The sequence below is a fragment of the Bos taurus genome, chromosome 26 (assembly GCF_002263795.3).
Source record: "Bos taurus isolate L1 Dominette 01449 registration number 42190680 breed Hereford chromosome 26, ARS-UCD2.0, whole genome shotgun sequence".
Taxonomy (NCBI): Eukaryota; Metazoa; Chordata; class Mammalia; order Artiodactyla; family Bovidae; genus Bos; species Bos taurus.
In genome coordinates this window covers 18648722-18930838 of record NC_037353.1, presented here as the reverse complement: position 1 = coordinate 18930838, position 282117 = coordinate 18648722, and the positions used below count along the sequence as shown (strand labels likewise).

At 48.2% G+C, this 282117-nt stretch overlaps 14 protein-coding genes and 1 non-coding gene across 49 annotated transcripts; 6 read left to right on the top strand and 9 right to left on the bottom strand.

Annotated features, from left to right (window-relative positions):
- Positions 1 to 11625: 11625 nt before the first annotated feature.
- SFRP5 (secreted frizzled related protein 5) lies at positions 11626 to 16467 on the top strand. The gene is given in 3 exon segments (NM_174461.3): positions 11626 to 12194; positions 13855 to 13932; positions 15396 to 16467. Coding segments are annotated over 3 exon segments (948 nt in total). The 5' UTR covers positions 11626 to 11671; the 3' UTR covers positions 15743 to 16467.
- Positions 16468 to 22868: 6401 nt separating this feature from the next.
- ZFYVE27 (zinc finger FYVE-type containing 27) lies at positions 22869 to 45438 on the bottom strand. 10 transcript variants are annotated; one of them, XM_010819889.4, is made up of 13 exons: positions 45248 to 45438; positions 43596 to 43793; positions 39217 to 39287; positions 37286 to 37472; positions 34412 to 34507; positions 33281 to 33393; positions 32470 to 32609; positions 31817 to 31888; positions 30618 to 30638; positions 30321 to 30465; positions 25868 to 25914; positions 25495 to 25576; positions 22871 to 24444 (listed from the first exon to the last, which is right to left on the bottom strand). In XM_010819889.4, the coding sequence occupies exons 2-13, from the start codon at positions 43790 to 43792 to the stop codon at positions 24380 to 24382; spliced, it is 1236 nt and encodes a 411-aa protein (XP_010818191.1). In that variant the 5' UTR covers position 43793; positions 45248 to 45438; the 3' UTR covers positions 22871 to 24379.
- Positions 45439 to 58503: 13065 nt separating this feature from the next.
- MARVELD1 (MARVEL domain containing 1) lies at positions 58504 to 62941 on the bottom strand. The gene is given in 2 exon segments (NM_001101262.1): positions 58504 to 59072; positions 60668 to 62941. A coding segment is annotated over 1 exon segment (522 nt). The 5' UTR covers positions 62803 to 62941; the 3' UTR covers positions 58504 to 59072; positions 60668 to 62280.
- Positions 62942 to 75767: 12826 nt separating this feature from the next.
- On the top strand, positions 75768 to 83969 carry AVPI1 (arginine vasopressin induced 1). 5 transcript variants are annotated; one of them, XM_005225617.4, is made up of 3 exons: positions 75768 to 75873; positions 82163 to 82457; positions 83407 to 83969. In XM_005225617.4, the coding sequence occupies exons 2-3, from the start codon at positions 82171 to 82173 to the stop codon at positions 83552 to 83554; spliced, it is 435 nt and encodes a 144-aa protein (XP_005225674.1). In that variant the 5' UTR covers positions 75768 to 75873; positions 82163 to 82170; the 3' UTR covers positions 83555 to 83969.
- Positions 83970 to 84889: 920 nt separating this feature from the next.
- PI4K2A (phosphatidylinositol 4-kinase type 2 alpha) lies at positions 84890 to 111595 on the bottom strand. Its single transcript, NM_001100316.1, has 9 exons — positions 111148 to 111595; positions 103532 to 103732; positions 98912 to 99043; positions 98387 to 98540; positions 94875 to 94936; positions 92847 to 92946; positions 91959 to 92092; positions 91416 to 91475; positions 84890 to 87310 (listed from the first exon to the last, which is right to left on the bottom strand). The coding sequence occupies exons 1-9, from the start codon at positions 111580 to 111582 to the stop codon at positions 87149 to 87151; spliced, it is 1440 nt and encodes a 479-aa protein (NP_001093786.1). The 5' UTR covers positions 111583 to 111595; the 3' UTR covers positions 84890 to 87148.
- An 11085-nt stretch (positions 111596 to 122680) lies between these two features.
- MORN4 (MORN repeat containing 4) lies at positions 122681 to 135742 on the top strand. 4 transcript variants are annotated; one of them, XM_005225620.5, is made up of 6 exons: positions 122681 to 122793; positions 125127 to 125258; positions 130453 to 130546; positions 133552 to 133666; positions 134087 to 134196; positions 134421 to 135742. In XM_005225620.5, exons 3-6 carry the CDS (start codon positions 130480 to 130482, stop codon positions 134567 to 134569), a joined length of 441 nt encoding a protein of 146 aa, XP_005225677.1. In that variant the 5' UTR covers positions 122681 to 122793; positions 125127 to 125258; positions 130453 to 130479; the 3' UTR covers positions 134570 to 135742.
- A 1839-nt stretch (positions 135743 to 137581) lies between these two features.
- HOGA1 (4-hydroxy-2-oxoglutarate aldolase 1) lies at positions 137582 to 159113 on the bottom strand. Of its 3 annotated transcripts, XM_024985530.2 has the most exons (8): positions 158531 to 158617; positions 150891 to 151000; positions 147934 to 148062; positions 147611 to 147742; positions 147008 to 147138; positions 146641 to 146737; positions 144868 to 145001; positions 137582 to 137983 (listed from the first exon to the last, which is right to left on the bottom strand). In XM_024985530.2, the coding sequence occupies exons 2-8, from the start codon at positions 150904 to 150906 to the stop codon at positions 137834 to 137836; spliced, it is 789 nt and encodes a 262-aa protein (XP_024841298.1). In that variant the 5' UTR covers positions 150907 to 151000; positions 158531 to 158617; the 3' UTR covers positions 137582 to 137833.
- Positions 153652 to 155730, bottom strand: C26H10orf62 (chromosome 26 C10orf62 homolog). The gene has a single exon (XM_010819976.4). It carries the CDS (start codon positions 154719 to 154721, stop codon positions 154011 to 154013), a length of 711 nt encoding a protein of 236 aa, XP_010818278.3. The 5' UTR covers positions 154722 to 155730; the 3' UTR covers positions 153652 to 154010.
- A 403-nt stretch (positions 159114 to 159516) lies between the features above and the next one.
- ANKRD2 (ankyrin repeat domain 2) lies at positions 159517 to 168584 on the bottom strand. The gene is given in 10 exon segments (XM_015460708.3): positions 159517 to 159819; positions 160858 to 160956; positions 161067 to 161165; positions 161966 to 162064; positions 162435 to 162533; positions 163023 to 163130; positions 163240 to 163398; positions 164646 to 164747; positions 168277 to 168382; positions 168384 to 168584. Coding segments are annotated over 10 exon segments (1074 nt in total). The 5' UTR covers positions 168437 to 168584; the 3' UTR covers positions 159517 to 159669.
- Positions 168585 to 170185: 1601 nt separating this feature from the next.
- Positions 170186 to 220803, bottom strand: UBTD1 (ubiquitin domain containing 1). 2 transcript variants are annotated; one of them, XM_010819840.4, is made up of 4 exons: positions 220589 to 220668; positions 215591 to 215629; positions 172582 to 172809; positions 170186 to 171273 (listed from the first exon to the last, which is right to left on the bottom strand). In XM_010819840.4, the coding sequence occupies exons 3-4, from the start codon at positions 172754 to 172756 to the stop codon at positions 170888 to 170890; spliced, it is 561 nt and encodes a 186-aa protein (XP_010818142.1). In that variant the 5' UTR covers positions 172757 to 172809; positions 215591 to 215629; positions 220589 to 220668; the 3' UTR covers positions 170186 to 170887.
- Positions 220804 to 221492: 689 nt separating this feature from the next.
- MMS19 (MMS19 homolog, cytosolic iron-sulfur assembly component) lies at positions 221493 to 257158 on the top strand. 7 transcript variants are annotated; one of them, NR_198918.1, is made up of 31 exons: positions 221493 to 221631; positions 235273 to 235321; positions 237643 to 237743; positions 238517 to 238602; positions 238989 to 239063; positions 239477 to 239546; positions 239928 to 240056; positions 240143 to 240204; positions 246321 to 246407; positions 246812 to 246886; positions 247297 to 247374; positions 248033 to 248171; positions 248415 to 248569; positions 248833 to 248911; positions 249318 to 249443; positions 249659 to 249740; positions 250054 to 250151; positions 250268 to 250417; positions 251666 to 251821; positions 252850 to 252949; positions 253447 to 253549; positions 253698 to 253766; positions 253982 to 254119; positions 254839 to 254939; positions 255063 to 255119; positions 255266 to 255452; positions 255782 to 255864; positions 255993 to 256157; positions 256240 to 256299; positions 256589 to 256689; positions 256770 to 257158. NR_198918.1 is itself a non-coding variant. In NM_001435315.1 (31 exons), exons 1-31 carry the CDS (start codon positions 221520 to 221522, stop codon positions 256795 to 256797), a joined length of 3090 nt encoding a protein of 1029 aa, NP_001422244.1. In that variant the 5' UTR covers positions 221493 to 221519; the 3' UTR covers positions 256798 to 257158. The 7 variants fall into 7 exon arrangements, 6 of the variants coding, with proteins under 6 accessions (NP_001422244.1, XP_005225615.1, XP_010818206.1 ...); NM_001435315.1 differs by having other exon boundaries at positions 253993 to 254119; XM_005225558.5 differs by having other exon boundaries at positions 250051 to 250151; positions 253993 to 254119.
- Positions 250742 to 250863, top strand: LOC112444558 (small nucleolar RNA SNORA28). Its single transcript, XR_003032909.1, has one exon. It is a non-coding gene; the product is annotated as a small nucleolar RNA SNORA28 (small nucleolar RNA).
- Positions 257159 to 257365: 207 nt separating the features above from the next.
- ZDHHC16 (zinc finger DHHC-type palmitoyltransferase 16) lies at positions 257366 to 266650 on the bottom strand. 7 transcript variants are annotated; one of them, XM_024985535.2, is made up of 13 exons: positions 266454 to 266650; positions 264921 to 265034; positions 264306 to 264385; positions 262572 to 262819; positions 262205 to 262399; positions 261965 to 262053; positions 261544 to 261572; positions 260801 to 260934; positions 260615 to 260662; positions 259696 to 259781; positions 258909 to 259032; positions 258652 to 258722; positions 257366 to 257955 (listed from the first exon to the last, which is right to left on the bottom strand). In XM_024985535.2, exons 3-13 carry the CDS (start codon positions 264355 to 264357, stop codon positions 257841 to 257843), a joined length of 1191 nt encoding a protein of 396 aa, XP_024841303.1. In that variant the 5' UTR covers positions 264358 to 264385; positions 264921 to 265034; positions 266454 to 266650; the 3' UTR covers positions 257366 to 257840.
- A 163-nt stretch (positions 266651 to 266813) lies between these two features.
- EXOSC1 (exosome component 1) lies at positions 266814 to 273463 on the top strand. Of its 4 annotated transcripts, NM_001015529.1 has the most exon segments (8): positions 266830 to 266866; positions 266974 to 267089; positions 269539 to 269613; positions 271065 to 271153; positions 271927 to 271960; positions 272473 to 272523; positions 272654 to 272738; positions 273065 to 273462. In NM_001015529.1, coding segments are annotated over 8 exon segments (588 nt in total). In that variant the 5' UTR covers positions 266830 to 266835; the 3' UTR covers positions 273172 to 273462.
- Positions 273464 to 275169: 1706 nt separating this feature from the next.
- PGAM1 (phosphoglycerate mutase 1) lies at positions 275170 to 281665 on the bottom strand. Its single transcript, NM_001034054.1, is given in 4 exon segments — positions 275170 to 276256; positions 277157 to 277337; positions 277839 to 278113; positions 281518 to 281665. Coding segments are annotated over 4 exon segments (765 nt in total). The 5' UTR covers positions 281657 to 281665; the 3' UTR covers positions 275170 to 276086.
- Positions 281666 to 282117: the final 452 nt, after the last annotated feature.

Here is a 282117-nt window from a genome sequence, read left to right as displayed (position 1 = left end):
TGGGGAGAAACTGCTTAATGTGGACCTAAGAGTTGCCTTTTGGGGTGACAAACATTTTTAGAACTAGATAGAAATGGTGGTGTCTAACATCATGAATGGACTCAATGCCACTGAAGTATTCACTTTGAAATGGTTAATTTCATGCTATGTGATTTCATCTCACTAAAAATAATAATGATGATTTAGAATTCAGTCCCTTAGTAGCAGGAGCCGCATTTTAAGTGCCCAGTAACCACATGTGGATTGTTGTCAGCCGCTAAGTCACGTCCAACTCCTTGGACTGCAGTACACCAGGCCTCCTGTTCTTCACCACCTCCCAGAGTTTGCTCAAACTCACGTCCATTGAGTCAGTGATGCCGCAGCTCCCAAATTAGAGGACCCAGATACAGAACGTGTCCATAACCGCAGAGAGTTTTTAAAACAAGCTTGACCTTCAGGTAATCAAATAAAATTAGTGGTAAAACCTCTTCCATACATTATCTCATCTGACTCTCACCAGGATGGCATTTTCGTTTACAACATGGGGAAGCTGAGACCCAGGAAAGAGGGAATTTGCTCAGGAGAGGCGGGCCAAGGACCTGTGCTGAGGTCTGTTAACCTCTGAGGTCCTTTCCGCCCTCCAGAGTCAGCCCCGGGAAGTGACAATCAGACTCCCTGGCCGTCTGGCTGTCCTGCTAACCTTCCTGCTTTCTGCTGAAGGGCCTTGGCACCTGTTTAAAGCAGGCAAGGGTGTGAAAGTGTACAATCTGGAAGCTGAAGGGTGTCTGGTTCCTGCTTGCAAAAGCTGTGGGGAAGAGGACATTGCCAAGTGATTTGGAATTCTAACAAAAATTCCAGGAAGCTAGAGGCTGGGTGAGCGGAGGGGAAAGAATGCACCTTCCCATGACCCCAGGTCGCCCGGCCACGTAACTAGGTCCAGAGGGCACTGACCACGTTGTCTCTAGTGGACCTTCAGCTGTCTTCAGAGCCCTTCAGGGTGGGCTGAAAAGGCCTGAAAGTTTTCCTGCCTTAATCTGGCATAATCCAGATTGTGTGTGTTAGTCGCTCAGTTGTGTCCAACTCTTTGCGACCCCATGGATTGTAGCCCGCCAGGCTCCTTTGTCCATGGGATTCTCCAGGCAAGAATACTGGAGTGGGTTGCCATTTCCTTCATCCAGATCGGGGCAGTGGAAAAGCATGGAAGGCTGGAGAGTCAGAACTTTGTTCAATTCTAGCTCTATCGCTTACTGCCTGGATGACCTTGAGTAAAATGCTTAACCTCTCAGAGCCTCAGTTTCTTTATCTGCAAAATGACTAACTGTTCTGAAGATGTGATTTGTTATCTCAAGATGACAGATGTGACTCCCAAACACCCTCTAAAGATGAATTATCTTCACCAGGACCCAAGCGGTTCTCAACCACTATCGTTTTAAGGATCTCACCTGAAGTATGAAGCTCAGGGAAGTCTTAAGATTAAAATCCTCATCAGTAATATTACTAATAATAGCAATGGTGCTGGCATGAGCCAGACTCACTGAAGGGTGATTATGAAATCGCAGACAGAGGGATGGGCTGGCTGCCCTGCCTGTACTCAAAATATGTGTTAGAGTCAGATCATCTGGAATCCTCCCAGCTGTGCGACCCTGGGCAAGTTCCTCAGTCATCTCTGACTTCTCATCTGTAAACCTGAATGATAATAACATCTACCTCTCAGCCTTATTGAGAGGTTTAAATGAGATGAGAAAGCACTTAGCAACATTCCTGGACATACAAAAGTCTGCAAACACCATTTATTAATCAGACCTGGGTGCTGCAGAAGGTAAGAAGGTATGCATACTTGGCGTTCTCTGTCATGTCTGACTCTCTGTGACTCTATGGACTGTAGCCCACCAGGCTCCTTTGTCCATGGGATTGCCATGCCCTCCTGAAGAGGATCTTCCTGACCCAGGGATCAAACCCATGTCTCCTGGATCTCTTTCATTGCAGGCAAATTCTTTACCACTGAGCCACCAGGGAAGCCCAAGAAGGACATGAACCCAACTAATTACATCCCCAAGCAGAGAAGGCAGATTGTGTGGAGCTTCCAGAAGGGAAGAGTTCTCATTTTAGCCTCAAGGAGGCCCATGAGCCTTGGAAAGTGGCTAGTCCATGAACAGGAAGAGGAATGGAAGTGATGAGCCGGCATGACCTCCTCCACGGCCAGTATTTCCCATCTGGGTCCCCACATCACTGCATCAGAACCACGTGGGAGTGACACGTGATGAACTAGAGTCTGCAGGTGGCCCAGCAATCTGAATAGGTATTTTAACCAGCTTCACACTGCAAATTTGGGAACCTCTCTCCCCTCCTGGCTGTGGGGTGTGCCCTGTGACAGCCCACGTCAGCCAGCCTAGTCAAGGTAGATCCAGGGGGCACCGACAATTCATAGGCATGGGAAGTTAACCCCAGACCTCATCTGCCCATCAAAATACTTCTAACAACTAAACAGAAACAAAAACCGTGGGACAAATGTAGGGGTGAGGAGTAATGTGTGGCACAGTGCAGACACTGACCGACGTCAGGAGATGAGCAATGGATCAGGGTAGTGAAAGTGTTAGTCACTCAGTCGTGTCTGACTCTTTGTGAGCCCATGGACAGTAGCCCACCAGGCTCCTCTGCCCATGAAATTCTCCAGGCAAGATTACTGGAATGCATTGCCATTTCCTTCTCCAGGGGATCTTCCTGACCCAGGGATCAAACCTGAGTCTCCTGTGTTGCAGGCAGATTCTTTACCATCTGAGCCACCAGAGATTCATTTTTGACCAATGATTCAGGGTAACCACTGACCAATCAGAACAGAAGTGTGAGCAATCAGAACACTCAGAACAGCCAAATAGGGCCCAACTGGCTGCACATGGCCCTGGAGAGAGTCCACACTGGTCAGGGGCCACTGTGGGAGACAGGAATGCTTGGGGCAGGGCTCTGGGCCCCACCACAGCCCTCCCCACACAAGCCCCCCTTCTCACCTGTCTTATCTGCTGAGTTCCCACAAGCCACATCATTCGAAAATAGGATCGCCTTACTTTAAAAACACCACTGGCGAAAAGCACTGATCTATGAGCGCTTCTTCACAGGGGCCCTGTTGGCCTTTGGGGCAGAACAAGTCCTGGTCCCACAGGGCTGGACTGGATGAGGCATGCTTGGTCCCTGCCCAGTAAACGCTAGCAGCAGCCCCCAGTGGTCCTGATGACCAAATGAGGTGCAGGGAGTGGGGGGCAGGGGCTGGCCTATCCATCCAACTGAGAAGCACTTCTCCAACAACTGAGAGTCAAGACGTGGAGCAACCAGCCTAAAGCCATGGCACAGCAGGTGAGGCCAAGCCACATCTCAGACAAACCTCATCAGGGCCTCAATTTCCCAGCAGTGGGCAGGAGGGAAGTAAGGGCCCTTTTCAGAGAGCCTTTTGTGGGGCACCCATGCCTTGAACCCCCGATAGCTGGAAGAACAAGCACCAGGTAGCCCCACTGTGGCCTGAACCCTCAGCGTCCGAGCACAGAAGACCCATTCTGGGGCCAGGCAAAGAAGCTGCGACCACCTCGGTGGCCCTCGGGGCAAGTGCCCAGCAGTTCCCAGGCCAGGGCCCCAGCTCCCTCCCAGCCAAGGACAATCACTCCATTGGCTAGGGTGGGGAGAGGAGATTCACTGGCCCTGCCCAGCTTCTCCCCACCCGAACCCTCTCCTTAATGAGGCCATTGTCTGCCCAGGATTCCCCCAACAGCTGGCTCCCACCCCGACCACTTCTGCCCTGGGTTTCCCCTCCGCGGCCTGCCCTCCAGGACCTTCTAAGGGCTTCCTGACTTCCTTCCCTGCACCGACAGCACAAAGGTCCCTGGGGCCTCTCTGACCCATAGTTCCCCTTACAGGGCCGCACTTCCCTCTCCCAGCCTCTGCTGTTTAAATAATCAAAGATGCATGGACTGCCAATTCTTCTGTTTGGCGTGAGAGAGGGAGTTCCATCCTGTGAGTGTGCGATTCCAGCCAAAAGCAAAGAAATCTGCTCTTATATTCACGGGCAAATGAACCATCCTATGTTGATTTGTGGAAACATGGAGAATAACTTACGGAGCTTTAATAGCACCTTCCCAGACCCTGGGTGGTCAGGAGCCAGCGGAATAGAGAATAGCTATCAGCTGAAACATTTTGTAAATCTAGGGTTCCCAGGGCCCCCTGCAGCCACAGCCGGGGCTGAGAGAGTAGGGGCCCTGCACTGACTGCCTCCTGTGATTGCACAAAACTCTTTCAGCACTTACACTAGAGCACTTTTAAGAATCTTCAGGTACTTCTCGTTTAATCTTACCAGCCAATCTGCAAAAGGAAAGTCCCCATTTTGCAGATGGGGAAACTGAGGCATGAGGAGTTGTATCTCACCCAAGTTCCCAAATAAGCAGTTGAGACAAAAGCCTAATTGTAGGTGCCTTTGATTCTGTGTCCACTGCTCATTTTCTCCCCCACAGAGCAGCTTTGGGGCACCTCTCCACCCTGCACCAAGAACCCACTCTAGCTGTGATTAGAGGCTATCAGCTGGCTGTCCCTCTAGACCTCACACTTCCTGAGGGCAGTGGCCCAGCCAACGGGGCCAAACCACTGAAGCCCCGTTACTTGAGTCCCACCGAAGTATCTGCTCCAGCTCCAGGGCCCCCCTCCCCTGTAAAGCTGTTTGGGTCAGGGCTGGACAGGGTAGACCTGCTCCCAGCCCTTCTCAGATGCAAGCCACAAGTCACAGAGGAAATTCCTGGGTTCAAGTCCTGGCTTTGCTCTTTGGCTATGTGACTCTGGGCAAGTTGCTGAACTTCTCTAGGTCTCAAATTTCTCGTATTATATGGGGAAGATAATGTCTCCCTCCCAGTGCGGGTGGAATAATTAAATGAGGCAATGGATGGGAAAGCACAGAATATAATGCCAGGGACCTAGGATGCACTAAACAAGTGTTCAAGAGAGTAGGGGGAAGGAGGAGGTCTGCACAAGCTTAAAGGACTTGTCCATCACCCCCAGTCCCGCAGCAAGCATCTGATACCTCTCAGCTTACTCACTCAGTCCTCTATGGCTCTCCCCACAGTCACCCTACAGCCCTCCTGATCATTGCTGGGCCTCCCAAGAATTCCAAAAGAGCCCAAGAAAGGTTAAAGGAAGGTGGCTCCCACCTGAACCCACTTGGCTCCAAAGACTCCTTTCTTCTACTTCCTTCCACCAAGTATTCATCCATCCAATCAGTCATTCATTCATGCAGCATGTATCGAGCATCTCTTACATGATTAGCAGTGGGCTGGGAGCCAGAGAAATGGAGATGGACAAGACAAGTCTTGCCCTTGTGGAACCCTCAGCCTGCTGGGAAGCCTGAAACTGAAAAAAAAAAAACCGACCTAGAGAGATGATGGCCAGGAGATGAGGATCGCATAAGGAGGTCTGGGGTTCTGTGAGTTCTCCCAGCCAAGAGGCCTGGACTACCTGGAGCCTTGGCAGGGATCCTATAAGGCACTAGAGTTGTCATCTTCATTGTATAGATGAGGAAACTGAAGCACAGACAGGTTAAATAACTTGCCCAAGGTCAAGGAGCATTGCTGAAATTAGAATCCAGTCCCGCTCCAGAGTTCATGGTCTTTTTTTATTATTATTTAATATTTGGCTGTGCCTCCCAGCATGCAGGATCTTAGTTCCCTGATCAGGGACCTAACCTGTGCCCCTTGCAGTGGAAGCATGGAGTCTTAACCATTGGACCACCAGGGACGTCCCCAGAGTTCGTGGTCTTAACCCAAACATGTGGGTGCCTCTCTGAGATGCTTCTAGCTGGGTTGCCCACTAGCCACAGCCTCAGGGCTCCCAGGTGTGCTGGGGACCCAGGGTGAAGAGGGGACTGTTACTTGTCCTTCTCTCCATCCCAGCCCTGTCCAAAGAATATCAGCCATGCCCACCTTCCACCTTACTTCCTGCTGTACCTCAGACAGGCATTCTTAGAGCTAGACCAAGACCCAGGCCCGGGACAAGTCTGGCCTCTCCTATTTTTGCAGAACCACATGAGATCCAGGACAAATGGAAAACCTGTTGGTGTCCAAGCTCCTGGCAGGGAAGACTAGGTCACCTCCCTGGCCTCTCTACTCAGTGGCAGTAAGCCCAGGCCCTCCAGGACAAGGCCCCCACTGCCCCGAGATCCTGAGCAGGCCTTCCTGAACTGCTGCCCAGAGACAGGTTGTGCAGCAGGAAGGGGGGCGCGGCTACGGGCCTGTGGGATACATGTTGACTTTGAAGTTGACAAAACTAAAATGCTGGAAAGAAAAACAGTGCTGTCAGTGTGATAGGAGAGCACTGGACTGGGAGTCAGGAAGGTCAAGTTCTAGTTTCCTCTTACAGAAAGTGGTGGGGGGTGGGAGGATGCTGGGGGACAGTAGTCATGGGTTCCCCCTGGCACTAACAGTTCTCTTCATTTCACAGACCACTCACCCTGGGCTTTTTGCTGAGCACTCAGCAGCAGTTGCTGTGAAGACAGGTATCCCAGCAGGGGAACGCTGAGACTGCAAAAGGCAGGTAATTCCAGGAGGCTCTGGAATAAAGACGAGATTCAGTCTCACATCCTCAGGCATCACATTCCCCCAGGGGGGAAGGCAAGCTTGTGCTGGCAAGACCTCCACACAGCCAGGGACAGGGACTTCCCTGGTGGTGTAGCAGCTAAGACGCTGCACTCCCAATACAGGGGGCCCGGGTTTTGTCCTAGGTCAGGGAACTAGATCCCATATGCCCCAACTAAGACCTAAGCAGCCAAATAAATAAATAAAAATAAATATTAAAAAAAAAAAAGCTGGGGACAGAAGAGGTCCCACCTTGGGCCAAGAACAAAGTCAGCCTCATCTCCATCATCATCCCAAAGCCCTTCGTTTTCATTATTCTCAAGATGGCCCCGTGGAGAATGCAGGACAGAGACTGCATTCCTCACTTCACAGATGAAGAAACTGAGATTCAGGGTGTGGGAGGACTTGCTATTAAGCTGAAAACACACAACTGAGATCTCCCAGCTCCACGCATGGCGCACTCCCCCACTGGGACACGCTGCCACCCCCAGAGCCCTTGTAGGGGCATGAACGTGGCAGATCTCTCGCTGTGGCTCTGTTCTAGGGCTCATCACACAACTACTATACGCCGGGCGCTCTGCTACGTGCTTCTCTCATCTGGTATCCAGTACATCTTCACCACCACCCAGTAAATAAATGTTACTAACCACATTTTGCAAATAAACAAATTCAGGTCCAAAGTCCAACAGACATATGTCCAAAGACACACAGCTAGGATGTGGCTGGAATTCACCACCAGTCAGTCTGACTCAAAGCCCTGACTCCTCCCACTACGCTTCACTGCTTTCACGAGTCCACATTCTCCACATGGGCCAGGATAGACACTCTTTCCATGTACACCTGGCCCACAGCAGGTGCTAGCTAAATGTTAGTTCATGAAATCATTTTTCCCATGACTAAAGATTAAAAGGAACAAAGGAGGCTATTTCAAACAGATAAAAATTACAGTCCAACCAGAACACATAATAATCACAAAACTTTATGCTGCTAACAATGCAGCTTCAAAGTGTAAAAAGCAAAACTGAATCAAATGAGACAAAAAAGAAAAATTAACAAACCCACAAAGTAGATTTTATACACCTCTATCAGAAATGACAGAGGAAATAAGCCAGTGGTTCTTAAATTTTTTGATCTCAGGACTTCTTTACACCCTTAAAAATTGAAATTTTAAATTAAAGAACTTTTGTTTATATAGATTTATACCTATTAGTATCTACCATGGTTAAAATGAAAACTGAAAAAAATAATTCATTTCAAACAACCATAATACACCCATTATGTTAACAGAAATAGCAAATTATGTGAAAAATAATTATATTTTACAAAACAAAAAAAATATGAAAAGACTGGCACTGTTTTGCACTTTCGCAGTCTCATTCATGTCTAGGTTAATAGAAGACAGTCATATATCACCTGTATTCAATCTGTTGTTACATGTTGTTTGGGTTGACATATATGGAGAAAATCTGGCTTTACATAGAAATGTAAAAAAGAGAGTATTTTAATAGCCTTTGAGATATTATGGCTATCAAATTGATACTGCCAAAATATTGACATGTGGCAATTCTTTCAACGTTGGTTGTAATGTAGAATCTGAATCCACATCAATAAACTTTTCTTACTCAACAAAATAAAATCCTTAAAATTCATTGGTCTGTCTTGCACTTTGAGTAGATCTTCAAATTACGTACAATTTTGGCCTTGTAGACTCCCTAAAAGGCACTTGGGGACCCTCAAGGGAACCCTGACCACAAGGAGAACCACTGAAGTAGGCACTGAAAAGGCAGGAAAATAGGGACTTCCCTGGTGGTCCAGTGGTTAAGAATCTATGATCCCAATCGCAGGGATCCTGGGTCCGGGGAATAAGCTCCTGAACAAGCTCCCACATGCTGCAACTAAGACCCCATGCAGCCAAAAAGAAAAGAAGAAAAAATGTAGGTTTTGATAACATTAACTAGCCAGGTGTTTGCTGGCCCCACAGCTTGAGGGATCTTAGCAAGGAGTCCTAACCACTGGACCACCAGAGAATTCCCCATAATTAGCAAGTCCAATCGAAGAGTTATCTGTGTAGAACTTTGCTCACAACAAACCATGAGTACACATTGTTTTGAACAAGCAGGTTCCTCCATCAGCTGGGGGAAACGTGTGCCTGGACAGACAGCAGACGCTCCCGGATGGACAGATGTCCAGCATGCCAAGTGTTTCGCCCAGCTGCCCTGGCCCTGGAGCAGGCTCATCAAGAAGGGAGACCCTGTCAGAGCACAGCCCCCTTCTTTCTCTGGCACCAGGGCCAAAGTAATCCGCCGGCCTGGCCACAGAGGGAGAGCTTCCCTGAATGGCTGCCCCAGGGTCAGCCCCCACCCGGGTTTGATTCTTATGAAGGGCTTCCCACCTCAGTTTCATCACGGGCCCCATATCCAGAAGCCTCAGGGGCCCTCAAGACAGAATTGTCAGGTAAAGCCTACCCATCTTCCTCTTCCAGGAGGTTTCCAGCCTCGCCCCTCTGCCCTTCAGAGGCCCTGGAGCTGCCAGGTACAGACGCCCCCGGCTCTCAGACCATGTGCAGTTCTTACATAAGCAGCCCAGAAACAATGCTTCACTCTGTCCAGGCCAGGCACTGGGATGCCAAAAAACAGCACAGGAGACCAGCTGCCCAGGGAGCCAGCACCTTGTTCAACCACCTGGGAGCCCCAACACTCTTGCCAGTGCCCAAAACCAGACTTCCCCCAGAGTAGAGAAGCTCTGCCAAGCCCAGAGCAGGGGGTGAGTGGTAAGCTGGAGTGCAGGGAGCAGAACTACTGCTCAGAATCCCAAGCCGGAGCCAGGGCCAAGGTGTCCGAGGGAGCTTTCAGAGCACACACCACATTTATATCCTAAAATCACACATCCCTTGGCGAGCTAACATTCCTGGATGCCTGTTATGTGCTGGCATTGTGCAGGAGGCTTTCTTTCCATGCACCACTTTGTTTGCCCCTCACAACATCTGCTGAAGAGGTTCTATTTCAAAACAAGGAAATGAAGGGTCAGAATAGCTAAGTATGTGCCCAAGGTCGTCACTCATAGAGTGTGCACTCAGATGGGAACCTGGCTCTTTCTGTCTGCAGAGTCCAAGACCTTGCACCACTACTCCACTACACTGTCTGACCCTGCAGGGAACGGCCCTTCACCTTCTAAGTGGTCATCCCAGAACCTCTCATGCCGGAGTTGGGAGAGGGAGAAATGGGAGGAAAGTGTGTTCCTGGACATCAAAACAACAGAGGGCTGTTCCACCCGAGGGCTGTTCCACCCGAGGGATCTGCCTAATTTTCCTTTGCCTCCTCGGCCATGTCTTGTGTCTTTTTCTCAAAACTAGATCAGATGAGGCAGGCCCGATGTCTTTTGTATCTCTGTATCCCCGTCTGTGGGATACACATCTCAAGCTTTGCACACAGTAAGTGGTGTGTGAGTGTCATCTGACTATTAAGAGAAGTGGTCCTTACTGCTCTCCACTAGCACCGCAAGGATAGATCCGTGGGAAGATGGGAGCCTTGGAGACATTCAGGAGAATGGCGTGGGGAGGATTTGAGGGCAAGAGTGTAGGGAGCAAGTGCCCCAGAACTTCTTCCCCTAGCTCAGAGCACCCCAAACCCTGCTACAAGACTCCTCCCCAGGGTACCCTCCCCAACAAAGGCTGGGGAGTCAGGTTTTCAGTTAGGTTCTCAGGAAGGAGCCTACCATCCCACCCCACCTCTGAGCCTCTTAACCAAAGCTCCTCCCACAGAAAGCCAATGGAAGGCAGGATCCAGATGGACCGTTAACATTGGGTCCCTGAAACCCTGCCCCTTCTCTGATGCCTCCCTGGATATCCTCCTCAATTCCTTCCTTCTCTAGGCTCCCAGAGGAGATACACTCTCCTCCCTCAGCATTTCCTACTCTAGGCTGAAATTTGTCTTAGAGCTGAATAGTTCCCTGGTCTTTGGAACCAAACATCTGGATTCAAATCATGGCTTCTTCATCTGTTAGCAAGGTGACCAAGGGCCAGTTACTTCACTTCTCTGAGTCTCCCTCCCCACCCCACTCCCACCCCTCTACAGACACACAGATTCACTAAGCCTACAGACTCAGAATCCAGAACCCCTGGTCATGACCTGGCTCTGACTCTTGGAATCAGACCTGGATTCAGGTCCTGGCTCCAATCCCTACTTAATCTTTTTAGGTCAGTGCCTTTATCTGTAAAGCACAGATAGTAGTAGTACCTACCCATCTTATGCCATTATTGTGAGAATTAAATGAGGTAGTTTATGTAATGTGGTCAGAAAGACTTGACACATGGGAAGCACCCAATAAGTATTAGCCATCATTGGAAATAGTTGATAAGGTTATGAAGTGCTGTGCAGTGTCTGAGGCACTAAGTAAGTGCTCACTAAACAGCAGGTATGATTATCTTGGCCCCAACTAAGCTGGGATGTCCAGGAGGTGGGCTCTGGATCACATCCATCTCTGATTCCCCAGCAGTCAGCACAGCTGCCCGGAACCAGGCAGGAACTCCACAAATGCGTGAGCACTGGGGGTGAAGCACTTGCCCGGCTGGACCAGGAGGGTGTGAGCAGCCAGAAGACTCCTGCCGGGAAAGGGGAGAACCCAGGTGTCAGGAAAGAGAAAACAGAGCAGAGGGGTACAGGCCGAGACGGAGAGATAACCAAGTGAAGTGAGTGAGAAAAGGAACAGGAGAGGCTGTGTCGGAGAGAGATAAGGAGACGGCTAGAGACGAGGAAAAAGCCTAGGGAGGTGAAGGAGTCCTGGCGAGAGGCGCAAGGCGAGGCTGGAGCACTGGCGGGGGAGCAGGCGAGCGGGAGAGGGGCGCACGAGCGGGCGGGACTCTGGGCGGGACGCGCGGGCCCCAGGGCAGGAGGGGCCGAGGGGGCGCCACCCTGCCTCCCCGCCTTGGGGCGGGGGCCGGGCGGCCGGAGATTGGCTGCGGCGCGCGGCGAGGCCGGGGTTGGAGCCCCAAGGTGGGAGGCGCCAGAATCACTCGGTGCGCCCGGGAGCGGAGCGAGGCTGCCGTCCACTTGGGCGACCTCAGCGGCGACGGAGTGTCGGGGGCCTGCGCAGCCATGCGGGCGGCGGCCGGGGGCGCGCGGGCGGCCGTGCTGGCCCTGCTGCTGGGGGCGCTGCACGGGGCGCCGGCGCGGGGCGAGGAGTACGACTACTACGGCTGGCAGACCGAGCCGCTGCACGGGCGCTCGTACTCCAAGCCGCCCCAGTGCCTCGACATCCCCGCCGACCTGCCGCTCTGCCACACGGTGGGCTACAAGCGCATGCGGCTGCCCAACCTGCTGGAGCACGAGAGCCTGGCCGAGGTGAAGCAGCAGGCGAGCAGCTGGCTGCCGCTGCTGGCCAAGCGCTGCCACTCGGACACGCAGGTCTTCCTCTGCTCGCTCTTCGCGCCCGTCTGCCTCGACCGGCCCATCTACCCTTGCCGCTCGCTGTGCGAGGCTGTGCGCGCCGGCTGCGCGCCGCTCATGGAGGCCTATGGCTTCCCCTGGCCCGAGATGCTGCACTGTCACAAGTTCCCCCTGGACAACGACCTCTGCATCGCTGTGCAGTTCGGGCACCTGCCCGCCACCGCGCCTCCAGGTAGCGCTCCCGCCCCCGCCCCCTGCGCTCCGACTGCCCCTGGGTACCCGTGAGCCGGACCCCAATGGATGCCACAGCCCTCTAGAGGTGCCACCTCCTCTAGACACACACACACTCAGAGTCTTTGCTCAGCCCTGCATGTCCCCCCGAAGCCTTCCAGCCTTCCCCTCCCGCCATGGCCTGCCAGAGTAGTGCCTCCTTGCGGCTCTGGACGTTCAAACTGGTTCTCTCCCATTCCAACTGCTCCTGAAACCTCTCCTGGCTTTCCCTCGCAGCTTCCACCTTCCTAAGCTTCTGGAATCCCAGGGGTGTGAGGGCAGTGCTGTCACTTCATCCTGAGGCCTCCAATAAATGCCTTATCACCCCTCTCAGCCCACAGATACCCAGGGTTGCTAAAGATGCCTTTGGCCTCAGCAGCCCTGGACCCCTACCTGTGTTGGGATTTGGGGAGGGGCGGAGGCTAGGGGAAATGATGTAGCCAAAGACTGGGGGCCAAACGCAACTCTGGGCTATGGTTTCCACCCTGCCCCTATTTTCTGCACCTGGGAACCCTAAATTCTCCCACTCTTTCCCCAGTGCCCCAGGCAGTCAGACCCCTGGGTAAGGCTCAGAGCAGAATGGTGAGCAGGGTGCCAGGCTCTGCCCCTAACAAGGAGCCCTTGGGCAAGTTGAGCCTCTGTCTCCTCATTGTTAAATAGGAAGCAATCTCAGGTTCCCCAAACTTCTAGACTCTTAAGTGCCACCTTCCTCCCCACCCCCATCCCATTACCCCTCATTCCTCTCTGGTCTCAGCCTCCCCTTCACTGTGCACCCCCCTTATTCTTCTCCCCACTGTCTGCTAACCTCCTTTCAGACAGAGTAAGCCCCTGTTGGACACCAGATAGGAGAATAAACAGTGGCACCTGGCAAGGAAGCTTCGCCTGGGTGGCTGATATGAGAATCCAGGAAGCCCCTGGCTCTGGGACTCTCCCAAGGGGCAGCACTGCCCCAGTTTTCACCTGACCCGGCCCCCCAAAAGCAACTGAACCCCACCACACCCCACCCACCGCTCAGAGCTAACCTCACCCATGCTATCCCAATCCTATGCACCCACATGGGACCTGAGAGTCGAGGTTGGGTGGGGGTCTTGTGACCAGAGAGTGGTGAGAGAAGGCAAACTCCCTATTCTTGGGTTAGAAATGGGACCAGGAAAGGAGAGACACCGCTCAAGAAGAAACAGCACAGTCCCCAGCAGGGATCCTGGCAGGGCTCTTTTATTCTGGTTTTCTTGGAGCTCAAACTTGGAAGGCAGGGAAATCCCATTCTTAGAGTCCCACCTGGCTCTGCCCTCCCACTCCCACCCTCTTTGAGCCCCTCGCCCTGCCATGATGGGGCGGCCTGCCAGGAGGCAGACACACAGAGACAGGCCGGGCGCACATGATGGCCGCAGCTGCCAGGGTCATGGGGCAGCCGTGCCTACCTGGTCAGTTTCGTCCCTTCACAACCTCGTCTCTGGAATCTCACAACCACTCAGTGAGCATGATCATTACCATCATCCTGATTCCTGATGGGGAAGTGGAGGCTTGGGAGGCGGAGGTGGCTGGTCAGTGGGGGAGCCTGAACCCTAAGTTTGGCTCTTTGGCCTCTGATCCCCTCACTCTATCCCTGCTTCTCTCTTCAGTGACCAAGATCTGTGCCCAGTGTGAGATGGAGCACAGTGCTGACGGACTCATGGAGCAGATGTGTTCCAGCGACTTCGGTGAGTGTAGAGCCCATGTGGCCACTGCCCTCTCCCCAGAGAAATACACTTTTTTTCTTTTTGGCATCCCAGGGACTTCAGAAGCCGCTCCCCAAGGCCATGGTCCATCCCTAGCCAGGGCTCTTGCAGCCTTTCCTTGACACTGCCTACAGAAGGGCCTCCAGGGCTGGATTCTCTTTGTGGGAGGCAGGCTTGGTCCAGAGATGGATGGGGGCAGCAGAGGGGAGAGATGGGCTCCAGGACGGAAGCGCAGCCCCCTGGCCCCCGGGCACCTCTGCCTAGTACCTGATGCATCTCTGGCTGGGGGTGCTGTGGTCCCCGGCCCCACAGCTTCATCCTGGAGCCTCCTCATTCCTGGGGCAGTCAGGACCTGGCTCCCATGCAGACCACACAGCCGGGCCTGTGGTCTTTGCCCGGTTGGTTCCCGTTTTGTGCCTTAACCTCATTGTCTCTAAAAAAGAGAAAGCAACGAAACCCTTCCTGTAGCAAGTCTTTTATGTTGTTAGTCTGTTTGGGAAGAGAACATTATTATTGCAAGGTGTGTGTATGTCCAAGAGAGAAAAAGAGCAGGTGGGAGAGAAAGAAGATTTTTATAACAATGTCTCTCCCTGGGTGGCCAAAGCTACTCTCTGGCTTCTCCCAGAGATGGGGATCCAGAGGCCCAAAGAAGGAGGATGCTACCCTACGTGACCACGCCCTGCTCTATTAGGCTCTTTAATCACCTCGCCCACTAGCCACACACTCCACAAACATCCTACAAACTCCTACACATACCGCAGACATCCTCTTATACACAAAAACGTGCAGCAGCACCACACTACACGGTCACACACACACACACATAGAGGTGACTGCAGTGCTTCCCGACCCTGCGTGTCACACTGGGGAAAGCAGCACGTACTGCAGAGCAGCCCCTCCCCGGAGCTGGCATTTACCAGCCCACCACTGCTCCAAACACCCTCCACACACATGCACACACACAGCCAGAAATCCTATTTGGAAGCATCCATCCCCAGAGATCACGAAGTCCAGCCTTCCTGCATCACAAGGACCCCCTCCACCAAACGCTCCCTCCAAGTGGTTATCTCCACCCCCAATATTTTCCCTTCCCTGGGGAGCCCACGCCCAAGTTCACTCCCCAAGGAGAGCTCTCCACCCTGCACCTGGTATCATGGAAAGGCACAGCCCAGATCTCAGTTCAAGCCAGGCTCTAGAATTCAGGCCCATCACCACCTCTCCAAACCTCATTTCCCCACCACACCCATTCATGTCAGGATGAAAGCCGATAATGTCTGCACAAGTCCAGCACCTGGTGGGAGCTTCGTAAGTATACATGCGGAAGCTCCATGTCTCCAAGGCCCAGGCCTGGAGCTTCAGGCAGAGCACCAAGCATGGGGTCACCAGCATCCTAAGCAAGCCTGATGGCTCTCATGGCTGACCCCCTGTCCACCCCCCACACACAGTGGTCAAAATGCGCATCAAGGAGATCAAGATAGAGAATGGGGACCGGAAGTTGATTGGAGCCCAGAAAAAGAAGAAGCTGCTCAAGTCGGGCCCCCTGAAGCGCAAGGACACCAAGAGGCTCGTGCTGCACATGAAGAACAGTGCTGGCTGCCCCTGCCCACAGCTGGACAGCCTGGCTGGCAGCTTCCTGGTCATGGGCCGCAAAGTAGACGGACAGCTGCTGCTCATGGCCGTCTACCGCTGGGACAAGAAGAACAAGGAGATGAAGTTCGCAGTCAAGTTCATGTTCTCCTACCCCTGCTCCCTTTACTACCCCTTCTTCTATGGGGCAGCAGAGCCCCACTGAAGGGCTCTTCTCTGCCCCACCCAGCCATGCCCTGTCCTCGGTCCCCATCCCTGGGGCACTCTCTCCTCTGCCCACCTGGCCTCCCCCTCCCCAGGCTGACCTAGCCCCTGCCACAGGGTGGTTCACGCAGAGCTGTGCAGGTACAGGCACTAAGGGATGGACACGGAGCCAGGCTGTCCTTGACTGAGGGGTTCTGGGGTTCTTGGAGGTTTGCTTCCAGAGAACCAGGCCTTTCTCAGTTCAGGGGAAGCCCCAGGCTCTCAGAAAGTAAGCAGAGAGAAGAAAGCAAGGGAATGGCGCAGGGGCTCGGAGCAGCCTGAGGTGGCGGCTTCCAGGGGAGCCGGTAGTGTCAGCCCGTCTGTTGCAGTGGGGCCTCACCCGGGAGAGGGAAGTCTTGACATTGGGCTGAGCTACTTGGGGGACAGTTCCCGGACCCCATGCCCCTTCATGTGTCCTCATCATAGCCCCCAGAGGAAAGGGTCATGGTGCCCTCCAGCCACACTTTCCCACCTCCCCCATCTCTGCCTGTCTCCTTCCCCACTGGACTGGGGAGAAGCCCAGCCCAGCCCCCTCCCAGAAGCTCGCTCCTCAGCCTCCGCGTGTCCCTATATCCTGATGACCATAAATTATTGCTTCTGCTGCGAGGCCATAGGTACTAGACTGATGCAGGTAGGATTTGATTTTCTATTTTTTTTTAAGTTTTTAATTAAATCAAAGAAAACAAACAGTTGATTTTGAGCAGGTGATTTCTTTGTCAGCCAGTTCCAGGAGGGAGGGCGAGGGGCCATTCAGAAGGGACTTTGAGAAAGAGGCCTTTTTGTAACCCACGGTCTGTCTACACAGACATACTTGGAATGCCTAAAAAGAGCAATTCCCATGATTTTGCAGGATCCACTGAGAACACACAGCAAGGGTCACCCTTCTTATCCCCACAATGAGCCTAAGCGAGCGATGGGGATGACTATCCTTTTGTCTCAGAGGAAGGACAGAGATGCCAAGTTCCCCAGCCTTCTCCCACACTCAGAAGGTTCCCGTGGTCCTGCAGCATCTCCCTGACATGGGCAGTGCCCGCTCCAAGGAGCCCCCAAGAGGCTGGGCCACAGGGAACTACTATGAAGGGCCAGAGGCCTAAACTTGTCACTCCCACCCCTTAAGAGCTCAGACACCCCTGGACACTGGACGTGTAGCAGATGGTGGCGTGAACAGGTGCTACTCCAAGCTGGTCCCTGGAGCATCAGTGTTGCCTGAGCTGGTGAGAACTGCAGCAGCTCAGGCCTTTAACACTTTGAAGCATTTGGGGAGCTTTTACAAAATACTAGGCCCTAAGCTAAAGCAATTAAACCTGAACCTCTGGAGGGTGCTCCAAAATCAGCATTTCCAGGTGCCCCCTGGGTGGTGTGCAGCCAGGGCTGAGAACTTCCATCCAGATAAGCCAACAGCTGAGGCTGGAGGAGGGCAAAGGGCTGAGCTTCTTCAGGCTGGAACAGTCCTGTTCCTGCTTGCAGGGAGAGGACCAGCTCTAACGCTTCCAGGGGCTTCTTCGGTGAGCTCAGGGCAAAGGGAGGCTGCTACCTTGAGCTGGATGAAGCAGCAAGGGGAGAAGCCTTGAAACGGAGGCGACAGGCTACTGTCACTCAAATGTCCAGAACATGGGAGGGATGATGCCAGGGAAGCGTCCTGGGGTACCATCAGCAGATGCTGAGGGACAGGGCAGATGTACCGAGCAGGGGGGCCGCAGACACCCCTAGACTGCTTTCCCCACCAACTGGGGTTCAGCTGGGATGCCAAGTCCAATCAAGACCTGCTGCTCCTCCGAAACAATGGAGCCACGTTCTCTCTCTCGATGAGGAAAAACCCTGGCTTGCTCCCACAGCTCTCAGAGAAGCGAGAAACGAAGAGGCCAGTGCCAGCTAACAGGTGGTCTGACAGCCGGCCATAAATCACCTCCCTGGCAGTCAGGTGGCCCCACCACAGGTCAGGAGCGGCAGAGGCCCGCTTGTTTCTCCTTCCTCTGAGGACACCGCTGCCACCCACCCTCGCCCAAAGCCTGCCCAGCCCACCTGGCTCCCTGAATCCACCCCTTGTCTCCCAGCCTCCTACCCCAACCAAATATTTATGGACACTTCTATGGTCAACCAGGACCAGGAATTATTTTTCCACTGAATACACAGGGCTTGGGCTGCCTCTGGCCGGAGCACAATACTGACCTCTGTCAGGTGCTGGCAGCCCGTGAGAAGGAGCGGGCAAGGAGGGGCTCCCTGAGCCCATCCTGGGAGGCCCCGGTAAGGCGCTCCTCACCCTACAAAGGCAGCAGGCTCCGCTCTACCTCACCTCTGTCCCCAACACCTGCTGTCAGAGCCCCCAGGACTCTCTTTCCTGGGACCAGACACCCAAGAGGCCCAGCAAGGCCTGAGCCCTTGCTCATTCTGTCCAGCCACAGAACACTCCCTCCTGGCCAGCCTGAGACAGGCGGCAGGGCCGCCCCGCGAGCGTCTGCACTGCGTGTCAGTGACTGGGGGGAGCAGAAACCCCCAGAGACAGCAGGGCTTCCCCAGGCAAGGGGGTCTGGAGCTGGGAGGTCCACATCCCAGGCTCGTTCTGTCTTCCTGCTCTGCCTGGGGTGGGGGGGATGGGAGGGGGTACCTCCTCCTCCCAACTTCTCAGCCACATTCCAGGGAGCAAGGCAGGGAAGGGCTAAGAGCAAAAGCTGCCCGTGAGCTGCCTCTGGCCCTTTTGATCAGGAAAACAGTAATTTCCCAACAAGTCCCACCTGGTAGATTTCCACTTCTTGCTCACCAGCCAACATTCAAGTCACATGGCCGGCCCCAGTTGCAAGGGAGCAAGGAAGTCAAGTGTTTCAGTTGAGGACAAAAGGAGCGTTCTGATAGTGAACAGAAGGGATTCAGGGAAGGCCTCCAGCACTCAGGATCGGGTGAGAGAGGCGGCAGAGCCCAGTCTGGGTTCCAATGCTGTGACCTAACGACCATGTGACACTGGGACCACCGCCCAGCCGGAAAATGGAGTCATCGTGTCTACTTCACAGGGTGGCTGAGCGTTAAGTGGAGAAATGCGTGAAAAAATACCTGGAAACAAGGCCCAGCTTTTAGAAAATGTTCATTAAATAGTCATTAGTATTTTTATTAACCAAAGGCTTTGACCTAGCACAGTGCTTACGCAAAATAAGTGCTTATTAAAGTTCTAATTGATTTGTTAACCAACTAAGAAATGCTTCTGGCAGGAAGGCAGGAAAGGCAGGAACATCTAAAGGCCATAACTGTTACTTCTAGAAGGGGGAGAGTCTACATTTGGGGTTTTGTATCAGAAAACACATACCCAGGTATGTAGGGCAGTAGAGGGGAGAGACATATAATACCACAGTAGCACTCAATATATCAAGCCCATTAATGTATAAATAACCAAGTACTTAGGCATTCTTACTTAAACGTCCCAGTGTAGGTACTATTATTATCCCTATTTGTTATTTTTTAATTAATTGTTTAATTTGGCTGCACTGAGCAGCATGCAGAATCTCTAGTTCCTTGACGAGGCACTGAACGTGTGCCCTCTGTGGTGGGCAAGTGCAGATCCTAACCACTGGACTGCCAGGGAATTCCCCGTCCCCACATTCATGATGAGGCTCGGTGGCAAAGGACCCACTTGCAACGCAGGAGACCTGGGTTCGATCACTGGGTCGGGAAGATCCCCTGGAGGAAGAAACGGCAACCCACTCCAGTATTCTTGTCTGGGAAATCCCATGGACAGAGGAGCCTGGTGGGCCACAGTCCACAGGGTCACAAAGGAGTCAGACGCGACTTAGCAACTAAACAACAACAATTTTAATGATGAGGAGGCTGAGGTTCAGTGAAGTTAATGAACTTACTGATGGACACACAGCTGTACTTAGCAGTGTGGTGAGGATTTGACCCCCACGCTCTAACCCTGGGAACTACTGCCTACAAGGGGCAAAGCTGAAGACAGGTGGGCAAGATCGGTGTGGAGGCAGCTGTGCTTCTGCCACCCTGCCTCACAGGAAGATTTCGGGGGGCCCCTGCTCAGATCCCACCCCAAGGGCCCTGCGAGCAGCAGAGAAGCCAGTCTTGAACACCCCCTTCACTCCTCCTCCCCTCTCAACCCCGTCAGCATCCAGCCTCTTGGGTCCCACAAAGGAAGCTCTCATCCCACAAGTGTTCAGTTGGCTGTAATCCTGGCTAAAGTTCACTCCTTGGGAAATCCAATGTGGGGGGTGGTTGTTGCTGGAATGTGTGTGGCTGGGACCCAGTGTCCCAGCCCAGACAGCAGGCTCTGCTGGGGCCAGGGGGATCCGGAGTCCCCAGCCCCCAGCTGTGCCCGAGAATGGAATGTGCTGCTCTGGGTGTTGAAAACGACTCAGCCAGGGAGGTGGGGCAGTGCTGGGAGCTGGGGGAGCTCCTGCCACAAGACTGCCTCTGTTCCCCTGGAGGCTGAGCCCACTTCGCTAGGGCTGGTGGTGGGCAGGCCCCTTCCATTAGCTCAGCGTCTCAGAAACTCCTGGAGTGTGTGGGGGCAAGGCAGAACAGAGGGTAGGTGACAGCCAGGACTGCTATGGTGACCCAGTTTTTCTCTGGTGCCTAGAAGCACCTGTGACACAGTTCACACCAGGGCTCCATGGTTCACTAGCTATGTGACCTTGGGCAGGTTATTTCACTCCACTTACTCACTGGTTAAGTTAATAACAGAACCTAGCTTTGGGGACTCTCATGAGGTTTAAATGAGATGACACACTCCACACACTGCCCACTACGAGTGCTCAATAAACACAGGTACTATGATCTTAGAGCCACCAGCTGCAGGAGAGATGCTGGAGCCAGGGCCCCTTGATGCCTCGAAGGTTCCATGGAGACAAAGGGATGATACTGGTGCTTCTCTTGGCTTCAGCTGTGAGGGCCAAGTGACCAACGACCACAAATCCGGAAGACCCCAGAAACCACGGCCAGTTCAAGGTCTGCCAAGGATCACTGGAGACTGCTCCCCACCATGAGCAGCCCACAAAAAATGATGGACAGAACCCTCAACCCAAGTCAGGCTGTGGGAGCTGGCTGTCCATCCAGGTCTGCCCAGCAGGCCCCAGGGCCGTCCTAGACCTGGCTCCCGTCCCCTCACTGGGTCCCCGAGAACAAACTGGAAGACATCTTTAAAGCCAGGCATCCAGGTCTACAACAGACAATCTGCCTTCTAGGCTATGCCGCCTTCGGTGCTGTCTACACTGCAGACCCCAGAGAGCTGGAAGGCGCCACCCACTCCTCGTAAAGCCCTCCACGGCTCCATCCCCCATTTCCCAGTGGCACCTGCACTCTAAAGCTGTCCACTGCTGGCCTGCTCTGAGGCCCTCACATGCACCTCAAGGGGACAAGAAGGTACCCTCCCTTCTTCACTGACCCCAGATGAAAACCTTGTTTCTCACGCCCCTGAATCCTACGTCCTGAGAGCTCCTCAAGCTATAGTCTGTACTCCACCAACATTAGACTTGTTTTCATTTTCCCAACATAAAATATTGACTCTGCTTTTTCAAACTACAGTCTAGCCTCATTCTTTCCTGAATAATAATCTATAATTATTCTCTGGTTTTAAAAAAATCGCTGTTCTAAGCCATGCGGGGCAGAGTTGTTTTGCTATTCCTGAAGACTGCCAGGAAGAGAGAAATAAGTTAGCGTTTATTGAGCATTTACTATGTGCCAGGCACCTAACTTCCCACCTAAAGTGGACTGTCTTATTTAATCCTCACAGCAACCATATGAGATAAGACCACTCTCCACCCACTTTACAGATGAGGAAAGCAGCACAGACAGGCTTGGGGCAAGCCCCTCCCTGTAGCAACTCACTCCAGCGTGGGTGCAGTCAATGTAGAATAGGCCAAGTGTGGAGCTGGCCCATCACAGCACCTGCCTTTACTGCCGCTGGGATGCTCCCTGGCTAGTGCACACTGCTCCGGCTCTGAGCAAAGCCCTCTGGCTTCATCCTCCAATGTGGTGGGAACCACATGCTCATGCGGATGCAGTGTGGCTCCCACAGTGAGGGGCTGGACTGGATTAACTCCGAGTATCCCTCCAAGTGACCAACCGGGCCACATGCCCTCCACGAGAAGAACTTCCTTCCTGGGCCTGTGCTACCACTCTGTGCTCTTTTGCTCAAAGACCCTATTTTCCACTCCTCCAGCATTTCCTCTGGACTACCAAGCTGCTGAAGACACTTTGGTACTAAGTACTGTGAACATGCTCTTCTGTAAAAACTGCCAGAGCAAGGTTCTGGCTGCTTCCCTGCCTCCTGGGGCTCCTTGGGAGCTGCTGGGGCTCTGCCATACCAGGGGGAGGGCCCAGACCGAGGCCTCAGTGCAAGGACTCCCCAGGCATCGCCATCCAAGGTGCACGTGCATGGGGTCGTGAGGATGTGGCTGCAACCTGACCTCGACCCCAAGGCAGAGTCCCTCTGCCCCCTCCTTTACTGCCTCAGGCCTACGGTCTGAAGACACCACTCTGCAAGATTCCACGCCAAACCTTTTGCAGCCACCACTTAACTTCCCTGGGCCTCAATTTCTTCCCCTGTAAAATGGGAAGAAAAACAGAACCTACCTCATAGGGCCATCTTAAGGATTAAATGAAATAATGTGTATGAAGTGCCTCTCGTGGTGCCTGGTGCCCAGCAAACAAACACCCCCCTACCAACCCCCTACCCCTAGAGCACTGCTCCCACTTCCCATCTCACAGCCAATCCTCTTTCTGGCTGGTTCTCAGCCTCCCCCAGAGCTGATCCTTTCCTGCTTTCTCAGAGGGATTAGCTAAAATCTTTCCATTCTAAAGCCTGTGTGGCTTAGTTAGCATTTACTGAGTCCTGGTCCTAACCCCAAGCCCTGGCCCTCACAATGTGGTCACAAGACGGCACCTCAAGTCAATCCGACAGGCATCTCGCTGAGCACCTCCTGCGCAAGGCACAGCTTTCCTCCAACCCCAGCTCACACACGACCTCAACCTCCGTGGCCCCTCCGCCCCGTCCTGAAGACACAGCCCAGGCCTGCAAACCTGGCCAGCACTGGGGGGCACCTGGCTCTCTAGCCTCAGGGAGAGGGGGCAGGCAAGGACCAGAACGAAAACATAGGAAGTTTGAGGCCTTTTTATTGACAATTCTCCATATACAAAGACATCCTTGTAGTTCCTCTCCAGTGTAAATAAAGCATGAGCACTTAACTCATATCTCAACAGGACCAAGGAGCTTGAGGAAGGGGGTCTACCAAGGCCTGCCTGGCTCCCCAGGGATTTGCCCCTCTGGGCGTGGGGCAGGCCCCTGGCTCCTAGACTGGCTGGCCGGGAAAGAAAGCTGGCCTAGGATGAGCCCTGACTCCCAGCTTGCCTCCTCACATCCCAGCTGAGAGTATAGAAACGTCTCCACCTCCCAGGCTCTGAGTCCCAGGCAGCCCATGAGTCCAGGGGAGAACCCTAGGGCAGGAGAGGGCCCCCATCTTCCTGATCCCATTCCCTGTGCCCCATGTTCCCGGGAATCATGCAATAAATAAATAAATACTTCAAAAAGGCAAGGAAGCTCCTGGGGAAGGAAGGGGTGCCTGAGCCCGCTCATGGCTTAGGGAGAGACACTGAGCCCTTAAGAGTCCAGGGTGAAGACAAAACTGTTGCAGACAGGATGGGCACTCCAGGTGGCCTTATCCTGTAACTGAGGCTGCCCTACTACAGATCAGCCCTGGAATCTGAGACCAGCCTAGCGAGACCCCACACTTCCCAGGCCCCCAGAGGTCAAGGGCTTCAGGACCTCTGCTGAGCTTACCTGGCCTCACACTCACTCCATGGGACGAGGGGCCAGTGAGGGAAGCGGTAGCTCTAGGCCAGAGGAGGGTGGCCAAGGCTCTGAAAATGGGGAGCAGGAGTGACTGAGTGCCCAGCATCTTCCCGGCAGAGCTGAAAAAACTAGGATAACATGTGGGCTGAGACTGTAAGCCAGGGTCTCTGCGAGGTGGGGCTGAGGCCTCTGAGCTGCTGCGGCTCCCCGTGTTTTGCTCTGCTTAACGCTGAAGGGTTCTGCCAGGCCCTCCTCTGAGAGAATCTGGGAACTCTGACCTTGCTTCTAGAAGTACTTTTGGTCTTGACAGCCCTGGCCATGCCCTCTGGCGGGGAAACGAAGAGCTCCTGAGGCCTGCAGGAACACTCCAACAGCAGAACTGGGACACGGTGCATGCCCTTCTGCAGGCTCTGGGCAGGCAAGGGCCTGGCCCAGCACCCAGCGGGGCAAGAAGCGCTTTTCCCAACCTCTGACCTCCAGCCTCAGAGAACTCCAGGCATGCAGGGATGCCAGAAGACCAGTCCAGATCAGGCCTGGCTCACTGCTGCCCTCTAACTTCTATTTCCCACCCAGCCCTGAGTTCCCTAACACCCAGAACAGAGCAGGGCAAACATGCCAGTCCTGGTGGAGGAGCAACCACTACTGGCCATGCGCAGGAGTGAAGGACTGCTCCAGAACCCGGACGCAGACAGCGGGGGCAGGGAGGCAAGGCCTACCTAGCATTCAGACCACATCTGCCCAAGGCTAAGGGTGGGGAGAGTGGGGTCTACCGCTGGCCCCGGGGACAGGTGGCCTCTTGGACCCTGGCCCCTCTTCTCACTTGCTCAAGGTCTGGTTACACGAGGCACACACAAACACAGTCTCTCTCTGGGCTTCAGGGGCTGAAAAGGAGGAAGAACTTGGTGAGATGCTTCCTCATGCCCTCTGGCTCATTGCCCCTCCAACTGGAACCACCTCCCCATCCCACTCCACCCCACCCCAAGCCCCACACAGACCACCCTCCCCCCGCCTACAAGCTCACTGTCCCAGCTCACGCACTCGCCCTCCGAAACTTCTCTTTCCACGGGACCTGGGGGTTCCGAGAGTGACCATGCCAACAGCAAGCCTCTCCCAGATATTCTATGCGTTAGACATTATTTTGGCACCAAAAGAATAACTTTTAAAATGCTTTTTAAAATAAAATACCAGGAGAAAATTTTCCAAAATGTTTTAACAGTGGTTATTATCTCTGGGTGGTAAGATTACAAGATTATTTTTCTCTTCCTTCTTCTTCTGTATAGTAATTTCCAAATCTTCTAGAATAAGCATATGTTACTAGCATGACCAGAAGAATGAAAAAATAAACACATTCAATTTAACATTGTAACATATTACAAAGCAGTCTGTAACACATGCTCCCTTTTTTTTTAAGCACATGCATATGAATTTATCCCATGTGTGATGGCATTAATGACCCAGATGGGTCCACACCTAACAATTCTTTCTGAAATAGATTAGGAATGTCTTCCTTTCTTTGGTTTTTTCTTTTGTTTACAATGAGTATGTATGGCTTTTATAGAAGGAAAAGAAATTAGTCTCTTTCTCATTGCCTTGGTAATGTTTTTAATAAAATAAAAAGCATGAGACTGAGGACTGTGGTCTCCCTGGGGAAGGCAGGCGTGGAGCTGGGGAGCCGGGTGAGGCTGCTCACGTTCTATCTTCTAACTGCAGTGAAGTGGTCACTGGTATTCACTACTGGACTTCATAATTCAGATACATTATATACATATGCTCTTGTCCATGCAGCAAATATTTCCATTTTTCCTTCCTTAATGGGAGATGGAGGAAACCCCGAGTTCCCTGGACCTCTCACTGACCCTGGCTCCTTCCCACATGCAGCACCCCTCTTAGAAGAGGGAGGCGGACCCCGACCCCCAGCCTGCACCACTCACCTGTGGCCCCCATGGAGGACCTGGGCACCTTGAAGGAGCAGCATCGAGAGCAGAAGATGTTTCCACAGTTACTGCAGTTCCGCTGTGGATGAGAGCCAAGGTCAGTCTCCGATCCCCACCCCCAGACACTGGGGACAACTCTACGAGTAGGGCAGTGCCTGAGCAGGGCAGGACTAAGACCAGAAGGGACATCCCACAGGAAGGCTGGTGAAGGCGTGGACACAAGGGAGGGAAAACCTGCTCCTTCGAGTAACCGTCCGACCAGACCCCAGGCCTCACGTGGCCCAACAAGTCAGACTTCATCTGTGACACGGCACTACTCCCCTACATCTCATCCCGAGTCCCCAACAAAAGCACCCTCGAGGAGACTTACCCTCTTCTTCAGCACTGAGAAGGTGGCCGAGCAGCCCGTACAGCTCCCTGAGAAACAGAGGCAGCAGCTCAGCTCTGACCCAGTCCAAACATCTCAACTCTCACCTGCTCCTGGGTCTTCTTCATGGCGACACTACGGGCACCAACCCAGCTCCTTGGCTGGCAGCAAAGAGCAAAGTCCACAGCCAGAGGAGAGGTTCAAACCACTCAGGAAAAACCAATGTCCCAGACTACACACAGCTGCCGCCCCTGCTCCCACCCGGGGTTTAGAGACCTCCACCCCCACCTGCAGGTCCAGCCCAAATAGAAGAGCATCCAGCAGAACCTCCCCCTGAAATGACACCAAGGTGGGAGGGACCTGACAACAGGCATCGCTCCGATGATCTCAGATGAAACCCGCCTGACACGATCCCTTCCAAAGTATCTTCTTACAAACACTCTGCCCACAGCTAGAGGGAGAAACACCTCCTGAACACCAGACTCCTGCTTCCTGTCATCTGAAGATTCTAGGACAGACGTTCATAACCAAGTGCCAACCAAGACTTGCAGGGCAAGAGGTGAAGTTCAGAACCAGGTGCCAACCAAGAAGACTCACAGGGCAAGAGGTGCAGGCACGTGTGTGGTGGGCAGGCCGGGGTGGATACCACCAGGGGAAGAGATCCTGCCTAAGCGACCAGATACAACAGGACCACAAGGTTTCAGATCAGGTTTTAAGCAGAAGCAGCAACAGCAACTTAGAAAACAGCTGGGAGGAGGCAACGGGGGTGCAAGAAGAGATGAAGATGGGGAAGAGAGGACTGCCCTTTCTTTTCCCCTTTCCTGGCCATATCGCACAGTATGCAGGATCCTAGCTCCCTGTTTAGGAACTGAACCCGTGTGCCGCAGTGGAAGTGTGGAGGCCTAACCACTGGACCGCCAGGGAACTCCCCCGATCATGCCTTCAGATACTACATCAGGGCAAAGGGACTTAACAGAAGCTGTGCTCGCTGCCCACCCATGCTTGCAGGAAAATTAAAGAAGGGAAAGGTGGGCTGCGACAATGACACAGTCTGATGAAGGGCATACACGCAGCCGAAAGAAAAAACCCAAAAGGATGGAGGGGAGGAAAGGCCACGCTGGGCCATCATGACTTCCAACAAGCTCCTGAAGCAGAAACTGATGAGAACAAGCTCCTGATGAGAACAAGGAAGTCCCAAGGGCGCCGCCAGAAATACTGACCACAATTCAGCACAGAAATCTCCATGCAGATGGGGGTCACTGAGCCAGGGGAGAAAAGGCTGGGGTCCAGATGAGGCAGGAGGGTGTTCACAACAGGGGACCAGAGAGCCCAGCCAAAGGCTGTGGGAGGGAAGGGAGCTGGGCTGGGTCCTGGAAAAACCCGGAAGGAGACAAGACTACTGAAGGACATTTCTACAACTTGGGGCCTGCAGGCCTCCGATGATCCGATCAAAGCAATTACTAGGTTCAGGGCACATGGCCAGGCCTCCAGGACCACCTGTCTGGCCAGGCACAGAGCACCAGGCCTCATCCTCACACAAAGGCCCAAAGAGATTCGGGCTGTCCAGCCAGAGTCCCCCATAGCTCTCACTAAATGGGGACACACTGCCTGCATTGGAGGACAGGGACCCAGCTCGAGCAGGGACAAAGCTGACACCAGTGGGTGTAAGGCAGATGCTGTTGCTGTCAGTCAGCTCACGACCCAGGCAGAGCAAAGGACACAGAAGAGCACGGCACACCGCCAGTGGGTGGCGCCACCCCAGCAAACAGGCTGCTCTGGGACTCTGCTCCCAACACCAAAAATCAGGGCAAGGCAGCCCGCCTCTGCCTCCCCTCAGCAAGCAGCGTGGGCTGGGAGGAAAGAGTTGGGTCACAGACTGGCACTCTGGCCCCTCTCAACTGTAAGGAGTACCAGGGCCAAGCACCCCAAGGCAGTCACGTGGGCTAACAAAACAGCCACGCACCACACAGGGCTGGGGCCAGGGCCTGTTCTGCATGCTGACACCGGCTCAGGCAGGCATGTGGAGAGCACCCCTATTCCTTGCCAAGACCTACCAATTCTTCCTGCCTGTTTTTAGCAGAGGTCCTGATTCATCATGTGAGATGCCCCAGGGGCAGAGAGAGCAGAGGAGCCTGAGACCATTGCCAGGGCGACGGGCACAGAGCCTCCAGGACAGAGTGGGCTCTTCCCAGTAGGACTCCCCCACTTGGAGGCCACGGAGAGGCTCATGAGCAGCCTGCCCTCCTCACTCCTCCCGTGGACCCCCCTCCCTCCACTGGCAGCCAAAACAGAACGGCCCCCAGAGCAGCTCACTCACCCAGCCCTTCAGGACGCAGACCCCAGAACAGAGCTGCTATACCTGCCCTCACAGCCAAGAGCCTGACGATGCCTCAAGGGAGGGACAGCAAGCAGTCCTAAGAGTGGAGGGCTAAGTGGGGCTTAGGAGAATAATTGTCTTCTGGCTTCACCATCCTCGTGGGAACCTGACAACACTTCACCCATCTCGGTAGGGATTATCTGAACCAAAAGCCAAATACAGAAATGGGATAGGCATAAAACTGGGGCACTTCAGACACCAGGGCAAAGGGAAGATGGTGAGCTAGAAAGAAGTGAGTGAGATCAGATAAGGTGGATCTGAGTTACAGCTCAACCGCGTGCTGGCTGAATACTGGCCAAGTCACTCTTTTCAACCTCAGGTTCCTCACCTGTAAAATGGGAGCATCTAAGGGGCTTTATTTAAAACTCACAGATATAAAAGTATGGTTTGCCAGAACAAGAGCATTAAGTCTGGTGTAATGTCATCTGGGACTTCTGAAGCCTGGCTGCTTCTAAGGACTAAGTGAGACGGCGTATGTGAAAGTGCACTGGACACAGAGCGATCGGCAGCAGTCAGCAACCATCACAAATGAAAGGAAGGGATCCTGAATGCCTGGAGGCATTCGAAGAGCAGAAAGAAACAGGGTGTCCCAGGATGTTTAACGCTCAGGAGTCAACTGCCCTGGTCGCTGCAGGAGCAGGAAGGCAGGCCCTGGAGCGCCCAGGTCAAATACCTCACGATAAACCCCACGGGCTTCCTCGGAACTCTCTCCCACCAGACCTCATGGCACAGCCAGCCCATCCTCCTCCCTGTCTGCTGACAACAGGCAGAAGCAAGGCTCTGCTTCAGGACCAGGGAGACCCCTGAGTCTCCAGTCGTCCAGGCTCCAGCTATAACTTCATCTGGCTTGGCTCACGCTCTTCTGATCAGAGCCAGGCTTCCAAGCTTGTTAGTCAGCTCAGTGTGTCTGACTCTTTGCAACTTCATGGACCAGAGCCCTCTGGGCTCCTCTGTCCATAGGATTTCCCAGGCAAGAATCTTGGAGTGGGTTGCCACTTCCTTCTCCAGGGGACTCTCCTGATCCAGGGATCAAATCTGGGTCTCCTGCATCGCAGGCAGATTCTTTACCATCTGAGCCATCAGAGAAGTCCCTCCAAGCTTCGAGGACAATCAAGTCTACCTTTCTCCAAGGTCACATTCTTGGATCCACCCCTCAGTCAGTATAATGAGGACTGGCCAATCTATGGACTTGGCTGGGGAGAAGGGAAGCCGGGGCTCTATCATCCCCAGAAGACAGTGTTTCCTTCCATTTGCTTCCAATCAGACTGGAAAGATCCAGACAAGTGCCTAGGCACCTGAGGGAAAGACCAGGGCCTCCCGTGATAAAAGCAGCCCTTATGAAGCACTCACTATGAACCAGCCAGCAATGTGCCAGCACTTCATAAGCATTCTCTCTCTTGAGACCCACAGCAACCCTGTGAGATAAGAACTTGTACTATTCCCTTTTGTCATTGTTTAGTCGTTCAGTCGCGTCTTCAGTCACGTCCGACTCTTTGCGACCCTATGGACTACAGCACGCCAGACTTCCCCATCCTTCACCATCTCCCAGAGTTTGCTAACATTCGTGTCCATTGAGTTGGTGATGCCATCCAACCATCTCACTCTCTGCCGCCCCCTTCTTTTGCCTTCAACCTTTTCCAGCATCAGGGTCTTTTCTAATAAGTCAGCTCTTTTCATCAGGTGGTCAAAGTATTGGAGCTTCAGCAACAGTCCCCTTTTACAGAAGGAAAACTGAGGCACGGGGAAGTGAAATAATTTGCTTAAGGTCACCTGGCAGCAATGGGGTTACCTAGACACTCAGACCCCTCACTCAGCCGCACGCTCCACCGCCTGCCATGGCTCCACCTGCCTCAGGACCACACTGCCCCGTGGTCCCAAAGGAGCGCTTCCAGAACTGAACTCATCTTCCCACAAGAAGTAATGAGGAGAGACCCCAGAAGGAACCCGTGCTCCCTCCCTCGCAGCCCCGCTGTGCCTGTGCTACCTCCCTAGGGTGCCATGGACACAGCTCTCCTCCTCAGAACGCCGCACCTCTGCCCCGTGGCCAGGACACCTCCAACCCGCCCTCCCCCGGCATACCATAGTTGTTGGTCGGGTACCGCTTGCGGAGCCGCTCAGTGAGCCGCGACACCTTGCTGCGCAGCACCTCGTTCTTGCTCAGGAAGCCGTTGTCCTGCAGGACCAGCTCGTCCTCTGCCGGGCACGGGGCCCCCTCGTCATCCTCCTGCGGGAACAGCTCCTTCCAGTCCTGTCCCCTCCTGACAGAGCTCTGGGACCTGCATGCGTGGCGAACCCCACGAGGCGTGGCGAGCTCGGCTCAGCCACCCTTCCTCAACCCCCTCAGCCCCTGCCCACCTCACCAAGGCTCCTACTTACCAGCACCACCAAGTGGGTCTCCTGCCTCCCAAGGTGCGGGGGAGAAGAAAAGAAAACAGAGAGAAGATAGCAAGAAGGAAGGTGCCGGGAGGGGTTCCCCAAGCAAAAGGAAGCACGGGAGTGCTACCACACTGACTCTGAGCACGTACTGAAGGGCGAGGTTAACAGAGACCCCGTTAAGGATCCCAACATCAATCAGCCGGGGAGAAGGTGTGTACTCAAAGAGTCACAACTTAAGAGTCCACAGTCGTACATTCAGGTTTTGGAGAAATCTCAGCAGTGGAAAATGGAAACGCCCATGCGGATGAGGCTACAGTAACAGCCAGCTGGGTGAAAACCATAGGCCTGGAGGAAACGTCCAAGACCTCCATTTCCTGCATCCCCCACTTCACAAGAGTTATAAAGAGTGAATTCCTCCTATTTAAAAAAAGCCATAGAGCAAACATGACAATAAATGGCGAATGCCACCAGGACTCCGTGACCAGGGATGACAGGAATCGGTGCGGATTATGTGACTTCTCTGAAGCAGACAGTCTCTCCTCAGCTACACTGACCACTGCAGACTCAGGGCTCCCAGAGCTGCTGAGTTTTTAGAAAAACTGAAAAATTCAGAGTTTTTACTATAGTCTCTCCAATTTTTAAATATCGGCTAAAAAATTAAAGCTTTGCGTGCCAAATAAAACACTTCTGCAAACTACCAGTGTGAACCATTGTCCTAAAACCAGGCAGACTGTTGAACTTTCTCCAACCCAGCACTTGGCCATGCAACTGCTTTCTTCAGCCTCCCATTCTCACCCCTCAAAGGGACATCTGATGGACCTCATCCTTCAGAAGAGCAGGCAGAGACCGGGGCAATGCCCTCCTCCAACTCTGCCTGCCCCACATCAAAGGCCCCAGGCCCACAGTCTCCAGCCAAGGCAGTAAACGGCCCACCTCCCCTAGCAGGGCGCTTCCCAGAGGCCTGCAGAGCCACCCCCGCCCTGGGCACCCAGGACAGACGCCAAGGTCAGCAAGAGGACGGGCAGAGGTTCGGTGGCAGCCTTTCAACCAGTGGGTCTGAGCACAGGGCACATTTCACCTTCTCACTTGGACATAAGAGAACTCTCAAAGCCCAGACTTGGAATGTGAGAAGCCACACGGCGCCAGGACCACCCAACTTCTGACCTGGCCAGCTGGGGGTGCCAGGGAAGGCCACCCACCTCAATCGCATCTTTAAACTCCTCGTCAGGCTCGGCCTCCTCCGCCTCCTCCACACTGCCCGGCGTGAGGTCCTGGGAAGAGAGACCCTTCAACAGTCAGAGCAGTGACAGCCCTGCCCCCAGGGAGAGGCCACCTCCCCAGAGCCAGCATCCAGGTTTCTCAAAACAGCGGTTCACGCCTCAGAAGAAATGGCACAGCTGCCGGCAAGAAGGAAGTCAGGGGAAAGAGAGCAGTCTCCAACCGAGCAGGACAGAGAGAGGGACCAAGGCCACGAAAGGACCGACAGTGGCTGCAGAACATGGTGCGTGAGAGCAGAGCTCTGGAACCATAGGGCGGGGTCTGGCTCCCGACCCCGCCGACTGCGGACAACCACTCTGTGCCTCAGCCTTCTCTTCTACAAGGAGAATAATCTCATTCTCAGAAATATCCTGCACCTCATGGGTCTATAAAGTACTTGAACAGCAGAGTAAACACTCAATAAAGCATAGCATAGCCCTTATTACCACAGTTATTACTATTAAGCACTTCAGAGGAGGCGGGCCTGGGAAGGAAGAGGCCAGCCCAGGAGCTATACAGTATGGACAGGCTGGTAATAGGGAGGCCAGGCAGCCTGCCCACACCAGACTCTGCCCGGGCAGTTAGGGGTGCTCACCTCTGTGGGCGTGGGTGCAGGAGTGCAGTCCACCAGAGCGCCCTTCCCCCCAGCATCTGATGGTGGCGGGCTCTCAAAGGCACTCTCTTCCTGCTTGGGGTTCATCCGCCGCTGCAGAGATGCCCTATATTCAGACACCACTGCCCAGGGTGAGGAGAATGGGGCGGAAGACAGAAACAGGATGGAATGAGTGTGTTCTGGGGATACCCACCACTGCACCTGGCTGCCTCCTCCAGCACCCACGCTCTGCTGCAGGAAACAGTCACCCTCCTAAGCCTGAACAAGTTACCTAACCTAAGCCTCATAAACAAGACAGATATACCAACACCTACCCCAGGAGATTGTTAAAGAGAGATTAAATGCAGTAAGTGCCCGATAAATCATGGCTTCTATAATTAATTTCCAACCACAGGGAAGAAAACAAGCATAGCAATCACCCAAACATATGTACAGGCCCAGGCATCTGCAACTCAAGGCCTCTCCAGACCACCTCACTGCTTCAGAAACCAGACGGCAGATGGGTACTCTGGGATTACACAGAGACGAGGCAGTGATTCCTGGGGGACTGCACCCTGGAGGTGGGTGGCAACACTGGGAAAACCTCCCTCCCTCGTCTCCCAGAAGCCACCGTATCACGTGGGCAGTGATTCATCTGCCTGGGGAAGGGAAAGGGACCCCTAGTAGCAGCCTCCCCTGGGTCCCACCTCCCTCTCCAAGGCAGGACTCTGGGGTGGTGCTGCCCCCTGGTGGCAGGCACAGCAAACACATGATCAGCCCGGACCCCATCTCTGCCCGGTTCTCCTGGGCTTACCTCGGAAGAACTCCACATTCCCCAGAAAGAGTGTGCTGTTTAAAAGGGCAAGGACCCAGCACAGAGGCAGCAGGTACAGCATGCAAACCGTGCCCAGGAGAGCCCCATAGAACCTGGACCGACAGAGAGGAACCACAGGATCAGAAATTCATAAGATCAGAAGCAAACTGGTTTAGGGCATACCCACAGGAGAGTCTGGGCAAGAAGTAGCTCTGGGAACAGTTAATATGCTGACAAGATCTGCTAATCAAACAAGGGGAACATAAAGTGGGGAGAAAGGGTTTACAACCACCAACAGGTCACAACTGACACCTAGAGGCCGCAGTGGTGGCTGAGGATAGGGCCACCTAAGTGGGTTTAACACACATCACTCCTCAGGATCTAGACTCTGAAGTCTGGAACAAGACAGATTTGGAGCCGGTACCATGGAGAGCACTGAGCACAGTGTCTGGCACCAGGAGAGGCTAAACAAGCACGAGTCGCTGTGAGTATCACACACGAATGTGAGTATCACACACGAAGAGCCTCAAAAACATTCATTTCACTTGATCCAATAGTTCCATCCTAGAATTTATTTTAAGGAAAAAAGTTTCAAAAGACTAAAGTTAAACCCATAAAATGTGCACTACAGGGTTAGTAATTAAAAGTAGAAACTGACTAAATACACAACAGGATGTATAATATATAATTTCATAAATTACAGTATAATCACTATCTATATTGGTGTGGTATTACAAGTAATTCCTAAAGCTATGTAGCAACATGGAAAACCAATTATATAGTACAATAAGTGTGAAAAAAAAAAAGGAGTCTCACCTACACTCTGAGCTATAGACACCACGTGCCTATGACAAACTCTAGCAGGCAATCCAAACATGAGATCGGCTGCTATACCAGGGTGGGAGATTACATGGTGAGTTATTTTTCTATTATTAAAATATTTTGAGCATAGTGCGCAAAGAAGGTGTTAAACCAAAGCAGGGCGTTAAAGCCCACAAGCCTACGTGCTGATCTGCACACAAGAGCCTAGAGGGCTCTTTTCCCCTGAGCTAGGGCGACAGGGGGCTCTTAGGCAGCTGTCTTTGCCTGGGGCCCTCAGGGCAGGGGCGGTGGGAACAGAGGGGCACTCACTGTGAGGACACAGCGGGGTTCTCCCAGTGCAGCACGCGGTAGGCGGCTTCGCAGGTGCCGCACAGGCGGCTCAGGAGGGCCTCCAGCTGGATCAAGCTGCAGACACAACACAGGGGCTTGTGCACGCTGTGTACCCTGCCTCACCCGCCTATGTGGCCTAACAGAGCTCCAGGGCAGCAGGGCCCAGGACTTCGCAGGCACAGCTACCTAGGTTCAGCCAGTCCCTTCAAACCCCTTGGAAGGGTCAGGGAATTCGGGGAAACTTCATACATCTCAGGCCCCTTCTTGGAAAACTTGCTGAGGTTCCGGCTTTGGTCTCTTCCTAGCTGTTGGTGTTGGGCCAGTTACTTAACTTTTTCAAGGATGCAGTTTTCCTCTATACCATGAGGAGCAGGGTGCCACCTCCCAGATGCACTGGAGCTGTGAAGACGGATGCCAGGATGCACAGCAATGTGTTTCCACCCAGGGTTTCAGGTAGACTGACCTGAAGAGTGTTTTGAAATGGATCCCCCACCCCATCAAAAGCAAAGAGAGCATGTTTGTGCAATGAGCACCCAGATCTTGGTTTCTGAAGGGCTCATTGGAGAAATGGCTGATTCTAGAGCAAGGCAGGGAATGTGGAAGATGAATTTGAACATTCTACTGTATCACAGGGTTTCCCTCATAGCTCAGTTGGTAAAAAATCTGCCTGCAACACAGGAAACCCAGGTTCGATCCCTGGGTCGGGAAGACCCTGTAGAAGGAAATGGCAACCCACTCCAGTATTCTTACCTGGAGAATCCTAGAGACAGAGGAGCCTGGCAGGCTACAGTTTATGGGGTCGCAAGAGTAGGACATTACTTAGCAACTAAACCACCACTGTATCATAAAATATAAAAAGTGAAAGTTGCTCAGTCATATCCAACTCTTATCAACCCCATAGACTATACAGTCCATGGAATTCTCCTGGATAGAATACTGGAATGGGTAGCCTTTCCCTTCTCCAGGGGATCTTCCCAACACAGGAATCGAACCCAGGTCTCCCTCATTGCAGGCAGATTCTTTACCAGCTGAGCCACAAGGGAAGCCCAAGAATACTGGAGTGGGTAGTCTATCCCTTCTCCAACAGATCTTCCCGACCCAGGAATCGAACCAGGGTCTCCTACATTACAGGTGGATTCTTTACCAATTGAGCTATCAGGAAAGCCCAAACTGAGGACAAAATGAGATCAAAATTAATAATCACAGTAATGGATTATAACCCATTGAATAAAATTTTAAAATCCTGCATTCATACAGATAATCAGAAGGAAAAGCTCTTTCTTACAGAATGTCAGGTAATAATGACACTTAGGAGATCACCTGTGCAGCCATCACAGTGATAAACTGATAAAAGCAAGACCCAACATGGGTTTCAATGCAGTGGGTGAGTGTCTGACGAGGAACAAGTTACCCAAAGAAGTCTCAAAGTACCCCACTCAGATTACTAACTCTAGAGGCTAAAATAAATAGTCACTTTACAGTGGAGAAACTTTCACCAAACTAATCAAAGTTAGTATCCCCCATAACAGTGACATCATGTACCTCTTGATATGATACAATGACAACGTCACATTTCTGCCAAAGATGCAAAACCTGAATCCAATCGTGAAGAACCAAACTACCCAAAGAGAAGGCAAGTTCTACAAAATAATAAACTTGTTCTATTTTAAAATGTCAAGGTCATGAGAAACAAAGACTAAGGAACTATTCCAGGTCACAGGAGACTAAAATCTAAATGTCACGTAAGAATCTGGACTGGAGCCCAGATCAGGAGAAATTTATATAAAAGACCTTATTAGTACAACTGGCAAAATTTGATCATGAACAGTTATTAGATAATGGCACTAATGCTAATGTTATCAATGTTAAATTCCCAAAATCTGATTACAGGACTGTGGAGATGAAAGAGAATGTCCTTGTTCTTAGAAAATATATACTGAAGTGTTTGGGGCAAACAGACAAGATGTCTGTGATTTACTTTCAAATGGTTCAGGAAGAAAAAAATTACGTCTTAGTGTAGGGAGACAGATGAAGCCAATGTGGCAGAACATTAATAAGTGTTCTATTGGGTAAAGGTCGATGAGAGCTCTTTGCACCATTCCTAGAACTCTTCCATAAGTTTAAAATCATTTCAAAGGAAAAAGGTTTTTTGAAAAACTGCAGATATGCAGCACCCCCGCCCCCACAGGTAACTGACTCAGAATTTCTTCAGAGGAGCCCAGCCCTCCACTTGTTTATAATTTTTTTTGAGCTCCACAGATGTCTCTGCTGCCCAGGAAGAGATGAGAACCCCTGCTGTGTGTCACGGGAGCCACTGAAGCTGCTACAGCTGTTGTCTGCCAACAGTCTGAAGGTGCTTCCTCAGGAGCTCCAGCTCTGTCACATTTAGGAAGTTCCTCCTAAATGTGTAAACCACAGTGCAGTGACGATGACTAATATTTAACTGAACACTTGCTGGGTACCAGACGCCCAGTTAGTCTTCACAACCACCTAGGACGTAGGCCTATACTTATCTCATTTAACAGACGACAAACCTGAGTGACCTGCCCAGAGTCACACTGGAGGAGCTGGGGTTTGAACCCGGGCAGTGACTCATGCGTGCGTGTGCTCAGGCAGGACCCTAAACTGTGGAATCAGCTAGATCTGGCTTCCCATCCCAGCTTGGTCACTTGCCTTTTTCCTCCTTCATCAATGGAGGTCAACCATAGTAGCCATCTCCCAGAACTCTGACAAAGACCAAAGGAAATAACATCCACGTTTTGCCTTAAACAATGTCCGGTGCCCAGCAAGCACTCAGTGTGGTGGGACTGGTACTGTCACCATCCCTTACCTCCCGGCCCCTTCCATACTCACAAGCTCTTCACCTCAGCTACGGCCTCGGGGCGAGACAGGCGAACTCTCTGCAGGTCCTCCTGCCTCACGCTGTGGTACTTCCTCCTCATCAGCTCAGACTCGGACAGCCGTGCCTGGCAGCCCTCCTGAAGGTAGCCCAGTAGGGCAGGCACTGAAATCATCAGGGCGCCCACTGAGTACCAGGCACCTGTGGGAGCAACAATACTGCAGATAAGCAAACAGCAGTGCCAGGAGCCGCCACCCACCCAGATGTCCACGTGCTCGCTCCCTCACCTCCTCCAGGCCTCTGCCCAAAAGAGCCCGCCCCAGATCACCTGGTATGAAACAGCATCTCCCCACTCACCCCCCAGCCTCTTAACCCAGCTTTAGTTTTCCTCACAGAACTAACCACCACAAGGCAGACTACAGGCATGGCTGTTGGCCTCTCCGTGAAGGTAGGCCCCAAGGGCTAGGACTTTCCCCATCTGGTCACTGCCGTAGCCCCGACCCTTTCAAAAATATTAAAAACCCCTCTACTAGTACACAGCACACAGCAGGTAGCTCGTGCCCGGGATCTGGCCATGGGGAGCTCCCGATGTCTGACATTCTGACCTTTGGGTCACAGGGGCTGACTGGAAGCCTTCCACTGGCATTTAGGACACCACTTACCACTTTGGATCGAGAAATGGTGAGGCAAAAATAAAATCCAAGGAAGGAACTTCTTCCATGTTAACATGGAAGCAAGCTAACAGAGCAGTGGGTACAAAGTAATTAAGTATCTGTCACCTGAACTAATTTTTCTGTGGAAATACATTCAGAAAAATCTAACAGCTTAAGAAGGATATCTGAGTTTCAGTGAGGCGGAAAAGCGTCCTACTAAGACGCTTAAGACACAGAAGATGAGGTCTTATGTGAAATGGGTTTATTCTTCAGCTCACTGAAACCACAGGAAGCAAAGGAGACACTTGAGAAATGGGAATTCAATAGAACAAAGGCATGAAGATAGGACCCAGCTCCTCAGAACATTCCATCCCAGGCCCTTTACTCACTTCCCTTGATGGGCTTGGCTTTTTCTGCAGCCATCTGCCAGTTCTAACCAAAAGGGCTGGGTCACAGCATGCCTTTTCATAAAAGGTCCCCAGGAGACATCACTACCCAGGACCCCTCCAGCTACCTACCTGTCCACACACCGACCTCAAAGGCTGCAGGCTACAAACCCCTCACTGCTGTTGGCTGCCTGGCAGACCCCACCAGGCTCACTTGCTGAGCCAGAGAAAATCAACAGGCAAAAATGCCTCATCAGTTCACCTTCCTAGTACCTTCACCCCAGGTCATGTCCTCAGCTGACCCCGGAAACCAAACTGAGAAAAGGTCAATGCATTTAGTCCAGAGGAAACAATAAAAATAGCTATAATGTACTGGCTGCTTATTTTAACTGTGTTAAGTGTTACACATAGATTATCTCGTACTTCACAACTACCCTCTGAGGAAAGCACTTCTATTATCCCCCTTCAGAGAAAATGACATTTCATCCCTCAGTCATGTCCGACTCTTTGTGACCCCATGGACTATAGCCTGCCAGGCTCCTCCGTTCATGAAATTCACCAGGCAAGAATAATACTGGAATGGGTTGCCATTTCCTTCTCCAGGGACTGAATCCAGGTCTCCTGCATTGCAGGCAGATTCTTTACTATTTGAGCCACAGGGAAACCCCATTCAGAGATGAGGATGATTAGGCCTTAAGAGACAGATTAAAGAACTTCTGATGTCACACCAGTGGCCCAGTCAGGATTCTAGCCCCAGGTGGGTCTCTCAGGAGCCTGTGTCCTGACACTGAGCAGACACGGAGAGAGGCTGATCCCACAGCGGAACAAGCAGCTCCCTCATACAGGGCCAATTCTCAGAATTCCTCTCCACCTTCATTCACAAAAAGCCCTGGAAGCAGTTCTTACCCTCGTTCAAGGTGAGGAACAAGACGTTGAGGCCCAGGCAGGTCAGCAAGGAACACAATGGCGTCTGCCACCTGCAACACAAGGCTGTATATTGTCACCCTGTTTATTTAACTTATGTGCAGAGTACATCATGCAAAATGCCAGGCTGGATGAAGCACAAGCTGGAATCAAGATTGCTCGGAGAAATATCAATAACCTCAGATACGCAGATGACACCACCCTTATGGCAAAAAGCGGAGAAGAACTAAAGAGCCTCTTGATGAAAGTGAAAGAAGAGAGTGAAAAAGCTGGCTTAAAACTCAACATTCAAAAAACTAAGATCAGGGCATCCGGTCCCATTACTTCATGGCAAATAGATAGGGAAACAATGAAAACAGTGACAGACTTTATTTTCTTGGGCTCCAAAATCACTGCAGATGGTGACTGCAGCCATGAAATTAAAAGACGCTTGCTCCTTGGAAGAAAAGCTATGACCAACCTAGACAGCATATTAATAAGCAGAGACATTACTTTGCTGACAAAGGACGGTCTACTCAAACCTATGGTTTTTTCCAGTAGTCATGTATGGATGTGAGAGTTGGACCATAAAGAAGGCTGAGTGCTGAAGAATTGATGCTTCTGAACCATGGTGTTGGAGAAGACTCTTGAGAGTTCCTTGGACTGCAAGATCAAACCAGTCCATCCTAAAGGAAATCAGTCCTGGATATTCATTGGAAGGACTGATGCTGAAGCTCCAATCCTTTGGTCACCTAATGCAAAGAACTGACTCCTTAGAAAAGACCCTGATGCTGGGAAAGATTGAAGGCAGGAGGAGAAGGGGATGATAGAAAATGAGATGGTTGGATGGCATCACCGACTCTATGGACATGAGCAAGCTCTGGGAGTTGGCGATGGACAGGGAAGCCTGGCGTGCTGCAGTCCATGGGGTTGCAAAGAGTCAGACACGACTGAACTGAACTGAACCTGCAATACAGAGAGTCCTGGTCACTGAAGGCAGCTGCCCCTCCAGCCAGGTCTTCCCAACCAGGAGCAAGAGGAGGCCCGGGAGCTCAGAGGTAACTCAGACAGTCAGGAAGAAATGAAAAGTGGGCCTCTCACTTGGACAGGCGACCGGGAGAGAGACCTGAGGTCACACCCCAGGCCCCAGGGTGAGAAAAGGTAGCCTCTGGAAACCACAAGAGGAGGAAGAATTTATAAAATTATCTCTTAATGTTATAACTCTGTTTAACTTGTGTTGTGTAAGGTTTTATTCTCTTTAAGAGGTGTCAATGACATTCTTCTTTAAAGGTTTCCTTTATTCTTTGTATTTACTGAGATAGAGTTGGTATGCAATATATTCTTTTTTTAATTTTAAAGGAACATACACCTCCTGCATAAGATTCATCTAACATGAAAATTGAGTGAACAAATGTGAAGGATTTCTTTGACCTTATCTGCCATTTTCTCTTCTTTCTGTGAGTTTTAAACATACATTAATTCCAAAGGAATGAAAATTATAAAGATTTCAATATATAAAAAATGAAGACAAACTAGGATTAGCATTCTCTCAGCAAACATGCCCGAAGTGAACTGGAACTCTCAGAACCAAACACAGACCCGGCTTCCACCACCACCAAACGGCAACACAGAAGCCCCCAAAGACAGAGGAAAGAAAATCAGAGTGAGGGTACTGAGTTCAAGCAAATGCCACTGGCTTAGTCCTTGATAAAGCACATTTAATAGGATAAAGGGAGCACAGATGTAATAACAAAGCCACTGACACCTACATTCTAAAGAGCAGTATCAGTGTATATAAGGTGAGCCCTCAGAGGAGAAAGGCAAATATAAAAATCAACAGCTAAGTTGCAATGTATTCAGAACTTCAATGCATGTTCTTTTGCTCTAATTGGGGTATTTCACAGTTACAAAATGAGGTTAACTAATTTATGAGCTGCTTTTATTTTTTAATGAGAGTTATGAGTAAGGGAGTGAAATAACCTTTCTCTTCATCTTAAAATTGCAAACACTCCAACTTACACCACCCTAATTAGACCTCAGACCCATCTACTTGCTCTACCAGAGCAAAAGCAAATTAAAAGTCAGGTCTAAGGCCAATCCCATCTCAGAAATAAAAACATTACACAGCCACTGAGGTCACTTTCATTTAAAGCCTTTTTTTTTTTTTAATTAAAAAACAAAAAAGATTTCTTTTGGCCACGCCCGAGCAACACGTGATTTCTTAATTCCTCCACCCCCAGGGATTGAACCCACGCCTTCTGCAGAAGTGCAGAGTCTTAACCACTGGACCATGAGGGAATTCCCCGATTCTTCCATTCTATCTGATGTCTTTATTGACACTCTGTTCATGGAGACCCACTTACTGGAGTAGCCGATCCCAGAAGAGAGAAGTCTTAAAAATCAACTGCGGCTCCAGGCTTCAGACCTCAAAGAAGCTCAAGATTAGGTCCTTCTTCAAAGTCAAATCCTCTTTACTGAGAAAGAACAACCAAACACACAAACGAACCTGACAGCCACTTTCACAGACCAGTGCTCCATCTCCCAGCGGCTCGGAGGCCACAGCTCCTGGGGGCTTTTTAGGCCCAGTGCTCCTCCCCCAGCCAACTTTTTCAATCCCACCACATCCTCAGATTTCTAACTTCATAAAATGGAAAAATCCTAACACATTAGTGCCAAGAAGTGCTGATAGACCTGTGCCAGAATAGGAAAAGGGCAGGAGATATATATATAGATATATAGATATTTTTTAAGGATATATTTAACTTTTGCACTTTGCCACAAAAAGGCAAAACACACATACACATATATGCAGGTATATACATACCCATGCTTATGTGCACAGGTGCACGCACATATACACAGTAGAAAACACAAGACAGCATAGCCCTGTGAAGCCCACACACTCCCCTAAGGAAGACCACAGTTCATCGCAGCTAGCTGGTCATGATGGAATTACAAAGCCAGCCCCTTCTGACACCACCTCCCTACCCCTTACGTTGACAGCACAGTCATCTAAAAGTAGAGAACGTTGCTCTGGAACCCTGACAGCTCATCTCTAGGGATAATGCCATAAATTAAAGGAGTTCTGGGGCAAACAAGAGAAACGGGGGGCCTTGGACAGAGTTAAAAATAAAGTTCCAATTATTTCCAGACTGAGGTTAAGAATGAATACTCTGTAGCACCTCGAGAAATTAACCCAACTCTACTCGCCCTGTCTCCAACCTGTCTCTCTCAGGCATCTGAGCTGGTTGAAGGTCTTTACTAGAATCTGATGACCTTCTCCCTAGAAATACACACATGTGCCTGCACAACTTTACAGGTAGGTTCAGGAGAGTCAATAACCCCTACAGCGCCACGCACAGGCTCTAGATGAAGAACGACTGCTCTTTAGGACAAGCTGGTTTTATGTGACTCCCATTACCATGCAATATTAAGAACACAAGACCTTTGCAAAAAAAAAAAAAACTTTATTTTTTTTTAACTTGAATCTAATCCAACTTTTAAATTTAACCTCCAGTCTGCACCAGGAAGAAACATCAACCAGACAAATCTAGGTAGGAAATTCTCCAGCACACTCAGCTGAGCCTCCAGCACATCAGTGTCATGAAGACCATTTCAACAAGAAAGATCTAAGGGACATAATAACTGCACAGAATGCATGGCCCTGGTTTGAAGCCTGATTGGGCCAAAACAATGGTAGATGACATTCTTGGGGCAACTGAGGAAATGTGAATATGAACTGGGTATAGGGTGATATCAAGGAATCACATTGTTAATTTTGTTCGGTATGATGTTATTTTTTTTTAAGCATTATTATTTAGAGACAAACAGAAGTGTTTTGGGAGCAGAATTGCATGTATTTGTAATTTTAAATACTTTAACAAAAGAAATAAAGTGAGCTGAAAGGAGAAAAAACTTACCGAGGATGAAAATCAAAGCAGAATAGGAACAAAAAATTTTGAGAGCCATAAGCCTAAAGGATTAGTGAAAATAGTACCTGTTTATTCATAGATACTTGTTTGCATCCTAATTTTAATATAAATTATGCTAATATTGGGAGAGAAGGAAAAAAGAAAAAAGCATGCTTCAGCTAGAAGGCCCAATGGTCAAGGCTAGGTAGCAGTCCTGGGATACGAGCTTATCCAGCCACAAAGAAGAAACTCTGGTGAAAGACCAGATGGTTCCCAGTGCCTGCCTCTCCTGGGTTGGGTCTGAGATAGGGGGTGGACCAAGAATAAGCCCAGAGGCCCAGTAGACCTCCCAGAACTGCTCCTCAGCAGGGCAGAAAGGACAGCCCAGCCACTGCCTAAGTGGCCAGTGCAACTAAAAGCAGGAAGGCAAAAGGCCCAGCAGGTTAGAGCAACTCTAAATAAAATCTGTACCTGAGCAAATACCGGACCCCATCGCCGGCGTCCTTCAGGGGTTCCAGGTAGACCTCAAGCCGCTTGTAGGACAGAACCAAGTTGAACAGATCAAATGCCGGCAACTTGGTAGGAACAGGTAGAGACTCCAGGGTAGCCTCGGGGACCGTGCTGGGGCTCACCTCCGGTCCACAGCCCTCTCGCTCTGAGGTCTGCATCCTGTAATCATAAGAATTCCTGACATTTGCACTGCACTTCCAATGCTCAACACATTTCTACCTGCATTATTTCATGTGGTGCCATAACAAACCTATAAGATAGGCAGGGCTACAGGGGGAAAGCCCATTTCACAGAGAAAGACATTCAGCAAGGCGAAGTGAGTTACCCAGAGACAGCTGACCCCTGAAAACATGGGTTTGAACTGCACGGATCCACTTATATACAGATTTTTTTTTAATAGTAAATACTACAGTTCTAAATGATCTGCAGTTGGTTGAATGGTGGATACGGAGGAATGGCAGGAGGGCCTACTGTAAGTCATACTCTGGTTTTTGACTTCGCAGTCAGCACCCAACCCCTGCATTGTTCACGGGTCAACTGTATAAAATCCTGCTCTTCTGACTCTCCATCTACTGTTCTTTTCCTCCACAGATCAATCAAGAGTATAAGCAATAAAGACCAAACACACATGGCTACCGGTGGGAGGCAGCCTGGGGTCTCAAGAGAAACGATGTCCTGAAATGTTCTTCCACTTTTTCCCTAGTTAATTCCTATTCATCCTTCAGGTATCAGCTTAAGCATCACTCTCTGGCTCTGAGAAGACTTTGCCAACATCCCCAGTCTGAACTGGGAGACCCTACCATGCTCACAAAAGATCATGTACTCACCCCTAACGGCACTTATCACACCAAAGCAAAACTCCGTGCTTTCTTGCCAGTCATCCCTCTTAACCTTGACTTCCACCAGGTTAGAGACTGTCTTCCACTGTTTATGCACACAGTGGACATGCAATAAATGCTCGCGGAATGAAGGAATCAACTGCTCATCCTCCAGGAACCCAGAGCTTTCTTCTGCCCGGGTTAACCTTTCCCCCGCTCCCTTCAGTTACCAACAACTTCCTGAACCAACCCTGCCCGTTACCCTCCTCCCCTTTTCCCCTCCTGAACCCCACGCGGCCGTCATTACCTTCCACAACACTCCATTCCCTTCCTTCTCGGATGCGGAGAGCCACAGGCGCTCTCATTCTCTTTCCTAATCTCAAGCTCTACCCAAACGCTAAGTTTAAGTAAACAAGGAGGCAGAGCCTTGGCGCACAGCAACAATAGGGAGTCCAAGGGTAGGGGCTTCGATCTGGGACGGCGGGGGAAGCGGGTGTTTGAAGGGGAGGGTAACAAAGGGGCCATCAGGAACCTGAAGTCCCTGCAGGCGGAGCTAGGACCCAGGGCGGGCGCGAGGTAGGAGCACAGGAGGAGGTGAAGCAAGTCTGCCCCGGCAGGGGCCGGGCCATCATCTCTGCAGGTCAGGGAGGCTGACGCGGCCCAGAGGACCAAACCAGAGAAGGCCACACCCAAGGTCCCTGGACCAGCAGGTGGTGGCCCCCGTGGCGTTCTGTCGCCCAACTCCGCACAGTTGGCAGACGCGCCAGGGTGGGGAGGGGGTGCCACCTCACCTACCCGGTCGCTGCGTTGGTGGGGAGGGGGCGGGGACGGCCAGGAGGCACTTGATAGGGCCACTGGACCCCGGAGCGTTTCCTCAGGCCCGCCCCACCCCGACGACGAACCTCTTCCCAGGGCCGCTCTGAAGTCGTAAGACTGAGACCCTCCTCCGCCTTCCCCTCCGCCGCCACTTCCGGGACGCGATTGCTCTCCGGCGCCGAGCCCTGACGTCATCGCGCCCGCCCGGCCTCAGGCTCCGCTCCCGGTTTAGCTCCGCCCACTCTGGGACAGGTGAGCCCCGGCAGCCGCACTGCGCCTGCGTAATTTTTCTTCTCCGCCGGGGGTCCTGGCTTAACTCTAGTCTTACCCGCGGTTCGCTAAACCCTGGGAGCTTCTGCGAGGGGATTCTGCCCCTCGTGGCCCCCGCGTCGCTTCTGGCAGGGAACAGTTGAAGTGAAGATAATCTGAAGAATTTATGTCTGCATCCTCTCCCCACCAACTCTGGTACTTACCTGAGTCCCTGTGGACCATGAGCTTACAAACGGCAGAAACCATACCCCTGCATGCCCGATGCCTAGCAGAGAATGCAATTCTGTTCAGTGTTTCCTGAGTAGCTACTGTGTACAGGGTCCTGGGCAAGTCCTTCCCAATTCAACCCACTTCTCACTGTGTTGCCCAGTTAATCGCCCTTAAAGCTGCCTTTGCATTAATAATAACATTAGCCTTTATTTACGGAGGACTAACCAGGCGCCGGGTACTGGACTAAGCTCTTTATGTACGTGCTTGCTAAGTCACTTCAGTCGTATCGGACTCTATGCGACCCTATGGTCTTTAGCACGCTAGGCTCCTCTGTTTATAGGATTCTCCAGGCAAGAATACTGGAGTGCCTTGCTGTTTCCTTCTGCAGGGGATCTTCCCAACCCAGGGACTGAACCCGCATCTCCTGCATTACTGCTGCTGCTGCTGCTAAATTGCTTCAGTTGTGTCTGACACTGTGAGACCCCATAGACAGCAGCCCACCAGGCTCCTCTGTCCCTGGAATTCTCCAGGCAAGAATATTGGAGCGGGTTGCCATTTCCTTCTCCAATGCATGCATGCATGCTAAGTCACTGTGAGACCCTATGCACAGCAGCCCACCAGGGGGTTGCCATTTCCTTCTCCACTCCTGCATTACAGGCGGATTCTTTACCACTGAAGCATCAGGGAAGGCCCAATCTTATCTAGTTCTCTTCCAACAACCCAGTTATTAGGGTTATTGCCATTTCATAGATGAGGAATCTGAGATTTGTCAAGGAACTTCAATGTCTCTCACCTAGTATGCTACTGTGAGCTGGAATTTTAACCTCACGGGTCATCTGATCCTGCCCACCCCCCAACTATACCATCACCTCCTTAGTCTGTATTCACTGGCCTTATCCCCTGCTACTCCCCTTCCCAGGCCTCTTCACTTCATCAGACTGAACTCCTCCACTGTTACCTTCAAGCACCCCTTGCACTCTGATCTTACATTGCTTGTGCTGTGAGCTCAGGGAGGAATGCCTTTCTCCCACTTGTACTTGGGTCCAAATCCAACCGCTTCATCTAAGTGAAAAGTGAAAGTGTTCATCACTAAGTCAGTGTCCGACTCTTCCTCATCCTGTGCATGGTAGCCCGCCAGGCTCCTCTGTCCATGGAATTCACCAGGCAAGAATACTGGAGTGGGTAGCCATTCACTTCTCCAGGGAGATCTTCCAGACCAAGGGACAGAACCTTCGTCTCCTGGATTGGCAGATGGATTCTTTACCATCTGAGACATCAGAGAAGCCCATTCATCTAAGCAGGAGTCAGATGCTGCACTCCTTCCCTGATTGCCCCAGTCGGAAGTAATCACTTCCCTCTCCAAACAGCCAGAAGGTAGACAGATCCAAATCCCCCACTGACCACTAAGCTGTATTTAGAAATCTCTCTGCTCCTGCTTCTTAGAGGAATGGGCCAGGCTTTGTGGCTGGGCCAGGCTTTTCTGCTGGACTCTGCTTGTCCTTCTTTAGAATGAGGCTAGGAAAAGCAGAGAAAAGAATATTTTTTATACAGTAACTGAAATTCCACCATCAGTAATTTACTCCAAAGGTAGATTTCAGTTTCTTTACCATCCCTTCTCCTTGGGTCTGTCTGGACCACTGGCCTGAAGCTGACTGTAGCTAGTAGTTTTATTGGTTTTCTCTCTTGGCAGCTATGAAATTGAGGGGTATCAACTCCCAGACATTATTTGAGGAAAACATTGGAGGATAAAAAAAGACTCTAGAGATCAAAAAGGGAAAACAGCCACAGCCAACGTCTGCGATCAAAGACTTCCCCTGGTCAACTGGATTCTGCTTTGGGAGCCTGATTCTCATTTTTCATAATCAAGTTCTCCAGGTTCCTTCTTTGCTTTCACCAGCATTCTGAGTCTTCACTTTTTGCCTCAAATCCTGGTGCCATTGGTGTTTTCCCCTGGATAGCTGATAGGTGGAAGAGACCAAAGGAGAAAATAAAATAGAAAAAGAGGTTAATCAATACCTTGTGTGCGTGCTAAGTTGCCTCAGTCATGTCCGACTCTTTGCAACCCTGTGGACCATAGCCCGCCAGGCTTCTCTGTCAGTGGGATTTCCCAGGCAAGCATACTGGAGTGGGTTGCCATGTCCTCCTCCAGGGAATCTTCCTGACCCAGGGATTGAACCCAGGGATTGTCTCTTACATCTCCTACATTGGCAACATTGGCAGGTGGGTTCTTTACCACTAACGCCACCTGGGAAGCCCAATTAATACTTAACATGACATTTTTTTAAAGGTTAGTCCTTTCCAGTTTGTTGTGATCCACACACACAAAAAAATAAATAAATAAAGGTTAGTCTTTGCATCTATAAGCAAAGGTGTATGTGACCCACATAATCGGACTTCACTGTGGCTCTTGGGCTTCCCTGATAGCTCAGCTGGTAAAGAATTCACCTGCAATGCAGGAGGTCCCAGTTTGATTCCTAGGTAGAGAAGATCTCCTGGAGAAGGGATAGGCTACCCACTCCAGTATTCTTGGGCTTCCCTGGTGGCTCAGATGATAAAGAATCCACCTGCAATACAGGAGACCTGGGTTCAACCACTGGGTTGGGAAGATCCCCTGGAGGAGGGCATGGCAACCCATTCCAGTATTGCCTGGAGAATCTTCATGGACAGAGGAGCCTGGCGGGCTGCAGTCCATGGGATCACAAAGAGTGGGACACAGCTGAGCGACTAAGCACGCACGCCCACGGCCCTTGGAGAAATGTCAGGTAGAACTATTAATTGCTAGAAAAATAGATGCTGAAAGAAAGGAATGGCTAAGCACAGCTTTCTCCACCAGATGGCGCTCTCACCCACTCTTACACAGACGTTTCAGAAGCCTTTCTAAAATTGGGGTTTCTGGCGGTGGTCTCTCATGCCACCATTTCTACATATACCAGATCTTCTCATGCTCTTAGCTTCATTCGTTATCTCTTGTTGTGTCACAGATTATTTCAAAACTTAGTGGCTTAAAACAATAATAGGAAAGGAAAGAAAGGAAATTGAAGTCGCTCAGTCGTGTCCAACACTTTGCTACCCCATGGACTGTAGCCTACCAGGCTCCTCTGTCCATGGGATTTTCCAGGCAGTAGTACTGGAGTGGATTGCCATTTCCTTCTCCAGGGGATCTTCCCGAGCCAGGGATCGAAACCAGGTCTCCCGCATTGTAGGCAGACGCTTTACCGTCTGAGCCACCAGGGAAGTCCCAAAACAATAATAAATATATATTATTTGGCTTTGGGGTGGTTTTGGTCTGGAAATTACCAGCATGTTAGTGAGTGGTTTTGGCTGAGGGGCTTTGTGAGACTGTAGTCAGATGTTGGCCAGGGCTGCTGCTATCTGATGGCACTGCGGGATTTACTTTCCCACGTGGTGCTGACAGGCTTATGCTGACAGGCTGGCAGGGGGTTTCCATTCCTCTTCACTTGGGACTCTACAGGAGGCATCTTGAGCATCCCCACCACATGACAGCTGACTTCCCCTAGAGCAGGAGATCGAAGAGGGAGCAAGGCAGGAAGCCACAAGGTCTCCTGTGCCATATCCTCAGAAGTCACACACTGTAACTTTCACAGCATCCCATTGGCTTTGCGGGTCAGAACTAGTCAACGTCCAGTGCCTAATGGGAGGAGTATATGAAAGCATAACCACCAGGAAGGGAGGCTACTTGGGGCCGTCCTCGCTGCCATCTTGGAGGCTGGCTAATATGTGCTGCTCCGCTGGCTTCAATTACACTCCGTTCCGCCTCAACTCCTCAGGCTCACCTTTTAACAATCCAGCTTGAGTATCAGGTTCTTTGTAGAGACTTGCCAGTATCATTTCTCACTTCCTCCTCTGTGTTTGCACAGACTCTTTCATCTCTATAGAGCCGTTATCATCTTACATTTCTTTTTTCTTTTCTTCTTCTTCTTTTTTTTTTCTGGCCACACAGCTTGTGGTAACTTCTTTCCCCGACCAGGGATCAAACCCAAGCCCCTGCAGTGGAAAGGCAGAGTCTTAACCACTGGACAGCCCGTAGGAAGTCCTTTCAGCTTGCATTTCAATATTTCTCTTGAACATGACTATCTATCTCCCTCATTGTGCCCTGAGATCCTGAGAGCAAGGGAGACTATGACTTGACATCTTGCCAGTCCCACTTCCTGCCAAGTATAGAGCAGAGCCTTGGCGTAACAGGTACTCAGCAAATACTTGTTTTAAAATAAATGAGTAACACAGAAAACAACAAGTGTTCATGAGGATGTGGAGAAAGCAGAAGCCTTGTGTGCTGTTGGCGGGAATGTAAATGGTGCAGACTGTATGGAAAACAGTTTATGGCAGTTCATAAGAAATTAAGCATAGCATCACCGTATGATCCGACAATGCCACTTTCGTGTATACACACAGGAGAGGAGGAAGCAGGGTCTCAAAGAGATATGTGTACTCCCATGTTCATAACAGTTTCAATCGCAAAAGCTAAAATGTGGAAGCAACCCAAGTGTCCCTTAAGGGAGAGATAGATAAACAAAATGCAGTGTATCTGTATACAATGGACTATTTCTCTTTAAAAAGTTAGGAAATTCTGACACAGGCTACAATGAATGGACCTTGAAGATATTAATGCTGAGTGAAATCAGCCAGTCACTATATGATTACACTTACACGAGGTACCTAGAGCAGTCAAATTTATAGAGACAGAAGGTATTGAATAGTGGTTTTCAGAGGCTGGAGGAAGGAGGAAAAAGGATTTATTATTTAATGAGTATGGACTTTCAGGTTTTTTTTTTAATTTTATTTTATTTTTAAACTTTACATAATTGTATTAGTTTTGCCAAACATCAAAAGGACTTTCAGTTTTGAAAGATAAGAAGAGTTCTGGAGATGGTTGCCCAATAGTATGAACATACTCAAAACCAGTGAATTGTACATTTAAAAAGTGATTAAGATGGTATGTGTATTTCGCCACAATTTAAAAAAAAAATTAAATGAAAGAATGATAAAGTGTGACATACCCATTAGTGGACTATTATTTATATTTATCATAAAAAGTAACAAAATATTGATATGTGCTACAACATAGATGAACCTTGAAAACATTATGCTATGTACACACAAAAGATCACATATTCTTTAATTCCATTTATATGGAATGTCTAGAATAGGAGAATCCATAGAGACAGGAAGTAGATTGATTAGAGGCTGCCAGTGACTGGGTGGAAGAAGGAATTGGGTGGAAGGAATTGGTGGAGGAAGGAACTGGTACAGTGTTTCTTTTTGGGGGGATTGGGATGGAAATGTTTTGAAACTGGATAGTGGTAACAGTTGCACATCTTAGTGAGTATACTAAAACCACTGAATTGTACGCTCTAATATGGACAATTTCTTTGTGACATTTTATCTTAAAGGAACTGTTTCAACTTTTTAAATAAACAAATGAAAGAAATATTTGACTGGTATGTATTTTTAGATTCTCTTTACTATTTGGATTTTCTCTAGTATTTAAACTTATTATTTGGGTATATTTTTTGATTAATAGCTCACTGCCATTACTCTGAAAACTGTTCAATAAATATATCTTTATGTTCTTGTACCTGGGAAAGAAGTCCTCATGAGTAATGAGTTTTCCAGCTGTGACACAGTGAGTTGTCGGACAAACACAGCAAGGAAATGAATGTCTGCTGTTACACTCTTACTCAACAGCTCTTGGCAGCCATGAAAACAACCATTCATCAAACACGGGCACAAAAAAAGTCTCACAGAGCAAGGCAGTGAAACCCTCAGCAATAAAACCTGTGGACTGTCCACCCGAAAGTTCCTTTCCCTCTTCCAGGGTATAGAGCTGGAGCTGAGCAGCTGATGCCCCACGAGGGACTACATTTCCAACCCCCTTACATATAGATTAGGTCATGTGACTCCCCAAAAGAAGAGTGTAGTGATAAATGCCACTTCTAGTAAATTCAGAAATCTCCCAAATGCCAACTCAATGCAGAAGTGATGGCTGGGCCACAAGATGGAAGGAGCCTTAGTCCCTGAATCATTGCATGGTGGAAACCTCCTACTGGCCTGGAATATCCACAATGGACAGCTAAGTGAGGAAGAAATAGAATTATATGTGAACAATAAATAGGCTTTTATTATAGTTTCAGTTCAGTTCAGTTCAGTCACTCAGTCCTGTCCGACTCTTTGCGAGCCAATGAATCGCAGCATGCCAGGCCTCCCTATCCATCACCGACTCCCAGAGTTCACTCAGACTCACGTCCATTGAGTTAGTGATGCCGTCCAGCCATCTCATCCTCTGTCGTCCCCTTCTCCTCCTGCCCCCAATCCCTCCCAGCATCAGAGTCTTTTCCAATGAGTCAACTCTTCGCATGAGACACTGAAATGTTGAGGTGTGTTTGTTACAGCAACTTAAAACCAATATTCATTCATTCTACCAAACGACCACTTATTATGTGCCTTTCATGGGAATATAGAGAAGAATAGCCTAGAGTTCTTCCCTCAAGTTCTCATCTTATCAGTAAATTGGAAAATTAGATGAGAGAATTAGTGGGAGAGATGACTTAAAGTGCCACCAATGGAAGAGCAATAGATAACCCACAAAAATACCTGCAAAGACCAGCTACCATTAAGACATTGAGAAAATTAACCAAGAACTTCCTTAAAGGGATTTCTCTGGTTTCCTAGTGATTAGAATTCCAGGCTTTCAGTCCCCAGTTGGAGAACTGAGATCCTGCAAGCCATGCACCTCAGGCAAAATTAAACAACAAAAAAACCCCAAAGCTTTCTAAAAGGCATCAGGTTCAGGTTAATGTGTAGACAATTTTATTAAACCCATCAGTAAAATTATATAAACTATTCTGGAAAACAGAACAAGACAGAAAACTTTCCGATTTCTTCTGAGTCTAGAATGACCATCCCTGATACAAATGTCAGGCAAGAGCACATACACACAAATAGACAAATTACACCTGGAACAAGGCCAATAAAAATAACAACAAAAATACGCCTACCGCACAGCTGAGCCATTCCACCGCTAGGTATCTACCAAAGACAAATGTCCACACAAATATTTGTGCATGAATGTTCACAGTAGCTTTATCTGCAAAAACCGAAAACTTGAAACAACGTAAATATCCATCAGCAGGTGAATGGATAAGCAAATTATAGTATATCCATACAATGGAATAATACTCAGAGGTAGCTAAAAATAGATGAACTATTATTACAACAGTAACATGAATGAATCTCAAAATGAGGCAGTATAAGAGGTCAGACTGCCCCCTCCACCGGAAAAGAAAAGGCACATATTGTACATTCCATTTAGATAAACTAATCTACCATCACGGGACAGAGATGAGTAGGTGTGTGGGGTGGGGAGATGGGAAAGGGAAAAAGATATTACAAGGTACAAGGGGACACAAAAAAGCTTTGGGGAACTATGGATATGTTTATAGCCTTAATTGTGAAGGCTTCACAAGAATACACATGTCAAAACTCACCAGAATGTACATTTAAACCATGTACAGTTTAATGTATGAGTATACCCTAATAAATCTGTGTGCATATGTGTATATATATATACATATATGTGTGTGTGTGTGTGCACGCGTGCGTGCTCATGTGCACGCAAAGTCGCTTCAGTCATGTCCCACTCTTTTGTGACTACATGGATTGCAGCCTGCCAGGCTCCTCTGTCCATGGAATTCTCCAGGTAAGAATACTGGAGTGGGTTGCCATGCCCTTCTCCAGGGGATCTTTCCCATCCAGGGATCAAACTCGCATCTCTTATATCTCCCACACTGGCAGGTGGGTTCTTTACCACTAGCACCACCTGGAAAGCCATATATATATACATATAGGCAAGCACTTTACCTCTCCGAGCATCTTTGCGAACTGTGAAGAAACTGGGACATGTGTCGTCTTTATTACTATTAATGCCATTATCAGTAACAATATCATCATTTTTATTATCCCTATCACAGTCACTACAAAAAAAGACCCCATCACCTCAGTCTTCCAGCCCACTATCTTAAGATCATTGATGGAGTTCATCAGGTTTAACTTAAAAGGAAAAACAAACTCAGCAAGTTCACTAGTTCCTAGGGATGGCTGGGAGGAGATAGAAACAAGCTGAAAAATACAACAGAGTTTACCAGGATGTGAGGAAATGTTGTGAAATGCCCAGATATGCAATGGCTAGGGAAGTCAAGCAAGTAATTGTTGCTGGAAACGCCCCGTGTTCCTGGGCTAATTTTGACTTGAATGCAATCATTGAAGATCCTGCAGACATGTAATGAGGAGAGTTTGTGAATGTCCCACTGCTGACACCTGAAAACTCATGGTCAGTTTGTCTCTCCAGAGGGACTGGAACCCCAGAAAACAAGATGAAAATAGAGAGTCCTTTCAAGCTGAAGAGTCAGAACTGCTTGCAGCACAGGGGCTCAGCCAGGAGACTGCCAAAAGGAATTAAAAGGAGAGCAAGAAGGATCTCAGATTCCATAGGAAAGAAGGCAGTCCTGAACTTCAGGAAAGTAGCAATAATTTTTTAACACTTCAATGCCAATCTTTTCAAGAAAACTTAAATCTGGATACAAGAAAAAACAGGTAGAGGATTCAATCTATGGCTGGTGAGATTGGGAATTCCAACCCAAAATATAGGACAAGATTGTAAAAGACGGAGTTCAGTATACAAAAGTTCAGGGTCGGGTCAGACAATCAGACCTATGGCACGGGGTTTTGAGAGGGAGAAGGGCTGGGTGGAGGAGCAGTTTTATAAATGCTTCTGACATCTGTCCGGCAGACAGAGGGACTGTCTCCAGGGCCTTAGGAGAGTTACCTCAGCCCAGTGAGCTGATCAAACCTGAAGGCCATTATCCAACTTCATTTTAAAGCAGGAAGAGAGAAGTTGAGATAATTCAGGCCTGTAATAACATAGCTTTCCTTCCTGCCTTAGCTTAAGACAGAACTATTACAAAAGCTAGTGCCGCTCTGGGTGAAGTCTGGATGGCCAGGAGAAACGGTCTGCTGGGAAATCCTCACAGCAGAGCGTGGTAGCTTAGATCTGACTTTGCATCTTTTTTCTGTTACTTGGTCAAGTGCCCTGGGGAAATCAGTTCACCCTTCTGAGCTTGTCTCCATGTCTGTTAAATGGGAGCTTTTAATACCACACGGGCTGGTGAGAATGATAAGGATGTTACATGAGGCATCCAACATGTTCTTGAAAAGTGAAAGTGAAAGGCACTCAGTCCTGTCCGACTCTTTGTGACCCCATGGTCTATTCCATGGAATTCTCCAGGTCAGAATACTGGAGTGGGTAGCCTTTCCCTTCTCCAGGGGATCTTCCCAACCCAGGGATCGAACCCAGGACACCCACATTGCATGCAGATTCTTTACCAGCTGAGCCACAAGGGCTGTCCAAGAATACGGGAGTGGGAAGCCTATGCCTTCTCCAGCATGTTCTCGGCTCATTGCGAACACTTGGTAAAGTTAGTTCACTTTCTTCCCCCTTCTCATCTTTCTCAGAAGTGCTTTACCTGGGGCATCAGAGAGCCCCCTTCTGGACTTCAGGAGATGGCAGCAAGAACAGGCTGCACACCCATCCCTCCACTCTGTCCCACCATGCTGGCATCAAGGGGCAGAGGGACTGCCTCTGGGAGCTGGCCCTCACCGCAGTGCTGGGGAAGGAACATCACAGCCTTGGTGCCTACAAGATCCCAAATAGCCCCCCAGTTCAAAAAGAATTGGGGTCATGGAACAGGGAGGGCAAAAGGGCTTACTGGAATTTCCTCAGGCGGATGAAGTTGGTGTGGAGGCCCACACCGTCCTGCGGGCTGTTCCCAGAGTGCTCCCGAGGTTCTGGCCACATCCCCAGCATACCTCCCCTTTGCCATGTACGGTCCAGAGAGTGTCAGGCCCTGCTCACCTCTCTTCAGCTGCCCCTACTCACCCCAGTCCCTGGTGCTCTTCTCCCCAGGTCTGGCCGTGAAGTGGAATATGCCCACCCCTCTGCTCCCTCCCCTCCTTGCTACTCATGGCACTCTGGGCACAAGGAACACAGAGCTGGGCAAGTCACGTCCCTCCCAAGTTTCTAACTTTTCATCAGTTTGAAAAAAAACAAAAGGACCAGTTTATACTATGATATCCATGGAAAGCAGCCTAGGGAGTAACAGTTAGCCAATATTAGATACTACACTTGACCTTAGACAAAAGGCTGAGAAGCAATAGCCAATATTAGAATGTTACAAATGATCCTGAAAGCCCCCCAAATTCTTGCAGTTTCTGACTATTTATGTAGACATTTAAAAAGAGCTAGCAATGGCACCCCACTCCAGTACTCTTGCCTGGAAAATCCCATGGATGCAGGAGCCTGGTAGGCTGCAGTCCATGAGGTTGCTAAGAGTTGGACATGACTGAGTGACTTCACTTTCACTTTTCACTTTCATGCATTGGAGAGGGAAATGGCAACCCACTCCAGTGTTCTTGCCTGGAGAATCCCAGGGAAAGAGGAGCCTGGTAGGAGGCCGTCTATGGGGTCACACAGAGTCGGACACGACTGAAGTGACTTAGCAGCAGCAGGGCTTCTCAGGCAGCACTAGTGGTAAAGAATCCGCTAGCCGATGGAGTTGTAAGAGACGCGGGTTCAATCCCTGGGTCGGGAAGATCCCCTGAAGGAGGGCAGGGCAACCCACTCCTGTATTTGCCTGGAGAATCCCATGGACAGAGAGGAGCCTGGCGGGATACAGTCCATGGTGTCAGAAAGAGTCAGACATGACTGAAGCGACTTAGCACATGCACAGAGCTATATTATTATATTTATAGAACATGTAGAAAGGGTTAGAACTTTATTATTGTTTAATTTTTAAAGCAAGCTGTGGAAGAGTGTAAATGTGTGTGTGTGTATGTATGTATGTGAGTAAGCATCCATATGTTTAATTAGTTATAAAAATTAAGGAAGAAGGCTTAATAGTGAACAATAGCTTATCTCTCAGATATGAGATTAGGATGATCGAATGACTTCATTTACTTTATATACTTTAAAAAAATTAATAGGTATATATTGCTATTTTATTCTACAAATAGCAATTGTAACAAACAAAAACAATAAAAATACAAATACTGCTAACAAGACTTTTCTCTCATATCCCTGCTCTTTCCTTTTATGTCTGGAAAGAAATTCTTTTTTTTTGGAAAGTAGTTCTTAATTCTTACTCACCACTGGCCATCCCACTCCCTATCCCTAGAAAAGCAGGAAAAATAATAGAAATGAACAAATCCCTCAGATTCCCCAGACCCAAATAGTCTCAATTAAGTCCCCTAGGAGCAGTGTCTTATTTAAAAGTGCCCCTGGCATTAAACAGGAAATATCAGATTAGGCCATTCCTGCACACCTGGTCTCCACAATCGAAAACCAAACTCCCCTTCCACCTTGGAGCCTGCCAGAGGCCCATGGGGCTTAGCAACTGGCTGCCTGCAGAGGGTAGTAAGACAACATCTACCTTCCAGGCTCAGTCTTGCCATTTGTCAGCTGTGTGGCCATAGATCGGAGAAGGCAATGGCAACCCACTCCAGTACTCTTGCCTGGAAAATCCCATGGTCGGAGGAGCCTGGTGGGCTGCCGTCTATGGGGTTGCACAGAGTCGGACACAACTGAAGCGACTTAGCAGCAGCAGCAGCAGTGGCCATAGATAAGGCCCTTCTCTCTGGGACTCTATTGCTTCTATTGAACAGGCAGTGCCAACCTCTAGACTGGTGACAAGATCAAATAAGATAATGCAAGTAAAAGCACATTTTCAATAGCAAATGCTCCACCAAGCTAAAGTAGAGCAGGGGCTTACCTGCCTTTGCATAAAGGCTACTTTTTATTTTCATGATATTCATGAATTGACACAGAGGGAAGAGGGGAGAAAAGGAAGATCCTGGGCAACTGGTAGGATTTTCCTCCATCTGGAAATCCAAACCATGGAGAGGAGGAGGAAAGAGAGAGAGAATCAGAAAGAGTCAGACTATGCTGTATATTGAGGTGGGTACTTCGGAAGAGAGTGGGTGTGGAGCACACACAGTATCCAGTCTGTGCCTGGAGCTGTTCTAGGTGGTTCTGCCAATAGAACTCTATGTCCAGGCTACAGACTTCAAGCCCAGGTCACAGGAGGAAGGTGCCAACAAGGAAGTCTGTTAACTACCCTCCAGCCCTTTCCAGGGCACCTCAGTCGGCAGGCTGTGGCTGGAAGGCAGAGACTAGGGACCAGATTGGGTGTGTCCAGGAGGCAACACCAGACCAGGCACAGTGACCTGCAGGAAACACCCAGAGCCTGGGCTCTAAGAGACCCCACTGTGGCCCCAGTCAGCTCTGTAATGCTAGGCAAGGTTCCACTCCACCTGGAGTTCATTTCCCCCTTCTGTAAAATGATGGGTTTGCACCAGAACAGGGTCCTCTGGCTCTGTCACCATAGTCATTCTGTGCCAGTGCATCAGGCAGTGGAGCTCCCCAAACAGAGGGCCCATTGAGAGCCAGGGCAGGAGCTTCTGGAATTCCCTCCAGCCTCAATCAGGGACAGACATAGTTTTATTCCTCTGATTCCTGTGTCCTGCCTTAACTGGAAACCTATGACCTCATTTTTCTTTCCCTCCCAGAAAGAAGGGGAAGCCAGGAAAGCAGAAAGGAGGCAGACAAGTGTGGCAAAATGTGATGATGGAAGGAGGCTGGGGGACCTGGCACAGAGTGGGCAGGAGAGAAGACACATACACTCAGATCAGATAAACCAGTTTATTCAGAAAAGCGTGTCCGTCATCATCACTAAACTACTGAATGAGGCACTTCGGTCCCCACTCCCTACCCTTCCTCACCCACCCTCTCTTTTGGCCTTCGCAGAACACCAGAGAAATCCTCTCCTGGGCCTGCAAGTGGTCCCAGACTTTTGGGCTGGGGACAGCCCACAGCAATCTCAGGTTGGATAGAGTCCTGGAGTCCAGAGAGGGAGGCCAAGGAGGCTGCCTCCAGAACTCAAAGTTCCAGACCAACTTCAGATGGCCTTGCCCACGGCCCTGGTCCTGGAAGGGAGCAGAAGATGGTGTGGAGCCGTCTTCAGGTCCTTCCCACATCTTGGAGAAGCAGTGGGAGGCCAAGCAGGAAGGCACAGCTAGCAGAGCCGGTGAGCTCTGGAATGTTTCAGGCACGTGTGGCTGGATAAGGTACCATGAAGGCCAGGGAGACGTCTGCTCCTGAGTAAGGTCATCTGATCACAGACAGAGCACCATGGGCTTGAGGCTAAGAAGAGGTCCTCAGCGGGCCGGATCTGAGCTGCAGATGAGCTGTGATGATCTAAAATAGAGAAAAGCAGCATGTGCTGGAGCTTAAAAGCCATTGTTTAGGGTTCAGGGGTGCATGGCTCAGTTCCAGGTGTCTGGAAGCTTGTGCCAAGTCACAGACACAAGCAGAAGGGGGATTTCTCTATGTCAAGGCAAAATGAACCTTCACCATCTTGGCTGTTCCACTGAATACGTCATACCCCAGGAAAGGGAGCTGCTGAGCAAAGACTGTTCCCCCTTCCCTCATCCCTCCATGGCCAGTGAAGACACTGAAACCTTCTGCTGGCCCAGGGAAGTGGGCCCTAGGAGACACCGGCATGACCTGCTCTGGGAGTCTCCATGGCCTCAGCAACATGGAAACTTGCAACAGAAGAAACAAAGTCGCTGGGCTTCCAGACACCCCCAGCACTCCAGCAGAGCCCACCCCCCCCACCCCCCCCCCACCCCCCCACCCCCCCCCCACCCCCGCCCTGGCTGGCACCAGCGGTGGGATCTGAGGAAACAGGCGGGGGTGGGGTGGAGGTGGGGGTGCGGACAGCACGGCAGGCCTGGCAGCAGGACTCCAGCCTGAGACGCTGAAGGGCTCAGGATTTCCCAGAGGACAGAAAACAACGGCAACAATCACACGAACAACCACAATTGTAATGGGTATAGAGTTTTAGTTTTGCAAGATGAAAAAGTTCTGGAGATGGGTGGTGCTGATGGTCGTACAACAATGTGGATGTATTTAACGCCATTGAACTGTTCGCTTCAAAGATGGTTTCAACGATCAATTGCATGTTAGAAATATTTTACCACAATTACAAAAACTTTTTTTCTCAAGATAACCATGGGGAATTCCCTGGCAGTCCATGGCTAGGACGCAGCGCTTTCACTGCCAAGGGCACAGCACAGGTTCGACCCCTGTTCAAGGAACAAAGACCCTGCAAGCCACGTGGGTTGGTCAAAAATTTTAAAAATAAGTAAATCAAAAATCAAGATAACCATGTTAATGGTATCTAACATGCATTGACACCCTATTGAAATACAGTACAGCCTGGTTCTGGAAAGGTCAGGCTGCCAGGTTTCAAATCTGAGCTTCACCACTCACCAGCTGGGAGACTCTAGGTAAGTTACTTAACCTCTCTGAGACTCATATTCCTCATATAGAATATGGAAATAAGAATAGAACGCAGCTCAAGAGGCTTAGTGAGAGAATGAAATAAATACAGTCCTTTGAGTAGTGCCAGGCACACAGTAGGGCTGGAAAGATGCAAAGTGGTGACTCTGTAAAACTTACAAAAGCACTCCACACCCTCACTTAGATCTCATCACAGAGAAACCTAAGACATCTCCACTAAGCTTTACAAACATGCTCACAAAAACATATTCTGACCTCCTCTATTCTAGTTTCTAATCCAGAGAGGGTCAAAACTTTTCCAAAGAGCAGACTTCTGAGGACTTGGCAAAAAAGTTGAATTGTCACAACTCTGGACATTGTGGTTATTACTGACATCCCTTCAACTTGCTCTCTGAATGAAAACCCTTTAGCTTTTAGAAAAGGAGGGGTCTCTGAGCTTTTTTATTCAAAGGTCTATGATCTCTCCAGAAAGCCAAGAAGCATCTTACCTTACAGCTGGCCAGCTGTTCATCCCAGATCCAGAGTGTTCTCTGTTTGGTGTGACCCACTGCTGCCAGTTGCTTATGGTCAATGTCAGCATCTCTTAGGGGTGATATTTCTTTTGACTGGGAAACCGGGAAACCATCTGGATAAACTTGGCTTCATTTCCCCAAAAAAACGTAAAGTGAAAGTCACTCAGTAGTGTCCACCTCTTTGTGACCCCACAGACTATGGAATTCTCCAGGCCAGAATACTGGAGTGGGTAGCGTTTCCCTTAGTAAAGGAATGTTCAAATCCACTGTCCCCCAGGCTACCGTTGGCCTGGCAGGGGTGGCTATCTTATCTTTTTACACAGGGAGTCTCGGGTTCTCTCTGCTATAGAAATTCCCTGGGAAGAGAGGGAGTGCCCCACCTCTACAAACAGACCACAGCCAATGGGCTGGGCCCCTTGCTGATAAATGAGAGTCAGGACTACTTGGAATATAAAGTGGGAGAAACTGATCCCAGTCCAGAGGCACTTAACACTGTAAATTCCATTACTCAGGGGCCGCTTTCAGTGCAGGACTTCTCAGAGCCTTTGATATGCTAATGAGCATTGTGAATCTTCAAAAAAGGGAGAAAGCACCTTTGACAACCCCCCCTGGCCTTGAAACCATCCAGTAACTAGCTCCAGAGCCGGGATTCCCGGAAGCATCCAAGACTTTAAACACTGCTAGACAACTCTTGATTTGGGGTGGGAAGATGGGGTTCTAATCTTTTTCTGGCTGTTCCCAAGGGCATTATCTTAGTCTCCATCTGCAAAAAAGGGTGGGGCTCGCCTAACATTCCTTGACGGTGACGTGGGATCCCTAACGCAAAAAGATATAGGGAGGTGGGGATGGAACAGAAGCCGGTGAGAAGAAGGCTGGGAAGGTGAGGCCAGGAAATCAAGTGGGCGGTACGGCCAGACCTCCTTGAACCCCGACGACAAAGGCGGAACAGGCAGAGGAAAAGGTCACAATCCACGGGCACTTCCTATCCATCTTCACCGTTGCAGATGGGCCCCAACGCAAGACATCAAAGCACCGAGGGACGGCCCCAAAGGGCTGCGCAGAGTACCCGCGCAATCCCAGACTAAAACCACACCCGTCGCTCAAGTTGAGACCAGCGGAGGCCGGTCCCCGGCTCCGCCCGCGGCGGCGTGCCTGCTTTTTTCAGCACTCGGGGCTGTAAGGAGGGCCGGGGCAAGGGGGCGCTCTGCCCAAAGCGGGGCGGAAGGGAGGGGGCAGCGGCGCCGCCAGTATACAGATTCCACTTTGGGAGCCTCGCCCGGATCTACGCGGCGCCTGTCCACGTCTTGCTCGCGGCCGGGAAGGGGAAGAGGAACCGCGAGGCTTCGCCTCAGGGCGGCCCATCTGCGAGTGTGTGTCCGCCCCCTCGGATGTAGCCCATGGGGTCCCAGGAGACCGCGCAGCTGTCCCGGCTCTGGGCCGCGGCGATGCCTTGGGGGCGGGAACTGCGATCGGGGCTCTGGGGTACGGGAGGCGACGGGAACGCGGGGCGAAGGGAGGGTGCCGGGGCGCCCGAGAGCGGGGCGGCGGCAGCTGGAAGGACGGGTGCCCAGCCCCGCGGCGCGGCGGCCTCACGCCACCTCCCGTTCGCCTTGGCAGTGGCGGCAGCCTCCGTAGAGCGCCGAGAGCAGGTAGAGGCCGAGGCAGAGACCGCCGCAGACCGCTGCCGCCAGGAAAGCGTGGTAGGCGCAGGACATCTGGTAATCCTTGAGGTTGCAGTAGCTGTGACTCTGCGTCTGCCCGATCATGATGCCCATCGCTGCGCCGTAGAGCGCGGCCGCCAGCAGGTCGTGCGCCACGTTGACCACCAGCCAGCGCGAGCCCAGCACCGGCACCAGCTCCTGCTTGCCCAGCAGCGTGAGGAAGTAGAGGGCCAGGGTCAGCAGCCAGAAGAGCACGGACACGAAGAGCGCGAAGTGCACGGGGCCTTGGTACCGGCTGGTGGCGATGGTGATCCAGAAGGCGGCGCCCGCCAGCAGCTGCAGAAGCCGCAGCACGCCCAGCGGGCCGCGCAGAAAGGCCCGCTGCAGGCTCACCGCGCCTCGGGCCGCGCGCGCCTGGGGCGGTGGCTGGCGCGGGGGCGGCGGGAGCATGGCCCCCGGGCGCGGCGGCGGCGGCGGCGGCGGCGGGGCCCCGAGCAGCGGAATGGCGGCGTCTGGCTCGCGGGGATGGCCCGGCGGACGTGCCCCTGAGCTCGCTGCGGCCTCCTCGCTCCTCTCCGAGTCCTCCTCCCTTCCTCTCCCCTTCTCCCCTCCCTTCCTCCCCGCTCTCCTCCCCGCAGCCCTCTCTTTCTCCCTTACTCTCTCTCCACCCCTCCTGCCCGCCCTCTCTCTTCCCCCACTTCGTCTCCACCCCCACGCGCTCCTCCCGGCTTCCTGCCTTCCCTCTTTTTGGGCCTCGTCCACCAGTCGCCCAACTCCCAACTCGGATTCCTTTCTCCTCGGGGCAGGGCGGAGCGCACCCGCAGCCCCAGCAGGACGCAAGTCTTCCTTTCCGTCCGACTGGGAAAAGTTTATACCACATCTGCCCGCCCTGCCTCTCTGCCTCCCTGGCTCCGGTCCAGCCTCGGAGCAGAGAGCTGTCTTCTGGAGCTGGAGCGTCCACCCCCAACCCCCCAACCCCGCCCCCACTCCCAACCTTAGGCTGGGCCCTTTTCTTTCTCCTCTCTCCTGTCCGGCAGCCCGCTGGGGCCTCCCGGCCCTTCCTTGGCGAGGGAGCAGAGCAGTGCTGGGCTTAAGCTGCCACCTATTCTCACCTGGACATCGGAGTATCATACCCTGCTAGTGCTCACCTCAAACTTATTCTTTCTAAAGCTGGGCTCAGACTTGGACTCAGCCATCTGAGTCCTTCTGTCATTGAAAGGGACCATCACCCACTCCAGGCCTCCACTTTGCTTCCCACTGCACAAAGCAAAGTCCGAGTTAGTCCAATCTCTTTTCCAGCCTTCTTTGCCATCAAGTGTACTAAAAGTAGACTTCCCAGCACGACCAAGACACAAACCCAGCTCTAAGAGATAGCAAAGCCCAACAATGCTTTACATTATTGCTATTACGGTGCTTTGCAGAAATTCTCATTTATGAAGTCTCATTTGACAGCCCCCAAAGATACATACAGGGGTTTCCCAGGTGGCGCTGGTGGTAAAGAACCCACTTTCCAATTCAGGAGACATAAGAGACATGGGTTCCATCCCTAGGTCAGGAAGATCCTTTGGAAGAGGGCATGGCATCCCACTCCAGTATGCTTCCCTGGAGAATCCCAAGGACAGAGGAGCCTGGTGGGTTACAGTCCATAGGGTCACAAAGAGTCAGACACGACTGAAGCAACTTAGCACTCATGCACATAAGATACATACCATTATTTTTCTCATCTTGCTGAGGAGAAAAAGGAAGCCTAGAGGGGTTAAGACTACGAAGCTGGTAATTATTGCTGGTCTTTCTTCCCTCCTCTTATGAACTAACCTTCATGCACTGTGGCATCTTTCTAAAATACAGACCTGGTTGTGTATATACACTGCTTCCTGCTGACCACAGGATATAGGGTTCTATCTCTTCTATGGACATGTTTCACATGTTTCATCTGGCCCCAACGGACTCCCAATTTCCTGGTTTCCCTCTTCCTTTTCTTACCCATGCTCACATTCAGTATGCCAACCGCATCAAACCTCTTAAGGTTCCGGAATAGGCTCTTCAATCCCAGGCTTCCTTGGTAGCTCAGCTGGTAAAGAGTCCATGTGCAATGCAGGAGGCCCCAGTTCAATTCCTGGGTCAGGAAAATCCCCTGGAGAAGGGACAGGCTACTCATGCCAGTATTCTTAGGCTTCCCTGGTGGCTCAGATGGTAAAGAATCCACCCGCAATGCAGGAGACCTGGGTTGGGAAGATCCCCTGGAGGAGGGCATGGCAACCCACTCTAGTATTCTTGCCTGGAGAATCCCCATGGACAGAGGAGCCTGATGGGCTGCAGTTCATGGAGTCGCGAAGAGTGGGACATGGATGAGCGACTAAGCAGCAGCGCTTCAATCCCAGACCCCGTTTGGCTGACAAACTCCTATTTAACCTTCAATGCCCAGTTTAAATGTTTTTCCTTTGGTTTGTTGGCTCTTCTAGGCACCTCATTGGAGGGTCCCTCAGCATAGTTCTAAGTCAGCTCCATCTTATCCATCTTTGCGGGTGCCTGGCACATAGGAGATTCAGTAAATATCCATGGAGTGGATGACTGGGTGGCTGCAGACACGGCAGTGGAAGTGAGAAGACACCTGTTGTCCTGGGGAGTGTGCCTGGATAAGACGTCCAGCTTATCTACCCTGCAGAGCTTGTCCCTCATCTCAGTCATGGGATGAGATTGCTGGTCCCTGGCTCCCCTTGAGGGAAAAGCTACATGGTTTTCAGGGAGCTAATGCCTCCCACTGCCAACTCAGCCCCACCTACAGGTACCTGAGAAAACTCCAAATGTAAATTTTAAATTAAAAAATGGTGTGTATACCACTCACATTTTTGTAAGATAGCGTGGTATAGACCCTCGGTGCAAGCCTGAGAGGCAGACTGCCGGGCTACTTCTCACTGCCTCACCACTCCCTAGTGCTGGGAGGTGGTTTGTGTGTGTGTATGTGTGTGATTTAACCTCTTTGTGCCTCAGTTTCCTCATCTGTGAAATCCTTTTATTCAGCAGATGGGTGTTAGCACTTAGTAATGCTTGGCACTATTTGAGGGGTTAGAGATACATAATATATATGTGATTGTTATGAATTGAATGCTTACTATACGCTAAGCATTACTGTGCTTAGTAATAAATTACATCATATTTATTGTGCTATCTAATCCTTATACCAACTCTTTATTTTTATTTTTTTAATTTTATTTATTTATTTTATTTGACTGTACTGGGTCTTAGTGGTGTCATGTGGGATCTAGTTCCTTGACCAGGGATTGAACCCAGGCCCCCTGCACTGGCAGCGTGAAGTCTTAGCCGCTGGACCACCAGGGAAGTCCCGTATACCAACTCTTTAAATAACTGGTATTGGGACCTCCCTGGGGGTCCAGGAGCTAAAACTCCTAGCACCCAATGCAGGGGGCCCAGGTTCAATTCCCGGTCAGAGAATTAGATCCTTCACATCTCAACTAAGAGTTAGCGTGCCTCAACCACAGCTCCTACCTGCTGCAACAAAGATCGAAGACCCCACGTGCCACATCTAAGACCCAATGCAGCCAAATAAACATACTTTATAAAATAAGTAAAATAACTGGTGTTAACTCTGATTCACTGATGGGGCAACCAAAGCTTAGAGGGATAAGGAAGAGGACCATGGTCACAGAACTAATGGGTGAAGGTTTAAACAGCAGCCCAGGTGTGGCTGACCCCAGGTCCACATTCAGTGTGCTTTTATATAGTTTCTCATATTTAATTCTCAGCTACTCTCACAGGGACCCAGAAAGGTTACAGGACTTACCCAAAGAAACACAGCTACTCAGTGTGGGGACTCAAACCTAGGTCTTCTAGCCCCGATTTCGGGTCTTTTCCCTCAACATCCCTGAGCAACCCTTGGAGAGACATCCTTCAGTGTCTTCAGGGTGCCAGTCTTGAGTGGGGCTGGGACTAGAATGCGCAGCTGAACGCTGAATCTTTGTGCTGGACCAGTGACAGGGAATTACGCTACAAAACTATCTCTGTAAGTGGGGGACCTAAGCCAACAAACATTTAGAGGCAGACAAGAGAATCCCTTCCCTCTAAAAAAGGCATCTGGAGAGTTGGGGGTGGGGCGCCACCTGGTGGACATAAACTTTGGGCTTCACGAGGCAAATCCTACTCCTTACAAGGAAACATCTTTGACAGCTTTGAGGAGGTATTTTTAGCCTCTGGAATGTTGAAAATATTCCAAAAGGCAGTCCATCAGACTTTGCAGAAGCATAACCATGCCCAAAGATCTAGATACCTCCAACACAACAAATACAGTCTAAGCACCCAATGGATGCAAACGAGCTGGGTGTGGAATACAGGAATGAAGAGGACCAAGGCCTGCCCTCCAAGTGTTTGCACTCTGTTGGTAGGAGGGGGACAGTTGTGGACACAACAAAGAGACGTAGACGAGAATTATAAGGAAAATACAAAAGGGAAAGTGTTGGTGGTGGGAGGGCTGGAGAAAGATTCAAAAACAAAGTGTCATTTGAGGATGGATGGGATTTTGACAAGCAGAGGTGGAGGGTAGGTGTCTTGGACGAGGCAGTTCCCCATCAGGCAGGTCCTGAGCCTCTTTGAGTGTTATCACCAGGCATGTATGCTGAGAATGCAAGGCCATGACTGCTCTTTCCCCCATCATTTCTCAGTGCTGTGTTTGCAGTCAGGAATTTCGAGGGATGAAGGAACATTTTCTCCCAGACACAGAGCAGACTTGCTTATTGCTTATGATAAAAGTGGTGAGGTAGGAGGGGACAGTGGTGGGTTTTCCCAGCTCAGTGCTCCTCAGCTATGATACAAACCTGTTGCATGTGTAACATCCACCTGGGCCCCTCCGTGGTGCCCCCGTGAAACTTGAAAACCAGAGAAAGATGTGTGACAACCGTGCGAATGTTGCTTGCTATGCCAACAGCGGTCAATCCTTTGTCTCTGACCCAGGAATCCTGTGTCTTCTGCCGGTATATATGAAACAACAGCAGATTAGCTTATTAGCTTATAAATTGAGTATATAAGTCCTGACAGGTGTTCCAGGCAGAAGGAGCACTGTGAGCCAAAGTAAGGCCAGATTGTTTAGGGAACAAGCAGTGACACTTGACAGTTGCTCTGAGCCCCGATGCAATGAGGCGACCTGTAACAAGAAGGACCACAGAGCCCACCCTGACATCCTAGGACTAGCTCTTGCTGCTCACAGTCAGATTCTGTTTTGTCTTCAGTCTCTGGGCGACTGTAAACATACCGTATATATAGACTCAACTCACACCTATTGTGTCCCAAGCCCTAAGCTGGCACTTGACCCAAATCAGCTAACAGCAGAGGCAAAAAGCATAGTAAGAAAGTACATGGGTGCAGGCACCTAGAGAATCCTGCCTTAAATCTAGTTAAATTACTAGATAAACATTTCCTGAACATGTACTGTGTACTGGCATTATGCTATAAGAGCATGCCTGAGCTGGAAGAGACCTTAAAGAATATTTGCTCCAGGCTTCTCATTTTTTGGAGGGGGTAATTGAGACTCAGAGAGAGTGAGTGACTTGCCTTAGGTCACACAATTGGTTGATGAAATGAGTACCAAATTTAGAACTTAGGTCTCCTGATTCACAATCCAGCCTGTTGCACCACTGGGATGGTACCTAAACAGGAAGTCCCCCACAGCTGCAGGACAGGGGGCTCTACTGGAGCTCTGTGAGCCAGGCCAGAACCCACATTCTCACCTGTGGGTCTCTAGGCTTGTTCTCCACATGGCTCCCACCAGCCTGCAGGAACAAGGGCCATGGGGTGATGGGTAGGGGGGTCTCCTTTGAATGGAGCTGGGTGGGATTCTGGAGGTTCTCAAACCTGTTAATCTAGCTTTCAAGGAGTGCCTAGGCCTTTGCAGGAGACGTGAGGTATCTTTGAGCAGAAGCAAGGGGCCATGGACTAGGCCTGGGCCAGCAGTGAAGGCGTTTGGCAAAGCTCAGCCTTCCTCCCCAGGGGAGGCTGGCCAGGACCAGACCTGGAACCAGATGTACCCCCTGAGGCTGGTCTTTGTGTGAAGCCACCCAGGACACTGGCTCAAAAGGCTGCTTCCCCAGGGCTAAGTGACTGTGGGCTGCCAAGGTGGGTGGCCCTGAGACCACACCCTTGAGGGGCTGCCCCCTCCTCTGGGATCTGTGATGCAATGTGCAGACCCCAGGGAACCCTGTTTCTGGGGGAAAGGAGAGGCCTCACCTGTGAGGATGGACCCCTGAGCCAGGATGGCCCAAGTCAATCCCACCACTGCCCTTTAGTCTTGGATAAAATTGGAAATGGCCCAACAGGAATCAACAGCTGCAGAGCACTATCTGGCAGCCACGCACCACTTGTCTCAGTGCTTCCCCTAACAACCCTGTGAGGCAGGGGCTGTTAAGCTACTTCTGCTTGAAAATGAGGAAATGGAGGTCCAGGGAGGTAATGTGACTTATCGAATATCATGCAGCTTTGAAAGAACCAGCATCAGGGGAAGTCTCCATGATTCACCATAACCTTAAGAGGCCCCAGTGGTAATGGGAGGCTGGCAACCCAAACAGTAGTGGAGGAGAAACCAGATTTGCTTTTTTTTTTTTTTTTTTGGCTGTGTGGTTTGAGTGGGTCATGTCTTATAAAGAGTCTTCCGTAAGACTGGGGAAAGTTCACAGTTAAGGTAGATTCAGGGACTTTAAGATAGCTGTAGCATTTCTAGTGGCCAGGAAATCTAAATTTGGTTCCTAGCTTAGTCTGTCATTTTCCTCAGTTGTCAAATGGAGATAACCTTGACCTGTCTCTCGAGGTTGTGGGAGATGCAAGAGACGTGGGTTTGGGAAGATCCCCTGGAGGAGGGAATGGCCACCCACTCCAGTATTCTTGCCTGGAGAATCTCCATGGACAGAGGAGGCTGGCAGACTACAGTCCATGGGGTCGCAGGGAGTCAAACATGACTGAGGCAACTTAGCACACAGAAGGGAATGGCAGAAATGACATTGTGACTTCTTCAGTTCAGTCGCTCAGTCCTGTCCCACTCTGCGACCCCATGGACTGCAGCATGCCAGGCTTCCCTGTCCATCACCAACTCCTGGAGTTTACTCAAACTCATGTCCATTGAGTTGGTGATGCCATCCAATCATCTCATCCTCTGCCGTCCCCTTCTCCTCCTGCCTTCAATCTTTCTCAACATCAGGGTCTTCTGCTGCTAAGTCTGCTGCTAAGTCGCTTCAGTCATGTCCAACTCTGTGCGACCCCATAGACGGCAGCCCACCAGGCTCCCCCGTCCCTGGGATTCTCCACTGTAAACTGGAGTGGGTTGCCATTTCCTTCTTCAATGCATGAAAGTGAAAAGTGAAAGTGAAGTCTCTCAGTCGTGTCCAACCCTCAGGGTCTTCTAATTTATGACAAATCTCTTGTAGCTTAGTCAGTAAAGAAACTGCCTGCAATGCAGGAGACCCAGTTTCAATTCCTGGGTCAGGAAGATCCCCTGGAGAAGGAAATGGCAACCCACTCCACTATTCTTGCCTGGGAAATCCCATGGACAGAGGAGCCTGGTGGGCTACAGTCCATGGGGTCACAAGAGTCAGACATGACTGAGAGACTAAACCACTAAACCACCAAAAATTTATGTCAACAAAAACAAGGCAGTTTCTTCCTTGCTCACCAAAACTCAGGTAGCCCTGAGCCATCAGGAAAGAAGGAAGACTTCCAACCCTCAGCTATCTGGTCAACCATTGCATTCAGTACTTCCAGATGAAGTCCTAACAGTGCCACTCTCACTGGACTCTGAATTCCTGTGTGTCTATCATGTTTTATTATTTGCTGTATTGTTTTGTTTCTGTGATGTTTTGACATTTGGGACCTTGCAAACCTAGGGAGGGATTGCCCACTTCACGCACACCACCCAGAGTTAGCTAATTTCTAGAGATAGCAGGCATCTTGTCTGTGAGTACCTCTTTAATATGCAAACCAACGCATCCTGGCAGAACCTGCTGGAAATCTGCCATCTGTGGTACTGGGGGAAGTTCTTCACAAGGAGCTGCTGCACTTCAAAACTCACTGCAGAGCCTCTCAACTGGGGGCCAAGGGAAGCTGCTGGCCACTGTGCACTGCTGGCTGCCATGTGCTGTGGGATACAAGTGATAAGAAGCCCCCCACGCGGCAGGAGCCCCTGAGCGGGACCTGGCCCTGAAGAGTCCACATGTGCTCCACTTGTGCGGCGCTGGAGAAGACTCAACCTGAAGGAGCCGGTTGTGAAAAGCGCTCCACAACCAAGGAGAGGCCTTCCTCCTGGAGGTCTTGCCGGCTCCCTCTACCGGCAAAGCTGAGCACTGCAGCAGCCGGAAAAGGAGAACTATCTAATGGACTCACTTATCGCAGAGGTAAGTGGCGCAATACATAGGCAGTTACGTATGTATTTAGGGACTCAACTTCCATATGCAACCTTCTGTCTACATCTGGAGTTCCATACAATGATAAAACAGTTCCATATGTCCACCTAATGAATTACAGCTATCTTTCTTACAAATGAGCAATTCTCATCTCTCTCCAAAACCAATCTAAATACTTCTCAGATTTTGTAATAATTTGGAAAATATAGTGTTACATAAGGACTAAATTGTAACCTTAACTCCCAACAACTTACTTGTAAAATTAAAACATAAAGAGGAAGAAAAAATGTCAGTATATACAAAGATACCATGTATATAAGAGGGAAAATACGCAAAACTACTATAGTCCTTGTTTTTGTAATTGGCCACATGGCTGTTTTAGAAAGCATTAGTGATTTCCCAACTGCACTGCTCCCTCTACATTTATTAGCTGGCATCCTACTATAAGCTTTCTCTTCTCCTCTGTTTACTTATTTAATAGTTATATTACTATAAACATATAATCTTATTTTTGCTCATTGGGTTATAATCTGTTACTGTCCTATTTTATCTTGATGTTCCCCGTTTGGCTAATGGGAACCCTTACAATCTGACTCCTAGTCCTTTTGACACATCCCCATTATTCTGTGAATACTTCCTTATTTTCTTGCACAAGATGGTGTAGGGTCATCTTGAACTCTCTCAGTCCCAGAAGTAGAATTAATCATTTATCCAAGGAACCCTTTGTGGAGAATGATATTGAGAAATCAATAACTGGTGCTAAGTGTGCTTATTCCTCTTCGAGTGTCATTGCTTCTAGGCCCTTTCAGCAGACAGATGGGAAATGTGTATGTTTGTGTATGTTCATGGTTATATATGTGTACACATATACACATGCATACATGTACACATATAAACACATTGATAGCTGTATTTATTCTGTATCTACTTATCTATATTTTTATTTATTTATTATTATTTCTTTATGTGGCTGTCTTAATTGTGGCACATAGGATCTTTGGTCTTTAGTTGTGGCATGTGGGATCTAGTTCCCTGATCAGGGATTGAACCTGGGCCCCCTACATGGGAGTGTGAAGTCTCAGCCACTGAACCACCAGGGAAGTCCTGGATGACATGAGTTTGAGCAAGCTCTGGATGCTGGTAATGGACAGGGAGGCCTGATGTGCTGCAGTCCATGGGGTCACAAAGAGCTGGACACAACTGAGCGACGAACTGATGGACTGACTTGTGTCCCAAATTCATATGCTGAAGCTCTAACCTGTGACTGTGTTTAGAGTAATGAATTCATTAAGGTTACCTGGGAACATCCATAAGAGCAGAGTCTGATCTGATAAGATTAGTGTCCTTATAAGAAGAAACATCCGGAGAAGGCAATGGCACCCCACTCCAGTACTCTTGCCTGGAAAATCCATGGACGGAGGAGCCTGGTGGGCTGTAGTCCATGGGGTCGAGAAAAGTTGGACACAATTGAGCGACTTCACTTTCACTTTTCTCTTTCATGCATTGGAGAAGGAAATGGCAACCCACTCCAGTGTTCTTGCCTGGAGAATCCCAGGGACGGGGGAGCCTGGTGGGCTGCCGTCTCTGGGGTCGCACAGAGTCAGACACGACCGAAGCGACTTAGCAGCAGCAAGAAGAAACATCAGAGAGGCATCTTTCTCTTTCTCACCACCACGTGAGGGCACAGTGAGCAGGCACTGTCTGCATGTCAGGAAGAGAGATCTCACCAGAAACTGAGTCAGTCAGAACCTTGATCCTGGACTTCTCAGCCTCCAGAATTGTGAGAAAATAAACTTTTGTTGTTAAGTCACCCAGACACTGTGGTATTTTGTTTTTGCCTCCCAAGCAGACTAATACAATATTGACCTTGAATGTTAGATTAACATGAGTGGTGTATTTTTAAAAAGATGTTTCTATAATGCACCATTTGCCTATAGGACTGTTATTTTCAGTCTCTTCAGACTGTTAGTTCAGAGAAGAAAGTTGTAATAAGTTGCTTCGTGTAATGCCCTAAGCAGAAGGGCATTTTTTAAAAAGTTTAAAACGACCAGATTATTTATCAATAAAAATGGAGTTGACTCAAGAGTCACTGTTGCTTGTCAGCTGAGTGTGGAAATTCTCTCTGCTCTCCCCAGAACAGAACATTCAGCAACAACAAACCCATGGGAATAAGCCTCAACCCCACTGGGGGACCATTTGTGACTGTACAGCTGCTGGAACAATTCCTGCAGGATAGAGAGGGTAGACACTGAATATTGTTCTAGTATCTGTAGCAAGGTTTATATTAAGCACTGTGCCTATAGCACTCACCTCATCCTTACAGCAATGCTCAGAGGTGGTAATATAATGATTTCCACTTTATAGATGAGAAAATAGAGAAGCAGAGAGGTTAAGTCATTTGCCTAAGGTTGAGCAGCTAGAATCCCTTTCCTAGGCTCTATTCCCCTAAAAATGAGCACCTTGCTGAGCCGTACTGGAGCTCAGGGCTAAAGGAAAAACATGCATCCCTAGATACAGTTGTCAAAACATCTTTCCATATTTTGAACCAAATGAAAAAAGTGGATTAAAGCTCTATGATTAAAAAACACAAGCGTATATAAATCTCCATGTTGCCAATCTATTCCTACACTATTGTCAACACTCATAAATCCAATTGGCAGGGGACACAGTGGTGACCTGCCTGGGAACCATGGGCTGATTGGAAATGACTGTTCTCGATGAAAAATGAGGCAGGGTCATAAAACAAGCAACAACCTGTCTTTAGGTTGTGCTGTGCTAAGTAGCTTCAGTCGTGTCCGACTCTTTGTGACCACATGGACTGTGGCCCACCAGGCTCCTCTGTCCATGGGATTCTCCAGGCAAAAGTACTGGTGTGGGTTGCCATCAAATGTTGATATTTTATTCATCATAGATATTTTGCATTAATTTTTAAAGATATTGCATTAAAATATTTATCTCAATTATGGCGTTTCTTGGTGCCCCTCAAATATTTCTACCAAGGAGATTCTACCCAATTAAGATTGTCTCAGTTTAATTTGATCCCTGGTAAAACCAGATGTTGGTCTGAATTACCCAAGACTCCATTCCCCAGAGTAGTAGTCCTTCTTTCCCTCTTTAAACAGAGCCCTGTTGGGGAGTGGATTCCAGAGGCATTCTGTGGATCCCAAATGCCCCACTCTTGCATGCCCACACGATTATGGAAGCGCCTCATCTTCTCATCAGAAATACTGAATCATAAAGCTGCAATAATGGAAACTGTTCCATTGTATGGTAAGCACACAATGGTCACATGCCTGCAAAGATGTTTGGAGACACCAGATATTCTCCACCCAGCCTTAGTCACATCTGACCCAGAAACCACAAGCTCCTAATTCCTATCCTGGTATGCTCATCAGAGCTCATGGCATCAGAGTTCTTCAAACACAAATATGCCAAGAGTTTGGCCTTCCTATTGCTGAGAATGGGGTAGAAGGAGCTCCTGGTTCAGAAGCCCAGCCTCTTGGTTTAAATGTCTGCATGGTACCCTCCTTAGCCAAGCAGTTGACTGAAAGGTTTTGCAATACTTTGTATTGAAGATGAACATTGCTGATTTCTTTGTTCTTTTCAATATTTCCACAGGGCTTCAGGAACAACAGAGAAACCACTGTTAAAACCCTTTTAAACTACAACAAAGCAATTGCCAATGTTTTTGTGCAGGACACAAGAATTGGAGACCACGGGATGAGGAAGAACAGCTCCCAAATATACCCTCCACCTAGCCAAAGGGGACCCACAGTCCCATGTGCTGGCTCTTATTCTTCCCACCTTGCAACTCTTACAGAAGAGAACTCAAATGACTACAAAGGTCAGCTCTGAAGTGGAAAAGAAGTCAGGGAGACCCAGCTGCCTACTCCCAGGCTCCCTTTGTGACCATTTTTAAACCAGTGCACAAATAACTTGTCTTCCAATGAAGCAAACAAGTACTGATCAAGGGCCTACTGGACATCCTACATCCACTCCTGCCCTTCCAACCCAAGTTTCAAGCTGTAGTCAAAGTGAATTTCTATAAACACAAATTTGTCATGAGGATGAAATGAGTTAATATTTGTAAAGTCTGACTGGCATTACTGGTACATTGTAACTGCTATAAAGTGTCTATTAAATAAACACATACAGTGCTATTCCCCACCTCTCTCTCTCGCTGACTCCAGGCCTCCATTCAAGACTTTCTTAATCCAGGCCTCCATTCAAGACTTTCTCAATCAAGTTACCTCCTGACCTTAGCCTTATTTAGCATGTGCCCTCCTCTGTTCCCAGATCCAGGCCTCTTCATCTGTTCAATCTCAACACCTCCTTCACAGAAAAATATTACTCTGTCTCTAGGACCTCCCCAAGGGAGCTTAGGTTCCTTCCTAATGTTTATCACAACTGTAATAAACAATTAAATGTTTTTAGTTTTTCAATATTTTGCTAAACTGTAAATTCCCCGATTTCAAGATTAGAACCCACGACATTCTGGCTTTGAAACCAAAGGTCTGACTACCGCACTAACTGTCCCTTCTCCTCCCTCAAAGCTGGAGCCAGAAGACAAGTGGAGTAGAGTTCAAAGAGCTGCAAGTCTGTTTGCAGAGGGCCACACGCAGCAGCAAGGAACACGGCGCCGCGCGCACAGGCCTCGGGTCCAGAGCAGGGGGGCATCCGTCACGTGTACCCGGCAGGGCCAGCCGTCGCCGCACCCCGGGGCAGGAATGCGGCCCCGCCCCCACTCCGGAGCCAGCAAAACCGCGCTCTCCTGGAGGACTGACGTCAATGAAAGGGGCACCTCCGGGCGCAGTGCGAGGGTGGCAGTGGGCGGAGGGAAAGGGCTGGGAGGGCACGCCCCTTGCTGCTGCTCCGCCGCTAATTGGACCTGGGGCCCTTTCGCACTCTGATTTCCAGGCCAGTGGAGAGAAGGGGGCGGAGCCGGGACACGCCCCTCGCCTCTTTACGGCCGCCGATTGGCTCACCGTGTCTCCGCGTTCGATTTTGGAAGGCTCGCCGGGAGCTCTCACCTAGGCTCGGCTGAGGATTGGCTGTTCCGGGGCTGGGGAGCGCTTTCTCCGGGGAGCCGCGGCTGCGACCGAGGTGGCCCTCCTCGGGAAGCCAGGTACGTAGGTCGGCAGCCAAGCTTTTGCTGCGGTGGAGGCGGGTGGGAGGGCTGTCAGAGCAGAGGTGTCGCTGAGACCCGAACTCCCAGGTCCAGTTAGGGCCCGTCATGCGAAGCGGCCGCGTCTAAGACTTAGGGGCAGACCCGTTCTGGTGATGTCGTCGTGTGACCTCGGCCAGGATACCCCCTCCCAAGGTCTTGTCCTGTTGATGAACGCCGTCTGGACCTTGTGAGCACCATCACGGCAGGAAGCTCAGAGCTGCGCTCGCCCTTTCGAAAACGTTGAAAGGGGTTGGAGTGGGCGCATCTTAGCTGGCCCTATCCCGATTTGAGGTCTATTGGCTCTGCGCTCCTGCGTGGTGAGTAATCACTCTAACTCCCCACGGGACCATGGAGTGCTGAGGGCACAGACACACAGTATTGGGAGACCTGCCTTTGATCCCTGCACCTTCCAAACCCTGGAGAAGCAGATAGCAGATTTCAAAGCCTCCTGGGTCCTTCCTCCCCATGAAGACTTCCTCAGCCATCTGGCAGGAACAAAAATAGCAGTGGTTGAGAGTGGGCGCTGGGATCAGACTAGGGTTCCCATCCCAGTCTCATCACCTACCCATCTGTGTGACTTTGGGAAGTTACCAAACCTTTCTGAGCTCAGATTTCTCGTCTGTAAAATGGGTGTAACAAGGATAGTGCCTCCTCATAGGGGTGTTGTGAGGATTAAAGATACTACTTCTCAGGAAGTGCTGTTCTGCATTTGACAGGGAGCAAGCTTGACAGGGAGCCTCTACTGCAGGTATGATTTAAAAGTCCACAGATGAACCTATCTCCCTTTACTCTCTTCTCCCAAGAGTGAAGGCCCTTTCTGAGGGAGTTTCATGACAGTAGTGAGAATGAAAATGGCAGAGATTCTGTAATCCCTGGAGGCTAAATAGCCTGTCTCCCTCCCGTCAGCTTCCCTGGTAGGTCAGTGGTAAAAGAATCTGCCTGCCAATGCAGGAGACACAGGTTCGGTCCCTGGGTTAGGGAGATCCCCTGGAGAAGGAAATGGCAACCCACTCCACTATTCTTTCCTGGGAAATCCCATGGACAGACAAGCCTGGCGGACTACAGTCCATGGGGTCACAAAAGAGTTGTACACGACTTAGCAACTAAACAACAGCAATAACAACTCCCTTCCATCATTCATTCATGATGTAATGTGCTGGGATAGATCCTTGGCATACTAAAGTGTTAATCTTCCTATCCCCTAAGGGTTATCTATTCTCACCATTTTGATGAAGAGCAAATTGAGGCAGGGGAAAACCAAGACCTGCCAATGTATTCAGTTATCAATGGCAGAACCAGAATTCAGGGTTCTTGGACTCTACAAAAGAGTTATTCCTAGATCTAGCAGGAGTTTGTTTTCAGGTCATATCTGAGAATTGACCTGGGAAAAGGGTCCATTTCCTTTCTCTACCTTCTGGGACACAGAATTGTAGACCAACCTGTGTCTAGTTCTCTACTGCCTGAGCTAGGCCCTGTGGGAGGCAGGACCCACATAGCCATTTGGACTGAGCCTCCTGCTTGAAGGAGCCACAGATTTTGGCTGCTGTCCAGTGGGCAGGGAAACAGGCCAAGGCCACAAATGTTGATATGGGCCTTGGGCCAGAGCCTCCAGGTTTTTTTTTTCTTTTCCTAAGAGGCCCTTGGCCTCTGGTTACAGATTATCATCATCACCAGTGCTATCTGAAGGGGGTGAGCTGAGTGAGTGAGGGCTCAGTTGCCGCCCAGGTCACATGAGTGTGTTGTGCCTGCCATAGCTCCCTGCACGTCCCCGAGACCACAGTGTGAAAAGCTCTCTGAACTGAGCTTCATAATTACAAAAAACGCTCGGTTGGACACCATATTTGTGTACTGCAAATTCAGTGCATGGTGAGTCACTTTTAAATATATTTCTTTGTCAGAGCTTAGCAGTTCCTTTATTGCCTGTTGCAAAACAAGTTGAACTTCAATTTCAACATTTGATATTTACTTTGGGAGTTCATTTTTAAGCTAGTTTAGATCAAATTGAAGGATTTTGCAATTAGTCTTTACTCATTAGCTCACAGATCCATGCCTATCTTTTATGCCAGCTCTGAAATGAAAGATCCATTTATAATCTTTTAATAGCCCCATGGTTTCATTTCCCAGTTTAAACAAGGGCCATTGTTCAAGTACACACTGACTTCCCTGGATTCAGGTCTTGTCCAGGAAATCAGTGGGAAAGTAACACATTGAATGAGACAGGAAATTTTCTCCTGATAGTAAATTTTCTCCTGAATCTTCTGATTCAGCTTTCTCAAAGTTTACCATCTAATCCTACTTGGAATCCACTGATTTTTATTCCCAGCCTCACTCTGCTGTCTGAATTCCAAGGTGGGAGGCCAAGCCGGGAGTGAGGGACCTCAAAATCTGGAGTTGCCAAGGCCTCCCCGAGGTTCACGAGGATATGGTTGAGGCTTGGGGGCTCAGACTTGCCCACATGGTTCCTTGTTGGTTTGTTTGTAACTCTGTAACTGACTGCTGGAGGCAGGGCCTTGCAGCCCTGGTAGAGGTGGGTGGCTGGACCATCTGGAAAGTCAGGCTCTGAGCCATTTCCTCCCTAAGACAGCTGCTGCTATTTGATCCTATGACCCATCTCTCTGAAGGGCGGGTGAGACTGCCTGAGTCCCAGAGCAGGACTATCAGCTCTTCTCCCACCACCCCGACCAGCCTAGGAGTCTACTCTGGGCTTGGCCACAGCCAGTCTGGGTCACTAGAATGCTTTCGAGCAGTGAGTTCTTTCTTCTACCAGACCCTAACCCCACAGCAGCCCAACAGTGTCTGGCCTCTAAGGAAGACTAAGGAGGGCAGAAAAGGGGAGTCCTCTGGCACCTAACTATACAGACGTGTCCACACATGTAGCTCCTGGGCCCTGGCAGAGAAGCTAACTCATCTCCACTTCTGTGTGGACCCAGCCTTGTCATGGAATCATTGACTCTCAACACCAGCACACGCCCCGGAGACTATAAGAATAAACCCTTCCTTTCAACTGTAAGAGGAAGGGCCCACAGAGGCCATGTGAAGTGCCTGAGGTGTCTTAGCCAGTGAGTGGCAGGCAGCACTAGGGCTCGAAGCTAGTCCTCTGACTCAAGCCAGAGCTCTGTGCACTGGGCCGCGTAGCAGCTCCTGGTTCCTTCTGTGGAGGCTGGGGCTCTTCCCCGTCAGAGTGCCATGGGTTCACGGCTTCAAGGCTGGGGGCGGCCTGTCACCCTGTAAACAGCTTTGGCGCTAGTGAAGATTAAAACAAATTCCATGCCCTGACTCTTACCTGGGGTGTGGGACATTCATCCTTCTTCCCTTTCTACTGGCGAGTTTTCCCCTACATGAATTGAAAAGAATAGTGAAAGTCTTCACAGATATAATGGGAAGAAATGTGCTTTGAGCTGCCAGGCTGTGAGGGCAACTTGGTGATTCAAAAGCTCCGGCTGCAGTCACTTAGACTAGGGCTCACCTGAGGATAGGGTGAGCTCGGGCTCAGGGCTATGTATTTCAGCTCCTCTTTAGTCCCCTATGAATGGCAATGAGGTTAACAGTGCCTGATTCCTAACAATGGTTTTGAGGATGAAATGGTATCATGCATGTTGCTGATTCAGAATAAACACCCCCGGCGTGCGTGTTTAGTCGCTTCAGTCGTGTCTGACTCTTTGCCACCCTTTGGACTTGTAGCCCACCAGGCTCCTCTGTCCATGGGATTCTCCAGGCAAGAATACTGGCGTGGGTTTCCATGCCCTCCTCCAGGGGATCTCCCTGACCCAAGGATCGAACCAGCGTCTCTTATGTCTCCTGCACTGGCAGGCGGTTTCTTTACCACTAGCGCCACCTGGCAAGACAAACACCCCATAGTAGTTAGCTTTTACTTCTCTTTATCAGCCTGGAAGTGTGACTTGGTGACTGTTGTTTTCTGGTCACAGGATATCATCCAGCTCTGGAGGTTTAATTACCACACATATTAGGTCTTAACTGGATTCCCATAATTGTGCCTACAGAGAGGCAGATTTTAAAATCCCCATTTTCCAGATAAAAAGCACAATTTTTTAAAAATTAATTTATCTGTAAGTCTTCTGCAGGTTTATTTTAGCTACTAAATCTTTTCAAAAGAGAGAGCGGGTTATGATAGAAACAGGGTGAGTGTAGAAATTATTAGAAGGAGGGTGGCTACTGAGGTGAGGAGGAGGGAAGGCCAGGGCAAGGGCAGGTGGGGAACAGTCATATCTGAGGAGTCTGAATGGGAGGGAGAGACGGCTCAAATTCTCAAGAGCATCAAAGGCAGGTGAGAGTCAGGGTTACGTCTGCAGGTGGGTAGGTTGAGGATAGGAAGCTGGTAATGCTGTTATTTATATGATTCTGATCCTTTGTACTTTTTACAGTTGAGTATGTACATTTTTTATTTAAATTTATTTCAAATTTGATTTCTTTCTTTTTTAAGCTGGCTGCTGGCTGACAGATCTCTCTGTAATTAGCTGCATAGTGGGATCTGACTTAGCAACCAGGCCTTCCTCATTAGGCTCAGGACTGTGCAGGGAGAAGGGAGCACAGGCAAGGCCTTCAGCTGGCTCAGGCCAGACTGTTCAGAGGAAAAGGAGGGTCCACATTACACCCCTGCTGTAAGTGAAAAAGTCCTGAAGGCCAAGAAGAGGGGCGTTTGTATTTCTTTAGCTCCCACTGGGGACCTGATACACACTAGACCCATTTAATCCTTACAATAATCCTGAGAAGTGTTATTAGCCCCATTTTCTAGTTGAGCAAGCAGGCCCAGAGAGATTGAATAACTTGCCTAAGGTCACAGCCAAGAAGAGCTTGGGTGTGTTAGCTGCTCAGTCGTGTCCTACTCTTTGCAACCCATGGACTGTAGCCTGCCAGGCTCCTCTGTCCATGGAATTCTCCAGGCAAGAATACTGGAGTGGGTTGCCGTTACCTTCTCCAGGGGATCTTCCTGACCCAGGGATTGAACCCTGGTCTCCCACATTGAGGGCAGATTCTTTACCATCTGAGCTAACTGGGAAGCCCGGGAGTTCTGTATAATGCCAAGTCTTTGGTCTTCTGGTCTCCAGTCTATTTTCCAATCCCATAGCCATTTCAGGCTGTAGTGAAGACAAGGATAAGGTGGGTAAGCCTCTTATCCCTTTACCATTCACCAAAAACTACGTAGAACTGAGATAATTCTGTTTTCATTTCTTGCATATGGGGGTGGGGTGTGGCACTGGCCCGAGCCTAACTTTTATTGAACTTATCATAGATTTCAGCCTCTTGCACTGAGAGGATACTTCAATCCCGTAGCCCTTTCTTCTGCCCCTACCTTTCTCTCTGTGGTTCTTTGGACTGTGGTTAGATCTGATTGGTCTATTTCATCCTGTTTAAATTATATGGACTTGGCTCATCCCCCCTCCCCCCCAGGAGCTTGAAAATAGAAGACAGGATGCTCTTCTGTGTTACAGATGGAAAAGCAGACTGGTGGGACATCTTGCATGGTCTTAATGCTTTGTGTCTTCACTCAGTCCTCACAACGACTCTAAGAAGTAGGTACTTGTATGGCTGATTAAGTTTACACAGGAAGCAGTGGAGGCGAGGAGGATCACCTAGCCAGTAAGTGGTAGAGGCGGCCGGAAGCCGGATTCCTGCCTGTGGAGCCCAAGGCCACAGCCCCTCACTTGCCTCTGTGCCACAGAGCTTGGGTCTCAGCATCAGAGTATTGTTCTTCAGTTTCCTCATCTGTGACATGAGGAGGTTAAAAAGTATCTACCTCCTAGGACAGTTGTGCTCATTCATGATTCAACAATGTTATGTGAGTACAGCTGTTATGGGGGTACCTGCAACCTGAGTGCTTAAAACATTTCAGCTGCTATGGGTGTTATCACTCAGGCCTGGGCTCTGCGTGGACTCTGGAGCCAGAGAGACTTGGCCTCTGCTTCTGGCTATGCACTTACACATGGCTTTGTGTCCATGAGAAAGTCATTTAACATCTGAGGTGTGCATCTTCATCTCTAAAGTGGAGATGCACAATCCTTACCGTCTGTGACCCTTAATACCTAGGTCAGGCTTGTAAACACTGTAAAGTCTGACTATCGTTATTATCTCCCCAAGGTGCCCCGGGAAATCAGTGATTTCAAGTCAAGACTTACTCTATTTCAGCTACTGGAGAACAGAAACACCAGAAGCCCTTGTGTTGGTCAAGACCCCCAGGCTTGGGAAGGGCCCACTGAGCTGCTGACATCCCTCCCTGCTCCTTCCTCAGCACCCAGGATGGGCACCCCTGCATCTGTGGTCAGCGAGCCACCCCCCTGGCGGGCCCCTCCGGAGGTCCGGGGCCGCAAGCAGGCCGCAGCCAACATCTTCCAGGACGCTGAGCTGCTGCAGATCCAGGGCCTGTTTCAGCGCAGCGGGGACCAGCTGGCTGAGGAACGTGCACAGATCGTCTGGGAGTGTGCAGGGGACCATCGTGTGGCCGAGGCCTTGAAGAGGCTGCGCAGGAAGAGGCCCCCTCGGCAGAAGCCCCTAGGCCCCTCGGTACACCACTGCAGCAGGCTCAGGTAGGCCATGGAGCACGACAGGCCTGTTCCTCCATTTCCCGGCTGGTGTGGCCTGAAGCCACTCACCTGGCCTCCCTGTGAAGTACCTGCCATTGGGGTTGTTGCCAGGTCTACACAGTGCCTACCGTGTGGTTGGCACTTAAGAGACTGTTACTGCTGGGGTCACCTATGACCCTGTGAACTCCCATGGGAAGGGGTGCCTGGGTCCACTCAGTGCCACCTCATTTCACAGAGGTTCTGAACCAGGAGCGAGGAAGGGACTATGGTTTGGACGGGGAAAAAAAAAATCCTATTTACCTGTTGTTGAACAGGTAACATTCAAAAATAAGCTGGGTGATCATCTGAGCTGTGGGACTACTGAGAAAATAGCATAGGGGAGTGCCATAGAGGCATCAAGGGTTAAAAACAGTTGAGAAACTTCACCTGAAATTTCCCCCAATCCTTCGCCTCTTTGCTTAGGTCGCTGCCCACTCAGGAACAGCAAGCCCCCAAGAGACCAAGCTGAACCATCTAGGTGGCCTAAGCAGTCACTCTGGGTTATGCTCTGTGCCCACAGTCAGAACACGAGATCTGAACAGGCCTTCAGAGGTCATCAGGGCCAGGGCAGCAGAGCAGCTTTGTTGCTCCTATGAATTTCAGTTGATCAGTAATCCCTGCCGGAATCATCTTAAGAAGGCTACTTGCCTTCTGGTCTTGTACAGGACAGGATGAGGAGAGTGGAGAAACACAAGAGTGTCACACCCCCTGATCTAGTCCAACTCCCCTTACAGAAAAGCAGTCTGAAAGCTATGCCTTGTCATGCAGCTCTCTAGGGGCAGAGATGAGACCAGAGCCCTGGTCTCATTTGGCTCTGAACAGTGTGCTTTAATAGTTCATTAGGACCAAAATCTCTTCAGTCCCTGTTCTTTCCTTCCTACTGATGTTGGCTTAACATGACTGTTCCCTGCAGAACTGCAGAGCCCTGCGCTCCGCAGAGCAGAGCCACGGAGACGGCTTCCAGTGAGCAGCATGTGAACTCTAGGAGGGCCAGCGCCCGGATCCGCCGGAACTGGAGGAAGCCAGGACCCACAAGCTACCTCCATCAGATCAGACACTGAGCCGGGGAAGGGGCCGGGGCCGGCTGTATCCTCCCCAGGATTCACAGAGACTTTTGCCAAAGGGCTGGGGAAGGCAAAGAAGAGACAGCCTCACAACAGCCTCACTGCTGCCACTGGCCTGCGCGGGCCAGAACAGGCCCGGAGGCTTCCACTGAGCTGTCACAGCGGACCCGTTCCTCACCAGACTGAGGAAAAGCAGTGCCCGTTTCTGCCTCAGCCCTTCTCAGTTTAACACTATGCCTGGGCTGCAGGATAGTTTTCCTGGGAGTCGAGTGACAGGCACTCTGACGCAGCATCCCACTACTCCTGCTACAACTGTGGCCCACGGTCCAGCAGCTCGTCCCACACCCCTGCCCCTCAGGCCAGCACAGGAAAAACGTAGTTCATGTGGCAAAATAAACCATGTGCACCGAGAGCTATGTGAGTCTGTCACGCAAGGGGAAGATCTGGAAATGGACACTCTGGAGCCGGGGGTGAGGCTCGGGCCCACTGCAAGGAGAGGGCAGTTCCCAGGAAGGAGAAAACAGAGCTGGCCTCCTGGTCCAAGGAGAGGAGAAGGGTCTTTGGCCCCTCCACCAGCTCCTATTACAGTCAGAGCTGCGTAGTGGGCAACGGGCCCAGGGTGGGATGAGTGCAGTCAATGCAGTGGGTACTTGCTCCTCAACTGCCCTCTTCACCCCTGTGGGCAAACCAGTCTGAGGCGGCTCCGCAGCTGCACAAACCATGCCTTTTGCATTACTGAAGTTTCCTGAAAACCCCTGAGGTGAGGATTTCTGACTGCTATTCTGGCTTTGGCTCAAAAGAAGCCATTAGCATTTAGCTTCCCTCTCGCCCCTCCTATCTGCTTGATTATCCTCACTTAGAGGAACCAGGGTTCAAATCGCTTCAGGTGGACAGGGATGCAGGGCTGCCCTCTTGTGGCCAAGAAGAAAAGCCAGTCCACATTCCTTATCCCAACCCCTTGGGGAAAGATGATTTTGGAATTTAGAATTATTTCAGCTTTTAGAAAGCAGACATTGCAAAAACTGTAAAATCCCTATCAGAGGAACATCTCAAAACAAAACACTAATATTTCTGCAAGAAATATTCACGGTAAGAAAGATACATGATGATTATAAACAGCTTTGCATCAATCAATGTAGGTTCAGGTCAGGTGTTGGTGTCAAATGGGTTAAAACAATATTTTGGGAAATGAGAACCTGTACCTTCCTCTACTAGAGGAAAACAGATTCAAGAGCCATATCTCGGCAACTCCATGGCAACACAGGGTTCTCTGTCCTTAAAAAGGCATCCTACCTTGTCTTCTTTCCACCAAAGAAAGCTAGACAAAAAAGGTCGGAATTGGACTTGTTATTCATACATTTGCATTGATTTAAATACATTACATATACAATTTCTACAGTGCATTAGAAGAACAATACAGAGGCAGCGGCACTCTCACAGCCCAGCCTCCACTCCCTGACACTGGGAGATGGGCCGATGGCTGGCAGAGGGCTGGGCCGGGCAGCTTCATGAGGGCCACCCAAAAGCCTGCCCTGGCACTCAGGGCCCGGGCTCTCCCAAAGTCCACATTCAAGGCAACCTGAGTACAGGCTTCAAGGAGAACGGATGTGGGCCAGGAAAGGATGCCCCGTACTTTCACCTGCCAGGACTGGGACCAGCTCCCTCTTACATTGGACCCAACTTCCTTTGCATCCCAGAGCTGGTCTGGCTGAGGGCAACGTGAAGATCTGCTCGGTGGGGGAAGCAACCAGCCCTTTAGACGGCTCAGGCCCTCTCCACCCCAGGTGGAGCAATTCAACAACACATTTATAAACAGATGTCTGTGGAGAGCTAAATATACCCTGGTCCCCTCCGGCCTCTGGGAGCCCTGCTGCTCCCAAGTTCTCACAAACATGGTCCCCAAGGCCAAAGTCCAGGTCAGCTCAATGGGATTGTCAGGGCTGGGGCTGGCGGAGAGCAGCGCCTCTGTCCACAGGGCATGCACACCCAGCTCCAGAGACTTCTGTTGGCGGGGTGGAAGCCCAGGGTAAGCTGGCTCCTGGGGGCTGTACTAGAAGGGGACCAGCCCAGCAGACAAGAGGGCTGCACACCTCCACTCCGCTTCCTGCAATAGCGGGAGCTAGGCAAGCAGAGGGCACACGGCAACAGTCCCCACTCTTTTTCTTTGGTTGGTTTTCAAACCTTCAAGATAGTTTCTTTCCAAGGCTGACTGACCAATCGCAGGGTGCCAGAAACTTGAACCGTCCAGGGCTGCCCCATAGCCATGGGTGGCACCTCTGTACTCCCCACTGAGGCCATTCTTTGCTTTGGTGTAGAAAGGGCTCGGACAGCTGGTAAGGGGGAGAGCTGAGCGGAAAGAGACATGGAAGCAAGAGGTGCACACTGGGCTGGGCGGGCACTGGGGACAGTGGGAACGCCTCTCTCCTTAGGGCCCCACCTTTCTCTAGAAGCCATAGGAAAACTGGCCTGGAACAGGAAGTCAGGGAGCAAAGGGACGCTGCTAATTAGGAGGCAGAATACGAGTCTCGCTGCCTCCACCCAGCAGCAGTGGTATCACACAAAGAAACCCAAGGACTTAATATCCTGTCCTCTCATGAACTAGACCCACCCTAGAACCCTCATCGAGAGCCACTCCAGAACCCAGAACTGAACCTATCGAGTCAAAAGAGTTGAGAAAAAACATCAAAAACAACAGGAATAAATCAGCAGACTGGAAAAGTCTGTTGTCTCTGGCCAAGGCCAAGGACTAGGGGAGCAAGGCAGGGGTAAGCCCACCCACAGAACATCACAGCTTCCAGCATATACTTAGTGGTATGGATCATGTTCCCATGCTGGGGAGGTAACTTCCTCCCTCCTGTCTTTGCCTGAGTGATAAGCAACCTGCAGTCCTGGCCTAGAGGGGCTGGGTCCCCAGCAGGGAAGGAGCAGAGGTGATGTAGACAATCGCTGTAAACTGCTGGGAGTTCCAGAGCAGATGTCCCCCCACTGTGAAAATCGTGTCTGGAGTCAACCTATTGCACTGGTGGGAGGAAGACAGAAAGAAGACTTGGCAAGACACAAAAGGGAAGTGTGGCTTCTGTCTGTCCTGGCACTGCGAGTCACCCAGCTGCCTTGGTCCGCACAGTAAGAACTGTGAGACACCTGGATGTTTGGGTCCATGCACATTTAGGTCTGGATCAGAGGTTTTGCCATGAGAGGGTCTGGGATTCTACCTGGGTTTTGCTACTAGTACTGAAATTTGTATTTGTATTTTTTCTGATGCAGAATATAACAAGGAATAGCAACAGAGCAGGGTGTCCAGGAGGGAAGGGACTTTCCCAGCCTGCCCCCAGGAGATGCTCCTTTCCCCCCATCCGGACGGCTTGCATGGAGCGCCAGCCCTCCCCCGCGCTCAGGAGGGTCCACAGCACCTCTGTCCCTCTGCTCATGCTTCTCCCGGGGCCTGGGAAAGCTCGGAGGGAGTGGTGAGCAGACAGGGAGGGCTCTTAAGAGCACTGATCTCCACCGGCTTCTCTGGCTTTCTTGCAACCGGCTCCCCAGGCTTCCTCCCAGCCCAAGTCTCAGACAATATGCCTTTGTCTGTCTCTGGGGCTACCACCAGGAGAAGAAGGGCTTCCGACTCTGAAAGCTCTGTGTGTAGGACTCGCTAGAAGATCGCTGGTGGGAACGGGCCGTCTCAACAATCACAGGTGGCATCTGGACGAGGTGCAGGGGACACTTGTTGTCTTTCAGGGCCTGGGTCAAATTTAGGATCTGCAGGGGGGGAAAGGAGATCAGTAAGAGCAGTGCCTAGGCATCCTGGTCTGCCTCCGAAGGGAGACCTGCAGGCAGACTGCTCCTGTAAATCAATACAAAAATAAACCAGACACTAATGGAAAACTACCAATAGGCTATCTACTAAAGTAAGAATGTAAGAGGGCAATCACAGAAAATGGAAACCTCTCTACCTTTTTAAAAAATACAAATGAAAAAAAAACACAAATGAAAACAAAGACCTCCTCTTTCGCCTGTCTAGTTAGTAAAGATACAGAAGATCCCCCGACTCAGAGTTGGGGAGTGTTCAGATCATGGAACAGTTTTTCAGAAAGGCAAGTGGACCATAAAGGCTTAGAAGTGGACAAGCCCTCTGACTCAGCAACTTCATTTTTAAGGATTAAGGGAACGATCACTGACATGCACAAAACACTTAAGTTTCAGTCTATACAGTGCAGTATGGTTTACAACTGAAAATTATATAAATGCCCGAGAGTACGGGATCAGTTAATAATTTAAGGGATTAGAAACAAGCAATTAAAAAACATATTCTTCGGGCATGGAAAACTGATCACAATGTCTTGGACAGAAAAGAAAGGAGATAAGGAACCAGTATTAGTGTGATCCCCACCTTTATTTTCTAAAATCCTATTTTCTTATCTACAGAGGAAAAAAAGTCTTAAAGGTTGGCAGTGATTATTTTTGGGTCAAGAAAGGTGACCTAGAGATAGAGTGATTTTAGTTTATCCTTATTTTCTGATTTTCCTACAAAGACTATGTATTTAAAAAATAAAAGCCATTTCAGTTGAACTCTACCTCTCATGCTGTCATCTTTTTTTTAAATAAATTTTTACTTTAGAATAATTTTATACCTACAGAAAAGTTACAAAGATATGTACCATTTACCCAAGTTCTCCTAATTTGATCATCTTCTATAACCATGGTGCCTTTACTAACACTAAGAAATCAACATTGGAACATGAGTGTTAACCACACTCCAGACTTGACTTGGATTTCACTAGCTTTTCCAGTACTGTTCTTTTTCTGTTCCAGGATACCACAGTATGTTTGGCTCCTCACAAATTTTTGTCTGTATTTTACAGATATTTCAGACATGTGAACAGAGGAACACATTTCTTTCCCCTGTCACAATCACAGTCACCACCATGTATCTTCTCTGATAGGAAAGAACAAAAGCTGAAGTGGTCCTCCCACAGCCTTTAAACCGTTGGATGCTGAAGATTTTCACAGCCAGGCTGGAGACACACGAGAGGGGTGGCTGGGCGGCTGCCCCCAGTCACATAGACACACAGGCCTTGAGCCATAACGATCCTTGGCCTACAAATGCTACCCTCAAAGAGGCAGAGTTCACCTGGATCAGAGGTCAGAAGTAGATCCTACCAGTAATGAGTTCCTTTTTAAATTCATTGTCTTGGTATTTGTGAGCACCCTACACTGCTTCAAAGAGCCTTGAGTACAAGATCAGGGCAGAGAACTAAGAGGAGGTTCAAATGGAATTAGAGTAGACCATGCAGGAGACCATCCAGCTTATGACAGGATTTTACTATCTCTCTGGCTGGGTCTTCAGGTTAGAAGCCACCTTTCAAGTACATTTACATCTTTGGGGTAAAACGTCAAACTGTTTACAACTTACTTCCAAAAGATTTGGCCAGATGCAAACAAACAAAATCTACCTATCTAGGGAGAGAGACAAATTATAAAAGAGATAAAATTATACAGATGTATAGATAATATTCAGATAGATAACATTTCGAGATATGAGATAAAGCAAACGTGGCTACATCTACCTATCTAGGGAGAGAGACAAATTATAAAAGAGATAAAATTATACAGATGTATAGATAATATTCAGATAGATAACATTTTGAGATATGAGATAAAGCAAACGTGGCTAATTAAATGTAATGACTGGTGAGTCTAGATGACTCCCCTCTTTCAACTTTACTGAGGTTTGAAATGTTCCTAATTTAAAAGTTGAAGAAAAATTTATAGCAGGTACATAATGCCAAAAAAGAAATACTGTCTTTGAAGATGTTATCTAAAGAAGCTTTCCCTCAGACCCTGCATTCTTTATCTCACGTCTGGTTAGAAGCCTTTATGGTGAGTAACAACTCTATCACCCGACTCCATCTCTCCAGGGTTCCCCATTCTTCCCCTTTGGCTCCAGGCCCCTGTACAGTCCACTCCATGACTGCGGCTCAGGCAGATAGAAGGTGGTGCGTTCCTTCTACCCATGTGCTAGGAGGAGGAGCTAGACACTCATCCATGACTCATCCTGACAGTTTCAGAGGTAGGCACTCTAGGTTGTAAAATGCCACCCACTCTCAAAGGACATTAAGAGCACATGATGGAAAGAAAGCTAAAATGTCTCTCTCTCAACCCCCGCCCCTCTGCCTTTTGCCACTCTAGATAATGGCCTTAACTAAATATAATGAGAGGAAAGTTGCTATGTTTGCAAGAGACTGGGAAGGGGTTAGAGAAGACAGTACAATAGGGACAGAGGTACAATCTACACAAACTAGAGAAGAAGTTTGCTCCTTTATGCTGAGTTTCACAATACCAGAGTACGTCACGTGGCTTTTAAGATTTCCAACAATTCTGCCAGCCTAACTGGGCCTTTACATTATTGGGGAAATGTAGAAGACCACATTATGGTCTTCAGGCAGCTCTAATAACTACAGCTATTACATCCTCTGTCTGTCCCATTTCTAGAGAAAACGGGTTTGGTAAGCTCAAGAGTTGCCCTCAACAGAAGCCTTTTGCTAAATGGAGGAAAGAGGTTAACTGGATAATTATGACTGAGAAAAGCTTCCTGTCCCTCAAAGATGTGAGACTGCTGCTGCTGCTAAGTCGCTTCAGTCGTGTCCAACTCTGTGTGACCCCAGAGACGGCAGCCCACCAGGCTCTCCCGTCCCTGGAATTCTCCAGGCAAGAACATTGGAGTGGGTTGCCATTTCCTTCTCCAATGTATGAAAGTGAAAAGTGAAAGTGAAGTCGTTCAGTCATGTCCGACTCCTAGCGACCCCATGGACTGCAGCCCACCAGGCTCCTCCATCCATGGAATTTTCCAGGCAAGAGTACTGGAGTGGGTGCCATTGCCTTCTCCAAAAGATGTGAGGAGCTGTAGACAAAACCCTAGTAAAATAGCTAACCCATATTGAGTACTTCAATATACCAGCACTACTCCAACTGTTTTCAATCATTGATCTCATAATAACCTTATGAGATAGGTGCTGTTATTAATCCCATGTTACAGGTGGAGAAATTAAAAGGAGGAGAGATTAAGTAACTCAATGAGACCTCACAGCTAATAAATGGCAGAGTCAGGCTTCAAATCACACACCCTGACCAGTTTGTGCCCTAACTGCTAGGCTATTCCAGCTGTCTTTAAGACTTCAAAGTGATATGCAGAATGTCAGTGTCCTCGAGCTTTTAGCAATTTTCAAGCTGTTCTTTGCTCTGCTATGGAAGATCAACAATGCCTTGGTGGTTTCCTTGGTTCCCTTTGAAGATGAAGGGGAGAAAGAAGAAATAATGTGCTTGTAACTATAACAACAAAAATTATAACCATGCCAGCATCTGAGTGCTTACCATGTGCCAGGCATGGTTTTTACTAAACACTTGGTACACATAATCTTATGTGATTCTCTGACCAACTCTGCAAAGTAGGGTAACTGTCCTACTTTATAAAAAGGAAGCAGAAGCTCCTGCCTAAGGCCATGGTGCTGGGGAGTGGTGAAGCAGCAGTCTGACTCCAGAGCCTAGCTCTTAACCACCAGGGGTTACAGCTACCTTGAGCAACCTGAGGACCCAGACCACCAGCTAAATCCACCAATGAACTATCAAGCAAGTGGCACAGAACCAAGCACATAGTAGGTACTTCACCAAATGCCTGATACCATGGAAGAGGTGGGAGATCTGGGACGGCTACCTTTCCTCTTAGGTGTTAAGACAGAGTCACAAGCATGGATGGCACAGACTAAAATGGGTGTGAGATATGGCCTTTACACACTCACTCAACATGAGCATATGACCCTCTCAGAGAAATCCTGGGGATGACACCAGGAGGATGTCCCAGGCTTACCTGCCCCCGCATGACAGCAATCTGCTTATGGAACTGGCCCCTATCGAAACCAGGATCTTTCTGCAAAAAAAGGGCAGAAGGAGATATAACCTGCATGAATGCCTCAGAAGAACCCATTTTCCTCCCCCAACTAGAAAACCCTCAGGAGGCTTAGGCGGCTTAGTGATGTTCACCCCAACCCCGATGACTCCCTATTTCACAGACAGCAAAATAGAGAACAAGTAACCATCTTGTCCTCAGTTTCATGGTTGTCTCTGAAGAACTCCAGGCTCTGGGGCTCCACCTGAGGATGAGAGCTCTGTAGACACACTGCAGCCACGTGACACACAGGATACGAACCAGTGTGACTCCACCCAGCTGCCGACTGTCCACACCAACCCAAACTAGGTCTCGCTGTCCTCAGGGAGGAAACCTTGCTCTCCACTGGCTAACACAAGCCAGAGGATGTTTCCATTCTATCTTGGCTTGTATCAGGACAAATTAGGAAAACCGCTGGAATTCTTTCTTCCATATGGTTTTAAGGCTAAGGTTCCCAGGGCTAACCTTGAAGAGTTCATACAGATCCTCCTCCAAGTCCTTGACGAAGTTAGGGTCTGATATCTTTGGAAGAATCAGATCTTTAATCTCCTGAGAGAACGGGACTTTGGCCTGGGGCAACCAGGCCCAGTAAAAAGGATCTGAAAAGAGGAAAAGTCAAAATCAAAGCTAGTGTTGAAAAAGTCCCTGTCCATCTATGTCCTCCACCTATCAGAGCACGGGTAAAGTTGGATATCCCTCTTATTTGAAATACAACAGAAAATTAAAGTTACAGGGGTTGCTAACCCTAAAGGTTAAACAGTTAAGTGGAGAAACCGGGATTCAAACCCAGGTTTGTCTAATCCCTGAGCCGGTGCGCTTTCCCTGACATTATATGACTTTTCAAGATGCAAGCCTATCTAGAAGCAGTTATCAGTACTTGCCACTGAAACATTGAGACGCTCCTTCTCAAAAGACAGACAAGTACTGCAAAGGGACTAGTAACCCCCTACTTGTATCTCTCTCTTTTTAAAGGTTTCTCAGTTATAATGGGGCCAGGGGTTGGTTTCCAGGATGTCGACAAGGAAGACAGAACAGGAACAGCAGCTTATATTTAGAAACAAATCGAATAAATTACGATAAGACAGTCTTCAGAAAGACTAAGAAAAATGCAACATAGAGATGTGAAAACTCAGCTCTGTGCTTCTGATGGGAATAATGTATGGGGAAAGGATACTAAGTTTACACTGTGGAATAGTTGCCATGTGCCAGCCATTGTGCTCAGGGGCTGAGCGGCATTATTGCATTAGTCCTTAGAACAATCCTGTGATAGAGGTATTATTCTCTTCATTGCACAGATAAGAACACTGAGAAAGAGCAGGAAAAGAGCCAGACCACAGTGGTCTTGAGACTTACATGCCCTCCAGGAGTCAGGATGCTTCAAAGGGAAAGCCAGCCCATTATCTATGGCCGCCACCTTGATAACAGGCTCCTTCACCACCACCCAGTCTGTGTCCTGAAGAGCAACGGAAGACTAAATATTTAGGGAGTCCCACCTTCCTCCAGAGCTTTAAAGTAGCAGCAAAGGCTCCCATCTCAACCTGCTCAGGCACCGGTCCTTACTCAATCTCTGAACTGGTTTCCAAATTGTTACCTGGACTTACTATATTTATGACACTTTGATTTGGCTAATTCAAGGTTCTCAGAGTCCCTTTCTCTTAGAAAAGGTTCCTCAAAAGTTGTCACAATCCTTGGTAACACAGGAAATGACAATAACAAAAGAGAACTATAAGCCATTCCTCACAGGAAAAGGCAGTGAGAACCCTAAGAGTCTAAAAAAATGACAAAAAGTTGTGTCTGACTCTTTGCGACGCTATGGACTATAGTCCACCAGGCTCCTCTGTCCATGGGATCTTGTAGGCAAGAATACTGGAGTGGGTTGCCATGCCCTCCTCCAGGGAATATTCCCAACCCAGGGATTGAACCCAGGTCTTCCACATTGCAAGTGGATTCTTTACTGTCTGAGCCACCAGGGAAAACCAAAAATACTGGAGTGGGTAGCCCATCCCTTCTCCAGGGGAACTCCCCAACCCAGGAATTGAAGCGGGGTCTCTTCCTGCATTGCAGGTGGATTCTTTACCAGCTGAGCTACCTAGGAAGCCCATTAAAAAAAAGGAAGAAAAATCAGTTATAAGTCAGTCAAGGTCCTTTCATGTGGACCTTTGACTCAGTGGCCACTTCACTGGTGGTGACATTTTCCAGCAAGATACTAGAACCGTGGATGATAACAGCCGGTTGCATTTGCACAATGGACTCTGTTCCTCTGCTTCACAGAAGCATTAAGAGGAAAAGGACGAGAGCTAAGTGCAGAGAGAGTGCAAGAGGCTGCCTGGGACAGCGCGTGTCAGACCCTCCCATGACTGTGTACTTGGCTCCACGCTCAGGCTAACTAGTGCCACCACAGAACAGGGCAGGTGGGCTCAGGATACCTGTATCAGAATCCTCTGGGATACCTTACTAAAAGTGTGAGATCCTCAGTGTTACCCGAGATCTAATGGAGGAAAGGCTTGTAGAATCTATACTGTTTTTAATAAGCTCGTCAGATGATTCTGATGTACAGAATTTGAGAAGCACTGACCTTACTGTGGGAAACATTTTGCAGTATATATGGGCATCAAATCATCACAATGCACATGTTAGACTTGCACAGAGTTATATATCAGTTATATCTCAATAAAACTGGAAGGGGAAGACACTAAAAAGAATAAAAGTCCATCTTCCTCTCCTTCTCCAGGCAGCCTTCCTGCTAAGTTTTTAAAATGCACAGGGGAAGCGTGGTGGAATAGAAAAGCAATGAGAGCGTAGAAAAAGTTGTAGGAAGCAGCTTTTTCTAAACTGATATTTTGTGGAACTGTAGTCTTGTGAGAAAAGTATTCCATGGTCAAAGTTTAGCAATCATCAGGCCAAATGAAATCACCAGGTGCACTGAGGCATTATTTCTCAGACCTTTACTATGCTCCCATACAATGTGAATCTCCAAAGAAGGTCAGAGTATGCAACAGGTTCCAAATTTACTTGAACTTTTCTTCCTTCTGTCTCTCTTAAAATCAATCAGCAGGATATTCCTTAAAAAAACATATTGAGGTGACAGAGGATGAGATGGTTGGATGGCATCATGGACTCAATGGACACGAGTTTGAGCAAACTCCAGGAGACAGTGAAGGGCAGGGAAGCCTGGCTGGCTACAGTCCACAGGGTCGCAGAGTCAGACATGACTTAGCAACTGAACAACGACTACCAAATATTAACCTCAATTTTAAAGACGTGTGCTATCCTGATTCCTCTGAACTTACGTGACCTAAATATCATACTATTCTGTGCTTCCATATTATGCATATATCCCACCTCATCCTCTCCTTAAAAGGATACAGAGTAACCACTTACCCGAGAGTTAGAACTATCCATTGGACAATCGTATTTGATCAGCCAGTTGTCATTGCCTCGATCTGTGAACAAAAATATGAAGTTAATAGACAAAACGGTTGATTTCCACATTCAGTAGTGGTGAATTAGACATTCTGACACATGGAAACCAATCATACTATTATAGACAAAATGTTTTAAAATTTCTTGAAGGCACTGGAGATTTTATAAGACCCTTAAGAATTAGACTGTCATGATCTGGGAGAAAAAGACTCAAGAGAGGGGAGTCCACCCTTTGTGGCTTCTTTTTTCTTACAGCACCTGCTGCTGATTTGGGAAGAGGTAGTTACAAGGCTGAGAGGTAGAACAGTATGCTAACAGCCCCAGGGAGCTAGGGAGACAAAACTATGGCCTGGTGACTGGCAAGGGAGAGGAAACCCTGGTAGATCATCCATGCTCTGTGTTGAAACCTAAAGGGCTAACACCTTGGAAGTAAGCAGAATTTCTTCTCAATACCTAAAATTAATGTGATCCTAGGTTTCTGATGACCCCAGCAGCTTGCCAGAGGCAAATATCTTCTTCCAGACAGGATTGATATCAACATCCTTGACCTCCAAATAATTCTACAGTTTTTGATATACAATATCTGACACTTAAAAATAACAAGGCATACAAAGAGACAAGATGACACGAAAACAACAGAAAATTCAAATACGTCTACAGGAGCCCCAAATAAAGATATAAGCTCTGAAATGTCCAAGATAAAATCCTTAATATGTTTAAGAAATAAGAGTATCAGCAGAAAACAATAATCTACAAAAAAGAATCAAATAGAAATTCAGGAAATGAAAAATACAGCTACCATATGGACAACTTCCTTCTCCACAGAAGCCATGGGAGCAAGAAGATTAATGAAACGTTTTTTAAATACTGCTGAAAGAAAATAATTGCTAATCTCAAATTCTATGTACAGTAAAAATATCCTTCAAAAATGAAGCTGAAGTAAAGACAATTTCAGACAAACAAAACAGAAAATTTGTCACCACCAGACTAGTACTTCAAAATAATAAAAGTCATATATGAAAAATCCAGACCAAACATCATATTCAATACTGAAAGACTAAAAGTTCTTCCTCTAAGATCTAGTGCAAAGGAAAAATGCCCAATATTACCACTTCTACTCAACATAGTACTGAAAGAACTATGCAATTATGCAAGAAAAGAAATAAAAAGCATCCACACTGGAAATGAAAAGGTAAAATTATCTCTATAGATGACATGTTCTTATGCAGAAAACCCTGAAGATTCTACAAAAAACTGTTAGATCTAATAAATAAACTCAGCAAAAGTCAGGATCAGGATACCAAGTCAACCTCAGAAATCAGCTGCATTTCTATTCAATAACAATGAACAATTCAAAATGGAAATTAAGAAACAAACCCATTTATAATATCATCAAAAAGAATAAAACACTTAGGAACTAGTTTACTAAGGAGGTAAAAGACTTGTATAATAAATACTATACAATATTGCTAAAAGAAATTAAAGAGACATAAATAAATGGTAAGATACTTCATGTTCACAGATTGGAAGATTTAATACTGTTAAGACAGCAATACTACTGAAGATGAACTAATCTAGAGATTAAATGCAGTTGTATAAAAATCCAATGATGTTTTTTGCAAAAACAGAAAAACCTATCCTAAAATTCATATGAAATCTCAAGGGACCGCCAAAGAACCAAAACAATCCAGAAAAAGAGTAAAGCTGGAGGAATCACATTTCCCCCAAAACTTACAAACTTATTACAAAACTTACTACAAAACTATAGTAATCAAACAGTGTAGTACTGACACAGAGATAGACCAATGGACTAGATTACAGAGTTCAGAAATAAACCTTTGCATATATAATCAAAGTTGGACAAGGATGGAACAACCATCAGCAGGCTACGGTCCATACAGTCTCAGAGAGTTGGACACAATTGAAGCGACTTAGCACGTATGGGAAAAGCACACGGAAAGATGTTCAACATCACTAGTCATTCAGTTCAGTTCAGTTCAGTCGCTCAGTCATGTCTGACTCTTTGCGACCCCATGAACCACAGCACGCCAGGCCTCCCTGTCTATCAACCAACTCCCGGAGTCCACCCAAACCCATGTCCATCGAGTCGGTGATGCCATCCAACCATCTCATCCTCTGTCGTCCTCTTCTCCTCCTGCCCTCAATCCTTCCCAGCATCAGGGTCTTTTCAAATGAGTCAGCTCTTCACATCAGGTGGCCAAAGTATTGGAGTTTCAGCTTCAACATTAGTCCTTCCAAAGAACACCCAGGACTGATCTCCTTTAGGATGGACTGGTTAGATCTCGCACTAGTCGTCAGTGAAATGCAAATCAAAACTACAATGAGATACTACCTCATACCTATTAGCATTAGGATGGCTACTATACACATGTATTTATATATAGACCCAGAATATAACAAATGATGGTGAAAATGTGGAAAAACAGGAACTCTTGTGCACTGCTCTTGGGAATGTAAAACGATGCAGCTGTAAAATGTTTTCCATACTATGGAAAACAGTATAGCGGTTCCTCAAAGTTCTAAACACAGAATTACCATATGATATAGCAATTCTACTTCTGGGTACACACCCAGAAGAACTGAAAGCAGGGTTTCAAAGATATTTGTACACTCATGTTCACAGCAGAATTATTCACAATAGATAAAACGTGGAAGCAACCCAAGTGTCTGTCTACAGATGAATGGATGAGTGAAATGAGGCATATACATACAATAGACTATTATTCAACCTTAAAAAGGAAAGAAATTCTGACACATCCTACAATATTAAAGAACTCTGAGGATATTATGCTAAGTGACTAAGCCAGTCACAGAATGAAAATACTGTATGAGTCCACTTGAATGCATGCATGCTAAGTTGCTTCTGTCGTGTTCGACTCTTTGAGACCCCGTATGGACTGTAGCCTGACAGGCTTCTCTGTCCATGGGATTCTCCAGGCAAGGGTATTGGAGTGGGTTGCCATGCCTTCCTCCAGGGGATCTTCCTGACCCAGGGATCTAACTAGGGCCTCTCACATCTCCTCCACTGGCAGGTAGGCTCTTTACCACTAGCGCCACCTGGGAAGATATGAGTCCACTTATATGTGGTATTTAAAGACAAAACTGTCCTGTACTAGGCTAGGCTACCACGAATGACTAGGGATCAAGGATGAGAGCACTCTTTGTGCTGCTTTAGAAGAGCCAAAGTGTCTTCTGTACGAGACTGGGAGAGAGGCGAAGATGAAACATAAGTACTCACCGCCTCTGATAATTACACATGATGTGCCTAGACAAAGCTGGTCTAGAAAAAAGTATTTTCAGCACCCTCTCCAATGTGTATAACCCTTCTGTCTTATTAAAAACTCATCCTGACAGGGTACTCTGATACCAAGCTCTGCAAGCAATCTCCATGTCTGCCCTGTGGCTCCTCACAGCCAGGCACAGGCACAGGACCACCCACAGCTGCTCACCAGTGTTGCGGATGATGTAGTCCAGGACCACCAACCGCTCGAACTGCAGGAGCAGTTGCCTGTTAGTGTTCTCAGGAAGGGGTTCCGCTTCAAAACGCCGTAGCCAGTAGTCTGCATCTTTGTAGCTTTCAACAAAGAGCTGGAATGAACCAACCTGCAACCAAAGAGGAAGAACAGAAGAAGTATTTCCCTATAGCCCAAGTCCAAAGATCCCAGGAGTAAGCCAGGTACCCACTAAGGCCCTATAGAGTTTATATTAGAAAAGGGTGGTGACAGTAATTGCTCATCCAAATTCAAAAGGCACAGTTAAATGGTCCAGAGGAGTAAAGTAAGGAAGCTATAGTCTCTATTCTCTGGAGAATTACTCCTCAAACCTTAGGCCCTCAACGAAATGAATAAGACTGGTGCCTCAGGGCAGGCTATTCAAGTGTCCAAAGGCGAGTCTGCAGACACCTTACTTCACCTCTTGGATGGTTATGCCATTATAATCACCACCTTTGATGTGCCACTAGGCGCAGTCTATACCTTTGGTGGTAGCCCAATGCGATTAAACCGCTGTCCAACTTTTGGCACTTTCTCCAACGCAAGCCGCTTGCCCCTGGACTTCACTCGGTCAATGGCACTATAGTTGAAGGTCTCACTGGCCAGGTATACTACCTACAATGGAAACAGAAGAGATACCAAGGTTAGAATGAAGTTTAAGGAACTATACCAGTATGGCAAAGAATAATAGCTAGATGCTCACCAGTACTGTTCCTCTTCAGCATGTGGAAAGGATACATTTCTCAGCACTTCTAACTGGTAGGAGACAGTTTGTGACTAGTTCAGGCCAATGCAATGTTGACAAAGTGATGTATGCACATTACTTTCAGGCCTGGCCCCTAAAATTTCCCATGATCCTTAGTTCACATTTCCCAATCTGTGCAGCTGGAAGAAATGAAGGGCTCAGAGATGGTAAAACCACATCACGGAAGGATCCAAGATCTCTTGTGGCTATATAAAGTGACGTGGATCTAGGAGAGCTGCCTAACTAACATGGATCTTGATGTGAGCAAGAGATAAACTCCTATCGTGTTAACCACTGCAATTCAGGGGTTGTTATAGCATCTAAAATGAATTATGCTGACACTACAGCTAGCTTCTGGGTTAGGAGAAGATGGTCCAGGATCTATTTTTTCTCCAGATAAAAATAAATTGCACTTTATTCCATACCTTTTTACTTCCTGTTGAATTCTATGCTGTGTGCAATAATTTACATTTAAAAATTAAAGAAATGTTAAAATTGGTTTTAATTTTTAATGCATTGCTATGTATTTACATAGACTATATCTGGAATACTAAGCAAGAAACTAGTAATAACATCTGCCTCTGAGGAAGGAAATCAAGTGGCTAGAAGACAGGGGTGGGAGAGAAGCTGGATTACTCTTCTTTGTTTAGGTATGTGGGTGTGCTCAGCCGTGTCAGCTCTTTGTGACCCCATGGACTGTAGCCCACCAGGCTCTTCTGTCTATGGGATTTCCCAGGCAAGATTACTGGAGTGAGTTGCCATTTCCTTCTCCAGGGGAGCTTCCTGACCCAGGGATCAAACCCAAGTCTCCTGCGTCTCCGGCACTGCAGGCCAATGCCTAACTGCTGAGCCATGAGAGTGGGCGGTTTGTTTAATCTCTTGTGCCTTCTAATTTTTGCACTAGATGCATGCATTACCTTTTAAAATTTTTTAATGGAACACCAATATTACACTTGATTGTCAAACTGCAGAAATACCACGATAATCCATAATCCATTTGGACATCCGTTATCACACTTAACCACTGTCTCGTGATTATCCATTTTTTAAAACTAATGAAATGTGGGGTGGATGAGAACCATCTTATTTACATTAGCATCCCGAGTACAAAAGAGTGCCCGGCATATGCCTATTCACTAAGTGAATGAATGAATGAGTTACAAGCTTCTTTCAGACAGCACTGAGTTTTAGTATATAAATACCAAAAATAAAATTTATAAGAAAATTCTTTCTTTTCCTAAGCCTTGTAAAATTCATTACAAGTAACTAATTTTGCCCTTGAACCTTAGAGATAGCATAAAGTAATTCCCTTGCTCCCATCCATCCACCCAGTTTTAATATGGTACCGAAAACAGATGTGCCAAGATGTATTATAGGTTAGCACTTTCTACCTTACAAATCTGGAAACGTCGGCACAAGAACAAACGGGGAAAAAGGCTTTCTTAAGACTATCTTGCCAGTTTTTATGATGAAAACCCTGTTCTCAAGACATATACCACACTTTCCCTCATCAGATTTATTTTGATCAATTTTTGTAACTAACCACTCTTTCCCTATGACTAATGAAACTCTCATAACCTGAAACCTTGTAGGAACAGAGAGCAGAGATAGTGATCAAGTGAGAATTAGAGCCTTATTATTTGAAGCTCTAGCACAACTGTAAGCCCCGTTTCCATAGTGACAGATACTGTGATCAACAGGATAGAATCCTGTCACAAGGGTGGGGAGGCAGGAAAGACTGAGATCTCCTCTTACTATTCTCCAGCAGCTGTTATGTTAAGCTTGCAAATGTATGTTAAGCTTGCAAAGTTCTGTCTCATCTCAGTCTCACGGAAGACAAGATTTTTTGTTGCTGACTTTTTGATGCAAAAGACCCTCAGGCCTCATTAAAGTTCTCTAACAGGGAAAGAGGAAGACTAGATATGGGGGAGAACAGGATTGTGGGGCATGGCATTAATGATTAGAATGGTCATAAAAATACCACAGGTTAAAACGTATGGAGTGTTTACACTGTGCCAGGCGCTGGGCTACATATTCCACATGGATTATCTTGTGTAATATTAATGGCCACCCTATCAAGTAGGAACTCTTTTTTTTTTTTTTTAACTTATTATTTTGGTTGCACTGAGTCTTCGCCGCCACGCTTGGGCTTTCTCCAGTTGTAGTGAGTAAGGACGACTCTTCCTCGCAGTGCTCGGGCTTCTTATCGCAGTGGCTTCTCTTGTTGCAAAGCACAGGCTCTAGGGTGCATGGGATTCAGCAGTTGTAGCATACAGGTTCAGGAGTGCTGGCTTACGGGCTCTAGAATGCAGGCTCAGAAGTCGTGGCCATGGGCTTAATTGCTCCGCAGCATGTGGAGTCTTCCCAGACCAAGGATTAAACCCATGTCCCCCGCACTGGCAGGTGGATTCCCATCCACTGCGCCACCAGGGAAGTCCAAGGAGAAACTCTTTATATCCCTATTTTTATAGTGAGGAAACTGAAAGGGAGAGAATGCGGGAGTGTCTTAACTCACTCACCCAGGGATCACTCAATAAAGAGGTGCAGCACCAGAATTTGAACTCGATCCCTGATTCTTAGGCACTGCACTGAGAAGCACAGGCAAAACAGACAGGTGGTCTGGGTGGTCTGGGTGGTCTGCTACTTACTCAGCAAAGCAGGGAGATTACAGCGTGATGAGCAAGGAGTACTTAGGATTTCTAGAGTCTAGGAGGGGCCTGGTGGGAGGATTTCAGGTTAGGCAGGAGATTTTAGGAGCATTCATCATCATATAAGATGTTCAGGGTGCTGCTTCACTCTATGCACACAGAGAGAATGAAAGCTCAAAGGGAAGGAGTGCACTACACAAGGGCAGGCTGACTTAGATGTCAGATGGGAGCTACGAGCCGGGAACTACAATCAAATATATCTAACATTCACTCCATTGGCCTGAGGTTGGGGGATCTCTGTTACTGTTCTTTTTTCATGGTTTGATATCTATTCACTGATTCAGCTGGTATTTAAGGAACACTTACTAGAAGTATAGTATTTTGCTAGGTGCTGAGAATGAGAGAAGGAAATTTCAAGAAGTTTTCCCTGATTTCTACTTCCTTACAAACTAGTTGGCTTATTTGAAGTTTTTTGGCAAAGGAGCAAACATAGTTAAACATCCACAACTCTCACATTTTCTTGTAACATACCCTGGGAAAACAGGAAAAAACAGATTTGAAGGGAACCTCTTGTCTGCTGATTAGGCTCTTTGCCCACAGTCTGCCATCTAAACCTGCAAAGAAAACCTCAGCCAGGGGTTTTTAATCTAGTTCCTATGGGTCAAAGGGTAGATTTCAACTGGCCCATGAACCATCCTCTTGAAATTATATACAGTAATTGCAAATATGTATATTTTTTGTGGGAACAAAATTTATAGCTTTTATCCAATTTTCAAAGAAGATTAAGACCCAGAGAGAGATACAAAGATGGCCCTGCAGCCATAGGGCATCAGACCAGAGTTCCACCTTAAGTTGTTACTCAATCTCAGGGAGTCGTATATTAAATGAGTGATGACGTATCCTTAGATGTTCATATGCTGACCAGAAGATTTCTTCGCCTTGGAACCCTTGGAAGGTTTCATGAGACATCCTGTAGCAGAGTGGTTCTTAACCCAGTATCAGTAAACTTTCTGAAACTGTTAGAATCAATTTTATTTAAGCCTGTTTTTGAAAGAGGGTGGGAGGTATGGTCCAGATCCTGCATTAGAATTTCAGCTAAGTCTGCAACACATATAAGGTATGTACAAATCCATTCTAAGTGTGGATTTGCCTAGATCTGGGAACCCAATTTAGTAATGTTCAGACAAGCACCAGAATTCCATAGCATAAAGATGGGTGATGAGAATTCCTTGTCAGTTTCCTGTAGGTGTTCAGGCCAGACCTTTACACTAACCCTCAGCCAACCCTAGAGTCCTGCTTGCCAGACCTTGCATTAGTGCTTAGCTGACAATCAGCTAGTCCATTGTAGACTGTCTAAATCCTGGAATGGCTCAGAAATCTCAGAGTGAGCTACAAAAGTAGGTAGGTTTCTAACCAGCTTGGGGTTACCTGGGATCCAAAGCCCCAGGGAGCCCATATATGTGTATCAGAAGGGAACCTCCTGAAATTGTATGCAAAAAATGTATGTGTATCCTTCTCAGGACAGCTTTCATCAGATGATCAAACCATAAGCATGCACATACCACTCCCCACCAAAAAAAAAAAAGGCCAAGAACCCTAGACTCAGGGTAAAAATAGCCCTTCACTGGATCTAGCAGTCCCACTAACCTGGGCTTAGGCCCAGGAAAACTCTGGCCAGGCAGAAAGGCATCCGGAAGACAGGTCACTGACCTTTGTGCGGGGTACGATGTTGAGTTCCAGTTTTTGGTCCACCAGGCTGGCCCCCGCCTCCGAGAGGTAGCCCTGGTTGAGGACAAGGCAGTCACGGCCAAAGCAGCAGGGGCAGCACAGCTTCTGCAGCCACTTGGTCCACTTAGGATTAAGTTGCCCGTATGGCTCTTCATTCTTGGGTTTGAACACAGCGATGATCTTCTACAGAGACCAAAGGAAAAGGGGGTGAAAGGCAAGTTCACGCCAGTGGCTCACAGACCAGGTCAGCAAGACTCTAGAAGGAAATGAGAGGGCATAGGCAGACAATCCCTGTGTACAGTTAGACACTTCCCCCTGAAGGGAAGACACCAGCGCACATGCGCAGCTGAGAATAACGCTGCCAGAAAGGGCTGTGGCCAAAGAAGATGCCAATCTGGTATCGATGGTACAACAGATTTTAACACCATCAAACCCCAACTTCTAAGGTACATTAATACTCACTGTTGCTCCGCATCAGTTAAGGAAAGTATCAACTGAAAGGAAATCAGTAAAGTATTATGGAATGAGGTTAAGAAAATTCTTTTATCAATGGCTGACTTCCTCTATCAGCCTTACTACCCCCACCCATCTTAAAATAACAAGTTTAGGAATGACAAATTAAGTGAGCAATGGAAGAGAAAAATCACAGCAGGAAAAAGAGTCTGCTAGCGGGTTAGTATGGGTTCTTTTAAGTAATTCTGATAAGCAAGAGATCAGGACATGAGAGGCCATAAAGATTAAGATCCATCTTCTCTAGCAGACAATAACTTAATCCTCAAAGATCCTCATACATATGGGATGCTGCTGCAATCTAGAAACTAAGGCCTTCCCTCCTGAAGGCTTTCTTCCCCAAGCCAGTCAGTCACCTTAGGTTGTTTTATATTTATCTCATTCCCTCCAGTCCCCAAACTGGTACTTTCAAAGGAAGAAAAGTAAAGTAAATATTCTATTCAAGTGATTCATCTTAATATCATATGACTCTCCCTCTCCCCTCAGCCCACAGCCAACTCAAGCTTGTCTGGGTCATAAGACATTTTCCTGTGGGTGTCATTTCCTGAATGGCCAGTCACAGCAAAAACCATACATTCATCTGCCTGCAATATGTAAGTACTCATATTAGGAACTAGCTAGGCATATGTCTAAAACAATAACTGGTCAATCTTGAGGCCAGTCCCTTCAAGAAGCCTTGCAAGAAGGCAAGAGAAAAGAAGTACAAAAGAAATCAATTGATTCTTAAAGATAAACTTATTCACGGGAAAAAGTCAAATGCATATGTTCATTCAGAATTACATTATTATCCAAAGTGGCTAGGAAGAGGCCTGTTTTGGCAATCTTCCTCTCTGTCTCCACAACCCTGGGCTCTGAATCACATAGCAGCAGTAGTAGTAACTGGCTCAGCTCGCAGAGAATGGCTTTTGACTCTACCAGAACTCTCTGGAACCTGGGCAGTGAAACCACAGGACAACTTGAGGCCCATCCCAGAACCCACCAGCCGGTTCACTGAAGTACAACGTGGAGTTCAGCAAGCTGGTCCCCAGTGAAAGGGAAACCAAGACTACTAGCGGGGCTGAAAAATACCAGGACTGAGGCTTAAATACTTCCACTTAAAGAAAGCAGAACTTGGGAATTCCCTGATGGTCCAGTGGTTAGGACTCCAAACTTCCACTGCAGGAAGCACAGGTTTGATTCCTGTTCCTAAGATCCCTCAAGCCACATGATCCCTCAGCCAAAAAAAGAGCAGAACTTAAAGGCCAAGATTGCAGCCAAGCATCATTTAGAGACCAACCTCTCTAACTTCTCAATTTCCTTCCAGCATAAGGAGAATCCGAAAGCATTTCATTGACTCTAAAAGCATTAGTCATCATGATTCTCTCAGTGTAACAAGGGTTTCATTAAATAATAATGTCTGGCATGCACAAATAGGGGGGTAGTGGGGGGCGGGAAGGATGGAGGAACAGAAGGACATTCAGACAGAAGGGGGACAAGTCCCTTTCAGGGCGAAGTTGCTTCAGTTCACCTAGTTGGCGCAATACAGTGTATCGGCACTCTGTGGGTTTCCTAGAGACACATAAAGCAGCGTCTGGCCTAATTTCTAAAGCTAATGTTAACATCACATAATCAACTGTGTTACCGAAGACTCAAGAATATTCTCCTAATTCATAGAAAACAAACTCTAAAACCACCCACCATTATTTGGTTGAGAAAGAAAAAAATACTGCCTAATTCATTTCACCATATTCTCTCTCTTTTTTAATAAACTTTCAATTTCTTTTTACACGTAGGAGAAAGCTTCAGTTTGATGTCAGTATTTTAAAAAACACCCTCCCTTAACACTCACTTACTAAAATCCCTTTTAAGGAACGGGTTAACATGCAGGTAGCCGGAGGAGCAGAAATGCACGAAGTTCAGGATAAAAAGAACAGTGCACAGGGCAGTGACGACGGGGCTTGGCTGGGCCAGCCCCACGACTACTGAAACCTGAAACCCAAGGGTTCTCTGTGTCCATCCAGCAGCTCCAAGGAGCAGTGTGCGAGGCTAGGCTATACTACAATCTAAGGCAACTCAAGCACATCACGCGTACCATACAGTGAAACATGCAGAAATAACGGAAAAGAGAAGTTGGGTGGGTTTTTTTTAAGTTTGGTAAATACAAAGTGGATGGTTCTCAAACTTTCTGGTTTCAGGATTCCTTTAAACTTTTAAAAACTATTAAAGACCCCCAAAGCTTTTGTTTACATGGGCAAAATCTATATTTGCTGTTATTAGAACTTAAAATTAAAATGTCGAAACTATTTATTTAATTCACCTAATCATAAAAACAGACCAATTACATGTTAATATATGTGACATGTTTTTTTGAAAAATAACTATATTTTAAAAAACAATTTTTAGTGAGAAGACTGGTATTGTTTTACATTTTTGCAAATCTCGAATCTTTAGCTCAGTAGAAGAAAACTGTATTCTCACATCTTCTTTAATATTCAATCTGTTTCGATATCACACATCATGCAACCTCTTGAAATCTCTGCTATACACTCATAAGGAAATGAGAGTGAAAAAGGTAAGTCTGTATTCTGTAGAGGCTAGATGGAAACAGCACTTTTTGACTTAACTATTGAGGTAGAGAAGCCTGATTTACATGTTAACTCTTACAAAAGAGAGGGATGGACTACTCCAAATATGTGAGATCCTGAAAGAAGATGGGATCCAAATAGAATGTAATAAAAGAGATTCAGCCTGTATTTATTTTCCTGTTCACTGCTATCAACCCAACCTGCCTCATCGATTATAACTTGTGGCTTGGGACAGCTCCCTATCACAGATGGTGTGTTGATGATGCTGAAAAGTCTCCAAACTACACCTATGTATGGTATATAAACACGACTGTATCTTCACATTTAAGTAATAAAAAAAGTTACTCTGGGGGCTTCCCTGGTAGCTCAGTGGTAGAGAATCTGCCTGCCAATGCAGGAAACAATGGATTCGATCCCTGGTCTGGGAAGATTCCACCTGCTTTGGGGCAACTAAGCCCATGCACCACAACCACTAAGCCTGTGCTCTAGAACCCACGTGCTACAACTACGGAAGCCCTAGCCCTAGAACCCGTACTCTGCAACAAGAGAAGCCTCAGCCCCCACTCACCACAACTAGAGAAAAGCCTGTGCAGCAGCAAAGACCTAGCACAGCCAAATAAATAAATAAAATTATTTAAAGAAAAGTTACTCTGAGATCCTTATTCTTTATTTGGCTATTAGTGGCATTCTCAACCAAATGTAAGGACATCAAAATTTCCTGGAAGACACAGGTGGCTACAAGAAACACATTCAATATTACAATATAAATTTATATTTGAAAAATGGAAAATAATACTGTACTATTTTCAAGACAAACTCTTGGTGAAGAAAGTATTTTTAAAAGGCTGAAAATTACTGATATAAGGCCAAGCTCCTAGGACATGTGAGAAGTATCTATAAAACTGTTTTGCAAATACCACTTACAATTGTCTAATGAATTACTATCCTAAATAGGAATGGATCCTTTTAGAATTACACTACTTTTTGCTTTATTCAATGCCATGTATCCAAGAAAGCCTAATCCAGGGGTCAGTCAGCATGTGACTTAAAAAATAAGCAAAACACTCTGAACTCCTGCTAAGCACCAGGAATTAGGCCAGGGGCTTTCACATGTGGTATCTCATTTATTTGTCCTAATAAACTAGTCAGTCATATGCTGTTCTACGATTTGGCAATATGAATGCTTAGTATTACCAGCCACTCAAAACAGAAAATGCTCAAAAACTACTTTCGTGAGCAGCCTGAGACCTGAAACACAAGGATGTAGGTGAGGAGGGTGACCTGAGCATTCTACCATGACTTCTGATCCAGCATTTTCCATCTTACTGTTTCAGGTCCGTACTTGCTCATTCTGAGGAAGAAACCACTCTCAACCGGGAAATGAAATCAGGGCTGTTATCTTCAAGAACCTTTCAGACTGTCCAGCTCCAAAAGTACCTGTGGCAGAAACTGCTGGTTCGCCCAATCTCTGTTCCCTCTTATTCCTTGGGCACAGGTACCTGATTTTTAGCTGGACAAAATAAAGACTCCAGTTCCCAGTCACTACTGAAGCTCAGTTCTGGACAATGGGATGTAAGGAGAACAGTCTAGTGCCAACTTCTAGGAAGTGTCTTCCAGGGAGAGGGCATTCTCTTCCTCCTCCTCTCCTTCTTCCAAATGGCTGAAAAGCAGACAAGATATCTGTAGTCTGAGCACCCATCTTGGCTCATGAAGTGGAAGCCACATGCTAGGGATGGCTGACCAGCTGGACATATGGACTCATACTGTTCATACTGTCTCCCGGATAAAGGAAAATGCCATGCCAGCTCCAAGCAGTCTGGAGACTTCTTTCATGAGAGTCAAATGTACTTTTATTCAAGTTATTATTATTTAAAAATGTCTGTCATACACAGCCAAATTTAGTCCTAACCAATATGGGAGCTGAAAAGAGAAACCAGAGATTCAGATGACTAACTCTGAACTAGCAGGACCTGGTAGTTAGAAGCATGAACTCTGGCGCCAGTCTGCCTGGGTCTGAAACCTGCCTTCCATTTAAGAGCTTTGAGACTCTGGCAAATTAGCTGTACTGTGTGTCTCAGTGTCATCATCTGTGGGGACAACGATAGTACCTACCTCAGAAGGTGTTACGAGTATAAAGTGAATTATTATTTGTAAAGCACTTTATTTTTTTTAATGCATTATTTTTATCTGTGTATGTGTGCTCAGTCACTCAGTAGTGTCTGACTCTTTGCGACCACATGGACGGTAGCCTGTCAAGCTTCTCTATCCATGGGACATTGCAGGCAAGGATACTGGAGTGGGTTGCCATTTCCTTCTCCCGGGAATCTTTCCGGCCCAGGGATCAAACCCGAGTCTCCTGCATTGCAGGCGGATTCTTTACCACTGAGCCATCGGGGAAGCCCTGTAAAGCACATTAAGAGTACCTGGCATACAGTAAATACTATCTAAGTATTTCTAAACAAAATAAATAAACACATTTGGAGCAGGGCTAAATATGACAAAACTAACTACAGTTAGTTTGTGGTCTAGTGTAACCCACCACAGCATTTAGGAAGTGATCCTCTGCTCTGAACCACATTTTCATCAGTGGGAACAGAATGGTTACACTAATAAGTTTTGTTTGGTCATATGTATTTTGACTTCCCATCTAAGAAAGGACAGTGGCCAGGAAATCTGGGAGACTGAGATCCTGCAAGTCACCAAGAAACATATCCATAGTCTACTACTCTCCATGGGCTATGTACTAAGGTGACAGTGCTTTACCTGCCAGGTGGAGCTGAGAGATCGCATTACTCCCACCTGTCAGAGCATCAGATCACTTCTCTGCTGACCCAACACACTTCCAGTGTTGCAGTGCAGCTGTAACAGTGTCATGAAAGAAAAACAAAAATCTTCCACCTGCTCTTAGCCCCTTCAGCCAACAAGCTAGCAACAAAATAAAAACCATTCATATCTTAGATTTCAGTCTGGTTCCTAAATAAAAAATGATGAACATCTTCCTGACATTTAAACCCAAGGACCCCCTATCTTTCTTTTCTTCTAGAAGCGATGGTTCCTGTTTGAGCTTTCGATTTAACTCACTACTCCCTTATCTGAGAGATTTGGAAAAACTTTACTCTCAAACCTTTTTCCCATCTCGTTTGTGGTAACTGAGTTGATTGTGGAAATGCTCTCTGGTTCTTGGTGATAATTCCAGGATAACATCTGGGAGAATAACTGGATCCAATATGATCCTAACCAAGAACTACAAGTCACAGTGCATCCTGGCCATTCAGCACTCCTGTCAAAAGAGCACACCACCAATCTCAAGAGTTCACATAAGACAGATGTAGGGAAAATGTGAGGGAACTCTGATCTCCATCAGTTTAATAACAATAGTATATTTTTCCAGTAAGTCATTCTGGCCCACCTGAGAACATGAACATAGAAGACTTGAAATTTTTTTGACTCATTGATATTTCAAAGACACCTGTAGTTTGATCTGTTGGTGGGCTGTTCAGTCGCTAAGTTGTGTCTGATTCTTTTGCAACTCTGTGGACTGTAGCCCATCAGGCTCCTCTGTCCACCGGACTCTCCAGGCAAGAATACTGAAGTGGCTTGCCATTTCCTTCTCCAGGGGATCTTCCTGGAACTCAGGGATGGAACTGCGTCCCCTACATTGGCAGGCAGATTCTCTACCACTGAGACACCACGGAAACCCTAATCAAAAGAATAAATGTCACTTTTCAGCTGCCTTCCTCACTCCATGTCCCATCCCATCCTCATCCCCCTTTAAACACATACAAGGGACAAAATAAAAGTGAGAAAAACACTAGTCCTGGATGAGAAATGAAAGTAAAAGGTAACTGACAGTCCCATGTTTCTCAAACTTTACACTCTAAACTGAGCAACAATAAAAAAGGATTTGAACAATATCTCAGAAGTGAGCAATAACCAGACAGATGAAACTGATGAGTCCACTCAATCAGCAACGTCTGTCAATAGGAGACCTGGATCGGTGGCAGAAGACATCCCCACAACAGAGAAGGCTGGAAGGGACCCATCAGAGCCCCTGATGGGTCACCGGTGCGCCTGGATGAACAGTGACAACACTGATTCGGTCCAAAAAGAAAGGACGGGCTCAAAGCTCAAATCAGTAAGTAAGTAGCTGAACAAATGTCTGTAGTTTAAAGCTAAGGAACCTACTAGAAAGCAGCATCTCCCTGCACGTCTCTGTCCAGAGGCCAACTGCCCCACCACACCGCAGGGCTCCTCGCCTCTATCTGGTCAATTTCCTCTTTTCATTTTCCGCTTACTCCTCCCCTACCAAATAAGTTCTGATTTATTTCTTCATTCCGCAGAGCTTCTCCATCTCCAGTTCCCAGGGGCATTCCAAAATCCTGCCCACGAAGCTCCGCACGGTAGTTTTCTCCTTTCGCAGCCTTTCAAAACCCCTTCTCCCTCTGACTGTGCAAAGCCTCAAACTCCCCGGGACAGGTCCACCCTCCCCGAAGCTGGCGGCCGCAGTACCCAGCCCGATCTCACCCCCTGAGGGTCCTTGACGAAGTAGCTTCCGCTGGAGCCCTGATAGATGCGCTCGGGGAAGATGCCACGCTCGATGGCCAACTCGGCCTGCCGCACCACCGCCTCGAACTCCGGGTCCTCCGGAAACTCGTTCCGCTCGCGGTGGGCCTGCGCAGCATGCGCCGCCGCCGCGGCCTGGGCCGCCAGGGCTTGGGCCTGCGCCGCCACGGTTTGGGTTTGACCCTGGGCCGCCGCGCCCCGGGCCCGATCCAGCAGTGGCTGCCGCTCCCGGTCGTGGCCTGGCGAGCCCGGCGGAGAGGAGACCGGGCCGGCCGCCGCCGCCACGCGGACCGCGCCCCCCGGCACCTGCGGAAAGTGAGCGCTCGAGCCGGACGGGAAGGTATAGTCCGGAGGTTGCGCCCGCTCGGGGGACACGAGTGGGCTCGTCTCGTCCATCCCTGAGGCCGCGGGCTCCGGGACCCGGTGCGCTCCACACAGCTGAGTTCCTGCCCCGGACCAATCCGTGAAACCCTCAACCCTCTCTCGGCCAACCAGGTCCCAGTGCTTCCTTGGCCCCGCCCCTACCTTCCCTGTTTACTTGGCGACGAGTAGGCACGACCCCTAGCGCGCAGACTGTATCCAATCAAAAACAACGCCTACACAATCCCGTCCTCCGCATTTTATGCCCGTCACCTTCTCTGAAGATTGCGCATGCTCCAGGAGCAAGCTCCGGTCAGACACGCCCCCTTTCCCTTCCAGCCCGGCACCGCCCTTAGCTTCGCACTGCTGGCTCTTATTTGTCAGCGAACAAATAAAGGAGCCTACCTCAACAGTCTTTGGGGATTTGATTTAGGTCATACCTGAATGGTCTAGTGGTTTTCCCCCACTTTCTTCAATTTAAGTCTGAATTTGGCAATAAGGAGTTCATGATCTGAGCCACAGTCAGCTCCCGGTCTTGTTTTTGCTGACTGTATAGACGGTCTCCATCTTTGGCTGCAAAGAATATAATCAATCTGATTTCGGTGTTGACCATCTGGTGATGTCCACGTGTAGTCTTCTCTTGTGTAGTTGGAAGAGGGTGTTTGCTGTGACTTGGCAAAACTCCATTAGCCTTTGCCCTGCTTCATTCTGTACTCCAAGGCCAAATTTGCCTGTTACTCCAGGTGTTTCTTGACTTCCTACTTTTGCATTCCAGTACTCTATAATGAAAAGGACATCTTTTTTGGATGTTAGTTCTAGGTCTTGTAGGTCTTCATAGAACTGTTCAACTTCAGTTTCTTCAGCTTTACTGGTCTAGGCATGGACTTGGATTACTGTGATATTGAATGATTTGCCTTGGAAAGGAACAGAGATCATTCTGTCGTTTTTGAGACTGCATCCAAGTACTGCATTTCAGACTCTCTTGTTGACCATGATGGCTACTCCATTTCTTCTAAGGGATTCCTGCCTACAGTAGTAGATATAATGGTCATCTGAGTTAAATTCACCCATTCCAGTCCATTTTAGTTCGCTAATTCCTAAAATGTTGATGTTCACTCTTGTCATCTCCTGTTTGACCACTTCCAATTTGCCTTGATTCATGGACCTAACATTCCAGGTTCCTATGCAATATTGCTCTTTACAGCATCAGACCTTGCTTCCATCAACAGTCACATCCACAACTGGGTGTTGTTTTTGCAACACCCTAAATCAAATCCCTAACAATTATACAATGGAAGTGGGAAATAGATTTAAGGGACTAGATCTGATAGACAGAGTGCCTGATGAACTATGGACAGAGGTTCGTGACACTGTACAGGAGACAGGGAGCAAGACCATCCCCAAGAAAAAGAAATGCAAAAAAGCAAAATGGCTGTCTGAGGAGGACTTACAAATAGCTGTGAAAAGAAGAGAAGCAAAAAGCAAAGGAGAAAAGGAAAGATATACCCATTTGAATGCAGAGTTCCAAAGAATAGCAAGGAGAGATAAGAAAGCCTTCCTCAGTGATCACTGCAAAGAAATAGATGAAAAGAATAGAATGGTAAAGACTAGACATCTCTTCAAGAAAATTAAAGATACTAAGGGAAGAGTTCATGCAAAGATGGGCTCAATAAAGGACAGAAATGGTAGGGACCTAACAGAAGCAGAAGATATTAAGAAGAGATGGCAAAAATACACAGAAGAATTGTACAAAAAAGATCTTCATGACCCAGATAATCATGATGGTGTGATTACTCACCTAGATCCAGACATCCTGGAATGTGAAGTCAAGAGGGCCCTAGGAAGCATCACTACAAACAAAGCTAGTGGAGGTGATGGAATTCCAGTTGAGCTAATTCAAATCCTGAAAGATGATGCTGTGAAAGTGCTGCACTCAACATGCCAGCAAATTTGGAAAACTCAGCAGTGGCCACAGGACTGGAAAAGGTCAGTTTTCATTCCAATCCCAAAGAAAGCCAATGCTAAAGAATGCTCAGACTACCACACAATAGCACTCATCTCACATGCTAGTAAAGTAGTGCTCAAAATTCTCCAAGCCAGGCTTCAGCAATACATGAATCATGAACTTCCAGATGTTCAAGCTGGTTTTAGAAAAGGCAGAGGAACCAGAGATCAAATTGCCAACATCTGCTGGATCATTGAAAAAGCAAGAGAATTCCAGAAAAACATCTATTTCTGCTTTATTGACTATGCCAAAACCTTTGACTGTGTGGATCACAATAAACTGTAGAAAATTCTGAAAGAGATGGGAATACAAGACCACTGACCTGCCTCTTGAGAAACCTGTATGCAGGTCAGGAAGCAACAGTTAGAACTGGAGATGGAACACAGTCTGGTTCCAAATGGGGAAAGGAATACATCAAGGATGTATATTTTCACCGTGCTTATTTAACTTATATGCAGAGTACATCATGAGAAACGTTGGGCTGGGAGGAAGCACAAGCTGGAATCAAGATTGCCGGGAGAAATGTCAATAATCTCAGATATGCAGATGACACCACCCTTATGGCAGAAAGTGAAGAAGAACTAAAGAGCTTCTTGATGAAAGTGAAAGAGGAGAGTGAAAAACTTGGCTTAAAGCTCAACACTCAGAAAACAAAGATCATGTCATCCGGTCCCATCACTTCATAGCAAATAGATGGAGAAACAGTGGAAACAGTGGCAGACTTTATTTTTCTGGGCTCCAAAATCACTGCAGATGGTGACTGCAGTCATGAAATTAAAAGACGCTTGCTCCTTGGAAGAAAAGTTATGGCCAACCTAGACAGCATATTAAAAAGCAGAGACATTACTTTACCAACAAAGGTCCATCTAGTCAAAGCTATGGCTTTTCCAGTAGTCATGTATGGATGTGAGAGTTGGACTATAAAGAAAGCTGAGCACCGAAGAATTGATGCTTTTGAACTGTGGTGTTGGAGAAGACTCTTGAGAGTCCCTTGGACTGCAAGAAGATCCAACCAGTCCATCCTAAAGGAAATCAGTCTTGAATATTCATTGGAAGGACTGATGCTGCAGCAGAAACTCCAATCCTTTGGCCACCTGATGCGAAGAGCTGACTCATTTGAAAAGACCCTGATGCTGGGAAAGATTGAAGCGGGGAGGAGAAGGGGACGACAGAGGATGAGATGGTTGGATGGCATCACTGACTCAATGGACATGAGTTTGAGTAAACTCCAGGAGTTGGTAATGGACAGGGAGGCCTGGCGTGCCTCAGTCCATGGGATCACAAAAAGTCAGACACGACTGAATGACTGAACTGAACTGAAGTGACTTCATCAGTCAATCACTCATTTCTTGAATACCTACTATGAGCCAGCTGTGAGATCAGGGAACTGTGGTCTTTATGTCTGAGTCATTCCATCCTGCGCTTATTCATTAAATATTTATTGAGCACCTACTGTTTTCGAGAGAGCCAGGAGTGAAGCAAAGAAACAAAATCCCTGCTCTAAGTAAAAAAGTTTTTAAAAATTCCAGTCCTCATGCAGTTTACACAATGCGTGACTCAAATCTCAGTGCTTGTTAACTGAAGAAAAATACGGTACCATTAGCCTAAAAAATTATGAGATCTGAGAAGTAAGAGTCCATGACTTCTTTTGTTCATCACTGTGAGACCTCAGTGTCTAGACTTTGTAGGTGCTCAGTATATTTTTATTAGTGGAAAAGAGAAGGACGATATAGCCCCTGCCCACAAGCTGAAGACCACAGCTCTCTGAGGCAGTAGAAGAAAAAGAGCCAATAATGAGAGCTGGAAACTCCATAATAGGAGTTCAGCAATTTCAGGGTTGACTGGAGAGTCAGCAAAGGCTTTAAGTTCAGCATGTGCTATGAGCTAAGTCTTAAAGGAAGACTGGAATTAGATCACTGGGAGGAGTGGGGGCGGGCACTGTGGGAGTAATCAGTAGTCAATTTACAAAAGAAATGGAAAATTTTATTTCATCCAACCTGAAGATTATAATCTTGGAGAGCATCTCTCAGACAACTATGAACACAGTTCTGAAGAGGGGAGGGGAAGCATGATTTTGAGGTATAGGTACTGCAGTTAAGCACACATCTTGGTAGAGGTTTACTGCTATTCACAAGGAACAGATATCTTACTTTATGTTTGATGAGGGTGAAAGAGGAGAGTGAAAAAGCTGGCTTAAAAATCAACATTCAAAAAACTAAAATCATGTCATCCGGTCCCATCACATCATGGCAAATATTGTAGGTCAGTGACTGCCGAGCCTAATGACTTGATTCTTGTAGAACTGAATGGTGGGTAACGTTCTTTATTTTACAGTCCCTTCTCTTTCGGTCTTAATTTCAGCCAGGGCTTGGGAGGCATTTTGTGACCAATTTGTCCCATGGTGTGTGGATTCCAAGCTCAGGTCAGAACTTCATTCATAGGCCATTCCATGTGCTATTACTGGACTAGGCTCTGTTAACAGTATCCCAGAGCCTCTTGACCACCTGTCCTACTTGTCTGTTGTGGTCCAGAAAATAGTTCCTTTTTGTTGTTTCTTCCCATATCTAGAGTTACAATATTACATCATTGATCTATAGGACTATGTATCTGGTCAGTCATTTCAAGTCAACTAATCATCATTAATTTTACTGGAGACTCAGTTTCACATTTGGTAATGCGAGAAACAATAATTCCATAAAATAGGCAGAATACAAGTAACATACCTAGTAACATTAATAAAGTCATAAGTAAGTATTTCAGCTAAGAACTTCTATTACACGGAGTCTAGTATCTCCCCAGGTGGTTGAATCAGTCTGTTCTTCACTAATTGCTATCGTTAAGGGAAATGATATACTGGAATTGTACATATGTTAATAGTTCACCAAATATGTCTGTACACACAAGGATTGAGAAATGAACATTATTTTCTAAGGAGTTATATGGCTGGAGCCAGAAGAAGAAAATTTTATCTTTATAGCTGAGCAGGTATTTCGCCATTGAGGAGGTCTGATTAATGCATAAGGCAGATGCACAGTCCACACTAGAGAGGAAGAAGGAAGTCCAAACCAGCAGACAAAATGTTTAAGTTCAAGTTCTTCTCTTGTCTTAAAATGTGAATATTTATTTCATCATTGGGAAAAGAATGAATCAGAGACATCTGAGTTTCAACTCCAGCTCCACACATTATTTTGTACGTTACTAAACTCTCTAAGCCTCAGCGTCCTCCTCTATAAAATGAGAGTAATCATCCCTTCCTCAATTGGTTAAGTAGGAATCAAGATAAGTACATAAAACACTAAGCATAGTGCTTAGCACATGAAAAAGCATTCAACAAATGGTGACTTTTAATTTTGTTAATATTGTTGATGTTGTTTTTGTTTTTATGTTTAAAGTAACCAACAGACTAAAAGCATAGGTTTTCACAAAAGATGACCAGCCACATTGTAACCAATATTTAAAAATCATTCTTTCTTGAATCAAATTATTGCCCCAACTAATTAGAAGTAGGGAACTAAAAGAACTATTGTTTAATTGTATGTATGAAGACCTACAAGACCTTTTAGAACTAATGCCCCAAAAAGATGTCCTTTTCATTATAGGGGACTGGAATGCAAAAGTAGGAAGTCAAGAAACACCTGGAGTAACGGGCAACTTTGGCCTTGGAATATAGGATGAAGCAGGGCAAAGACTAATAGAGTTTTGCCAAGAGAACGCACTGGTCATAGCAAACACCCTCTTCCAACACAAGAGAAGACTCTACACATGGACAACACAGATTGATTATATTCTTTACAGCCAAAGATGGAGAAGCTCTATACAGTCAGCAAAAACAAGACCTGGAGCTGACTGTGGCTCAGATCATGAACTCCTTATTGCCAAATTCAGACTTAAATTGAAGACAGTAGGGGAGATCAGTCCTGGGGGTTCATTGGAAGGACTGATGCTGAAGCTGAAAATCCAATACTTTGATACGAAGAGTTGACTCCTTGGAAAAGACCCTGATGCTGGGAGGGATTGGGGGCAGAAGGAGAAGGGGATGACAGAGGATGAGATGGCTGGATGGGAAAAGACCCTGATGCTGGGAGGGATTGGGGGCAGAAGGAGAAGGGGATGACAGAGGATGAGATGGCTGGATGGCATCACCGACTTGATGGACATGAGTTTGCATAAACTCTGGGAGTTGGTGATGGACAGGGAGGCCTGGTGTGCTGCAGTTTATGGGTCGCAAAGAGTCGGACACAACTGAGCAACTGAACTGAACTGAACTGAACTGATGGTGTTACAGAACAAAATTCAACTGAATAAATTTTAAAGAACTTACTGGCTTTCTTAAATGATTCATGAATTGTGCAGCACCCCGTCTAGCAGATAGAAAAGAGCTCTGAGGAGCTACACAAAATGAAAGACCTATATAGGCAGAGGGCAAAGAGCCAAGGAAGTTACAGCGAAAGCAGATTGGTTGTGGCAAGATTCCCCTCCTTTAAGAGCCAGGATGACAGGGTCTATTAGAAAGATTACCTCACTAGTGCTGACCAGGTAATTCCAGATTGCCTAGTTTAAGATTCCATGTCTGGGAGAGGCTGAAACAGTAATTAAGAAAGGTATTAGGTTTAGGTTTGGTGACATAGAGCTTAGCCTAAGTGATTCTATTTGCAGCCTGTGTCTTATTTTTAACAATAGGAATGTCTTAAACACTTTTTTTTGCCAAGTAAACCTAGGCAAAGGTCCATACAGACGGTTCAGTTTTCCTTTTCAGTTATAAGACATGTATTTCCTTTTCCTAACTAGACATCAAATAATTATGTAATACTAGCCTCTTATGTCCCAGGGGCCATAGCCACAGAGGTGACCTCTTAGTATTATTCATCTCATTTAGCCTTTAAGCTTCAAATTATGGTCAAGGAGAGCTCCAAGATTCAGAGTTCTCCTTTGAATTCTGAGTTTTATCTATAGAAACCCCCCAGAAATTATTTCTGTATTTACCTCTAAGAGCTTGATTTTCCTTTTACTGAAAAGTGTCAGTACATTCCCTAGACATTTTAAGAGCTTGTGCTGAATCCATGCTTAGTTGCCCAGTCATGTCCAACTCTTTGCGACCCCATGGACTATAGCCCACCAGGCTGCTCTGTCCATGGGATTCTTTAGGCGAGATCACGGGAGTAAGTTGCCACTTACTCCCCCAGGGGATTTTCCCGCTCAAAGATCAAACCCCTGTCTTCTGTGGCTCCAGCATTGTTAGGCAGATTCTTTACCCACTGAGCCATCTACCACTTACCAAAATGCTAAGCATGTGGTTTTACATGCATTACTGGGATTAAGCCATGTAACTAGCATTACAGCCTTATGATGTTGGAAACCAAGGAAACTAACCTGCCAACGGTCACGCAGCTAATAAATGGCAGAGCTGGACCCAAATCCAGTCAGACTACCTCCATGCTTTCAACACTACATTGCTTCTTATTAGTTATTTCTATGAAATGTGTTTCATATTTACCCCTTTCTGTCCATCCTCACTGATCCCTCCATAGTTTTGGTACTCTCAGGATGTCTTAGCTACATTGTTGCAATAGTTTCTTTCTTTCTTTCTTTCTTTTTTAATAAAGTGTCAGTTCAGTTCAGTTCAAAAGTCCTCAGTCCTGTACAACTCTTTGAGACCCCATGGACTGCAGCATGCCAGGCTTCCTTGTCCATCACCAACTCCCAGAGCTTGTTCAAACTCATGTCCATCAAGTTGGTGATGCCATCCAAACATCTCATCCTCTGTTGCCCCTTTCTCCTCCTGCCTTCAATCTTTCCAGCATCAGGGTCTTTCCCAATGAGTTAGTTCTTCACATCAGGTGGCCAAAGTACTGGAGCTTCACTTCAGCATCAGTCCTTCCAATGAATATTCAGAGCGGATTTCCTTTAGGATTCACTGGTTTGATCTCCTTGCTGTCCAAGGTACTCTCAAGAGTCTCCAACACCACAGTTCAAAAGCATCAGCATCAATTATTAGGCACTCAGTTTTCTTTATGGCCCAACTCTCACATTCATACATGACTACTGGAAAAACCATAGCTTTGACTAGATGGACCTTTGTTGGTAAAGTAATGTCTCTGCTTTTTAATATGCTGTCTAGGTTGGTCACAGCTTTTCTTCCAATGAGGAAACATCTTTTAATTTCATGGCTGCAGTCACCATCTGCAGTGATTTTGGAGCCCAGAAAAATAAAGTCTGTCACTGTTTTCATTGTTTCCCCATTTATTTGCCATGAAGTGATAGGACCAGATGCCATGATCTTAATTTTTTTTAATGTTGAGTTTTAAGGTAACTTTATCACTCTCCTCTATAACTTTCATCAAGAGGCTCTTTAGCTCCTCTTCACTTTCTGCCATAAGGTTGGTGTCATCTACATATCTGAGGTTACTGATATTTCTCCCAGCAATCTTGATTCCAGCTTGTGCTTCATCCAGTCTGGCATTTCACATGCATATAAGTTAAATAAGCAAAGTGACAATATAAAGTATAATTTTAAAAAAAAGGATGAGGAGAATGGGGAGAGACTATGCACAAAACAACTGTTTTTGGCAATACCATGATGGTAATATTAGCATTGTCAATTGTGTATAATTTACCAATTGTGTGGAATGTACCAAATAAGTAATTGTGAGATATTTTAACATCATTTGTACCCTTGAGAATCAGGGTAGAAGAAAAGTAGAGACATAGAGTGGAAGAAATTAAGTAAAAGATTTGCAGTCCCATATTTGAATTGGACTTACCAGTATGAACTTATTAGATATTTTAATCTTTATATATATATTTTAACTTAGTTTTAATGGAAGGATAATTGCTTTACAGAATTTTGTTGTTTTCTGTCAAACCTCAACATGAATCAGCCATAGGTATACATATATCCCCTCCCTCTTGAACCTCCCTCCCGTCTCCCTCCCCGTTTCACCCCTCTAGGTTGATACAGAGCCCCTGTTGGAGTTTCCTGAGACATGTAGCAAATTCCCATTGGCTATCTATTTTACATATAGTGGACACAGGAGATGGGGGAGGAAAGGACAGGACAAATCAAGAGAGCAGCACTGACACATACGCACCATCATGTGCAAAACAGACCAGTTCAGTCCAGCCTCTCAGTCGTGTCCGACGCTTTGCGACCCCACGGACTGCAGCAAAACGGATAGCCAGCAGTTAACTGCTGTATTGCACTGGACATTCAGCCCGGCATCCCGCAACTGTCAGAGCTTCTGAGTGTGCGTCTCTGCTTTCACTCTCTCTCTGATCATCTTTGGTGTCAGTGCCAGATTAATTTTCTTAAAACACTGGTTTGATTGTGTCACCACTCTGATCAAGAAACCATATTTTTTTTACTGTGGCAAAATATATGTAATATTTATCATTTTAACTGTCCACAAGTGTCTAATTCAGTGACAGTAAATACATTCACAATGTTGTGTAACTATCACCACTATCTATACCCAAAGCTTTTTTTCATCCCAACAAAAACTCTGTACCTGTTAAACAATACTTTCCTCTTCCCCTGGCTCTTGGTAACCTCTATTTTACTTTGTGTCTACAAATTTGCAGATTTGAGAAACCACATTTTGCAAAACATATCTTCTAATTTTTCAAGTCTTTCCATAATTTGACCAGTCTATTTAACTTTATTTCTTCATATTTTCTAATTACACATTCTCCAATCTAATATCTGTTTTATTAACACTATGTTCTCTCAACTACTGTACTTATATCCATAGCTAACACCACGTAGTTCAGCTTCTTGAACCGCTGAGTTGGAGCTGGACCAAATCTTATAGGTTTGCTAGTGTAAACTCATTTCACAGGCTAGAGAGCTTACCAACTTGCTTGAAGGCACACACAATTGGTAGCAAAGATGGGATCTGAAGACTGAATCCCAATCATTTAAACCTACAGTTTACTGAAGACTTACAGTGTCAGACTCCTACAAGGTCAGACACAGTACTGAGAATTTTATATTGTATTTTCGTACAAGTTCTGGGGAGACTTTATCATTATTGCTGCTGCTGCTGCTGCTGCTAAGTCGCTTCAGTCGTGTCTGACTCTGCGCGATCTCATAGACAGCAGCCCACCAGGCTCCACCGTCCCTGGGATTCTCCAGGCAAGAACACTGGAGTGGGTTGCCATTTCCTTCTCCAATGCATGAAAGTGAAAAGTGAAAATGAAGTCGCTCAGTCGTATCTGACCCTTAGCGACCCCAGGGACTGCAGCCCACCAGGCTCCTCCGTCCACGGGAGTCTCCAGGCAAGAGTACCGGAGTGGGGTGCCATTGCCTTCTCCTTGTTATTACCACCCTAGTCTACAGATTAGGAAATCCAAATTCAGAGGAAAAATCTACTTACTCTGTTCACGTGCTTGCCTTCTCTTAATAATTAAATAGTCTTGGATTTTTGCACTTGCACGAATCTTTTCTTCTCCACGTGGAGTCAGTAAATCCTATGAGAGTGGTGATCATGTCTATTCTAACCTGGCAAAACCTAGCATCATGCAGCTTTCACATTGTTCAGTAAATAAATATGGGTAAGTTGGTTGGTGTGCATATTTGAAAGGATTTGTTCCAATCTTGACACTATATTTTAAATATAAATGGTATGAGTAATTACAACGACAACACAAATCCGTATAGTGAATGTAAAAGTGCCCTGATATCACAATGCTGGCACAGGGCAGATACTTATGAAACTGCAGTTGTCCTGTCTTGCTCTTTACAATTTACAAAGTCGCAATCTCAAAAGTCAGTTTTGGGTTCTGTCCTTTAGCTCCTCATTGGTGCCTTTGACAACTGCGGAGATCTAAGCAGGATAGGAGACGCTGGTGTAGGTGGTCATTGCTGTTTCTGTCTCAGATTTGGTTTGGTTTGGTTTGGTTTGGCTAATTAGGTAGGCTACCCCTAGTAGATGAGTTCTGAGTTCTCCCGGTGGCTAAGACGTGTCTGTAGTTCAGCCCCACCCCTCTTTCGGGTATTTAGCGCAGGGAGCCTGAGACACTGCCCCGCACAAAGATGGCGCAGAGCCCGGGGCTGGCCCAATGGGGAGTGGCGTTGCTACCGGTTGCCTAGGTAACAGCCAATGGGCTGCGGGAATTGGTCGCACTGTGGCTACCCGGGATGGCGGCGTCAAGTAGGGCAGGCACTGGAGGTAGCCGCGGAGAGGCAGGTGGCAAGGGCGAGCCGGGCGGAACGGAGGTCCGGGCCGCTGCAGCCCGGCGTCGGGGTGAGACGATCATCCTTGAAGCCCCGGCCCAGGTTGACTGGCAGCACGGGTGGGAGGGGGCCGGGAGAGTGTGATCGGGCAAAAGGGACTGGGGACCCCAGCCCGAAATGACAGGGGCTGGGGAGCGCGGGTCCATCCGGGGAGGTGGCACCCGCGGGGGTCCCAAAACGCGGGCTTCCGTCTCTGCTGCGGGGTCTGAGGCCGGAGGGAGCCCATGGCGCCCGGGATAGCGAGAGGGGTGGGTGGGGGCTTTGTGAAGAGCGGATGGCAGACCTGTGTGAGCGGAAGACCCCGCCCCCGTGGAAGAGCTGACCCCGGATGGAGGGAAGGAGCTGTGCTGAAAGGCCAGGACCGGTGGGAGAAGAAATGGGGAGGTCGACGAGAAGAGTTGCCTTCTTGCGGTCTAGGGCTTTGTTAGCTCAGGGTTAGCCTGTCACACTTTGGTGGAGAGGCGTCCCGCACACACTCAGTGAGTCTTGGGAAAGGGGATGCTTAAATTAGCTGATGGTGGCATCCCTACGTCTAGCATCTCCAAACTGCTTAGGTACCAGCGGAAGTCACTCGACTATGTTAGAACCCAGCCCAGGCATTTTACTTTCTCATTGACTAGAATAGTATCCTGGCAGTCCCATCGCCCCAAGGCCTCTGGTTTTTTGTTTTGACCTTCTTTCTGGCGTCAGGATTTTCTTTCCACTTTCAGCAATCTTAACTGTCTCACAGTCTTCCTAAATAAGACCTTTATCTAATAGTGATACATTTGTTTACTTTTCCTGTGGAAGGAAGAATTGTTATAGTGAAAGAGATTTACAGACTTAAAAGAGACAATTATTTTAAGCTCACTTAAAATACTTTAAAAAGAACATTTGACTTCTTGTTCTAGGTCTCTTACAAGCCTGATCTTTGTTCATCAAAGCCTTCATTTTCTTCTTTTTAGAATTTTAAAAGCCTAAAAACTGCTTTCCTTAGAGCTTAAAGAACTTTGACAAGACTGTCATACCCTGGGGAGGGTGGCTTTAGGGGAACCATGTGACGCTTATTAATATGTGTGGGTAGTTAAAGTGGATGCCTCAAAAAATATTCTTAAACTGAAAATCTGCTTTCTTTTAGTTTTTTTTTTTTTAATCCTCTGGATTTGGATATATGTTAATTACAGTGGATCCATAAATGTTTTTGACCAGTTTGATTTCTGAAATTTTATAAAAAGACAAATGAAATGGAAACAACAGTTTTCATCCCTGCCTTCTAGTTCTATTTGGAAATGTCTGGGGCAGGAGAAAATAAAGATCGTGAGGATATAGTGGATTGTGTAGACTAACAGTATGTTGGTTTATGGGGACAAAATAGTCATTTTCTTTTAGATAAATGCTTGGTTTGATCCTTTGCAACCTATCTATCAAGAGAGAAAGGGTGGGCATCTGTTAAGAAGGATGACTTATCTTGACTTTCTAGCTAGATTCCACATATGTATCTGAACCCTAAACTCCTAGGTCATCTATTCTCTTTAAAAAGATTTTTTGAATAGCTGATACAAATACTGATTTGCATCCTTTATTAAAGTGTTGGTGGTTTTTGTAGTCTATATTAGCACTGGCTATACTTCATTAAACTAGATTTATCTCAATAACTATGATTACTGATAAAGTTCCTTTTTGGGTCAGTGGCTATACAGCTATTAATTAGCATGGCTAATTACAGAAGTCATAAATGAAAACCCTGACACTGTCTCAGGCAGTGACAATATCAATTATTTGGACACTTGTAGAAGTTTCTATTCGAGTGTGTTCAACCATGGCCTGAGAGGAATGGAGTGTACATCTGGTTCCTTTAATTAGCACTTCTCATTGTGTTCTTGGGAACTGACATCATTTTGACAAGCAACTATTGAAGTTTGCTCTATATCCCTAGAACAAAAAGGAATGAGAATTTGTAGTACCTGTAGACATACTACATTAAAAACAAATGGAAAAGGACAGTGGCAGGGTTAGGTTGAGAGATGATGTTTCAGTTACAATTGCTGTATAACCAATTACCCCAAAATTAGCTGCTTAAAACCTGCCATATGATGCTCACAGATCCTGTGAGTCAGGAATTTGGAGAGGGCATCATGGCAATGACCTCACTCTGTTCCATGATACTTCAGCTGAGATGCAGGTTCAGTGGCTGGGAGCTGGAATCATTCTGAAAGCTCCTTTACTCACTCCTGGTGCCTAGGCTAGGGTGGTTCAGTGATGAGGACTGCTAACTGAAAGCACCAACGCATGTGACTTTATATGTGGCCCAGCCTCTGAGCATGGTAGCCTCAGGATAATCAAACTACTTATGTGGTGTCTCAGGTCTCAGAGCTCAAGTTTACCAGTGAGCAAGATGGAAACTGCATCACCTTTTATGATCTAACCTCAGAACACATCATCACTTCCGTCACCTTCTATTGGTTGGAGCAATCACAAGCCTGGCCAGATTCATAGGTGAGTTAGACACAAGTTTTTGATGGGACAGTGGCGAGGTCAAATTGTAGAAGAACGTGTAAGACAGGAAATATGGCCGCAAATATCTTCAGAAAATACAGTCCACTCTATTTGGTAATGAGAAGCTAATCTTTCATTTCTTTCACTTCTTTGAAATGTTTAGGATATATTGCCCAAAAGCTAACAGCATACCGAAACGGTTTACAATTGGAGGGGCTGGCTAGTACTTGGTCCCTAGATAATCCTCAAATTTTAGAGAAGCATTATTCCCTTTCAGATTCCTTCTACTGGTGGGATGCCACTGTTTGGAAATTTCATACAAGAAAAAGTAAACATACAAGAGACTGAGCCCCTTTATCATCAGTCTGATTCCTCAATGTGCACTGCAATAACTCCTTCCAAAACTTTGAAGACAAATTAGCTGCTTCTGAACATTTAGAGGGAATGTCCTTAACATCATCTTCCTGTGGAAATAATGATTTTGTGTTTATGTATCAGAACAGTTGTTTAGTTTCAATATTTAGTAGAAGATGCAACCATTCATATTCTGATTTGTTTTGAAGGAATGAAATAGTACCATACCATTTATACCACAGCTGACAGTTTTGTTCTCCGATGTAATTATTTCTGGGAAGAGCCAATGGTAGCCTCTAGCTGTCAACATGTCTGTCTGTACTGGAAAGAGTTTTCCTCTTTAGTTTTGACGGCAAACTGCGTCTCTTCCTCTCATTAATGTTGTATTTTCCATGGAGTCATGTTGACCTCTACCCCAGGCATACTCTGCTGCTGGGTTGATTATAAGAAGCTTGTGAGCCTGAAATTAGATGCCGACCTTGAGGAACATTGATGCGACAGAGATGGCATACCAGAGGCCAGCATCACCTCACTGAGAAATAGACCCTAGAGGTATTGAGGGGCATTAAGACAAGAAAACGATCCTTGTCTTGGGATGTCTTCTACTATTTAAGGGACCCTGGATATGGAGCTCCTGAGTAACTGGAAAATTGAGAAAAATCCCTGGTGAATCTATGGGAATGACTCTGCAGTGAAGTGAAAGTCACTCAGTCGTGTCCAGCTCTTTGCTACCCCATGGGCTGTAGCCCACCAGGCTCCTCTGTCCATGGGATTCTCCAGGCAAGAATACTGGAGTGGGTTGCCATGCCCTCCTGCAGGGGATCTTCCCAACCCAGGGATCGAAGCCGGGTCTTCTGCATCGCAGGCAGATTCTTTATGGTCTGAGCCACCCAACTTCCACAAAGCTGGCCTTCATTATAGAGGTAGAAATTAATATCCCTGTGTATTTGGTGAGAGCACAGGGCTTCTGCTCTGTTCAGGCCAGGCTGTCTTCACATCAGATCACTTATGAGCTTTTAACATCTGTATCAAAATCATTATGACATAGGCCAAAATTAGAATACACCATAAGGCACTGATAAAGAATAGATGAGTGGCTTTAATTTACTTTTCCTCTACTCAGCACTTACCTCATTAGTCAAAATTGTTGATATTTTTCCAAAATGTTATTTGAATTTGTAAGGAAACACAAAAGATTCTGAATAGCCAAAGTAACCTTAAGAAAGACAACAAAGCTGAAAGTATCATGCTTCCTGATTTCAAACTGTACTACAAAGCTGCTGCTGCTGCTGCTGCTGCTGCTAAATCGCTTCAGTTGTGTCCGACTCTGTGCAGCCCCATAGACAGCAGCCCACCAGGCTCCCCGGTTCCTGGGATTCTCCAAGCAAGAACATTGGGTTCTTCAAGAACAAATGGGGTGCCATTTCGTTTTCCAATGCATGAAAGTGAAGTCGCTCAGTCGTGTCTGACTCTTAGCGACTCCATGGACTGCAGCCTACCAGGCTCGTCTGTCAGCTAGAGTGATCAAAATAATATGTACGGGCACAAAAACAGGCACACAGATATAGAATAGAGAGCAGAGAAATGAACCCACACTTATATGGGCAACTAGTCTACCACAAAAGAGGCAAGAATATACAATGGTGAAAAGATAGCCCCTTCAGTAAATTGTGTTGTGAATACTGGGCAGCTACATGCAAAGGAATCAAATTGGACTACTCTGTCATACCATGTACAAATGAACAAACCCTCAAAATGGAATAAAGACTTAAATATAAGTTGTGACACCACAAAACTCCTAGAAGAAAAGATAGGCAGCGTGCTCTTTGACATCAGTCTTAGCAATATTTTTTGGATATGTTTGCTCAGGCAAGAGAAACAAAAGCAAAAATTAACAAATGGGACTTAAACTAAAAAGCTTTTGCACAGTGAAGGAACCTATCAACAAAGGGAAAAGGCCACCTACTAAATAGGAGAAGATATTTGCAAATAATGTATTTGATAAGGGGTTAATAACCAAAATATACAAAGAACTCATAAAACTCAATTTCAAAAAAGCAGACAACCTGATTAAAAAATGAGCAAAGAACCTGAATAGATTTTTTTCCAAAGATGTACGGATGGCCAACATCACTAACCATCAGGCAAATGCAAGTCAAAACCACAGTGAGAAGACTTGCCTGGTGGTCCAGTGGTTAAGAATCTGCCTGCCAGTGCTGGGGACATGGGTTTGATCCCTGGTCCAGGAAGATTCCACATGTTGAGGGACATCTAAGCCCATGGGCCACAACTGCTGAAGCCCACACACTCTAGAGCCTGTGCTCTGCAACAAGAGAAGCCACTGCAATGAGAAGTCTGTGCAGCGCAACCAGGGGATAGCCCCAGCTAGCTGCAACCAGAGAAAGCCCGTGCACAGCAATTAAGACCCAGCACTGCCATAAATAAAATTTTTAAAAATATTTTTAAAAACCCACAGTGAGCTATTACTTCACATCTGTTAGAATGACTGTTATCAAAAAGACAACAAATTATAGGTATTGGCAAGGATGTGAGAAAAGGGAAACCTTGTGTACTATTGATGGGAGTGTAAATAGGTACAGCCAGTATGGAAAACAGTATGGTAGTGCCTCAAAAAATTAAAAACAGAGCTACTGTATGATCCAGTACTACCATTCCTGGGTATTTATCTGAAGAAAATGAAAACACTAATTGGAAAAGATATGCATCCCTATGTTCATTGCAGCATTGTTTACAATAGCCAAAATATGGACACAATCTAAGTGCCCATCAATAGATGAATGGGTAAAGAAGATGTGGTGCATATTAATGTATATGTATATATATGGTAGAGTACTACTCAGCCATAATAAAGAATGAAACCTTGCCATTTGTGACAATATGGATGGACCTAGAGGGTTTTATGCTAAAATGAAATAAGTCAGATAAAGACAAATGCCATGTGATTTCACTTATACATGGTATTTATAAAACAAAAATAGATGAATGAACATAACAAAACAGAAACAGCTACAGAGAATAAGCAAGATAGTTGCCAGAGGAGAGGGCATAAGAAGAAGAGAAAGAAAGAAAGAGAAATAGGGATTGTATGCTAAAAAATATATCAAATCATTCTATTTATCTCTGTTTATATTTAATTATGTTTTGAGTATCTTAACCCCTTCTTATAGAATATCCTTGAAGATAAACATTCTTTTACCACTTGTATGAAGCTATACCTAGCCAGTCTCCAAATGTTATCGGTTGTTTTCATTTATCCTGTGACACATCTAATAATAATTCCTGCTCCCATTACCCTGGGCTTTACTTGTGGCTCAACTGCTAAAGAATCCTCCTGCAATGCGGGAGACCTGGGTTTGATACCTGGGTTGGAAAGAACCCCTGGAGAAGGGAACAGCTACCCACTCCAGTATTCTGGCCTGGAGAATTCCATGAACTGTATATAAGTTCGCAAAGAGTCAGACATGACTGAGTGACTTTCACTTTCACTTTACCCTATTATCTCCCTAGTTCAGGCCTTAGGAGCTCAAACCTGGGCATATCGGTTAGCTTTTGCTAGGTGTGTTATTACACACCATCCTCAAATTATAGTGGCTAAAACAACAACCATTTATTTAGTCTGTGATTCTGTGGGTGTGTAATTCAGGGCTGAGCTCAGGAGGGCAGCTCTTCCAGTCCTGCCTGAGCTCACCCAGGCATCTGCAGTCTGCAAGTCAGATAACCCACCCAGATCTAATGGGCAGAGAAATAAATAACCTGCCTCTTAGTGGAGGATCTGCCATGTCACGTTGCAAAGACATGGATGGAGGGAGAGTATGTCATGTGCATTTTTACAGTTGACTAAACGATCACATCTTTTGTAGCTTTTCTGGCTGTAGGCTTTTGCTGTTCCAACCCATCCTGCTTCCTTCTGCCACATTCATTTTCCTTAGACTCTGCTTTCATAGTTTGTGTTGTAACCCCCAGAGGTTTCTTCTTTCCCCCTACCTTATCAGCCATCAACCCTTCTGCCTAGCTTCCAAAGGTCTCATTAAGCTGGCCTGACCCTAAAAGCAGAGACATGGTACAGGGGAAAAGAGCTAGTGGCAGTCAGGGAGGCATGGGCACCATCATCGTCACTGCTCACTAAACTGGTTCTTGACCTCTTTGGGCTTGTTTTCTCCAAATGGTTCTCCCTCCAAAATGAGGGGGTTTGGATTCTTGTCAGATTTAAGATTTAGGCTGGGTGTACATACATGAATTTACTTCCCATTACTCTGTAAATAAACCTTCAAGACCTGGCTTCTTATTTCCCACTGCACATGTCATGTTTATGTTGCTCTTGGTGCTTTCATCCCTGTGTTTTTTCAGGCTGGAATTGCCCTTTGCGTTCTTCACTGCTTGTTTTAAATTCTGCCCATCCCTTGTCTTTGTAATCTCTGCCATCCAGTTTGACATTTAATTATATCATCTCTCGTATTACTCAGTGTTTCAGTTGTTACTTTTATCAACTAGACTACAAACTCATCAAGGGACAAGACTATATTTTATGCATTGACTAAGCACATAGTAGGTATCAAGCAAATGCTTAAAGATTAATCCTAAATTTCCATCCCAGGGCTTAGAAAATTAGAACTGGCTGAAACTTGTTGAGACAAGTAAGAGGATAAGACTGGGCAGAGGTGGTGATGATGGTGGTGGTGGTGGTGGTTTGGGGTGGGGATTTTTGTTAAATGTACTCATGCTTACCAGGCTGGTAGCCTTTAGAAGGTATCTATAAAATTGCTCTCCAGGCCTTTCCTCCAGCCAAGAAACACTGGTTCTCTTCTGTTGTTTCTTGCAGATTTCATCCTTTTTGTGAGCTGTCACCATGACCCTGACAAAAGGTTCCTTCACTTACTCCAGTGGAGAGGAGTATCGTGGCGAGTGGAAGGAGGGTGAGAGGACCCATGGGGGACATCCAGTGATGTACCCTTCATTTGGCTGAAGGCGAAATACATCAGGACATATAAGCAAGCTTTATGAGACTTCATTTCTGTATCCAGGATTTAATCCAAATAGTGCCTTTCCTTTTATTCAATTTTAGGATTATAAATAAAGGAATTGGAAAATGCTACTACTATGCCAACCTCCAAAAATAAGTTAAATGTTCCCACTTCTAAATTTAAAGTGTTTTAGCACTCGTTTATTGTTTATTTTTTGCCATGCCTCATGGCTTGCAGAATCTTAGTTCCCTGACCAGGGGTGGAACTTGGGCCCTCAGCAGTGAAAGCGCTGGATCCTAAGCACTGGACGACCAGGGGACCCCCACCCCCAGAACTCTTTTTCTCCTTTCATGGCATTATTTGGGAACTGTTTTTATAACTGCTCATGTACTCAGCAGAGCAAAATGAGTGATTTTTAGTGCCTGTAAGTTAGAAAGTGTAAATTCATTGCAATGACTTGTCATTGCACTTGCAGTGATTCTAGGGAATCTTAAGAAGTTGAGGAAATTAGGGCAGACACTCAAGAGAAGATGACATCCATGGCCTTGAGTTTCCTGTGACAGCTCATTATACTTGGAAGTATCTATTCATAGGCATGGCAGAATTCCTCAGAGCCTGAGACCGTACAGGAAGCAGGTTAATAATGTTCAGCTTGGAAACAGTCTGGCCACTTAAAAGTCTCATGGGTCCAATCCTAGCAAGCCAGGAACTGCCCTGAGGAGACTAGACTTTATAGTTGTGCCAGTGAAGAGCAGTTCACACCGTTTCCAGACACCTCACTTTTTTCATGGTAGATCCCTGCGGCTGATGAATTCTTGAGATTTGAGAGGAGAAATTGTGCATATGGGATGTGACCTTACCTCCATACATCCCAGCCTTTTCTCCAGCCTCCCAAACTGCTCTCACCTTCAACGTGACATTTTCGAAGAGAGTCTTCCTGAGGCTCTGCTGGGCAGTCTCTATCCACCAAAAGAACTCCCTGGTACCCTGAAAGGCATTGCTGCTTCTCTAGTATCTTACTCTGTTCTCTGGTCAGTCCAGTGGGTAAACACAGCCCTACTGATGGGGCAAAGCTCAAACCAGTCTTGCCAGTCAGGCTGTTAGGTTTGCCCCACAGCTTCATAGTCTCAGAGGGTACTTTAATTTTTTCTTAGACTGGCAAGGTAGTTAAGTGTTGAGGGCTCCCGAGTCAGGGTGCCGACTGCATTTGCTGTCTAGCTCTGCCTCTTGGTTGCTCTATGACCTTGAGTACCTTTTTTTTTAGCTTCCCCTTGCCTTGGTTTCTGCATCTGTTAATGGGAAAAAGAGGGGTTTTCCCTGGCAATCCAGTAGTAGAGACTCTGCACTTCCATTGCAGGGGATTTGGGTTTGATCCCTGGTCAGGGAGCTAAGATCCCATATGCTGCATGGTGTGGCAAAAAAAAAAAAAGTGGAAATAATATTGTTATTTATTTTTAATTCAGTTCAGTTCAGTTCAGTCGCTCAGTCGTGTCCGACTCTTTGCGACCCCATGAATCGCAGCACGCCAGGCCTCCCTGTCCATCACCAACTCCCGGAGTTCACTCAGACTCACGTCCATCGAGTCAGTGATGCCATCCAGCCATCTCATCCTCTGTCGTCCCCTTCTCCTCCTGCCCCCAATCCCTCCCAGCATCAGAGTCTTTTCCAATGAGTCAACTCTTATAAATAAAAATAAATAGTATTTAAGTATTAAGTATTAAATACTATTATATTAAATAATATTTAAGAAATAGTATTGTGCCTACCTCCTAAAGTTGTTGTAGTGATCAAATTAGATGATAAATACAAAGTGTTTGAAAGAGTCCCTGGCATATAGTGAAGGCCCTGTAAACATTAGCTATTGTGATTTTTGTTTAAAAAAAATTGTTTTTTAGCTATTGTGATTTTTAAGTGCTCTCTTACCTTCATACTTAGATCTGCTCCAAATCTGATGGCTGTTGCTGGCCAAAATCTTGGCTTTCTCTGCCCACCCAATCCAAATAAAAAAATGTGGAGACAGAGTTTGGAGAAAATAGAAAGGTGGCTTTAATTCTCAGCAGGCAGAGAGGGAAATACAGTAGGCTCATGCCTCAAGAACTGTGCCCCCTCTGCTTCATAAGGAGTCTATGGGCTTATATAAGATGAGTGCTTGCAGTCAGGGGTCTGTGATGAGGAGCGAAGGTGTAAGAATCTTGTATTCTTCCTCTTGCATGGTTTCAAAACCAGTCACAGGCTGGTGTCAGTATCCCAGTAATTCAGTCTGGCAGTCCTGTGGCCCTGCCTCTTCTTTCTGATATGTAAAAAGAGAAAAACTACACGAGGTGGTTTGCAGAGAGAGTGCTATAAAGGTAAGCACCAGATACAGGATGTAAGTAGCAGAGTCAAGGGCTTCCCAGGTGCTGCTAGTGATAAAGAACCTGCCTGCCAATGCAGGAGACGTGAGGGACGTGGGTTCAGTCCTCTGGAGGAGGGCATGGCCACCCACTCCAGTATTCTTGCCTGGAGAATCCCATGGACAGAGGAGCCTGGCGGGCTGTGGTCCATAGGGTCACAAAGAGTTGGACACGACTGAGGTGACTTAGCCCACACGCATGCAAAGGATAATAGGTGCAAAATGTAGCTCATGCAGAGTTAGGGGGCAGAAAAGCAATTTCAGTTACAGACTACAGATTAGGAAAAGTTAAAGTAAAAACTGGGAATGTCCAGACCTGTTCACTGTTCTCTTTATCTTCTTTGATCTCAGGAAAGGGAAAGAAAAACTCACTGCTCTTTTTCCCTTTTCACCGCAACAATCCTTGGAGCCAAGTTATTACTCTGGGCAATGGTTCTCTGCCCTGCTAATGTCACTGTCTTCTTTCCTTTGTTGGGGGGTGATGCAAGGCAAAGAATGTTAGACAGTGACAGAGGGCCCTGAAGCTGCCCCATCCCAACCTGACACCCGTCTTCTCTTTGCTCAGGCCGCAGACATGGTTTTGGTCAACTGATGTTTGCAGATGGTGGCACCTACCTGGGCCATTTTGAGAATGGGCTCTTTAATGGCTTCGGGGTGCTGACCTTCTCAGATGGCTCAAGGTGGGTACCTGGTCATTCTTTTCCCAACCTTAGACTAGGGAAGGGAAGCTCTGATCTAAAAATGATAGCAAGAAACACCTGGTCAAATCTGAGCTTGTCCCTGACTCTCTGAAAACAGGCAAAGAGTAGCATTCATTCTTTTATTGGTTACTTTATAAATACATCTAAAATTTGAGACGGCAAGGAGGTCAGTGACCTCTCAGCCCACCACTGTGCTCTTTGGTTGTTTCCTTGAGATTAGAGCCTCATATCATTTGGGCTCTCTGACTCCTCTCTGCTGGGTGAGATGGGTGAGTGGGGTTGGGGGAGCTCTGGAAGAGTGGAATCAGCTTTGCTCCTTAGCGTTAATAAACCACATGTTTGGTGTTGGTAGCTGCCTGACTCAGTTATCCTGAAGGCTCACATCTCGCGTTTCCCCAGGTATGAGGGGGAGTTTGCCCAGGGCAAGTTTAACGGCGTCGGAGTCTTCATTCGACATGACAACATGACCTTTGAGGGAGAATTTAAAAACGGCAGAGTGGATGGTTTAGGTAAGTTGCCAACCAGCAGGACAGGTGACTGAGGCGAGTAAATGGGTGGCAGCACACCTTTGCAGCTTTAATCCTTCTGTGGACACCCAGCAATACAGTGCTGGGTCCATGGACTGAGCACCCAAGAGCTGCAAATTTTCTCTCCCTCGGCTTCAACGTAGCAAGCTGGCCTCCGAGCCACAAATGCCATTGTCACACCCTTATTTTCTCTGTCCCCGTCAAAGGCCTGCTGACTTTCCCTGATGGTTCTCATGGAATACCCCGCAATGAAGGTCTGTTCGAGAACAACAAGCTTTTGCGGCGTGAGAAGTGCTCGGCGGTGGTCCAGCGGGCCCAGAGCGCCTCCAAGTCAGCCCGGAGCCTCACTGCCTGACGGGGGCTGTGCCTGGCTGACAGCAATGCCCACCACCCGTTCAGGGTGGACAAATGAACCCAACGTGAGAGGAGACGAAAATGACCATGGAGCAGAAGCCCCGGGAGGGGCCGGTCACCTGCAAGGCAGGGCTTTGGTCACAGAAGGTCTGAGGCTAGGGCCACTGCAGCAGTGGTCACCCAGCATGTCCTTCCCTTCTCTTACTCGTTGGTACTTCTGTCCCTAACACCATAGATCACCCGGTGCAGACCGGCTGCTGCCTTTCTACTTCATTTTCTGCCAAGTGATGCAGAATATTTTCCTTCTGCCTCTATTTGGTGCAGATGATCCCAGCCCCAGATGAGGGCCAAGTGCTCAGTGCTCTGTGAGAAATGAAGGAAACAGTAGGGGTGGCCTTGACAGTATAGCAGTCCCGTGAAAGTCAAGACCAGAGCTTCTCTGTATGTTGTCCTGCATTCCCGGTTGGCATCATGGCCCCAGGCCTTCCGCTTTGTCCGACCAGCCTGGTCCTGTGTCTGCTTGTTGCCCCTGTGAAGGGTTCAGTGAAGTGCTGTTTTCCTCTCCCTTGACTTTACAAGCTGTCTTCCTACCCTGAGTTCCAGCAGGTAATCTGTGCCCCTCTCTCCTTCCTTAGACATGGGAAAGGATCCTTTTAGTCAGAAAGAAACTGATGTAAATAATCATCTTATAGCTTGTAATTATTACTTACTCCAGGTCAAGGGCAGACATCTCTGGGTCACATCAGGCCTTGTCATGGAGTGAACTGAATCCTCAAGGATGGCTTGGGCTGACACAGCTCCTTCTCAGTGGACCAGTAGGTCAGACCCACCTCAACCCTTTGGGGTTCAGGTAGAATTTGACCCATCTTGGGAAGGCAATGAACTCAAAGAGCATTTGGTTCACTGTGACTCTTCCACCAAGAGCTTTGGCCATCAGGCCTAGGGATCAGATCTGGATTGATTGCACTCCTGCACGATTCATCACAGAGGCCTCCACTTACCCTGGGATCCCAAGATGCCCCACCTGATCCCCAGCCCCTTATCCTCACACTGAATGTCTCCTCAACAGCAGACTGTGGTGGAAGTGATAGTTGTGTGCCTCTATTTATTCTCTGTGTTATACTGTGGAAACAAGTGCTTATGAGGAATAAAGAAATCGCCAGAACTACCTATACTTGGTTTTCCTGCCTCTCTTGCTCTACATCTGTATAGATATTGGCTCATTTGCTATTTCTAAACGTTAGTCATAGATGAGGGTTGGAAACTGAGGGTTGCACACTTTACTATGAAATATCATCTAATTCTGCAAGGTAGGCACATGCAGAATTTAAAAAAAAAGAACACAAACAACAACAGCAGACAGGCTGAGGTTGCCCTAACTAGTGAGTAGCAGAGCTGGGTAGGATTTGTATCTGGGACTTTTTGGCTCCAAAGCACTTTCCCCACTGTACTCATCTTGAACGTCAGGGTGCCCAAGTCCTGAAACAGGTTATCGTTATACCCAGCAGGTATCTCGGGCAACTCTCTGCACAGTCACCTGCCACGCTAACCCTTTCATATGCACAATCTTATAAGTCCTGAGAGGAAGGTACCATTATTATCCTGCTATCACCGATGAGGTTCAGGGCAGGTACATAGTGTTCCAGGATCTTGCTGACACTAAGGCCTCTACAGATCCAAGAATTTAAGCTCAAAGGCTGAGCTCTTCCCCAGTACACCAGCCTGCCTCCCTAGCCCTGACTTTTTTCCCCGTTCCTGAACCTGATTCTCCTCAGCCCAGATCCTCTAGAAGTCAACTGTGAGAAGAGCCCAGATGCTAAGCCCCAAGCTTCTAAGTGTCAGTCAGATGCCCAGTTTCTGTTGAAGATTGATACCTTTTATATTCTGTCCTCTAGTCCTTGCCCTAAACAAGGATTTGTTTACCTTTCTTTTTAACCAGAGTAGTTTTTGAAAAAAATCATCTCAGGTTTCCTGCCACTAGTCAGATTATCACTGAATAAGGTTAAACATTTTAGAGAAAAGTGAAAGTGAAGTCGCTCAGTTGTGTCTGACTCTTTGCGACCCCATGAACTGTAGCCCACCAGGTTTCTCCATCCATGGGATTTTCCAGGCAAGAGTACTGGAGTGGGTTGCCATGTCCTTCTCCATAAAAGCAGCCTTTTAAATTAATATGCTAGGTGTTTCTAAATATCTCACTTGAAATGTTTTGCCTCTTACCTCTCCCATGGAAAACTTCAACAAGCTTTTTCCCTAGGACACCAATAATCGAATGCTTATGTTTGTTCAGTATTCTTAAAGCCTCTCTCAGAGCAGGAAAAAAGCAGACCTTGGGAGCTAAATTGCCTCTAGAAAGGTCTTGATATCTGAGCAGGAAACCTAAGATGTGTGTAACAGTGGAGTGTTAGTCTGTACATAGGCATGCCAATTTAACTTATTAAACTTTATTGCAATAACAAAGTAACTGTTCTTAATAATAAAAGCAGAGTGTGTATAGGCAAGAAGATGGTCTTTTCTCAGGTCAAGCCCCCTTTCTTAATGTTTCAGACCTGGGTTGGCTAGCGTAGCCTTCTAGAATGTAACATTTATCCACCAGGTGTCATTATTTACTAGTTCTGGTTAAGTCACTGGGCTGCCTCACTGGTACACTTGATGGCTGGGATCAAGGCTAGAGACAATACAAGATGAATCAAAATAGATTTAGGAAAGGACTACACTGTAGCTCGGGGGACTTTCAAAGACCAGTGACAGCTTTCTGATTAGATTTTTCAAACCTACCGCTTCTCCTGGAAGGAGTCAGAACTAGGGCTCTCAGAATTACCCCAGCTTCCTGCTGCACTGTGCTGGACAGAGGTTTGTACCCTCACGCCTGAGCAGTCTTCCTTCCATTAAAACATGGCCATTCTGTGCCCAACTCCCCCCGCAAACCGCTCCCCCCCGCCACCACCACCACATACACACACCCTTCCAGTCTGACTCCTGGTTCAAGGACAGAAAAGCACAGTAGAGAGAGAAGTAAGTCATGTTCCTTCCTATATTGAAGGTCCCTAAAGACCCAGACTTCGGGATACAAATAACCAGAGATCATGGGGCTGGGAGAACAGGACATAAGCATGCCTGGTAGTGCCTGGAGAAAGTCTACCGGGAGGACTGAAGTAAGAAGAGGAACCTCGAACCCTGAGCCCTTGTCTCCCCCACGCTTTCTTCAGGCCGCCACCACCCGGCAGGAGGCTGAGGTGGGCGTGGTCCGGCAGGCCCCGGCCGGCGCTCAGAGCCACCCGTTGCTGGCGAAGTCCAGGCGCAGCGCCTCCTCCTGGGCAGGGCTCAGCTCCTGCAAGGGGGAGCGGCAGGGGCCTCCGTAGTAGCCAAACCAGTCCATGGTTTTCTTCAGCCCTGGGATCCCGAAGCGCCGGGTCACCTAAGGAGCAGCACCTGTTAGAAGAGACTGGGGAGTCCCCTTCACACACACACACACACACACACACACACACACACACACACACACACACTTATAGAACCCAGGCATTTCACTTTCAGAAGGTTAGGGTTCCCACCCTCCTTCCCTAGTAAAGTAACCCTGCCGAATCTATGACACCCAGGGTAGACTGGGAATCCAGAAGGCAGGTGGGTGGGAGAGAACACAGGCCAAAATCTAGAATGAAGGAAGGTGCTTCCTTTGGTTTTAGAGAAATCCACCCCACTGGGGAGGAGACCAGCATTCAGTCCTCAAGCTGAGAAGGGAGAAGGCAACTGTGCTGTGAGTCTGGGGGCTAGAGCATCTCCGGTCTACAGCCCAGTTCCCGGGTACCTGACCTGGGCACACGGGTTGCGGGAAATCAGCATGGTCCAGACCTCTCCTGTTCCCACAGCAGGGTCCTCCCATCCACCCATAACTCTTCCCTGATCCCCAATTCCAAATGCTTTCACAGGGAAAACAATACATCTGTTGTCCAAAGAATAACCTTGTATCATTAACTTATCTCTGAGCAAGTTCACTTGCCTAAAAAAGGAGGGGTCTGCACAACATGATCTCTAAGCTTTTCCATTGTAATGGAAGACCTAATTTAAAATCAGGCATCTTGTTTCTTTGCTTCTAGCATAGCAACTGGCTGTTTCAGGCTGATCAGAAGTGTTAGATTGGTCTTTGATTACTTAAAAAGAAGTAATTATTACTTAATGAGATTTCACTTTGAGGGAAGTAAAACTTGAGAAATACAGGCATCGTGAAGGGTAAAAATAGAAAAAAGGTTGTTTGGGGTAAAAATAATTGGGAACCACTGATGAATGACTGACATTTAGTAACTCTTCACCACTAGAGGCCAGTAGACTTTAGCAAGCTTCCTCCCAGGCCTGCTTCCAGCCATGATATTCTAATAACCTGGGCATGTGTGTGAGTGTGTGTGCTCAGTCGCTCAGTCCTGTCTGACTCTTTTGGATCCTATGGACTGTAGCCCACCAGGCTCCTCTGTCCATGGGGTTCTCCAGGCAAGAATACTGAGTGGATTGCCATTTCCTCCTCCAGGGGATCTTCCTGACCCAAGGATCAAACCTGCACCTCTTGCATCTCTGTCATTGGCTAGAGGATTTTTTACCACTGAGCCACTTCGGAAGGCCCAATAACTTGGGCATTTCACCCAAAACCTGAGCAGGGTGGGAAAGACGATGGAAACAAGAAGTACCTAGAAGAAAGCCTTCTTCCACCGTGGGTGTCTGAAGATCTCTGATTTGTCCCTCTTTAGACCCTGAGAAAGGGTGGAATGGTTTGGAGGTAAAAACTATGGAAAGTCCTAAATATAGCCAGGGCAAGAGGTTGGCTGGGTGGGAGGGCAGAGGAAGCACATTGTGTTCAAGCAGGGCAGGGCAATAAGGTGACATCAAGCTGCTCTTGGGGTGGCTGAGCCTACAGCCCAGGCAGCAGAAAGGTGTTCCAGGCATTCCTGAGTGTGTGCCCAGAGCTGGCACAGGATGGGGCACAAACTGAAGGGTAAGACAAGATGGCACGCCGAGGCAGTAAGCATCCTCTCTTCCCAAGGGGCAGCCCGAGCTGCTTCATCTGTAATATTAGGAGATAAAGAAAGCTACCCCATGTCACAAGAACTGGATGAGAAAAATACCACTATTATAAGCAACAAGGTTCTACTCTGTAGCACAGGGAATTATATTTAATATCTTGTGATTAAACCATAATAGAAAAGAATATGAAAAAGAATATATATGTATGTATAACTGAGTCACTTTGCTGTATAGCAATAATTAACAATGTAATTCAACCATGCTTGGATAAAAAATAAATTTAAAAGATTCTACTATTAGGGGCCTGGAAGCTCCTCCTCTTCCTGTCTGGTGGTGTGCAGGCTCTGGGACTTTCTCTCTCACAGGGAGGGGAGTGGGAGAGCAGAGGTCCTGCCCCAGTGGAATGTTGGTATGTATAGTACAGCCTGGGGCCGGATGGGACTCAGCCTAAAGGACTTTATTCCTGCAGTTATTACGACCTATCTATAGGGCGTCCTATGCCAGGGGAGTTTCACAGCCAGGAAAACTCAAGCTTGCCTGCTCAGCTGTCCTTTCTCTACATCTGAATTAATCTGTCCCTTTGAGGTAAAGATGTAAACCATGAGAGACATCTCGAGCCCGCCCACCACTCTACCTGCCTCACAGGCAAAACTTGACGGAGCACCAAAATACTCAGTCATGAGACGAATATTTAATGCAATATTTTTTAAAACGTAAAAATCAATGCAAAAAAAAGCCCACGATGAGCAAAGAGTCAAAGTTTTAAATAAAGGCAAGATTAACAGAACCGTGCCCAGAATCTTGTAGCCTGAGGCCATTAATTACATGTGCCCCCTATACATGTTTTGCATATTTTTAATGATAACTTTTTTTCTAGAAGTAGATTTAGGCCTTCTATGGGGTCGCACAGAGTCGGACACGACTGAAGCAACGTAGCAGCAGCAGCAGTAGCAGCAGATTTAGGGAAAAAAGTTGGTTTGATGTGTTTGCTTCCATTCAAGCCAGGGAAATAAAATTCTAGTAAGTTATGTTTTGGGTATTAAATGGAAAAAGTGTTGCAAATGTTAATGTACCTACTTTAAAATTTTTCAGTGTTTTTTCCCAACTACTCTAATATCCTGGGAGGGAAAAATCACCGTTCAGAAAACTACCTGAAGAACTTCCCTGCTGGTCCAGTGACTAGGACGCTGGTCTCCCAATACAGGGAGCCTGGATCCAAGCCCTGGTCAGGGACTGGATCCCACACGCCACAACTAAGAGTTTGCATGCTGCAGCTAAGATTTGGTACAGCCAAATAAATAAAGAAAACTGCTTAGAGCTTTCACTTCCAGGAAGATGGAATAGGTGTACTTTTCTTTACTCCCCTCAAAAAGCAGAAGTAAAAAAAAAAAAATGCAAAGCCCAGGACATTATATAAAAACCAACATAAAAGTCTGAAAGGCAGAGAGAAGGAAGACTGACTAGCAACCTCGGGACCCAAGAAACAGCACAGTGCCAAGCTCCTCGGTCTAGACTTGGAGCCAAAGGAGCAGTGACCCTGAAATGCCAGTAAGCAGAGACAAGAAAAGCCCCACAAAAGGCTGTTCCCTCTGGTCGAAGACAAGGAAGGGGCAGCTGAGCAAGATGGAGAACTTGTGAACAATAATCACTCTACTCCAGCCAGATCCCGCAGGAGAGTCAGAACTTTGACCACTGCCCACCCTTAAGGAGGCCACCCTGTCAAACACACTCGAGATGTCAGAGGAAGCCACATGGGAGCAGTAAGGAAGCACTTCTACCCCTTCCAGCCAGTGAGGTATCAGCAGAGCCTAGTATGGAATTATTATTATTTTTAAACTCCCAAAATAGAAACCTCCAGGCCCAGATGGTTTCATTGAAGAATTCTAAAAAATGTTCAAAGATATAATATCAATTTTCATAATCTCTTCCAGAAAACAGAAGAGACGGGAACATTTCCCAATCAATGAATGAAGCTATTTTTATCCCAATACCGAAATCAAAGACAATACAGAAGAAAAGAAGCAAAGAAAGAAAGACGGTATACCAATATCTGTCATGAATATAGACAGGGAAATCCCTTGATAAAATATTAGCAAATGGAATTCAGCAATATATAAAAAGATTTATACATCGTGTGCCAGTGGAGTTTATTCCACTCAGATACAAGTCTGGTTCAGTATTTAAAAATTATTAATGTAACTCACCATATTAACAGGCTAAAGAGGAAATAAAACACATGATCATATTAATCAATAAAGAAAAACATTTGACAAAAGTTCAACATCCATTTATGATTTTTAAAAACTTTCTGAAAGCTAGAATAGAGGGAGAACTTCCTCACCTTGAAAAAGAGCATCTACAGAAACCTACCTCCCATTGTGCTTAACAGTAAAAGACTGAACACTTTTCCTTAAGATCAGAAACAAGTCAAGATGTCTACTCTCACTACTCTTGTTCATCTTAGTGCAGGAAATTCTAGCCAGTGCATTAAGGCAAGAAAGGAAATAAAAGGCATGCAGATCAGAAAGGAAGAGATTAAAACATGCCCTATTTATAGGTGATATGATTGTCTATGTAGAAAATCCCAAGGAATATAGAAAAAAATCTCTTAGAACGCATAAGTGAGTTTAGCAAAGTCATATATAATATGAGATAAACAAGTAAAAATCAGTTGGTTCCTATACATACTAGATATAAACATTTTATAGTGAAATTAAAAATACAATATCATTTATAATCACTCAAAAATATGAGCCACTTAGGTGTAAATCTCTCAAAACTTGTAGAGGACTTGTGCGCCAAAAGCTACAAAATGCTGACGAAATAAATCACAGAAGGTTTACGTAAATGGAGACATAGCCTATTCAAGGATTTGAAGACAACAAAGCAAAAATGTCAGTTGTTCCCAAATTGGTGTACAAATTTAAGACAATTCCTACTGAAATCCTGGCAAAAGTATTCATAGATATAGGTAATATTTTTCTAAAATGTATATGGCAAGACAAAAGATTTAGATTAGTTAAAACAGTTTTGGGGAAGAAAAGAACAAAGTAGGAAGAGTCAGTCTAGCTGATTTCAGGATTTATTATACACCTACAACAATCAAGTCTGTGTGGTACTGCAGAGGGATAGATCAATGAGAGAATAGAGAATCCAGAAATAGACCCACACAAATACACCCAGCTGATTTTTGACAAAGGTGCAAAAGTAATTCAATAAAGGAAAGATCATCTTTTCAACAGATGGTGCTGGAGCAAGTGGATATCTACAGGCCAAAAAAGAGAAAAAAAATGAACCTTGATCTAAGTCTCATACGTTTTACAAAAATTAACTCAAAATGGGTCACAGGCTTGTAAAACATAAAACTTTTAGGAAAAAGAAAAGAGAAACTTCACAATCTTGTGCTAAGCAGAGAGATCTTAGACTTGCACCAAAAGCATAAATATAAAAGTAAATATTGATAATTAGACTTCGTTAAAATTAAAAAACTTTTGCTCTGCAAAACATCTGTTAGGAGGATGAGAAGATAAACTACAGACTGGGAGAAGTATTTGCAGATGACATTTTTGACAAAGGATTAGTATCTAGAAGGTATAAAGAACTTCTAAAACTCAACAGTGGAAAAAAAAAATCCAATTGGAAACTGGGTAAGAGACAAAAATAGACATTTCATATAAATGTCAAATAAATACATTATAAAAGGTTCAATAGCATTAGCCATCAGAAAAATGTAAATTAAAGCCACAATGAGATGTCACAACATGCCTATCAGAATGAAAAAAAAGTCACAACACCAAATGCTGTTGAGGATACAGAGAAACTGGGTCACTCATACATTTACACTGATGTAAATACAAAATTGGAGAAGGAAATGACAACCCACTCCAATATTCTTTCCTGTGAAATCCCACAGACATAGGAGCCTGGCAGGCTGCAGTCCATAGGGTCACAAAAGAGTTGGACACAACTTAGCGACTAACAACAGCAAAAATACAAAATGGTATACTTACTCTGGAAAAAAGCTGGTCAGTTTCTTAAAATGATAAGCATGCAAAAATTACACAACCCACTAGTTGTGTATTTATCCCAGAAAAAATGAAAACTTACAGTCATACTAAAATCTGTTCATGAATGTTCACAGCAGCTTTTAATAGCCCCAAACTGGGAACAACCAGCTATCCTTCAACAGATAAATGATTAAACAAAGCTGCTTCTGGCCACATTCAATAATAAAAAAGAACTGCTACTTGTGTTTGAATGAATCTCCAGGAAATTATGCTGAGTGAAAAGAAAGCAAATTTCGAAAGGTTCTAGATGACCTTATTCCATTTACATAACTGTCTTGAACTGATAAAATTATAGAAATGAACATATTTGTGGCTGCCAGGGGTTAAGGAGGGGGTGAGGGCAGGAGGTGAGTAGGTATGACTATAAAAGACTAGCATAAGAGATCCTTATGATAATGGAAATATTCTATATCTCGACTATATGTTAGTCAAAATCCTGGTTTTGATATTGTGCTATAGTTTTGTAAGATGTTACCATTGGGGTAAACAGGGTGATGGGTAGATGGAATCTCCCTGTATTGTTTCTTATCATTTCATGTGAATCCACAGTGATACTAGAGTAAAAAGTTTAATTTAAAGTATAAATGAAAACATGTCTCCAGGGACACATGTTTTTCTTTTTGCCTGAGACTCCAGTGTGGCTCAGCACAGCATTGCCTGCACTTGACCGGCATTCCACCTTGCCTCTTCTCCTTGATTTGCCCAACACAGACTCGGGGTACACGGTGTGACTGCAGAATGGATTATTTGAAGACAGGACTCTCCTGGGAAAGCTGGGCTCTGAATACCTCCAGGCTTCCCACGCCTTTATTAACCTGTCGTTCCATTTTTCAGGATCTGGCCCCTTATAAAGCTGACATAAAGGCCCATGTTTCCCTCTCTCTAGGCAGTGTATCTCTAAGTACGGTTCCAGGATTCCCTATGTCACAATCACCCAGGACATTTGTCTCAGTGACTATTCCTGGGCCTAAAGGAGCAGAATTTTAACCAGCTCCCTGAATGAATTCTAATGCACACTAAAGTTTGAGAACCAACGGGGCTCGACTTTGTCTGAAGTCAAGATTTTCTGGGGAGGCACAAAGAGTTTCCCACACTGGGATGTTCTCTAAAAGGCCTTTCTGAAAGAGGAGAGACCAAGGAGGGACCCCTGTGCCAGCACTGGCTCCTGTTCCAACAAGAACACAGACCACCCCCACGCTGGGCCCACGGGCTGGGAGCTCACCGCAGTGTTTGGCTCGATGAGGCGGTGCTGCAGTTTCTGGGCATCTTCCCATTGCCCTGTGAGGCAGAGTCTCTCCAGCTGGCACACCTGAGACCCCAGGACATTGGCCAGGGCACACACGCCTCCCACAGCTCCTGCCACAGGGTAAAAGGCAGAATATCAGCTAGAGGCTCCTCTTGAAGAGAATTCCAAATCCTGGTCCCCAGCACCTCTTTGTTCTGAGAGTTAGGCTGCGGATTTTTAGGCCACCGGTGAGCCACATCTGAGACACAGTCTGTGAGTTTACGGAGTACAGATTTCCAGAGAGACCCTTGCCAGCATATTCAAAATAGAATCCCACAGGCTGAGGGGCAAGGAACAGAACCTGAAGGCTGACTCAAGGATGGTTCCTTTCCCTCATCCCCCTCTCCTCCACAGTAAAGTCCCACCTGCCAGTTGGCACCTCCACACTCCTGCAATTGCCCCCTGACTCATCAGCCCTGGAAGGAGATGGCATGAATGGCAAGCCTCTGCTCTATGGAAACTGTATTCCCCCCAGTGAATTCAGCCTGGGACAGTCGTGGGGGAGGAGAACGAGCACTAGACTTAGTCAGGAGACCCAGCTGTGTGAACTTTGACAAGTCATCTAACACTTGCCGGTCCTCTTTGCTCTCATCTGGGCAATGGAAATGGGCTGGCTGTGATCTCGGAAGTTCTGCCAGCCTGTTTAGTGTGATTGCAAAGCTAGTTAGGAGTGACTCAAAGCAGAGTGGCCTCAAGACTGGAGACAGAGTGGGCATTTCTCATGAGTGAATGTAACTGCTGTTTATCAAAAACCTACTGTGTCAAGGGCTATGACAGACCCAGGGCCAATGCTCTCTAATCTTCACATTTCCCTGCTTTGCCGAGTAGGAACTCAGGCCCAGAGAGGTCGTTTACCTTGCCTGGTGGTACTCAGTGAATAAATGGCAAAGCTCAGATTCCAGCTTAGATCTCCAGCCTGCACAGCCAGTGCTATTTCCACCTACCACTCAGGAAGGAAGCATAAATGTGTCTCCTGTAACTCTCCCCTTTAGAGACTGTGACAGGGCAGAGGGGAGTTATGCAGAACCTATATCACAAGCCAAAATCTGCAGAGACCAGAGAGAACGTGAAGCAGCATTGTCCCCTGCATCGCTGGAAAAGTAACTCAAATCTCAAATCACTGGGGCTTCAGCTGATGGGAGCAGGTGCTCCCCTCCCCTCCGGGGCCCAAATCCAGTCTGAACTCAGGGACCTTGACCCCAAGCAGACAAGAGCACTTGGTCTAAATGGTAACATTCCTAGGATCCTAGACTGCAACAGAGTCTGATCAGTCAGCTGAAGATCCCCAGGCCAACCCTGCAGGCCTAACAATTAATTCTGGCCTGGGCCCAGGGAGAGAGGAAAATGCACTCCCAGACTGGTGGGAAGCGCCCCAAGGCCTCTGCCCTTAGAGGATAATTTACAAGGTGAGATTAAAGGAGCTAAATTTGTCACCTAAGCAGGGAGCTTGGGACTTAGAACAAACTGCAGGCATCCCCACTACAGGCCAGGGGATTGTTCACGGCCACCCTCCTCCGCCTAACAAGGTCACTTAGAAGCATCCACTATTCAGATAAGTAAGTGGTGAGACATATCTCTGAGGTTTCCCAGCAGGCAGGCTGGCAAAAGCCCCCTGTCCACACAGTCCTGGCCTTCAGCATCTTTCCCAGCAGAATCCAGCTGCCTGTATCATGACCACTCGTCACAGTCTGAGAGGAGTGGGAGGCCTACCTATGGCATAGCTGGCCAGTAGGAAGCCAGCTGATCCAGCCAACACCTGGAAATCCTGACTCCTGGTCTTGTGAACAATCAGCCCAATCCTGGTCACCTGTAATAACGGCCAAGCTAGTGTGAGAGCTGGGCTCACAGGCTCTGCTGCCGGCCTGGCTGGGGGCTGGGGGCTGGGCAAGTGTGGGAGAATGAGAGTCGAGGGCTCAGAGAGATGCTCCCCTTGATTCAGATGAACCCCAGAGAGCCCAGAGGACAGAGGGAACCCACACCAGAGCCCAGGACTGAAGCAGGTCCTAGAGCTGCCCTGAAGTCGGTATCAAAGGAGAAGAGAAGGAGGAGTCCCCGGCTGAGGGCCACTGCCACTCACATCACCCCCGCTGTCCTTGATGCCCACAATATTGGGGTGCTGGGAAAGCGTGACCACCGCATCCACTGGCAGGTCCAGCCCCGTGTTGGCTGGGACGCTGTACAGCACCACAGGAACTGGAGACAGGTCAGCTACCTGAGGGGTGCAGAGAAGAGAGGGGAGGCCAGCTGCCCCAGGCCTGAGGCGGTCGGAGCCTGGGTCTGTGCAGGACTGCCTGGACCGGCCCACTTCCTGGATGAGAAGTCACAGAGCTGGGCACCCTGATTGCAAGCGCTGATCCTGGGTGATACTTATGAGTGCTTTCTGTGTGCCAGGCACAGCTCCAAGTCCTTTTCGTTTTGATTGATCCAATCTTCCCTGGAGGAAGATTCATTATTCCTCCCATTTGAGGGGGCGGGAAGAGCGACACAGCAGGGTTAGGTCAGTTGCCCACAGTCACACAGCTGGTACCTGGTGGTGTCCCTCCCCTCCCCCAAGCTGCCATTCATGGGAAGTCAGCTCACCACTCTGCTCCTAGCTTCTCTCCTCCCCTCCCTGGGCAGAATCTCTGCTCTACCCAGCTTCCTCTGGGCCCAGGCCTCAAACCCACACCCCTACCTTAACCCACCTTGGTGTAGTGGTGAATGAGGGCGGCGCTGCTCATGCGGCCACGATAGTAGCAAGGGGTCACCACCATGGCGGCGTCAGCCCCGACCTGGGCCATGCTCACCGTCATCTCCACCGTGGCCTGCGTAGCTACAGGAGGAAGAAAGAAGTCTTCCCTACAGGCCATGGTGGGCGAGGGCAGGAGGGAGTGGACCAGACTAGCACCGAGGCAAGCAAGGGATGCAGAAGAGACAGAGCAAGATCTAGACTGAACCCAGCTCCAGGCCAGGGAGCCAGCCCCCACACCCAGCCACCGCCAGGCCCGGGCATTGAGGCCTCACACTCGCAGCCGGAGCCGGCCAGCAGGAGCTTGTCCTTGGGCAGGGCCTGGCGTGCGCGGCTCACCACCTCCAGGCGCTCACTGCTGGTCAGGAAGGGGAACTCGCCATTGGAGCCCTGGACAACGAAGCCTGCAAGAGAAGCAACACCTTACCATCTGCTTGTGAAAAACTGGCCGTTGGTCTTAACTCACCCAGGTTCCTATCTCCCCATCACCACTGTTTTTCGTAATTTCCTTCCCATCTTTGTCCTGAGACAGGCAGAGTGTTGTACCCTGTTGCAGTGACAGTGTTCACACCATTTTTTTGTTTTAATGAGATATTTCAGCATACCAAAAAGAATAGATAATGATATAATCCACATCAGTGTACCCAGTACCCTGACAACCTCCCCCCATCTCTTCCTCATCTCTGGCCTGTCTCAAGTGTTCATGGTTCCCATTTGTGTCTCTTTACCCTTGAAACACAAATCTGGAGCCATAAACAATATATAATAAGTTTCTTGCCTATTAAGACTATAGAAATGGAATCACATAATCTTCTGCTCTTTGCCATTTTTGCTCACCATTAAGTTTTGAGCTTTGTCCACAGCAGTACAGAGAGCCCTGATTCATTCGTTTTCATTGCTATATAATACTCTCTTGTGAAGTTAGACCACAACTTACTTTTCATTCTCCTTTTGACATTTAGACTATTTCCTATTTTTCTATTATAAACAATGCTGAAACCAACAGTTTAAGAGTTTCTCTCAGTTTAGAGACTCAGGTGTGTAATGGCTGAGTCACAAGTAAATGCACTCTCACGTGCCAGACTTCTAGTCAGCCAGTCCATTTGCAGCAGCACACGGAAAAAACTGTGAGTGCTCGTTCACATCCATCCTGAGTACTGTCAGAGCAAATTCTTGCCAATTTTCTGGATGAAAAGTGGCATCTCATTATTTTATTTTGCATTTCCTGTTTTATCCAATTTGTGAGGTTTCTAACATTAGAGGTGTCAATCATTTCATATCCACAAGAGACCAGTAGAACTGATGCTCTTTAACTCAATCTAAAGGGAATGCAAAGCCATTTTCCTCTCAGCTTTTTTCATTCAACTTTCTCTTTCCTCTTCTTTCTCCTCTCCATCCCATCCCAAATTTTTTCCCTTAAATGTAGCATACAATACACGAAGATTGTTAATAAATAGAAGACTATTGGGGAGAAAGGAAAGAAAATGGGGGCTATATTAATATACAAAATCACTGCCATACAGTTCTGACAGATATCTGATTTGGAGGTTCCTGACAGTCAAAGCTAAAAGGGAAATGTAGTCAGCTGACAGATATGTAGAAATCAAGATAAAGCAAAGCAGCTGCCCTGGAGAAACACAGATTTTCCTGGCACTGGGACCGAGAAAGATTGTTCCTGTGAGTCATCCTTAAGGGGACACAGTGCTGGTGGGGAGTCAGCTTTACACCACAAGGCTTTCTCTGTGCTGTTCACTATCCCATCAAGTCCACTGAGCGGGCTGCCAGGAGAACTTCCTGGATACTTAGCATTTCTCCCCCAGTTTCGTGTTTTGGTAACATTGCAGAGAACATCTGGAGGCAAATAGCTTTCTGCTTCTGTCAGATGATCGCCTCAGCATCAGTTCCTCCATGTCAGGCTAGGAGCCCATGGTAGAAGTCTCAGTGATTTCTGTGGATCATCCCACTCACAAGAGTTACCAACCCCAGAGAGGGCTCCAGTCCAGCCGTGACAGGACCAGTAACCTCTGGCTAAGGATTTAGAGGTCAAGCTTCTGCTCCTGCCTCCCCAAGCCCTCTTGAAGGGGGCTTCTTGATTCAGACATGTCCAGACATGTCCAGACATGTTCAGAGTGACCATGGGTCACTCACTCCCAAGTCCCCTTTCATTCTGGTGGCCAAGTCCAGAAACCTCCATGTCCCACAGGTGGACTTGGCCTAAACAGCAGGACAGCTGGGTCTTGAGCTTGGCCAGGGGTGGGCGAAGCAGGCCCTGTGCTCCAGACTCCTAGTGGCCTCTCCTCGTTTTACTTAAGGGAGCATCCAACCCAGACCTGACTCTCAAGAAGGCAGGGAGTCCAGGCTGGGGAAGAGGAAGTGTGGTAGACCCAGGCAAGCGCTGGCCTCAGGCCCCTCTGGCTGTTGGGCAAGTTCCATCCCTCTCTGAGACTCCAGACAATAAGGGCACTAATCCTACCTTGTAGAGCTGTCTTAAAGGCTCAAATGAGAAAATGTATGAGAAAAAACCACTCTGAAGTCTGTAAAGTGATACTGCAAAGAACCCCCTCCTTTTCCTTGACCAGATGTCCAGGTTCAGGCCCAATGTGCCGCTGGGTGTGGAGGCGGGGCTAAAGCAGAGGAAAGGCCAGAACTCTGGATGGGTGGCGAATGAGGAAAGTGAGCTCTTGGGGAAGCAGGGAGCAGCAGAGTTGGCAGCCAGAGCCCAAGTTTAACTCCCAGTGTGGCCCCTCGCCAGCTCGGAACTCTTGAGCAAATAGCTTAATCAAACTTCAGCTTCCTCAACTGAAAAATGGGGGTAATTTTAGTGCCCTTTTAAAGTTATGTGAAGTTTAAGTGAGATCCTATTTACAAATGCCTACAATAGACAGAACCCAGCACTCAAGTAGCTATAGTCATTATGGAGTCAGAGGAAGTGCTCAAGCCTTAAAATTGGAAAAAGGCAACTTTCAGTCTGAGGAGGGGGACGGTGGTTGGTATGGGGGGGAGGCTGCATTCAGGGACCTCTCAGCCCCTCCAGCTCTAGAGGAAAGAGGCTCATGTCAGAAGCCTCTCTCCCTTGCCGCATGGTTACTCTGGGTGCTCTAGGAGCCAGTGTGGCCTGATGAGGGGAGTTGGGTGGAGGCTGAAGACACACAAGCAACAGGGTGACTTACTGTGGCCAAGAGGAAGCACAATCTCTTGTATGTAAGGAGCTTCCCCAGTCAGTATTACACACCTTGGCCCATCATCATTGCCACCTCCTCCGAGAAGTCTTCCTGGAATCCAGTCTTCCCTGAGCCTGTTTCCTCTGAACTTCTCTTGCCTGTTGTAGTCCTTCTCTGCTGTCTATTCAAAAATGCACGGAGATCCTCAGAATCCTTCAACCTCCCTTACCCCCACCTGTTGGGACTAGGAAAAATTTCTCCAATTGGCCTCTGCTGTGAAATGAGGAAATTGAACAGATATTTTCCTAAGTCCTCCTTGGCTTGAGGCTTTGGAGTCACTTTTCAGGCTTTTCCTCCTCCCCTTTGCTGATCTCCAAACACTCCCTTCCAGCCAAACTGACTGTCAGAGCCCCCAGACACACAACCATCTTCCTGCGGTACGCCTTTGCTCCTGCTCTTCCCTCTGCCCAGAACACCTCCTTAGTTGCAGCCCCCCACATGCTGCAAGGACCTTGAAGCCTTCCTCAAGCCCCCTCCCCACTGGACTCCACGGTGTTTTGTCCTTGCTCAGCACTAGTCTAGAAGAATCTAGGTCAAGGATGGCAGCTGCCTCACTTTGGCCTCCTCTGTGACACCTAGCACACTGCCTGTTGACCTATGCGTTAACAATTGGTAGTATAAAAGAAAAATCATCCCAAACCTGGTCTGGGGCAGAACTTTTTTGCATGATGTAATTCATAACCTCCCACTAGGAAGAAAGGAAAGTTCCTGATGAAATGCTGAAGCAATTTCCTAATGAGTTTTAATGGAATTAAGCCTTGATCTGGGAAACCAGCCACCCCCCACCCCCCAGCAGACTCTCAGGCAAGAGGCTAGTGACTGTTAACTTTTCTTTGTATCTAGTCTAACAATGATTTAACCATTCTCCTTTCTTATAAAAAATATCCTCACCAAGAGTTTATACTTGAATTGGCTCCTTAGAAGCTATTTTCCTTGAAGTACAACTGTAGTAAAACTTTGACATGAGCTCATAACTGACTTGTCCAATAATTTTTTGACTTTTAACTTGAACTACCTTCAGATTTACAGGAAAGCTGCAAAAATGGTACAGAGGATTTCTATACATCCCTCCGTCACCATACCTAACTAGAGAAGAGTGATCAAAACCAGAGGGTGAGCAGGAGTACAATACTAACTGTGGACCTTATTTGAAATTTTTGCCAGTTTGAAACATTTTAAAAGCTAAGATTCCAAAGTCATAATTAGCTAATCTGAAATTTTAGGTATTAAGTTTTTAATAAGGGATTTAAGGTCTTTCAGATAAATGCACATATTTTAACGATCATTTTCAGAAGCCAAAACTCACTGCTTTTGGTTTCTGTCTAATTAGCATCTTCCAACATTTTCCAGGAGGATTGGCTCCATTTTTTTCCTAATTAAGATTTTTATTATGAAGTACCTTTCCTTCTCCAATGAAGTACCTTACACACACACATATCAACGTTTATATAGTCACTGATTAGTAGTGTCAGAAATATTCAAATACTCCTAACTGTGCTCCATAAAGTCACAATTGACAACATTTAGAGTGTTTATGGATTTATCCATTCTTTGCAATGATTCTAGGCACCTCCTTCCTGGAGTTTGAGGCCCACAGTTTGGAAACCACTGGTAAATCCATAATAGATACAAATGGTAAGAAATGTCTATGTAAAGGAGACACTGGGGGTTAGACAGTGCCCTGTAGCTGACTTTTCTCAAGTTTCCTGGGAAAGACAGCTGTCTCCCTTTAACAGCTTAACAGGGAGGTCACCATTTGCCCCAAAAATGGCTTCTTGGGACCCAGAAAGAGGTAGGGAGAGTCCCAGGCTTGCAGGTCTCTTGCACAGAGCATGTCAGGACATGTGGGAAGAGGACAGGGACAATTATGAGAGACAACAGTTCAGGGGACAGTGGGCATCAGACCAGGGAGCAGCACAGAGCAGGGATTAGGGATACAGGCTTTGGAGTCAGGGCACGCTGGGCTCTGACCCCAGCAACATCCACCTACTGTCTATGTCACCTCTGGGAAGATTACACCTCTGAGCCTCACCTGCAAAGTGGAGATAACGTAATACCTTCCTCTTGGGTCTGTGCCGTACATGACACAGAGTGTGGCATGTACTAAAAACTTAAAAAAAAAGGTGGTGGTTGGAGGGAGGAATTTCCCTGGTGGCCCAATGGCTAAGACTCCACACTCCTAATACAGGGGGCCCAGGTTTGATTCCTGATCAGAAACTAGAGCCCAGATGCCGCAGCTAAAGATCCCACATACTGCAACTAAAACCTGGCACAGCCTAAATAAATAAATAAAAAAAAATTTTTTTTAAGGCAGGGGAGTGATTGTAGTATGAGCAATGCTGCTACTTAGTAGTACTGCAGCAGTGGCAGCCCCAGCCCCAGCCACAGCAGCATAAACCAGGAGACAGAGTACATAGCCCAATACCGTGGCTCTGACGGTAGCTGGTGGGGAGGCACCAGCACGATCCCAGTGGGGGAGGGGAGAGAGCAGCACCAAGAGGACTGTAGACCTACATCCCACCCCTACTTACTTCCAACTGCACCGTACTTCCCCGCACCTCCCAGCTCCTGGCTGCTTCCTCCTCCTCTGGCGGCAGCAGGTTAGCGGGAGTTGAGCCCTGTGGAGACTTCCCATACCCAGAACCTAAGACCCCAGAAGCTAATTTAGGGATCCTTGAATCAGCCTACCAGAAGAGGACTTGGGAGGAGGAACACTCTCCCCAGAGGCTCGCCCAGACCCGGGGCTGGCCACAGAGCCTCCAGACTCAAGAGTAAGGGTATGCAAGGCTTTATTGGCTCAGCTCAGGCATTTGGCATCAGTGTGTTGCTCTCGGCTGCTCCTGGGATCTGCCTCTCCCATTTTCTCTCGGGCGTTCTTCAGGGGCCTGTGAGTCTGCCTCAGTTACCTCAATTCTCCCCAGCTCTCCCTCATCAGGGGCCATCAGGGGCAGACCCCACTCATGGAGCTGAAGGGGCCCGGGACCCCTTGTAGGGGACCTGAGGAAGAAGGCACTTGGGCAGCAGCATCTTACTCTGGGCCACATAGGTTGCCCCATCAGAGAAATGGGCCACACAGGATGCCTGTGTTTGTGTGCCAGCCCTGCGGGGGGAAGGGGCATCTCCATCTGTGGTTAGGTGGCTTTAAAGGGGTGGTAGCCCTGGGGGCTGCGGTTGGGCAGGCTGTGGGACTGGTGGTTTGGATAACCCTGGTGGCCATGGTGGCAGTGGCTGTGGTAGGTGTGAGTGTGGTTGGCGCCAGCTACGGTGGATTCCCGCTGGGTGAGGAAATTCCCCTTCAGCTTCATCTCCACCTCCTCGAGGGCCTTCAGCTCCTCCTGGTTGATGTCCTTGGTCTCCAGGTGGCCCGAGTTCTGGCAGGCTGTGGCCCGTTGCAACATGGAGTTAGCCAGCTGCTGCCCCTTGGCGTCAATCTCCTTGGTACAGGCTGCCACAGTGGCCCACGTGGCCTCCTCTGCGGACGAGGACTTCCCAGACTCCTTGTGGGTCTCTTTGGTCACGGAAGTCCCAGACATTCTCTGCTTGCTGGTGAAGGACTCCCGGTGAAGGGCCATGCCCTCGTCTCCTTGCCTCGTGGTGAAGGTCTCCACGCGAATCGTGGTGCTGGCCTCCCCGCTGCCACTGTCCGGCTGCGGAGCAGCGGCGGAGCTGCTGGGCCCGGCGGTGTTGAGGCAGGCAGTGTTGCTGGCGGCCAGCTTCTCCTCGGAAAGACGGCTAAAGTGCGATTTGATCCAACTCTCATCATTCAATTTTTCACTGTCTGTTGGCTCCTGCACCTCTTGTGAGGTCTCAGAATCTGTCTTCCTTTTCCTCTTCCTCTGCATCCACAACACGAGGCCTCCACCTCCCAGTAACAGGGCGGTCCCCAGCACCACCCTGCATGATGGTTGCTGGATGAGCTCCAAGAAGGGCTCCAGGACCCCACGCCAGGCGGGCAGAGCTAAGAGCACACTGGGAGTGGGGGAGCCCAGATGGTCTGGTTCATGCTTGAAAGGACAGGCTCTCTGAGGGTGTCTGGCAGGCAGGCCCCCCACTGCACCCTCCCTAGGATGCCCCTCCCGCCTCAGCAATGAACCTCATTGTGAGGAAGGTGGTTGAGGGGCGGGGTGGGGAGAGACCACACAATCCTTTATGTCCAACCTGACAGGAACGGCCTGAGGCCTGGGACCTTTCTCCCACTCTGCCAGTTGTTCCTCAAGTCAGTAAAAGAGTAACTTCCCCAATTCTGAGTCCCTTCTGCCTCCTGCTTGGGATCTATTCTGCAAACCAGGCCATCTTATCCTTTAGTCTTTGGTTTCTTTTCGTCCTCATCTGGTGGTCCCCAAGGGACAGAGGCTGCTGGGTCAAGCTGGCTAGGGTTGAAGGGCCTTCTTGACTGGGCTGGCATCCATTCCTTGTTGCCTAAGCCTCGTGTCTCCCCCCCGTGCGGGGCCTACCGCGCTATTGGCTCAGAGCATTCCATCTCCACTTGCAGCCACTAGCCCCATTACAGAGAGGGCCCAGAAGAAAAAGGGAGGGGCTCATTCTGAAGTAACATGAGGTCACAATTGGGCTGAGAAGGCAGAAAACATAGAATAGGCGACTTCACCCAGCCCCAGATCCCTGGGGCTCTTTCAGGATGGGGGCTGCTACCTCTTGCCTTAGTGATGCCCCTGCAAACCCAGACTTTGCCCCTACTCCTGACTCCCCTGTAAATACGCACAGCTCAGGTGATGAATGGGTGGGCTGCCTGGCCAGGTTCTTGTAGTTACAGACAACCGAGAGTCTGGCCCTCAATCCCAAATTATACCCAGGGCCTCTCAGGGTAGACAGGCCTGGGTCACTCCCAGAGACATAGACACATTTTTTTTAATGCCAAAATACAGTTATAAAAATTGTGATATTTTAAACAAAATATTTTATCTAACGAATGGCTTCAATATACACAAAAATATTAATATGACACATCACAAGAATCCATGGACTTGCCTACATAATAAGGGAATAAGACAGAAGCTTCAAGTTTTATGGGAAACATCATCTCTCTGCTCCTGCTGGAGTAGTTCTGGGGTAATTCACTAACCTCATTTGGAAATAACAATTCAAAGTTCATTTTTGAGGTTGTTTGTGGGTGTGAGTTCAGGGACAAACGGCCCTTCTGCAAAAACCCCTCCCTTTTTTCTTTGGTTATAAGTTTTATTTAAATGAATATTCTTTATTCAAATAATTAATGCAAATTAACAATGCTAAATAAATAATAAAAAGTTTCAGGGAATGTCTTCCAGAAGAATCTCTTAACTGTTCACTGATTCCTCAAAGACAGGTTCCCATCTCTTTATTTTTTTTTATTCTATCTATATTTGCTCAGTCATGACCAACTCTTTGTGACCCCATGGACTGTATCCTGCCAGATTCCTCTGTCCATGGGATTCTCCAGGCAAAAATACTGGAGTGGGTTGCCATTTCCTTCTCCAGGGGATCTTCCCGACCCTGGGATCAAAGCCAGATCTCCAGCATTGCAGGCATTTCTTTACCATCTAAGCCACCCAGGCAGCCTATTGATCATCGCCTTTTTGGAGAACCTTTAATTCATTGCAGGACGCCATGGCAATGGGATGTGTGATGGTTCCCTCCTCTGCCCCTGAAACCTGGCTGCAAAAAGAGGCAAAGATCCAGCAAGAGACACACAGATTTTCGAGCTAAAGTGGCTCATTGCCCCTTTCCCAGGCATTCTGACTGCATCCTGGGAGCTGTGACAGGGCCATTATAGCCCAATATTCTCTGTGCCACGGCCTCAGGTTTGGGCTCCTTAGAAGAACTGCATTGAACGCTGTGGCCCAGTTCTCATTCTAAAATGAGGAAACCGGATTAGAGAGTTTCAGTGGTTTTTCCAAGGTCGTAACAGGCAGAAACATACTCCTACAAGTCTTCTAACCCTGGATGTTGGGTTCTTCCACACAGCGCCCTGCTCCCACGTGTGTGGGGGTAAGAGAGAGCTGAGGTGAGAGCAGATGCCTGCGTAGGTTGTATGGGAAATGGACCAGTGGCTAGTCTGCCAGTCATGGCAGCCATGCTCCCAGGCACCCCAGTATCCCCTGCAGGAGTGAGTGGGGTAGGGGAGGGGAAGGAAGGGTACAGAGAAGAGTCTGGGGTGCACACAGACCCCAGATCAAAGTCCACCCTCCCCACCCCTGCACTAGAGTGTCCTTGAACCTGGGAGGTGAGGCCAGTCTTCTCTCAGAGATTCAAGGAGCTTCTTACTTTGTTTCAAGAGAATCAGGCCTCAGCTCAAACCTTCAGGCTCCAGTGAGCTGGGCCCCAGCAGAAATATCCTTTGTGTCACTGCTCAATGTGGGCATCCACAGGGCACTCACTGTGTCCTAGGGAAGGGTCACATCGCCTGAGCACAGAGATATGAAAGGGGTCTCCGCTAGGCCACGGGTGCTGTCACAGTGCGTCTCTGCCCACAGTGGCGATCATACTGTTACTCTAATCAGCGCCATCGTTGGAGTCCATGCCTGCTAATGTATATCACCCTCCACAGTTTACAGCATGCTCTCACTTGCATCCTCTCAGATTCTTCTCCCAACCCTCCTATGATGTGGCCATTATTACTCCCACATGTCAGATGGGGCAACTGAGGTCTGGAGAGATTTATCTCACAGCTAAGTCGGTGGTTGAGCTGTGGTTTGAATCGAGAGTCCATGTTCTGAACTGCTCCACTGTATCACCCCGGTCAGAACCACTCCATTCCCAGGTTGGTGCTGTGTGTGCTAAGTCACTTTAGTTGTGTCCAGCTCTTTGTGACTCCATGGACTGTAGCCGGCCAGGCTCCTCTGTCCATGGGATTCTCCGGGCAAGAATACTGGAGTGGATTGCCAGGCCCTCCTCCAGGGGATCAAACCTGTGTCTCTTGTGTCTCCTGCATTGGCAGGCAGGTTCTTTACCACTAGCGCCACCTGGAAGCCCTGGGAAGTTGGGGCTGACCAGGGTCTATCTGTTGGAATCTGGTCTGGGGGGGAAATTCATGGGTCGGCAGTGGAGTAAGCCGAATGTGACCATGCAGCCTGACCTGAGTTCAAATCCCACCTCAGCCACACCTCAGCTGGAGTGACCTTGGGCAAGGGATCTCATCAGTGTGAGCTCCAGCTTTCTGGCTGTGAAATGGAGTGACAGTGCCTTGGGGAACTGCCATGGGTGCCGGATAGGGTGGGCGGGGCGGGATGATGGGCAGGACTTGCCCCTTCTATCTTCGTTTATATGCCTGGGCTGCATTGCATGTTGAGTGTCACAAATGTGATCTGTCCCTGATCTCAGAGAGGGGAGGCCCCTGTGTAAAGGGGGAAACGAGTCAGAGGGTGAAGAACGGGAATTAATCTGGCCAAAGGAGGCTTTGCCCAGAAGAGGGTGCTGACAAGGCTTTGGGGGAGATGATCTTTATTCCAAGATCACAGGCCAGCAGTTAGATTCCTATCTGCCTCCTGACCCCAGACCAGTGCCCCCCTGCTCCTCTCCTGTAATGGGATGACCCCCAGGGTACCCGACTGTCCGTGAACAGCTCCACAGAGCCTGTGTACCCTTCTCTGGTCGCTGGCTGAGGAGACCAGGGTCATTCACACCCCTCCAACTCCCCCAGTGGACAGATCCCACTTACCTCGGAAGGGAAGGGTGCCCAGTTTATGCAGATTCTCCTCCAGTTTCCCATAGTCCACCTCGGCCGTGGCAGTGAAAGGGGTGGTCACAGGTGGGTAGATGCCTGAGAGGTCCATCCCCCTGCCCTCCCCTGAGGGCCAGCCCCTCAGGGTCCTGGACAAGACCCTGCTCAGCCCTAGCCTCACAGAGGACCAAACTCGGGGGACCAGCATCTCTGCAGGAGGCTCGAGATCAAGCTGGTCTCTGCCCTCGGGGGATGCTGGGTTTGGACTCTTTCCTACCCCTGTTAATGATCAACGTTCTGAGTTAAAAATTTGCTGCCCCCTGCCCTGACTTGTTGGCCCTCAGCAGGCCCAGGCTGGGTGTTTCCAGGGTCAGAGCCTAGGCCTATGGTTCCAGGGAGGTCCTCCCTCCCCCTAGAGAGCCTCTGGAGAAATGCCACAAGCCTGTGTCCTCTGGCCAGACAGAGGACTGGTTCCTGGGGTCTTGACACTAAAGGTTGCCTCCAGTGGGGCCTGGGCCCTCCTCCCACAGTTCCCAGCCCCAAAGCCAGGAGCCAGGCTGGCTTCCTGTCTTCTGCTTGGCAGTTGCAAGGTTGGCTGAGCTGACTGGCTGAGCCAGCCCGCCCCTGTGGGAGGTGCCGCCAGCGGGGTGAGAAGCTGCCTGGGATCTGCCGCCCCTTGACTGCCCCACACCCCTGCCAAGCTCCTCCTGCCGAGCCTGCCACATGATAGGCCTGCACTGGGCATACACAGCCCCACTGGAAAGCTGTCACCATGAGGGGGCCCCAGGAAGAGTGCATTGCGCAGCTGATCCACGCTGGGTCTTAGGAAGTGGGGTGAGAGGGAAGAGGCAAGGAGAGGCCTCGGGTAGGAGGGCAGAAAGGCTCCAAGTTCCCCTCTCGCCTGCGCCCATCCTTGCTCCCAGTCTTCCTTCATTCCTAAATATTTCAGGCACAAGTAGAATAAATATCACACATAGCAAAAATGACTTTTTTTTTTTTTTTTTAATTGCAGTAGCTTGTGGATGCTCCTGGGGTGTATGCAGAGGAATGGTGTCCTCAGCTCTGAGGGCCATTCTTATGACCCTCAGGCTGTACGCAGGGGACAGGCCAGGTGCCTGGTAGGCCGGGACAGGCATTTACTCGGCTGCCACAGGCTGGGGGGTCTCCCGCCCACTCTCGGTGGACCCCTCCAGTCCATTCTGCTCTGACCCTGGCTCAGGGTTCTCCAGAGCGTGCCGGGTGTCGGCTTGCCACAGCTGCACCAGGTCTGTGGGGGTCTTTCCTGCCTGGGGGAACCAAGAGGAGATCTGGTCATTGTTGAGAAGTCTGTCCCAGAAAGGTGCCTCACCAGCTGGGAGCAACTGGCAATGTCTGGAGGCATCTTCAGTTATGACAACTTGGGGGTCGGGGGTACTTCTGGCATCTTGAGTAGAGGCCAGGGATGCTGCTCAAACATCCTATAACGCGCAGGACTCCCTCCACAACAGAAAATTTTCATTTCAAGATGTGAGCAATGCCCAGGTTAAGTCCTCATTTACACCTTCCCCTCATCTTCCTGATTTTCCCACTATCCCCTCAACCTCCCTCTTTTTTTTCATACAGCTAGCTTCTTTTTTTAAAAAATTGAAGTATAGTTGACGTAAAATATTATATAAGTTACAGGTGTACAATATCATGATTCACAATTTTAAAGGTTATACCCCACTTATATTATTATAAAATATTGGTTATATTCCCTGTGTTGTAAATATATCCTTGTAGCTTATTTTATACATAATAGTTGGTACCTCTTAATCTCCCACCCCTATGTTGCACTGTGCCCCCTCCTGCCAGCCTTTCTTGAGTCACGATGCCCCCTTACTCAATTCTCCTCCCTTTTGTGATTGCTCTAGGCCCCAGAGAAGAGCTTGGACGAGGGGATATAGGATCCTAAAGAAACTAGGGGACCACAGGAGCAAATGCAGGGTGCTAGGAATGAGTGTACCAAGTGCTTAGCTTCCTTTCAGCTCTGTTTCTCCACAACTCTGGCCTCCCTGAGCCTGGACTTTAGGACCCCCTGTGTTCTATTCGGGGGCCTTTGGGAAGTCCTCTTACCCTCCTGGCTGTTTTCTGCACTTAGATTTTCTGGATGTAGAAAAGCATAGAGAGTTGGGAAGCTGGTGGGCCCCAAATCCCCAGGGGCCTGGAGAAGCCTCCACTGTGACAGTGCCCTGAGAGCAGGCCGGCCAAGTCTTGCTCAGTTCTGTCTTTCCTCCGAGTGCCCGGGACAGGGCCTGGGAAACCAGTGCACCCTGTTTACTGAATCAGGGAAGGAGGGAACTTACCAGGTTCTTGCTCATCATGTCAGCCCCATGCAGGAGCAGCAATTTGATGATTTTGTAGCGATTGAGCCTCACAGCATCATGCAGGGCGCTGTCCCCTTCCTAGAACCAGTGTGACACTCAGCATGGTCCATGGGAGCATGTGGGAGCCCTCAGGGGGCACAGGGAGCCCCCTGCGGCAGGGCTGGGCAGGAGGGAACCCAGAAACTCACTCTGTCTTTGGCATTGATGTCCAGGCCCAGGGATAGAAAATGTTCCACGATCTCCACCTGCCCCGTCCGGACTGCCACATGCAGGGGGGTGCTCAGCAGCTGGGTGGGAGGAAGCAGAAAATGCTGGCTGAAGGGACCTGGGCTCTGGTGCCTCTAAGGGTGGAGGGGCTGTCAATTCCAGCCTTCTCCCAAGGAGGGGGAGGGAACTCTGTAATTTCCCATCATCCTCTCTGATGATCTAACTCTAAGGCATTACCTGCCACCTCCTCTGGGATGCCTTCTATGATTCCCCTCTCACTCAGATGTGAACAACTGCTCACTCCTCTGCCCTTTTAAAATAATTATAATAGATGCCACGTATCAAGAGATGACTATGTGACATACACAGCAAAAGCTTACAAAACATCAGTCTTATGTTAAATAAATAATTACTTGACATACATTTCCCCATCCAATACATATAAGAACTCTACAAAGACGTTTCATAGATGAGCAACAGAGGCTCAGAGGCCATCATCTGTTCAAGGTTACATAGAAAGCATTGAGTGAATTCAAAATGGTGGATGGATAAAAAAGTGAACAGATGAATGAATCACTGGATGGATGGATGGATGGATAGATAAATAGAAGGATGATGAATGATTTCATGGGTGAACAAATCCTGCATCTTTTGGATGGTCCTAAAGTCACCAAGATAGTGGATTTCCTCTGCTCTTCCTGCTTCCATTCCCAGATGGTGGTCTCCAAGCATTTGCTGCTGATGGCAAGACTTATCCCCGGGCTCTGAGGCACCCCAGAAACCAAACTAGCTCGCTAGCCACCTGCTTTCTGCTTTTCCGCCCTCTGCTTCCCTCCCCTCCACTCTGCCATCCCAACATCTGTGAGCATTATTGCCTCACCTTATCCCTCACATTGGTGTCTGCTCCTCGGCTCTGCAGGAGTCTCACCACCTCCAAGTGGCCCCCACGACAGGCCCAGTGCATGGCTGTGCAGTCCAGCTAGGAAGGAAGGATGGAGCCTCATTGCAGAGCTTCAGGGAAGAGTGTGCCCTCGGGGAAAGGACCCCAGCCAAGAGGGCAGGGAGATATCCAGGGGAAGGGTCCAGGGAAGGACAGTGACACTCCAGTGGCTGGGTAGTGGGTGGAGTAGAGCCGGAGAACCCTCGGGGGGTCCATTAGTCCAGGCCAGATTTACAGACAAGGCTTGGGGAGGAGGTGGTGCCCACACGAGTTCACGCAGCACACTAGCAGTGGGGCCTGGCCCCGAGGCAGTCTGTTTATGTCCCAGGTGGGAGGTCTGCAGGGACAGGGAGTCCATTAGTGCGGGACCTACCTCCTGCCCCTCACCCAACACCTGCCTCTTGCTCACCCGGTCCTGGAAATCCACAGTGGCCCCACTCTCCAGAAGCTTCTCAAGGATCTCCATGTGGCCCTCCAGGGAAGCTCGGTGCAGGGCAGTCCGGCGAAACTGTCCCCAGAGAAACAGTCAGGGCCCCAGCCTGTCCTCATCATCCACCCAGGTTGAGACCAGGGCTTATCCCAGCCTGATTCTGACCCCTGTGCTGGGTCCCCATATGGTCCACATTCTGCCAGCTCCTTCATGCTCTGTGGGACCAGCCTCGGAGGCCTCCTATGCACTGGGGACCTTCTCACTGCCCCCCAAGCACACAAGCTGAACCAGGGCATGGTGCCGGTGGGATTCCAGCCCAGTTCTCCTGGTCTTCAACTCTGTATTTGATTCTTTCCTCTTTTCCCCCTAAATATCCAGGTATGTATTACTCTGGAGGTGGTTCAAGCTGGAGAGCGTCTCCTTAGAGACCTGTGTGGAGAAAGGAAGGGGGCATCCCAAATCTTCTGAGGGGCCCCCTCTCAAAGGACACCGATGCCTGTTCTCATTTCACAATGCGCAGCTCTAAGAGGAGGCTGGCACAGGTGCCGGGCCCGGAAAGAACATCACCTGATCACAGGTGTCAGGGGAACCCCCATCCGCCAGAAACTTCTCGATGACCTTCATCTTCCCCTCCACCGCAGCTTTCAGGAATGTCTCCTCGTCCACAGGGCCCGTCTGGAGGGCGTGAATGCAGTCATGGGGGGGCCGCCCCGAGGTGATCCGCGCCATCCTCCCCTCCCCCGGCTCCCTCTGCCCACACAAGTGTCCTCCCTAGAACACTTACAATCTCCTCTGGCTCTGGAGGTGGCTCCTGGGAGGCGGCCAGGGCTTCCCGTTTCTTCTGCTTGCGTTTTTTCCGCAGCTGGATGAGGTTCTGGATGCCGCCCACGTCGATGATCTCCCTCCGCAGGTCTAGAGATGTCTTCCGCACGCGCTCTTGGCCCTGCGTGGGGATAGCCCATCAACCCCACACTGGGACACGGAGTGTGGGGCTTGGGGACCTCTGAGCTGAGCCGGAGGTGGAGGACAGGGAGCTCCTCTCAAGGAAGAAAGAATCCAGGTCTAACTCTGCCGCCCAGGACTAGGTGAAGCCAGTGAAACTGACACAGATGCCTCAGATCGAGGGACCAGGCAGGCCTGAGGGGGCTGGCTGGGAGTTGCCCAGTTTCAAGGCTCCACATAGGTTGGGGGGGGTTGATGAGGAAATCTCAAGGGCAGTTCTTAGCACAGGCCTCCAGAACCAGCTCCTGATTCTCAATCTTCCCGTGCAATTCTCCGCCTCTCTCCCTCCCTCCATCCCTCTCTGTGTTCATAAAAATAATACAGAAACATGAAAGCCCTTCTCTCGCAGAGGTAACTTCTATCACAGCTCAGTTGATGCCCTTTCCATCCTCCATGTTGTAGTCTGGACACTGCTTTTCTCTGACCAGCATGGAGATCTCTCCTGTCAGCACACACAGCCTCCCGGCATCCCATTACCACACGCCCTGTTGTATGGCTGCCTCATCACTGCCACTTCCAAAATGGGTCCCCTGGGATCTTAGACACCTGCAGATTCTGACTCAGCAGGTGTGCAGAGGAAAACTTTATCACCACCACCCCTCCCCCTTTTCACTTCTAAATTCTTTGGCTGGTTGAACAATTAAATTGATGTAAGACTGATTAATAGGAGAAACAAATTTAATTTCATGTGTATGGTAGTCCATAAAAATATGAGACTCGAAGAAGTGACTGAAGCAGGCAGCTTTTATACCTTTTAGGCAAGGAAACAATAAATTTGTGAAGTATTGAAAAGACAAAGGAGTTTGGATTTGGAGGAGCTAATTAGTGAAGAAAACAACAAGTTTTGTTTATACAGCCTTCTCAGCCCTGAATTCCTGATATTTGGTGATAAGGAAGCTCTCTGCTTTCCTGATAGAAGGAGGGTAACTTCACATGGGAGATTTATCTCCTGCTTTCTGGGGAGCAAAGGAGGGTCAGTGTATTCTTCTTACACTGGCTTTTTCTCAAATGACTTTTTAAAATAATCAGTATACCAAAGTGATATATTTGGGGGTGGCATATTCCCCTTCACAAGTGTGGGGTGGGGCCAGGAGGCTGCATCACTCACATGCCCCAGCGGTGCTGAGCTGCAGGTTCATGGACTATACTAGGAGGAGCAAGACTGTAACTGCTTTTCCTAGCACTTACCTTAACCTTTTGTAAGGACGGACTCTCAGGCCTATGGTGCTTCTCATCCTCCAACACCAGCATCTCCATGGGCAACTTCTGATGGGTGGTTCCTCGGAGTTTCTGGGGAACCAGGGAGAGGACAGGTTCCAGGATCTGCCTGCTGTGCCTAGGGGACCTGACAGCCTCCCCCACAACTAATTCAAGGACACCCCCAAAAGTCTTCCTCTTGTGTGACCTCACAGCACTTCACCTGCTCCACTCCTTTCTGGTCCAGGAGAGGCCCAGGTTAGAGCTGCGCTCCCCACCTCAGAGCTGGGTTCCCCAACTCAGCCTCAACCCCAACTCCAGTTCAAATACCTGCCTATTGACAGCCCTGGGTCTCCAGCAAAATAGGATTAAGGGCCAGCAGAATGAGTTTTAATGAAATTAAATATATTCAATATTTATAAGCACTGAGGTCTTTTGGGGGGTTAGGTTTAGGGACATTTAAAATTCACTTTGATAAAATAATTGTGATAAATGATGAGAATTTCTTAATGGGCTTATTTGACAATGTAAAACTTTGAGAACTCTGTCAGTTACCCACTTCTTTCCCTCAGGTTTTACTGATCTGTGAAATCCTAGGGCATGGAAACTGTTGCTCTCAGGATATCTGAGGGGTAGGACCTGCAGCTCTCCAGCTCTTAGCTTAAAGTGAACTCTAAGTATTAACCTTGGGTGTGTGTTAGTTGCTCAGTCATGTCTGACTCTTTGGGACCCCATGGACTGTAGCCTGCCAGGCTCCTTTGTCCATGGGATTCTCCAGGCAAGAATACTGAAGTGGATTGCCATTCCCTTCTCCAGGGAATCTTCCTGACCCAGGCATCGAACCCCAGTCACCTGCATAGCAGGTGGATTCTTTACCATCTGAGCCACCAGGGAAGCCCCCAATATTAACCTTCTCATTGTAATAATACAGGGTGGAAACTCTGTCAAGGTCTTCTCCCCATTTGTAGCTCCTACTTGCCTGGACTGCTTCCTTGTCACCTCCTCCTCTCTTCTAAAGGAAAACACTCTTTATGAAGTGCAGCCCCCGCCCCCGCTATCTCTGAAGTCCCCACCTTGCCAGGATATTCACTCAGGCTGGAGGGTGCTGAGTCCAGGTGGCAGCTGGGGAGGAATGACTCCCTCTTCTAGAGTTCTCAGCTGCCTTTTGCACTCCAAGGGTTATACTCTTCAACGGTCATTTGAGGGCTGATTTTCCAGGGCTTTTTTTCAGATGTTCCGTGGTCCACTGGCGCCTCCCTTCCATATGAAGTATACATGGTTTGAGGTCGCCCAAGGGCTGGCCTGGCTTGAAACACTGCATCTTTACCAGGGGACGCCTAGGGCTTCAGCTACTACAGCATGTGGGATCTTGGCCAGCCCCTGAAGCATCTAGAGGATGGGTTGGTCTTAATCACCTTGGCAACCCCAGCACCTGTGACAGAGGCTAGCACATAGTAGGTGCTCAGCAAGTTTTTGGAGAGTAAATGAATGAATGAGTTCATGGATGATGGCAGGCAAGCTTATCAGCTCTGCACACCTCCAAGTCCTCAGTGATGACCTAGCCCAGTAAAGTCCCCATCGAAGAGCCCCAGTCCCTGGGCTGGTCTCCGAGGTCCTCCTTCCCCACCCACCCCAAGAAAGGGGTGCAGGCTGGATATGAGGCTCTCCTCTAAGAATGCTGCTGGGCTGGGGCCTGCTGGGAACAACCGGGTCTCTACTGCTCACCCGTGCCTTACTCAGACTCCATAGCCCCTCACTTCGGATTTGTCTCTGTGGACTGCCATGCAGCAGGTGCTCAAGAAATGTTTCCTGAATTGGGTTTTCGTTGATGAAACGCAACACAACAAAATCCACCTTACTTCATAGATGGTCGCATAGATGAAATGAGAGAATGCCTGTCCACTTGTAGCACCGTGCCTGGCACGAAGGAGGCACTGGCGGCCAGGCTGGCTCTGTGGGCACGCAGAGTCCTGACAGCCTTGTCTCTATATTTACTGGATGAATGGACGGATGAGGACTGCTCCCTGTCCTCTTGCTGAAGATCTCTGTGTCCAGTGGCAGCATTCCAGAAATGGTCCAGCAGCGTGACTCACCCGCCTGGCCCTGGTGCTCATGCCCTTGGGGGAGTGAGAAATGGCATTCCTGGAGAGCCAGGGATGCCCCGACTGGGACTCAGTGGGCTCAGTCCAAGCTCTTCCGAGACAAACCTGCCCTCCCTTCCCTGGGCCTCGTGTCTTCTTCCACCGGAGTCCTGGCCCTCCCCTCTTCCTCAATCCCATTCACCTTTTTCTTTTATGAATGAAGTCTATAGGAGACGGTGGAGACACAGGTTCAATTCCTGGCTTGGGAAGATCCCCTGGAGGAGGAAATGGCAACCCACTCCAGTATTCCTGCCTGGGAAATTCCATGGACAGAGAAGCCTGGTGGGCAACAGTCCATGGGATGTCAAAGAGTCAGACATGACTGAGCAGCTGAGTGCACACACACGCACACACACAACCTCTAAACGAATTTATCTCCTCCCTCGCATTCCTGGTAGGGCTAGTCTCTCCCCCTCCAAGTTCTTCTTGGATGGCACCACTGTGCCTCACTCAACAACATGCAGTGGCTTCCCACTGCCACAGAGTATCTTTCATGTGGCCCTTGCCTGTTGGTTTGTGCCCTGCCTGCCTTCCCAGCCTCAGCCCCTACTGCCAGACTCCCTCCTGACAGTCACATTTCCACACCTGGAAATTAGCACCTGCCATTTCCTTAGCCTGGAATACCCTCCCCATCCTGATCACCACTCGCCATCCCTGAAGGCCTGACACTGCCCTCCTGTGCACAGAGAAGTCCTCAAGAGGGTCCATGGTCAATGTGATCACCCCCGTTCTGTGCTCCTTCATTCTGAGTTACACTTCTATTTCACCCTCTCTCCACTCTGCCTTGTTTCTGAGTCGACTGTGCGCCTGACAAATGTCAGCTAAAATGAACACAGGGTTGGTAAGGGAGAGGCAGGGGCTGACCTTACTGAGTCCCTCATTCCTCCCAGCATCAGGCACTTGGCAGAGAAACTCCAGGTCAAGTATTCGTTTCCATCAAATGAACAGTGGGACCAGCCCACACCTTCCTCCCTTGCTTCTTTATTCCACAGAAAATGCAACTGTTCAGAGGCCCGTGCTCAGAGGCCTCCCCTGGTGTGGCTGATGGTCCTAGAAAACCCATGTCTCCCTTGCCAGCATCCCTTCCTCACTCTGCTCCCAGTCTTTATCCTTCTTCAGGGACCAGACACTGGAGTTCCTTTTGTCCCAGCCTCCCACCCAGCAGCTGGGGGATCTCGGGGCCCCGCACTCTCAGGCCGCATCCTGGCTGTCCTGTTCTGTGTAGCTTAGCCCGTCTTCTCAAGGCCCAAGTGAGCAGACAGGGTCTCAGGGAACCCAGCTTGGCTCGCCACTTGTCTCTCAAGATCTGGGGGCTAAAGCCTTCATTTCCCACTACCAACAACCCCCTCTCAGGAGCACCCTGGAATAGCACCAACTGGGCTGTCTTCCTTCCTGCCAGGTACCCCAGCCGGGTTCTGCCTTCCTTTGACAGCAGAGCTGGGTGTCCCCGGAACCCCCTTGGGCCCCCACCCCAGCCCTACCTCATTCTCCTCCTCCTGTGCCAGCCGCTCCTCAATAAGTGCCGTGGCCCGCTGCACCTCCTCAGAGTCTGCCATTGTGCCGTCGCAACCCGCCTCAGCAGGCCCCGGGGGCTTTATATGCCAGGGCCCCCACCCCCGCCCCGCTAGGTGCTTTTGCCATGAGCTCACTGGCCCAATTCTCCACCTGCCTCCCCCACCTGTCACCTTCACCCCAGGCAGCCCCAGGGCGCAGGGGGAAGGATGGGACAGTTGCAACCCCTAACCCCTGGCCTATTAAGCTGGAGGGCCCAGTGCCTTGAGAGCGGGGATTGCAGGAAGGAGCCTGCCAGGCGCCTGTCCTGAGTGCTCAGGCCCAGCTGGGCCTCAGCCAAGACACCCAGGCTGCTCCAAGGACCCGCTGGCTGCTCTTAGCTCTGATGGCAGTGCCACCTGCTGGATGCCTCGAAATCCTGCCCAGCCAGTGCCAGTGTGGGGTCCCAAAAGCCAAATGTGGAAACCCAAGATAGGCCTACATTCCCAGGCTGTCCTGAGAACAGGCTCGCTGGCTCTGGGGAGGCGCAGACACTGTCTCCCCTGGGCTGCAGGGCTGGATGGGGGGTGGGGAGAAGGGCAGGTGCCTCCCTCTGCCTGTAGCTCTCGCAGATCTTTGCGTCTCTGGCGTCCCACAGTGCCCCCTAGTGAAGCATCGCTGCATTTGGCCGCAAGTCCATGTTAATGCTTGTGCTCAGTTGTGTCCAACTCTTTCTGACCCCATGGACTGTAGCCTGCCAGGTTCCTTTATCCATGAACTTTTCGCAGCAAGAATACTGCAGTGGGTTGCCATATCCTCCAAGGTATCTTCCCGACACAGGGATCGAACCCTCAACTTCTGTGTCTCCTGCATTGGTAGGCGGATTCTTCACCACTGAGCCGCCTGGGAAACCCATGAGTCCCTGACAAACCTCACCCGTCTGTCTGTCTCAGGGGACCTCTGGGGGACTTATACAGGGTCTTGCTTCAAAAGAGGCCACCAAAAGGGCCAGAATGCAGGGCTAAGCCTGGGTGACAAGGACACCAGGATGGAAGGATGATCTCCGGCTGATCATCCTTCCCTCCCTGGTTTCCCTGTCAGGCTGCCCTGACCAGTGGTCACGCTCACTGAGAAAAAAACTACTCCCAACTGGAGAAAGGGCAGACCTGCTTCGCTGAGTTCCACACCTGGATCTGTGGGAGCAAGTCCTGGGTCACCACAACCCAGGTTTAACCTGCCAGTGAACCAGACACCACAGCCCTGTGCTTCCGTGACACTCACGTGGCTTGCCCTAAGCCAAACAACCTTATCTAAGACGCCCCTCTCTGCTTACCTGCATGCTCCCCCTTAAGGAAACAGAAGACCCAGCTCCTTCTGCCCTCTGCTTCTCTTGGTGGCAAGCCAACACAGGCTCATCATCAGAATGCGTCAGAGATTTCACTGTAATGTCACCGAGGGTACTATCTCCAGGACACTGCACATCCCCCAGTCCCAAGGGCCTGGCTCAGGGACTGCAGAGGGAAGCCAGCACCCTTGAGCTGCAGGAGCAGAGCAGCAGGTTAACTAATGCTGCCTGTGATGCCACCTTGGCTTTCAAAGTGAGTTCACGTCCATTATCCCATTGAATCCTGCCAGCAACAGAGGAAGGGGGCAGGGCAGGTGGCACCACCTCCATTTGAAAGATAATCAAAGCGGGCTCAGAGGTTAAGTGGGTTTTCCTGAGGACCCATGAGAATGCAGGCCTGAACACCAGCACTTTGCAGCTTGCTTCACCATACTCTCTGCCGTGCCCAGAGCTGCTGGGCAGGCTGCACACCCACCTGCTCCACCCCCCTGAACTGGCTCCAGGCTCCACAGAGCCGCAGGAGAACCCAGAGTCAAAGCCAGGCAAGCAAGAAGGAAGGAGCAAAAGGCTTTATTGATAAATATGCAGATATGTCTATACACAGGGACCTGCTGTGGGGCCACGACCAGGCTGCAGACCCCACACCGCCAGGGTCACAGCCAGGAGATGGCCCTGTGCAGACCCCCAGCCACCACTGCCCAGCCACTGCCCCCTCTCTGCCAATTGTGCCGGGGGCTGGGAGAGGCAGAGGCCAGCCTCAGGCTCCTGGCCCCTGGGAGCTCACGTGTGGTCCCCTCCCCTCCAGGGCACTGGCCCTGTGCCCAGAGCAGAGTCAGGGGAGGGAGACAGCAGCTGCTTCAGACCCTGAGCAGAAAACCGGAGTGAACACAGCCATCAGCACCAGAGGACAGATCCGGGCTCCAGGGGCCTCTGGGCTGGCCCTCGTGGCTTGAACCTGCCTCGGGAGACAGAGACCGGGTGGAGGGCCCTGGTTGCCTTTTCTCTGACCAAGTTGGCGAGGCCGGTGTGTGGCAGCACACTGGTTCCTGGGTGCCGCGCACTGGTGGCCCGTGGTGTCCCCGGGAAGCAGGGTCCTCTCAGGGCTTGCCCAGCAGCCATACACAGGAGGTGCCCCTGAAGGAAAGGACAGCTCTCAAAGGCAGCGGCAGGGTGGGGGGGCCTAGTGCTCCAGGCGGGAGGCCTCTCGGCCCTGCAGAGTGCCCCCTGGCCTCTCTGCCCAGGGGTCCATGGGCTCCTCAGTCCTGGGGTGGCGGGGGCTGGTTGATGATGACCTGGATGACAAAATCTTTCTGGATCTTGGTTTCCTGGAGCCGCGTGCGGTCTGTGAGCAGCTTTCCGGAGAAGAACCATCGTTGCCAGGATGGCTCGATGCCCTCCTGGGTGTGCAGCTGCCTCTTGAGCTGCCCCACCGTGTCGGGCAGGCTGGCACTGAGCCTCACGTCCTTGCCCGTGGAGAGGCGCACCTTCAGCGGGAACTCTCGGCGCACACTGGGGGTGGGCTCAGGGGGCTCCAGGCTCTCCTCTTCCGTGTGCTCCAGAAGCAGGTTCACGGGCGGTGACAGGCAGTAGATGGGGAGTTGGTAGCGATTGCCCAGCTCATCGTAGCATTCACAGAGGGTGCCTGCGGGAAAGGCAGGCGGTCAGAGTTGGCTTGGGGACCCACTGATATGGATTAACTTGTGTCCCCTCCATCATATTCATACACTGAAGCCCTAACCCTCAGCACCACTGTACTTGGATGTTGGAGCCTATATGAGAGCAATTATGGTTAAGTGAGGTCATTTAGGTGGAGCCTTGATCCAGGGGGATTAGTGCCCTTATGAGAAGAGATACCAGAAAGCTCTCTCTCTCTTCTCCCACAATGAGGACTTAGTGAGCAGGTGGCATTTGCAAGCCAGGAAGACAGTTCTCACCAAAACCCAAATCAGCTGCCACTTTGATCTTGGGCCTCTCAGACTACATTTCTGTGGTGAGCCACCCAGTCTGCACTGTTTTGCTACAGCAGACTGAGCAGACAAATATACCTGTCATGGTCACCCCACAGTCCTCAAACCCACCCTATGGTCACGTCTTCCTTGTACAGCTGGCGGGGGCCCGAGGTAGAGTCAGGAAGACCTGGGCTGACATTCTGGCTCCACCAGGTCTGGCTCATTCAACCTTAGCAAATTACTTTTCATTTGTTCATTCAGCAACCCCTTCCTGAGCATATGTGATTGAAGTAGCATAAGCCCTGCTCTTCATGACTCATACCTAGGGGGGGCTTCAATCTTCTTACTGGTACAATGTATTGCACGTAGTAATATATTTCCTGTATCTTAAGCACCTACTACATGCTGAGACTGGACTAAATGATGTTATCTGTATCTTGTTGAATCCTAACACCCATCCTATGAGGGAAGTATCCCCACTTTATAACTGTTAAGTCACTTGGGTTTTAAATGTGAGAAGCTCAAGGTCACATAGTTAGGAAAGAGACACGGTTAAAACCCAGTTTCTGACTCTCTAGAGTTCCCACTGTTATTCTCTGCTTTGCACAGCCTCAGGGGCTGTTGTGAACTTAAATGAAATGATGCAACAGAAGCTTCTAGCTTGGTGCCCATCATATAATAATACTCAACAGAAGGTTGGTACCTGAGGTGTGCTAGGATCCCAAAGGGCCCCAAGTAATCTTTAACTTGCTCTCATCACACTGCCCTGAGATGTGTTGTGTCTTTCCACACCCTCCTCAGGCAAGCAGGGGCTGTGTTCTCATTTTCTTGGTGTCCCACTCCTGGTCTATGCTCGTAACGGTTGCCTGAATGAACAAATGAGTAGCCACACTTGCCACCCACAGCCTGCATGGAAGCGCCTGACATGGGGCTGGCCACTGGCTCTCTTCCCCAACAGCCCCCTTGCTCTGGTGGAGATAGCCCCTGCCCTGCCCACTGACCATGGGGCAAGGTGATGCTGGCTCCATCCAGGATGGCCTGAGCCAGCTCGTGGTCGTTGGCCTCGGCCGCGTAGGCGGCAGCCTTGAGGGCATCCCAGATCTCCTTGCGGCCCTCGAAGGCGGGCGCCGTGTCCCAGAACTCATCCCTCTTGCTCCGCAGCTGCCCATCAGTCATTGGGTAGTCGCTCTTCCACTTCAGCCGCTCCTTCTTCAGAGGCTCGTTGCGTCCTGGGCAGGACAGAAGGGAGAAGCTCTGCATGTGGAAAGCCAGGACTGTGGTCTGCCCTCTCCCAGCCCAGCCTCCCTAGTCCTCACTGCTGTGGTCCCTGAGCATCTGGGTCTCTGGGTCCCTTCCTGGACTCAGGGAAGAGTCTGGAAACTGCGCAAACCCCACCTGGGGGTGAAAACCCCTTTTGTCAGCAAAGCATATACTGCCTTTATTGCTGCTGTTTAAGTCTTAATTTTATTCTCTTTCTTTGATTATAAAATTGCACGTGTTCAGTATTTTAAAAATCTGGAAAAAATGTAGTTGTGTCAAAAAACAAAAAAACAACTGCGACCATTTTCGGACCCAGCTTGTGCCAGATCACAGGCTAGGCATTTTAGACTCAAAACAACCCAGTAGATGGGGGAACTAAGACCCAGAGAGCTTGTCATTGGTCTAAAGCCCCACAGGTACCAATTTAACGCCAGGTTTTCTGAACCAGAAGGTCACTCTCTGACCACTGTCTGTACCGTGCTGCCACTGGAGAAAACTTACTCAAGAATTCCACCATTTAGAAGTGACCATTGCTGGGGCTTCCCTGGCAGCTCACTGGTAAAGAACCTGCCTGCCAACGCAGGGGACATGGGCTCAATTCCTGATCCAAGAAGATCCCACATGCCGTGGAGCAACTAAACCAACAGACTACAAGTAATGAGCCTATGCTCTAGAGGGTAGGAGCTGCAACGACTGAAGCCCAAGTGCCTTAGAGCCCGTGCTCTGCAGTGGGGACACCACCGCAAAGAGAAGCCTGACCGCCACAGCTAGAGCACTTCCCCTGCTCGCCGCAGCTACAGAAAGCCCACGCGGCAACGAAGACCCAGCACAGCCAAAAATAAATAAATATGATTTTTTAAAAAAAGAAGTAACCACTGCTGACACTTAGGCGCATTTCCTTTCAGCTCCCTTTCCTCACTTTTCTCAATAGAGCTGGAGTTCTAAATAGAGTTTTAAAAACAAAAAACAATTTATGTTAAAAATAATCCTTGTTATAGAAAAGGATTTAACTGTTTTTGTGCCAATACACACCTGCTGTTTATTTCACACTTATATTATTGTCCAAGTATAGTCCCATGACTAAAAATAATAAACATTTATACGTCTTGTTACTAATATTCCACCATAAAGTTACAAAGAAGTTTTCTGAATGGTAACCAACCAACCAAAAAACCCCTGCAGCACTGGAAGAAGAAAACAATTCTGTGAAATGTCACGATTCTTGTTACTCAGCCCCAAGTGACCCCCAAGACAACTCCGGACCCAGGTCAAGACTTGAGGGCAGAAGCATCCCTCAAAGGCTTTAGGAAGCTCAGTCATCTCAAAGCTGAAGGCAGAATGAGCCACACGGGTGAGGTCAAAAGCACTCAACTCCTGTTATGAGTCAGATCCTAGGAAGGATGGGGAACTAAAGCTGGGGCAGGAGCCCTGGGCTGGAGCAGAAGAGGGGTTCCTCAAGGGAAGAGGAAGACTTTCACTGTCTAACTGTGTGAAAGAAAACACACAAAGTGCTTCCAAACACTTCCAAAGTGCTTTTTGGAAGCACTTTACCTACATCATCCGGCTTCACCCTTCCAATGGCTTTAGGTGCTAGGTATTATTATTGCTATTTCACAGATAGTGGGCCAGGCAGAGAGACTGAATGACTTGGCCTGCAGTCACACGGTAAGTGACGACAGCGTGTGGGTCCCACCGCGGGTCACACTGAATCCACACATGGCCCTCCCGTGGGTGTGCCCTACCTGTGCAGACAGAAAACTCCAAAGCCAGACGTTTAATCTGAAGTGTTCCTGGGTTAGCACAAGGAAATGCAAATCCTCTTTGTAGGAAAACAACTTCAAACCAGGCCTCAAAGAATTCCCGAGATGAAGTTCCAAGAAAAATAAATAATAAGGTCATCGTTTTTTTTTTAATCACAACATACAAAGAAACAAGGCACTGTGAGCCTGAGCCAGCAAAAACAACAGGCAAGAGAATCAGACGCACAAAGACTTCAGATACGGGACTTACCAGACACAAGAGATGAAAACACCAAGTTTAAGAAACGAGAGCCTTAAAAATATGAACAGGGCATGGGAAAAACACCCACAAAACTATCGTCAGAAGTATTCTGTGAGAGCAGTAGAGGAGAAACACTGGACACTTTTCTTTACAACAGGCTATTGACAGACAGTGTTGGGACTACAGGTTCTCCATATAGAAAAACATGAAACAAGATCCCTACCTCACACCCGCCGCAAAAATCAAAGCCCAGGTGGATCAAAGGCTTAAGTGCAAACGCCAGAAAGGAGGCAGAAAGAAATAGAGGATGACAGAACTGTTTACGTGTTCTGTTGTGGAGTTTTGGCCTGGAGGTGTTTCTGCCTGGATCAATCAAATTCCCCCTGCTTCACGATTTCTGAGTCCTTTTCTCTTTGGTCCTTTAGCAGTGGTGTCTCCCTAACAAGAGCTTTGATCCCTCCAGATTCACAGGCTTTATGCAGTGACACCCTTGGGACCTCCAGCATATGGCACTTCTGCCCCTCCACCCAAGGACCCAGATGCCAGGACCTTTTAACTTCTTGAGCGCATTTCTATAGCTTTCCCGTCTCCTTCCTCTTTGCCAGATGTCACTGCCTCCTGGTCTCTATCTAACTGCTGCTCCTTCTGGGTAGAGGTCAGGCCCAGCTAATGGGCCACTCCTAATCTGCTGAGGGTTGAGAAAGCTTTGTCAGCACCGTCAAAATTGAGAGCATCTGGTTCTAAGACAGAGGTTTCCTAAAGAAGACAGAGACTAGGCTTTGTCTGGGACATCTGTTGTTTCTGCTCAGATCCTCTACCCCACCGCCACCCTTACTTACACGGTCAGGTTTTGATTTTGTCCCTGACAATTGAGGTTGTGACCTCAGGATATCTGAAGTGTAACTGTGTATGCATTCAGCTCACTCTAATATAAACACGCCCCCATGGTGTCACCTTTCAAAGTTGTCACCTGAGGAGGCCCCACGTATCTGGAGGAGGCTTTGCTTGCATACCTGGCCCTCAGAGTCTCCTCCCCTCCACACAGAGAATAGCATGCTTTCCTGTCTGTGCTGTCAGAGACACACTTCTCATCCTAGGATGGACACGACACCCGTGAGCCTCCCCAGGTATTAACTGCATCTGCATCACCCAAGACACAAAGGCTTAAAAATTCCTCACCCTGCACGCTGGTCCTTTTAGATTGAAAATACTAGAAAATATTAGAATAGGACGCAGTGGTAGGAAGGGGGAGGGTTGAAAGGGCAGCAGGAGCCCAGCCTTCTCAGTCGGCACCGCACCTCTTCACCAGCAGGGGGCAGTCACAGCGCCTCTGGGCCAGGGGCTGGCTCCCTTTGCAGTCAATCAAACACAGCAACAAAGTACCCAGGAAAAGTTCGCCAGGTCCAAGGGAAGCACGTGTAAGAGACATGATAAAATTGTCTGGATCCCTAAACACCAATGCTTACAATTTTAGACAAGATACAGACAAAACATAAAAGAAAGCTTTTACTCTAAACATACAAGCAAACTGATGATTAATATTTTAAATTTCATTTCCCTAATGTCTTATCATTAAAAATACTGGGCAGTGGAAAGGGTATGAACACTTTTATATGTGGTACAAATTGATACAAACTTTCTGGAGGGCATTCGCTATGTTACCAAAAGTACTTAAAAGTGTGCATTCCTTTGGCTCAGTAATCTGGTTTCTAAAATGAAAGTGGCTGTCCTGTCCGACTCTTTGCCACCCTGTGGACTATACAGTCCATGGAATTCTTTAGGCCAGAATACTAGAGTGGGTAGCCTTTCCCTTCTCCAGGGGATATTCCCAAACCAGGGATTGAACCCAGGTCTCCCGCACTGCAGGAGGATTCTTTACCAGCTGAGCCACAAGGGAAGCCCAAGAATACTGGAGTGGGGAATCTATCACTTCTCCAGTGAATCTTCTGGACCCAGGAATGGAATTGGGGTCTCCTGCATTGTAGGTGTATTCTTTACCAACTGAGCTATCAAGGAAGTCCTTAGTGTCTAAGAAAATATTCAAAGAAAATAATTACACGTGTGTGGTGGAAATTCATCTACAAAGCTATTTAGCTCAGACTGGTTTTCTAGAAATAAACTCAGTGCACAAGAGAGAGGCTACATCACATCTTTGCATCCCTGGCAGCCACTCTGATGGGGCAGGAGGAGGCTAAGTAGCATGGGGACAGGTCCTTGATATGGTGAGACACAGGTTAGAGAACAGCAAGTGCTCTGTGCTCCAGCTTTTATTTCTAAAAATATATGTAAAATTACATATATATATTAAAAAGACTGGAAGGATTTATACCAAAATGTTTGGTTATATCTGATTGGCGGTTACCAATGATTTTTCTTTTTTTTTGCTTCTATTTTCCAAGTTTCCAACAATAAGCATTAATACTTTAGTAATAAGATAATGAAAATTATTAACAATGAAAGCTGTTAACAAGGAAAAGGGGTACATAAAGTTCCGAGAAGAAGCCACAGAAAAGTAGGAAGAGTCTGGGACGCCAAGGGGTGGGGTTTGAGAGTGGTGGAGAACTGGAGAACCCAAGGCCCACGGCCTCTAGGATTTCAGTTCCTGGCAGCTCTGGGTGACTCTGTTCAGGGCCAGGCAGGCTCTGCTGGTTTCAGCAGCAGCAGCAGCATCTAGGGGCCTCTACTTGTGTCTCCACCTGTCCTAGTTAAGCTCCAGGTCAAAGACAGAGTAACAGAAATGGTCCTTATCCCCCGTGAAGTTGGCAAAAGAGATTAAGAAACATCACAAAATAAAAGATCAAGGTACCTGCTTGTCTGTGGAGGGACAAAATGCCCATGATAATCCTGGGTTTCTCTGATTGTGGTGGGCAGGGAACTGAGAAGAGAATGTAAGTTTCTCAGTAGAGGCAAAAGCTGGGGTCTTGCAGGGTAGCCTGAAACGCCACCGGTGTCAGGACCAGAGCTGGAGGGTGAGGCTGGGGTACACACTCAATTCTGATTGATGAATCCCACACCGAACACAGCAAAACAGAAGTGGAGCTGGCATGCTCATCCACACCCTAACATCAGCAAGTTCAACAGATTGCCTCCAGAGTCGCTGCTGAGAGCAGATTCAGAGGGTAAAGAAAGAAGAAAACAGAGGGCATGATGTCTGGGTCGGGGGAGGATAATGATGGTGGACGCTGTGGTTTGGCCAGATAATGAACGGTGTCTGGTGATATATCACCCCCAGGGGAGGGTACTGAAAGGAGAGTGGGAGAGAGAACATTAAAGGTCCTTTCCAATTTGCATAGAGCTGGAGTGCCTCTTGGAGAAGGCAATGGCAATGCACTCCAGTACTCTTGCCTGGAAAATCCCATGGACGGAGGAGCCTGGAAGGCTGCAGTCCATGGGATCACTAGGAGTCGGACACGACTGTAACTTTCAAGTAGACAACCTGAGCGACTTCACTTTCACTTTTCACTTTCATGCACTGGAGAAGGAAATGGCAACCCACTCCAGTGTTCTTGCCTGGAGAATCCCAGGGATGGCGGAGCCTGGTGTGCTGCCGTCTCCGGGGTCGCACAGAGTCGGACACAACTGAAGTGACTTAGCAGCAGCAGCAGCAGGAGTGCCTCTATGAGCGTGTGTGCACGCACGTGTGTGTGTGTGAGATTCACAGTGCTTAATTCAGAATAACTACACAAGAGGGGGTTCTCAAGAACCCATGGAAGGACAATGGGGCTGCTTCCTGGCTGCTTCCCTCTGAACCATCGTGGCCCAGCTTCTCAGCAAGGGTCTGACAAACACGCAGTGAGCGGGGTGGGAGGCAGTGGAGGATCACAGCTGAGATCAGCAGAGGGCAGCGGGGGGACTGGGAGAAAGGCCTGCTGCGAGGCAAAATCAGGCAGTCCCTTCACTCGTTCATCTCAGACTCCAGGAGATCCTTATCGTGGCTTTGGGGATTGGCACACCTGAGCCACTTGGGAGTGACACCAAGTCTGAGACCAGCCAAGGGAACCAGAGATTTCCCAGGACAGTCAGTCCACCCAAGCCGGGAAACAGCCCTATTTATACCTATGGCAATCCCCAAGCTCTATTTCCACACTCGTTTACCAAGCTCCAGCTCCAGGTCCCTGCTCCAAGGCTGGGGCCAGCAGTGTTTTCTCCAGAGGCACTGATTATGTGACAAGCCTGGGCGTGCTTGAGCTGGTGGGAGAGATGATGCTCCAGGCAGAAGGAGAAGGGACAAGGGCCTCCCCATCCCAACGGCCTGGGCTGCAATGGCCCTCTGACCAGGATGCACACTCAAGTCTCTCCTCCCCTCCTCTTCCGCCCTGGCAGGCAGAGCAGGGCTGCAGGGGGCTGGAGAGACGTGGTTGAAGTGCTGCACCTGGCAGAGGGGATAAGAGGCCCAAAAGAACAGTGGGCCCAGAAAAGGATCAGCCTGGCCAGGAAGGGTGCAGGCAGGGGAAGCGCAGCCCAGGTAATCCCTTCAGGAAGCACGGTATTTATAGTCAGCCTTAACCTAGGATGACCCTCAGAGCCTGGGTAACCTTCGAAAGGAAAGTGCTGGCCCAGCTCTGCTCAGCTGGGGCCTCCCCACGTGGCCTCTTTACAGCCTGGGCCCATCTTCCCCATTCATTCCCTCAGGCCCAGCTCCAGGCTTCAGGGAGGGAATGGGATGGGGCCAGTTGCTAAGTGACACCCCAGGTTTCCTAAACTGCAACCCTTCCTAGGACACGTTTGGTCTCAGGGGTCCTGGGCAGGGTTGAAGGATTCAAGGCTCCTCTGGGAGCCCTGAACTCAGCTCTGTGATGGCACCCTGCCTGGGGCAACTGCAGTTCCCTGAGATGGTCCAGTCTTCCCCTATGAGGCTGGGACCACCTCAAATTCATCACTGGGATCCTGGGGGCAGGCACACTAGCAGGTCTCAGCCACTGTTTGCCCAATGCGTGAGTGAATGAAGTGAAAGAGCTGTTGAGGAAAAACGGGAGGAACTGGGGAGGCAGAGGCCAGATCAGAGATGGGGGAGCAGAAGGAATCTGCTAGAAGAAATCCCAGGAAGGGAGAGAGGTGAAAGACAGAGGGTGGCAGGCCAGGAGGGACAAAAACAGTTCCTGAGGTGTACAGCGAGAAAACCTGCTGGAGAATGGGGGCCTGGATGTCAGAAACCATGCCCAGTGAGGGCCTGGAGCCTGCGTGGCAATGGGAGAGACGCAAGTGCAGCCAAGGAAAATAAACTTACCCAGAGGCCCCCTGCTTGGGTGTGGACAAGGGGGCACACAGAACTGTGGAGACAGGGCATGCTTTCACTGCGCTTGCCCACAGCGCACACATTTACTGGGCTGTGCTCAGGGGAGCAGGCCCTGCGTCTGCTCTCCGCTCTGTGCCCCCAGCCCCAGGGCCCCTGGCAGCAGGGCCAGGCAAGGCAAAAAGAACCATCCCATGCTGAGCTGGGATCAACTCTCACCCTGACCTGAGCTGACTTCCCCCAGCTGCCCCCCATCCCATTTCCCGAGGGAAAAATTGGCCTTTCTGAGCTCTACAAACAGAACCCCCAAGTCCCTAGGGCCTACTCTGGGATCCAGGCTGCCATACAACCAACAGCTCCTTTTCTGGGGCTGGCTAGGGAAGAATGATGTATTTCATAAGCAGAGTTAGCACATCAGGTGTTTCAGAAATGAGAGTAGTTCTGCTTGTTTTAAGTTCATATGAATTAAAAAAGAAAAAACCAAAACCTCAAAACCCAGCCTGTTCCTTTCTTAGAGTTAATATAGTCCCATCCTCATCACGTGCTGATTTCTACTCCCAGGTGTAACAAAGTCCTGGCCTGAATGTGAACAGCCCCAGGATTACTGGCTCTAGGAGGAACCTAATTACAGATGATTGTGAGTTATCAGACACTTTAGCAAAGACTCCCTCCCCAATCTGACTACTCACGTATGAATGGGGGCTTCAGAGATGGACAGTGTGGGTTATTGACCACCTGTGTGAGTGCAGGGACCCACCTCATCACTCTAAGCCTCAGTGTTCCCATCTGTGAAGAGGACGTAACTGCCACCTCATGGGATTGCTCTAAGGATTACAGAGACCACTCTGCCTAGTACTTAGTAAAAGACAGTAACTATTGTAATTAGTAATCAAGCCAAGTCAGTAATGCTCATCTCCTTTATGCAATGAACAGAATGAAACGTTATCATCTTTTTTTCCATAAAGTTGCTGTGATTTTGAAAAGTTTGAAAACTCCTGCTATAGGGAACTCCTGGTCTCTCTCGTCCTGTGCAGGAGGATGCAGGGGGTTAAATGAGGTTAAGCTTGACAGGGACAAAGAGAGGGTCTGATGGATGCTCGCTTCCCTGTGCAGGTGCACAGCATAGGGTCAGCACTTCTCCTGGGGCAGGAGAATGAGGATGGCGGCTAATAAATAAAACAGGAACTCCCCAGAGGTTGCTGGAAAGGTCTCCGGTACCTGGCCAGCTCCCCTTGCTACTTCAGGACTCTAGAGAGGAGAGACAGGTCACCTCTGCCACCGCTTTCCACAGCCCCGTAGTCAGGGAGGGAGGGTCCCTGCAGCGAGGATCCACATCAGCGTCAGCTTGGCAGCCGGGTGCCTAGAGGCCTGACTTCTGACACCCAAGACTCGGTCGCCCTGGATGTCAGCTGCCACCGGTGCTTCACTCACACCTGTGCCACTCCATCAGGCTGGGCCCCCTGAGCCTGGCAGAATCCTGAAGCCAGGAGTGACCTTAAAGTCATTTACCCAAGATTCTTCATTCTACAGGTGAGGATGAGGCTCTGGGGGATCATGTGACCTGTTCCAGACCCCCACAGCCTTTGCCTGTGTGCATGTCAAGGTGGGGGGTTCGAGGGGTAGGTAAACTGTTTCTAGCACACCACTCCACTGCCAGTGAAAGCTGAATTATAACTACAACATGAAAACATCGAGAGTGTGATCCAAAGATAATGAATACTCTGATAGGAAAAGCAGCGAGCAGAACACACTTCAGGAACAAGACTGGAGGAGCTAGGAGGCGGTCTGACCTTTCCTGTCCTCACCAGGAAAGAAAGGACTCTAAGAGCTGGGCCCTCCCAGGACACCAGGGCCTGACAGGGCATCCACAGCTCCTGCGGGCTTGACAGAAACACAGACTTGGGCACTAGCCCAAGATTCTAAGTCCGCATGGTTGGTTGGGGCTCAGTGGTGCAGACTAGGGGCAATTCAGATTCTGCGGGCACTTCCGGACATGCTCACTGCCAGGAGGAAACCTATTCCAGTGTCGAATGGATCAAGTGGTTAGAAAGAAAGTGTTACAGTCACCCCTCACTGAGCACCAACTAAGGAGCGGGCAGGAGGACAGAGAAACACAGACTGAAGGTCAAGGTTCTAGAGGCAGAGAGACTGGGCTTTAAACATCAGCCCTGACATAAATCAGTGGCGTGACCTTGGGTAAACGCCTTAAACTTTCTAGCTTCCCCTTCTGAGAAGCAGGGAGTTAATTACAGCCCACTTCTTAGGGAGGTTGGGAAGACTGAAAATATATACATATGTATTCAGTAGCTAATAGGCTCAAGAAGATTATATATAATAAATCAACTGACCTAAGCCTCCACACCCGAGGTGCAGTCTTCCTAGGACCATAGCTCTAGCTCCCTCCACCTGAAGACTAAGACGTACACACGCCAGCTCCACACTGGCTAGAGGAGGCTTACTCCTGTCACTGTACTTGGTTTTGCCATTACTGTTATTAAGCCACCAGCTCTACTCTAGAATGGCACGGAATAAGTCACCACCCCATCACAGGGTGACACTTTGCTCTTCTCCAGACTCAAGAGTCCTCTTCCCTCTGCTGTTACTCCAGCTTCTTTTTCTTTCCGTCCACCCTCCACTCAGCTAGCCAGTCCACCTAACAGCCCATGGAGGTGTGCCCAGCGCCAGGTGCCCCCCGGGTCCTGGCTTCCTCCGCCAAGCACCAGTCCCTCCGCCTCCACGGCAAGCACAACGGCAAATCTGCCCAGCACTGCTGCGGCTACAGCTAGAAGAGACCCCACGACCCTTCTGCTGGCTGCGGCTCTATTCTCCCATTCATTTACAGTCCACACCTGTCTTTCCTTCAGGCCTGTCTTAAGTGGGTGAACTTGGAGTCAGAAGGCCTAGGTCTGTTTCCACACTGGCCTGTGCCAGCCCTTCACTCTCTGCGCACACCTGCCCGATTCTGTGCACCTCAGAGATGCTGAGAGGCCCTGGGGAGCTTCGGTGAGAAGTGCCTGGGTCAAGTGTGAGGTGCACACAGATGCTGGACACCCCTGAGATCTGGAAATCCACCTTTTCCAGCTCACCCACTTTCTCACACGGCGAAGTTCAGGGCCCACAACATTCTGCTTGTGGAGCAACAGAGGACTCCTCATCTGAGCACGTCCCTTCTCCTCCAGAGCCTGGCTCAGGCCTTGTAGGCAGATAGCCGGGCCTGACTCATTGTTTCCCCTTCCTCCTCTACTGCCTGTGAATCACGGACCGGGTCAGGCCAGCATCCTCCCTGGTTTCCTTCCCATGCTCTGCCTGCTCCTGACCTCCATCCAACAGGACAGAGCTTCCCTCCGGGCCCACACGCACCTCACCCCTGGCCCTGCAGGGTGTGAGCCTCCCACACCGGCCCTGAGTCACAGGTTGCCTTCCTTGTGTGCATGTCCCCTGCACACGGTTCTGTCCCCTTGCAACTTGGCCGTCAGCTCCTGGAGGGCAGACTCTCGAGAGGCAACAACACAGCACGTCAAGTCCAAAACCTGGCTGCCTGGGCCTCAGGATTCTGGTTGAGTTGCCTGGGGTAGGGCCCAGCATCAGAGGGGTTTAAAGGCTCTCCAGGCGCTTCTCATATGTGACCAGGGCTGAGAAGCACTGATCTGGAACTAGGCCGACAGCCTGACTGGCTGCTTTGACTGTTTAATGAGGCCTCTGAGAGGGCCTGGCAGGGGGGTGCTCCGGGGAACCCCAGGCCTGCCTGAGCTGACCATCTGGACCGTCCTTTGAAGGCTCATAGCCAGAACTGGCCATAAGGCAAGGAGCAGAGGGCTCAGGGGACCCTGTGCCTTAGGAAACCCAGCTTCACAAGCCCCTCTTTGCAGAAAGGAGTGGGTAAGCCAAAATGAGAGGCCCAGGGTGGGGCTCTGGAGTCACATAGCCCTGGACTAGCTGCCTCACTCTCCTTACCAACAAGGAGGGCCCTTCCTCTCTCCACTCTGCTCAGCCCGAGGCCTGCTCTGTCATGCCTGTGTGACCAGCACCCAGATACCCGCTTCTGTAGGGACTCAGGCTGAGCCACAGACTCTTGGATAGAAAACGTGTAGCTCCAAGGCACTGGGGGACGGTGGGAGAGCAGAGGGAGGGAGGTCCTGTTTCCTAACAAAACCCCCCACCCGCTCCCCAGCTGCTCTGGGCAAGAAGGAGGGAAAAACCTGACTCATCAATGCTGTGTGACTCACAGGCCGACAAAACTCACTCGCCAGATGGGCAGGGACAAGAGCTTGCTGCTCCCACCACCACTGGGGGCCGTGGGCAGGTAAAGCCCGTCCCTCTATCCCTGCCCACCGCCAGCTGCCAGGCCTGAGTGGCTGGCCTGGTAAGAGTACCTCGCTCGGCCTGGCCCCCTGACAGCCACACCCTCCCGTGGCTGGTTCGGTACTAGCAAGGGGCAGGGCCGGGAAGGGGAGAGAGCTCAGAAGGTCTGGAATATAGAGAGGTGGCTTGTGTGAGCCCAGGTAGTTGAGCCTCTGGACCAGTTTCCACAGCCATGAGACGGGAGCCATGACGTCCACCATAAAGAGCCAGTGTAAGGATTAGGCAGGCACTGTGTGTAATCTAGTGTTGTGTGAGGACCTAAAAAATGGCAGTGATTATTATTAGTCATGTTAAGTACTCGATTTAGGGTTATAAAGGGATTTTTTTTATAAAGAGTTTTTTTAAAACATCATTTTAATTAATCCTTACAATAACCTTGCCTGGCAAGTGTTATTACTCCCATCTTACAAATGAGAACACTGAGGTTCAGGGACTCTGGAAGAGTGGTAGGAATCCAGCGAGTGGCTTCAGATCCCTTCACTTTCAGCCCAGTGCCTGTCCCAGACCCTGTCCTGTTCTACATGCGTGCCACGTCCCCAGGGCTGTGAGAAGGCCCTGGCTGGGGCTGGGAGGGGGAAGGGGAGATGACCCCCTCTTTCCTCTGACACGCACAGCTGACAGGCACAGAAGCCGCTCTGCCTCCAGCCAGGAGGGAAGGCCCAGCTGGTGGCACCACTGACCAGCCCTGTGTGCTGTGCAGCATCGCTGCCAGCCCTGCCCTGCCTCCCACTCCGCCTGGCTTGACTCTAATGCATGTGTTGCCTCCGGAAACTCAGTCGTTGATGACCATGTGTGTGTTGGCCTCCATGCCAGGCTGAGAACTCTTCAAGGCAGCACCTGGTCTCGTTAGTGCTGGCATCTGAATGCCCAGCCCGGAGCCAGCTAAGCAGCTCAGTCGGGTTGCCAAAAGCCTCAGACTCCAGGTCTGAGATGGGACCCCGGCTCTGCCACTTACTTGCTTGACTTGGGTATGTTATTCACCCTTTAAGAACCTCAGTTTCCTCATCTGGAAAATGGGGATAATAACAGCTACCCTTACAGCATTACAATGAGAGCTATGGTAAATACCAGGAGATTAATAACCATGGCTTACATGTACTAACTTTTTATCATATGTCAGACACTGTTCTAAGCCTTTACATGTGCTAAGTCACCTAATCCAAAGGTCACACAACTAGGTGGTGGGCCAACTCTGAAACCCCCGGAAGCTTCGACCTTCTCCTGAGTGTTGAGGGCTTGGGAGGGTGTGAAAGTTCATCATGGGAGCTACTCCAGCAGATGCTCAGAAAGCATTTCTGAGCCGAATCGATGAACAAACCTCCTTGGGTCTAATTTCGCTTCCACAAACATTTATTACTGAGTCCTATTCTGTGTACAGCCAAGCTGAGTTATTTGAAGTTCCTGTGAAACATAAAGTAAAAAAAGAAAAACAATTTTTTTTTTTTTTTTAAAGCAAGGAGGGGGTAATGGGATCCAGATTGCCAGAGTCAGAGGCAGGGGCCCAACCCGGGAAGTTCCCCCAGCCCCTCCCCTTCCTCAGAGAAGGTTCCAGTTGGAAGGCCCTGGCCCTTCAGGAGGAGAGAAGACGGAAATGGCTGAAGGTGCCGACTGCGGCGGCCTCCAGGGAGCCGCTTCGGGTGGCTGTGTGGAAGGGGCTCTGGGCACCCAGGCACCTCCGGCTGTTTGTTTGTTTTGGCAACGCCTGAGGAGGCAGTGGGTCGGGGGCAGGGAGCTCCCAGGGGCTGAGGGCCTCCAGGGGTGGGCCTGGCGCCTGTGCGGAGTGCAGGAGAGGCAGGGCCCGTCCTCCCACACAGCACAGCCCGCCCTTGGCCAGGCCGCAAGGGCAGGCCCCCAAGTTAAACAAGGAGAGGGCGCCTCGACCAGCTCCAGGGAAGCTCTTCTCTAAGCAGCAAAACCCTCATTTCAGAGAAAAGAGTGAATGATTTTCAGAGAAGCTCACTTACCATGGGAGGCAGGTAAAGTGGAGCTGATGGGGGCGCGTCGGAGAGAACACGGATACAACAAATCGCACGCCCACCCTCCCCCGACAGCCCCCAGGAATCCCAGGCTGTAGTTCCTACCCTCACCGCCCATGGGGCCTCTTGGGGACAGACCCCCTTCACCTGCAGAGCAGCTCCTGACTCGGCTCTGAAGGCTGCACACCTTGGCCCCAAGACCACCTGGTTGGTTCAGCCGCTGTGGCCTGGGGCAGGTCATCTCCCTGCAGGCTCCCATCTGGAAAATGAGGCAGCTGGACCTCTGGATCTAAGATTCAACCCAATCCACTTGTGGACAGACCTGTGCGGGGCTCACAAGGGGCACAAAGACAGCTTACAGCAAGAGCCTGGCCCTCCAAAAACTCATGGCTCCCACCCAACACTGCAAAGCAGACCACACGTGCAATCGTGCACCCATGCACACAAGAGCTACAACAGTCGGTGCACAAAATGCTGCAAGACTGGCAGGAGAGACAGACTCTCAAACACCCACAGGACCCCCACTAAAGTGGAAATGGCTCAGTCTCACACATGGCTGACCGCCAGCGCCAGGCAGCGTGCAACCCCGGGGAGCGGGACGCGAGCTTCCATCGTCTCCTGGTCAGGGCTGCATCACACTAATGATGCACACTGAGCCTTCCTCGTTTGGGGACACATTATGTTCACATTCCTTATTTTGAAAACACTTGAATGCATAATTTAGGAAACTCTTGTAGTGTGTTACTCTGCAGCACATTTAAAAAATATAAACAAATACATGATAAATAACTGATCCACGCAACTTTTGTTCAAAGAAATCCTGACTCCCACATAAGGCAAACTGGTCCGTACTAGGGCAGAGAGAGGTGTATGGACAGTGTATACCAGAGCCCACACCCTGACCACCAGACCTTGTTTATGCATCTGTCAAAGGGGGTGGGCAGGAGCCGGGTTAGAACATTTTCACATGCCAGCCGCTTCCATCTCTGACCCTGTGACAAGGACTCTGGAAATAAGCAGGCCCCAGTGGGCTGGGAGGTCAGCACAGGGGCACGTCTCACCCTCATCCTTGCATCTCAGACTTTCCATCTCTTCTCCCTGAATATACAGACCCCCTTTGAGCTCCACTGCTGCCAGGGAAAGAGGCAGCTTCCAAGCTCTGGGCCTCAGTTTCCCTCTGGGGTTACGGCAGTGGCGGTGCTTGCGAACCGTCCCTGAAGGAAGATCCAGATACAAGAGAACCGGCCACACGGACAGCCTCCAGGCTGTCTGGAGCTTGTCAGCCCCTGTTCATGCTTGCTTTCTCCCCGGCCCCTGATGCGACGAGCCTGGCCTGGGAGCAGCCCGGCTGGCCCACACCCAAGTTCACAGGACCCTGCCACCCCACCCCCAAAAGTAACCCAATTCTTCCCGGTCAAGTGACAGCTGGAGGTGGGGCTAGGGAGCCCTAAAGCGGGAGAGGGCAACGGTTACTGGCTCCCAGGCCGCTGAGGCCCAGACTAAAGGGTCGTGGCCTAGATTCATTTCAACACGACTCTGCACACCCACCGTGTTCCAGATCCTACCCGACACTGAGGGGCCTGAGATTGTGAGGATGATATTTTCATGACCCTAAGGTTTAAACAGCACCTCCTAGGAGAGGCTTTCCCTGCTGCCCTAACTAGGGTGGGCTTCTCCCAACCCCCTGCCCCGTCCCAGTCTCTCCTCTCCTAAGTGGTGCGATCCCCGTTCTCTGGTGGTGAGTGTACTTCTCTGTCTGTCTGTCTCCCATCAGAACACCAGCCACTCACAGGCAGGGCCCTGGCCTCTCCTTCACAGTGGCACCTGGCACCTCACACATATAGGTCCTCGGTACTAGCTGAATGAATGAATGAGTGAACAAATGAAGGAATGACTAGACCGCCAGACAAGCCAGGAGCAACATAGACTCAGAAGGCGGTGGGGAAGCAAAGGAGATGATGAGCACATCCGAGAGGCTCTATGGAGGAGATTCAATGCTGAGAACTTGGCCTTGAAGTGGGTGACAGAGGGGCCCAGGGGGAAGGTACAGAAGCAACAAAGGCCTGGAGTCATGCTGGAATAGCGAGTGCTGGGCAGCAAGACAGGCGGAAGTCTGATGAGTCCACCCGCGCCCCAATGGGTACCCTCTCCCGGGCCCACTGTCCTCCCACCCAATACTGCTCTTCACTCTTTGTTGACAAGGTCAGCACTACAGAAATATCCGAACACCAGCTGCAGTGTGGTAAGCAGGGGTCATTTCTAAAACAAACTCTAGTTGTCTCCTGCTTTCTTTTCCAGTGCCCACCCCTGGCTAACTGGTTCCGGTTCTACACAGCCATGCCACCACTGGGGGACTGTGGAGCAACCCCCAACCTTGTCATGACAGAGACCTCTTATTACCCTCCCCCACAAGCCTCCAAAGAATTTCTCTCCAACTACATTTAGACTATATTTTTTCTCATGGAAATGCTAAGACATCTGTCAATTACAGCTTCTGATCTGTATATGTAAATGAGTGGCTCATGGAGCTGATAGAATTCCAGCCCAGAAAAGATGCTTTGCTCAATTCTAGAAGGTTGTGATGCTTTTGTGACTCAGTTATTTGAGGTCAAGAGATGGGCCAGGAACAGAAGAGGTGAGAGGCATGGTAAGAAAGAGGAAGCATGGGCAGAAAAACCACTGGCCCCACCTCTAGATCTAGATGGGGCTTCTCCACTGCTCACACAGTTCTAGTCAAGGCAAGAGGAGCCTGGGGCACAAGCTGGGAGGGGAGGCTAGTAGGAAATTCTAGCCAATCCAAGGCTTTCAACACAGAGTTTTAGATCTTGGGCTGTGCTGTGCTTACTCGCTCAGTTGTGTCTGAGTCTTTGCAACCGTAGCCTGTCAGGCTTCTCTGTCCATGGGATTCTTCAGGCAAGAATACTAGAGTGGGTTGCCATGTCCTCCTCCAGAGGATCTTCCCAACCCAGGGATTGAACCCAGGTCTCCCGCATTGCAGGTGGATTCTTTATTGACTGAGCCACCAGGGAAGCCCTGACTTCTATGCAAATTGGTACAAATTGGTGTGTTATGGGGGGCGGGAATCAAGGAAGACTGTGAGCTTGACACCATTTTTCCAGGTAAAGGTCTAGAGTTGGAATAACTAACTGCTAGGGGTAGGTGGTGGTCCTCAGAGGCTGTGTGCTTCCCAAGATAACAGGCACCTTTAAATAAGCCCAAGTTTATAAAGATAGTACTAGCACAGGCAGGCAAAAAAATATCTGGGGGATACACACCAATTTTTCTACCAGTGGGATGTGGTGATGGGCCTTTAACTTTCTAGAATATATATTTGTATATGCATTGACTTTAAAAAAAAAAAAACAAGGTTCTTGTTGTGTGTCTATGTGTTTTAAGCTTTTAAGTGTGGTTTGGTAGAAAACTTTATAAGCCTTATGGGGAAAGGCAGTAAAAGATCCTTGTCACGACAAGGCAGAAACAGCTCAGTCAAGAGTTAGGGCGTCTTCTGCCCCAAGGCACCTCTAAGGAAAGAGTCTTTCTCTTTCTGTACTGTATCGATAAAGCTCTTGTTTACACCACTTCATAGGAGTTGCACTACAAACAAACTCTAAGGGCAGGGCTGGGCCTTACCCATCTCAAGAGCTCCAGGGCCCAGGCCAGTGCCTGGCACACAACAGGAGCTCAATAAAGGCTGAGAGAAGGATGACATGGTGGGACACAGCTCAGGTCTTCTGGGAGGAGATGAGGGTGAGAGTGGAGAGGGGACAACAGAGAGGATCTGCCCAAAGGCAGAAAACACCCGACTTCCCAGTGGAGCCACCCTCAGGCCTTGGTCTTAGGTAAAGGCCGCCAGCTGGGTGACCAGGAGGGCTGTAGCCAGCCCTGTCTGCAGGGTTTCCCAGAGGAGAAGGCTGCAGGGCCTGACCTATCTCTGGCAGCTGGGCCATGGCCCACAGCACCTGCCCTGCCTGAGACCAGTCTGACGAGGACTGCAGATCTGTGTCAAGCAAGAGCTGACTCAGACTTGAGGGGACAGGTTAGACCTCATTCCCTCAGGTGTGCTCCACTATCCCGAGGCTGGCCAGGAATAGCCTCCTCATCCCCTTCCCCACCTCCATCCACCCCCACCCACCACCCTCCAGGGCAGAGGAGAAAGGCAGGCTCCCAGGGGAGCTAAAACCCAGAAGAAAGCAGGCCCGTGGGAAGGCTCCCTGGCATACAGGATGCAGCTGGCAGCTGGGTGCTAGGAGACCACCTGTTTTGCCCCAAGCCTCCCCCCTGCCATGGATCATGCCGACAGGCTGTGGCAGTGGGGAGAGGAGGCAGCAAACCCGGGGCAGCGGGAGGTATCTGTTTTCAGCACAGTCACTAAAGGGACAGGGAGAGAGCCCTGTGGGCTGGGCTCTCGGGTGCTGGAACAGGCATCCTCTCAGTTTCAACTCAGCTGGGGTCAAGAACTGCTGAGGCCGGCAGCCTTGTGCGGGGGATGCTATTTGCTTGCGGGTGAGCATCCTGTCGCCGTGGTGACCCAGGGAAGCACCAGGCAGGAGGCCAGCCACAAGGCCAGGAGCAGAGCCCTCCCTGCTGTAGCCTGGCCTTGACCTTTCCAGCTAGGAAAGCAGGTTCGAGGCACTTTTCCACCTTCCCTGGACCTGATCATGGCCTGTGTGGACTGTAAAGATGCATGAGACTTCATCCTTCCCTCAGGAGAGCACAAGACATGCCCAGAACAAGAGCACAAAGTCAGAGAGTGATCAAAACCATAAGAGGCATGGACAGGACCATCAGGGCTTTAAAGGAAAGAAAGAGCTCACCTTGATGGAGGACATACAGGGAAAAAGACTCAAAAAGGCTCTGGGAGGAAGATGGCATTAGATAACAAACAAGCAAAGACCACCCCTCACCCCCACCCCCACCCCCACCCCCGTGGACAACCCCAGCAGCTAGGTTAGCTCCAGAGTCAAGAGATTACAAACCAAGAGCTTCTTGGTTCAGGGTACTCCCTCCAGTTGGCTGCTTTCCTCGACCCAGTCAGTCCCCTGCTACCTGCTCCCCAACTGTCTCACCTTCCTAGCCCTCAGAGTCCCACCTGGCTGCCCCTCCCTGCCTCACACTTAGCAGATGGCTCTCAACCCAGCCCCCAGTATCACCATGTCCCTACTGGCCTTGATCCCCAGGTCTGTGGCCTCACCTCTGGCCCAGCCCAGCTCAGCTTTTCTGTCCTGGACCTATTTGGAGACTACCTTGTGGTGGCCAATTCTTACCCCAAATCCCACTACGTTCCTCAACCTGGAGACCTGGGATGACAAGGCAGCCTGCTCCAGACCTAGGGAGTGTCTACAGCAGTTTCCAAGGTCCCCGGAGCGGGTGCTCAGAAAGGGTTAAAGCGTTGGGTTCTAGACCCAGAGTCAGAATTGGTCCCAGGAGCCCAGGGAATGCTGCAGCCCAGGACGGACCCCAGGACCTGCCATGGTGAGCACAACCAGGACTCCTTTGTCTAACCGCCCTTCTCACTCCTTATGTTGTTTAAAAGATGACATATGCAGAACTTCCCTGCAGGGAGGCGGGGAGGCGGTCCAGTGGTTAAAATCCCGCTTCCAATGCAGGGGACCCAGGTTCAACCCCTGGTTGGGGAACTGGGATCTCACAGGCCGCAGGGCAACTAAGCCTGGGCACTGTCACTCCCAAGCCCACAGCCACAGCCAGAGAGGAGCCCACGCGCTGCCGCACAAGACCCCTCACCTGAAGCAACAAATCAGTGAATGAAATGTAAAACATTTAAAAAGTAAATGACTTTAAATAAAAGTGACATATGCTACATAGAGAAAAAGTACACAATAAAACAAAAAGAAAAAAAATTAAAGTCACCCAGATCCTGACACCCAGCAATAACTGGCAATAACACATTGAGGAATTCTCTCCGCTCCTCTCAGTGCACACACGTATCGCAGGGACACGGAACATGTACAACCCAAACTCACACCATTAGTACGTCCTTGGTCCTGTTTTTATTTTAAGCTAGAAAGCCAGTGATTTGCAGCCCCTGCTGCTCACCAGATTCACCTGTGGAAGCTCTATAAAAAGGCAGATGCCCAGGGGTCCACCCTATGAGATCAACTCAGGAAATAAAGGAAATCCAGAATTAATGAGACACTTCCCCAAAATCCCACTGTTTTTGTTTCACACAGAATCATTCAGTAAATATTTATGGGGTATTTGCTACACGTTTAGCACTGTACAGAATGTATTTCTTCATAACAAAAAGCTTACATCATTCTCCATTCATTCATTCATTCACTCATTCAAGAAAATGTATCGAGCTTCTCCTATGTACCAGACCCCATGCTGGGGAGCAGAGACATAAAGTCGATGAGACAGGCTCTCAAGGTCAGAGCTGGTAAGGGAGACAGAAATGTAAGGAGATAGTAGAAACCAACGTAAACACAAATGCAAGACTTGTGATCACACAGGATCATGGGAACACAGGAGATGGGGTCTCTCTCAGTCAATGAAAGGTCCCGAAGTCCGGTCCAAGTCCAGGGATGAGTCAGCAGGGTTTGTGGAAGTGAGCCAGGCAGAGGAAGCAAGGGAAGCAAGGGGAGCAAGGGCCTGGAGGTGAGCAGGGTTTGGGGAAGCACAAGCAGTGCTGCCAGAGGGCGACATGCAAGGCGGGAGGCGACATACAAGGCACAGCGGAGGTCAGGACAGGCCATGGAAGGTCTAAGGCCAGGGCAGGCATTATCTTCAAGAGCTACAAGAACCCAGAAGAGATGCTGGAGAAGAAGGACATGCATTTTGGAATCCATGCATAGGGTGGGTTTGAGGGGAAGAAGGCCGCTGCATTAGCTCATGAGAGAAAACAAAGGCCTGGGCTCCAGCTTATGGAGGGTCTGTTTTGTGACAGGCAGAGTCTTGGTGAGATGGAGATGAGGGGTGGATTTCAGAGGTACTTAAGTCACACATACAGATAATTTCTTATTTTTCACATTGGCACGAGTCTTCATACATAAAGCTTTGCACATACTTTGGCTTCCTTTCCTATGATAAAACGTCCTTGTGGAATTTCTAGGTTAAATGTAGGGATATCTCTAAGGTACATGGCTACCTTTTGCCAAATTGCTTTCCAGAAAGACTGCATCAATTTTCACTTCCACCAGTGAAGTGCACAAGAGTGCTTATTAGACCCTCTTTGGCCTTCAAAAAAGGAAAGCAGAGGTCAGCTCACATCCACTCCGCTACTAGGAATGAAGACTTGCCAGAGATTGAGTTTCTGCTCAGCTCTGAACAAAAATGACTGCGCCCAGGCAAGGTTTCTGGGCTGCACCAATGGGGCACAGGCTGAAGGGTATACTGCCCTGGAGCTGGGGCAGGACCAGGTAAGGGGCACTCTCTCCTTGCTCCAACCCTTCTTCCTGCTGCCAGAATCTCCAGTGGCTGTGTCACTCCCCTGCTCAGAACCTTTCCTTTGCTTTTCACCACCTCCAAAATAAAAGCCAAACTCTTCAGCATGGAAATCAAGGTTTCTCAGGAATGTGATCTTCAACACACATTTCTGTTCATTCATTTATTCATTCAACAAACATCTGAATACCTGCTATTTGCCAGGGACTAGACAAAACAAAATCCTTGCACTCATGGGGCTTACACTTTACTGGGAGAGACAGACAATGCACAGGTCAGTATAGATGTGCCCGGCATTTATACGTGTTATGCTCAAAATAAAGCAGAAGAATAAAATCAGGAGAAGGGGCACAACTGTAGAAAGGGTGGCCAGGGAAGGCAGGTGCAAGGAGCAGGTGCAGAGGCCAAAATGGAGCGAGGAGTGAGCCATGTGGACATCTGGACTCCCCGTCTCCCCAGTATGCTCATACCACCCCCAGGCTGGTGACCCTGCCTGGGTTTCCAAGTCTGCATGCCTTCTCTCTTGGACTTCACTCTTGAAGATCCCCTCCTCCTCCCCTCCCTTTCCTTCAGTTGAAACTGAAACCTCCTGTGCCTGGCTCCAACGTCACTCCTTCCGAGAAGTCCTCCTCATTCCCCAAGCCAGCCCTGATCCCAGCACTTCACTTCCATTTAGTCCACAAGACTGTGAGCATACGGAGGCCACGCATAGTCCTTTAACTTTGCATCTGCAGCGCCTTGCACACAAGAACAAGAGAACCTCTGTGTTGGCACTTACAGACTGGCTCCACACTTGCCCTCTCCAGGTGACACCAAGTTGCTAAAAGGCAGGAATCGCCTTACTCGGCTTCTGGTTCACCCAGTTTGTGCAGCACTGAGTCTGGTGCACAGATGTTTGCCAAGCAGGGAGGCCTGTGTGCAAGTTATCAAAGAGACCTGGCACATTACAGGCAGGGAAAGTTCTTATTAGCACATGCAAATGAAAATACTCTCCATTGTCTGTGGTGAGGCTGGCAGCTGTCTACCCAAATCCATTCTCCCTTCCTTCTTGGCAAGGGGCAGTCCAGCTGGACTACATTTCCCAGCCTCCCTTGCAGTCAGGGCAGCCACAGAATGTGAGCTGTAGGGATGTGAGCTCTAGAGGACCTGGGTCTAAGGGCAGCAGGTCTGTCTCCTCCACCTCCTCTTTTCCCTTGCCCTGGTTGGCATCCAAGCTTCAACCACATGGACAATGATGTCCTGTGATAAAGCAACACCTCTGAAGGAACTGGATCCCAGAATGACACAAGCAGCAGAGGCGCCCTCTCATGTGGTCTGTTCACATCAGGGAGAATCGGGGCCACTATGCTGCTGCTGCTGCTAAGTCGCTTCAGTCTTGTCCCACTCTGTGCAACCCCACAGACGGCAGCCCACCAGGCTCCTCTGACCCTGGGATTCTCCAGGCAAGAATACTGGAGTGGGTTGCCATTGCCTTCTCCAATGCATGAAAGTGAAAAGTGAAAGTGAAGTCGCTCAGTCGTGCCCGACTCTTAGCGACCCCATGGACTGGAGCCTACCAGGCTCCTCCGTCCATGGGATTTTCCAGGCAAGAGTACTGGAGTGGGGTGCCATTGCCTTCTCCGGGAGCCACTATAAGAGACAAAAAAATAAACTTCACTCTTCAAGCCTTTGTATTTCAAGCCTTTGTATCATTAGGCCACTTTCATACAGCAGGGGAGCGCTACATAAATAAATACACTTCCCTTCACAGGGTGAGCCGAGCACCAGTGGGACCTAAGTCTTCATCATCGTCTACACCTTTCTCAGTTCCTGCTGGGAAAAGGGTGAGTCCTGACGCCCAGCCCAGCCCCTAAGATCAAAGCGCGTCAGGGGAGGAGGTGAGGTGAAAAGGGTGTACAAGTCAAAGCAAATGCTCCATGAGGAATCCATAAGGAGGCACGAACAGGGGTGACGAACACGGTGGTGAAAGCAGAGAAATGCAGCCTCAAAGGCAGTGGAGGTGACAAGAAAAACAAATCTGATGGTCTGAAGCCCCAACTCCCCCTGGAGAAAGCGCTAAGAGATGCAAAACCATACACACACCAACATTTATTCCAGCCCCTGGATGGTCTCCTCACACTCGGCCTGCGGGCTGTCATGGGGCAGAAGGTGGGGAGAACGAGAGAAATGGGGAAGACGGTGGCATAACCTCCCCAATACCACCTCCCACAGTGGTACCAGGAAGCTGGTCTGTCAGCCTGGGGAGCCTGCCAAGATCAAAGGTCCTGCCAGAACACAGGGTCTCTGTTACACCCAGCACCACCGTGCCTCAGCCCACTTCTGGATGCTCTCAACTGCGAACCTGGTGCCCACCAAGTCACACCCACACAGAAGGCCCAAGGACAGAGGACAGCCGCTGCCTTCCTCCAGCCCACAGGAGCCTCAGACGTCTGCCCAACCGTCCCAGGTCTACCCAGCTCAGCAGGTCCCTGTCTGACAGCCTGAGCCCAGCTTCTCCAACCGCCATGGTGATTGCTCATGCCAGGTGCTGGGCTCAGCGCTGGTGGGGAACAGTGAAGACGGAGGCCCTGAGGAGAGGGAGCGCAGATGAGGCGAAGGAAGGAGTTTGGGCTCCGGAGTCAGCAGAAGGGGATTCACTCTGACCCCACTCATGAATTGGTTGTGTGACCCTCAGCAAGCTTGAGTTCTCAAATCTGTTAAACAGAGATAAAGGTGCCACTTCCCAGGCCCACTGGAAAGAGAAGCTCGCTCTGTTCCTGACATGTGAAGATACTCCACAAATGACTAGTTTCCTTCTATTGCTCTTTGAGTCCTCTTGCTGACCTGCCACAACACATCAGATTCCGACCACTTGCCCTGTCCTTCATAATTATGGCAGTGTCGTGAAATGTCCCTGTGGAATAAGATGTCACCTGCAGGGCAATTAAATGCTCCAGGTAGGCTGGCAGCCAGGCATCCAGACTCTCCGGCAGAGGCTCAACATTAAAGCTCCCAGGTCTAGGAGTTGCTCTGAAGTGGCAGGTATGGCTGCCGAGCCCTCAAGGGGAAGAAGTTATAAAGAAATATGATGTGTCAAGGACACTATATCTTAAGCTCAGGAATCTCCAGGTGGACAGAAAAGAAGACACTAAAGAGCTAGAAAGCAGAACAGCTCAAGGCTGCCTTACAAGAAGAGAAAAAGGAGAAAAGCAGGAAGAAAAAGGAGGCAGGGAGGTGAAAGACCTCTGAAGGAGAAACAGGAGGGAGCTACCAGGATGGCCCCAGCCTCTCACACAGCAGCTCTTCTCTGAGACACTCAGTCCCCCTCCAGATCCCTCCTCCCACTGCTATGTCCTGTTCCTGGTACCACGTGGCTCTGACGTGTCCATCCCCACACTCACTCCACCAGCCAGGTGCACTCGAAAGAAAGAAGCTAAAAGCTTTTTCCTTGCTGTCTGGAAAGGGCTTTCTGAATCTTGCCCATAAAACACGCCAGAGATCAGGGAGGAGGCGGACTGTGGCTGAGCGGCAAAGGACAAGACTGAGCACCTCAGAGATTGTGTCTCTTGCCTGGTCACGTGTGGAATGATCTGGGCAAGGCCCATGCCTTATCTTTGATACTCGCCATGTGTAAGACAGGTCACCAATGCTTACCCTGGACTCCCATCCCAGGAGCGGTAACAGGAAAACTTCACCAAAGGGAAGCAGACTTGCTCGTGCAGAACCAGTGGGTGGGGGACACCAAGGAGGCCCACCCAGGGTCACCCAAGCTCACCGAGCACAGACGTTTCCCACCCGCAACAAGGCCACGGTGAGGGGCAGCAAGGCGGCGCCCAGGGACACACTCTGCAGAGGGCCGCACCCGTGTGAAGGACTTCCCTGCTTTAGAGGCACCCAAAGTTAGCCCTGTTGAAGGGAAGCCTGGCCGACTACCTGGCAGGGGTGCCGAGTGAAGCAACTCCCCACTGGATGGGCAGCTAGATAATATCGCCTTTAGTGCTTCCCCAACTGTAATTTCTGGCCATAATCTAAACTCTGGCTCTGGAGTTGAAAAGGCAATCTCACCCAGGCCTTGAAATTCCAATTGGTTGGCCCCTGCTCCTGCAGCCTCCTGGAGTTTACAAAAGGGCTCCCAGAGATATCAACTCACTCGATGACATGTGGCAGGGGCTTGAGAGCCACGCCACACCCTTCTCCATCCAAGGATTAGCCACATGGCCACCACAAGTCAATGAGGCAAAGCTAGAGTCAAAGGACAATCCGTGCATCCATGTAAACATCTGCAGCCCCAAGGAACCCAGAACACGTGTGCCTGACCAATCTGCCCTGCCCTGCAGCCTAAACAAGTGCCAGGGTCCGGAGACCTGCCCAGGTGGTTGTGGAGCCCATTCCAAAGGGGTCAGATACACACTACTGCCCAGCTCTTGCTGGAAGAAACCAGAATTCAGCCCTGTAACTGGGGCTTCAGAGAGAAGAGACACCACAACACAGAGTCCAGGCTGGGACTCAGGAAGTCTGGGTACTGCTGCTCATGTTGGCTGTAGGTGGCCCTCACTGCACAGCTCAGAAAAAGCCCCTACCAGGCTAGGGCAGGAGAGCTTCAGCTTTTGTGGAATCAGAGCCCAGTGGAGCTGGAGATCCTGGAGGTCTTTTGCAGTAGAAGCTCGGCTCTCAGAAGGCAGCCCAGTCTAATTTCAGGCTGTTTTCCTTTAGGAAGAGAAATCACCTTATGGGGAACAGAAAACTACCTTCCTGGAACTCCTACCCACAAGTGCCAGCTCCAGTTTCTGAAACCACATGACAGAATCTCTAGGCAGCACTGTGTGGTGGTTAAAATCTCTCAGCAACTATGCAGGGTCAGAGACCCATCCCAAATCCCAGAGAGATGATCTTGGGTGGGTCATTTAATCTAAGCCCCAGGTCCCTCCCTTATCAAATACAGATACTAATTCTCTTCTCTTTGGATTACTGTGAAAATTAAATAAGATTATATATATATGTATGAAGCCCCTAGCACAGGAGCCAGCACAGGAAGGGCTCAGCAAAAGGTAATAATATCACTTGACAACAGTTCTTAGAGGATTTAAAGACCACCTTCCTGATCTCCTTATGCCTTAGTGTTTTCTTGATAAGCACTCCCAGTTCCCCAAGGCATGATTTCAAGTTCCTCAAATATTCCTTAGTTGTTCTGTCACTAGGCAGCTGGCACAATGGCAGGCCTTGGGCAAAGAGACAGAAAACCTGGGTTTGAATTTGGAGAGTCTCCCTGAAGAGACACTGAATCTCCAAATGAATCTCTAAGCCAGACTGAGAACCTACATGAGCCAGGTGTCAACATTCAGCATTTCATATTCTCTCTCCTTCCAAGAGCTTAGAGTTTAGCCCCTCCATAAATTAATGGTCCATGGCATCAATGCTGAGGGCTTCCCAGGTGGAGCAGTGGTAAAGGATCCACCTGCCAATGCAGGAGACAAAGGAGACCTGGGTTCAATCCCTGGGTGGGGGAAGATATCCTGGAGAAGAAAATGAAGTTCCTCAGAAGAGGAACTGAGGGCTACAGTCCATGGGGTTGCAAAGAGTCGAACACAACTGAGCATGCACACGCATGCACACACGTGCATTGATGCACCTAGGACTGACTCAAATGCCACTTCCTCCAGCACTCCCTGCCACTTCCCCAGGGCGAGCAGAGCCCTTCATGCAGCAGAGCCTCCCTGCACCAGCCTCATTCACATTTGGGTCCGTTATCCCTACCTGTGGAATGAAAGGTGGTGTGTCCCAGGTAAAATAAGAAAATGGCCAAAGGTTCATGACATTCCAAACTGGCACGATTAGCAAAGAATTTGGCACAAAGCACGCACTTGGCCTGGGGTGGCTGAATGGAAGCTGGCAGGGACAGGCCCCAGGCTTTGGTCTCTGTCCTGGCTTCCCTATAACACCCTCCTATGGGTCTTTCTCTCTTCCTAGAACCCTGTGGAAGGGACATCTGTTGTGGGAAGAAGGTCAGAGCAGACACTAACTATGGCCCCATGGAAACCAGACTCCACAGGCTTGTTGGACAGCCTCACAGCTGTGGACAAGGCCCCCGACACAGCCTCTCTCCTTCCTCCTTGAAAGGGAAAATACCTCCTTATGGGGGGAGAAAAGCTGAGGTGGTGACTTGCTTCTTCTGATGCTTCTTCCCCTTCTTAGAAGGCCTCAAGCCCTTTGCTGTCCAAGGGCCTTCACCTGTGCAGTTCCTTCCATCTGGCTTGGGTAACCTCCCCGCCCTCACCCACATTGGGTTGTATCAGCATATAAGGGCCAGGACCTGGGGCCAGCAGAGGCCGAAACCTAGTTCATGTTCAGGCATCAGCAGTGGGCTCTAGCAGGAAGGCTAGGGACAGAACAGGCATCTTTTTCTCATTCATCCAAAAGGTGTCTCACAGGCCAGCAAGTAGCCCTGGCCGGGAGTGGGGCCACATGAGACAAACACGGCTCCCTCAGACTCAGCCTTCAGGTGCTAGCTTAGGTATCTCTGTCAAGGAAGTGATTTTGACCCTCCACCCCCAAATAATCCACTCCCCTACCCCATGATTTTCTCCCAGTACCCTCTTCTTTCCTTTGCTGCTAAGTCGCTTCAGTTGTGTCCGACTCTGTGCGACCCATAGACGGCAGCCCACTAGGCTCCGCCATCCCTGGGATTCTCCAGGCAAGAACACTGGAGTGGGTTGCCATTGCCTTCTCCAATGCATGAAAGTGAAAAGTGAAAGTGAAGTCGCTTAGTCGTATCCAACCCTCAGCGACCCCATGGACTGCAGCCTTCCAGGCTCCTCCCTCCATGGGATTTTCCAGGCAAGAGTACTGGAGTGGGGTGCCATTGCCTTCTCTCCTTCGTAGTATGCATTTGGATGATTTGGGTATAAACTATCTCTCCGCTTCTCTGTGGGTTCTATGAGGACCATACCTGTTTTGTTCAGTTGCATATCCAGGACCAAGCCGGGGCCAGGCACATAAACAGTGCACACCTTAACTTTACAAAGGTATACGTTTCAGATGAGCTTTGAACTCCAGGATGGGGCCTCTACCCTAGATATCACCTTCATATGGCACACGACAAAGCCGTGAGGTAGGCCACCCAGAGCCCCAAGAGAATTTGGTCCAGCTGAGACAAAGCAGGCAAGATGCCCCCACACAGTGTAAGGCATCCACAGGCCCCTCCAGGAAATACCTGTAGGGCCATAGGATAATACAGTCTCTTACTGGGAAACTGTGTTTCCCAGCCTTTTTAAGCACACACCTCTTTTGATAAATACAGACTTCACACACACACACACCCCCACAACTGTATCATGCCCCACTTGGGAATTACTGTAACATCAGGCAAGACTTTTTGGCCAAACTCTACCTTTGATAGTTTACATTTTAGAAACGACATATTTTTCCAAACCTAAGATGTGATTATGATACTGAAGACACTCTTTCAAACTTCCTATATGTCCCAGTCCCCAGAGATTTCGTTCCATCTCTCTCCCATTGACATTCAACACTCACAGATAAGAAACGAAGACAGAGGGCTGACCGCAAAGAGCAGACGTATTCCAAGTCAATACAGAATGTGTGGAAGAGGCAACCTCTGGGGCATACCTCTAGCACGTTCAGAGCAGAATGGCATCGTGACTCAGTGGGAAGGGTACCAGATGCCTGTGAAGAGATTAGACTATGATTTCAAGTTCTGGAGCTCCTTTGTCAGGATAACGTCAAACAAAGTTCTTAAGACTAGAAGGCACTTTCCCATCTGTAAAATGGAACGCTGGTACAGGGGGAGTCCACAGCAAAGAGAAAACTATGACCCCTGCCATCTGAAGGTCTCTGATTGTTTCGGGTACAGAGAAAAGAGAAGAAAGAAAGCACAGCTCTGAGAAGGACACCACGAGGGTTCCTTATCTGGGCAGTTATTAGTTCCAATGGGCAACTGGTAGAAAGGTGAACTTGAAGTTTTTGTGGGCTGAGGGGATGCTGGCCCTGTGGCAACTTCTCTTCCTCTGGGGCAGGCAGATACATCACCACAGTTACGAGACTGCTGTGGGAGTCAGACCCACGTGAGTTCCAGTCTCATTCTGCCACTGACTCATAGGTAATGTCAGACAATTTACATAACCTCTCAAGCCTCAGTCACCCTCAACAGTGAGAGGATGACAATAAAACCTATATCTCTGGGTTGTTACAAAGATTAACTGTAAATAATGCATGTAAAATATTTAGCACAGCATCTGGAAAACAATAAGTGAAAATGCAAAGGATTAATATAAGCATTAACCTTATTATTTTTGTTACTATTACTGTTTTCCCGGTAGGATTGCAGGAAGGGAGCTGGAAGGGCAGCCCAGAGGCACCAGGCCACCCTCTCATTCTCATTTTCTATTTACTGTAACAGATGACATGACCTCTGTGGTCAAGGACAAGAACAGCTGGGTAAGCCAGCAAAATGCACAGCTGCTGCGACTGAGGAAAGTAATACTCCTCGGGGCCCAGCAGGGAGCAGAGGCTCCGTGGGAGGGAAACAGACAGAAACGGCCGAAGGGGCTGGAGGGGGAAGAAGAGAAAGCACCGGGGGAAGACCCAAACCAAAGCCAGGTGGGCACAGGAAGCCGGCCTTCCCAGAGACAGGAAGCTGCAGGTGAACCGGCAGGAAGCCAGGACGTGGGCAGCCAGGGAAAGCCAGGCCACATCCTGAGGAAGGGGCGGCGGAGAGGACGGCGTAGGCTCCCAGGCTGCTGGATGCTACGACATGGAGTCAGCCGGGGACAGGATGGGAAGGAGGGCCACACACTCGTCTCTCCCTGACCCTGGGTCCCCTCCTCAAGTCTCTGTTCCCCCAACTCTGCAGGCCCCAGGGTTTCGCCAGAACTTCTGTCCCTGCCACCATCTACTGTCCCCACCTGGGTCCTCTTCCCGAGGCCGGTGGCAAAACAGGATGTGGGTTTCATCATTTCCCCTTTTCCTGGGAACTTTGACACAAGTGCTCCATAGTTTTCTCTGTGGGGAACAGGCCAAAGAGGCCCATATGGGGAAAAAAGCACCTTCCAGCTCCACTCTGAAATGCAGATGGGTAAGCCAGCGCACATCTGGTCCTTCCCCAACTGCCTCTTCGCCTTCTCCTGGAGGGCCAGCTCAGCCTCAGTCCTGCCCACTGGGCTCCACATACCCAGCACCCATCAGGGGAACACCTGTTGTCAATGAAGGGGACTGATCTTACACCTACTTGGCCCTCTGGGTACCCCCAGGCTCTGGTTCCAGAAGGGTGCTGATCTCAACATGACCCCAGGTGACAGGGCATCAGCAGCGAGGTCAGCCGAGAGTCGGGTGGCCTCGGGAAGGAAGGCTCCCTGACCCAGCAGAGGGGTCAGCATGCAGGCAGGCACACCAGCAGCCACAGTAACAAGGCTGCCTGCAGCTGCACAAGCTTTTCCGGTGACAAAGCACTGTCCTGTATGTGACCTTTGACCCTCCCCACATGGCTAGCAGGGGACTGGGCAGATACTGTTCCCATTTTGAAGATGAGGAAGCTGAGTGACTTGAGCAGGATCACAGTTTCTGAGAAGCAGAGCTGGTGGGCCCAGGACCCATTCTCCAGAAGTCTCCTTTAGCCTGGGACTTACTTCCCTTTCCACATTGACTCAGTTCTCCCAACTTAAAACAACAAGTGCTATAGCAGCCCTCTGCTCTGCAAGGCTGACGGTCTCTCTCCTTTGACGAACTTCCCCAAGTCCCCGGTGTCGCCAGGCCCTCCCTGATGCTCCCACCCGTCTCCCACACCTCTGGCCCTCGTTCTCCTTTGGTTAACCTGTCACACGACCTTGTGGATTCCTTCTTCAAAGGGGCTTCCACTCCCAAGACATCAGTGCAGACCTTTCCCCTCCCAGCCCTATCCAGCCTCACTGGCTTCGGCCTTGCCCCAGCTCTCTTCTCAGCCTTTGAGTCCAGAGTACCCTTTCAAGTCCCTGGCATCCACCTAGCCACATGCTCCCAGTGGCTCCTCATCACCTCCACACCCCTGGCCCGCAGCTTGGCTCGCAAGGTGCCTTTCAGGCCTTGCCTCTTATTGCCCCCTCCTTGAAGCACACACCTGCCTCCAGCCCCTCCGAGCACCCTTGCTTCAGCTCAGGCTGGTCCCCCTTCCCGAGCCCTTCTCTCTTCCATCTTCAGGCTCCCCTCACCTGTGTCCACAAGCACTCCCCTGACTGCAGGAGAGATGAAGAGACCCTTTCTCAGCACCTGCCCTGCCCAGAGTCCTGTAAGACGCAGCCACCCAGCCTGCAGAACCAGGTCCCCCAGCTACTGCTGCCTGTACCTGGGCAGTCCCTGCACCCAGAAAAGTGGCTGCGAGAATTTGGCACTGGTGTGCTCGGTCGTGGAACAGCCAACAAGAAGAGAAAGCTGAGTCTATGGGGAGGGAGCCAGGAGCAGATGCTCAGACACAAGTCAAGAGGTCACTAGCTGCTCAAAGACAGAGCCGCCTCCATCCCTGACTACTCTCCAGTCCTGGCTCCCATGAGGCCAGCTGCTTCACTGTAATCCTGCCAACAAACCCTTTGCCCCTAAGCTGACGCGGAGGGGCCCCAGCTCTGTGGGGGCCACTGCTGACACCAGCCTGGGAGCCCCATCACCTCCATCAGACAGCCCCAGCTGGAGGAGCCGTGTACAACATCCTCTGCCAAGGGTTGCTTCTTTTCTTGTCTCCCTGTGTGGCAAGTAGGTGTTCCATGTACACCTGTTCCCGCCCTGGGCCTGGAGCTCCTGGCTGAGGGCTTGGGAGTTGTCTGTGTGGCTCACCAATGCCCTTCTGCCGGAGCTGCCTCCAATCGGCACAGGGTCTGAAGTGGCCCCACTAGACGGGTTTTGTTGTATGTGAGCCCACCTCCTGGCTGGAGCTGAGTGGACCAAGTTGGGCCAATTAGACCCGCTTCCCTGTGAGTCTGGAATGAGGCTGGGAGAGCTGAGGCCCTCTGAGTGTGGCTGGAGCTGTAGTAGGAACATTTGTGGCCGTGTGGGCTGAGGAAGGAGAACGCCTGGCTGCCGAGGTGAGGAGGAAGCCCAAGGGGCAGCAGAGTTGAGAGGAGGAGGGAGAATCTAACAAGGTTTTTCCAATCTCTGCTGAAGGCCAGGCTGCAACTGTGCTGTGTGGGCTCCTGCACACCCCTGAGACCCTGTAATTAATCACCTCTTGTGCTGAAGTTAGATTCAGCTGGTTTCTGTTACTCAAAATCGAGGGGTCCTAATAAAGCCGGGATCTCCCCTAATCTTCTCCAGGAATACAAAGCAGGTGCTTGACAAACAAACTTGCTCAATGAAGAAAATTGGCCCCAGATCCTGGCTTTCTGATTTCTGCCAGAGGCGCCACCATGCTCTACAAATACTCCACATATCAAATATGTAACTTGGCCCCAGGCAACTTGAGTTAAATGCATTTTCCTTGCCTGAAGTGCATAATATCCTCACTTTTATCTCATCTTTGGGACAAACCAGCATTCAAAGGAAAGGCAAGCAGGAGCAGGCCGGAGAAAAACAGCCTGTGAGAGTGTGGGCCAGCACGTCCAATTGATCTGCAAACTGTGTTCCCCCGGGGAGTGGTGGCCCCCACTACAGAAACCTCTGTCCCGAGATTTCTGTCCCTGTGCCGTTCCTGCCCCTGTGAAGATGACCATCAAGGACTCCAAGAGGTCACAAAGTTTCTACCCCTACTGATGGGTCATTTATGCCACAGGCCATCATAAGGACAGACCCTTGAATCCTAAGGCTGGAAGAAACCTCACAGGGTCACTTCACCTAGTGGTTTTCAAACTGCACCTGCAGGACCCTGAGACTCCGATGGAGCCTCTTGGGGCTCCAGTCTCCCCAGCCTCTACCAGTGCACTGCCCATCTGGTTGTAGGCATCAGGCTACCTTGTGAGTGTGCATCTGAAAGGGTTCCAGGGGCTTAACACAACAGTGCAGAACTCCTGTTTCAGATCAATGCGTCTATCATTCGGATGAAGAGCCAGAGACTCAAAGGCATAAGACCACACAGGTGCCAAGTGGTTGAGCTGGCAGAGAACCCCGGGCCCGGACTCTCCCTGCTGCCCCTTCCCCTAGGCAACTCCTTTAAAGGTTCTCTTGGGCCTGGGCGGAGCCAAAACCCCAGTCCTGTGTAAGTGAGCCCCGGCTGGGGAACACAGAGAGAGAACTGAAGACTCAGGGCAGAGTCCAGGCGATGGGCGCCGAGTCCCAGGTGACCCTGTCTGTCGGCAGAAGGGCAATGCTAAACGGCCCGAACAATATGGAGTTGTCCTGATGCTTCTCCTCCGCTATATTTAGTTTCTCCCCTGAAATGACCTCAGGCAGCAGCAAAGCTTTGTGGTGTGGCAAAATCGGCCGTGTGTCCCCAACTCCAGGGGAGGAGAACTCTGCTGGAGACACCGGATAGTAAATAGGAAAGAGAGTCTGTGGGATGCGGGAGTGGGGGTGGGGGTGGGAGCAAGCTGTTGACACACCTAGAGACAAATTCTTTCCTTTGACCCCCTGGGTGGTAGCAGTGAGGAGTAAACTTGCGACTCAAGCACTGGGTGATGAAATTTGAGACCCAGGTCCGGGGTGGAGGAGCCCCTGCTTCGCCCCAGGCTCTGGTCCCATCTGCTCGCAGGTGTTGGGTGCCTCTTCCTGAACCACTTCATTCACTGCACCCCTGTGGAAGGAACCAGCAAAGGTTCTCTCTGCTTTAAACTCCCCATCTACTATTCGAGACCTTCCCCTGACCTTAGTGTACCCAGCCGATTTGATTCTACTGTCTGCAAAACAAAAAAGAAAGGCTAGAAAAATAAACACCAAACAGGAATGGGGACTCTCTGGGTGGTAGGAATAAGAAGGAGATTTTTTCTTCTTTGGATTTTCTGATATTGTCCACATTTATTACCTAATCACATCCTACTTTTACAATAAAGAAAACTGTATTGCTTGCTTCTCTCTAACCTGAACCCCTTACTCAGATCACTAACCCTTCAGTAATCTCTCCTCACTCACCCTTAATATCTGCCCTATCCAACCTCAACTCTTTCTAAAATGTCTACATGTTGCCTTTGTCTCTGTCTGTCTACACTGCATGATTTAGCACCTGTCTACGCATTACCCTGCCTGAAATTGTATCACACCTCTATTAGTCTTTGCTCTATTCCCCAGACCGTAAGCCATCATGGGTGACGAGACATACATATGTAACACGTGTACACAGGAATGAGGCAGGATGTACAGAATGGGTTTAGAGACAGTCAGACACGACTGAGCACACATGTACAGAAAAGACAAGAGGAAATAAGAGTCAGGTTGCCTGGGTCAGGTACTAGCTCCACCACTTCTGACTGGCAGGACAGGCCACAGCTCAGTGGCTTGACCTTCCTGAACCAGTTCCTCCAGCTGAATTCCCTATTAATGCCAATTCTCTTCTAAAAGGTGAGGGTGGATTCTGAGCAAGCCTGGCCACCCCACAGCTTTTGGATCATTTCACTTCTAAAACAGAGGCCCCAGACCCAGACTACAAAAGGGGTCCCCATCAATTCACATCCAAACCAGCATCAGGTGGTGAGCCAGACACCAGGGGAGCAGGGTTCGCAGGCCGAAGTCTCTCCTTGAATATTTCCCTGGGCCTCGGCCCCTGAATGCCCAAGGAGTGGTGCTGTCAAAGCAGCAGACTGAGCATCTGTGTCTGCGGCTTCAGGAAAATGTGCTTGAGGGCCAACAATGGATCAGATATCCAGGCCCTGGATCTTCCGTGGGACATATGTCAAAGCTAGGTTTCAGAGAGGAGGGGTCGGCTGCAGATTAAAGGGTCCAATGCAGCTTTCCTTCTGCCTGTGGACTCTGAAGACTAGCCCATTCTGTTCCTCAGGGAGCAGGACCAAATAACAGTGCATTCAGCATGTGGATGTTTCCCAAAAATCATTTGGGGCCTTATAAAAAGCCATAATAGCAGCAGGTTTCCAGTGAAATAAGGCCTCCCTTCTCCATGTCCGCCAGCCTAGCACTGGGCCACAAACAGGAATATCACAAGGGCCACAGCCAGATGACCTCTGGGCTCTAAGAACTTGCTATGAGAGGCCAGAAGGAAGAAAGGCAAAGAGCAAACAGAGAAGTCAACCTGGGGTGTGAACATGGCTGTGAAGGGCATCGTCAGCTCCCGGGGGTTGTCCCCTCAGCTCGCCCTGCCTCCTTGGTGTGAGTGGCACAAATCTACCCACCCAGGTATGCCTGTGGAAATGGGCTTAGAATAAGTAAAAAAAAGATCACAGGAGCTCGACGTTATTCAGCCCATCACACTGTGAACTCCTAGAAGAAAGGAACTCTTCGCACTACTTTCTATGCAAACACCATGGACAAGGCAGATGGGGTGACTCTTTAGAGGCAGTTTCCCACAGCAGTGATGATACGGTACCCAGGGTATAACTGCTAGGATTCAAAGAGAAGCTGCAGCACTTTTGTGGAAAGGGTCTTAACCTCCCTGAGGCTCAGCTTCCTCACCTGTAAAATGGAGGTAATTATGTCCACCTCCAGGGGCTGACAGGGCAACTGAAGACAGTGAGCTCAAACCCACAGTAGGGTGCCTCACACATGGAGATTACCACGCACAGTGCACTGACTCTGGGGAGGATGATGCCTGGAGCGGCCGAGCGCTCATGAAAGGAAGTGTTCTGGCCATGCAACAGTCTATTTGGGGGGCACAGAGCACACTGGCTAAGTGAAAAAACCAATGCCTTGTGCCATATCCCGTGGTACGGAGGCAGACACTGGGAGTATGGGGGGCAGGGAGAGATGGAAGGAGGGAAAAACCCATGAAGGCTGTTGCAAAGTGCTCTTCCTGACATACTCAGGATATGCAGTGCAAGAACTGGCAGAAGCAGACTATTTGAGAGTCATGGCTGGCAGTGACGTCAGTAAACCAGCTATACCTGTTTAGGGCCTCGTGAGCCCTCAGTTGAAACTGACGGTGAGGCAGGTGTCGCATGGAAGGAAGGCAGGGTTGAGCACTGAAAACAGAAGTCTGGCATCTGAATCCTTTCATGGTTCACCATGTGACCCTGGGCATGACAGTTAATATCATGGAGCCACTCCCCTAATACGAGGACAGTGTCACTCCCAGCGAATTACCGGGAGGATTGGAGATGTGTGCGAAGCACCTAGTGCAGTGCCTGCCGTGTGGTTGGTGCTAGATAAATAGCAGGATACAATAACTATAAAACAGCTCCTTTTGAAGCCAGTTGCAGGGGGTTGTGTATCAAATGTGGAAAAGTGGGCCTGCTGTGGATGCTTATCACCACTTTCTTGGAGATTCATGGAGGAGGTGCCAGGGTCCAGGAAGTAAGCCCCAGTGGACCCAGACAGGTTCTGCCAAGCTGAAGCTGGGTCACAGCACCTGAGGGCACTCCTGAGCCTTGACCCACCAGGCAACAAGTTTGTATCTGTTCCAGAGAGGCTAGAAAAGTAGCCACTGGTTGTTGCTGGAATTAGCAAGAGTATGTTGGACGCTGCAAGAGATCTGTAACAAGAGTTGAAGTCCTCCGGTTTTTGTGAATGCTTCCCATTTAAAAAAAATGAAGCTAGATTCAAGGCTGCCTCTATAATAATCACTCTTGTGCAACTTACTTCCAATTTTGCTTTCCTGAATGAGTGAGTGGAGTTATAAGAATGGTAAATAGGCAGGGTACACAGCAGAAGGTAGGTTTTGTATATGAACTTCACTGGCCATATATCTCAACTGGTGGAGGGAAAAGAAGGCTGGGAACAGCTGGCTTAAATACATCACCAAGCATGGTGATAGTAATAAAAAAATAACAACTACCATTAACTGAATATTTTAACATGTCCCAGCTACCACTCTGAGGGTTTTATGTGTTTTAACTCATTTGATCCTCATGACAGTCCTGTGGAATAGGTACTGTTATCTCCATTTGACAGATGAAAAAGGTGAGGCTCCCAAATCCAAAATAACTTGCCCAGGTTACACAGCTAATGAGCTGGAGGAGCTAGGATAATAGAATGCAAATGGATACAAAATGAATAAAATATTTGTCACAACTGTCATAATTACCTGTTATGGAAAGAAAATCTTCTTCTCATCAACGCCTTCTTTGAAAGAGCTCATTATTTTGCAAATCAAAAGAAATTCATGGGGACTTCCCTGGTGGTCCAGTGGCTAAGACTCCACATTCCCAATGCAGGTGACTGGGGTTCAATTCTTGGTCAGGGAACTGGATCCCACATGCTGCAACTAAGACCCAGTACAGCCAAATAAATAGATATTTTTAAAAAAGAAAAGAAATTCATGGTCAGCACTTGCTATACACTCAGTGCAGAGGAAGGGCCAGAGAGTGCACCAGAGTCAGACTTCCCATGTTGGGGTAGGAAGACTACACTCTGCTCTTCCCCAAACTCTAAGCTGAACAAGAGTCAGCAGAATACAAGCCCCCAAAGGAACAATGAACTTGGCCTTGGTTACTGTCATTAATGACCCACTGCCATCATTGGCTAAGCATCTGCTATACGTAAGCACAGTGGTGATCACTTCATACACATCATCACCTTTAATCCCTGACTATGTAAGCAGTCTACTCTTGTCCCCATTTCACAGATGCAAAAAACGAGCCTCTGATCTCAGGCTTCCTCACCACAGTGAGAAAGCAGAGGAACCACTACCTCCCATGGCTTCTGCCTCTCTGCCACTTATTTGTCAACAACCTTGAATAGCTCTTAACATCCCAAGTCTCCGTATCCTCATCCATAAAGCTGGAAAAATGATTCCTGCTCTGACTACCTAACAGAATGGTTGTGAGGATCAAATGAGACATAATATTTGAGAAAGCACTTGGCAAACGGCAAACTGCTGAACATAGCAAGGGATCATTAGTCTTATTAATTACAAAGAGTAACACCTGATCCAGCTAAAGAGACTCTCTGCTGCCTCTTTTCCCTTGGGAATTTGGGGATAAGTCAGAGCCTGCAGAGCCAGGGCACTCTTTTCTTCAAGTCCCTGGCATCTGGGTGCTGGGAAGTAGAGGTTCCTTCTGGGAGAAGAGGGAGGAAACAATGTTGTTTGAATTCTGCTAATGTTTTTCTCCAGGAACACTACAATGGTTGAGGTTCTACTGCTTCCGCTGTCAAAAAACATTCAACGCATTTACTAGGCACCTACTGTGTGCCAAGTACCAGATCCAATGGATGCATGGCACCCCTAGATGTAGTCTAGGGGCCAGGAAATGAAAGAGAGGAGGCAAAAGCCACGGGGAAGGAGCAGAGTGACCACAGTCCTTGGAGCTCTGCAGACTTCACAGTCCCCTCCCGGATTCACATCCTGGGGAGGGGGGGTAGGGTGGGGTGGGGGGTGGCAGTGCATGGAGTGAGCTCAGGGCACTGAAATTTTCAAGTCAAAGTACTTAAGCAGGGTGCCTGAAGGGGCTCAATTAGAAGTTCTTATTTACAAAACAAAACAAAATCTTGCTCCCTCCCTCCCAATCTTGAACTATATAGGGGCTGAAGCTCAGGCTCTGAAATCAGGCCCTGCTGTTTACAAGTTGAATGGCCTTAGGGAGGGGACAGTACCTTTCTAAGGCTCAATTTCTTCCTCTGTAAAAAGGTGATAATAGTATCCACCCGTAGGAGGGTTGTAAGGATTAACCAACAGACTGCTGAAGGATGCTCCTAGCACATGGTACACACCCAGCAAAGGTGAGCTGTTGCTAATCCCCCCTCTCTTTAAAACAACAGAATTTCAAGCCCACAGGCTCACCTCTAAGATCCAGGCTGCCTGGTAACGGGCTGGCTGCCTAGGCTTCAGCTCTAGTGCCAGCATCCCAGAGGAAACAGGTACCAATGAGGCGCCATCCCCGCCCCCTACTGCCTCCACACCACGCCCCACCCCTTTTCCTGACAGGTTCCCCTTTCTGAGGGCAACCAGGGCCACAAGTTGAGGGGCTGTGGCTGGTCAAAGGTGTGGGGACACAGTGAGTTCGGTTCCCCATTCCTGTGGGCTCAGAAGCAGGGAGATCTTGCCCCCAACAGCTTACAGAAAAGCATGTGGCCTGGAGCAGCTGACAAATGCACCAGAATGCCACGTCTCTGTAAGACCCTCTGCCTTTCACCCATCCCAAGCGCTCCCATCTGAACCACAGTCCTGCATCTCTGTGCAAAAGGGAACACGCCATGAGGAAGACAGCATCAACGTTCTTTGGGAGCCACGTGAATTGGTAACAACCCAGAACTGCTTTGCTTAACTGGAAGACACTATTCACCTATCCCAGCCACTGACCACATTATTAGAAACCCAGAAGCAAGCGACATTCTGAGTGACCAAAAAAGATGTCACAAAAATCTACCCACCCAAGCTCCTGGACTTCCCTCTCTGGAGGGCCCTCAGGCTTCTCTTTAAGTCCGTCTACTATGGGGCTTCCCAGATGGCTCAGATGGTAAAGAATCTGCCAGGTTCGATCCCTGCGTTGGGAAGATTCCCCCAGAGAAAGGAAAGGCAACCCACTCCAGTATTCTTCCCTGGAGAATTCCATAGACAAAGAAGCCTGGTGGGCTACAGTCTGTGGGGTTGCAAAGAGTTGGGCACAACTGAGTGACTGACACTAACTAACTCTCTACGTACAGTTCTAACCATCTCTGCCCTCTGTTTCCCCATGAAGTCAGAGGGGCTGCTATTTGAGCCTGGGAGACACTATCTCAAGAAGTGACCACTACGCGGAGATGCCACTGCACACCCACTGGGATGGTTACTATTAAAAAGATGGAAAATAACAAGTATTGGTGAGCATGAGGAGAACTTGCAATCTTTGTGCACTATTGGTGGGAATATAAAATGATGCAATGGCTCAGCAAAACAGGACAGCACTTCCTCAAAAAGCTAAACATGGAATTAACATACAATCCAGCAATTCCACTTCTAGACACATACACGAGAAAACTGACAGGATCGAGCAGATACTTGTACACCCATGTTCACAGGAGCATTATTCCCAACAGTCAAAAGGCAGAAACAGCCCAAGCGTCCATCAGCAGACAATGGATAAGCAAAATGCGGCACAGACATACAGTGGGGTTCAGCCCTAAGAAGCAGTGGGAGTACAACGCGGGTAAACCCTGAAGGTCTAACGCGGAGTGAAATAAACCTGACACAAAAGGCCTGATAGTGAATGATTCCCCTTCTGAGTGGTACCCAGAGCTGTGACATTTCACAGAGACACAAAGTAGAATGGTGATTGCCAGGGGCTGGGGAAAGGGTGAATGGTGACTCTGTGTTTAATGGGCACAGATTTTCAGCTGGGGAAGATGAAGAAGTTGTGAAGATGGATGGTGATGAAGGCTGTACCGTAACGCCAAGTGCTTAATGCTACAGAACTGTACACTTAAAAGTTGTTACGATGGGATATTTCATGTTGCGTATATTTAACCACAATCTATTTTACTGTGGGCGGGGTGGAGGAGGAGAAGTGACACTGATTACCAGGGAGAAGACAGAACAACAGTTTTGGGTGGAAACATGAAGCACAGCAGCTGGGAACCATCATATCGTTTGGGGCCTACTGCCCTATCGTCTCAGAAACCTGGGGGCTTTGCACTGTCATGAACACAGTAACTGATCTGGCAGGACTCACTCTTCTCATTCAGAGCCCAGAACAGGATTCGAGAGCCTCCCCACGCCAACAGTGCTTGGGCCCTTGAGGCAGACCACTGTGTAAGGGGCTCTCCCTTGTCAATCTACCTTCCACCCGCCACCAGTTCACCCCTATCTTCTTTCAGAGATAAAGGATTTTCAGAGAAAGAGGCTTTTGTGGTCCCTCCCCTCCACCAAGCAGGTGCTTTGTACATACAGGTATGAACTCAACACCCCTGAGTTGCAAAGAGGAGGTTATTCATGCTCAGCATACTTTGCTTGGAAGGGTATCATCCGTTTCAGAAAGATTCCCATCCAAAAATAGTTTTTAAACATTTCTTTTATAGTTTTGCTCTTTAAAAAAGAGTAAGCTTCAATGATCTGGGGAAAATCACTGGCTATGGTTTTTGTGTGTAAAAATCCTACAGCTTTGAATAATATGAACTTCATAAGTTCACAAAGTCTCTTTTCATACAGGATCTCACCTGATTCTTACAATGTCTCTGGGAGCTGAGCAGGGCAGTAGTCATCCCACTGTACAAATGAGGAAACTGAGGCTCAAAGAGATCAAGAGGCCTGTCCAAAGCAGCACACACGCTAGGAAGGAGCAGAGAACTAAGACCTCATTTCCCTTGGATGCCAGACGACACTCTGGATTAGAACCTCACATTTGAGCAGACCATTTAGCCATGAAAGTAATTTTAAAAACAATGTTTGATTGTTTTATCCCCACAACATCTTTGAAATAAACTGGAAATACCATCTTTTTTTTTTTTTAAAGAGATGATCAACTGAGCAAAAAACAAATGACTTGCCCAAGAGCACAATTCAAGAAAGTGGCAAAGACACCATAGCCTCGCCCTTTGAATGCATTTGACCTTGACCACTCCCCTTACAAACTTAACCTTGCCCACAATTTCTTTTTATTTCTTTTTTGGCCATGCCACGCTTAGCATGTGGCATCTTAGTTTCCTGACCAGGGATCAAACCCACACCACCTGCAGTGGAAGCTCAGAGTCACCAGATGGCCAGGGAAGTCCCCTGTCCACAATTTCTTGACCTTAGCATACTCAAAACTTAAAGGAGCCCATGCAGTTTTTATATAGGTTGCACCATATTTCTGTGAACTTGGCAGGGAGTAGACATACCTTTATTCTCTTTTTAATGGCTGGGGAAAAGAAAAGAGGTTAAAGAAATTTTTAAGTTCCTTTTCAGCTCTAAAATTCTATGATTCTAAAAATTCCCCAGCAAGTCAATTCAATGTGTAAAGAGGCCTGGAATCTACTTCACCCGCCCTCCGGCCTCACACTCTATCAGACCTCCCCACGTCCACCCTTGAGTTAATGGCCACGAAAAACATGTGTGCCTGGGAGAAGAGCCCACTCCTACATAGATGCCCACACAAAATGACAGCAAAGTGCTGCTGCTTGGCTGGGACTCTGGTAAGAGGCTTCATCCTGTCCTCCTCCTTCAGCCCCAGTATCTCCTTGCAAGAGGCCCCCAAACAGTGGGGAATTATATCCTAGGTATCTGAGAGCTTCTCCAGGCCTGGGCCGAGACAGAAGCCAGTCCCAGGAACAGAATACCACTTTGAGGTTGCAGTTAAATCTGTTCATTAGGATACACCCACCCACCTAACACCCACCTAAGATGAAAGAGCATTCAGGACTGCTCCCTCCTGCTCTTCCACAGACCTTACAACTCTGTTTAACACACTAACTTCATCCAATAAATATTTATTAGGTACCTACTCCATGACAGGCATGGATCTAGGTGCCATAGAACAAACAAATAAGAATCTCAGATTGCACAGAGTAGGGGAGATAGGCAATGTCAGATGGTGGGAAGTGACAGGGAGAAAAATAAAAGAGGGAAAAGGTGGAGATAATGCTGAGAGCAGGCAGTGGAGGGAAGGGGATCAATTTTAAAAAGGATGGCCTGGGAGGGCGTGACTGATGAGAGGTGGCGAGTCTTGGAGGGGGATGGGGGAAACCCATTTAGCTATCAGAGGGTGGCGCAGGAATGAAGAGCCAGAGAAGGCTGAGGAAAAGCAAGGCGGTGAACATCCTGTCATGCCTTGCAGGCCAACACAAGGACCCAGGATGAGATGGGGAACAAAGGAGTAACAGAATCTGACTTACAGTTTGCAGCATCTCTCTGGCTGCTGTGATGAAAATAGTCTGTCGGGAGACAAGGGAGGAAGCAGGAAGGTCAGTTAAAAGGCCGATGGGTAGCTTAGATCAGGATGAAAGTAGTAATGATTGTGAGAGTGCTGGATATATTTAAGGCGAAGTCAACAGGATTTATTGATTAAATGGATGTGGGATTGAGAGAAAGGGAGGAGCCAGGGATGATGATAGAATTTTGGGGGACCTGAGCAACTGGAAGAAGGAAATCATCATCAGCTGAGATGGTAAAGACTGGGAGAATGGTCGGGGGGCGGTGAGGGTGGGAGGGTTCATTCTGTTTTGGACACATTAAACTGAGAAGACTTTTAGACATAAGATGTGTTAAGTAGGCAGCAGAACATACATGGCTGGAGTTAGACCAAATGGGTTGAAATGATATATGTGGGAGTCACCAGCATATATAATGATACATAATTGTATGTATTATCATACAGGATCTCCATGTATGGTCAGATTGTTTACTGTCTGCCCTCGACCCCCACCCCAAACTATAAGCTCCATGAGGCCAAGGACCATGTCAGTTCACAGCCAGCAAGGTACCTAGCACTAGTAAATATTTACTGAACAAATGGAGAAGTTGCCCAATTACTCCCTTAAGAATAGTCACAGCAGCCCACACAACGAGAAGTACACTCTCTTGCAACCACAGCGCCAAGCCCAGCCAGCCCAAAACAGGGCCTTGGGTCTGTCCACCCCGAGCTTGAGATTCCAGAATGTAAGTGGATATGCTTGGCACATCACAGATATCTGGGTTTCAGCCTTGCCACATTCTCAAAGGGTGGAGCTGGGCAAGAGACCTGCCTGTTCTACCACATCTACTTCTCCCTGGGATGGGCAGGGGAGGGGCTGCCTCACCCACTCACAGGCAGAGAGATTGCATCTATCCAGGGCACAAGCACAGGTTGATGAGAGCCCCCAGAGGAGTCATTCCCCTCCTTCATGTATTCTCCGAAGTTTGAAAAGACCACTCAGCACCTGAAGGCAAGAACACAGACCTACTGGGAACCTATTGCAAGTAATAGATTGGAAAAAAAAAAAAAAGTGACAACCACAAATCTTGATGAGATGAGACTACTGACTAATCCTTCTAGCTAAAGCAAGACTCCCTAACCAGTGGGCATCATGTCTCCACTTCACCCACCAAGTGACCAGGAAGACAGAACTACGGCCAATGAGTGACATAACCAGGCGTGAGATTTCAGCTCATTAACGTCCCAGTTTAGAATCGCTACCTCTGTGGAGATGATAAAAACAGCTCTATAGTCCCCTCCCTTTCTGATATAACGCAAGCGCAACCCTAAGATGGTTGATGACTTGCTCAGGGTTACCCAGCTACAGGCCCAGGACTAGAAGTAGGGTTTCAGCATTCTGTTGAGGGCTTCTTCAGTGACAAAGGATGGGTAAGAGTTACAGTGGGAGTTTTAGGCATTAGTCTTGTAACATAAAATTATGTCCTAGTCAACAGGGACGGAGAAGGCAATGGCACCCCACTCCAGTACTCTTGCCTGGAAAATCCCATGGACGGAGGGGCCTGGTGGGCTGCAGTCCATGGGGTGGCTAGGAGTCGGACACGACTGAGCGACTTCACTTTCACTTTTCACTTTCATGCATTGGAGAAGGAAATGGCAACCCACTCCAGTGTTCTTGCCTGGAGACTCCCAGGGACGGGGGAGCCTGGTAGGCTGCGTCTATGGGGTCGCACAGAGTTGGACATGCCTAAAGCGACTTAGCAGCAGCAGCAGTCAACAGGGAAACTACAGGTGTCATAGGAAACACCAGGTACACACTGTGAAGTTAAGAATGGTTCCTTCGCTTGTACCAAATTTGTCATCCTCCAGGGTTCTGCTTGGCTTTGGACTTCATGAATAAAGCTGTTTATAGCAGGACCCACAAAAGTGAAATATTTCACAAAAGTGAAATAAAGATACACTAGCAGATTTTCTTTTTTAATGCAGATATATACCTCAGTAAAATGTTAAGGTGAAAATTTTATTTATTTATATTTATTTATATCTAATTTTGGGGGACTGTGCTGTGAGGCTCATGGGATCTTAGTTCCCAGGGATTGAACCTGGGTCACAGCAGTGAACATGCTGAGTCCTTACCACTGGATCACCAGGGAATTCCTGTGTAAGCTTTTTAAAATCAACAAAAATTGAGTGCTTCCTCTGTACAAGTCACTGTGCTAAGTGCCTAGTATGTGTGTGTATGACAATATGAGTGAGTGAGAGAGGCAAACACACAAACACACAAGGTCCTGAAGGCTTATAGTGCCGTTGCTGATAGAAGACTACAACATCAAAGAACTGTCTAATAATATGGATTGGATCACTGTTACGTAAGTGGCATAAGGCGACTCAGAAACAGCAATTCTATCTGCTGGGGGAGCTGGGGGATTTGTCAGGCAAGGTGCTTCTAGAAAGATAAGGGATTGGAGGTGGACCTTGAGGAGAAGAAACGCTCTTGATAAGAAAGGGGAAAGGGCATGAGCAAACACAGGTGACCTTAATGTCAAGGAAGAGAAAGAAATTGTGTCATAAAAGGAAGGACTGGACCAGACCTGAACAGCCTTGGAAGTTAAAGTTCTTGCAGGAGTGGGAGGTGCAGAAAGATTTCTGAACAGGGTTTGGAACAGGTGAATTAACAGATGTCTTCTGGGATACCAGCGTGTGTAGGCATTGGATGAATGACTGAAGATGTACTTGTCTCTGTTGGGAAACTAACTTCAGCCTGGGAGATGAGCTGGCTTCGAGGTAACAAGGAGCAGGTCTGTAAGACCTGCTGAATGAAGAACTAGCAGGTCCCAGAGAATGACTCCTCCAGGTCATAGAGGCAAAGAAAGTTAGCAGAGAGGGTTCCTCAAAGTATAAAGTTAGACAGCTGGAAGAATGGAAGCGTATAGGGAAGCTAGTTGAAGGCGGGGAGACACAGAGCTGGTTTAGAAGCATTTAGACTCTGAAGTTAGTTACATCAGTGTCCAGTACATGAGTCTGGGGTTGGAGAGGTAACAGCTGAAGATAGAGTATAGGTGTCTTTCCAATGGACAAAGAGTTGTGGGTCTAAGATTTCTCTGGGAGGGAGATGAGAGAAAAAAAAAAGAATGTAAAACTGAACCATGGGGATTTCCCAGGTGGTGCAGTGGATAAGAATCTGCCTGCCAATGCAGGGGACATGGGTTCTATCCCTGGTCTGGGAAGATTCCACATACCTCAGAGCAACTAAGCTGGTGCACCACAATTACAGAGCCTGCGCTCTAGAGCCCGTGAGCTGCAACGACTGGAGCTCCTGAGCCCTAGAGCCTGTGCTCCGCAACAAGAGAATCCCCTGCAACGGGAAGCCCCCACATCACAAAAGAGTAGCCCCCTGCTCCCTGCAACCAGGAAAACCCAGCACAGCCAAAACTAAATAAATACATAAATAAATTTTGAAAAACAAACAGAACCACGGTGTCCCACACTAGGAGGTGTTGGTGGGCCTGAGTGATCAGAGAAAAACCAAAATGCTAAGGAAGGAAAAGTTTTTGCCAGGAGGGTAGTTTCAAAGGGAAGAGAGTTGTCAACAGTAAAAAAAAAAAACAAAAAACCTACTAATCAATTACATACACTGAGCGCATAAATAATAAGTATTTGTTGAATAAATGAATGAAAGAAAGCCCTTGGATTTGAGAACCCTCTTTCCACGTCAGAAGAATGGCTTGTGTTGCCCTCAGACAAGTGGATTTCAATGCTAAATTTTATGTCGTCCTCCCTATAAAAAAACATGTTGCTTCTTGCACAAGTCATCCTGTCCAACACACAGACATCCTCCCCTGCTTTCCCCTTGTTTCCCCTCATTTTCATTCCCAGTTTCCGAAACTCAAGCAACACAAACCTGTGGTGTCAAAGGAGACAGGAAACACCAACTAGAGTTTCTACTTCATTAATAACTCTGCCTGTGGCTCCTCTTACATAAAGGGATATGTGGCAACTGAGTAGGAGACTGAAAAGGAGACTGCGTTCTAATCCCAGCTGTACTACTAACTAGCTGTGTGGCTGAGGACAAGTTGCTCAAATTCTCTGGATCTAGACAAGAGGAGGTAGGTCTATCTGGAGTCTAGACAAGTTTCCAAGGTCTCCTTGAGCTCTAAAGTGTGTGATTTTATCATTCTCAGAAGGTCCTTGCAACACTCTCTAAGAAGGAAGTGAAGTGAGTACAAGACCCGGGGAAACGACCGCCAGACCTCTTACCCAGGCGGAGCGCCAGGATAGGAGGAGTGTACCCAGAAAGTGAGAAGGCGCTGCCGGCCCTCGCGGATCACCAGCGAGCAGATCCCATCCCCAAGGCTGGGAAGGATCCCAACAACATGAGCGCGATTCCCACCCCGCACCCCACCTTTCCTAGACTCCCAGACGGCCCGGAGGCTCTAAAAAGCCCTGCGGGAAAAAGATTTCTTTCCCAGAGTCCTGCGCTGCTTTTGCAAGTCGGATTCCAGCAGACATGATCTGCAGCCTGATAATGACACAGTCTTTGGAAGGAGCGACTGTGCTCGTCTCGCTTGCTCAGAGTTCTGAGGACGCCTGGCCGCCCGCGCCGCGCCCCGACGTGCGGGCTTCCTACCCCGGCCCCGCGGCCAGGCCAGCAGCGCCCCAGCCCGGGGCCCTCCTTCCCTCCGTCGGCCCCTCAGCGGTCTGCAAACATTTCCTGCCCCTGCCCCCACCCCCACCCGGAGCTTCCCAGTTGGAGAGAGTTAGGCTCGCAGCCGGGTCAGGGCTCGCGGTTGCCCCAACTCGGCTTCCCCGGCCACCGGGGCTGGGAAGGTGAGGGGGGGGGGGGTGTCCCGCCTGGCTCGGGAGCAGCCATCGGGGAAACCCAGGCGCCAGGAGCTGCGGGAGGTCGCTCGGGAGAACCAGTTCTCCCGCAAGGAGGAAAACTAGCCGGGCGCCGACGACCCTGCTCCCTTCCACGTCTTACCTGCTCGCTTGCGGGGGTGTCCTGGGGCGGTCGGCCTCTCCCGGCGCTGTCTCCCCACGCAGTTGCCCATGCTGGCTCTTCAGCCGGGCCCCATGCACCGGAGGCGGCGGGCTGATCTGCTGCTCCGCGCTCCTGCCCCGGACGGCGGCGTCCCGGGTCAACGGCTCCTGCTGCCCAGCATCGGGCGCTCACCAATCTCCCCCGGGGCGCGCTCTACCCCGGCACCGGCTTCGCCACAAACTTTGCGGACGAGGGGAGAGAGGGAGGTGGCCGACTCCCCAGCACAGTCCCAGGTGGCCGGGCCAGGGGGGCCCGCGACGGTGCCCTGCCGAAGACCAGCTCCGCTGGAGGGGCGGAGAGAGGGGGCGGGCACCGCGGCAGCTACTCCCGGCTAGCTCGGGGCTCCCAACTGGGGCCGGCCCCCCGCAGCCTGTCACTCACCTGCCTAACCCCGCCCCAGCCCAGCCCCGCTGCCTGCCGCCGGCTCGCGGTGCCCGCGCCGCCGCCGCCGCCCGCCCCAGGTGCGCATGTGACCGATGGCACCGCCCCCTCGGGCCGGGCCTGGTTTTCTCATTGGTTTCCCCCAGGGTGCGGACCGCCCCCTCGGCCCCACCCAGCCAGGTGCCCGCCCCGCCGCCCGTCTCCCGGGGAGCTGGGCCGGGAATTATTCGCCCTCAATGGCCCCCGGCTGCGTGCCCGGCAGCAGCCTTCCCTTCCCTGAGCCACCGCCCCGACTCCAGGCCCCGCCCCTTGGGAGGGACCGTCCCCATCCCTCCCGGGAACTGCTTGGCCTGGAGCCGGCAGACACGTGATCCAGGGAGCGCCCCGCCCCTCAGCCTTCGCCAGGCGATTGGCTCGGGGAGGCGCGTGCGCTGAGAGACCTGGTCCGTGCCACCGCCCACTTCCCCTCCCACGGTCTCCAGTTCGCGTCATGGCCGCCGCCGCGGCTCTGGAGGCGGTGGCGCCTCTGGGTACCCTGTGGGGCCTCGTGCAAGACTTCGTCATGGGTCAGCAGGAGGGCCCCGCTGACCAAGTGGCTGCAGGTACGGCAGACGGCGCCGCACGGCTTCCGCTTTGGGACATCCAGGAGGGAGCGGCCTCAGCAGAGGCGCCTGGAGGGAAGGGAGTAAGGGACAGCGGTGACTTTGAGACATTGGTCCGGGGCTGGTTGTGAGCAACGCATGCTTGAGAGCCAAACAAATTGCGAGTCGCTTTCAGTCTTCCTTAAAACGCCCTTACGTCCCTCGTCTCGGTTTATTGCCACTCTGTTCGCCGGCCGGGGTTAGGAGAATCATTAAGGTTTCAGAGATGAGTAAATTGCTGCCCAGCGAGGGCATGAGACTTTCAGATGAGGCCGGTGGAGGAGCTGGGATTCGGACCCAGGTCCTCCAGTTTAGAACCAGGGGCTCGTGCTGCGAAAGCACGTTGTTTCTATGAAGTTGACGTAAGAAGAAGCATCTTCAGCGGCATCAGCTCGAGTCGCGTGGCATGTTGGGAGTGGTCGGGCGGCCCGATCTCTGACTGGCTGTAGTTGCAGAGAGGAGGAGAGAAACCTGTCTAGGGGGAGTTTGAGATGTTCTGTGTATCCTTCTTAAAGCTTACCCTCCGTTTCTTGTTAAAGTTCTTGATTAATTTGCTTTGTGACTTTTTAATGTGGTGCACGTGGTGCTTGTTTTTATCTTTTCTCCAGAACTCCTGTTTCCTACTTTTGATCAATTTAGGAATCTCTAAGTTCTGGCAGCTTATCTAAGAGTTGAATAAAACAAATTACAGATTTCCTTGGAATTCTGAGACTTTACTCTCTTAGGGAAAAAAAAAAAACCTAAGTAGTTATTGAATGTTAGAAGGCCTTCAGACCTGACATTTAAGTAATAGAATACAAAGTAATCTTGTCAGTACAGATGACTTTTATTTTTGGAAATTTTGCATGTTTTAGGGAGAAGTAAAGGATGCATTTCTCTTGAAAACTGAACATAATCACTTTCAGGATGTGTGAACAATGAATGAAGTGAATTTGTCAGAAGCATAAACCATTGATCCTTAGTGATATCCCACTTTCTTTTTTTTTTTTTATATTTTAATTTAAAAAATTAGTATACACTTTCACTCAATGCTTCCACAGTTACCTAACACATTTTTCAAACATGATGCAAAGTTATATATAAATACAAATTACACTAGATCTGTGACTGCCAGGGACTTACAATGTAGTGGGAGAGGCGATCATGCAAACAGTACAATGGACCATGGAAAGGACTGCAAGAGGTATTTGCAGGGTGACATGGAAACATCAAGGAGCAAATGAATGCCTGATGCAGTCATTCCGCTGAGCTGAACTTCTTACAGCTTTGTGCACTGTAGTGTGTTCTCAGTGCTTGTAATTAACAACTGCACTGTGTTATCAGTGTCATTTTCCCCAATGTTTTATTATTAAAAATTTCAAACATCCAGCAAAGTCTCAATAATTTCTTCAAAGACACACACCCACTGCCTAGATTCTACCATTAACATTTTAATATAATTTGCTTTATCACGTATCTGTCCATCATTTAAATTGCAGGTATGAGTACACCTCCCTCTGACTGCTTTGGTATGCATGTCATTAACTAGGGTTTGTTTTAGTTTATTTTGGTATGAAGTTTGTGTTCAGTGAAGTGTACAACTCTCAAACATACATTCATTGATTTTGAAAAATCAAAATCATACATTTTGTAAGTGTATACAAAAAATCATGCTTTTGTAGGTGTATACAAAAGCATACACCTACCAGCTACCGAGATAAAGAACATTACTATAAAAGTGTTATTTGTAACTCCCATTTATACATTATGAACAAAGTAATTTAGGGTTTTCAAATTCAGAACACATTTGAGAAGCCAGCACAAATAAGGACTGCCAAGTTCCTAAAATATTCTTGTAAAATTTATATTTTTTATGCCTGAAAAAAAAGTGGCCTAAACTATTGTCTAGTTTAAATGTAACTCAGCTCAGCTAAGTCTGTAATACTAGCCCTGTTGTAATTTAACCCTCCTGATTAGGAAAGGAGGTTAGTAATAACAGATAACTAACCGAGGGGTTATAATAGATAAGGTTGAAAAGGTTTGGTGGGGTTGAGATGCCTAACCTTGGATTCTAAGCAGAGGGATTTGAATGACCTATTGTAGGTAATTGGAGTCAGTGTACATCCTTGAGTAAGAGAGTCATATAGTGAATTTGAGAAGGATTAAGTTGGTATTCTTAATCTTATATCACAGCTTTAGTTAGAGTTGTTGAAGGGTGACAGAGTTTTGAAGCATCCCCAGAATAAGATCCCACTCCAGTACTCTTGCCTGGAAAATCCCATGGACGGAGGAGCCTGGTAGGCTGCAGTCCATGGGGTCGCTAAGAGTTGGACACGACTGAGCAACTTCACTTTCAGTTTTCAGTTTCATGCATTGGAGAAGGAAATGGCAACCCACTCCAGTGTTCCTGCCTGGAGAATCCCAGGGACGGGGGAGCCTGGTGGGCTGTCTGTGGGGTTGCACAGAGTCAGAGATGACTGAAGCGACTTAGCAGCAGCAGAATAAGATATGCTTTGTAATCCTCCAGCCTAAGTCAAGCTTTGTGATTGCTGAAAGGGACCAACTTTCTATTCAGCCACTCACAGCAGCAGCGTCTCCTACAAATTGTAACTGCAGAAGGAACACCCTGTGCTCACAAAGGTAGTTACCACCAACTTTGTTTCCATTTGAGTTCCTGATGAAAGTAGGTGTCAGATGCAGAGGGTGCAAATGATGGAAGAGAAGTGACTTGGCAGCCTAAGGGTTAAAGACTTCTCAGCCAGGCATTCGGTGGCTGCCACTCCCCTCCTGGATCTTTAGTTTCAGGCAGCCACCTTGATTTGCTGTTCCCCTAAGTTCTTTCCTTCCCAAATCCCTCCACTGCTGCTGCTGCTGCTGCTGCTAAGTCGCTTCAGTCGTGTCCGACTCTTTGCGACCCCGTAGATGGCAGCCCACCAGGCTCCCCTGTCCCTGGGATTCTCCAGGCAAGAACAGTGGAGTGGGTTGCCATTTCCTTAGACCTGGGATTAAAGGCCCAGTCTGAGTGCTCAGTGTCTGCCCCCAGGTGTCTCCTGATCCTCTAGGCAGACATCATCTCACGCTTCAGAATCTTTGTGGAACTTATTTCTCAACCACTCATACTTTTTACTTGACTTTAGTAGCTACTTCTGTACACGTCTCCATAACATACCCTACTGTAGAGTCCCCTGGAGACTAGCATAAGTAGGTAGTATAAAAGATGAATAAGAGATGTTGAAGGAAGAATTTATGGAATTTGAGGCCTAACTAGTTACAGGGTGAGAGAGGACTCTTAAGATGACCTCAAGAATTTGAGCCTGAGGATGAGCAAAAGAAAAGTACTATGTCCAAAAACTGGGAAAGGAGATTTTGATCACGTTGGCCTTACAGGTGATGGATATAAAATTTCTTCCTCTTATTTGGATTTGCCTTCATTTCAGTCTTCATTGTATTTTCCCACATTTGTGATTCCATGAGGAGACCACTATTCTTGAAATCAGAAGGCTGTTAAAAGTAAATACATTTCTGAGAAAAGTGTGGCATCCTCAGCAGAAAGGGAATTTTGAGAACTTGATTGGAACTGAGTACCAACTGGGATTTCTCTCTCCTGTTCCTTCCATCCTCCCTCATGCCCCCTCGGCTGCTACTCAAGAGGCTGCGACTCCATCAGACAGAAGTGTGATTGTGCATTCTATGTCAGTGCTCATGTAAATACTCCTTTGACGACTCCTCAGCGCCCCACATGAACTGGTGCCCCGTTAAGGGAAGAGTAGGTAGTTAGCAGGTGCTAGTAGGTTCATTTTTAGAGAACAAATCTTGAATACATTGGAAAATCTTAGATCTACCTAAATAGGGAGAGAAACTTACATTTATTTTTCCTTATGCCTGTGAGACTGCCGTTAGGAAAATTAACTTATTGGCTTCTTTCATTCCTGGAGTTCAAGTGCATAATTAACTTCCAGGTATTCGGGTGTTTTTCATTTGGAACAACTAATCACTTAAAGTTAGTGATGGGGGGTTCCATCCCTGGTCTTGGAAGACCCCACATGCCATGGAGCAACTAAGCCCACGCACCACAGCTATTGAGCCTGTCCTCCAGAGCCCAGGGGCCACAACTACTGAATCCTGCGTGCTCTAGACCCTGTGTTCCACAACAAGGGCGTTAGTCGCTGTTGTATCCAGCTCTTTGCAACCCCGTGGACTGTAGCCTGCCAGGCTCTTCTGTCCATGGGATTCTCTAGGTGAGAATACTGCAGTGGGTTGCCATTTGCTTCTTCAGGGGATCTTCCCGACCCAGGTATGAACCTGGGTCTCCTGCTTACCGTCTGAGCCACCAGGGAAACCCACAACAGGAGAGGCCCCCGAAATGAGAAGCTCGTGCAGTGCAACAGGAGAGTAGCCGCCCGCCGTCTGCAACTAGAGAAAAGCCCATGCAGCAGTGAAGACACAGCACAGCCAAGTAAATAGAAGTACATTTTAAAAAATGTTTAAAAATAAATAAAGTTAGTGGTAGGTGGTCCCACATGGGCTTTCCTGGTGGCTCAGATGGCAGAGAATCTGCCAGCAATGCAAAAGATCTGGGTTTGATCTCTGGGTTGGGAAGATCCCCTGGAGAAGGGAATGGCTCCTACTCCAGTATACACTTAAGAAGTTTACTCCTTTCCTATGTTACCCCAGTCTGTGTGTATCACTATAGTAATGCTGAACTAGTTGTTTTTTAATTGTTTTAAATGTCTTTCTGCCCCCTAAAACTGGGTTCTTTAAAAGCTCCCTATCTATATTTCTTTCTCCAATCCTAACATGTTAATTAATTTATAATAATGAGTTCAATAAATATTGAATGAATAAATGAAAACAAACAAATGATAATCTGTTAAAGAATAGTTAAAGGAACATGAAAAAGGGAGTAATTTTGTTTTGGAAATCAAGGAAGCCTTCACAGGAAGAGTTGCAATTTGAGCTGAATCTTGAAGAGTTGAAGTTCCTCAGACTGACAAGGGCAAGAAAGGGGCATTCCAAACCAAGGGAGCATGTCTCCAGGCTTGAGGATATGGAAGAGCTTCTCATGTTGAGAACTCTTGTGACTGAATGATAGGAGCTATGATGAAAGATGAGGCTGGAGGAGAGTGAGGGCTAAATCATGAATGACATCAAGCCAAGGAGTCAGGTCTCAGGCAGTGAGGAGCAAATGGAGATTGCTGAGCAGATAATTAATTGTGCATTTTAGATTATTAGGAATGAATCAGAAGGCTTTTTAAAAAGTGAGATAGTGAGATAAAATTCACTGTAAAAAGTGAGATAAAAATGAGATAAGATAAAATTCACAGTAACCATTTTAAGAAAGAAGTGGCTTAGTATATCCACAATGTTCCACAACTATCACCACTCCATAAAAATTCCAGAACATTTTCATTCCACTAAAAGTGGAAGGCTATTTTGACAGCTGTCCCTGATAGTCTGGTCATAGGGATGAAAAGGAAAAAAAGATGAAACTTTGAAAGACATTTCTAACATAGGCTCAACAAAACTAGACTAAAATGTTAGTTTTAGTCAGCTTTTTGAAAACATCCTCAAAATACTGATTCTAGTTTTTCGCCACCTTACTTGCATTTTTCTTACTGTTATTTACTGTTGCAACAGCTTTACTGTCTCTTCATTTTTTTTCCTTATTTTTTTTTTCCTTTGGGCTGTACCACATGGCATGTGGGATCTTAGGTTCTCAGACCGGGGATCTAACCCGTACTCCCTGTCATGGAGACTCGGAGTCTTAACCACTGGACCGCCAGGGAAGTCCCCATTTTTTTTCCTAATTTTGTATGACTTTTGTACTTCTCTTTTATGTTGGTGCTGCATTGATTCAACATGAAATCTTTGTGAAAGGATGAAGACTGAAGGCTGTGCTAGGAGAATTTGCCCATATACTGGGATTCAAGAGATCACATGCAAATGGATGTTTCTTTGTAATTATTGATATAAAGCAGCCAGTTTTGTAATAATGTATACTGAATGCTGAAGAAGTCTTTTTCATTTATAAAATTCGAGGCAGGCTATAGGAGTGAGATTGACTATAGGGAGCATGAGGGGAACTTTGGTGATGGTAACATTCTGTGTCTTAGTTTGGGTGTTGGTTACTCTAGGTATACTTTTGTTAAAACTAATCAAATTATACATTTCACTGTATATAAAGTTTACCTCAATATTTTTTTAATGAAAAAATTAGAGGTGACTGAATGGGGCCTAGTAGTCAAGTCTTTGTCCTATAGCATTTGAGGTATTTCCAAAGAGAGACTCTGGCCGAGCATCCACAGCGTCTGATGGTATTGCTGAAAGAGAGTGCTTCAGTTCTGTGATATTCTTTGCTAGGAACAGCTGTCAGTCCCCTGTGGCTTCCGGTATGCTAACACCATTGTGGCTGCTACTGAAATTTGTTTTTAGATGGGTTTTTCAACAGAGTTTCCTGGGTTCTGTCCAGGAGATTGCAGAGAAGTACCCTTTTCCACCCTCCCAAGTGGTACAGTAATTTGTAACCCGGGGATGGGTCTGTCTCTTAAGTATTGCCATTACAGGATGGGTGTAGAACCTAATTCTCAGTGCCTTAGTTTGCCCTGTTAGTCTGGCTGCTGCCCCTTCCCCCACCCCACTGCTTGCAGATTTGTTCCCTTGGCTCTTTCTCAGGAGCAGGGGCAGCAGCTGGGCCTTCCGCATCCTGGCACGAGTAAGGCTAAGAGTGCCTGATGTCTAAATTGGTGCCAGTCACGAGCTGTGAATCCCAGCTAGAGCACTCCCTTCCTCAGTCAGATTGGGCTTCTTACTCTAGTACCAGATTACGCCTCTGCCCAGCTCAGCTCACAGCTATTGTTCAGAGACCACAGACTTAAGGGGAACCGGAGTTTCATTTTCTCAAGCCTCTTCTTCACTTAGCCAAAGTCTGGTCTTGGCGAGAGCTGACTAATTAGGTCTTGTATTTAAAGGTAGGTGGGTTGAGGACCCAGAATAGACTGTGGAAGTAATTCCCTGATTGCCACACCTTATTGAGCTAAAACTCCTCGACGTTAATCAAACACTTAGAAGATTGCTAACCTTTCACTCTTAGTTGCTCCTTTGAAAATTTCTCCTATGATAATTCTGTTAGATCTAAGTGAATTACCATTGTGCTGTTAAAATTGCATTTTCAAAAATATACTCACATGGTACAACATTCAAAAGGTGCAAAAAGACCCACAGTGAGAAGGCTTCCTTTCATCCCAGGATGCCATGCAGATTGTGGCAGATGAATTAACTATATTACTCAGTTCAGTTCAGTTGCTCAGTCATGTCTGACTCTGTGACCCCATGGACTACAGCACGCCAGGCTTCCCTGCCCATCACCAACTCCCAGAGTTTACTCAAACTCATGTCCATTGAGTCTGTGATGCCATCCAACCGTCTCATCTTCTGTCGTCCCCTTCTCCTCCCACCTTCAATCTTTCCTAGCATCAGGATTTTTTCAAATAAGTCAGTTCTTTGCATCAGGTGGCCAAAGTATTGGAGTTTCAGCTTCAACATGAGTCCTTCCAATGAACACCCAGGACTGATCTCCTTTAGGATGGCCTGGTTGGATCTCCTTACAGCCCAAGGGACTCTCAAGAGTCTTCTCCAGCACCACAGTTCAAAAGCATCAATTTTTCGGTGCTCAGCTTTCTTTACAGTCCAGCTCTCACATCCATACATGACGACTGGAAAAACCCCAGCTTCGATTAGACGGACCTTTGTTGGCAAAGTAATGTCTCTGCTTTTTAATATGCTGTCTAGGTTGGTCATAGTTTTTCTTCCAAGGAGCAAGTGTCTTTTAATTTCATGGCTGCAGTCACCATCTGCAGTGATTTTGGAGCCCCAAAGAATAAAGTCAGCCACTGTTTCCACTGTTTCCCCATCTATTTGCCATGAAGTGATAGGACCAGATGCCATGATCTTAATTTTCTGAATGTTGAGCTTTAAGCCAAGTTTTTCATTCTCCTCTTTCACTTTCATGAAGAGGCTCTTTAGTTCTTCATCTCTTTCTGCCATAAGAGTGGTGTCATCTGTATATCTGAGATTGTTGGTATTTCTCCCCACAATCTTGATTCCAGCTTGTGCTTCATCCAGTCCAGCATTTCTCATGATGTACTCCGCATGTAAGTTAAACAAGCAGGGTGACTATACAGCCTTGACGTACTCCTTTCCCAATTTGGAACTAGTCTGTATTATTATATTACTCGTGTATGATATATCCTCACTAAAAGGAGCCTTTTGATGAAAGTGAAAGAGGAGAGTGAAAAAGTTGGCTTAAAGCTCAACATTCAGAAAACTAAGATCATGGTATCCAGTCCCATCTCTTCATGGCAAATAGATGGGGAAACAGTGGCTGACTTTATATTTTTGGGCTCCAAAATCACTGCAGATGGTGATTGCAGCCATGAAATTAAAAGACGCTTACTCCTTGGAAGGAAAGTTATGACCAATCTAGACAGCATATTAAAAAGCAGAGGTATTACTTTGTCAACAAAGGTCCATCTAGTCAAGACTATGTAGTAGTCAACTGTGGTGTTGGAGAAGACTCTTGAGAGTCCCTTGGACTGTAAGGAGATCCAACCAGGCCATCCTAAAGGAGATCAGTCCCGGGTGTTCATTGGAAGGACTGATGTTGAAGCTGAAACTCCAGTACTTTGGCCACCTGATGCGAAGAGCTGACTCATCTGAAAAGACCCTGATGCTGGGAAAGATTGAAGGTGGGAGGAGAAGGGGACGACAGAGGATGAGATGGTTGGACGGCATCACCGACTCAATGGACATGGGTTTGGATAGACTCTGGGAGTTGGTGATGGACAGGGAGGCCTGACGTGCTGCAGTTTATGGGGCGGCAAAGAGTCAGACACAACTGAGTGACTGGACTGAACTGAACTGAACTGAAAGGGGGCATGGAGGGCAAGCCGATTAAGTGTTTGAAAAACAATATTTTGTCTGGAAACTGTTTAAGGCTGAAGGCAAAACTGCCTATAAATGCCGTGCTCTACTTATGAATTTGTTTCTCACAGAGGTTGACAATTCCAAAAGTAATTTATAGCTACACTAGGGTTGAAAAGAATAAAAAATGGTAGATAATGGGAACCAAGTTCCTCACTGTCCAAGAAACAAATTATAAATAAGCAAGGGGGAAGGCTAGAATGGACCCTGTGGTACTATATTAGAGTGGAGACTCTAGTATAATCTTATATTTAGTTTGATATATATGGATAGGTACAGAAATAATGATAATATGTGTATACACATGAGTTAGAATACGTGCATATATTTCCCAGCTCTCTCTGCCGAGGAGGGCCTAGAAGCAGTGATATCCCAATAGCGATGAGTGGAGCTACTTCCAAATGTTGGTTTTTAATACCATTCTCCAATAAAAGGAACCAGGACTTCTTGGGGCAAAGGCTGATTCAAGGGTTGGGGCAGGGAAATTGCAACATGAACCTTTAGTATTTTGTAGTGCCAAAAGGTAAGAAAGCACTTTAAAAAAATAAAAGGATAGGGTATGTCAAAGGGACGCTGGTGCCAACGAGTGTAAAGAAACTCCTGATGGCTAAAGATAGAAAATTGAGCAACAAAATAGCCTAGTATTGGATTATAACCCAAGGCATAAAATATGCATGAGCCTATGCTGATATAAATAACTAAATAAATGAAGGGAAGAGATGAATCTTCCTTAGAATAACTCCAAATAACATAGATAAATAGTCCTCCTTCTAAGAAACGGAGCTGAATCTCCCCTTTGTCCTAACTCACTAAGTGTGGACTCTGGACTTAGTGACTCCCTTCCAAAGGAAAGAATCCGGGAAAAGGAAAAATAATAACTGTATGCGTGGTGCAGAGACCTGCTGGCACTACCTTAACCAAGTGGTCAGAGTTACAAGCACCAGTGGTAAGTTGTGTTGATATATTGTACCTGTGATAGGATGCGACGAGAAAGGTACTTTACCTCTATGCTATTATTCTTACCCCAAATCCATAACCACAGGACAGACATGAGAAAAACATTAAAAAAAAAAAATCATCAAAAGACATTTTATGAAAATATTGATACTTTTTTAAAATACCAAAGTCATGAAAAACAAGGAAGATTGAGGGATTCATTATGGCTAGTTGCAGTGTGATATCCTTAATTGGGTCCTGAAACAGAAAAATTACATTAGTGGAAAAATGGGTAAAATCTGATAAAGTCTAGAGTTTAGTTAAAAGTAATATACAAATGCTCATCTGTCTTAGTTTTGACAAATGTACTATGTAAGATGTTAACATTCAGGGAAACTGGGCAAGGAGATATATAGGAACTCTGTACTACCTTTACAACCTTTTCTCTTTAAACCTAAAAGATTATTCCAAAGTAAAACCTTTTTTTAAGTCTACCTCTCAACCCCATTGGATTGCAAGCAAATCAAATCAGTCAGTCCTAAAGGAAATCAACCTTGAATATTCATTGTAAGGACTGATGCTGAAGCTGAAACCCCAGTACTTTGGCCACCTAATGCAAAGAGCTTATTCACTGGCAAAGACCCTAATGCTGGGAAAGATTGAAGGCAAAAGGAAAAGGGGGTGGCAGAGGATGAGATGGTTAGATAGTATCACCAACTCAATGGACATGAATTTGAGCAACTCTGGGAGATTGTGAAGGACAGGGAATCCTGGTGTGCTGTAGACTATGGGCTCATAAAGAGTTGTACAGGACTTAGTGACTGAACACACACACACTCATTCCCCTAGCTATCAGTCTCCTTCCCTGGAGACAATCAGTATTACTAACTCCTTTTATCTTCTAGAGATATAAATAAATACAAATAGAAATAATTCCCCCTCCCTTTAAAAACAATGCTATGCACATACTATATATTAATACTATTTATGTACACTCTCTGCATCTGGTCCCATCACTTCATGGGAAATAGATGGGGAAACAGTGGAAACAGTGTCAGACTTTATTTTGGGGGGCTCCAAAATCACTGCAGATGGTGATTGCAGCCATGAAATTAAAAGACGCTTACTCCTTGGAAGAAAAGTTATGACCAACCTAGATAGTATATTGAAAAGTAGAGACATTACGTTGCCAACAAAGGTCCGTCTAGTCAAGGCTATGGTTTTTCCAGTGGTCATGTATGGATGCGAGAGTTGGACTGTGAAGAAAGCTGAGCACCGAAGAATTGATGCTTTTGAACTGTGGTGTTGGAGAAGACTCTTGAGAGTCCCTTGGACTGCAAGGAGATCCAACCAGTCCATTCTAAAGGAGATCAGCCCTGGGTGTTCTTTGGAAGGAATGATGCTAAAGCTGAAACTCCAGTACTTTGGCCACCTCATGCAAAGAGTTGACTCATTGGAAAAGACTCTGATGCTGGGAGGGATTGGGGGCAGGAGGAGAAGGGGATGACAGAGGATGAGATGGCTGGATGGCATCACCGACTTGATGGACAGGAGTTTTAGTGAACTCCGGGAGATGGTGATGGACAGGGAGGCCTGGCGTGCTGCCATTCATGGGGTCGCAAAGAGTCGGACACGACTGAGCGACTGAACTGAACTGACTGAACTGACACTCTATGTTCTGCTTTTAAATCTTGTTCCATTATTAGTGTAAATATATAGGTTCCTCAGCCTTTTTTCAGTTTCTTTTCCTCAGTTAGCTACAGAGAATTCCATTGTATGGGTGTACTATAACTAATTTAACTGATTTCTTATCATTGATGGCCATTTGTTATTTACAGTCATTTGCTATTATAAACTACTCTGAAGTGAGAAAATTTGTACATGCATTATTTTGCACTTTTTAAAGTACATAGGGTAAATTTTGAGAAGATTCCCTGGGTTAAAGCATATGTATTGATACACTTGTAACTTAAAAGATACTCTCAAATTGCTCTTCCTGGGGACTTCTCTGGTGGTCCAGTGGTTAAGACTCTGTGCTTCCAAAGCAGGGGGCATGGGTTCAAACCTTGGTCAGGGCATTAAGATCCCTCATGCCAAGTGGATGGGCCAAGGAAGAAAAAATGCCCTCTATAAAAAGGCTGAACCAACTTATATGGCACCTGCAGTGTTTGAGTGCCGTATTTCTGCCTGCCATCACTGAACATAGGAGTTATACAAAATGTTTGATCTTTGCCAGTTTGTTTGCATTCCTGTTGTTAATATAGTTCAGCATCTTCTGGTCTTGCCCATTTTTTAAGTTGGTTGTTGGTCTTTTTCTCATTGATTTGTAGAAGCTCTTTTTATATTGGTAAAATAGCCTTTTGTTACAAGAATTGCATATATATTTTCCTAGTTTGTCTTACGATTTTTTTTCTTGCCTTGCAGAAAATCCAGGTTTTTTTTTTAATGTAGCTAATTTTAACTAATCTTTTCTTTTATGGTTAAAGTATAACTTTATATTATACTTAGAAATGGTCTCCTGTTTTTTTTCTTTAATCCATTTGAAATTTACTTTGGTGGAAAATTCAGAGCCATTGGTTTTTTTGTTTTTGTTTTTTCCCCAAATAACCAATCATTGCAACAGCATTTATTGAATAGTCTGTTTTTCTTTAATTGAAATAATGCTTTTTAAAATCATATTCTCATGTATTTGTGTCTCTTTCTGGATTTTCTGTTCCATTTTTGTACCATTGATTTCTTTGACTGTGAACTCATACTATACTGTTATTTTTTGTTTATACTTTTTTTATGGAGAATATAAAGTATATTCAGAAGTATACAATATTTTAATTATTGTAAAATTTATTTATAAAAATCTTTTACTATCTGGAAGAACTGCCTTTCCACCCTCATTCCTCTTTTTCAGAATTTGCCTGATTATGTATTATTTTTTGCACATCAACTTTCTCACTTATGCTTTAAAGTTTTCACCATTCAGATATTCACATTTTTCTGTTACGTTTATATTGAGGTATTTTTCTCTCTCTTTAAAATTTTATTTGTTGCTATTATTACTTTTTTCCTTTATATAATTTTACAAGCTAGTGTACATATATATGTGAGAGTTCTTAATTTCATATTAATTTTGTACCTAGCCATCCTAATCGGAGAAGGCATTGGCACCCCACTCCAGTACTCTTGCCTGGAAAATCCCATGGATGAAGGAGCCTGGTAGGCTGCAGTCCATGGGGTCGCTAAGAGTTGGACACGACTGAGTGACTTCACTTTCATGCACTGGAGAAGGAAATGGCAACCCACTCCAGTGTTCTTGCCTGGAGAATCCCAGGGACGGCGGAGCCTGGTAGGCTGCCGTCTATGGGGTCGCACAGAATCGGACACAACTGAAGCGACTTAGCAGCAGCAGCCATCCTAATGAGTTCTTTTGTTTCCAATATTTTTTCATGTATTTCTCTTGAATTTTCCTAGGTAAACAATCAGGTTACCTTCAAATGATATATTTGCTTTCTTTTCAGTTTTTATACTTGGAGCTGCATATCTGAAGTATTATGAAATGTCTCTAGTGTGGAGGGACTCTTGGCAAGCACAGTGGACCCCCAGGTGTAAACCCAGGATAGGCAGAAACATTGGCAATATAGACATTAAACCCTAGGATGGACTTTTTTGTTGTTATTGTTGTTGTTTCATGTTTCTTTTTTTGCTTTCCTCTAGATGTGAAATCTGGAAGCTATACAGTGTTACAAGTGGTGGAAGCCCTTGGGTAAGCGATCTGATCTGCTCTAGAACAACTCTCATCAGCCCTGGCAGTACACTCTGAAAACAGTTATTCTGTCCTCAATTTCTTCCACTGCAGCCCAGTTTCCCCTCCCCCTTCCATATTAGTACCTCAGGCTAAGCCTATGTTTCTCTTGAAAAAAGTTTCATGCCAACTGATTGAGACCCTTGATGAGGTGTTGAGAACACAGCCTGTGGGCCACAGTAGCTCTTGAGTCAGCCTTTAGAGCCTCTAAAGTCAGTCTTTAGGTGAGGGTGGGTGGTGCTTCTCTAACCCCGCCCTCGCCTGTGGCATCCTAGTCAGCCTGCATCTGACTCAGACCCTGTGGGCCCCGCCTGGGAGGCTGACCTGGCACAGGATTCCCCACTGTAGGGAAAGGCTTGGGACAACAGCTGGAAGACCACTGTTCAAACCAGATACTCCAAGCTCCAGAGGAGGCATGTGCTTATAGTATAAAGCCTGCTCTTCTCATATTTTGTTCTTGGAAGACCATTTAAATTGGAAAGTCTTAGTAGCAAAGGTTGTTAAGTGTCATAGCTAGCGAGTCTTCTGAAACAGAGAGAAATAGAAAACTGGGGAGAAGATGGGAGGGTAGGTCACTATTATGCATTTCTCCCATATGTTGTTGTGGCCTTGGTTCATTTTTTTAAAGTAACAGCTTTATTGAGATATAATTTACCTATCATAAATTCACCATTTTAAAGTGTGTATTAAAAAATAAATAATAAAGTGTGTATTCACAGATTTGTGCAACCGTTAGTAACCACAGTCAATTTTAGGACATTTTCATCACCCCAAAAAGAAACCCCACGCCTATTAACAGTCACTCCCCACTCCTTTCTCTTCCTTGCACCTGGTAACCACTAATCTACTTTGTTTCTGTGGATTTACCTATGCTGAAACTTTCAGATAAATGGAAGCATACAATAATATATAATCTTTATGATTGTCTTCTTTCATTTGGAATAATGTTTTCAAGATGCATTCCTGTTGTAGCCTGTATCAGTGCTTCATTGCTTGCTGAATAATATTCTGTTACATGGATATACCACAGTTTGTTTACCCATTCATCAGTTGAGGGATATCTGAGTTGTTGTCACATTTTGACTATTCCGAATAATGCTTCTGTGAGCATCTGTGTGCCTTGGTCCATTTTTAAAGGCACAGTTTTCTGCTTCTGAGTGGGGGCCCTTTCTGTAATTCCTATCCCAGGTATCCTGTCAAGACTGATCTTTTTTGCCCCAGTTCCTCTAGCTATAGGTACTCTTGAGACTTCCCGGTGGCTCAGTGGTAGAGAATCCACCTGCAGTGCAGGAGATGAGGGTTCGATCCGTGGGTTGGGAAGATCCCCTGGAGGAGGGAATGAGGAAATGGCAACAGTAGTCTTGCCTGTGAAATTCCATGGACAGAGGAGCCTAGGGGCTACAGTCCGTGGGGTAGCAAAGAGTCGGACACTACCGGACGACTGAGCTCAGCGTAGGTACTCTTATCCTTGTTTCCTTAAGGTACCCTGGCCAGCTCTCCTTCAGAAGTCTTCTGCTTCCTTCTTTGCTTAGATTCCTTGTGGTATGTTTAAATGTAATCTCTGTGATTTGTTTTGAAGATAAATCACCTTGTTGCTTCAGCCTGGGTCCTCCCATATCAATAATCCTAAATAGTTAAAGTTTTTATTCTGACCATCTTACTTAGTACATTTCCAGTTGTAAAGACTATAATGGTTGCTTTAATAGTGATATATTTATTCTTCTCCTGTTTAGGTGAAAGTGAAAGTGAAGTTGCTCAGTCGTGTACGACTCTTTGCGACCCCATGGACTCCTCTCTTCCAGGCTCCTCTGTCCATGGGATTTTCCAGGCAGTAGTACTGGAGTGGATTGCCATTTCCTTCTCCAGGGGATCTTCCCAAACCAGGGATTGAACCCTGGTCTCCCGCATTGTAGATAGACACTTTACCGTCTGAGTCACCAGGGAAGTTTTGGTAGAAGCTGCCAATTATCTCTTGAGCCCTGTGGGTAACTGCTAAGCTCTCTTTCAGAGAAATGTCACAATTATATCACTGAGGAGAGAGTAAGCCCCACAGCCAGTCAGTGCCTGGAGACAGACACTTCTGTTGGTGTCACATATGCCCCTGATGACACCTCCAGGCCAATCTGGGGATTGGCCTTACTGTTGTTTGTAATGCCAAGCGCCTCCAGAGTACCTTCCTGGGCCAGCTTCCATGCCCGGGGGTGAGTGTGACTAATTGCAAAATATTTACTTCCGAAGTTTGAACTGGGTAATATCAGGCTTTCTATCTTACTTTCCCCCAGGTCTTCTCTAGAGAATCCAGAACCCCGAACTCGGGCCCGTGGGATCCAGCTTTTGTCACAGGTGCTCCTCCAGTGTCACTCCCTGCTGCTGGAGAAGGAAGGTACTGGTAGGCGTGCTGAGCCAAAGCCTTCCGTGTCTATCAGGCCAGCTTACAGGGCGGGAGGGAGGGAGGGACGTACGGTATCTTCGAACTCCTAACACAGGGTCGTCACACATCACTAGTATACGTGGCAAAGAAGATAAGAATTGAGACACAAGACACATAGATTTCAAATGTAGCCTTGGACAGTTTTTTTTCCCCAGTATGTCTTCTGTCTGTAAAATGGACAAAGTAGTGTTTTGGAGTAGAAAAGTAGTGAAATATCAAAATGCTTTGAAGTCCTGAGGGAAAAAACCCACAACTTATTTATCTTCCATCGCAGGGGTAGGCAAACTGCAGCCTCTTCTTATAAATAAAACTGTATTAGCATATAGCCATGTCCATTTATGTACCTGCCGTTTATGCGGCTTTTATGTTACAGTGGCCCAGCTGAGTAGCTGTGACATACTGTGTCCTAGACACCTGAAATATTTACCATATGGCCCTGTGAGAAAACGAGCCAACCCAAGTTCTGTAGAAAGGCAGGTCTCGGGTTGAGAATGGGTTTGATTGTGACCTCTGTGCGAAGGGATAACCCAAGATGCTCACCTGTTTTCTTGACAGATAAGGAAGGAACCCCCCAGATGGGAGGGCTTGGGACATACCTAGGTGAAGAAGACAATTTGTAGTGAAGCCCAAGCAGGAACAGCTCTTAGAAACTTTGGGAAGAAGCAATGCCAGCGGGCCCTTCTCCAGCCTGTGGAAACTAATGACTGAATTTCTGGTCTGTTCAGTGGTCCACCTGATCCTGTTCTATGAGAACCGGCTGAAGGACCATCATCTTGTGATCCCGTCTGTTCTGCAGGGTTTGAGGGCACTTGTGAGTTCTCCTTTTCTGTATTACATACCATGTTTACAGGAATCTATTTCCAGTGAATTCTCTCCTTCCCCTTAGTGGGTGAGACTTCAGATACTTCAAAGCAGATGCCTAGATACGGGGCTAAACTAGTCTCAGCCAGCTCCACTTCTGTTTTTAGTCTGGAGAGTAAAAGTGTCCTTTGGGGACTGGAATTCAGAGTCAACCTGGAAGGAGCTGCAGAGACCTAATCAGCTTGAGAAAAGGGACCATGTTTCTCACCATCAGCATTTCTTCCCCAGCCTGGATGTTGTAATTCCCACTGTAGTTAGATAGGCCAGTTTTAGGCTTGAAGGCTACACTAAAATTTCCAGAATTCCCTCTGTGTTCACACTTCTCTTCTCCCCCAGAGCCTGTGTGTGACCCTGCCCCCAGGGCTGGCAGTCTCTGTGCTTAAAGCCATCTTTCAGGAGGTCCACGTACAGGTGAGTGATAATGGTCACTTCGGTATTTTCTATCTTCCAGCCCTTGACATAACTAGAATTACATGGCAAAAAATAAATTGCCTTCTAAGAGTTCTGAACTCTTACAGGCCTTTGGTCATATGTGCCTGCTGTCCCTTGCTACTGTATAAGGAGAGGGAGGCATGCAAGTACATCTGACCTGTGTCCTCTCACACCTAAAGAAAGTGAGGCACATAGCAGGCAGGTTTGGGTTATTGGTTCCACTGCTAGACTGCTGGACCATAGCCATACCTTTTCTCTGCATTTCCCTGAGGTTCATCTTATTCTGGTATAAAGAGAATTACCCAGTTAGAGACGATGAAGCAGGAAGTACTTTTGCCAGCTGAGGTATTCTCTGGGCACTTCCTTCACTTTCTTCTGTCTCTCCTACTAAGTCCCTGCCCCAGGTGGACCGGCACACAGTCTACAGTATCATCACCAACTTCATGCGAGCCCGGGAGGAAGGTGAGAGGCAGGGCTTTCGGAAACCTGAAAAGTGAACACAACTTTTCTTCCCCCTTTACCAGGACTGATTTTAGCCCAGGGTAATATGAAAGAGTCAGTACTCTGAGAGGAAGATGAAGGGAAACTGGGAGTCGCTCACTCCCCAGTAAAGTAAAGGAAGGGTGGAGCTTGAGCTGAGGTGTTAAATTCCTACCTCCATAACCATTATATATTGTTGCACATCTTCTCTTCACTGAGGACTCTCTTGGAATAGGAAAACAGAAATGGTCGGCTCTGGGAGGCGTGAAGAGGGAGGCAGTGAGAGAGGGAAAACACAGGCCAGAAGAAAGCCCCGCTTTCTTATCTTGTGGGACAGTAGTGACCTGGTTCTCTCCTCCCCAGAGCTGAAGGGCCTAGGAGCTGATTTCACCTTTGGCTTCATCCAGGTGATGGATGGGGAAAAGGATCCCCGTAATCTTCTGGTGGCCTTCCACATTGTCTATGACCTCATCTCTAGAGACTACAGCCTGGGTACGTCCTTGTAGCTTTGGATTAGCTGGTTGGGGCTTGTCAGATGAAAGGCTTGTAAGTCCTCCTTCTTTCTCTGTTGCCTTTAGGACCTTTTGTGGAGGAGTTGTTTGAAGTGACATCTTGTTACTTCCCTATTGATTTTACTCCTGTAAGTAGTACCTTTCATTCATTCATTCAAATACTGAGTGTCTGTTGTGTGCCAGGCCCAGTTCTAGGCTCTGAGGGTACAGCAGTGAACAAAAAGAAACGACCCCTGCCCTCAAGAACTTAGCACGTCAGTAAACCGGGAAGTGGAAAAACATACTTCCTAAAAATGTACTTAGTGCTTAGAACTACAGGATTGTAGAACATGATTCATGTCCTTGAAAGTTGAAACATTTAAGTAACAGTAAGAGATTATGGACCGAAACAAGAGGTGGTACAGTTGTTCAAAGACAGAGTTGAGTGTGAGCTAGAGTAGGCAGGAACTGACTCACAGATAAAATAGGATTTCATTTGGTTTCTGAAGGATATGTAGCATATGATCCTGGATTCTCAGGGCACATCTCAGGCAATAGAAACGAAGACACAGTTGAGCGTAGCATGTACAGGAGGTGTTTTCTCGATGCCCTCAGACCTTCTCCCACTCTGCATCTTGATTCACCTTCTCTTTTCGAATACTCAGGGTCTCAGCACTTTATGGGTATGCATGGTATGTAGATGAAAGCATTAGTAATTTGGAAGAAATGAAAGGAATTATACCACACACATCAAATTTACATCAGAGCTCAGTTGGTAAAGAATCTACCTGCAATGCAGGAGACCCCAGTTCGATTCCTGGGTTGGGAAGATTCCACTGTGGCTCAGCTGGTAAAGAATCCACCTGCAATGCGGGAGACCTGGGTTCGATCCCTGGGTTGGGAAGATCCCCTGGAGAAGGGAAAGGCTACCCATTCCTGTATTCTGGCCTAGAGAATTCCATGGACTATATAGTACATGGGGTCTCCAAGAGTTGGACATGACTGAGTGACTTTCACTATTGACTTTCCCTGCCTTTAAGATAAAAAGCCATTTTTACCATAGGGAATTTCTTAGCAGCTTATTTTAGCTGACATCATGTTGCTGGGACCACCTCTCTCCTAATATTCTTTTCATTGCTTTTGTAATCAGTATCACTATTTCTGCTCAGAAGTATTTAAGCCTTTGAACTCTTGAAAGCTCTTGGTTAGGCTGCCAGATTTTTCTGTTTTTACTTTCTTTATTTTGTGTTTGTTTTGAAAAGATAATATATTCACAGGATTCAAAATACAAAAGGTACAAATAGGTGAAAAATCTACATACCATCAAGTTTATTTCTCCGCTGTCAACCAGTTTTATCAGTTACGTCTGTATCTTACAGAGCTTTTTCATCCATGTATTAAAAAATGCTCTTCCCTTTTCCCATAAAAATGGTAGTGGATTTACACATTTTTCCTATCGTTTGGCGTTTTCACTTAGCAGTATATCTTGGAGAGGGTTCCATAGCAGTATATAAATTAGCTCTTTATTCTTTATGACTGTGATTTTCCTTTGCATGGAAATACCTAATTAATTTTACTTGTCCTCCATGGGACAAAGGTTTTTGCTAATCTTTTCTGTTACAAGCAATGCTGCCACCTAACATACCCTGCCTGTACATGTATCATTTCACACATACGTGGGTTTATGGATGTAACAGTAGGATAAATTCCTAAAATTTAGGAATATGTGCACTTAAAATTTTAGGGTGGGCAAGAATTTTTTTTTTTTTTTTGAAAGATAGTACAGTGAACACCATGCAACATTTAGAGAATTAAGCCTCTTTACTGCCACCAACCATTTTCCTTTCAGAGATAATCATTGCTCCCAACTGCTTATATATTTTCTCGGAGATGTTCTAGGCAAAACAAGTTTATAGATAATAATTGGAAAATTTATTTGAGCAGAGTTGTGTGTTTTTTTCCCACAGTGTGGTCTATGGGAAGCAGAAAGCTCTTGTCAGTTAAAATAGGGACACCTGGCTTTCAGTGTTAAATTTGTGTTAAAAATATTCTTTACGGTCTTATCGATCTGTATAGGCCACTTGCCGTCATCATCATGGATCACAGCAGTAGAAGTTAGGGCGAGATAGCTGCTATTTTAGACTTTGTGGGCCTTATGTTCCCCATTGAAACTCTTCACCTGTGCTGTTCCATCACAGAAATGGCCCTCGCCACTGGAATGTGATACAGGGTCTGTATTGCAATAAATACATTTATGGACTTGGGAATTCACATTTCATATAATTTTCATGTGCCACAAGATATTATTTGACTTGTTTTTCAACCATTTAAAAATGTAAAAACCAGTCTTAGCCATACAGTCTTAGCTGGTTGCTTCCTACTCTTAATGCAGAGTCAATACTGAATCTTTCTTTCCCATCATCTAAGGATCCTTTTATCTTTTCTCTTGGATCAAATCTCCATTTTTTGTATTTATGTATTCCTCATTTTATGGTTTATTCCTTCATTTTGGTGATGCTCGTCCCTTATGAGCTTCCCATGGGTGTAAAAAGAGTATAAAATGTTTTCCTTTTCGTAAATCTAGAATCTCTTCATTCTTTGCTCACACTTACTGATAATATGGGTATAAAATTGAAGACATTGCTATATTTACTTCTAATTTTCAGTTGCTGTGAAGAAGTCTGAATTATTTCTGCTTTGCAAGACTTTTATGTTCACTTTTTTTCCCTCTTTTCGGGAAGCTTTTAAGCGTTGATTATTTCCCCCCAATATATTGAAAATTCACAGTGATGTACCTTAGTACAGGTCTGTTTTCATGCATTGTATTGGGTACTCGGTAGGTCCTGTCAGTCTGGAAGGTCATGTCCTTCCGGCCTGGGAAATTTTCTTGGCATTCTTTCATTGATGATTTTTTCCCTCTGTTAGTTCTCTGCTCCTTCCTTTGGGAACTCCTGTCAGTCTTTTACCTTTTCTTTCATATTTCCTTCCTTTACCTTTTTGTTATTTTATAAGAAAATTTTATTTTTATCTTTTCTATCAGTCAGAGTCCAGGCATGAAAAACAGAAACCACTTTGGTATTTAAAACAAATAATTTAATGCTGGAAATTGTTTGTACAAGTTATGGGAGAGCTGAGAAGCCAAACAAGGGATAGTGAGGCAACCTGTCAATAGCAGGAAACCATTACCACCCTGAGGCTGGAGGGACAAAGGGAAAAGTTGATGTTACTGGACCTCAGGGGCTGAAAGTATGACAAAACAGAGGCCTTCAGTGGGACCTGGAGCCAAGGAGGAGATGCTGCCAGTGGTGAACGTGCCCACTAAATAGAGATGGGAAGAAATGTCCTGGGTTTTCCTTTCCTTCTGACCTGCATTCATCTACAACTGCTTCCCATTGACTGAACCTCGGCCACTGTGGGAACCTGGAGAATGCAGCCTACAGCCTGAGGAAGGGATCCGAGCGCAGAAAGGCCCAGGGCCAGCGCGTCTCCCAGCGGTTGATTTTTTCATTTCTGCACTCATGCTTTGAATTTCCCAGGGCCTTTTATTGTCATTTTTGATGATTTTTTGAATGTTTTTTTTTTTTTTTAATAGCATTCTATTCTTATTTAACCCATGAATGAATTACTTTCTTACCATTCTTGAAAACTCTCCCCACACGTGTGGTCTTTGTTTCGTCCAAGTTTTTTTTCAATTTATGTTGTTCTCTATTTCCAGGTTAGAGGCTTTCTTCAGATATCTAGTAATCCTTGGGAGTTTGCACATGTTTCAAAGTGAGGATTATAAAGCTGAGTGGGAGCTCTGAGCACATAGAATGGGCTGATTGAGGATGAACTTCCCTGTAGAGTGGCTTACATGGATAATTTGGGAACCCCCAGGTTGCAGGATCTTTATTCCTGGTCTAGGACTTTGGCAGTGAAAGCACTGAGTCCTAACCACTGGACATCCAGGGAATTCCCACTTAGACCTCTTTTGATTCAGCACCCTGGCCCTCAACTGCATTTTTGTCTCAGCTCTGTCTCACCCTCTCCAAGAATTAAACCCCCAGATTCTGCTGCAGCTAAGAAGGACTTGAGAAGCAATCTGGGAGGTCAGACTGCTTCTCTAACCCCACTCCCAGTTCCAAAGGCACCTGGTACTGCTGGTTGCAAAGCTTTGTGAGGAGACTGTGTGGTGTATATGGAGAGTTACTAAGCTTTCCCCAAGCCTACTGAGGATTCTGTTGTTTTGGCTCTAAGTCATTTTCTTCTTACCCATCTGCTTTTACAATTTTGTTCCTAATATCTCTTGTCCTCTTCACCCTTTAGCTTTATATCTTAAAAAAAAGAAAGAAAAGAAAATCCCCTTACTGCATTTTTGGTGGGGTTTCAAAGAAAAAAAGGAAAATCTGATCTATGTTTTCAGTCTGCCTTCTTGACATACACATGGCTAATAGGCACATGAAAAGATCCTTAACTTTGCTAATTATTCAAGAAATGCAAATTACAACTACAAAGAGGTATCACCTCACACCAGTCAGAATGAAGTGAAGTGAAGTGGAAGTCTCTCAGTCGTGTCCGACTCTTTGCAACCCCATGGACTATACAGTCCATGGAATTCTCCAGACCAGAATACTGGAGTGGGTAGCCTTTCCCTTCTCCAGGGGATCTTCCCAACCCAGGGATCAAACCCAGGTCTCCCACATTGCAGGCAGATTCTTTACCATCTGAACCACCAGGGAAGCCCCTAGTCAGAATGGCCATCATCAAGAAGTCTACAAATAATAAATGCTGGAGAGGGTGTGGAGAAAATGGAACACTCCTTCACTGTTGGTAGGGATGTAAATTGGGCAGCTGCTATGGAAAACAGAATGGAATTACCTTATGATCCAGCAGTCCCACTCCTCTGGTATATATCTGGAAATGATGAAAACTCTAATTTGAAAAGATACATGCAACAAAGTAGAGGACCTAGAGATTTTCATACTAAGTAAGACACAGACAATTATATGTTACCATTTATATGTGGACTCTAAAAAGTAATACAGATTAATTCATTTACAAAGCAGAAAGGGACTCACAGACATAGGAAACGAACTTTACGGTTACCAAAGGGTTTTAAAAGAGATTGGGGAGGAATAAATCAGGAATACAGGATTAACAGGATATATAGGAGTACAGTCCATCCTAAAGGAAATCAGTCCTAAATATTCATTGGAAGGACTGATGCTGAAGCTGAAACTACTTTGGCCACCTGATGCGAAGAACTGAGTCACTGAAAAAGATCCTGATGCTGGGAAAGATTGAAGGCAGGAGGAGAAGGGGATGACAGAAGATGAGATGGTTGGATGGCATCACCGACTCTATGGACATGAGTTTGAGTAAACTCTGGGAGTTGGCGATGGACAGGGAAGCCTGGCATGCTGCAGTCCACGGGGTCGCAAAGAGTTGGACACGACTTAGCGACTGAAATGAACTGAACAGGATTAACAAATACATATCATTATATATAAAACAGATAAACAACAAAGGTTTACTGTATAAAACAGGGAACTATAATACCTTATAATAACCTATAATGGAAAAGAATCTAAAAGATACATATAAATGTATATAACTGAACCACTTTGCTGTACACCTGAAACTAACACAGTATTATAAGTCAACTGTATACTTCAATTAAAAAAATCTGCCTCTTTATACAGAAATCATCAATGCTTTTATATTGCCAGAATTACAGCTTTTTATAAGGGTGGAAAAATAGAATTGTCCATCAAAGGGAGATTATCCAAATAAATTGTCGCTCAACCACACAATGAAATAGTATCAGCCACTAAAACAAATGCTATGAAAGAATAATAACATGAAAAAAATGTACCTAATGTACGAAGTGAAAAAATAGACGGCAAACCATATGTTCAAAAGATTCATGGTTTCTAAAGCTGTATATATTTTAAAGGGAAACAGTGTCTACCAATCACATAGTCATAATACCCTATATACAGAGAAGAAAGTTGCACCAAAAAGTTAAGGGTGTTTATCTCTGAGTGGTGAGATGATAGATCAGATGGAAACTGCGTGATCAGATAGAAAATAAAGGCCCGACAGACAGAAATTTCCCAAGGAACAACACGAAAGAGCAAGCTGTCTTCCTTCTGGGGCCTTGTACCACTTTTCTGGCAATTTGGCTGTAAATCTCACCCTGTTCTGCAGGGTTGGTAGGTTCAGTCCTGTGTCCAGGCATGGTCTAAAAAGAGATACAAGGCCACGCCTCTTCTCCCTTTTGCAGCCACCTAATGATCCCCATGGCATCCAGAGAGAAGATCTCATCCTGAGTCTTCGAGCTGTGCTGGCTTCCACACCACGCTTTGCTGAGGTGGGTCTGGCCAGAGTTAGGGCATGTAGTCTCAGCCCTCAGAAGGGTCAGAAGAAAGAACAGTTAAAGGCATGGAGGAAAAGAAAGATCCAGTTTGCATTCTAGGGTATGGCATCCTGCAAGTGTCTTCAGACCTTTGAAGTAGAAAACTTTACCATCTCTTCATTTAAGATAGTAATCCAGTCCCTATGTGGTGCTATCTTTTGAGATTCTTTAGCTTTGCCAGCTAGCCCACTTTTCAGGTCACTTTTCAGGAGTCCGGCCATGGCTTGGGAGGGAGATTGGTTTACAGTCACAACTCCTGACTCAGTGCAACTCGGTGACGTAGTGCCTACCCCGGGGGCTGGTGGCAGCAAGGACATGGTGGGCTGGCCTCATGCTCAGTTCTTCCTTCTCTCCCACAGTTCCTGCTGCCCCTGCTGATTGAGAAAGTGGACTCCGAGATTCTGAGTGCCAAGCTGGATTCTCTGCAGACTCTGGTGAGTGATTTCTCTCTTTTGAGGACCCAGCTGTCTTTAGACAATTTAGCAGTGCTACAGGATTATGGACTGATTCTTAGAGAGTCGGGGAGCTGTTCCCTGGGCCTCAGGAGAGGGATACCCAAGGTCTTGGCCTGTAGGTTGACGTACAGCCCGCAGCTGCGTTTTGTCCTGTTCTGTAGTAACAGAGTGGCAGCTGAGGAAAGGCTGACCGGGGCTCCCTCTTCAGGCTTGTTTCCATCAGTTGGGACGAGGTCCTGTTTTTCAGTGGTCTGGGTAGGATGGCTGTGAACCCCTGCTGGTCTTACTGCTGAGAGCCGCCTCTTTCAGGTGCAATTATGCTGAGGGGGCTGCACGTCCCAGGAAGTCTGAGAGTGTAGACGGCCGTTAACCTCTGCTCTCCCTGGCAGAATGCTTGCTGTGCCGTATACGGGCAGAAAGAACTAAAGGACTTCCTCCCCAGCCTCTGGGCTTCTATCCGCAGAGAGGTGAGTGTCACTTAGATAAACTGACTACTCTTAACTCCTAGTTGTCAGGTCAGGCATGAGGGGAGCTAACCTACCCTATCCTTTTCCCTCTGTTGCTGTGCCTGGTTATTCAGCAGGAGAGCCAAGGGGCATACTTTGGTTGAATGATATGGGTAGGGCCAGCTGCTTACTGATGACGTGATCAGTCTCCCATTGCCCGCTTCCTGTCCTTCCATGGTAAAGGGCATAGGTCACTCCGAGTAGAGGGGGAGAGGAAGAGACTTGGGGAAAGGGATCCCAACAACCACCGCTCAAGGTTGGTATTCAGTTTCTCAAAAAAGTATGTGGGGACGTCCCTGGCGATCCAGTGATTAGGACTCCATGCTTTCAGTGCAGGGGGCGTGGGTTCATTCCCTCAGTGGGGAACTAAGATCCCACATGCTGTGCAGCACAATCAGAATTGAAAAGGAAAGAAAAGATGTGTATCAATATCCTAGTGGGACTAAGGACTTAGTGAGAATACATCAATTGAGATGAAACTCACGTGAGGAGTTAATTTCCACTGTTGTGCCCTAAAGGTTCTCACCGCCCTCTCCCAAGAAAGGAAATAGGCAGCAGGTGGGTAGGGTCTCACCTGGTGCAGGCTCACCTCAGTAGCCATGGGATCCCTCCCTGACAGGTGTTCCAGACGGCAAGTGAGCGGGTAGAGGCCGAGGGCCTGGCGGCCCTCAACTCCCTGACTGCGTGTTTGTCTCGCTCTGTGCTGAGGGCCGATGCTGAGGACCTCCTTGACTCCTTCCTTAGCAACATTCTACAGGGTAATGGGGCATGGCAGCTAGAAAGGGGAATGCACACAACAGAGGGAAATTCCTCAAGGCCAGTGACCTTTCAAGATCAGCCCCCAAGATCAGTGATTTGCGTATTGGAGCCCTGCTTTGAATTGAAAGATATTTATGTAATAACTGCTAGTCCTGGGGCTCAGCCTCCAGCTTCTGTGACCTGCAGGGGAACCGGGCGACATTCAGCCTACTCCCCGGGTCTGTGATGTGCTGCCTCTCTAGACTGCAGGCACCATCTGTGTGAACCAGACATGAAATTGGTGTGGCCTAGCGCCAAACTGCTGCAGGCGGCTGCAGGCGCGTCTGCCCGGGCCTGCGACCACGTCACCAGCAACGTGCTGCCTCTGCTGCTGGAACAGTTCCACAAGCACAGTCAGGTAAGGAAGCAGAATCTTTCCAGGAAATGATGGGACCCTGGGCTAGGATGGCTCTCACAGAGAAAGCTGTGTTACGCTGGGGCCTAGATATAGTAGATCTTGGGTTTTGCTCCCATTAGCTCCCATTAGCTGCTTCTGGTTCCCTTGTTCACTCTTTTCCTCACACTCTTATGCACAACGATAATTCTCCCCACTTCCATAGTAGCAAGACTGAAATCCATTAAAAGGTAGTCTTTGACCCCATACCCCTTAAAACATTACAGAGCAACCAGCGGAGGACAATCCTTGAAATGATCCTGGGTTTTTTGAAGCTGCAGCAGAAATGGAGCTATGAAGACAAGGGTGAGGCCATCTTCTAGGTGTGCTGGCCAGGGGGTGCTGAGCTCTGTAGCCCTGTAAAGGAGGGCAGGCCAGGAGTGCTACAGAGAAGTGGCCTGGAACAGCCAACCTGTTGTTTGCAAGTTGTAGCACAAGAGAACACTTAAGAAATGAGACCTGTTCATTTTTTTTCCTAGTGTACTTCCTGGGTATCCAATGGGTTAAATTCTCTAAATCTGTCCCAGGAGTTCCCTGATCCAGTAGTTAGGACTCCATGCTTCCTCTGCAGGGGGCATTGGTTTGATGCCTGGTTGGGGAACTAAGATCCCACGTTCGATGCTACACAGCCAAAAAAAAAATCTGCCCCAAGTTATCTTTGCATCAGTGCTGAATGAGGTTTCCCTCTAACCTGGACTCTGTCTCTCCCTAGATGAAAGACCTCTGAGTGGCTTCAAGGACCAGCTGTGCTCACTGATGTTCATGGCCCTGACAGACCCCAACACCCAGCTTCAGCTTGTTGGCATTCGTACACTCACAGTGTTGGGTGCTCAACCAGGTACACTTAAGGGAAAGAAAAAAGATTGGAGTTTTTGGTCCCTTTGCTGTGGTTTTCTGTCTTAAAGAAAGAGCAGTCTTTATTCCCTGGTTCTCACAATTCTGTATGATTTGGGATTTCTATGATCCCAAATTGGGATTTGGGATTATGATTTGGGAAGGATGGTGGTGGCTGCTGGGGAAGAAAGATGAGGTTCATGTCTCCTTCTAATACAGATCTCCTGTCTTCTGGGGACTTGGAGCTAGCAGTGGGTCACCTGTACAGACTGAGCTTCCTGGAGGAGGATTCCCAGAGTTGGTGAGAACATAAGACAGCAAGATAGAGCCAGCTGTTCCAGGGCACTGTGCTCCTGACCCTTGGCTTTCCCAGAGGACACGGACTCTGTGCTTGGCTCTGGCTGCTAACTGGTTGGAGCAATTGTTGTAGGAATGTTCTCTTTGGGGGGGTATTAAGAAGCCCTTTCCAACTTAGTGGTATAGGTACTTGAATCCTGCATTTTTAGAAAGGTGGTCTCAGAAGCCCACGCTCCTGAATCTGCCTAATGGCAGGCCTAGGCAAGAGAGCCTTGGACCCAGCTGAGCTAATGCTCACCTGCCCTGTGCCCCAGCAGGGTGGCAGCACTGGAAGCATCAGGAACCCTGGCCACTCTCTACCCCATGGCCTTCAGCAGCCACTTAGTGCCCAGGCTTGCTGAGGATCTGTGTACAGGTATGTGTCTCTGATCTTCTGTGGCTTGGTCCTTCCCAGGGAAGTTGGTGGGGCGGGGGGGTTCCTTCATGCTTGCCATCACACAGTGAAACCTGATCTCCTGGGTTGCTTTTCAGAGGAGTCAGATTTGGCTAGAGCGGATGGGCCCACCAGGTGCTCCCGGCATCCACGCTGTCTGCAAGCCTTATCAGCTATATCCACACATCCCAGCATCGTCAAGGAGACGCTGCCTCTTCTGCTGCAGCATCTGTGCCAGATGAACAGAGGTGACTACAGGGAACAGTCACTGAGGAGCTGGGCTGGAGGGGGAGCTGCAGTCAGGTTTGGAGTTGATGTGTCTAAAACAGTGGTTCCAGTGATGGCTCTAGTAAGAGTCACATAGGAACTTGAAAAAATGCTGACTGCCTGGGCCTCATGCAGTCCAACTGATTCAGTCTCTAAGGAGCAACAATTATTAAGAATGCCTCGATGATTTCCGTGTGGAATCCATTGAAAAGCACCACTGTAAGGCTATGCTACTCAAAATAGAGTGCATCAGCCAGGAGCGTGGGCATGATCTGGGAGCTTATTAGAAATGCAGAATCTCATGCAAGTAGCACTCTGTAGCAGATAAAACTGTCTGAAACAATTTGAGCTTGCTATAGAAAGAAAGTCTAACCTATTCCGGTATTCTCTTCTCTCCGAGACAAGGCGTTATATAGACTTAAACAGTGTTCCAGCTGAAAAAAAAAGAAATGCACAATCTCAGGCCCCACTGGTCAGAATCTGCATTTTAGCAGGATCTCCCGGTAAATTGTACACACCCTGGAGTTTGAGGAGCACTGCTCCTCACAAGTGACAACAGCTGTGGCTGTTACGAACCTGTGCATGCCCACCATGGGCCCTCACTAATTCCCTAAGCTCCGCACTCTGTACTGCCCTGTCCTTTGTGGTTGATCCAGTCAACAGAGGATGATCCAGCACCTGATACAGAATAGAAAGAACACTGGATTCAGAGCACGGCCTGGGTTTGATCCCTGACTTTTGCACTTACTGTGACCCTGGAAAAACCACTGCTAATTTATTGAGCTTTCACATCCTCCTCTACAAAATGGGGGAAATGATACTGCTGAGGGGGTTGTTTTGAAAACTAAAGGAGAATGTATGTTTGACCCTTAAAGTTTGTACAGCACACACACATTTTTTTTCACTGGGTAAAAACTATAGTACATGATCGCAGTTGGTTGAGTCCACAGATGCAGAACTGCAGATCCGGAAGAACCGCTTCGAAGAGAATGGTTATAACTGACACATAGATCTCCGACTGTGCAGGAGGGTAGCTCCCCACACCCCCACACTGTGTATCAGTGCTTCTGTTGCAGAGCTGGCAGGGCAGATCTCTGCTCCTAGATAAAATGACTTGGCTCTTTATATTAATAAGATACTTACCTTTGATTAGTCTTCCTATGTCCCGTATCTGACAGACCGGGGAGTGCTTTTAAGAAAATCTTACGGAAAACTTTCTCGCCACACAGGGAGTGTGAGTCCAGGAACCAGTGAAGTTATTGCTGTCTGTCAGAGCCTCCAGCAAGTGGCCGAAAACTGCCAGCGCGACCCCGAGAGCTGCTGGTACTTCCATCAGACAGCTGTACCCTGCCTGCTTGCCTTGGTTGTGCAGGCTTCCGCGCCAGGTAACTTGCCCCTTCTCACCCGTCCCTCTCACCCCAGCCTTTCCACTGTGGTGAACAGCCCTGCCACCTGCAGGGTTTCGCTGGTATTTTGCACTAGCAGAGGTGTCTTTTGAATTCTGTGTCCACATAATGAGATTTCACTTTAATCACAAGGTGCCAAGCTGACCGCTGGAGAGAACCAAAATCTACTAGTGTTAGCAACACTTCAAAGGACGCACACTTTCCCCCCTCCCCTTCAATTGCTGTGTAATTAGATTAGTTAGAATTAGGCTCTGGAGTTTAGACCTGGTTGGGTCTCACGGTCAACTCTACCACTTGCTCACTTAGGTGCTTAGTCACTCAATTGTGTCCGACTCTCTGCGACCCCATGGACTGCAGCCTGTCAGGCTCCTCTGTCCATGGGAATTCTCTAGGCAAGAATACTGGAGTGGCAAGAATTCTCAAGGCAAGAATACATGCCCTTCCCCAGGGATCGAAACCCAGGTCTCCCACATTGCAGGCGGAGTCTTTCCCGTCTGAGCCACTAGGGAAGCCACCACCTGCTAGCTTAGGTGAAATACCTAGGCTTTCTAAGCTCCGTTCCCTCACTTGTGCAAAGGAGATGGAGAGTAATACCTGTGTATCACAGGGTAGTTGGTAAGGATTAAGTAAGTTAATTCGTAATGCTTAACAACAGTGATGTATGTGTGTATGGTAGCTGCTGTGTAAAAGGAGCCACGAAGATAAATCCACGTTACCTTTAAGTTTTTGAAAAAACTAACAGTTCTGATGTTAAGAATATTCCTATTAGCTAGTCTTATTTCCCACTGTTGTCTAGTCAGAGGCAATTCTCAGGAGCTCTCTGTGGCCCACATTAGACATTCCTGCTTCTGGTGCCCTGCTGGTTCCCAGGGCTACAGCATTACTAGAGGACAGGTTACAAACTGCTCCTGCTGTAACGAGAGTCACGGCCCAGTCACGAGGGGGACAGGACCTAATCGTGTGAGCCACAGTCATGGCCTGTGCCTGTGTGTGTTTTGATTTGGCAGAGAAGGAGCACTCAGTTCTGAAAAAAGTCCTGTTGGAGGATGAGGTCTTGGCCACTATGGCATCGGTCATTGCCACTGCCACCACCCACTTGAGCCCTGAGTGAGTATAATCATGCATTCGACTTGATCCCAGGGAGGCTAGCATTCTTGGGAAGTAGCAGATGATTTCCTTCTGAGCTGTCCTCTCACCCAGATGTAAATGTGAAGGTGGTTATTTGTTTTGTAAGTCTTATTGGCAAAGAAAGAAGGGGTCTTTTAGCCCCATGGACTGTGGATGAAGGTTTGGGGAGCCATGGACTAGTGGTTCTTAACTACAGATAGGTGTGCATGAGAGTCACCTGTGAAGCATTTTTGACATATACAGAGTCCTCTTGCTAGATGATAAGCTCCAAGGGAACAGGGATTTGATCTGGCTGGGTCACTACTCTAGCACCAGGGCCCAGGACAGGAATGGTTCCTGGCATGTAGTATGTGCTGAGTTAGTATTTGTTGAAGGTGTGAATGAGCATGCTCTGGTCCCTGGACTCAGTGAGTCCCAGGAACCCCAGGGCTGCTGTCGAACCCTGGCTCCTTGGTGACACTGGGTGTACCCCCTAGCTTAGCCTCCCAGAGTGTCGCCCACATCGTGCCCCTCTTCTTGGACGGCAACATCTCCTTCCTGCCTGAAAACAGCTTCTCTGGCAGATTCCAGCCATTCCAGGTGAGGGTCCGATGGATCAGACCCAGATGGGGAACAGTCTTGGGACATCTGCCCTTCAGATCTTTCTGGGGAATCTGGGATGGGTGTCTTCAGGGGCACAAGTCTCTTGCTGGTGGGACAGGCTTGATAGGGCCCTTCTTCCTTACAGGATGGCTCCTCAGGGCAGAGGCGACTGGTCGCACTGCTTATGGCCTTTGTCTGCTCCCTGCCTCGAAACGTAAGTGACCACAACCTTTGGGGAAAACCCCAGTTTAATCCTGACCAAGGGAGCTGGAGCCCAGGTGACTTCTGGGCTGAAATTTGTCACAGCTAAGCTGATTTTCTGCTTTGCCTACTGGAGAATTCACTTCCCCTTCACCCTGGCCCCTGCTGCCACTCTCTTCTGGTTGTCTCTTGGAGTTCAAATGTTCTCTGGGTCCATGACATGACCAGGTTTTCTACAGGTGGAAATCCCACAGCTGAACCGACTCATGGGGGAGCTTTTAGAGCTGAGCTGCTGCCAAAGCTGCCCCTTCTCCTCTACTGCTGCCGCCAAGTGCTTTGCAGGACTCCTGAACAAGCACCCTGCAGGTACTGGAGGGAGAACCAACTTCTGATGCAATCTTGAAGTTTAGTAGTAACTCATTCTCTTTAAAGTGAAGTGGAAGTGAAAGTGAAGTCGCTCAGTCGTGTCCGACTTTTTGCGACCCCATGGACTATAGCCTGCACCAGGCTTCTCCGTCTGTGGGATTTTCCAGGCAAAAGTACTGGAGTGGCCATTTCCTTCTCCAGGGGATCTTTCTGACCCAGGGATAGAACCCAGGCCTCAGGGATCGAACCCAGTTCTTCCATCTTGCAGGCAGATGCTTTACCCTCTGAGCCACCAGGGAAGCGTCATTCTCTTTAAAAGGAGTTTGCTAATATAATCAGGCTTCCCATGGGACAGCCCTTGGGACAAGAGTCAAGACCAGAGCTGGGCAAAGCTTTTATAGGATGTAAGAAGATAAGGGCTTCAACCAGAGTGCTCTGTCTAGTTCTGTCCTCCTGTTCCCTACAGGGAGCTATCAGGGGTAATTATTAGAAGTGGACAGCTCTTTTCGAAAAAAAGACTTTTTATTAGTAGACTTTTCTAATGCCAACACCCCAACATTATGAGAATACCAGGCTCATGCTGGTGTCCTAGAGCTAAGTGGGCCAAGTCCACAGCCAAAATGACATTGTTCTTTTCTAATGGCTTCTGCATTTAAAGGATTTACAGCCTTTGTTGTCAAAACAGACACATGCGTCAGCATTTCCTACCTCCTTTTTAGGGCAACAGCTGGATGAATTTCTGCAGCTGGCTGTGGACAAAGTGGAGGCTGGGCTGAGCTCTGGGCCCTGTCGTAGTCAGGCCTTCACACTGCTTCTCTGGGTAAGGAGTCGGAAAGGAGTTTGTTAGAGCAGTTAATCTGGTTAAATGAAACCTCTCCCTTGAACCCTGCATGCTTCTCAGGGTTTGGGCATCTTGCCCTGACTTTTCTCTCTCTGGTGACAGGTCACAAAGGCCTTAGTGCTTAGATACCATCCTCTCAGTTCCTGCCTTACAGAGCGGGTAAGTCTTTGCTGAGCAAGCAGAACCTAGGATCTGAACAGGAACTTCGCTCTTGATCCGCTTCCTCCCCAAAATGCCTGCTGTCCTCCTCTTGGTATTTAAGGTCCTTCCCCATTGATGTACCTCAAAAGCTCTCTTTCCTCCAGCTCATGGGCCTCCTGAGTGATCCAGAACTAGGCCCGGCAGCAGCTGATGGCTTCTCTCTGCTCATGTCCGACTGCACTGACGTGCTAACTCGTGCTGGCCATGCTGAAGTTCGGATCATGTTCCGCCAGCGGTTCTTCACGGATAACGTGCCCGCTTTGGTCCGGGGCTTCCATGCTGCTCCGCAAGGTGAGGAGAGGTTAGAGGGAGGCCCTTAAATATATAGACCTTTCCTTTGTTCAGGCCACAGTCTCTAAAAGAATTTAGGACCCGAGTGCTTCTTTAGAGCATAGTATGGCCTCTACCGGAAGGCTGAACATCTAGATTCTTGACCCACTCTTTTCCTTTGATGGATGTACCTTGCCTATTCTGAGCCCGAGGGGCTTTTTTTTTTTTGTTTGTAAAAAAGAAAAAATAAAAATCTATAGACTGATGTCCCAGCTTCACCAGAGATTGGAATTGAATTCCCACGCTCTGTCAGAGCCCAGTTTCCCCCTTAGCTTTTCCATTTTTTGCAGATGTGAAGCCAAACTACCTGAAGGGTCTGTCTCATGTACTTAACAGGCTGCCAAAGCCTGTGCTCCTGCCAGAGCTGCCCACGGTAAGCCTTGCCATCACAGCCTCTAAGCAGGGATGAAGCCATTGTCCCCCCCATGCTGGGGCTGGAAAGGGGAGGAGAAGCAGGCTTATCAAACATGTGGTCACCCCCCGCTTCCTGTGACCCCTTAGCTGCTCTCCCTGCTGCTGGAGGCCCTGTCCTGCCCCGACTCTGTGGTGCAGCTCTCAACCCTCAGCTGCCTTCAGCCTCTTCTACTGGAAGCACCCCAGGTCATGAGTCTTCACGTTGACACCCTCATCACCAAGTTCCTGAACCTCAGTGCCAGCCCTTCCATGGTGCGTTGAGCCCTGACAACTCTTTGGCCTGTACGCCTCCCCTTCGTGGGTTTCCCCTCACCTCCTTATGGTTGTGTTCTAGGCGGTCCGGATCGCTGCACTGCAGTGTATGCACGCTCTCACTCGCCTGCCCACCCCCGTGGTGAGTACCGCAGGTGTCCCTCTCTGGCCTGGAAACTTCCTAGAAGAGCCAGGGCCACCTTTCTGCCTTAAGCATGCAGGACTGGCCATCCGGCTGTGCTACTGAGGTATGCACTATATAGTACAGATAGGCAAGGGTTTCCTGAGTCCTTGAAAACAGAACGGCCAGCCTGCCACACAGCACTGTCTGGAGTCAGTGAAGAATAGGAAGAGTATTAGATGTAGAGTCAGAGCAGCTTTTTTGGTTACCTTGGTTGAACAAGCTAAGATGAGATCCTCTAACTCCACAGCTGCTGCCATACAAACCACAGGTGATCCGGGCCTTAGCCAAACCCCTGGATGACAAGAAGAGGCTGGTGCGTAAGGAAGCAGTGTCAGCCAGGGGAGAATGGTGAGTTTCTAGGTCACAGGGAGAGACGGGACTGAAGTGAGCCTCACCACCAATGCTGTCAACATGCTTTTTGCCTACAGGTTTCTGCTGGGGAGCCCTGGCAGCTGAGCCCCCCATCCCTGGCCTACACTGACTGACATTCTAACCTGAAGTTACTAACCATCGAGCCGCCTTGCTCAGGCAGGGAGACCGCTGGCCCCTGCCTGCCTTTCCCACAGACACAACACAATGCCGGGCTTCTGCCGCATGGCTGTACAAGAAATACAGGAATCCTGATTTCTAATGGATTTGGGAAGTAACTGCGTGTGAGACTACTTGTGTTTGAAGAATGATCCCTCGTCTTGGGGCTCTTCCATTTATATGTCAGAAAAAAGGAGCTATGCTGCTGAGGGTGAATGCAGATGTGTGTGGCCCTGAGGACCAGGGAGGGTGGTGTGTACCTGCTGGAGAATAAAGAATTTTTTGGTAACGGGGCTGTCAGTTATTTCCCTCTTGCACTTATGCCTCAGAAGCATCACTGCTTGACCTAGAACAGAAACGATAGGAATTGTTCAGGACATCCAGCCCCTCCAAGTGGGGCACGGGTGGTGGGACCAGAACATCTGCGCACTAGGCCCTGACCCTGATTTCCCCTTCCCTGTCCCACCGGAAAGGTAAAGAGTGAAAAGCTACAGTCTTTACAAAATCAAATACCTTTATTTTTGCTCCCTTCAGCAGCACATGAGAAGTGGCAGTGACCTCAGCAGTAGGCCTGATATCTTTGCCCTGTTGAGAAGCCAGAATCTCATCTCTACCATTCAGCTGTTTCCTCAGACGGCAAGTGGAAGAGGTGGCGGCCAACCCCAGTGCTGTAACCTGGAGGAGGTCGGGGTCAACCTGGCAAGGTTGCTAGCTGCCTGATCTCCAGTCTGGGGCTGGACTTATGTTTGCCTGAGTAAAGGGACATGAGTCCTAGGATTTCTCCACATTGTGCCTTGCTTCTGCAGCAGCCAGGAGATCAGTCCTTGAGTTGTCCCTGCATGGTACCCTGGGGCAGGCCCACTGGCTCTTTTGGCTCAAGGATCCCAAGAAGCTATCCTTGGAGGCCCTTGAGGCAACGCAGGAAGCAGGGTGGTGCTCAAGTTGTGGCTGACACACTCCAGCTTACACGCTCACACTGCCATCACAGAGGCTGAGTGAGCAGTCACCCAGGGCGGGGGATCCCAGCTCATTCCGTTCCCATGGGGCAAGTGACTGGAAGGTAACAACACCCGAGTAAGCCAGTGCCTGTAAGAGAAGACAAATACTCCTGAGATCCAGGCCTTCCTAGTCTTCCTCCCTGATCCTCAAGCCTCAGCAAAGATAGCTCAAGGCAGTCTGAAGCTACCTTGGCATTCATCACAAAAGTAACAGAAGTTCCAATTTAGTCCAAGAAATACACTTTTCACTCTGGTGCCTTGAAGGCCTTTAGAGGTTTTGAGCTAACTTCTAATGGGCACTGCGAGCACAGTGACAGGCAGCAATAATGAGGACAGGAAAAGGGAGGGCAGGTACTCAGTGGTCACCTACTTAGTATTGCCTCGGTAGCTGCAATCTAAAAAACGATTTACCTTTGTCTCTTGGGCTGAGGGAGCTAGCTTCATTTATTGTCTTAGATCTCTGTCACAAGTAACTTCAGTCCCACAAGTTATCTGCTTGAAATCCAACACTGCCATACAAATGAGAGCTCCCTTCCTGAGAACAGCTTTCAGGACTCTACTGTAGTCATCTGCTACTGTACCAATATAGTAGCCACTGGCCACGTGTGCCTAATTAAATTGGTGAAAATGAAATTAAAATTCAATCCACTAACATATGAGGCACGTTTCGAGCACTCAGAAGCCATATGTGACTAGTGGCTAATGTCAGGCAACACAGGTGTAGGATGTTCTTCTCAACACAGCAAGTGCAACAGACAGCGCTGATCTAGATGTTTTACTTTACCTTCCTGTGTCCACACCCAGGAATACCTTCCAGTTGTCCAAGCAACCATAGTTGTAATGATTCCTAAAAACCTAGAGCAAAGAAAAACGTTTCTAAGAACTCTCTTCCTTAAACCAATTTTGAGCCTAAATTAGCTAGGCAACTTCCGGGCTTCAGGCCTGCCCTAGTTGGCCCTGACCATGGGAGAAAAACCAACTCTACAGAACAGCAGGTTTGGTTACCACTCGCCCCAGCACCCCAAAACCAGCCCCACTCACTCTGCCCTTGGCCTGCAGCCGCTGGCGCTCCTTCTTGTTGATGTGCCTTTCGATGCTAGTCTCACCTCGACTGATGAGCACAGCGTGCCATATGGTTAGGGCACCCAGGGCAAGTGCCACAGAACTGAGAAAAGAAGGGCAAAGATTGGGGGGTAGCATGGAGAGGGTTAGAGGCCATGAGTAGGTCTGAAACTGCGCTGAGCAACAGTGACTGGTGAGGGACCTCTGCCTTCTCTCCCAGCTGATGGCTCCTAAGTGAACTTTTACTTCACTGCATCTACTGATAAAAACAGCATCCATGAAAAACCATCTATATGGGCCAAGAATACATTATGTGGCAAGGATAATGGGGAAATAAGTCTATTACTAATGAAAATGTCATGCATTTCCTAAAATACCCATGCTTGGGCGACAAGAAAAGGGGACTAACAGCACCAAGGATCAAAATAAAACGGCACCTCAGACTCCAGCTCTACCGTCTCTACTTGCGTATCACGCAACAGATCACCTCACCCCCTCATATCTGCAGTTTTCCTCCTCTACAAAATGCATCTGCTCTTAAAAGGAGTTGAACTTCCCTTCGCACATACCAAACCCTCAGTGCCAAGTCCTTCGTGTTCCCTCCCCCAAAATGCTGAAGAAAATTAAGCTCTACTCTTGGCCAACCTAAGTGAGGCTAAGAACAGCAACAGTTCATACAGGGAGGGGTTCCTGCCTGTGTGGGCACTGTAAAAGGCTTTCTGAAGCTGCCCCTCCCTTCAACTGTCACAAATGAGAGTTAAGATACCTGCACAGGAACCAGAGGTAGACAAGACTCTTGTGAGTCACTCTTTCTCGGAAGGAGAAGGTGGGTGGTGGGGTCTGATGGTAAGTCTAGAAAAAAAACAGCACAGTCTGGCTCCTTGACTCTGCTGGTCTCCACCAGAACCCAGCACCTGCAGGCAGGGAAGTGATCCAGGCCCAGGGGGAGAAGATAGGGGGTTCAGCCACAGAGGAGTCAGGGCAGCAGCCAGATGGGTGGACCAAGCCAGTGGCATCGTCATGTGGACATACACTGGGCAGAGCGGGTCTGGACAGGATAGTAAAGCACAGGAGGGACCAACCCTGGGCCTTTAGCTGTGACAACACAAACGGGGCTCCAGGGGAAGCCACTCCACTTCCCAGTCAGAACTGTGCGGCTGTAATCCCCTAGAGAGGGGACCAGATCACACCCAGAATAGAATGACTGGAGGGGGAGAACAGGGAGCCCCACTAAGGACCAAAATGGCAGCAGAGGCAAATCTCAAGCCGACAATCTGCTCAAAACAAGGAGTCCTAAAAGGCCTGGGGATCCTGATGGAGATGCAGACAGACCAGGAGCAAAGGATCATCAGACTGGCCCAGCCCGACCTCTGTCCCCTGGAACCCCATTACACAGACTAACATGGACTCTGTACTGCTCAGGCCATCACCAAGGCAGAGCCCTTGCTCAGCCCAAAGAAGGTGAAATGGGATAGAGAGCCAAAAACTCACATACCAGGGACTCCCAGCTGGTCCCCAGGCCACTTGGTCTGCTTGTGGCAAGCAGCCCCCAGAACACCCCGATCCAGTCTCGACTGGCCTGAGCCCAGTCTCTACAACTCGACTAACAGGTGGGCCCCAGTTGCCTCAGCACCTCTATACCCCTGGCCTGAGCAGCAGGAGGCAGTGGGGTGGGGAGAGCCCACCTGGTTGGCAACCGCCTGTAGTTTGTTCTTGTCGAGCTGTTTCATTTTCTAAGGGGATGGAAAACAGTGCTGGTTACACTCTCAAGCCTCTAGGAGAGGGGGGTGCTACCAGCCCCTTCTTAGGGACAAATTCCACACCCCAAAGTGCTCTCTACTGAGCTGCTCTTTTCCTAACTATGGGCTCACCTCGATGGCAGCATAAGCCTCCCGGAAAAGGTCCCAGCTTCCATAGCTGCAGTAGACACAGCCCAGGGTCATGAAAAAGCAGAAAGAGAAGAAGTACCGATGGTTATAGTGGCCCACACAGTTGTTTAGCCAGGCTGGTGGGGAAAGGATTAAGGACAAGACCAAACACACAACTTCAGGGGGTGTCCTGGCTTCTCTGGTTTCTCTGTGGTTCCTAACAATATCATCCAAGCCCAAGGATTCCATCACCAAAGGCAGGAAAATATGGGACTTCCCTGAAGTTGAGGGGAAAGTGTTAAAGCTTTTCAAAGCCCTCACGAGTCCCACCAGGAGATCATGAAAGCCGAAATCCTTTAGTAAAATGTGTCTGCCAATATTCAGACAAACAGGTTTACCAGACATCTGTGTGGGACAGCAGAAAGGGACCGATGGTTCTATCTGGACCCCCACTGGACAACCCACTGAACAAGACCTCTCTTTCCATCCGATGGATGTTAGCATGAAAGTCTACGAGAGAAAGAGCTGTTAGGGAGAGAGGCCTTGCTCCCAGAAGATCCGTCCCAGACAGCACATTATTCCCAGGAGATGATTGGTCCCCACAACTGCTCTTCTACTAACTTCTCCTGAGCCCAGTGTTCTCTGCAGGGTGAAGCTAGAAGCCTTAGGTCTGTGGCCCTTAAACCTGTGCAGTGCTCTGGAGCTAAAGGAGGAGGTTTCAGGCAGAGGAGATAGCAAAAGGATACGGCAGTGATGATCCATCTTCAGCACACACCTGTGAGGGAGGGACACAGGCTCTGTTACGGTGGCCAAGGTTCTCGAGATGTCAGTGCCAATCCTTTCCTACAAGGACCAGCATCCTGCTGAGGCGGAAAGGGCACAGACTTTGAGGACAGCCAGGCCTTGCTTCAAACCCTGCTTCACTGGCTACAAGACACTGGACAAGGTAACTCGGGTCTCTTGCCTACCTTGACCCCTCTCTCTGAACCTCACTTTCCCCAAGCGGTGATAACGCATAACTCACAGGCCATCCTGGGGCCCATGTCCTCAGGACATGTGGCCTGGCACATGACAGGGTACCCCATGAATGTCCAGGCAAATGCCAGGTCTAGGTTTTGCCCTGGGGCTACAGCAAAAGGGCCATGGCTGGGGTTCCCAGAGACCCACCTATTGCAGATGCTGCAGTGGTGTGTTCGGGCTGGCTTGGGGTTAATGCACTTCTTACAGATGGAGACTGTTGTCATATCATTCCTGCCCTGTGCAGAGGGAGAAAAGCAACGTGACGACTGCGGCAGCACCAGTCTCGTACCTCAGAAACACCAAGGGACTCTCCCCCCCATTCCTGGGACTGGCTCCCATGGCCTGAAGTTCTCTTCCACCCCCATGCCCCTGGAGGGGGGTACCCACCTGGGGTGGGTATCCAGGTGGGGTGGTGATAGCCTGGTAGTAATGGAAGACGATGAGAATCAGATTCCAGTGACTATAGAAGAAATGCCAGCAGAGCCGGGGCACGGAGTAGGTTTGGAGGATGAGGGGCAGGACACACAGGTAGGCGATGGCCACGATGGAGCTGGTCAGCACGATCACCAGCACCACGAACACCTGCCAACACCGGGGAGGTCAGGAGGATGCCATGAGAGAGCGCAGCAATGCCCAGAGAAGACTCAGGAGCTTCCCAAGGGTAGGAGGCCAGTGTGGGTCCTGACCCAGGGTAAGTTTGCCAGACACATGTGCTCCCCAAACAACCCTTTTCCTGCCCCCGGGCATCACTCACCACCCCACACCAGCGGATCACGTTGTCCACCAGCCAGTAGATAGGCTCAAAGGCAGCGTCCACGGCGGTGTCACTGCCCCCGAAGGAGTTGTAGAGCAGGGAGCGCAGGCAGACCTTGCCGTAGCGCCAGCGCTGCACCAGGCCGCGGAGCAGAGGTGGGCAGCGGCGCCTGTAGCCCAGGAGCAGAAGCAGGCGCAGGCAAAGGCGGGCAGGGCCCAGCAGTAGGCTCCACTGGCCCCGCATGGCTCCTAGGAGAGCACAGCACCGTGAGGGGCCAGCCTGGGTCCTGTCCCTCCCTGCCCCACCACTGGGCAGCTTAGAGGCGGAGACCTAAGGCTGAGGCCCACCGGGCCAGTCACCAGCTGGGAAATAGGGAGGCAGCTCCAAGCTCAAGCAGGGTCTCTGGAATTGTCTATGTGGACAGACCACTGGGTAGAGCCCAACCAATGTGCACAAAGCTATCCGCGTGGCCCTGTGGGCCTGGCCACTGTAGCAGAGGTGTCCGGGGTCTCCTGCCTGCCCTGTGCTGTGCTTAGCTGCTCAGCTGTGTCTGACTCTTTGCGACCCCATGGACTGTAACCCGCCAAGCTCCTCTGTCCATGGGGATTCTCCAGGCAAGAATACTGGGGTGGGTTGCCATGCTCTCCTCCAAGGGATCTTCCCAATCCAGGGATTGAACCCAGGTCTCCTGCATTGCAAGCGGATTCTTTACCGTCTGAGCCACGAGGGAAGCCCCTACCTCCTAACAACCGTCTTCACCAGGAACAGCAGTGAGGGAGTGAGTTCACACCATGCGAATCCTGCACCTAGATCTTCCCTGGTGCTATCCAGGCAAAAGACACTTATCCGTCCTACTGCCATTACCGGCCTGGCGGCATGAGAGTCCGTGTCTCCTGTGGGGACAGCTCACCTCCCCCTTGCATGACATAAGATGCTCTGTCTCCAATTCTAGTCCCAGTCCCACTCCAAGCATGAACAAAACAACGGGTCCTGAGCAGATCACCACCAAGCAGGAGACATGGCGGTATGGAGGACGGCGGAAGAAGACCACAGGGCCCGCCCTCTGCGTAATGAGTTTCCCTTGCTCTGTTCTAGCTGGACACTTGAGAGCTTTCTCTGCAGCTGCTGCCCTGGCCCCAGGTGTCCCAACCAGCCTGTCCAGCTCTTTAGCGCTGTGCACGGCTCCTCTGAAAGTGCCTTAACCTCCTCCATGTGATTTTTACCTCAACTAACAGCCACGGGAGGTCAGCTACCCAGGCAATGCCCAGAACAGAACATACAGATCACTTTGATGATATTCTCATCAATTCTGCAGATAAAAGGTCTTATCAGAGAGGAAATTATCTGATTTTCCCCTATGGCTACTTTGTCCTCTGCAACTCCACTGACTTATTTAACAGGCAGCTCAAAGCCCAGCAGAAACTGGAGGAGGCTGCTCCACTGTAGGGATGGTGTCATTTCAGTAACTGGAGCAAGGTACTCTCCTTACACCCTGACATCCCCACAAGAGGCCTTTCAAAGAAAACTTAATTACCTCCTTCCATAAGCCCTCTGAAGACTTAAGGCAAAAACAAAGCCAGCAGATAAGACCAGCAAGGAGAAGACAGACAATTCAGTAGGGACCTACTTCTGTAGCAGGATAAAGTAAGTTGGCCATTTCCATCATCTCCGAGAGGCTTAGAGAACAAAGGGACAGTGCAGAAAAGAGAAAAAGGAAAAGCTCAAACTTCCTACCTCCTTTGACTTGGACTCCTATTGTGTGGAATCCTGATTTGGCTCGAAGCATGAATTTTCAAATAGTGTACAGCTACAATCTAATGTAACAGTGGAATGAAACATTTTACCCCAAAACAAATCCAAGTGACTTAGGTTATCCACACCATCATTCATTCCCTTACTAAAGCTAATGGAGAGTTTTCTATTTACTAAAATAGTTTTAACAGCAACAGCAGGCAAATAAGATGTGTGCCTCATCTGTAATAAACAAAAATTATATACCATCTCTCCTGTTTAGAAGGAAAAAAACCTTCATTTTCTGATTCTCCACTTTTTAGATTGTCTCAGCTACTTCTGGAATTACTGAACTCTACAGGAAATGCCTCAAAGACCAGACTTATCAACTCTCAGCTGCCCCACAACTTGACTACTTAGGATTCAATTCTGCCCTGAAGTAGATCTGTGACCTTGGGCAAATCACCAAATTCTGTTGGGACTCAGTTTTCTTGTGTTCCCATTAATGAGAGAGTAGGATTAAATACTAAGGCACCTTTCTGCTCTACCCACTTTATGACTATATATACAGTTGGTAAGATACAAATGAAATGTTTATAAAGTGCTTAGCACCAATACCTGGATCATGGACGTACTCAATAAATACTTGTTGAATGAACGAACTGGAGGGATGCCGAAGTGGAAAGGCTGGTCAGATGTCCATCTGTCCTACAAATAATAGCAAGGACACTCCTGCCAACGTGATAACACGAAATAAGTGTCAGCTGCTACATTCTTCATGATCAATACAGAGAGAAATGAAAACCACTGGTGGAATCATTGCACTTCAGAGGTAGAAGTCATTCTAGAAAACTATCCAACCAGTAATCAACACAAACATGTAAGCTGAAAACTTGTAGGTACAGAGCTTAAGACCAGATTATGTAAAAGAAGTCTGAGACCAAGGCCCCCTTCCCTTATTTTACTTAGTGAGGTTTGGGGGGGTATGGGAACGCCAGGGAATAAATATGTAGTCCATGGGACCACAACTGAACATAAGAAGTTTTCATCTCAGGAAACTGAGATAAAGCAGAGCTCAAAAAACTGTGTGTTGGGGGTGAGGGGTGGTGATGGAAGTGAACAGGGCAGGAAATAGAGTTTCCCTATCACCCCAAACAGAGAAGGCAATGGCAACCCACTCCAGTACTCTTGCCTGGAAACTCCCATGGACAGAGGAGCCTGGTAGGCTGCAGTCCATGGGGTCGCTAAGAGTCGGACATAACTGAGCGACTTCACTTTCACTTTTCACTTTTCTGCATGGGAGAAGGAAGTGGCAACCCACTCCAGTGTTCTTGCCTGGAGAATCCCACGGATGGGGGAGCCTGCTAGGCTGCTGTCTCTGGGGTGGCACAAAGTCGGACACAACTGAATCGACTTAGCAGCAGCAGCATCACCCCCAACACAAGCCTTGAACACTCTGATCCCTCAGTGCTAGCAACACAGTGACACGTGCCACCAGATCAGAGGGGAGTGCAGGTCACAGCACTCTCCTCTCCCCAAGACTCTCAGTCACCAACTCTTTCCCAAGGGGAAACTGGACATGGGGGCTATTAGGGGTGGGAGTAAACACATAGATTCCAAAGACACCAAAGGGCAGAGGAAACAGAGTCGACATAACTCATTTGAACAAAGATGCTGTTTTGAGGGTATTTACAGTCTGAAGCAGCAAGTGTCAATCATCAGTAAGAGCAACACTAATTCATGCACAGACTTTCCTTCCAGACTAGCACGCTTCCGCAAGATTGGAGGCTGCAGTTACAGAAACTGACGAAACGTTTAATTTCTCAATAAGGCTGGCATGGTCAAAGAATGAAAGACTGAAAGTAAAAATTAACTTGAGTACCTGTTCGGTCTCTATCTTGAACTATCTTAGAGATACGGTACAATTAGAATCCTATCCTTGGGGATGAATTTCCAAATCTGTGAAATGGGCGAGTTGGCTGGGCTGACCTTCCAGCTCCACGCCTCAGGGCTGCCCGGAGGGTGCGCTCCGTCCGGTTCGATGGCACGGCCGTGCAAAGCAGGAACTCGGGCTCACAAGGCCCGGGAACAGGGCCCGACCCTATAAAAAGCGACAGGACTGGGCAGAAAAGGCCGCAGCTTCGCTCTTACCTGCCGCCGGCCGATTCTTCAATCAGCCAAGTCGAACTCCGCAGCCTCCGCCGCCGCTCACTGCCACCCCCTCCAGCTCGGCGTCTACCGGCCCGGCTCAATCCAATCAACCATGGCCCGCCGCCCACAGGTCCAGCCTGCAGACCCGGACCCACCGCCCGCCCATCCTTGACCACAGGCGCAAGCGCAGGAGTTCCGAAGCCCCGCCCCCGAACTCGTCCCGATGCAACCTGGGAAATGGAGTCTACGTCTTCTGGAAGCGCTTACGGAGATTACATATAGAGCACACCAATTAGCGCGTTTCTTACTGCGGAACTGCACCAGGATATTGGCCAATGAGAGGTCGGCCTCATTTTCCTCGGGATTTGGGACAGTGGCAGTCATGGCGCCACCCGTGAGGTACTGCATCCCCGGTAAGTCAGCGGTATCCAGAGCAAATCCTGGGCAGGGACAAGGGCAAGAAGGCCAGACGATCAACAACTTCAGCGGACCCATGGCTGATGCAGCGTTTTTTCCGCAGGCGAACGTCTGTGTAACTTGGAGGAGGGCAGCCCGGGCAGCGGCACCTACACACGGCACGGCTACATCTTTTCGTCGCTTGCTGGCTGCTTGACAAAGACCAGCGAGAACGGCGCGGTAAATGGGGCAGCTTCCCTTCTCCTCTGTCTGTCTTTGTCTTACGCTGCCTTTGATTTCGCTGTCTTTAGCCAGGGTCCTACGAGCGCGTCTTTAGTGCCTGGTTCAGGAGAAGGAGTTAGTCTCTTAAGTTTCTGACAGCTGGGATCCCCGCTGCTGGACACTTAGCCATCACAAATTAGTTGTGTTGTCTGGCTTGGCTGTGTTGCTGACACTCGGGGAAGCAAGCTGGGGAAAGAACGGAGGCGAGCTCAGCCGTGCTGTGAGCTGAATCCTGGCCAAATGTCGCCTACTTGTCCGGCTTCATCTCGCTCCGTTACCCGCGCCTCACTCTTTGCAGAAGTCCTACTGTCTTCTTTCAGTATCGCCAGTGGACCACAGAGTGTTTGTACACACGCCGTCTGTCTGGAACACGCTCCTCTCTTCCTTAGCCCGATTAAATCCTACCTACTCAGCGGAAGAGAATCCACCACCATTTCAGGAGACGCGGACTCGATCCCTGTGTCGGGAAGATTCCCCTGGCGAAGGAAATGGCAGCACATTCCAGTACTCTTGCCTGGAAAATCCCATGGACCTGGCGGGTTACAGTTCATGGGGTCGCAAGAGTCGGACACGACTGAGCGACTAAACCACCACCATCCTTTAGATAACCTCACTAGTATCACTTTCTCAGAGAAGCCCTAGTCAAAAAAGGGAGTTTTGTTTTTTGTTTGTTTTAATACTCAGAAAGAGCTGTTGGGGTCAGTTTGCTTGTTTGTTGTGCCACACAGCATGCAGGATCTTGGGTGAAACCCATGCCCCCTGCAGTGGAAGTTCAGAGTCTTAACCACTGGACCACCAGGGAGGTCCCAAGAGCTATTACTCCCTTTCTAAGCACTTAGTTCAGCATGCAATTAAACACGCAGTTATAAGTTCCCCATTAGACCCTTCCACTACTATGCACGTAGTGCAAGGTAAATGCTCAGGAGATGTTTATTGAACGTATGAATAATATTATTCTCCCTGGTTCCAGAAGCTGATCCATGATTAGCTTGGGATCAGATAAGCAGTTCTTGAAGGAGCGGCTTAAAGACTGGAGGTGGTGGTGGGGGGTGTTTAATCACTAACTTGTGTCCGACTCTTGTGACCTCATGGACTGTAGCCCGCCAGGCTCTTCTATACATGGGATTTTCCAGGCAAGAATACTGGAGTGGATTGCCATTTCCTTCTCCAGGGGATCTTCCCAACCCAGGAATTGAACCCAGGTTCATTGCAGGCAGATTCTTTACTGACTGAGCTATGAGGGAAGCCCATATCTCTATACAGTCCGTGGAATTCTCCAGGCCAGAATACTGGAGTGGGTAGCCATTCCCTTCTCTACGGGATCTTTCCAACCCAGGGATCGAACCCAGGTCTCTCACATTGCAGGCAGATTATTCTTTATCAGCTGAGCCACCAGGAAAGCCCTAAAGACTGGGATCATAGTAGAAAGAGAATTCAGTATTGACTAAACCTTAATTCTGCCTTAGGTAAAAAACTTAAACTCCCTTTATAGGTTCTTACCTATAAAATGAGAGACTTTGTATTCGATCACTTTTGGGAATTTCCCTAGGATTTGAAAGTTTGTTCATTTTATAGCTGTGGGATGTGATAATGAGCCAAATATACGTGGTCTCCGCTATCAAGGGGTACAGATAAAAACTGTAAGCAAATAAATGCTCAAATGAATGTGTGCTTACACGTATGATGGCTGCTCTGAAAAAATATTACAGAGTACCATGAGAACATGTAATAGGCAAATCCAACCTAGTCAGAAGTGATATTTAGTCTGAATCTAAAGGATAAATAAGAGTTGAGTGAGTGAGCAGAAAGAGCAGGTTGAAAAGAGATCCTGAGATGGGAAAAAATTTAGTGAATTGGTGAAACTGAAAAAAGACCAGGAGAGCTGAAGCATATTGAACAAGGGAAAGGTTAAGAAAAGATCAGGCTCAAAAGTATCTTTCCTACACCAATAGCCAGTACCATGCTCAAAGAGGAAACTCTACAAGTGTTAAATAGAAGTAAACAAATATGGCCACTGTTATATAACATTTATTTGAAAATTCTAGCCTGTTCAATAAAATGACAAATCAAAAGAAAGATATAACTTTGGAAGAAAGAGTCAGATTATCCGTGATTACAGGCAATGTAGTTGTATGCCGAAAAACTCTTAAGAAAATCACAAAAAAACTCTGGAACTCATCTAAAGTGGTAAGATTGTATCTTCTTGCAGCTTTCTTTCTGTGGCCCCTTGGCCCTCCTGTATCCTAAAATTTCTAAGGCTTTCTGCTCTGGGCTACAAATGAATCTGTAGTCCACCTGCCCATGTGACGTCAACTGTGGCCCAAGGTATCCCATTTTACTGTCAAGCCACAAATACCTTTATCCAAGGCTTAGCCAGGATATTCAGGTTTTATTTTTCTCTCTGTAGCTTCCTGTCATATCTGTGATGAGAGAAACAGAGTCCCAATTACTGCCAGATGTAGGAGCTATTGTAACCTGTAAGGTAAGTTGGTCTTAACCTCCCTGCTTAGGATACCATCCAGTGTTGAAATCATGATCATTATAGAACTGCACTGTCCAGTATGGTAACCAGTAGTCACATGCTGCTGCTAAGTCACTTCAGTCGTGTCCGACTCTGTGAACCCCATAGACTGCAGCCCACCAGGCTCCCCCGTCCCTGGGATTCTCCAGGCAAGAACACTGGAGTGGGTTGCCATTTCCTTCTCCAGTGCATGAAAATGAAAAGTGAAAGGGAAGTCGCTCAGTTGTGTCCGACTCTGTGTGACCCCATGGACTGCCGCCTACCAGGCTCCTCTGTCCATGGGATTGTCCAGGCAAGAGTACTGGAGTGGGGTGCCATTGCCTTCTCCCAATAGTCACATAAGGTCATTTAAATTTAAATAAATTAAAATTAAACAAAATTTAACATTTATTTCCTCAGTTCCACTAGCTCCATTTCAAGTAGTCAATAGCCACAGGTGAATGGTGGTTGCCGTGTTGGTCAACACAATTTTTCTATCATCACAGAAAGTTTTACTGGACTCTGCTGGGTCTAGAGATTTCTAGGGTAATGATCAGTGTGGTCAAGTTCAAGCTTATGTAGTTCTTTCACAGAGCTGGTTTCCTCATTATATAATTTTTTACTTTTGTCTGGGAAACAGGAGTACCAGAAGGTCATAAGGAGGTGTATTTTTGAACATCTAAAGTGAAACTTTTTCTGCAGAGAAATGAAAGATTTTTATAAAGTCTTTGAGGGCAAGTGCAAATTAGTGCTGTACCAATTAATAACTACAAGACATCAGTATTCCATGCCCATCCCCACCCTCTGCCAGTTAACTTGTAGCTCTTAGTTTTTCCTCTATAAATAATTTCTCCAACAGAAGATCTATGTGGGGAATTCCTTGGCAGTCCAGTGGTTAGGACTCTGCACTTGCAGTGCCAAAGGTGCATGTCCAGTCCCTGATCAGGGAACTAAGATCCTGCAAGTCGCACAGCGTGGCCACATTTAAAAAAGGGGAAAGGAAAAAAAGAGAAAATCTATGCATTATTTTGAAAATAACTGGACAGGCACAGTGATCCAAATATTACCCAGCAGCTGGAATGGAGACTTAAGTTCCATTCACACTACAGGCCTCTTGGTGAGATCTGCTAAAGGTCTAGTTAGATTTGCTATGCTTCCCTTGTGTATTTATGTTAGACCTGCACATTTTTGAAAATCTCTGCCATATTATTTCATTTGATTTCCCTCGGTAACTCTGTTTTAGGTGGCCAGAGTGGCTCTTACTCCACTTTATGAACATCACTTATGCAGGGATAAATACGAGTTAACTTATCTGAAATTCTATGCTTAGTAGGGATGCTTGGACTAAAATCCTAGTCTTTCCTAGTTGATTCCTGCCTCCTTCAGCTGACAATTGCTAATACTCTAATGCTGCCCTTTCCTCTGTTCCACAGGTCTCCAGCATCAATTCACGCTTTGCCAAAGTACACATCCTGTATGTGGGGTCCACACCACTTAAGAACTCTTTTCGAGGAACCATCCGGTAAGGAGTATTTTTGTCTTCATATTCGCCTCAGCGCCTGGAATGAAATTAGGATAGGATGGGAAACTGGAATTTTTAAGAACAATTACAGTCTATTCCTGCCCTGTCTCACCTCTTTGTGCTTTGATTCTCCCCACGTAGTATCTAAAGAAAATATTACAGTATGTGAGTTAAGACAGAAGGAAGATATTAATGAGATAGGACTTTAAATAAAACAAAAAAGAATTGAATAAGCTGGAGGTGCATTGTGGGTATGATTCATACCAAAGTAAAGAAGGCATTTTAGGAAGTACCTTTTTTTCTTGTGTTTAATATCGATTAACCCAAGCATTATAAGATAATAAAAAGGGTAGTGGGTGAAGTGGTATTTTTCCCCACTATGGGTTCTTTGAGAAGGGACAGACAGTTCTTATAAGCTAGATAATTTAACATATGAGGCTCTTTCCACCCTCAGGATTCTGTGTGGTTCTGTGATGCTGCCATTCAAGCTCTCCTAAGGCAGCAGAGTTCCTTATCCTTCTCTGCCAAATTGGATCCACTTTGCTCTAGTGGGAGATATTGATAATCCTGTTCTGTTTGATCCAAGAATGGGAACTGATTGTTCCCTCGGGGTTAAGGACAGGAAACATTTCTCCACTTGCTCCTCTGGGTGGCAGCAGGGTCCTGATCAGGACTTGTCCTCTTTGCTCTTATAGCTCTTTGTCTGCTAGGAGTCTGCAGGATAATTCTTTCTCACAGATAATTAATCTTTCTGTTATTTCTTTTCTTTATAGCAAAGAAGACGTCCGAGCTACTGAAAAAGACAAGGTTGTTGGTTGGTTCTTATTTTTCTTCGTGGCTTTAGGAATCTCAGTCTTTTTAGATTATTCCAGTGAATTTCAAAAGTCTGTGGGAATGTGGAGTCCAAGGAATTTTAAGGTGTTCTCTACTGGAAGATGTGGAACTCACCTCACTATTCCTTTCCTCTTCGTAGGATTTTTCTTCTTTTTGTTGACCAGAGAGGAGCTAGTTTACGCTTTGTCTTTGAAGCCAGGTATTTATTCATGGCTGTTCTCTCAGACTTATTCTGGACCCTTTCAGAGCAGCCATAGTACCTTTTGTCTAAGTCAGATTCCTGATCAGGTTACTGAGTTCAGATCTTTCATTTATGTGATGATGCCACAGAAGCAATAAAAGTTGTTGATCTACTTGAGTAATGGTAGATCTACCACTGGGGTTCTACCCTCTGGAGTTAGAAGTAAACTAGCTCTACCCAGTGGGGTTAATAGTTTCATTATAGACCTGATCGGAGCTTTTACTTAACACTCCTTTCTGTACAGGTTGAAATTTATAAGAGTTTCCGCCCAGGGGACATCGTCTTGGCCAAAGTGGTATCCTTTATTCCCTGCAGACTTGTGGTCCTTTGTCAAAGGAAGAAATGGAAGTAGAGAAACCACTAAGTAGCTATGAGAGGGAAGACGTATAAGTCTTTGTTTTCCTTTACCAACGTGATGTGACTAGATCTCCCTAGGTGATGCACAGTCCAACTACCTGCTAACCACCGCGGAAAATGAGCTGGGAGTGGTGGTGGCCCACAGCGAATCCGGTGAGTTTGTCCATGCTTCCACACGCTTACCTTTTCCTGGGAGCTAGGGTTTGGGATTAGTCCACTGTTTTCCCTCGTTTTTTAATTATCTTAGAAGCAATGTGAGTGTAGATACTGACTACCGGGATTAGAATGATTCTCCTTATATAATCTAAGGAAAAGAGCCACTTACTCCATAAGTCAGTGGAACAAGCAAGGCTTTTTTCTGTATGAGGTGAGAGGTTCACTAGGCAGCTTGGTGACATCAGTTCACACCCACCTAAAAAGAGAAATGTCTCGAGCAAGTATCTGGGGTCCCAGCTCCTACACCACCTTTTCCCTTGCAGGTGTCCAGATGGTCCCCATCAGCTGGTGTGAGATGCAGTGCCCGAAGACCCACACCAAGGAATTCCGGAAGGTGGCCCGAGTACAGCCTGAGTTCCTACAGACCTAAGAAGCCACTTTCCCATGCAGAGGGGAAGCTGTTTTCTAAGAGTACATGTGTGCGTGACATCAGGAGGCTGTTTTTATTCAGACACCAGGGGTTGGTCAGCAGCCACCTTTAGAAAAATCTTCTGTAGGTGGAACATTTTTCTTGTGAACCTTTCAGCGGATTTTATTCTCTGGAGCAATTTCTTTTGGAGGCACCAGCAAACAAACTGTATGATAGTAGATTATAGCCTGTTCTTTGAGTGTTACAAATGTGTATTTTTGCTATGACAAAGAAAACATTTTTATGAAAAGAATTTTAGTTTCTGTTGTCTCAAGTAGGGTAAAGAATCTAAACTGACATGACATCTAGAGCAGAGTCTTTGTAGACAATGCCTAATCACCTGTCTTTTTCTGTATTTTTTATGTTCTCCATACTTTTGAGTACTTGCTATGTGTCAGGCATGGGTTGAGCACAAAATTACCGACTTTTGTTCTAAGATTCAGTACAAGCTAAGGAAACTAACATCCCATCAGGCTACTTTAGACTTAAAGTACTAAAAGTCTTCCTAGGATTACTGTGCACATCAGATAAAAAGCTAACTTGGAAAGCAAGCTGCTTAAATTTTAGAATAAGGGCAACATTCATACTGGGTCCCAGTACTCAGTAGTGTACCTTCTGGCAAGTTTCTGTTTTCAGCATGTTTCCTCTTCTGTAAACGAGATACTAGCCCTTTCAGAGGTTATCAGGATTGAAGATTATGTATATAACATGCCTCACCCAATGGCTAGCATAGAGCTTAAGAATTTTCTAGATGGTGTTACTTGTTCCTACTAGGACGGCATTATGGGCTTTCTCATATTCCAGTGATCTTCTCAAAGGCCTCAGAGAAAAGGTAAATGTGAGCAATGCCCCTTCCCAATTATGTAGATAATTACAGTCAGTCCTCCCTATTCATGGATGGGAAACCCATGAAGAGAGAGCCATCTGTACTATGCCATCTTATATTAGGCACTTTAGCATCTGTTAATTTTGAGATGTTTATTTTGGCTGTGCTGGGTCTTAGTTGCTCTTCACTGCAGCATGCAGACTCAGCTGCGTGCATGTGGGATCTAGTTCCCTGACCAGGGATCCAACCCTAGCCTCCTGCATTGGGAGCTGAGTCTTAGTCACTGGACCACCAAGGAAGTCCCTGCTGCTGCTGCTGCTGCTGCTAAGTCGCTTCAGTTCGTGTCTGACTCTGTGCCACCCCCAGAGACGGCAGCCCACCAGGCTCCCCTGTCCCTGGGATAATCCAGGCAAGAACACTGGAGTGGATTGCCATTTCCTTCTCCGATGCATGAAAGTGAAAAGTAAAAGTGAAGTCGCTCAGTCGTGTCCGACTGCTAGCAACCCCATGGACTGCAGCCTAGCTTCTGTTAATTTTAGTAGCCAGAAGAGTCCTGGAATCAAGTCTCCCCTCTGCAGATAAGGGATGACTGTATATTCATTTTCTCCTGCAAGTGTAATTTCTGAGGAAGTTAGGTAACTGACAGGGATAAAACTTTAGGAGCCAAAAGGAAAAGTGTGAATCAAGTTTACAGTTTACTAATAGAAAGGGACTGGCTTTTTTAAGTCTAGTAAACAAACTTTTACCTTTCTGAAGAAGGTATAATAGTTTCAGAATTTGATTTTAGTAACCAGTACCATTGGGCAAGAGCTGTAGAGAGGCAACAGGAAAGAGTTCAGCTCTTCAACCTGCAGTGGAGAACCCAGTGAGATACATGGTATTTGGAACCCCCCAGTGATGACCTCTCAACACTTCTGGATAAGTCTTCCCTTGGCTTGGACGAGGACCATGCCCCAGATGTGCCATTCTGACTAGACTGTCTGAAGGGAGTGGGTCCAAGAGATAAAATGGCTGTGTAAAGTTGGGACTGGCTGTCCTAAAGCCCTTAGTCATACACGAACTTGGGCAGTGAGAGACATTTCAAGTTGAATGTTCGAGTTGATTTCCTCAGGTAAGACATATCACACAGAAAATATTGCACATCACTCCTTTATTTTATACTGATCTGGAAAAAAGACATTTTTAGTACAGTTATGCTCAAATGAGTACTGGGCCCAAGTGCTGGGCCAAGCAACTGGAACATGATTCAGAAGTCAGGCACAGTGAGAGACACACTTGGACATGATCGAGAGGCATTCCGCTGCCACAAAACAGTAAGGCAGGGGAGGGATTCTAAAACACACAGCAGGATGAACTCCTACACCTTAGACGCCAGGAGCTTATCCCATGATGGTGTAAGGAATGACTTATTTGCTGATGACCACATGTGGGAATATTTCAACCGCCACTAAAAACCCCAGAAGGGTTTTTGGTTTTTTTTTTTTCATATTTATATATATATATTTTTAAAGTAAATGCAACACAAAAACATTCAGGATAGATCCAGCCTTTTAGAGTCAGGGAGGAATATTTGATTGAATCACCATGCAGGTTACATTCATCTTCCACTGGAATGACTAGAGCCCCAAGTCACCTAACAACTGTGCCCGGCTGGCCTCTGGGGACACGAACAGGCTCTTACTTCTCCTCATTGGTCACACCTCAGCATGGTTTTCTCCCTGTCCCCTACTCAAGCAGCTCCTTAGTAATAAACCACCATCAAACCCCCCAGTAACGACCTCTCAACACTTCTGGATAAGTCTTCCCTCGGCTTGGACTGAGGACCATGCCCCAGACGTGCCATTCTGACTAGACTGTATGAAGGGAGTGGGTGCAAGAGATAAAATGGCTAATGTGGAATTGGGAGCCGCTGGTCCCCACCTGCAGCTACAACTTACGATGCCTACAGGTGTAATCAGTGGGACATGTGCCAGGGAGAGGTGCAGAGGAATAGGGTGGGCCAGGGCAGGGGAGGAGGGTAATCCTTGGGAAAGTAATCTGCTGCTTGCCCTCACTTCTTGGCCTTGCCCTGGGCAGCCACAGCCTCCATGGCTTTACGCACGGTCTCCTCATCCCCCAGGAACTGCATGGGCTTGATGGGCTTCAAGTTCTTGTCCAACTCATAGACCATGGGAATGCCAGTCGGCAGGTTCAGCTCCATGATAGCCTCTTCAGAGAGACCTGAAAATATACCTCCTCATGATCAGTCAAGCAAGATAAGAATCCACAGACCTCTCCAGCTTTACTATTCATCCTCCATGTGGGGAAATGGGTCCTCCAAGGACTCTGGCAGGAATTAAAACAAGACACCCTTTCTGATACTTGTCATGAAAGTAAGGATCTATATTAGGGCAGAGTGATCACCCAAGGAATGCCCCCAATATTCTTTCTCAGCCACTGAACAGCAAGAAAAAAGGGATGAAAGGTATCCCTCCCCAAGGGGGATCTGGAAGCCCACAGTGAAGCAGGACTATACATCTTAGTATCTCAAACGTCCTATGTTGTCCATACAGCTGCCAAAACGTGGCACATCTGGGCCTCTGCTAGGCCCCTAAGTGAAACAACTTAGGATGCAAATTGACACTCATGTGGGGAGTTGTAATCAGGCTGTGGTTAAGAAGGATTTTTATCAGCAATTTCAACTAGCAATCCTAGTCTAGAGGTAGGCATCTCAAACTTTCATGTGTATCTCCTTTGGGGAGAGATACTTTTCATCCTTTTTTCTTACTGTTCAGTGGCTAAGAAAGAATACTGGGGGCATTCCTTGGGTGATCACTCTACTGTAATAGAGCAATGATAGATGCACCTGGATGACAGACGCAGCTTCCAAATCAGGTCTGAAGTGGGACCTGAGGTTCTAACGTGTAACAAGCACCCGGTGGGGTGTGGCAGCCTCTGGTTCTGCAGATGATGCTTTGAGAAGCAAGGATCATGTTTCTACTAGGAGATAATCTGGACTATCTCTAAGGCTCTCAGTACATCCAGCCCTTTCCTGAAGGTCTCCTTCATACTAAATCAGTCCAGAGTAGTGGCAGTTCTGCTTTACCCTTCCCTGAGGGCCCCTCTGAAAAGCATACATACCCTCCAGATGCTTGACGATGCCCCGGAGGCTGTTGCCATGGGCTGCAATTAGTACCCGTTTCCCCTCCTTGATCTGGGGGACAATTTCTTCATTCCAAAAGGGCAGAGCTCTGGCAATTGTGTCCTTCAGACTCTCACAGGAGGGCAGCTGGTCTTCAGTAAGGTCTGCGTACCTGCGATCCTAAACAAAAAATCCCAGCTTGCCAGTTATTACCAGCTGCATTTGTTCTGCCTATTCCTCATCCCCTAAGGGATCACAGTGATAAGTAAAAGTCTCTCACCAGGGCACTGAGGGCTTGGGAAGGGGGATTATTACTATCCTGCCCGCCCTCCCCTACTACCCACGACTGGGAAGACTGAATAGTCCAAAAGAAACACAACTTTGGAAAGGTGGGCCTCAAGGCTCTTCCCAAGTCACTTCACCTGTAGTGCAGTTTTTTAAAATATGGCAATACATGTAAAAAAAGACGGAAATTCTTTGTAGATAAACCACATAAACTCTTAACTAAATCTTTTAATGAGTAATGGTCATTCCTTGGAGAAGGCGGATTACAAAGGGGGATTTATCATAAATTAGAAACTCAGTGATCTAGGCAGATATTAATAAAAGCTAAAAGAGAGAAGTCCAGATTCTGATCCCCTGGTCCTGCGTGCAGCGAGCCAAGCTTCACTTTGTCCATACCTTACTGATGTTGCTGTAGAAGGGATGGTCGGGCTCCATGGGAGGTGGCGGGACATCATAGGAGCGCCTCCAGATCTTTACCTGGGCCTCACCATGCTTGGCAGCAGTTTCTGCCTTATTGAGGCCAGTCAGACCCCCATAGTGTCGCTCATTAAGGCGCCAAGTCCTCACCACTGGCAGCCACATTTGGTCAATGGCATCCAGCACTGTCCAGAGGGTCCGGATTGCTCTCTTCTGCACTGAGGTGAAGCAGATGTCAAACTCATAGCCAGCATCTGGAAATTTTAAGTTAAAAGTGATAAGCTAATGAGGTCCACTCTAGAGCCAGAATTTCTTCTTTTTTCTTTAGCCACACCACACGGCTTGTGGGATCTTAGTTCCCCAACCAGGGATTAAACCTGGGCCCTCAGCAGTGACGGCAAGGAGTTCTAACTACTAGACCGCCAGGAAATTCCCTAGAGCCAGAATTTTCTTACATATAAATCTCAGGTATAGACAACCTAAATGAAAATTATCTGGCTAAATATTTTGTATACCCTAAATATTTTATTTTGCATACAGGAAAAAGAATATTCTGCCTTTGGGGAAGGTAACATTTGTTGATTTATGTTGCAGTTGACAATATACTTCCCAGCAGCTTCCCAATAATTCATCTAACCAAAGGCCCAAATGTATTATCAACGAGCTAACCTGAGATCTGCGCTACTAATCCCCAGAGTGCTGTGCTTAAGCACATTTTAATTTTTTATTTGCTTTAATTCTTTTAACCTAAGGACACTAAAAACTTGGAGTCACTTAATAAACATTTTAGTTAATATTTATAGAAGGTTTACCATCTGTCAGGCACTGGACTAATAAGTACTTTGTATGTATTTTATTTAGTTTTCATAACAATCCAATGAGGTTACATCATTACAATCCATCTTACCGGGTAGGGGAAATATAAACTGCAGGAGTTAAGCAAATTATCTGAGATCACAGATATTACATGAAAGGTTAAAAACCCAGGTTGTATGACTCTAATCCAACTCATAACCACCATCTCTGGCTATCTCCATAGTTTCCTGACTTCTAAGGATTCTGATGTTTGTATTTTAGTTAGAACTGTCACTTCTGATTGACAATTACTAATATATTTCAGTCCTCTCTACTTTCTGGTCCAGGAGAAATGGGATTTTGAATTCAACCATTAGGATACAGCAAGAACTCTTAGAGGATGCTGATAAAACCAGTTTGTTGCATGAAATTGTATCTTCCCTAGAATATGGAAATCACAGTCTCTTCATCCACAGTTCCTTTCTGCTAGTCAAATTACTTGACTACCCTATATATCTACCTATCTACAATTGTTAAACCAAGTTTAAGAGAAGCCACTCACTGGAGAAAGAGCAGACCTCTCCTCTACACACAGCAGTTATGAGGGGTGGTATCAAGAGTTATGTTGGCCCAACCAGTAAGTTACAACCATATATATCTTCGTTTATGTTTCACAAACCATTATTCTCCCTCCCACTTTAATGGGGAGATGTCCCTTTCCAGGAATCTGTTTTCTTCCAGGAGGCTACAAGGCCCTCATTGAAATTCAGCACAAACTTTCCTGTGTGTTGCTTCGTACTGAGACCACCAACAGTAATTAATGAAACGTGAATTTTCTGCCAGTCATTCAATTGAGAATAAGGCCAGTAGGAACTACACTGATGGGGGAAGGGAGGATTAGTCACCAGAGACTCACCAGCACCCACAAGGGAAAAGTCACATCTCATCGCTGAGCCTCAGGACAAGTCCTAGTAGACTCACTTACCATCTCCTCCCTAACTTTATGGGGAAGAATGATTCCCCAGTAAAAGGCTGAGTCACTGGGAAGCAACATCCTCAGTGCAAGGCTCAGCTGCCATGCTGAAAAGCTGTGGTTGTTTCACTGAATTTTCTAATTGCTGTGGAGTGCTGCACATTAGATACACAAATAGATCCCAGAGGAAAAGAGCAGTTCCCCTAATAACTCTCAACAAACTCTAAAGCCTCAAGCCTCTTCCTTTAACTTGGCCATCAAACAAAGCAGAGTTAGGACGCTCCCATGGATGGGCTTAGCTGGTGCCATGTGGCCTCCATCCTCCCTTAGTAAGACGGCGTGATGAAACTCAGTTCTTGCTAACTTGCTCCTGAAATCATGCAAGATTTTATAAGCCCTATAGTACTTAAAGCCCTGGTGAAATTAATACTTTATTTTGGGCCTTTTATATTATTAGATTATTCATATGGTCTTCATCATTCAGAATTTTTGCTTTTAGTCATTGACTTTTTATTTAATCATCTGTGATGCCCCTAAACAGTTATTTTAAAAATTTCATGGGCTTTCTTTTTAAACTAATGCTACTAACATTTACTTAAAAACTCAACTAGGGTCTGTTATTTTAAGAGATTACAAGTTAAGGCATTTGACCAGTCTTAGAGGACAGTTGCAATTTGCTTTGTCCTGGGTCAGTCATCAGCAAACCACCACAGACCATTCAGTTCTTCCTGCAGACAGGAGAGAAAATGGCCTCCTCTACCAGCACTTTCCCCATCCTGGCCTCTCCTAACTGGTATGAGGTCACACTGGGCCATCCCAAATTACTCACACACATCCTCAGCAGGATTACATTTCCCAGATTTGCTTCCAAGCCTTTGCTTCATTTCTAAAAGATCTACAGTGGAGGCAAGAACCTAGGAAGAGCAAATTTGGGCCAAATACCTGATTCACATCAACCAGGCATCAATGACCCATTTCAATGGCTGCTACTTAGTCGAGGTTAAAAGGGAGCAGAGCAGGATCAATGGAAGCACCTCCTCAGTCCGGAGATTCTTTGAATTGCTGGCAGCAGGGAATGCTTCCTTATTAGCATTTCAAAATCACAGAGAACGGTCTGCCAGCGGGGGCCAGCCTGAGTAGGCAAGCTTATCTCACTGCCACTTCCACCTTTACCTACCAGTTCCCTCGCACCTACCTGTTACTCATCCCCAGAACAGAGGCCAGCGTGGTGGACTAGGAATAAGATGTAACTTTGGTCAAGTCCTCTTTCCAACTCTCACTTTCCCAACTATGAAAGAGGGCCAGGGAGAGTTGGGAAGGAAGGGAATGAAATCTGTATACTTTATGGGGTTGTGAAGAGGATTAACTCAAAGCCTTCATTCATGCAACCACTCATTTACATTTGTGGATGCACTCTGGACACGGTTTGTGGAATGCTGCTAAACAGCATCCTACAGGAGCACGTGGAGGTCTTTGGTTAACGCGGCGCCGCGTCACTCCCCCACGGCGGGGAGAAGCATGTGGCCTGCCACTTCATCAGCCTCCCTAGCCTAGAGTAGGTTTGGTTGTAGCTGGGCATCCAATTTAGTAACCCGTCCCCGAGTTACTAAATGCTCAGACTAAGACGAGAGCGATTTCGCAAGGCGGTGTGGTGAGCGCAATAAAACTGCGCGGTGAGCGCCCGGGTCCTCTTCTTGGCTGGGTGACCTTGAGCAAGTCGATCCCCCACCCCCGGCTCATTTTCTGAACTGCAAAATACACTGTTAGAAAGAAGAAGCCTAAGGTCTAGACGTTCTCCGGGAGGGCGCGGGTGAGGCCAGGCGGCCGTGACCCAGAGGCGCCAGCCCCGGCCTTCGCAGCCCACATCCACCGCCCCGGCCTGCTACGCACCTCTCAGCGCCTGCCCGCCTCGCTTCGCCTCCTCGTGCCCGGCTGGGCTCAGGTCCGCGTCGTACCAGCCGCTGAAACGGTTCTCCAGGTTCCATGTGCTCTCACCGTGCCGGATCAGCACCAGCTTGTAGGCGGCCATGGCTGCGGTTCGGGATGCGGCGCAGACTGGGGATCACCGAGATTCCGGAGTCGCTGCCCGGCCCCCGGCTGCGCCTGCGCGCTTGCGCCCCACCCGTCAGCTCCCTTTCACTTGCACGGCCAAATCTTTCCGCTAGCTCGGGGCCACCCTCCTCCCGCCGGGTGTACGCATGCGCTCCGTGCGGGCGCTGCAGCCGCCGGGCGGAGGGGGCGCTCTCCCAGGAAGACAGGGCGCATGCGGTCTCCGCCGCCTACCCCGCGTCAGCCGTGGCGGTCACGGAGCGCACGTAAGCGCCCAAAGGCGGTGGAACATCTGGGCCGTGCCCAGAAGTGCATACCGCCCGGAGTGTCATCGAATTGAATTGCAGTTATTCACAAGCCCTTCGTTGTAATAAAATGTTATTATTCCAATCGCGCTTGGCTTGCCCAGATCACTTTCCCATCCGAACACATTGTGATTCA

Coding starts and splice junctions, on each gene's coding strand:
- ZFYVE27 (XM_005225531.5), bottom strand. CDS start 44,977: ATGGCCCCTTTGTTACCCTCCCCTTCAAACACCCGCTTCCCCCGCCGT. Junction 43,794..44,759: donor GGAATGGAGTGTTGTGGAAG/GTAATGACGGCC, acceptor TTATGATTACAG/GATGCAGACCTCAGAGCGAG. Junction 39,288..43,595: donor GGGGTCCGGTATTTGCTCAG/GTACAGATTTTA, acceptor CTTGTGTTGCAG/GTGGCAGACGCCATTGTGTT.
- AVPI1 (XM_005225617.4), top strand. CDS start 82,171: ATGGGCACCCCTGCATCTGTGGTCAGCGAGCCACCCCCCTGGCGGGCC. Junction 82,458..83,406: donor CACCACTGCAGCAGGCTCAG/GTAGGCCATGGA, acceptor TGTTCCCTGCAG/AACTGCAGAGCCCTGCGCTC.
- PI4K2A (NM_001100316.1), bottom strand. CDS start 111,582: ATGGACGAGACGAGCCCACTCGTGTCCCCCGAGCGGGCGCAACCTCCG. Junction 103,733..111,147: donor TCGTCAAGGACCCTCAGGGG/GTGAGATCGGGC, acceptor TGGTCTCTGTAG/AAGATCATCGCTGTGTTCAA. Junction 91,476..91,958: donor ATCTGTATGAACTCTTCAAG/GTTAGCCCTGGG, acceptor CTTTTTTTGCAG/AAAGATCCTGGTTTCGATAG.
- MORN4 (XM_024985795.2), top strand. CDS start 130,480: ATGACCCTGACAAAAGGTTCCTTCACTTACTCCAGTGGAGAGGAGTAT. Junction 133,667..134,086: donor ACCTTCTCAGATGGCTCAAG/GTGGGTACCTGG, acceptor GCGTTTCCCCAG/GTATGAGGGGGAGTTTGCCC. Junction 134,197..134,420: donor CGGCAGAGTGGATGGTTTAG/GTAAGTTGCCAA, acceptor TCCCCGTCAAAG/GCCTGCTGACTTTCCCTGAT.
- C26H10orf62 (XM_010819976.4), bottom strand. CDS start 154,721: ATGCAGAGGAAGAGGAAAAGGAAGACAGATTCTGAGACCTCACAAGAG.
- HOGA1 (XM_024985529.2), bottom strand. CDS start 158,741: ATGCTGGTCCCCCGAGTTTGGTCCTCTGTGAGGCTAGGGCTGAGCAGG. Junction 147,743..147,933: donor GGCCGGCTCCGGCTGCGAGT/GTGAGGCCTCAA, acceptor TTCCTCCTGTAG/CTACGCAGGCCACGGTGGAG. Junction 147,139..147,610: donor TCACCACTACACCAAGGTGG/GTTAAGGTAGGG, acceptor CCCCTCAGGTAG/CTGACCTGTCTCCAGTTCCT.
- UBTD1 (XM_010819840.4), bottom strand. CDS start 172,756: ATGACTGATGGGCAGCTGCGGAGCAAGAGGGATGAGTTCTGGGACACG. Junction 171,274..172,581: donor CAGCATCACCTTGCCCCATG/GTCAGTGGGCAG, acceptor CCTTTCCCGCAG/GCACCCTCTGTGAATGCTAC.
- MMS19 (XM_005225558.5), top strand. CDS start 221,520: ATGGCCGCCGCCGCGGCTCTGGAGGCGGTGGCGCCTCTGGGTACCCTG. Junction 250,418..251,665: donor TCTGTGCCAGATGAACAGAG/GTGACTACAGGG, acceptor CTCGCCACACAG/GGAGTGTGAGTCCAGGAACC. Junction 256,690..256,769: donor GTGTCAGCCAGGGGAGAATG/GTGAGTTTCTAG, acceptor TTTTGCCTACAG/GTTTCTGCTGGGGAGCCCTG.
- ZDHHC16 (XM_024985535.2), bottom strand. CDS start 264,357: ATGCTTCGAGCCAAATCAGGATTCCACACAATAGGAGTCCAAGTCAAA. Junction 262,400..262,571: donor TGATCCGCTGGTGTGGGGTG/GTGAGTGATGCC, acceptor CGGTGTTGGCAG/GTGTTCGTGGTGCTGGTGAT. Junction 260,663..260,800: donor AGGCTTATGCTGCCATCGAG/GTGAGCCCATAG, acceptor CCATCCCCTTAG/AAAATGAAACAGCTCGACAA.
- EXOSC1 (XM_005225479.5), top strand. CDS start 266,836: ATGGCGCCACCCGTGAGGTACTGCATCCCCG. Junction 267,090..271,064: donor AGACCAGCGAGAACGGCGCG/GTAAATGGGGCA, acceptor TCTGTTCCACAG/GTCTCCAGCATCAATTCACG. Junction 272,739..273,064: donor GGTGGCCCACAGCGAATCCG/GTGAGTTTGTCC, acceptor TTTCCCTTGCAG/GTGTCCAGATGGTCCCCATC.